The sequence below is a fragment of the Xyrauchen texanus genome, chromosome 27 (assembly GCF_025860055.1).
Source record: "Xyrauchen texanus isolate HMW12.3.18 chromosome 27, RBS_HiC_50CHRs, whole genome shotgun sequence".
NCBI classification, from domain to species: domain Eukaryota; kingdom Metazoa; phylum Chordata; class Actinopteri; order Cypriniformes; family Catostomidae; genus Xyrauchen; species Xyrauchen texanus.
The window spans coordinates 4138579-4426936 of NC_068302.1; the positions used below are offsets into that span (position 1 = coordinate 4138579).

Consider the following 288358-nt stretch of genomic DNA (forward strand, 5'->3'; position numbering starts at 1 on the left):
TATGCACCAAACATAACGTACTGGAACATAACACTTTAGTCTGGAATCAAGAGTGCTGCTTTTACTTGTACACTGATGACGATTTAAATCAAAAACGTTTTGTTTTGCACTGGGCACTTTGGCACATTTTTGGCCTCTTAATAAAAATGAAAGATTGTTTCAATGGACATTGTGTGCAAGCTTTTTTTTTATATATAGTTACGGGTGCAAAGGACTTATTACTGTGTTTATATATTGAGTTTAAGTAAGGTCAATAAAAAATCTATTAGAATAAATACAATTGTGTCAGAAAACAGAATTCTCTCTTTAATAAATATGTAAATTAATTAATATTTGTAATAGTTTTCAAACAATAAACCATACGACTGTGACAATGAAATAGTGAGTGCAAAGCATGATTATAGGATGTTCTGTATGAACATTGCCTTATAATAAGAGATATCAGTCCAGTTTGTGTGCTTCTGAAATACTGAATTTCGTGCACGTGCAAAGTAAATTAACAAGTCATAAGATTAATAACTTTTATTTTGAAATACTCTGCAGTATAATGGTTTCTATCGTGCACACACTCACAGGAGAACATGTGTGGACCTGATCATTTAACATAAAAAAAAAACCTAAAAACATCACATTAAGTATAAAATGAGCTCTGAAAAATCACAAAAAGACAAATAACTGAAGATTACAACAAATAAAATAACAGCGGTGTATCTAAAAATGGCAAGAAGAAAAGCTAAGTACTATATTACACATTGATCTGCATAATTTATTCATAACACAAAGCATTACTGGGAACAGGAGCACAGGTTCTTTTCACAGTATTATTAGACACAGATCACACAACTTACTGAATAATGCACATGCAGAACAGAAACGCAGGAAATAAAGTATGAAAAATATTGCTTTGTTGCTATTTGAGTCTTTGAGGATTATTTTGTCTAGATAGCAGAATAGCAGATTATTTTAAGATAGCAGAAACAGCGCTTGTCAAATCATAAAGATTTTTCATGTTTTGTCAAGAGTAATCTGCTGGGGAATGAATTCAGACACTGTCGAGACACCAAAAAAACTCACATAGTGCAAAGATCTCCAAGAGGTCTGTATTTATTTTTTTACATTTGTTTACAAATATATATTATGAGGTTTTGTATTAATAGACTATATAAAATGTTATTTTATTTATCCTTAATTTTCCCCCCACATTGCTGTAGTTACATGATTCTTACTTATGTTTGAACTTTTATTCAATTTTGACCACATTCTGGCCTACTTTTTGTTTTCATTGATTTTGTTCCTCTAAATAAACATTTATACATATTTATGTGCGTAGTTCAAATGGAATTTTAAGCACTGTCAGACATGTCCTATACTATTAAAACTATCTAAAACTATTTTAAACAGCATTTTCTTATTTTGTGTTACTTTCATGGGTAACACTTGCAGTACACTTGTATTTGTTAAAGGGGTCATGACATGAGAAACCAAATTTGCCTTGATCTTTTGGTATATAAGAGGTCTTTGTATCATTAAAATGTCCTGCAAGTTTAATATTTTAAGACGTCCTCCCCATTCTAAACGAATCATTTATTTAATCAAGCTCAAAATACAGCTCGTTCTGGATTCATGGTTAGAAGTGACGTGACGGTTAGAAGTGACGTACCAGCGTTTGCATATGACCGCCTCCAGCACAAGATAACTACGCTTTAAGCGCAAGACAACTACGCTCATTTCGTATCGCCGTGCGCCTCACAAGTGTTCACTCGATGGACAGCGAGCTCTGACAGAGACTACTTGTGCACAGGAAAATTAAGATGCCACACAGATGTGCTGTTCCTGGCTGTGGTCAAACAAAACCTCTGAATAAACTGCCGAAAGATCCAGACATCAGGGAAAAATGGATGCAGTTTATTTTTTGCGGATGTCCCAGTCACGGCAGTGTTAACTTAAGCGTTTGTTCTGTACATTTTAAGGATGACTGTTTTGAGAACAAATCTCAATATGATGCTGGCTTTGCCAAAAAACTGTTGCTCAAAGATAAGTCCGTGCCGACTATTCTGGGAACAACGACGACGCAAACTGTAAGTAATCTATTTTAAACTTTAAACTACTTTTTAAAGCGCAATTTCATTCATTATGAATAATCACAGTGTTTTTACTTAGTTTACTTGCATATTGTTCTGGCTGGGGGCGTCAATAATTGATACATAGGCACTGACGTTAGCCAATCATAACAGTGGGCGTTAACACTGAAGTCTTAAGTGGAAAACGCCCCCAAAACAGACTGTTTGAATCAGAGGATGAGAAACAGGGTGGGAAAAGGTCATAAATCACTAGATTTTAAAAGTTTTTCTTAAAAAAAAATATATTAATACTATAATTGCACCTAAGGGAACATAATAATACAATAAAAAAAACCATGTCATGACCCCTTTAATATTACTTAGCTACATTAGTGACATGAACTAACAATGAACAATATGTCATCTACACCACGCTATTGTTCAGGTAGAACTATTCTCACAACCACTAAAGATAGCTTCAATAATAGTTTTCCAGATTTATCTCACATACTCAGTAAGCCAAAAAGACTAGAAGAACTTGATGAAATAACAAAAAATATAAATAATGTATTCTCTAGCACTCTTGATAACGTCGCCCCCCTTCAATTAAAGAAAATGAAAGAAAAAAGCCTTGCAACATGGTACAATGACCACAATCAAGCTCTCAAGAGAGTAGCTCAGAAAATAGAGAGCAAGTGGAAGAATACAAAATTACAAAATTTCGTGGTGCAAGGAAGGATAGTGTCTGTAGCTACTAAAAAGCTGCCATAAAAATGTATGACAAACTGTTCAGAAGTTATAAGCAAAAATTAGCTTTTTTCATATATCGTGATCAGAAGGGGGCAATGTGCCAAAACGCTGCAGGTCACCTCAGGGCCTAATGTTGATAACACCTGACCAATTTCATCCCAATCCCTCAAAGATACAGCCTCAAGTAAAATTTTGAAAAATGGTATGGTTCATCAAAATTCTGTGAGTAACAATTTGTCGGGAGTGTCTCTAGATGAAGTAGGCCAATTTTTGTGCAAATCGGAGAAATGGCATAGGGAGAGTTAGAAAAAGTAGGTTTTTCTGGAAATTCAATATGGCGAAATAATTTTCAAATGAAGTCATAGGGTGTAATCGAATCAACTTGAGCCATGGAATCAGAGGAAAAAATCTTTTCATTTCTAGGACCCACGGTTCAAAAGTTATTAACATAAATGTGAGTGCAAATTTGGGCAGTTGGTGGCACTACAGATTTTGAGGTAGAGATGCCAAATTTGCTGTAGTAACACATCAGACTGTCCTCTATCTGTTTGCCAAATTTCATATCTTTCCTGTAAACAGTTCTATGGGCAGCCATAGACTAAAGAGCGGAAAAATTATAATAACAAATATAGCTACAAGCAGCAATTGTCAGGGTTCAAGCCTTTTAAGAACTTTCAAAGTATTTAAAAATGGTATGTATTTTATAAGTATATGCATATTGTAAGTTGCTGAATTTGTAAACTGGTGTTAAATATGACTGATGTCTTGTGTTCAACAATCCTGAAACAGGATAATTGTTATGGTAGTAATTTTTATTTTTACTTTTTAACTGTTATAAAGCCACAAAGCACCCAATCTCCAAAAATGTTTTAGAAATTTGAATATTTATTTGAGGAATTATAGGCTTTTGGATACACTTGGTTAAACCCACATTATACGAGCGTTTGGGACGCTCCAGGGGTTCAGGATTAATGCAGTCAAGATGGTGCACAGTGGTGTGTGTTTCCGTTAAAAGAAACACGAAATGGAATCCCAGTTTAACTTATTTATTCAAAGGAGTTTTGTATATGTTAATTCACAAATGTGTGGTCTGTAACAAACAAAATAGAAACAAAGAAAAAACAGTTGTAATTATATCAGTAAATTATATAAACATTCAGTTATTAAATAATATATAAATCAACAAATGGGTTAACTGCGTGCCAATTATAATAAAATAATAAAGTAAACAATGACACGCAGATTGCACGATCATTGCGTGTGCTCAATATTACAGCAGCAGTAAACATATAACATGTCATCAAATCAAAATGGTCAAACAATATTGAACAAACCGGGTGATTTGTAACTAGGAAGAGAATATAATATCTTATAACATAATACAATGACAATCATTTTCATGCTCAAAGTCCAATATGAAAACGGTTCGGTTTCACTTTGTGACGCAGTTTAAATTGCATTCATTTTACGAGCAAATCTCGACATTCAGAACAATAATATTAACACCAAAGGGAAAATATATATGAAAACTCACCCGTAATCATTTACGCACGGAGAAAAAACATATACGTCGCTGAAAAACAGACCAGCCGGCCTAATTTGTAACTCAGATGCCGATTTGCATGTCCACAACTGGCTGAGCGCTATATAATACAAATCACTCAGGGGGCGTGGTTAGGGATTTCTCACACAGCCGCCCCCAAATGTGTGTAAGGACATTTGAAACAGTGAGGAACCCTGACTAATTGGTAGGCTCAATAGAGTCATCATCAGAGAGTTTAGGGAGTGGGACTATACGGGATACAGGTCTTACATATGTGCGATTGTGTACCTTAACTTCAACTGTTCTGATACGGCCATCAAGTCCAGGAAAAGTATTAGTCACTTTTCCTACTGGCCAACATGCTCGTGGAAGTTGCGGGGCCCCTATCAGTACCACCTGGTCTAGACCAATGTCTCCTCCATCCTTTCGCCACTTCTGTCTTTCTTGCAGATTCGGAAGATAGTAATGGATGAATCTAGACCAGAAATGGTCAGCAAGTACTTGACTATGTTTCCATCTTCTGGTTCCCAAAAGATTACTTGAATCATAGAGCACTTGTGGGAGTGAAGAATCGTGGCAGCCCATTAGGAGGATGCTAGGCGTAACTGGGTCCAAATCCGACACATCTGAGGACACGTATCCCAAAGGCTTGGCATTTAGGATACCCTCTACCTTAATAAGCACGGTACGCAGTACAGTTTCAGTCACGGTTTGATCCTTCAGTACTACCTTTAGGGCTTGCTTCACTGACTTAACTTCCCGTTCCCAAGCTCCCCCGAAATGAGGGGCACTCGGGGGATTAAATCTGAATGAAATCTGTTGTTCTGCAAGTTGTTCCCTTAGTTTAGGCACCATGGCATCATATGCTGATCTAATTTCTTTGTTTCCTCCAACAAAGTTGGTACCATTGTCGGAAAGGAGCTCGAATGGTTTCCCTCTTCGAGCTATGAATCTGCGGAGAGACATCAGAAAGGCATCTGTGTCAAGGCTCTCCAAGAGATCAAGATGGAGACAACGGGTGGTCATACATTTGAAAACTATTCCCCATCTTTTCTCTGTTCGTCGGCCGATCTTCACTGCGAATGGACCAAAGCAGTCCATTCCAGTGGAATAGAATGGGGGTTTGTATAGACGTAGACGTGCTGGTGGGAGGTCGGCCATTTTGGGTATATTAGGCTTGGCACGCCATTTCTGGCAGACCATACACATGTATTGATGCTTCTTGATAGCTTCCCTTCCTCTCAGAATCCAGTATCGTCTTCTCAGTTCGGCAAAGACTCTTTCTGGCCCAGGATGTAAAAGGGAGGCATCATATTCCTTGATCAGAAGCTTGGTTAGGTTGTGTTGCGGATCAAGCACAACGGTATGTATTGCATCCAATTCTATATGATTAGCATGTCTGAGTCTCCTTCCAACCCTGATAAGCCCACTGGCTTTATCATACTCAGGTGATAAGGATGCTAATCTGCTGTTGGATGGTAATGGTCGCTCAGAAGCGAGAGCCTTGAAATCCTCAGGAAAGGAATCTTTCTGAGCATGTTGTATAAGTAGCTTCTCTGCTGATATGTAATCCTCTGAATCATCTGTTGAATGAGTGGAAGCTGAATCAACATACCTCCAAGAATCAATATCGGTCAGTGACTGAATTTCGGCCACTCGTGTTCCCACGGAGACTTTGTATCTGCATGATTCAGATTTAAGCCATTGGAGGACAGTGGATGAGTCTGACCAGAGAATGACATTATTGATGTCCACAGTTAGTTCTGCTTGAAGGATATTAGCCACCTGCGCTCCGGTAAGTGCCGCACTTAGTTCCAGCCGAGGGATCGTCATTTGCTTCCGAGGTGCCACTCGAGAACGTGCTAACACAAATGAGACATATACATGTCCTTCATTGGTTTCTGTGCGCATGTATGCCACTGAGCCATAAGCCCTCTCAGATGCGTCGCAGAATATATGTAAATGCCGATTGAGGATTTCCCCATGGCCCTCAAATGAAGTGTAACACCTCGGGATCGCAATCTGATTCAAACTTTCGAGCTCTTGTTGCCAGTCTTGCCATCTGTTCAACAGGCTGTCAGATGTGATTGTGTCATCCCACCCAAGATTGTTCTTCCACAAATCCTGGACCAGCACTTTGGCTCGGGTAGTAAATGGAATTAGATAACCCAGTGGGTCATATTGAGATGCCAAAACTCTGTATACATTACGCAGAGTGGGTTCAAGGCATCCAGATTGGCTGGGTTTGTAGTTGAACGAGTCTTTAAGACAGTTCCACAGTAGTCCGAGTGTACCTTCCAGGAGGTCAGTGCTCTTCTGTGATAGCCAGAGTTCACTATTCTGTGATCTTGCTTCAGAGGGAAGATGCTGGATAACCTCGGGTCTGTTGCTGGCCCATTGACGGAGCTCAAACCCACCGGTGAGCAAAAGCTGCCGTAGGTCATCTACCAATGCTCTAGCTTCAGCAACAGTTTGAAGGCTATGGAGACAGTTGTCTATATAGAAGGAATCTTTGACCGTTCTCACCTGAGCTGGGTCCATTTGTGGGTGGTTCTGAGCAATTTCCTGGAGTGCATATATGGCACAGCACGGGCTGCACGTTGTGCCAAATGGTAAAACTTGCCATTCGTAGATCCTAGGCTGTTCTGTCCTCTGCATGTCTCTCCACATAAAACGCACTATATATTTATCACTTGGCAAGAGGCGAACCTGGTGGAACATGCCCTTTACATCTCCGCTGATGGCCACAGGGTATTCACGAAACCTCAGCAAGACACCAAGTAGAGACGGACCGAGAACGGGCCCAGGCAAGAGGATGTCATTTAAAGATTGGCCTTGGTATGAATAAGAACAGTTAAAAACAATTCTGTCTTTGTTGTTATGCGTCACCATATGGTGAGGGATGTACCACGACTCCGAAGATTGCTCAGCTTCTTGCATTGATATTTCTGCCACATAGCCAGCTTCTTGCAGTTTCCTCATTTCAGAACAGTAAGACTCGGTTCGCTTAGAGTCTTTAGCAAGTCTACGCTCAGTGCTTCGAAGGTTCGCCATTACTGCTTCTTTTGGGGCTTTAAGAAGTGCAGCATTTGGCCGTCTAAGCAAGGGAGTGGCATATCGCATAACTCCACTGACTTCTACCTTTGTAGTATTTGTCTGGAGAAGAGTGAGTGCATATTGGTCTTGTTTGGAACAAGTGGCTGTCTTCTCGTTTACGTAGGGCAGAGTATCAATTTGCCAGAGGCGTTCCACATTCTTGAATAACTCTGTATTCGGTATGGTCGTGGTTATGTGAAAACACCGTGAAGTGGAAAGAGTGGTTTGACTGAGCCCAATGGGACCTTGGAGGGTCCAACCAAGTCTGGTACAGACGGCAATCGGTCCATTTGCAGGTCCTATGCACACTGGCTGAACAGGAGTAAGCAGGTGAGGCATATCAGACCCAATGAGCAGTAGAGGTTGGGCTCGGTCCATCAAGAGTAATGGCAAGGTCCTGATATGCTCATACTTGCGCTGAAGAGCTGACACAGGGTAAGAATGTTTCCTGAAAGTCTCAGGTTATCTGCGGAAAAAGCATGAGGAATCAGGAATTTTCTGCATGGTCTGTGCATGGGTGACACATGAAGGGAAACAGTGGATCCATGCAGATTAACTACATCCTGATGAACAGTACGTAAAGTGAGTGTTTCAGGTTCCGTCGGTAGATTCAACTGGTCTACAGCCTGTAACAGAACAATGCTACGCTCTGAACCATCATCCAGCAGGGCGTATGTTTCCATGACTTTCTCTCGATTGTGCAGTAGAACCTTGACTCTCTTCAGCATTACTTTCTGAGATCGGTTGGGCTGGTCTAAATATACCTGAGGGGTAGGAACATTGACCATTAGCACACTCTTTTGGATCTGTAAGGCTGCATCATGCAAGATGGTCAGATGTAACTCTTTACAGTTTGTACAGGTTCTTTTTAGATTACAACTGTCTGGGCTATGATTTCGCCGACATTTCCAACAGCGCTTCTCTTTGGAGATCCACTGTACTATTCGATCTGTGGTCAGTGTCTTGAACTTTGGACACACGTTAAGGAAGTGATCCTTAGAGTTACAATATGGGCAAAAGGGTTGAATTTTAGAAGGGGTCTTAGATTTTGACTGTCCATGCCAAACTGAAATGGCCTCAGCTGAATACAAGAAAGATGTGGATTTCTCCTTTGGGCAAAAAGGTACTGACCTTTGCTGATCTTTCTTAGTGGATCTAACAGTATCAGTCTGATACAGTGTAGCTGCTTTATTGGAGATGCGTTTTGCCTGTGACTTCATCTGCAGCCATGCAGACAGGTCAGGTAACGTATAAGTGCGGTCTGTGCCAGTTTGTAGAATACCTCGGCTGAAACAGTACTCAACGAACCCATCGCGATATGATGGTGGCATCTTGCTTAACAATCGGTCAACGTGAGAACCACAGCGCAGCTCGTATCCGTTTGGGCCCTCCAACGTTCTAAGCATCCCTATTAATGTTTGGATAGATAGGGAAAAAAAATCAAAAGCCTCTGCATCACCGAACTTGACTGATGGTGCATTCAGTATGGCACCTAATTCGGACTGGACCAGTTGACGTGGTTGCCCATATTTGTCCTGCAGCGCTTGTAAGGAGGTTGTGTATGGCCTGGGGTCATGCATATATGCTTTGGCCAACTGAAGAGCACTGGGGAGTTTTAAGTGACTTAAAAGGACCTGGTATTTGTAATGTTCACTTAAATGAGGTTGGTTATTCATTACATTGTCTAAGGCCATTTTCAGTAGTGCAAAGTCACTTTCCCGGCCAGTGTCGAAGTTTGAGATAGCTGGCTTTGGGACACCATAAGCTGAGGCAGCTAACATTTCCAGACCAGGTGGTTGGGCTGGGGCAGGGTACAATACTGCTCGACTATGATGGGCGTCAGGTGGGGGAACAGGGTGCGATAGTGCTGTCCAATGAGGGCTATGATTCATAGCTTGATAAGTCTGAGTATGTAAGGGAGCCCTTAATGTTACAGGAACTGTAGGTGGGACTATAGGCAGGACACTGACAGAGGGTGTCTGACTATAAGTGACAGAAGTATCTGAGTAATGGTGCGGCCTAGCCACCACAGCCGGGTTAAAGGTTAGGGGAACATCATTATCTGGCCTAAACATTAATGTGGGCTGTGCTGTAACTAACGAAGCAGATGACCTTGTAACCATGGTGGGCTGGGTTACCTCAGCAGCTGAGATGACAGAACTGAATGGGGGTTCAGCTACTGAAGCAGTAATGTGTACAGCGGGTGGTACAGGGTGAGGAATAACTGATGACACAGGTATAAAATGAACAGGGTAAGGGGTAGAATGACGATGCATTAATTCGACAGATGACTTAAGATCATTGGTAACAGCGACTATGTGTTGTTTGCTTACCTCTGACAATAGGTCAACAACATGGCTGAACTGTGAATCAGAAGCATTAACATCTTGAGATTCATGTGTAATAAGTCCACAAACATATTTAGCAACCTCAAGCTCATTCCGAACCTTTTTAAGGCGCCGCCGGGTCTCTACCTGCTTAGCTAGCAACTCTCTAGCCTTAGTGGCTTGTTCCTGTCTATACTCTGCTTCTCTAGCCTGAGCATCAAGTCTCTCACACTCTTTATCTACAATGGCGTCCTCTTCGATCTGCTGTTGAAGTTCTTCCAAGTCCAGAGTCTTTAGCCTTTCCTCCAACATGGCAGTGAAGATCGGAGAGTCCATGTTTGGGAGATCTGCGTTGTGCCTGGCGATTGGATCTGGATGAAGTACTGGAAACCGTACCAGAAGAAATGGATCTAGACTCATGTCTTGACCTGGATGGTCTCTGTGAAGACGAATCAGCAGGAAGTGGGTCCAGGTGCAGGTTAGGCGGGAGCTGGACGTCATAATCGGCCAGATGGGCAGGAAGATGTCTCTCTCTTAGAGGGCGAGGTCGGACGACGGGCTCAGTTGCACTAGGATTTTCAGGATCCATCTTGAGGCAATCCGGCTCGAAGGACCATGTACGAGCATTTGGGATGCTCCAGGGGTTCAGGATTAATGCAGTCAAGATGGTGCACAGTGGTGTGTGTTTCCGGTAAAAGAAACACGAAATGGAATCCCAGTTTAACTTATTTATTCAAAGGAGTTTTGTATATGTTAATTCACAAATGTGTGGTCTGTAACAAACAAAATAGAAACAAAGAAAAAACAGTTGTAATTATATCAGTAAATTATATAAACATTCAGTTATTAAATAATATATAAATCAACAAATGGGTTAACTGCGTGCCAATTATAATAAAATAATAAAGTAAACAATGACACGCAGATTGCACGATCATTGCATGTGCTCAATATTACAGCAGCAGTAAACATATAACATGTCATCAAATCAACATGTTCAAACAATATTGAACAAACCGGGTGATTTGTAACTAGGAAGAGATTATAATATCTTATAACATAATACAATGACAATCATTTTCAAGTGTCAAGTCAAGTGTCAAGTGGTTTTTATTGTCGTTTCAACCATATACAGTTAGTACAGTACACAGCAAAACGAGACAACGTTCCTCCAGGACCATGGTGCTACATAAAAACAACAAAGGACCAACATAGGACCACATGAGACTACACAACGAAATAAAATACCTATATAAACTACCTATATATACCTATATAAAGTGCACGTGCAAACATGTGCAAAAAGTACAGGACAGTACAACAAATACTGACAATGAACAGGACAATAGACAGTGCAGTGCCGACCAGTACTCAGTAGTGCAAAAAGATGACAGTTTCTAAAAATGTAAACATAACATACTATGAGATAATGTTCTATGCACATAGCAGTTATTGAGGTAGCAGACAGTTATAAAGTGACAGTTATTAAAGTGCAACTCAGGACACGTGTGTGTGTCAAACCAGTCTCTGAGTATTGAGAAGTCTGATGGCTTGGGGAAGAAGCTGTTACACAGTCTGGCCGTGAGGGCCCGAATGCTTCGGTACCTCTTGCCAGACGGGAGGAGGGTAAAGAGTTTGTGTGAGGGGTGTGTGGGGTCGTCCACAATGCTGGTTGCTTTATGGATACAGTGTTTTTTGAAAATGTCTTTGATGGAGGGAAGAGAGACCCCAATGATCTTCTCAGCTGTCCTCACTATCCTCTGCAGGGCTTTGCGGTCCGAAACGGTGCAAGTCCCAAACCAGGCAGTGATGCAGCTGCTCAGGATGCTCTCAATAGTCCCTCTATAGAATGTAGTGAGGATGGGGGTTGGGAGATGTGCTTTCCTCAGCCTTTGAAGAAAGTAGAGACGCTGCTGGGCTTTCTTGGTGATAGAGCTGGTGTTGAGGGACCAGGTGAGGTTCTCCGCCAGGTGAACACCAAGAAATTTGGTGCTCTTGATGATCTCCACAGAGGAGCCGTCGATGTTCAGCGGAGTGTGTTCACCTTGTGCTCTCCTAAAGTCAACAACCATCTCTTTTGTTTTGTCGACATTCAGGGACAGGTTGTTGGCTCTACACCAGTTCGTCAGCCGCTGCACCTCCTCTCTGTATGCTGACTCGTTGTTCTTGCTGATGAGACCCACCACGGTCGTGTCATCGGCAAACTTGATGATGTGATTCGAGCTGTGCATTGCTGCACAGTCGTGAGTCAGCAGAGTGAACAGCAGTGGACTGAGCACACAGCCCTGGGGGCCCCAGTGTTCAGTGTGGTGGTGGTGGAGATGCTGTTCCCGATCCGGACTGACTGAGGTCTCCCAGTCAGGAAGTCCAGGATCCAGTTGCAGAGGGAGGTGTCCAGGCCCAGCAGGTTCAGCTTTCCAATCAGGTGCTGGGGAATGATTGTGTTGAATGCTGAGCTGAAATCTATGAACAGCATTCGAACGTATGAGTCCTTATTGTCTAGGTGGGTGAGGGCCAGATGGAGGGTTGTGGTGATGGCATCGTCCGTTGAACGGTTTGAACGATCACGCAAACTGCAGTGGGTCTAGTGAGGGGGCAGCTGGGTCTTAATCTGCCTCATGACGAGCCTCTCGAAGCACTTCATGATGATGGGTGTAAGAGCGACGGGACGGTAGTCGTTGAGGCAGGACACTGAAGACTTCTTTGGCATGGGGATGATGGTGGTGGCCTTGAAGCACGTTGGAACAACGGCGCTGCTCAGAGAGATGTTGAAGATGTCGGTAAGAACATCTGCTAGCTGGTCTGCACATCCTCTGAGCACTCTGCCAGGAATGTTGTCTGGTCCAGCAGCCTTCCGTGGGTTGACTCTACGTAGAGTTTTCCTCACATCTGCCGTGGTAAGACAGAGCACCTGGTCGTTGGGAGGAGGGGTGGACTTCCTCGCCATCACGTCGTTCTGCACTTCAAACCGAGCATAGAAGTCGTTCAGCGCATCTGGAAGGGAGGCATCTTTGTCACAGGCAACTGATGTTGTCCTGTAGTTGGTGATGGCCTGGATGCCCTGCCACATGCGCGTGTCACCGCTGTCCTGGAAGTGACTGTGGATTCTCTGGGCGTGTGCGCTTTGCCTCTCTGATTGCCCGTGACAGTTTGGCCCTAGCTGTTCTTAGGGCTGCCTTATCGCCTGCTCTGAAGGCGGAGTCTCGGACCTCAGCAGCGTGCGCACCTCCGCAGTCATCCACGGCTTCTGGTTGGAGCGTGTGGTGATGGTCTTGGAGAAAGTGACATCATCAATGCACTTGCTGATGTAGCTGGAAACTGATGCTGTGTATTCCTCCAAGTTGGTAGAATCGCCATATGTTGCAGCCTCCCTGAACATGTGCCAGTCAGTACACTCAAAACAGTCCTGAAGAGCAGAGATGGCTCCTGCTGGCCAGGTTTTCACCTGCTTCTGAAGCGGTTTTGTGTGTCTGACGAGCGGTCTGTATGCTGGGATTAACATAACAGAGATGTGGTCTGAGTAGCCGAGGTGGGGCGGGGCTCCGCCCGTCACGCCTGGGATGTTTGTGTAAACAAGATCAAGCCGTTCAGCCCCTCTCGTTGCAAAGTCCACATACTGATGGAATTTAGGGAGCACTGTCTTGAGATTTGCATGGTTGAAATCTCCGGCGACAATAAACAGTCTGTCGGGGTGAGCGTTCTGCAGTTCGCTCATAGCCCCATACAGTTCACAGAGCTTCCTTAGCGTTAGCGCTGGGGAATGTAAACTCGGTTATGCAAACAGTGGTGAATTCCCGTGGTAGATAAAAAGGTCTGCATCTAACAGTCACAAGCTCCAACAGCGATGAACAGTAACTAGAGACTAGCATAGAGTTCTTGCACCATTCGTGTTGATGTAAACACACAAGCCACCACCGCGAGTCTTACCGCAGAGAGCTGTATTTCTGTCGGCACGAAACGAGGCGAGCCCGTCTAGCTGAATGGCGGCATCCGAACTCTGTCGCTGAGCCACGTCTCCGTGAAAACAAAGACGCAGCAGTCTCTAAACTCACGCTGCGTAGCCTGCTGGAGTCGGATATAGTCCAGTTTATTGTCCAGGGAGCAAACATTTGAGAGCAGGATAGACGGGAGAGCCGGCCGGCTAGGGTTTGTTTTTAGCCTAGCATGGACCCCGCCCTCTTTCGCGCTTCCGCTTTCTCGCACACCGCTACGACGTCCTCTCCCCGGCCACCGGCATCAGGCGACGCTGAGGGCTGGAGGCCTGGTCTCCGCAGCAAGCCGAGTGCACGCGTAGCGCCTCCTGCAGGTCATCATGCAGCTTGGTTTTTGCATGAGTCTTATATTTGAGTAGTGTCTGGCGATGGTAGACACGAACACTGGTTGCTCCGATGTCCATGTGTTGCAAAAGTCGGGCTTTTTTAACAAAAATAGCACCATTGTGGATCCGGAGTGGCCGCTGCGTGCTACCGCGCCGCCATCGTGGACCATCATGCTCAAAGTCCAATATGAAAACGGTTCGGTTTCACTTTGTGACGCAGTTTAAATTGCATTCATTTTACGAGCAAATCTCGACATTCAGAACAATAATATTAACACCAAAGGGGAAATATATATGAAAACTCACCCGTAATCATTTACGCACGGAGAAAAAACATATACGTCGCTGAATAACAGACCAGCCGGCCTAATTTGTAACTCAGATGCCGATTTTGCATGTCCACACCTGGCTGAGCGCTATATAATACAAATCACTCAGGGGGCGTGGTTAGGGCTTTCTCACACACATGATAAATGCAACCCCTAAATAACTAAATAACATCTAGGTTACTATTGTAACCCCCGTTCTTTCGGGAGCCACGGTTACCTCTGATTTTGAGAACAGGTCAATAAGAAATTGGCAAACAGAATTTGCATGTCCCTCCCCCGGACATACGGGTATAAAATGAGGGAATTGTGCATCTGTTAGATTCTTTCTTGGGAGCCGAGCAGTTGTGGGGGCCGAGAATAAGGTTCGGCCATTACAGCGGTTTTGTACAGTGTCGTGGCCGGGGGACACAACGTCTCGTTCCCTCCATCAGGGAACGGGGGTAACAATAGTAACCTAGACGTTCCCCATCTGTCACTCACTCGACATTGTGTTAATAGAAGTGACACTATGGGTTTCATTCAATGCAGCAGGGACTGCCCAAGGGAGATGCAGGCACGCCTGACAGGGGGTTACCGTGATAATCAGCACCTATGGAGTACCTATTCCAGTACAGAGTATTTAGTGCCCATAGTGGGTCTGGTTGGGAATTCCTCCACTGAATTCGAGAGCCAGAGAGCTAGGAGGAAGAACATCCAGTGAGCATGAGTTTGAGGGCTCATCTGGGAATAAGAGTGTACATGTTTGCCTCAGTGGAGGGGAAAGACACTATGTGCAAGCAGTACACCTGGTCGGCTGTACCGTATTACCGAGTTCTACGTGCTCGGACCTAACAAAACACGGGACGAGACCGACTCAACCCGGAGATTATAAAATCTTAAAAAGGTATTGGGTGTTGCCCAGCCCGCCGCTCTACAGATGTCTACTAGTGAGGTGCCGTTGGCCAATGCCCAGGAGGATGCCACACTCCTCGTACAGTGTGCTCAAAGAGACAAGGGGGCAGGCATGTCCTGGGTATGATAGGCCAATGCAATGGCATCAATGACCCAGTGGGCAAGCTTCTGTTTAGAGACAGCGTTCCCTTTCCGCTGTCCGCCAAAGCAAACAAAGTGCTGCTCAGAGAGTCTAAAGCTCTGTGTGCGGTCCAAATAGGTACGCAAAGCATGTACCAGACACAGCAATGATAAGGCTGTGTCTGCCTCCTCCCGGAGCAGAGCTTGCAGGTTCACTACCTGGTCCCTGAAGTGGGTCATAGAAACCTTGGGCACATAGCCCGGTCAAGGTCTTAGGATGACATGAGCATCTGCCGGACCGAACTCCAGGCAAGTGTCACTGACAGGGAATGATGGAAGCGAGCGCAATCAGGAGGGCTGTCTTCTAGGAGAGGGCACTTAGCTCGACTGACTCTATCAGCTCGAAGGCGGCTCTCTGAAGGCCTGTGAGGACCACGGAGAGATCCCATGAGGGGGACAGGCATGGCCTGGGAGGATTCAACCTCCGGGGGCTTCTTAGAAACCTGATAATCAAGTTGTGCTTCCCTAGGAACATACCGTCCACTGCGTCGTGGTGAGCCGCAATAGTGGCTACATACACCTTCAAGGTGGAGGGGGACAGCTGCCCCTCCAGCCTCTCCTGCAGAAATGAGAGCACTGACATGACTGCACACCTCTGTGGGTCTTCAGACCGGGAAGAACACCAGTTTGCAAACAGACGCCATTTCAGGGCGTAAAGCTGCCTGGTAGAGGGAGCTCTGGCTTGGTTGATCGTGTCTATGACAGTTAGTGGAAGGCCACTTAGATCTTCCGCATCCCATCCAGGGGCCAGACATGGAGGTTCCAGAGGTCTGGGCATGGCCAATGAGGGGCTATAAGAGTGACTTGTTCCTCGCACTCCCTGGCCTACCACAGGGCTTGTGCAAGTAGGCTCACTGTGGAAAATGTGTACTCATGCAGCCCCTGGGGTAAGCTGTGTGCCAGTGCGTCTGTCCCGAGGGGGGCTCCCGTCAGGGAGTATCAGTGCGGGCAGCGGGAGGATTCCCGAGAGGCAAACAGAATTTAACAAACTTAGGTTGGAGTCTCCCCTCTCTACTGAGCATGGCATGTTGTGACATAGGCCGCTGTTGACTGCAGAGGAGGAGATGGCGGGCGAGTTGCGACATGCAACAAGAGCGAAAGTCGCCTTGGCGAGTTATATATGCTACAGTTGCAGAGCTGTCTGAATGGATCAAGATGCGCTTGCCCTGAAAGGGTGGGAAAATCTCCTTAGGACAAGAAGTACAGTGAGCAACTCTAGGCAGTTGATGTGCCAACCCAGTCACGGACCTCTCCAGCCCGCTGCACATGGCGCCTAAACCCAGTTTGGAGGCATCTGTGGTGGCTACTACGCATCTGGACACCTGCTGTATGCGGACTCCTGTCTGCAGAAAACAGAGGTCTGTCCAAGGGTTGAATGACTGATGGCAGGAAGGGGTGAAGTCTGAAGAGGTGTCATATGCATCAACCTGAGCGGCGCCGCTGAGGATGCCATATGCCCCTGGAGCCTCTGGAACTGCCACAATGGAACTGCTGTGCCTTGTCTGAGTGAACTTGGGCAGTTCAGCACTGACTGCGTGTGCTCGTTTGTGAGGCATGCTGTTATTGAGACTGAGTCTAACTCGGTTGACCCAAAGCCCTAAATGGCTGAGTTGCCTGAGCACCTGGTCCCTGTGGGCACACAGTAACTCTCGAGAGTGAGCTAGAATCAGCCAGTCGTCGAGGTAGTTGAGTGCCAAACTCCCCATATCGCCTCCATCGCCAGCCGGGTCAACCGCAATCTCGTGGAAAGAAGGCGCGATTCGGGATTGGCTGGAGTGGTGTTTCCCATAAGAAAGGAAAGCCGCGACCGCAATGTTGCCATGCTCACACTCTTGCAATGAGAACATGAACCATTCATAAATGCTGCGTTGCCATGCTCACACTCTCGCAATGAGAACGTGAACCATTCATAAACGCTGAGCATCATCACAGTCCAGACACGCGAGGCAGCATATATGACCGTCAGAAGCAGAGATGTCTACCGCATCCAGGATTTACACAAAGGCAGAAAGGCATCTTGAAAAAGACGTGTCTTTAAAAAGATGTTTAACACCAATGTGTATTTTTGCTCTTTTAGAGGTTTAATACTCTTTTAAGGAAGCGCTGTCAAAGTGCCTAGGGGCGGGGACTGCACTGGCTTGCAGAAAAGTGAAAGGCCGCTGGTAACGCGCCGTAGGATCCAACAGCAAGCTCCTTGCAGAGGTGAGTGATCAGTAGTGAAAGTCAGCTCTCTGATCACACAACCGCTCGGCTTCCAAGAAAGAATCTAACTAATAGATGGACGATTCCCTCCTTTTATAGCCGTATGTCCGGGGGAGGGACATGCAAATTCTGTTCGCCAATTCTCATTGGCCTTTTCTCAAAATCAGAGGTAACCGTGGCTCCCGAAAGAAGCCTCTAGTGTCACTTCAATCGACACAATGTCAAGTGAGTGACAGACGGGGAACTAAAGTTGAACTTTTCTTTGATAGTTATTGACCTTGGGAGTCCTAGATGTAGTTCACAATAGCAGGTAACATTGGATAATATACAATAATTTCCACACCATTTATACAACCATTTTGCTTAAATATAAATGGCTGCTGGTGGCCATATTTTTTTTTTTTTAAATGTGGTGTATGAGTAGAGTATGTTAGCATTTGGCCCCTACAAGAAACATAACAATTTTCAACTTAATTGATAATACAGTTAAGGAGTTATGAGCATTTTCTTGTTGTTGCGCCCCCTTTAGGCAAATATTTGAGATGTTGCATGCAGACTGAAAATGTGCTGTTGTATATGTGTATCAAGTTTTGTAAGATATGGCCTTTTCATTTGGTAGATATTGGTCAATCCGTACAAAATGTACGACGCCTGACCAATTTGTTGGCTTATATTTTCGCAATGCTTCAACAAATCAAAATTCCTTTGAATTTTTTTTGTCAGGAAGGTTCATAGTAGACACACACCAGTTTTTGTGAAAATCAGATATACGGCCTAGGAGGAGTTCTAAAAAGTTGCCTTTTAGAAAATTTAAATAGTGTAAACATTTTATAAAATGCAATAAAACAAAGATATCCATTATGTAGGAATTGGTGCAAGGAATTAGTGGAAAAAAGAATTTGAGATTATTTAACTTGGTTGCGGAGTTATTGGCAAAAAAGTAAACATCCTTGTTATAGCTCCACCTTGTGGCCGATTTTCATAAATCTTGGTACACAGTCACATTCTGACACTGTCTACAAATATCTCAGGTTTTGTAATGATCAGCCATTCACATTTGATGTTATACGCTGCTGAAATTTGATTGGCTGCTGGCGGCCATGTTTTTTTATTTGTCCGATTGATATTGTAGGATAAATTAGCCTTTGCCCCTACAAGATGTATCCCAATTCTCAAAAACTCGTTTTTTAGTTGTAGCGCCCCCTATTGGCAAATTTTTCATGACTTAGCGTGCATCATCAGAATGTCCTGTTGTCTATGTGTATCAAGTTTCATAACATTTGGCCTTTTCGTTTGGTAGATATTGGTCAATACACACAAAATGGACAACACCTGACCAATTTGTTGGCTTATTTCTTTGAAATGCTTTGACTAATCAAAAATATTTTGATACATTTTTGTCATGATGGTCTTTAGTAGACAAACACCGATTTTCGAACAAAGTGGACATATGGCCTAGGAGGAGTTAGAACAAGTAGGTTTTTCGAATTATGCAAATTGGCACAAAAGTTTCATGATGGAAATGAAATCGTTCATCTTAAGGAATCCAACGATATAAGATTTAGTTATGGGCCAAAACGTAAAAATGATCACTATAGCGCCACCTTGAGGCTGATCGGACCTAAACTTTGATACACTGTAGTACTCTGGGGGGTACTACCTTCCCTCAAAGTTTCAGCTCTCTACGACCTATAGTTTGGTGTGCACAATCAGTTTTAGGGCAGAATAATAAAATATATAATTCCAGACATATGTAAGCATATACCTAAATCAGTGTGACAGATAGTCTTGTCTGGCAACTTGACAAATATGTTTTCAATATTTTTGTGACATTTTTTTATCTATAATCATTTTGGAAATCACAGATTTATTTGCAAACTTATATTATAAAAGTCAGAAGTCATTGTAAGTGTACCACGTTTCTTCAAATAAGTTTATATGCATTCATACACCTATGAAAGCCTTACTGCCGTGCAAAGGCAAAAGGCCGTAACTTCGTAAAAAAAATGAGTTATTGATATTTGAGACATTCAAGACCTCCTTTATCATGTGGATAAGTATCTTGAGTCAATTTCATTGTTTTTTTTTCGAGAAAATAATGGGTTGTCTTAACAGTAACTTCCAAAAGCACAGGAGAAACCAAAGCAGAACACAGTAACTCCAATTACAGCTCTTTGACTTTGTTCTGGAACGCTCAAATTGAGTTAAGGTACCCTACCTGACCGTGCGTCAAAATGAAGTTACTGTGCCAGCATTGACTTTCTGTAGTCTGCCTTTGTTTTTACATAAATATTTACCGCGTTTAAATTACTGTGTAGCAAGTGTACTGTCATGCATCTGTCATTGAAGCAATCTGACACACACGATATCTCAATAAAAATGTAGTAAACAAATATTGTTGAGTGTTTATACTATAGCGTTTAAGGATGGCCTCTCGAGGGAAAATGGTGGTTGAGATGGCTTTGAAACACCGACATCAAGGTCAAGGTAAGAAATTGTGTAACACAAAAGATGCATTAGACAAACAAATTAGATCAATCGCAATCTACTTCATTTAGCTAGCTAGCAGCCTATAGCATAAATAGGCTACTCGGCTATCCAATGAATAGGCTACCAAACTGCTCCATATATCAAAGCATTGTAAACAAGCAAAGACTAGATAACTTGCCAGAAATAACAGGGTTTCTGCAGGTATCATCAAATCTAATTTAATGCTTTTTAATGCCATTTTTAAAACGTTTAATGCCATACATGACCCATGACTAACCACGGATATATATATATATTATATAGATATGTATAATATACATATATGTATATTATACACACACACGATACATTTTTAAAATACCGATGTCCCAAATTCTGAATTGTAACCACTACATTTTTCATTAATGCAATGATGATAATCTTGGATATTTGAGAAAATCTAATTTAAGTAAACTGTATCACTCTGAACTGAATTAGAAATGGCTTAGGAAACAGCTTAAACTGTCAAAATTTATTTGCAGATATTTGAAATTTGATTTAACAAAGTACCAATCAACTAGATGTTGAATGCTAGGCATAAAGAAAAACAGGCCATTAATGTAAAAAATCCATTAAGTGTTATGTATACCTTGTCTTGTTTCACTGTTGCCCTTTTGTTTGCCATTTTTGTCACTTTTGCATTCCTTAGTTTTCACTTTTGTCCCTTGTGTAACTCCATAGTCTCTTTGTTAGCTTTCGTGTTCACCGTTCATTGTTTGCACCTGCCCTCGTTAATCTGCCATTTTGCTTCTGTTAATCACCTTGTTATCTTGTTTGAGTTCTGTTTGTTCATTGGCCCCTTTGTCCCATGTTTTTGTATTTATACCCTGGTTCTTTGTCCAGTCCTTGTCTATCGTTGAATGTTGTTGTTAGCCTGGTATGTTTCCCCTGCCCGTGTTTTTCTAGTTTTATGTTTATTTCCCCATTGAGGGTTTTTCCTTTGTGTTTGTTAGTGTGCTTAATCAATAAAGTAAGTCTGCATTTAGATCCGCTCTCCTCGTCTGCCTTCGCTGCCTCATTCGTAACAGAACGATAGACCACAAATGGATCTAGCGGCTTACTGCAAGGAGCCTGTGTCCACGCCTTCCACGGTCAGCGAGCCTGTGTCCACGCCTTCCACGGTCAGCGAGCCTGTGCCTACGCCTTCCACGGTCAGCGAGCCAGCGCCCACGCCTGTCACGGTGAGCGAGCCAGCGCCCACGCATGTCACGGTGAGCGAGCCAGCGGCCACGCATGTCATTGTGAGCGAGCCTGTGCCCACGCCTTCCACGGTGAGCGAGCCAGCGCCCACGCCTGTCACGGTGAGCGAGCCAGCGCCCACGCATGTCACGGTGAGCGAGCCAGCGCCCACGCATGTCACGGTGAGCGAGCCAGCGCCCACGCATGTCATTGTGAGCGAGCCTGCGCCTACGCATGTCACTGTGAGCGAGCCTACGCATGCGACCGTTCCAGAGCCAACGCCTGTGGCCTCGACCGTCCCAGAGCCTTCCTGGGCTCCGCCGCGGCTCATCCTCCTACGGCGTCAGCCTCTCGGGGCCCCCGAGCCTTCTAGGGCTCCTCTTCCAGAGTTTCCCAGGGCTCCTCCTCCCGAGCTTCCCAGGGCTCCGCCTCTCAAGTCTCTCGAGCCTTCTAGGGCTCCTCCTCCCGAGCTTCCCAGAGCTCCGCCTTCTGAGCCTCCCGAGCTTTCCAGAGCTCCGCCTTCCGAGCTTCCCAGAGCTCCGCCTCCCGAGCTCTCCAGAGCTCCGCCTCCCGAGCTTTCCAGAGCTCCGCCTTCCGAGCCTCCCGAGCTTTCCAGAGCTCCGCCTTCCAAGCCTCCCGAGCTTTCCAGAGCTCCGCCCTCCGAGCTTTCCAGAGCGCCGCCTTCCGAGCTTCCTAGAACTCTGCCTTCCGAGCTTCCTAGAACTCTGCCTTCCGAGCTTCCTGAGCTTTCCAGAGCTCCACCTCTCAAACCTCTCGAGCCTTCTAGGGCTCTGCCTCTCGAGTCTCTCGAGCCTTCTAGGGCTCCTCCTCCCGAGCTTCCCAGAGCTCCGCCTTCTGAGCCTCCCGAGCTTTCCAGAGCTCCGCCTTCCGAGCTTCCCAGAGCTCCGCCTCCCGAGCTCTCCAGAGCTCCGCCTCCCGAGCTTTCCAGAGCTCCGCCTTCCGAGCCTCCCGAGCTTTCCAGAGTTCCGCCTTCCAAGCCTCCCGAGCTTTCCAGAGCGCCGCCCTCCGAGCTTTCCAGAGCGCCGCCTTCCGAGCTTCCTAGAACTCTGCCTTCCGAGCTTCCTAGAACTCTGCCTTCCGAGCTTCCTGAGCTTTCCAGAGCTCCACCTCTCAAACCTCTCGAGCCTTCTAGGGCTCCGCCTCTCGAGTCTCTCGAGCCTCCCAGGGCTCCGCCTCTCAAGCCTCTCGAACCTTCCAGGACTCCGCCTCACAAGCCTCACGAGCCTTCCTGAGCTCCGCCCTCCGAGCTTTCCAGAGCTCCGCCCTCCGAGCTTTCCAGAGCTTCGCCTTCCGAGCTTCCTAGAACTCCGCCTTCCGAGCCTCCCGAGCTTTCCAGAGCTCCGCCTTCCGAGCTTCCCAGAGCTCCGCCTCCCGGGCTTTCCAGAGCTCCGCCTCTCGAGCCTCCCAGGGCTCCGCCTCTCAAGCCTCTCGAGCCTCCCAGGGCTCCATCTCTCAAGTCTCTCGAGTCTGCCAGGGCTCCTCCTCCTGAGCCTCCCACGGCTCTGCCTCCTGAGCCTCCCACGGCTCCGCCTCCTGAGCCTCCAGAACTTCCCACGGCTCCGCCTCCCGAGCCTCCTATGGCTCCACCTCCAGAACCTCCCGAGCCTCCTACAGCTCCGCCTCCTGAGCCTCCCACGGCTCCGCCCCAGAGCCTCCTGAGCCTCCTACGGCTCAGGCCCCAGAGACTCCAGAGCCTTCCTCGCCTCCGCCTCCTGAGCCTTCCTCGGCTCCGTCTCCTGAGCCTTACTCAGCTCCATCCTCAGAGCCTTCCAGGCCTCCGCCTCTAGAGCCTCCTATGGCGCCACCTCCATTGGCCCCGCCGCCAGAGCCTTCCAGGTCACCGCCTCTAGGGCCTCCTCCCAGGGCCCCTGACCCTGTTCCTGACCTGTGGCCTCCTCCCAGGCCTCCTGACCCGGCCCCTATCCTGTGGCCTCCTCCCAGGCCCCCTGATCCAGTTCCCATCCTGTGGCCTCCTCCCAGGCCTCCTGACCCAGCCCCTGTCCTGTGGCCTCCTCCCGGGCCCCCTGACCCAGTCCCTGTCCTATGGCCTCCTTCCAGGCTTCCTGAACCTGCCCCTGTCCGGTGGCCTCCTCCCAGGGCCCCTGACCCTGTTCCTGACCTGTGGCCTCTTCCCAGGCCCCCTGACCCTGTTCCTGTCCAGTGGCCTCCTCCCCGGTCCCCCAGACCTGTCCTTGCCCTGTGGCCAGCTCCCAGACCACCTGCACCTATCCTTGCCCTGTGGCCAGCTCCCAGACCTCCTGAACCTATCCTTGCCCTGTGGCCAGCTCCCAGGCCTCCTGAACCTATCCTTGCCCTGTGGCCAGCTCCCAGCCCTCCTGAACCTATCCTTGCCCGGTGGCCAGCTCCCAGACCACCTGAACCTGTCCTTGCCCCCAGGACTTCCTGCCTGCCCTCTGTGCCCCCTTGGACTTCCTGCCTGCCCTCTGTGCCCCCTTGGACTTCCTGCCTGCCCTCTGTGCCCCCTTTGGACTTCCTGCCTGTCTGCCCCTCGTTGCCCCCTGGACTGTCTGTCTGCCCCTCGTTGCCCCCTGGACTGCTTGTCTGCCCCTCGTTGCCTCCTTGGACTTCCTGCCTGCCCTCTGTGCCCCCTAGGGCTTCCTGCCTGCCCTCTGTGCCCCCCAGGAGTTCCTGCTTGCCCCTCGTTGCCCCCTTGGACTGCCTGTCTGCCCCTCGTTGCCCCTTGGACTTCCTGCCTGCCCTCTGTGCCCCTTGGACTGCCTTCCTGTTCTTGTACCCCCCTGGTCTGCCTGTCTGCCCCTTGTGCCCTCATTTTGTTTTTTGTGAGTTTTTTGTCCTTGGTTTTTTGTTCTGTAGGATCGTCTGGAATCCGATCCTTTGAGGGGGGGCTCTGTTATGTATACATTGTCTTGTTTCACTGTTGCCCTTTTGTTTGCCATTTTTGTCACTTTTGCATTCCTTAGTTTTCACTTTTGTCCCTTGTGTAACTCCATAGTCTCTTTGTTAGCTTTCGTGTTCACCGTTCATTGTTTGCACCTGCCCTCGTTAATCTGCCATTTTGCTTCTGTTAATCACCTTGTTATCTTGTTTGAGTTCTGTTTGTTCATTGGCCCCTTTGTCCCATGTTTTTGTATTTATACCCTGGTTCTTTGTCCAGTCCTTGTCTATCGTTGAATGTTGTTGTTGTTAGCCTGGTATGTTTCCCCTGCCCGTGTTTTTCTAGTTTTATGTTTATTTCCCCATTGAGGGTTTTTCCTTTGTGTTTGTTAGTGTGCTTAATCAATAAAGTAAGTCTGCATTTAGATCCGCTCTCCTCGTCTGCCTTCACTGCCTCATTCGTAACATTAAGTTTCGGTTTGTATAAATTGTACCATCGAACATGTGACCTCCAACTATAACCCCAAATTCTATTAGTCTGGACAGTGAAGGAAAAACTCAAACTCAAACTTAATGTATTCAAAATTCAAATGCTATAGAAATTACAGTTTTATCTTTGTGTTCAGACACCAGAGCACCTCCGCCTGCAGCGTCACATTCGAACCAATCACTGCCCGAAAGTCGCTCGATTTTCCTTCGGTAGCGGCTCCGCTGGAAGTGGTGGTCACTACAGCAGCAGTTGTGGTGTTTGTGGTGGTAGTGACTAAAGAGGTTACTTTGTCGGTCACGGCAAAGTAACTAGACATAGTTAATTGCCGTCTGCATTTCACAGCCGATTGGTGGCAATCGGACTGCATATGAGATTTAACGGCGTTAACACCCATTGTACCTAGTTTAAAAACTTTTTTACAAACACTGCAAAATCCTTCTCCATGTTGACCACTAACGGGCTGCAACCATGTCCGAAATTCTTTGTCTTACATTAATTTTTGCTGCAATTTGCACTTCCCCATTTCTTTGCGACTTTATTTTCTCTGTTCTAACTCCTCCAGGTCCCAGCCTGCAGCTGTCCAAACATCCGGCGTTATGTAAATTTTGCACCGGCCGGAGGCAATTACCAAACTGGATCCACGTGTTTATCACACCAGTGTACATATTTTGCGACAGCAAATCAAAGTTATTAATCGTGAAGGCCATTTTCAAAATAAATTGGTCATATTTTTTTTTCAAAACGATCTAAAATGTTTAATGCCTGTAGGAATAACATTTTATGCTTTTTAATGCTATTTAAGGCCTTAATTGTCGCAAAATCCATTTAATGAATTTTAATGCCCCGCGGAAACCCTGAATAAGTAATCGTAATTATTCTCAAAAAAAAAAATTTCCATAACGCAGATTATTTTGTCTGGGGCTGCACACTAGTTGCATGAGTGTGGACTTGAATGCCATGACAGTGTAGCATGTAGCATGATCACACATAAAATCAGTAGTAACAGTTCACAATTAAATCTATCCTACCTTTTCTAGTAACCCGATAAAATCCATGGCAATGAACATCATCGCAGATGTTTAATCCACAACAATCCACAAGCATTCGGATTTCTGAGCAAAATTCCTTCTTGCTGGCGTTCACATCAATCCACAAGTCGATCTATTAGGCTAGGCTACTATTTTGATTCAGTTAGATGTAAAATCACTTAGGCTAACTTGTGTCTTGTATCCTTTTACGTTAGTGAACACTGCAATAAATAAATTGGTTTCAACCACATGTATAACTTTTTGTCTGGATTTCAGTTACATTCAGATTCAGAAAATAAAATAATATAGTCACATTACTCTATATTATAGCCTTTGATATTGGGCAATCCAATCCACAAGAGAGCTGTGCATTGCCTTCCTCCAGGACAAGTTCGAGCTGAATATACCCTCTCTCCTGAGACCACATGACCAGGGGATTGAAGAAGCAAAGAAGGACATCATCAAAAAATATATGTCCTTTTATGCCCCCCAACTGGAGGGCTTTCAGCTGTTCACTACCTGTGAGCAATGTTGTGGAGGACGACGAGTAAGAACACCATGTAACAACAAGAAATAAACATGATTCCAAGTTCTTATACATGATTTATTATCTCTTATTCCAGTCCAAATGCATTTTACATTTGTACATGATTTGTTATATCTTTGCATTCCATTATTAATTAAATGATTGTTTACTCATTAGAAATATGTTTATCTTGTATTTATTCATATAATTCAATGTCACATATCTACAGTCAACCTGTTAGTTTTGCTGCACACCAATTGAAGATATTCTTTACTACTATGGAGTCACTTCCGTCACTTCCCTCTGCAGTCACCTGACCATTCACAGTCCAGTTGTTGCCAACTGGGGTGAAAATTTCATCAAAATGTTGGGGGGACAATAAACATAACCATTCTCAAGAGCAATTTTTGAAGGGGACACCAAGGTTTTTTTTGTTGTTGCCCCTTTTGCATTTGTATTATTTTATTTCTTAAACAATTATTTTAAGAATATATCATTATATTATTTACAATTCACATATTTTAATTATATTTTAGGGGGGGTGTTCTGACCCCCCTGAATTCGCATCCATTGTAACCTGAGCTTGAGCTTGACCAGACTCCCTCGGCCATCGTCACTTCCGGTTAGTGCTTTATAGACGTGGAAGTTATTTTATCACAATTAATCTCAACATATCGTTAATGGCTAAATATATATTACTCCAGTTCAGAAAATCTAGTTGTTTTATCATCAACATACACTATAGGGGTGTCCAACCTGCATGTTGCTCTTTAACGCCTTACGTTAAAGCATTCAGAAAATGGCGTTTCAAAGCTTAATACAACGATCCAAACACGTGAATTCTGACCCTCATGGCATTCCATAGAGCACAGAGATTTGAGGAGAATTTGTCTGCGGCCCAGCCTTGCCTGTCTCTCTCCTCTAACCAGGGCTGGGAGCACGCTGACACAGAGGTCGCTGAGATTGATTGTGAGCACATGAAATCTTGAAACGCTTTACTTTCGTTTTCAATTTGAATAAAAAACTACACTCCGCTGCATCCTTAGTAAAACAGCTCACTCATCTGTCATCGCCTAGATACGTGTCCTCAGTGCCATGGTGGTTTGTTAAAAGCGCATGCTCATCAGCTGACACAGAAACACATATAAAAGTAATAACATAGGAATGTAATACATTTTAAAACGCATTCTACTTAATGAATATTATTGTCTTAGCGCTACATTTGTAATAAAAGTAACATAGATTTGTTCATGTCTGTAACTGTTATCAGATTATTAATTTTAAAAGTAACGCATTACCGCAAAATGTAATTAGATTACAGTAGGCTACCATCACTGGCTTTAATACATCCTTTTGAGACCGTGACAGGGAATATTAGCTTCTTATCCAATCCCTTCCACTCAAAACAGATGAATTAAGCAGTACTTTCAGAATGTGATGGTTCCATTCATTTTGTCTTACTGGAGCAACTATTTTGCTGACGTCCCATGGAAGAAAGTGTGGACCTTGTCACATAAATATTTGATCACCAATGAGGTTAAGGATGTGTCCTATAAATTGCTATACCGGATTAACCCTGTTAATATGGAAGCAAATCTGTCTCACCAGATTTTGACATTAAAAGCCATTGAATTTCTAGCACTGAATTTATCTGCATTGAAACTATGTATGTACATTTTTTGCCTTTGAATTCAACTCTTTAACATTTCAATAACTCATTTTCACTTTTATTTTTCAATGTTCACAAATTCAGAATCAAACATTCAAATTAAAAAATGCAAATCATTTATATTCGAGTTCCTTAAATTCGATAGGCCAAATTCAAATGCCAAAATTAGGTGTTAAAATCTTCAGATTACACAGGGACACCAAGTATAAGCAATCGATTCTGGATGAAATCGAACCATGTGACAGGAGGACGCCTATGCTTGAAATGACAGGAATGCCGTCAGCTATTACAACAAACTCAAACGATGGTGCTTCGGTGAGTGTATTAACTATTTTATTTGCCTTTTGTAAGATTCAGTAACAGGTAATACCTAACACGTTGCACATTAACAGAATTTATTGGACAATATCTACGCGGAACTTTTAATGAGGCGACATTCGTTAAAATATTGTTAGCGTAACTAATGTTTTGGGAGCATGTTTTATTGTCGCCAACGTTACTTGCAGTTCTGAGGCAATGTTTATGATCTGACTGACAGTACGTTTAACGGCTGGGTAGCTAGGTTGATTTCGCTAACTTGCATATGCACACCTGTGAGCATTGTTGCCAACTTAGCGACTTTGTCGCTATTTTTAGTGACTTTTCAGACCCCTTTAGCGACATTTTTTCAAAAAAGCGACTAGCGACAAATCTAGCGACTTTTTGGACAAACCTTAGCAACTTTCCAAATTCCAAATATCGCCAGTACCGCAAGCGTGAGGTCTTCCCCGCTGCGTCTGCTCTGTTCAGTGAGCGGCTGAGAGGAGCAGCACATTCCGTTGACTGCACGCCAGCGGACATAGACATGAATGAGCTGCGCATGTGCACGCTGTGTTAGCAGGAACCAATCAGTGATCACATAGCAGCTGCCTTCTCCTTTGTTTTAATTCAAAACATTTAATTTTACCGTTTTTTCTTGGCATGCGCTTATATTCACTACTAATCAGAGTTTTAGTTCATTCCGGTTCGGTTTCTGAACTCTCCGACTTCAGATCGTATATTTACAGACTCTATACATTTTACTTATCCAAACACAACAATAAACCTTCTTCAAACTCATAAACATGTAACGTTAGCTAAGTTCCGTTCCGTTGTCTAACAGAAAATATGTAATTGAGAACCGTTTTACTGGACATTCGGCTATATACTTATATAAAAACAGTATGAGCACGGTTTAGGGGAGATAACCGTTATTATAAACTGAAGTAGGTTACAGTACCGACAAATTAGGCAGAATGCAAATACGACATTAATATGCTAATGACGCATGACGTCATCTGGCGATATTTAGCTACTTTTCGAGCAGGCTTTAGCTACTTTCCATTGAAAATAGTTGGCAACACTGCCTGTGAGAAACAGAAGAAAAACAGTGTGAAGAGTCAGGCAACTGAGTGAATTGTGGGTTTTCGTTATTGTGCAGTGATGCTAATAAATGCCGTTAATTTTTAGCTGTTTTCAGTTCAGTGATTTTACATTCAAATAATCTATACTACAAGTATCTGCTGTAGCAATTCAGATCAAATCAGATTACAGACATTCCAAAAATCTGTTCTTACTGACATGATTTTGTTTTTCTATTGGTAGTTTACATTGTTTATACATTTTCTCTCTCTCTCCCCTTGTGAAAAAAAAAGCACTTTAGTGTACTTTTATAAAGTGTACTTATTATACAAATAATATACTTTAAATGTATACACTTAAGTGTAACTCAAATGCAATGTTTTCACCGGTCTGAATGCACATTAAGTATAATTGATTTGAAATATATCACATATTAAGTTGAAATAAAATGCAATAAGTTGTCATTAAGAGTGAGTTTTAAGTGGCACTTTAATACAACTTTATATTTGCTTTCATAATTGCTTCTAGTGTCTTTAAAATTGATTTAAAGTGCACTGTTCAATGAACTGACAAGCAATTAATGTGAACTAAAATATACTTTAATGTCAAATAAAAATACACTTAAGTGTGAATTATATGTAGTGATTTTCACAAACTTAATGCATATTAATTGTATTTTATTTAAAATGTATAATAGATTAAGTTCATATTAAATCCAATTTCACATTTTAACAACAGACAGAAACACTAACACTACAGAGAACAAATAAAGAACTGCTTGAACTTTTAATTGACTACCCCTTTAGTAGGTCACTTCAGCCTAATACATAATGCTCAATTAATTATTATCGCCTTTAAACACACCACTTTCCTGAATCTTTTTAGCATAATTTTCAATGCATAACACATGAAGCACTTTTTTTATGTTAACATTTATTTAGTTAAGCTGTCATCTGTTTAAATCAAGGAAACAACAAACATACCAATGAGCGCGTTCACTTTGATGGAGTCCAGTGCTGTTTTGTTGTTTTTTTTGCCCGTTAGACTTGATGTCGCCAGAGCCTCGCATCCAAAAATGACAACTGCCAGCTCCTGGGTAAACACTGACATTTTGGTCTTAGACAATCGATCGAATGTCTTTTTTGGAATGTTGATTCCTTCACCCAGGGACATCTATTTGAATAACAGTAAAACACAAAACAATTAGTGCACATGTGTGCGCATCAATGACATTAACTGTGGCTATATTATATACACTCGCTAAAACAGAAACTTGCCTTTTCAGGATACTGCAATTAATTAAGGATAATTTTCAAAAATTATTTGAAGTACATTTACAGATCTCTTTTGGTAAAATGTTTAAACAATATTTGGGTTTTGAAACGACTTAGAAACAGTTAATAAAAATGCAACTGTGGAACAGTTAGGGATAGTTCACTCCAAAATGAAAGTTCTGTCATGTATGATACAGCTGCAAATAAGTATTTGAACACCTGTCTATCAGCTAGAATTCTGACCCTCAAAGACCTGTTAGTCTGCCTTTAAAATGTCCACCTCCACTCCATTTATTATCCTAAATTAGATACACCTGTTTGAGGTCGTTAGCTGCATAAAGACACCTGTCCACCCCATACAATCAGTAAGAATCCAACTACTAACATGGCCAAGACCAAAGAGCTGTCCAAAGACACTAGAGACAAAATTGTACACCTCCACAAGGCTGGAAAGGGCTACGGGAAATTGCCAAGCAGCTTGGTGAAAAAAGGTCCACTGTTGGAGCAATCATTAGAAAATGGAAGAAGCTAAACATGACTGTCAATCTCCCTCGGACTGGGGCTCCATGCAAGATCTCACCTCGTGGGGTCTCAATGATCCTAAGAAAGGTGAGAAATCAGCCCAGAACTACACGGGAGGAGCTGGTCAATGACCTGAAAAGAGCTGGGACCACCGTTTCCAAGGTTACTGTAAGTAATACACTAAGACGTCATGGTTTGAAATCATGCATGGCACGGAAGGTTCCCCCGCTTAAACCAGCACATGTCAAGGCCCGTCTTAAGTTTGCCAATGACCATTTGGATGATCCAGAGGAGTCATGGGAGAAAGTCATGTGGTCAGATGAGACCAAAATATAACTTTTTGGTCATAATTCCACTAACCGTGTTTGAAGGAAGAAGAATGATGAGTACCATCCCAAGAACACCATCCCTACTGTGAAGCATGGGGGTGGTAGCATCATGCTTTGGGGGTGTTTTTCTGCACATGGGACAGGGCTGACTGCACTGTATTAAAGAGAGGATGACCGGGGCCATGTATTGCGAGATTTTGGGGAACAACCTCCTTCCCTCAGTTAGAGCATTGAAGATGGGTCGAGGCTGGGTCTTCCAACATGACAATGACCCGAAGCACACAGCCAGGATAACCAAGGAGTGGCTCTGTAAGAAGCATATCAAGGTTCTGGTGTGGCCTAGCCAGTCTCCAGACCTAAACCCAATAGAGAATCTTTGGAGGGAGCTCAAACTCCGTGTTTCTCAGCAACAGCCCAGAAACCTGACTGATCTAGAGAAGATCTGTGTGGAGGAGTGGGCCAAAATCCCTCCTGCAGTGTGTGCAAACCTGGTGAAAAACTACAGGAAACGTTTGACCTCTGTAATTGCAAACAAAGGCTACTGTACCAAATATTAACATTGATTTTCTCAGGTGTTCAAATACTTATTTGCAGCTGTATCATACAAATAAATAGTTAAAAAATCATACATTGTGATTTCTGGATTTTTTTTTTTAGATTATGTCTCTCACAGTGGACATGCACCTACAATGACAATTTCAGACCCCTCCATGATTTCCAAGTGGGAGAACTTGCAAAAGAGCAGGGTGTTCAAATACTTATTTTCCTCACTGTAACTTAAAGGGATACTTCAGCCAAAAATGGAAGTTCGGTCATGATTTACTCACCCTCAAGCCATGGATGTATATGACATTCTTCTTTCAGACGAATACAATCTGAGTTATATTAAAAAATGTCCTGGCTCTTCCAAGGGTTATAGCGAGAGTCAATGGGTATATATTTTTTTGGAGGTTCACTCAAAAAAATGATATGTTGGACTAACTTAACTTTTTTATGTCAACAGGATGCACACAACTGGGTTAGGTTGCATTTAAGTAACATTATTTATTTCGGTAAACGGAAGTGAATTACTTAAGGTAAATGCAATTTTGTTTAGTTGAATCAACTTAACAGTCTTGGATTTGTTTTAAACAATAAAGTTAATTAACTACAACTATCCTAAAATTAATATTTTTTAATTAATCCAAAATAAATAATAAATTTTCATTCTGTTCCAGTTTTTTATTGAATCCATTCAACAACAATTCTGAAAAGTTTCAAAAAAAAAATTCCAACAAGAATAACTTGTACAAAATCTATAATCTCAAAAGACTAACTTTTCTTTTCAAAATGAAAAGAATCTGCTTATTACAAGAAAATAAAAATAAATAAAAGCATGCTGTCTTTAACTTAAAGGATTATAAAATATTCACATACAAGTGTTATACTTGAAAAATAATAGCAGTCTTCTTTTGCTTCTTGTGCCTCCTTTTAATTGCACAAGAACAAAAAATAAATAAATAAATAAAAAATAAAAAACTTATTATGTATATAAATATATGTACTGCAACAGCCAAACACCAGTGCAACATTATGGAGAAAACATAAGTCCTGGCTCTTGGTCCTGACCTCAAGTTACAGCGTTTACGAAAGGAGTTTATTTTTCAGGACCTGGACCTTGTTTGACAGCTTGTTTGCATCTAGCTCCAAAAGAATCTTTTGAAATACTTCAAAAGTGTACCTCAGGTCTTGTGGGTAAGCCAAGTTTAAAGTGTAAATTAGACCAAGCATTTGCCACATTGTACCTTCAAGTATATGGACGCCTTCAATGATAATGCCAACATCTTCGTAAGGGTCTGTAGCATCTGCCCCTTCATGTACGACGACATAAATGCCTATGGTGGTGTTTCGCATTGAAGTTTGGCCTTCATCATGTTCAACGTCCTAAAAAAGTAAAATACAAATAGAAACAATTAATAACAGATCAGGGGTGAAAGTGGGAGTTGGTTTTAAAGAAACATACAATAGGTTTAAAAAAAAAAAAGTAAATAATTTACCAAGTACTCCTTTACAAGGTTTGAGGGGTCTTCGTTCATGTAAACAGTAAGGGCTTTCAAGATGCATTCATGTTTTTTTTTCGATGGTGTCATTCTGAATTTTTTTTAAATGAGTTAGCACTTTGCTTTTTAGACTTGTTACTGTACCTCTAACATTTTAAGTAGCATTATACAGATTATCCCACTGTGTTGTTTTCATTCAAGTCAAGTTTGTCATTCTTGTGATTACATGAAGAAACAGAAAAACTGAGAAAGATTAAGTCCAGAAGAACTGCGTCAGCATCTCCAAGACACCTGAAGAAACCTTCCTGAAAAGCTACCTGAAAAACTATGAGCAAGTATACCTGGACAAAAGCTTTTTTAAATGCAAAGGCTTGTCACACCGAGTATTGATTTGATGTAGTTAATAGAAGTTAAGTAAATAAAATCTATTTATGGCATTGTGTTTTTAAGCAGTACAAAAAAGTACTGTAGCTTTGCAGGAAGGTTTCTTCAGGTGTCTTGGAGATGTTGACGCAGTTCTTCTGGATTTAATCTTTCTCAGTTTTTCTGTTTCTTCATGTAATCAAAGACAGACTTGATGATGATGAGATCCAATCTCTGTGTGGATCATACTGGCTATTGTCAGACTCCTTGTACATATAAAAATGTCACTGGATTATTACAATTAATGGCAAAAGGAATGTTTGGGAATGTAAACCTATATTTCGTACTGACACACTGCAGTAAAAGATTTAAATAACTGGCTTAAAACCATTTGTTTTTGGGTGAAAATATTAACATGCCTAAGACTTTTGCACAGTACTGTATATACCAGACTTTAAAGGGATACTTAACCCAAAAATTAACCCCCTCGATAACATGAGGCTATACATAATGACTGAATTTCCATCTTTGGGTTAAATATTCTTTTAATCTATTATTAATTATTGTCAGATTTAAACATACCTGATCCATAACTGACAGGATGTTTGTCATCTTCTGTGTTGCTTTTCCTCCTTTCTTTCTGAAGATTCTGAGGAGCTGGGTTGAGAAATGATCCAGCTGACCCATAAATTTGGACACCAAAGGGATAGTTGTAATCCTACTGAATTCTGCAGATACCTGTTACGATGCAGGAGGAGGCAGACAAGGAGTTGGATACAAATGCAGTGACTTTATTTAACAACGGTGAAAACTAACGGACAAAACACAAACAAAGGAAATACCCGCGATGGGGAAACAAAACGCAAACACGGAAAACATGAAAGGCAGAACCGGCAGGATGAACACGAGGAAGAGCACGAAGACAGGCGTCCACAAACATCAACGATAGACAAGGGAATGGAGAACAAACAGGGTATATATACACTGGATACAAGATGATGACAAACTACAATCAGGTGAGCACAATGACACACGGCTGGCAGTGATGAGTGCTGGGGATCATGGGAAATGTAGTTTTAACACGAAGACAGTGAAACACGGGGCGGACAACAAGGAAAACGTGACATGGAATGTGAACAGAGATGGGAGAAACAGAAAACACAAGACAGACAACAAGGGATCATAACATAGGCCCCCCTCAAAAGGACCGGATTCCAGACGGTCCTAGAGGGGAAAAGACCCACAAGAACAACAACAAGAAAAAATGACCAAGGAGTGAGGGGGTAGACCCGGGGGGATAACAGACAGATGAAGGGGGGCACAAGGGACACAGACACAGACCAAGGAGATACAAGGGACAATTAGACAGACCAAAGGGAGGCAAGACAGGCAATCCAAGGGGGCAACGTGGGGCAGATAGGCAGTCCAGGGGGCAATGAGGGGCAGGCAGGAAGTCCAAGGGGGCACAGAGGGCAGGCAGGAAGTCCAAGGGGGCACAGAGGGCAAGGACAGGTTCAGGTGGTCTGGGAGCTAGCCACCGGGCAAGGACAGGTTTGGGGGCCTGGGAGGAGGCCAACGGACAGGGACTGGGTCAGGGGGCCTGGGAAGAGGCCACAGGACTGGGACTGGGTCAGGAGGTCTGGGGGGAGGCCACAGGACGAGAACAGGGTCAGGAGGCCTGGGAGGAGGCCACAGGACAGGGACTGGGTCAGGGGGCCTGGGAAGAGGCCACAGGACTGGGACTGGGTCAGGAGGTCTGGGAAGAGGCCACAGGACAGGGACTGGGTCAAGAGGTCTGGGAAGAGGCCACAGGACGGGAACCGGGTCAGGAGGCCCGGGAGGAGGCCACAGGACAGGGACTGGGTCAGGAGGCCTGGGAGGAGGCCACAGGACAGGGACTAGGTCAGGGGTCCGGGGAGAAGGCCACACTAAGGGGACAGGTTTGGGTGGCCCGGGAGCTGGCCACAAGGCAAAGGCCGGTTCAGGGGACCTGGGAGGTGGCCATCGGACAGGGACAGGCCCAGGAGGCCTGGGAGGCAGCCTCAGGACAGGGCCAGGTCCCGGAGGCAGAGCTGAGAGGGGCTCTGGAGACGAAGCTGTGGGAGGTTCTGGAGGCCCAGGAGGCGGAGCCAAGAGAGGCGGACCCATGGAAAGCTCTGGAGGAGCAGGGGGCAGAGCTGAGGGAGGCTCTGGGAGGTCAGGAGGCAAAGCTGAGGGAGGCTCTGGAAGCTCAGGAGGCGGAGCTGAGGGAGGCTCTGGAGGCTCAGGAGGCGAAGCCGTAGGAGGCTCAGGAGATGGAGCCGAGGGCGGTGGCACCGCAGGAGGCTCCAGAAGCGAAGCTCTGGGAGGCTCGGGGAGAAGAGCCGTAGGAGGCTCTGGAGGCAGAGCCGTAGGAGGCTCTGGAGGCAGATCCCTAGAAGGCTCTGGAGTCTCTGGAGGCGGAGCCGTAGGAGGCTCGGGAGGCGGCGCCGTAGGAGGCTCCAGAAGCGAAGCCGTAGGAGGCTCGGGAGGCTCTGAGGGCAGAGCCGTCGAAGGCCTGGGTGGCTCCAGAGGCGGAGCCGCAGGAGGCCCGGGAGGCAGAGCCGTAGGAGGCTCGGGAGGCTCTGAGGGCAGAGCCGTCGAAGGCTTGGGTGGCTCGAGAGGCGGAGCCGCAGGAGGCCCGGGAAGGGGAGCCGCAGGAGGCCCGGGAGGGGGAGCCGTAGGAGGCCCGGGAGGCTCCGAGGGCGGAGCCGCTGGAGGTGGCGCCGTAGGAGGCTCTAGAGGTGGAGGCTTGGAAGGCTCTGGAGGTGGAGCCGAGGGAGGCTCAGGAGGTGGAGCCGAGGAAGGCTCAGGAGGCGGAGCCGAGGAAGGTGGCGCCGTAGGGGCCTTTAGGGGCGGAGCCGCAGGAGGCTCGGGAGGCGGAGCAGTAGGAGGCTCGAGTGACTTGAGGGGCAGAGCCCTGGAAGGCTCAGGAAGCTTGAGGGGCGGAGCCCTAGAAAGTTCTGGAGTCTCTGGGAGCAGAGCCGTAGGAGGCTCTGGAGGCGGAGCCCTGGAAGACTCGAGAGGAGGAGCCCTGAGTGGCTCGAGAGGTTCGAGAGGCGGAGCTCTGAAAGGCTCGAGAAACTTGAGAGGCGGGGTCCTGGGAGGCTCGGGAAGCTCGAGAGGCGGAGCCCAGGAAGACTCGAGAGGTTTGAGGGGCGGAGCCCTAGAAGGCTCGAGAGGCTTGAGGCGGAGCCCTGGAAGGCTCGAGAGGCTTGAGGGGCGGAGCCCTGGAAGGCTCGAGAGGCTTGAGGCGGAGCCCTGGAAGGCTCGAGAGGCTTGAGGGGCGGAGCCCTGGAAGGCTCGAGAGGCTTGGGGCGGAGCCCTGGAAGACTCGAGTGACTTGAGGGGCGGAGCCCTGGAAGACTCGAGAGACTTGAGAGGCGGAGCCCAGGAAGGCTCGAGAGGCTCTGAAGGCAGAGCTCTGGAAAGCTCGGGAGGCGGAGCTCTGGAAAGCTCGGGAGGCGGAGCTCTGGAAGCTCGGGAGGCGGAGCTCTGGAAAGCTCGGGAGGCTCGGAAGGCGGAGCTCTGGAAAGCTCGGGAGGCGGAGCTCTGGAAAGCTCGGGAGGCGGAGCTCTAGACAGCTCGAGAGGCGGAGCTCTGGAAAGCTCGGGAGGCTCGGAAGACGGAGCTCTGGAAAGCTCGGGAAGTGTTGGGTCTTAGACGGTAGAAGCCACAGGCGCTGGCTCTGGGACGGTAGAGGCTACAGGCGCTGGCTCTGGGACGGTAGAGGCTACAGGCGCTGGCCCGCTGACCGTGTCAGGCGTGGGCTCTGGCTCGCTGACCGTGGCAGGCGTGGGCCCTGGCTCGCTGACCGTGGCAGGCGTGGGCCCTGGCTCGCTGACCGTGGCAGGCGTGGGCTCTGGCTCGCTGACCGTGGCAGGCGTGGGCCCTGGCTCGCTGACCGTGGCAGGCGTGGGCTCTGGCTCGCTGACCGTGGAAGGCGTGGGTTGGGAGGCGGAAGCCCTCCTTCTCTTCCTCCTTCGGGCGGACGAAGTTGGCAGCGCTGGCACGTTGGTCCGGGTAGGTAGGGGCTCAGGTTCGACAGCCGGAATCACGAGGGGTGGTTCCTCGGGCGCGAGTTTCCTCAGCACGAGACTCACGTACTCCCTCCACGGGTGGTCTCCGGGTTTCGGCGCCTCTCTCCGCCGGGATGACGGTAACCCGACCCAGTAGATGGTCCTCAGGGCGTTGTTGTCGAACCCGGTGTGGATGGCAACCGTGGAGAAGAGTCGTGAGTACTCGCGGAGGGGAAGATTTGCCTGGGCCAGTTCAAGGAAAACCGCTGCTAGATCCATAGCTGGTCTATCGTTCTGTTACGATGCAGGAGGAGGCAGACAAGGAGTTGGATCCAAATGCAGTGACTTTATTTAACAACGGTGAAAACTAACAGACAAAACACAAACAAAGGAAATACCCGCGATGGGGAAACAAAACGCAAACACGGAAAACATGAAAGGCAGAACCGGCAGGATGAACACGAGGAAGAGCACGAAGACAGGCGTCCACAAACATCAACGATAGACAAGGGAATGGAGAACAAACAGGGTATACACTGGATACAAGATGATGACAAACTACAATCAGGTGAGCACAATGACACACGGCTGGCAGTGATGAGTGCTGGGGATCATGGGAAATGTAGTTTTAACACGAAGACAGTGAAACACGGGGCGGACAACAAGGAAAACGTGACATGGAATGTGAACAGAGACGGTAGAAACAGAAAACACGGGACAGACAACAAGGGATCATAACAATACCTAATACAATTTTGGAAGGACAAATCATGTTGGCTGCTGATAAACTGAAAATGTTTTTGCCTCTTATGTGAATTGAATGTGCTATACACATTTGATTTAATGAGCAGTCCTTAAACATACAACGTACTGTCTCATGACTGCGCAAATGCTTATTTATGTGGAGAAAGTAATCATTTACTGAAGGAATGTCAGTAACATCACAAACATGACAATTTATCTTTGTTATGTTTGTGATGTTACTGACATTCCTTCAGTAAATTATTTTATGATGTTCTTTCTCTAGAATTTTGCTTTTGAGGTTGCTGCTCACTACCATGTGATCTGCATAAGTGGGACCGCAGTGCATTCCAGGTTTTAAAAGTGCATGGACAGTAAGAATATGCGCATGGATATGCTTGTCTGCGGCCATAGTGTCCATGTACCAACCTGAAGTGTTTTAAAAGCTTTGATCTTGATATGTGAGATGAGCCACAATCTCTGCACAGCCACATGTAGGACTCTAGAACTCCAAAACTCTGTGAGAAAAAAAGAAGATGTAAGTCACCAAAGATTAATAATAATAATATAAACAACACTGTAACACTTTATAATAACGTTCAGTTATAAGTGAATTATACGTTATTAGTTAATGATAAACTAATAATTTATAAAACATGTCTATATTCATAAGTGATGTGCTAACATTTTATGAATGTTTTGTTAAATTAGTTATAAGTCACTTATAAGGTTATTAGTTACTGAAGATCTAATCATTTACAAAACATGACTATACATTCATAAATGACTAATAAGTGATATGCTAAAATGTTTTATTGTTTTGTTAATTCAGATATAAGTCATTTATAAATTATTAGTTAATAGGTTTATAAATTATTAATAAGTGGTATGCTATACAGTAAAAATCTGTATATATCCATGATAAATAGTTTACACTTTAGATAAGGCCTAACCACCAAGCTTACATTACTTAGCTAACATCAATGCCATCTTATTCATGTGTCAAATGTGTTTATAGCTGTTATTTCGGTCTTCCAAAGTTTGAGGGTTAACATTTGACATTAAATAAAAATGCTCAACACCATTATTTGAGACAGTTATTAAAACTGATAACAACTAAACTGTGAAAAAGTGCTTTGCTTTATACAGTAACATTACACACAACAATCCGTTAACACATAAATGGAGAAAATCTTATTAACTAGCAATTTAATAAGTAATTTGTGTCTTTGTGTGGGGAAATTCACATCAATATTCAACAAGTATATATATTACATAAGATCGAAACACACGAATGTAACATTATAGGCCTAACTAACAAAAAAACCACAAGAGGAATGCGGCAACTTCATTAAAATACCATACAAAACACGATATCCGCGATAAACCATCTACTGACAGCCTCTAGCCTATATAAATGCATAAAAAGTAAAATACCTCACCTCTGTGTCCACAAAGACAAAACGTTGATTGTGAAATGTTGCATTTGACTGCACAAAATGGCGATGAGGGACTTCGAGTGAGCTGAAGGATCAAAGTTGATCGTTGGATGTGCTTTCCATCTGCGCATGTGCAGATATAGCTCCACCTGTTGACCAAAGTGCGGTACTGCAGAAGCAACACAACTGCATTTCAATCACAAGTTGAGCTGTGTAAATGGGAAATATCACTTTTCCTAATTTATTCAACACAACTGTTTTAATTTTAATGCACAAACGTAAGAGCATTATTTAATTTAAACATAATTATATTCTTTGGACCAACAACTACCAATTTTCATTTTTTTGAGTGTATATCAAATATCATCCATCCATGATAAAAGTGTTTTCGAAACTGCTCTGGGGTTTAATAAAGGCCTTCTGAAGCAAAGCGAGGAGTTTGTATAAGAAAAATATTAATATTTAAAACTTTATAGAATAAAATAACTAGCTTCCGTCGTGAGAAAGTGATTAAATCTGATTAAATATGAATATTTGTCTTACACAAACGCATTGCTTAACTTCAGATGGCCTTTATTACTTTATTATATTAGAAAAAATTTAATTTTCTTTTTTGGCTGTGTTTATATTTCTTGTTCACAGCATTGTCGACAATGAACTTAATTTTAGTAGTTTGCTTGTATTTAAGGCAGCATACTGCACATGTGAATGTTTAATATGTTAACATATTATTTCCAAGGTGTATGCACTAATATGTAGCTCTGACTCAGTTACCCGCCCACTCCTAAGAAACACGAAACAATTCAATGGACAATATGGGTGTGATTTCTGCTATCACATAGGTGGAGGTCCTTATCCATATAGAAGACCAGAGCCTCTTCTCCGATCTGAAACAGAACATTATGACCATGCTATGGCAGCTACAGTACAACTGCCTGTCAAGGGTGTAAAAGGCCCAACGGAATTGATGAGATTACAAAAGTTTCAGATAATTAATGGTTTTGTTCCAGAATATCAGCACAGTGTTTGTCTTGGTGTCACTCGACAACTGACAACTCTGTGGCTTGACTCCAACAATCAAAACGAAGAGTGGTACATAGGCACGAAAGCTGACATAATTGACCAAAAACTGCTGGCTATAAAACCTCCAGTAGAGATAACAAGAACGCCCAGGTCAAAACAAGACAGGAAATACTGGAAAGCCTCAGAATGGAGGTCATTTCTTCTTTTCTATTCTTTGCTAATTCTAAATGGTGTTCTAAAGAAGAAGTATTGGAACCACTGTTTCTTTTAGTTTTTGCTTTGCATATACTCCTTCAACAGCAGTTCAAACGCTGTGAAGTCAGTGTAGCGGAAATAGCACTGAAGAAGTTTGTGATTCAGTTTGAGGTGCTGTATGGTATTAAGAATGTGTCATTCAATGTACACCTGTTGACACACCTTGCAGACAGTGTTAAGAACTGGGGTCCTTTGTGGGCAACATCAACTTTTTCATTTGAATCTTTCAATGGTACTTTATTAAAGTACTTCAATGGGACTACTCATGTCCCTGTGCAAATTGTGAAGACATTCCTTAAGTGGAAGAGTCTGCGAAAAAGGGTGGAAAAATGTTTAGTCAACACAGACGATATAGTAAAAGACCTCTTCTCCCAACTTCAAAATAGTAATTCCATGAGTAGTAAAGCCAAAAATCTGACTGGAAATGTCACTGTGTTTGGTCCTCATTCTGGCACTGTAAGTGCATCACACGTCTTTGCCATCGAAGAATTGAATGGCGGTATAGTGTGTAACTGTACATCCTACACTCGTTTCCTAATCGGTGAGACACTGTATCATGCAGAAGATAACACCAGATTAAAGAAAAGAAATAATTCTATTGCAGAATTAAAAGATGGCACATTGTGTAAAGTCTTGAGCTTAGTTTCTTATGAAACTGTCACCAGTGCTTCAGACATTGATGTTGGAGAAAAATTCTGTGTAGTCGTGCAGAATCTTGAAAAGTCAAGAAGAGCATTGTGTAGGGATATTCAATTGAATATCTCTTCTAAGTTTGTGTATGAGGTGTCTGAAAACAGTTATGTGTATGCTGTGAACACTGACTCATTTAAAAGAAAATGTGTAATGGTAAAATTACAGGACAGCACATTTGTCATACCTCTCCCAAATAATGTAGAAAGGGACTGAAGGGTCTGTACAGTATAGATGAATTGGGTGAGAATACCATAGAAACATGATTTTCTTGAAAATGAAGAGTTGACGTTAAGCTTGAAGATAAATGGTTTCTTTGACTGAATAGAAATGTTATAACAATCCTTTGTAAAACTGTGCTGTATATACTCAATGTAACCAATAAATGAATAAGTGTGTATTATAGCACATGTAAGTACTGAGATCATTAAAATAATCTACACACTCACAGTGCTTTATGATTTAGAAATTATTTTGTTTACAGATATACAGCACATTACTATTACTACTTATACTGTAGCATACTCCACTCTCATAAATGAAACTCCATGTAAAAAAACACTGTACTGACACTCTTGTAGATGATTTTGTATGGCAGGAGCTAGAGATGATATTCTCAACAATAATTCAAATTAAGCATATTCAAAGTTTAATACCTTAACTTATTTATTATATCAAAGTTTCTGTCTCAATACAATACAATTTTAACCAACCTGTACTAGAGTATTCTGTAAGCAAGTATATTTAAGTTACACTATGTAACTCAATTTTTGTTTCTGGGTAGTGTTGTTTCCTAATTGCTTATGCCTCAAAACTATGGAAAATGGCTATTATTCCCCACAAACTTTGGTTTTTACTTTCACTTTCTATAGGCAATAGTGAATACTTATTCAAAGTAAAAACATTTAAATTTATTGAATGTAATTCTAGTCCACAGACTCACAGAGGTTGTCATTATAATCACTTTTTTTACATGTGTATTAAATTAGTATATTAATCAATATGTCAATATATGTGTACTTAGTGAAGTACTACAAAAACATAATGATTTAAAATAGTTTATAACCAAAGTAGACATTATTATGAAGTGCATTTTTGCATATAAGTCTGTTTAGAAATATTGTAATGGAAGTGTACTTTCTTTAAGTAGAACTTAAGTACACGTTTTTGAAGTGCATTTCTAATAAGTGCACTTAAGTATGTTTAAAAACATTGTCATGGAAATGTATTTCTTTAAGTAAAATTTAATTATACATTATTATGAAGTTAATTTTCAAAAAGTAAACTTAAGTATATTTAAAAATATTGTCATGAAAGTGTACTTTCTTTAAGTGAAACTTAAGTAACCATTTAATGAAGTACATTTCTAATAAGTGCACTTAAGTATGTTTAAAAATATTGTCATGAAAGTGTACTTTCTTGAAGTAAAACTAAATTCAACATTATTATAAAATTATGTTTTTAAAAGAACAATTAAGTGTGTTACGAAATATTGTCATTAAAGTGTATTGTAATTAAGTATAATTAAGTGGCCTTTAATTTTAATTATATTATATGTAAGTACACTTTTTAAAAATTATACTTTTACTATTTTAAGTACATAAATAGTTCACTTTCAATACAATTAAGCACACTTCTTTTTCACAAGGGTCATAGGAACTACTGCATCTTTTCAAAAGACTTCGCTCTCGCTTGAAAATATTCTGGGCCGCATGCCTCTGGATTTATTAGAGTTCACTTGCACACAAGAACTTGTGTAAATGTATCCAGTCAAGTAACTGTTTGTCCAGCTTTATTGGATGCACTGACACGGCTACACAGTCTTATCAACTTGGAAAAAGACAAAAGGAACACATTGCAGTTGTGCAGTTTGAGCAAAGACCAGCTGTGTGACAATGAGTGGTCATACCTGGACTACCTTTGCAACCTTCTGGAACATAATCTGTCTGTCCCATGTATAGCTAACCTTTTGGGGATATCCAGAAGCACAGTGTACCGACGCATGGCTGAGTGTGATCGCTCAGTAAAGGCACTATACAGCACCATGATAGATGAAGAGTTAGACCAGTGTGTGAGAGAGATTAAATCCAAGCAGCCTAACTCTGCATATCGAATGATGAATGCACTTCTACAAGCCAGAGGACTGAGGGTGCAGTATAACCGTGTCAGAGCTTCCATGCACCATGTTGACACCACTGATGGCATATCCCATATGGTCCAATTAGGATGTATTTCTTGACGGATCTACTCAGTTCCAGGCCCCCAGTCTTTGATGCACATAGGTACAAACTATAAAGGAATCTGGCAACTTTTTTTTTTTTTTGTCATGTTTTTGAGTGCAAATGAATTTAGAGTATGTTTGTATAGTAGCACAGTATGCCGAATAATGTTTTTATAGTGCTTCTTTCATGTTACTGTACATGCGCCATCACAGCTAACCTCTTAAAAAGGCTCACACCCTGTCCATTACATTCAGTAACTGTGTGTTAAAACGCTTTTTTTTCCCCCTTGAATGTTATATACAAATTCAGCTTTTTCCTTTCAGCAACAACATTATCTTTGGCGGCATTGATGGTTTTCCCCGTAAAGTAAGCACAGTTGCCAGGACTAAATGTACATATTTAACCATATTTAACATAATGTACATAATATTTAAATACTTGTGTCTCATAGTTATGTAATTGTCCTGCAGATAAAGTATCTTGGTGCAGCCTCCTGGTTGACCTGGCATCAACCACCCTGTCTTTCTTCCAAGAATCTGTTGAAAAGTTTGGTTTTCCTCTCAGGTAAATGTATATTTTGTTAATCTATACATTTGTACAGTACAACACAGTGCCCAACACCACCCCACACAAATTAGATTAAAAGCACATTTTACAATAATTTTTGTTTTCATAATTGTACTCTCAGATGCTTATACCACTCTCGTTGCACTGTTTTCATACCCAACCAATATAATTTTACCAACATTTCATATATATATATATATATATATATATATATATATATATATATATATGGTCTTTGAAAGTGTTGTTTGTCGGTTTTAGGGTACGTGGTGATCAGGGGGTGGAAAACGTGGATGTTGCACGCCTCATGTTTACAGTCTGTGGCACTGGAAGGAGCAGCTTTACATCTGGATATTTAATTTACATCTGAGTGTTCACAACCAACGGTTTGTTCAACAGAATAGATAATGCTTGATCAAAGCTGCCACCTCACTGTTAGCATACAACTGCTAGCAGAAGAACTATTATTTGCTGTATGTCACATTTTGAAAGTCTGTTATGACATACTTTCAAAGGCATGTAAATTCAAAGGCACGTTTTTAACCATTAAATCAGATGGATAAATTTTTTAAATAAATATTTTTTTGTAAAATAAAACTTTTTCTTAAAAGATAACATTAATGATGTTGCCTATTAATTGTTTATTTGGGGATGTGAGTGGAAGTAATTTTTTTTATATTAAGTTTAATATTACTGAATAATTGTCCAGGATTGATCGGCTGTGGAGAGACCTGTGTGTAGCTGTAACAAGCATCTACTCTGATGTTCTCCACTACCTTGAAGAAGAGGGCTTCCTCAGCATTACCAATTTTGCACACTTCTGTTGCCACTATGTGTTCCTGGCACACCTGCAGGGTGACCTAGATACTTTTCGCAGTGGTTGGGACAATCATCCGATAAGAACAGAAAGCCACATGACCCCTAACCAGCTGTGGGTGCTGGGTCGTACACATCACCCAATTCCTGGACCAGATAACACACAGGTACATGCAAATATAATGTGATTTTAATGAATAGTGTAGTTGTTGTGTTTAAGCAATTAAATTAGAAGCCAAGATCACATAGTATTTGAAAGTGTGCCTACTGTTTATCTAACCAAATAATTAATATTGCATACAATTCAAAGATTTTTCTCTTTGTAGGGTATGGACATTCCTTGTATTGAGTGGGAAAACTTCCTTGTGATGACAACTCCAGCATCATTGTCCCAGACACATAATGCCCACTTACTGATGGACAAATGACAGCTTTAAGAGATGCAGTTAACCCAACAGCTGCATCCCAGTTCTTTGGCTGTGACATTTGCTGCTGTTCAATTTTGTGAGCATTTTTTGTGAAAGAACTGATCTGAGAATCAGAATGACTTAACTTTTAAACTCAACAGTGACTAAGACAATTGCTGATGACAGACAAAAACAACAACAATAAAAAGTCAATGGATACCTTTCCCCACATGAATAAGAGTCTACCTCAATGAAGCCAGTGGGTAACAGGACATTGCTGCTTAACTGCTATTGAGAAATTGTAACAAGCAAGAACAACAGTGTTATTTTCAAACAAGTGAGGACATGTGTTAAGACCATCTGAATGATAACTTTGTCAAAATCGCAAAATATTAAAAACGTTAAATAGCAACAAAAAGTAATACTACAGTACAAAGACATGCAGGTTAATATTGCTAACTCTTATTTTTAGCCTTTTATACTTAATGTGAGTGTGAATGGTTATCAGACTGTAAGTGTTAGCACTGTGATGTACTGGAGACCCCAGTTCTCATCAATATTGGCATTATACATTTAGTAGAATCCTTTGAACTTTCAGGGTAAAGCAAACCAACTAAGTTACGATAAACTTGTAAAAATTAATTATTATGCAGCCTAAAATAAACCTAGCATTTGCAAGGATGCCATACACATAACATGCCAAAATTTATGAAAAACCCAGACTTCAGCTTTTTCATGCATGTTGACAAAAAAGAAGCAAGTTACACCCTCTCCAATAGTAGCATCTCCTGTAAAACAAGGTAAGGTTCGACAGAATAAAGATGAAGGAAATACTTGAATAATGTTTTGACAACTGCAACGTGTAATTGGAGCTACCTTCAAGTCTGCAATTCCACATTAGGTCACTTGTAAAAGGAGAAAAGGGCCATGTCCTGTTCAGCAGGATGACTTCTGATGTCCATGCTGAGAAGTAAGGGACTCTCCATTTCATGAATATGGTGAAAATTATTTACACACTGAGATATGGCCTTGGTAGGGTCACTGAGTTAACCAGCCTATTAAGAAATAAATTAAAACATGGTTGTTTCATTATTTATGCTTGACTGTAGCAAAAAAAACAACTCTAAAATGTACTGTAGATTCAAATCATAAGTTAAAGCTATCAAGCTTTACTTGGACATAAACAAAGTAACATTAGCAACTTATTCATTAACTAATATATATATAACATGAGTCAATGGGACAACCACTCTGGCACTCCATAACACTGAGCTTTGAAGATTGTTCTGAGATTGAAAAGTATAATTTCAATTGTTGTAATATTAAATGACTAATATACATACCAAGGTAACTTTTTAAGGTAAACAATTCATGGCTTACATCAAGAACTGACCATACTTTGCGACATGCCAATTTTTACTGCACTATAACCTTCCTTAACTTTCCTACACCACTTCTAACCCTGAGCAGCACCTACCATCTGTAACTGTTACACAAGTTCTGGATGGTCCAGGCATTGCTGCTTGCACCTCTTCATTGACCGTACTTTCATGCTTCACCTCATTTCCTGCATCACCCACATAAAAAAATGTTTGTGTTACACTTGGACTGTGTGTGCAAAACAAAGAGTAGGACAATTGCTAATGAGAGAAAAAACATCAGCAATAAAAAGTAAATGGATACCTTTCCAGTGGGAAACATTTATGTGCAGACAGCACACCGCTGCATAACTGCAGTTGAGAAATTGAAGTTACAAACAAGAAAAAGTGTTATTTTCAAACAAACTGTTTCTGAATTTATTCTGGTGTTTAATACTATATTGTATGCTAACAAAAGCTTAAACAAAGAATTCTTACATTTTCTCTCTTCAAGCTCACCGCTATCCAGGTTATCGTCACTGAAAACATCAATGACACCACAAGATTTGACGTGTTCTGTCAGGAGCTGCAGGGGAACTGCTACTCCACACTTCTGACATGTGGCTTTTGGCATGCTACTGAATGCTTCATCAGTTAGTTGTAGGGGATTTGTGTGGAGTTCTTCTTGAATTGGGGCTAGGAATAGATTTTTACCCCGACGGCTTGCAGCCTTCAAGATCCTGCCTGTATAGCCGGTATCATCAGAAGCCACAAGAGAGAGTTTCGGCTACCCCATCCGCCTGTTGAAAACATCGCAGAGGAAAATTAGATTGCAAATGTAACACTTTATTAGGTATACATTATATCTAGTTAAGTCAAAACAACTATACTTCTTGTCTGACTACAGTTCAGAATAAAGAGGTCACCTAAATGAGTCTTGAAGTCAAAACAATAAGTCAAGTTTTTTTTACCTGACTTTTACAAATATACAACTATTATAATTAAACAATTTAGTTTGCAGCTGCTGATTTGCAGTTAGACATGGCTAATGTTCACAAAACTGTCTTAAATTCAACATAGATTGGCTTAATAATAAATGTACAGGTATGATTTTGAAGTGAACCTTTTAAAGTTTTATTTGAGTACCATCTGTTGGAATAAAGTATCAGTGTGTGTTGCATGATGTGCAGTTATCTGCTTTTTATGAATGAGCAAAATTGTGTTGACCTACCTGAAGACCCACCAGTAACTGTCCCCAGTTTTGGAATTAACACTTTGAGGGCATCACATATCTGTCAGCAAAAAGTATATGCACAAAATATATGACAAACTAGCAAGTTCTTGGGGGAAAAAAATCTTATTTGGCATGTATTTAAGATAATTTTTTTAAAACAAGATAGCTAGGTTAAACCAAATGTCAAAAACTAAATCCATGGCAAGAAAAAAATAATAATTATATGAATACAAATTGAGGTGCTGTGTTAGTATAGCAAGTTACCAGCACTTAAAAGAATAGAGGTTTGATTCACTCATTCCCCAATCTATGGACTTATGTTTCTGTGAGGTACTTTGGATATAAAGGTATCCTCAAAATGTCATTCATCTTAATTCATAATTAACCTCAACCATGAGTTTTGTCCATTTAACTTCACAAACATGACTGTATATTTGGTTCTACAACAAACCTATTGGACATGTGTTCCCAAAATTAATTAAAGAGATTGTTTTTTATGAACTTCACAGCATATCAAAATACAATATATGGATTCTCGTTTTTTGTTAAGCTATCCTAAATAACTAATTGCATGTTATTACCTCTTCATAAGTTGTGCTCTCATCTAGATAAGCAGTTCTATGGCCCAACACTGCCTGCATATGGACTATTTGCTCCTGCTCATTTGGAGTTTTTTCACACTGCTTTTGCAACAAATAGAAAACCACTTCAAGTAGTTTAAGTCTCTTGGCAGGAACAAGATATGCTGCAGGAAAGCGCCACTTTCCTCTGCCATTGGTAAAAATACCTGGAAAGGACCTACAGAAAATAAGCGTGTTAAAACATGAACTATCACTACTATCCCATTATCTGTTTTTTCTAATTACATTAAAATACGACAATGTTATGACAGGCATATTTGAACATTGCTTTGCATGACATAGATGAAAATAGAAAAAGTAGCACTTCAAAAACCATTATATTTTTTTTCTTTTCATAAATAAATGTCACATTAGCCTAAATTTAAACAGGTCTTTATTTTATTGATTGTCACAAAACATCACATGCTTTATTCCACAGTTCACTAACTTAGATTTTAATGTCTGCAATATTGGTTGGTAGTAATAGCATGCAACACAACACTATGTGTATCATTACTTAAAGTTACAGGTGGAATTTTGCCTGTACAAATCAACAGTATGCCAAAAATATGTATACATATGGCTTATATTTAAAATAGCTAACTTGTACTTTAAGTCTTTACCTGGTCATTTCCATTTGCACTAATTATTTGCAGAACTCCTATAACTGAACACATTACTCCCATATTACAATACTTGCATTGGATCCCATTTAAATATTGCACTGACTTTAAAATTCTTCTCCTTATATATAAGGCACTTAAAAATCTTGCCCCTTCATACTTATTTCACCTTCTTCAAATCCACACTCTTCCTCGCACTTTAAGGTCTTCTGCACTCACTCTTGTTCTCCCTCGAGTTCGCACAACATCTATGGGGTCTCGAGCCTTTAGACATGCAGCTCCTTATTTATGGAACTCATTGTCACAGGATGTGCGAAACGATGAAAATCTTCTGGTTTTTAAATCTCGCCTTAAGGCTCATCTTTTTAGGCAGGCTTTTATGCGACTGAGTTTATATTATGTCTATTCAGGCTGAAATAATAATTAATTGTTGTTTAATGTTATTGTTTTGTTGTAAGGTGTCCTTGAGTGTCATGTAAGGCGCCTATAAATAAAATGTATAATAATAATGATAATTTGCTGTGACCTCCCTGTCTCTGTGGAATTGTATCAAAGAATATTTAATCAACATGTCTAGAATTTATAATAAAAATAAGCCATATGTACATGAATTGAAGTTGTATATTTTACCCCATATCTTGATTTGAGACATCACCACTTGCATTTATGGAGGACTAAACATGCAAAAATAATAAATAAATACATAAATATTTAAATGTAATAATAAGAAAATAAATAAAGGATCAATGTCTTGATAAAACAAATATAATTCGTTTTTAATTAAAGTTATTCCTGAATTTATTTTTGTATGATTTTTTTTCCCTTTACTTATTATTTGATCTTTTTATTTATTATTTTCTCTTTTTATTTTTATTCAAAAAAATTTATTAAAAAAATATTCTTTCATTTGTTTTTGTTTTTTATTATTTATTTATGCATTCATTTATTTTTACATTTATTCCCACATGTATTTATTTCTATATTTAAATATTCCCACATGTATTTATTTTTGTATTTATTCTTACATTTCTGTCTCTTGTATGATAATTATGTGGGCGGGTCCTGTTTACCATTGGCTTATTGTAGATTGAAGGGTGTGCTCGATTACTCTTGACTTGTTTTGATGTGACGTTAGGTCATAGCCATATCGCGTGTAAACTATAGCTATTTGTGGGGCTAAAAACACAAGAGCTTAAGTCAATCCAAGATGTATTGGTTATACTACAATAACAAAATAAATGGAGAGCTGTTTCTTCAACAAAACCACTAAATGAGCAAGTTTCATAAATGATATGATTTGTCCTTTTCTTTTGTTTCTGTGTATATAACTTCATATTTTGATGTCTGCAAATCCATAATATTGTTTTCTGTTGTTATGATTGTTCATTGTAAAAGATACAATGCTTCATTTCCCTGATCGTTTATGCATGTATATAAATCTATTGCTGACTCTTCACATATATCTAGAGAGTTGCGCGACATGCGAATGAAGTGAATAATCACGCATCAAATAACTGTTTAATTTAGAGTAGAGGTGCTTATTGATGTTTTAGGAGAGCTGTATGCCGGTATGAATGTAGAAGCACATCCTGGATTGATAAACTCTCTGCAAAACGTTTCCCTGCATATTCTAAATCTGTGCGAGTCAGAGCGTTCTGAGGTGGGACATCAATCTGCTTCCGATAATACTATTGAGCTCTCGACCAATGATGCACTGGAGCTCCGCAAGCACCGCCTCCCTCATTTACATGTTGCACACAGAAAAGTAAAAATAAATACATGTATAAATAAATAAATATATATGGGAATATATAAATATGGAAATAAATATATGTGGGAATAAATAAATATAAAAAATAAATTAACACATAAATAAAAAAATATGCAAAATAAATGAATAAATAATTAAAAGCTAAAAAGAATAAAAATAAAGTTAAAAATAAATATAGAAAATAATAAAGAAATAAAGTCATACAATAATAAATTCTGGAATAAATGTAATTAAAACTAATTATATTTGTTTTATCAAGACATTTATTCCTTTATTTATTTTTGTATTATTACATTTATTCATTTATTATTTATGCATGTTTAGTCCTCCATATGCATTACCCCGTTGTCTTTCAGACGATGTTAGTAAGTACAGTAAGCGACTAGAAAGTAAGATGACTAACCTGTCATCACAAATACAGCACAGAAAAAAATAAGGATATTATAAACCAGTAGCAAAGTTTTAAACGGCTACTCGTTACTAAACTTTAATAAGCATAATACTAAGGGTTTGGTTACAGTTACATTATTGGCCGTCCCTGCATATCTACGCTAACAAAATGTTAACGAACGTCGCCTCATTCAAAGTTCCGCGTAGATATTGTCCAATAAATTCTGTTAATGTGCAACGTGTCAGGTATTACCGGTTTCCGAATCTTACAAAAGGCAAATAAAACGGTTAATACACTCACCGTAGCACCATCGTTTGCCTGTCATTTCAAGCATCGGCATCCTCCTGTCACATGGTTCGATTTAATCCAGAATCGATTGCTTATACTTGGTGTCCCGGATGTTTAATCTGAAAATTTTAACACCGAATTTTGGCATCTGAATTTAAAGAACTCGAATATAAATGATTTGAATTTTTAAATTTGAATGTTTGATTCTGAATTTGTGAACATTGAAAAATAAAAGTGAAAAAGAGTTATTGAAATGTTGAATTCAAAGGCAAAAAAATCATATACATAGTTTCAATGCTGAAAAATTCAGTGGTAGAAATTCAATGGCTTTTTAATTTCAAAATCTGGTTAGACAGATTTGCTTCCATATGTTAAGGTTTAAAAAAAAAATCCGGAAATGTACTCCCTGTGTTGGTGAAGAGGTGTCTGTCTGTCTTTCATCTTTTCTGGGAGTGCACATATACAGCAACGTTTTGGAAAGACTTTTGTATCTTTAAATGGGTATGTCTGTTAGAGAGTTTTTCTGTATCAAACAAAGATATCTTATTTGTCATAATTTTGATGTAGGTTTAAAAGATACGTTTTTTTTTTATACATTTATTTTTTAGCTAAGTTTTTCACACACAAATGTACATTTCAATGTGTTGTGAACTCTTTTGCTATTTTTTTTTAAGGATTTCAAATCGTGTTTCTTACTCTTTCCAGCAACTGCAAAGCCTTAAAGGGGTCATGACATGAGAAACCAAATTTGCCTTGATCTTTTGGTATATAAGAGGTCTTTGTATCATTAAAACGTCCTGCAAGTTTAATATTTTAAGACGTCCTCCCCATTCTAAACGAATCATTTATTTAATCAAGCTCAAAATACAGCTCGTTCTGGATTCATGGTTAGAAGTGACGTGACGGTTAGAAGTGACGTACCAGCGTTTGCATATGACCGCCTCCAGCACAAGATAACTACGCTTTAAGCGCCAAGACAACTACGCTCATTTCAGTATCGCCGTCGCCTCACAAGTGTTCAGTCGATGGACAGCGAGCTCTGACAGAGACTACTTGTGCACAGGAAAATTACGATGCCACACAGATGTGCTGTTCCTGGCTGTGGTCAAACAAAACCTCTGAATAAGCTGCCGAAAGATCCAGACGTCAGGGAAAAATGGATGCAGTTTATTTTTTGCGGACGTCCCAGTCACGGCAGTGTTAACTTAAGCGTTTGTTCTGTACATTTTAAGGATGACTGTTTTGAGAACAAATCTCAATATGATGCTGGCTTTGCCAGAAAACTGTTGCTCAAAGATAAGTCCGTGCCGACTATTCTGGGAACAACGACGACGCAAACTGTATGTAATCTATTTTAAACTTTAAACTACTTTTTAAAGCGCAATTTCATTCATTATGAATAATCACAGTGTTTTTACTTAGTTTACTTGCATATTGTTCTGGCTGGGAGCGTCAATAATTGATACATAGGCACTGACGTTAGCCAATCATAACAGTGGGCGTTAACACTGAAGTCTTAAGTGGAAAACGCCCCCAAAACAGACTGTTTGAATCAGAGGATGAGAAACAGGGTGGGAAAAGGTCATAAATCACTAGATTTTAAAAGTTTTTCTTAAAAAAAATATATTAATACTATAATTGCACCTAAGGGAACATAATAATACAATAAAAAAACCCATGTCATGACCCCTTTAAAACCCATTTATCTCTGTGAGATTGATAATGTTTATAAACTTTTACAATATGCGTTTGAATGTTTATGCATACCTGGCATTTTCATTCTTATTTTTGCAAAAACATTTAATATAATACAATCGGTTACTCGCACTTCCAACCAGATGCCATAGGAACATGTTAGCAACACGTAAGCACTTGTAGGAACGTGTTGCATATTATTTTATTTAAAATATATCTAATTAATTTTTTGGCTCAATGTCAGTATGTCGCCGACGTGAAAATTAACAAACATAATTTAGGACTTAAGATATTTTATAATATTAAGGATATTTTATTGTACAATTTACTTTGCAATTGTTTTAAAATTGCACATGCTTTAAAAACTCTCAATCTTAATTAATTACAAAGTTTAGCCTGTCTGTGCGCAAACTCTTCTATTAAAAGAAATCGGATTCAGCTGACTAGGCCTAAATTAGGAAGCTTAGTTGTTTTCAATAAACCTTATCACTTTGGCATTCATGGGGTTAATTTGTGAAAGATTATGTCATTTAGTAATTGTATTATTATTCATTCAGTGTTGATATTTCTCTTTATTTCTTGAAATAAGAAATCATGCTTAGATTTATTCACTTTTTATAGGTTTGTAGTTATGTATTTTATATTATGTATTTATATGTTATGTACTTTTAACATATATAACATTTCTCTATATATTACAAGTTCATAATATTTTATTCTTATAATTTATCTTAATATTATACCATTTATGACTTACAAGTCTGACATAGTAGTTTACCTTAATTAAAATAATCATAATGTAGTACCTTTGAGTGTCCAGAAAATGACGTTAATTTGTAGAATAATACTGAAACAGAGAACTATGACAAGTGAGCCTTTGTTGGTGAAACAAGATACTTCCATAATAGCTTTTTTGTGTAATCCCAATAGATAAGTGTTAACAATGTTTGGAATGCTTTAAACTATTTATTATATACCTGTTTTAGAATATAAAAATATATACTTAGAATAGAAAAGTTTAACATAAATGATGGAAATATGTAGTAAACATAAATATACAACAGACAATGGGGGAATGTATGAATATGTTTTACAGACAAAAAATTGGAGGCTCAGAAGAAAGAGATCCAGGAGAAGGAAAGGTTGTCTGGCCAAGAAACTGTGAAAAAGGGCTCTAAAGCTCTCTTTAAGATAACACATTAAATCATCTGGAGATTCTCTAGATTTCATGGAAAGAGGAGTAAAGATTGTATTGTCAATATTATTATTTTTTTGTGTGTATTTATATCATGTCCAACAGTTCTATAAAGATGAAACAGATTGTCTAAATAAGAGTGGCATTCCTCATGAGGTATTGTGATATATGTATGGTGATATATGGAATGATATTCCGGACATTATTCAAAAGGAATTGCAAATTGTATTTGCAATTGCGTTTTCAAATTGTGGACGCATAAAATGTGACATAATCCAAACGCAATTGCAAATCGTGCATTACGGTTTGCATTTTCGTTTAAGCGAATGCACAGTGACTGCCAGATTTCAAATGGAAAAGCAAAGTCCGTTTGCAACTGTGTTTCCCATATCTTACGAGTTTTGGCCCTGTCATATTTAAATAGCAATTTCAATTACCACGTCTGCTTTTTCACTTTCTCAGCGTCGCGTATGTAGCCAGCCAAAACTCAAATGGAATACTAATTCCCTTAGTATTTCCATTGATGCCTTACACGGAAACCTGTCAATCAGGGTCAAGGGTGGGATTATGGTATGGGGCGTGTTTGTCTTGGGAAGTGACATCACTCACAGTCTATCAGGATCAATAATTAGCACTGCACTTTATTCATCTATAATCTCACACTGGACTGTCAACATATTCTCCTCAATATACTACTTCATATATATATGTATGTATGTATGTATGTATGTATATATATATATATTTATATATATTTCATATACTCCTACTTATTGTATTGTATATTGTGTGTATTGTTTACTGTACATTGTATATAATTATTGTGTTGTGTAAGTATGTGTACATTTGATTTGTAAATTGTTTTGTGTAAGTATGTTGTTTACTGTAATTGGTATATGTCTCGTCACTGTCATGACTGCTATGTTGCTCGGAACTGCACACAAGAATTTCACCTACTGTTGCACTTGTGTACATGGTAGTGTGACAATATAGTGATTTGATTTGATTTGATTTGATTTGATAAACCGGCATCTGTTCAGGGCATCACCTCTTGACCGTCGACTGTGAGTGACGTCACTTCCCAAGACAAACACGCCCCATAGCATAATCCCACCCTTGACCCTGATTGACAGGTTTCTGTGTAAGGCATCGGAAATGGAAATACTAAGGGAATTAGTATTCCATTTGAGTATTAGAAAATCAGTTATTTTGAATTCTTATAATAAAGATGGCTTAAATTTCATTGATTTTGATTCTCTTAACAATACCTTAAAAATTAATTGGCTTAAACGTTTCCTTCACAATCAATCTTCTATTTGGAGTATAATCCCAAGATATATTTTTTCTCAATTAGGAGGTATACATTTTCTTTTAATGTGCAATTATTCAATTAGTAAACTTCCTGTCAAACTTTCCAATTATCATCAGCAGATGCTTATGGCTTGGAAACTTATTTACAAGCATAATTTCTCGCCACACAATTTTTTAATTTGGAACAACTGTAATATTCTTCATAAGAGGAAATCTTTATTTCTTGAAAACTGGTTCAATAATGGGGTGATATTAAACCAGCTATTTGATAGTGAAGGTAATTTATTTAATTATTCGATTTTGTTTCAGGATACCAATTCCCAGTATCTAGTAAAGAATTTAATATCGTTTTCAAGGCCATCTCTTTGGAAATCTGTATGCTGTTTAGAAACAATAATAGTGCTACAGTGACTTCTGTTTCTCCCCCTAGCCCTGAATCTACTGTGGTTGGTTCTATTTGTTTTTCAATACATAAATCCAATTATAAAATTAGGTCATTATTTTTGGACCCTGTTACTTCAATTCCTTCCTCCATTTCTTATTGGAATAACCTTTTTGATGATATTAAATGGTCATATTTAATATATTTAGTTTGGTCACTTCCTCAGAAATTCTTTCTAACTAATAAAGTTAAAGAAATATCCTATAAAATTATTCATAGATTTTATCCAGTTAAATACTTTTTAAAGAAATTTAGAAATGATATTGATACTTCCTGCTCTTTTTGTGAAGCCTCCTCTGAAACTGTTGATCATTTGTTTTGGGAATGTCTTTTTACTCTGTCTTTCTGGAACAATATTGATGCTCTGATTGTCCAAAAGGTTTTATGTAACTTTTCTTTATCATATAGACACATTCTTTTTGGATTTTATGTTAAAGACAAGAATCTAATTAATGCATGTTTTTGTATAAACCTTCTTTTATATATTGGAAAGTTTCATATCCATAAATGTAAATATATGAAAAGTAAACCCCACTTTAGCTTTTTCAAAGAAGAATTGAAGATGTATTTAAATACAATTTCAACTTCTGTTAACAAGAAAGCAATGAAAACATCCAGAATTAGTGCCATGTTTAATATTCTCTCTTAATGTTTTTTTCTTTTGTGCCCTCTTCTTCTTCTTTTTTTTTCTTTCTTCTCTTACTCTCTTTTCTTTTTAGACTATTGTTGAATATATTTAAATTTCTTTCACATTTCCTCTCTTAATGTATTCTGAACCATAATTTCTCTTTTGTTTTGAAAGATTGTTTAGATTTCTTATATGTATCGTCTTGTTCTGTTTGTTAATATTGCAATAAAAAAAAATTAAAAAAATAGTATTCCATTTGAGTTTTGGCTGGCTACATACGCGACTCTGAGAAAGTGAAAAAGCAGACATGGTAATTGAAATTGCTATTTAAATATGACAGGGCCAAAACTCGTAAGATATGGGAAACACAGTTGCAAACGGACTTTGCTTTTCCATTTGAAATTTGGCAGTCGCTGTGCGTTCGATTAAACGAAAATGCAAACCGTAATGCGCGATTTGCAATTGCGTTTGGATTATGTCACATTTTATGCGTCCACAAATTGAAAACGCAATTGCAAATACAATTTGCAATTCCTTTTGAATAATGTCCGGAATATCATTCCATAGTGATATGTATCGTATCGTGAGGTGCCTGGTGATACCAACCCTAATAAAGAGACTGAATATATAAAGAATGATGGATTGATAGGCATCCATTTGAGATGTATTATTATCAATATGAATACTGATGTCTGTGCAAATAACAATAATAAACTATTTATTCATTTTGAGTGTTTTGTATGGAGTGTGAACATTGTACAATTGGCAGAACCTGCAATTTGAAAATCTTGAAATTAATGTATGAATGTCAGAAGATATCCATATATCATAGTTTTGATATCCAAAACCAGTCAACAGCTTGTTGTTATCTCTCTTTCCTACCAGCCCAAGAGTCAGCAGGGGGAATACAGAAGAAGTGATGGTAAAAATGAGCAGAGTTTATTGAGTAATCTTAATTGTGTCTTTCTCATTGCCCAGTCTGACCAGCACTAATTCAACAAGTGTTACTATAGCATGCAAAGTCAATGGACAATTACTTCTTCACAACATCGTAACACTGAAGACCTTGAAATTGAAACACGTAATCTCTAATTTGAGAGACAATATAGCACACAACATAAAATTAAGGAATTTGACAAATAACAATATGAAAAATTAGTAAAAAGTGATTATATAAAAATGATATAAAAAGATCCTTCTGTCATGGAATGTATGCAAGTTTCTTTCAAAATTATCAGAGAAAGTCTTGATAGACAGGTGGTAGCTTTATTTATTTATAGCTATCAGTTCATCACTCAGAATGACTTAGAATAGCCTACAACACATTTCTCTGAATGCTTATTTAGAGAAGTACAGCAGGATTCAGGAAGATGGTTGAGTATTGTTTTAGGCATAAAATATAAAATTAATTGTCCATTTATAGTCTATAAACAACAGCTTGGATACTTACCTAGTTAAAAACAAGCTAATTTCAAGACGTTGACATGTGGTCGTCGGGTCGTCAGGTCGTCACCCGCTGTGTACAATTGTAAGACGCTCAAAGCACAAGACACGGTCGGTCGGTCAGACGGCTGGGTTTTGCCACGGAGTTCCCACCATAGGACGGCTAGGTTTTGGCACGGAGTTCCCTCCATACACTACGAGAAGTGAGAACTGTCCGAATTGACAGCCCTTATTTCACTCCTTCCCTGACTGCAGCCGTCTACTTTCAAAGGGAGGCGTTTGGCATCTCGAACAAAACAATTTTGTCAAAGGCTTGTCAGAGTGAGCGACGGTATCCAAGGGGGCGGAGCCCCATATGTCTGATGTAATTGACGTGTTCACCGTCGCGGGGTCATGACGCGTTAACTGTCGCCATCATAAAGTTGAAGCACATTGCTGTGGACACGATAGATTGGAGCTCATCAATAATACTATTAATGTGATTATAACGCTCTGTAACGCGTCTCAGCGGCTGAGACTGATATTGAGCGGTTAGCGATTCTGCGGTGCTGTGTGTTTGTGTTCGCTGAAGGTGCGTTTAATGTCACTTTTTTATCACTCACGAGCACATGGACAATAAACACTAGACACATTGTTTACATGTATGTAATTTTAGAAGGTTTCAATTTAAATTCTAGTGCTGGATGTGTTTGTGTGTCTCTCTCTCTCTCTCTGACTCTCTCTCTCTCTCTCATTCATATATATATATATATATATATATATATATATATATATATATATATATATATATATATATCTATATACACACTCCCACATACACAGAAGTTGCAGAAGTTTATCTCCAGCACTGTGTGTGTGTGTGTGTGTGTATGTGTGTGTGTATTTGTATTTGTGTGTGTGTGTATTTGTGCGTGTGTGCATATAATAATATTATTAATATTATAGTGTGGATAGTCTACAACATTTTCATACTATAAAGTATAAACAATGGATCTATTTACTGAGCTCTCTGTTTATGCAGTATATACTGTGAGCAGGTGTTTGGTGGGCTTGTGTGTACATTTCCACAGGTTACATATTCTTGTGCAATGTGAATGTATTCATTGTGTACCTGTACTTATGCTCTCTTTTCATGCAGTATCGGTTAGCAGGTGGGCTTTTGTAATTTTCATGCATGTCTGGTTAAATTAGAGAGCCGCAAATTTTTCTTATATTCTTTAAATATAGACAGGCATAACTACTTGATAAGTAAATTATTAATTATTGCATTTTTGTTATTGTTTTCTGGTTCACCACAGTAATATTAACTGTAGAAGAAACTCAGAAGTACTTCCTTCTATATTAACCACTGTGTTTAATATTACAATGTGAAGTAATCATAATCCTGTTTACTTTCGGATTCCAATCTGACTGACATGGGGTGTGTGTGTGTGTGTGCGCGTGCGCGCATGTTCATGCAGGGCTGATGGCGTCAGCCGGCGAGGGCAGCGTGGACTCTAAAGCGGAGCTGAGCACTCTGCTGGAGCAGTGGGAGAGAGAACAACAGAGTGGCACAAATGAACTGCTCAACATACTGACCAAGTGAGAAATACAGCAGCAACATTACACTAACACCTAGTGCCATTACTGTATAACATCGCATTACCTCACTTGACATGAAAGGAATAGTTCACCCAAAAATGAAAATTCTCTCATCCTTTACTCACCCTCATGCCATCACAGACTTTCTTTCTACAAATTAAGATTTTAATCCTAACCCCTTTTAGAAAAATATTTCAGCTCTGTAGGTCCATACAATGCATGTGTATTGCTGCCAAAATGTGGACATTTAAAAAAGCACAAAGGCAGCATAAAAGTAATCCATAAGTTTCCTGTGGTTAAGTCAATGTCTTCTGAAGTGATATGATAGGGGTGTGTGAGAAACAGATCAATATTTAAGATCATAATTTTTGCTAGAAAGTCTTCTCCCTGCCCAGTAGGTGGCGAATGCATGAAGAATGTCAATCACCAAAAACACAAGAAGAATGTGAAAGTTAAAGTGGAGATTGAGCAGGGATGAGAATTTATAGTAAAAATTTACTAAAATATTGATCTGTTTCTCACCTACACCTATAAAATCGCTTCTAACGACGTTGATTTAACCACTGTCAATTGGAGTCATTTGGATAAATGTACACTAAATGACTCAAGCTCACAGTATTTGATGTTTCGAGTCGGCGACTGGTCTGCGACGAGAAGTCTCAGATCTCACAATGAAAGGTCTTGTGTGCGCACTGCTGTAACAGGTCAAGATGAGCCCCAGATGCTGCGACAGTTTTTTAAATTGCTTGATATCTAGACGTCTTGTTGTCAGGTGTGCACACTGTCCCAACGAGCGGAAGACAGACTATGAAATATAGAGAGAGTACAAAAGAAGGGCAAGCTATTTTAAAGACAGAAAAAAATTAGAAGATAATAACATGAAACTTCACCCACATCTACCTACCCTCTGTCTTTCTTGTTTGTTGAAAGAGGAGAGCAAGATTTCGGTAGCAGGAGGCAAAACAATTTATTAGAATATAAAATAAATAAAAAATCATCCACATCTCACAACCTTCTGTTTTTATAATTTTCAGCTGTTTTTATTTGTTATTTTTTCCATTGCAAATTAGGGCAAATACGCATAAAAATGAGAGGGAGCGTTTCGTGTTTGTTGGAAGGAGATCAAGGTATAAAAAATAAAATAAAACCTCACCCACATCTCCCTAATCACAGTCTTTATTATTTTTTCCTTTGCAAATGGTGCCAGTAAAGTGCGAAAATGGACGAGAGCCGTTCTTTCATATCTTATGACGTGTTATCAAGAATACATTTTGTTAATGTTCTTAATGTTTTTCGGGACACAGAAATGAGCAGCATGCACACAGGAGCTCAGTTACAGGTACTGCAGAGTTTCCGCTAGAAAAAAATGGTGCCGGTCACAGAGGTTTCGTTTTACGGACATTTTGATGATATGCCGGTCAAATATATCGCCTCTTAATTAGTCAAGTTGAGGAAAACTGGAGGCAGTCTATGTAACTTAAAAAATGACATAATCAGGCCGTATAGAATGCAACATATTATTATTAGCTTAACTTTCAAATAGACGAAAAAAAAAACATGAACGTCCGATTGGCGTCAATCAACGCCAATTGTTTTTTACTGTGGTTTCACACACATTCACTTTTTGAAACATTGAGGCACGGATGTACCTAATACAAATAAATACAACATCTCCAGTTAACTAGCAGATCATTCATTTAGTCCGTTATTAAATAAGAGATCTAGTGCTAAAATCTGTTGTTTTTGAAATCAAGCTGAGCGCTCGTGTCCGCTGCTATCAGTTGCATGGACGACGCGCTGCGCGAGTTGCGCAATCTTCACTAGGACGCGCGTTTCAATCTATCGCCGTTGCTGGTGGATTACAAGCCTTTGACTTCGATTGTATAAATGGTATGTTAAAGGTCAAATGGCTAAAAAAATTTATAACAAATGAAAATAGTTTCTGGTTTTGCATTCCCAGAGGTATATTTAGAAAATTGGGTGGAATTGATTTTCTATTGAGATGTGATTACACTGTTTCCAGACTGCCAATCAAATTATCTTCCTTTCACCAACAGATTTTATTATATTGGAAGTTATTATATAACCACAACTTTTCTCCACATAAAATCCCAATATGGAACAATAGATTTATTGTTTCTAAATATAAGTCTCTATGTGTTCTTGAGTGGCTTGAGAAAGGTATTTGGTCAGTTCTTCACTTGATAGATGAAGATGGGAGATTGTTAACTTTTAAAGACTTTTGTGCTAAATATAATATACAATGTGAATGCAAACATTTTGAGCGTGTCTTAAATGCGATTCCAAAAAGTTTTATAAATCTTGTACAAAACACTTCTGTCAACATATTTGATGGACCTTGTGAACTTCCATCCCTTCTCTTCAATGGTAATGACCTCAGAGCATGCTTCCCAACAAACTTATCCGCTCTTGTTTCAGTTCTATAGTATATCCGACACTTCTGTATAATAACTGTGTTTTGCAATCTTATGATAAACAAACTATTAGAAAATTGCGAACACTGTATATTAGCTTTCCAGTGGCTCCTAAAGCTAAGGAAACTCATTTTAAAATATTCAATGGGGTATACCCGTCAAGTGAATTTTTAAGACAACGATTTAATTTTGAAGTAAATGCCTGCACTTTTTGTCAAATTGACATAGAGACAACTGATCATCTTTTTTTTCCTTGTCTGTTTTCAAATACTTTTTGGGAAAATATGTCCTACTGGTTGGAATCAAAGATTCGATCACTGCCCACTTTTGCTAGGGAACATGTTTGGAATGATGTCGGAAGAGAAAAGAAATGATTTTCTTATTAATGTAATGTTGATACTGGGCACATTTTTTATTCACAAGTCAAAATGTATGAAGACGAAACCTTATTTTTCTATATTTAAAAGAGACTTAATTTGTAATTTCTTTCCAGCGTTGGAATGTGTAAAAAGTAAAAAGGCCCAGAAATTGGCTGGAATAATAAGAGACCTTGAGCTCTTAAAAGAGGAATAAAGTGACCCCTCTGTATTTGTATTTTTATTTTATATAAGTTTATTTATTTATTTATTTATTATTTTAACTGATATGTGCCTTGCCTAATACTTATTTATCTGTACTTACCAATGCCATTATAGATGTATATTCTGTTTTTTTGTTCTGTTCTTGTGTTCAATAAAAAAAAAAAAAAATCTATCGCCGTTGCGGAGATTCTCTATTAATTCCGGTGAAATCACAAAATAAAATGCACACAAACGTGTCCCTGCTTGATATAGACTGTAACCATGCACTGATGAACATAGGCTATTCAGTTTTGATGATAGAGAAAAAAAACTGCACGAATGCACTGATTAGAAGCACTGATCTATCTATAATGAGATGTTCCTGATTCACCATCGTCTGGCCTCTGAAAAAAGCTTTTAAAGCTAGTCTGCCTGGGCCTGGCCATATTTTAAACGTCTCACTCAATCGTTCGTTGTTTAGGTCTATATCGCAGCCGTTTTAGGCGTGCGCTTTATTTGAAATGCAGCATGCGATGTTGTTTCATAACTTTCAAACGATAGAGCCTGTTCCTTTATAACATAGCAAGAGATCGGTGTATTTTTGCTTTATACATTTTAGGCTTATTCTCAAATTCAGATTGTGTTAGGGGGACGGGATTATTAGGCAATTTTAATCGGACAATTTGACCGGAGAGATTTAATTTTGTCGGACATTTAATTTTTTTACCGGCCAATGTCCGTTAATTACCGGACAACGGAAACCCTGAGGTACTGCACTAAAATAACTCAGAATTCTGCTCTAAATGTCATGTTTGGAAAATTAAGAGAAACTGCTCTGGTTTTTAGCACTTGCTTGTCTTTTTTCTTGTTATCATGCAGTAATGCACAGACGTAATGACTGATGTATGTCCTCATGAATTCAGAGACACACTCCTCGAAATCCAAACACCTTGTCAAAAGAGATGCCCAGGTGTAACAATGATGTCTCGCTTGAACATTTGTGATCGGATCACCCAGAACTCATCTTAATACCAGGTGTACACACAGTCTGGGATGAATGGTCATGCAGTTGATGCATTACAGTCCTGAAGTGTTCATGATGAAAAACTGCTCAGACTGCAAGAGCTCAGACTGCAAGTTGTGTAGTGTACACTTGGCTTTATATGCTGACCTATGTATGTATAAATATGTATATTTTTGGAGCTTTAAAATTTGGGCACCCATTCACTTGCACTGTATGGACTAAAAGAGCTTAGAAATTCTTATACAAATCTTAATTTGTGTTCTGTTGAATAAAGTCATTCACATCCGGGATGGCATAAAAGTGAGTGGTGAACTATTCCTTTAAACCTTTCCAGTAACTTGTCTTTCATACAAGTATAACTGATGGTTTACTTGTCTGAACGCTTAAGTCACTTTTTTTTACAGTTCCAATATAATATATATATATATATATATATACAACATTAAAAGGTTTGAAATAATTTTATTGACCAAGGGTGCTCTAAATCAGTGCTTCCTAAAATGGGGAACGCATACCCCTGGGGGTACGTGAGGTGACAATGAGGGTACACGAATACAATTCTGAGATTTACCGTTCTTTTAATTTCATCACAGTCTAAAATAACATTCAAAACCAGTTCATGTATTTCTCACTGGCAAAAATAATTTTGTGTGCCCTCTAGTGTAGAAACACCAAAATGGCTGTGTCAGATAAATATGCAATGAAATATAACCCTATCTTTTGATAAAATAAATGCATCTACTCGTGCGTCGTGCGTCACACAGGTTTATTTTTTCACCAGACCAGCACACTCCTAGGTGACGTATCTTCGTGATGGCAAGTAAAATTGATACTTCACTGTTTTACCAGACTTACATGTCAGTTGTCCACAATTTTTGTTTGTTTATTGTTTTTTTTTTCACAGTTTAAAATGTTATTTGTATTTAAAGTTAGATGCATAGGAGGTTTGATTCTGTTGGTAAAAGTTCATAAGCTTTGATGACAGTCAAAGAATCAAACATGGTGTGGCTAAATCTTTTTCCACATTCACATGCAGTAATTTTCACTCACATTTGCTCACACACTATAGACTTGTTTTTACATTGTTACATCATGTTTTTTCAGCAGATGAGATCAACCTTGCTAATAGTGTCAAATGTAACTTAAAAAAAAACGCCTTGAGCTGACTGCGCAATTGCATGGCTACTTACCCGCAATGCTCGAAGTCGGCCGGCAATGCCGTACCTGCAATGATGCGCAATTCCAGGCACAGATCTGAATGCTTTTCTTGCATACCACACACGTGCAGCGTATCAGATCAGGAGCAGCTTTAAGACAAGCGCTTTGAATTATTTTTCTAATCCTTATTCAGCCTTTGGTGGATCTACAATTTGTTTTTGATCAAATGAATGCATCCTTTGTGAAGAGAAGCATCAATTGCTTTCAAGAACAAAAATGTCTTTGTCATGATATTTGAATATGACGATTAATTGTCTGTTCTCTTACGAGAGGTTCTCTCGTATTGCGTAAGCTAGCTTACGCTACGGGAAAGATTCATCTTTTCTGAGATATTGAAGCCAAAAAATTATCCTTAATTTTGTATCCATTGTCAACGCAGTGCAGCAGCTGCATACCTAGAGCGGGCTAGCTAGCGAGCTCATTGGTTGCTCTGCGGCAACTGCTGCTAACAGCAGGCTATAGACGAACTTGAGTGAACTCGCGTCCAATGACAGGCGCCCGCGCCGTCACTGTATCAAAGCCCGCCAGAATGGCCGTGGCTAGAGTGCATATAAGCGTAAGTTCGTAGGCTGGAACCCTGATTTTCTTCTTTTCAGCGAAGCTCTTCGCAGCTCTGAACTGCAGAAGCCGCGTCGCCGTTCGAGGGGCATCTAGCAAGCGTGGACAGCGCTCGAAGAAGCCGGCCGTCTTCGCCACCTTCAGCCATCCTGCGAGCTACGCCATCCGGCGACGTATCCTTTTTAGAGCAAGCTAGTTCCTCAGCGAACTTCACAAAAAGAGCAACGAGCGTCTTTTTAAAGATGCCTCGCACCACCTGCGCCCCATGCCGCGCCCCTCTCAGCACCGGAGACCGCCACCTCATCTGCGCTCTCTGCCAGGGATTGGAACATGCAGAGCTCGCCCTCGCTGACGGCGGATGCGACCTCTGCGAGGAGCTTCCGATGTCGACCCTGCGGGCTCGACTGGAAGCACTCAAAACCGAAGCCGCCACGCCGCCTTTCGTTTCGCCGCGCAGAAAGAAGCGCCGCTGCCAAAGGCTGCGGAACCGGTGTTAGAAGCGACTACCTCGCCGGAGCCTCTCCCTCGAGCCTCGCTTTCACCCTCCCTGCCCCCCCGGGACGCGCAGTTGCCGCCGAGCGGCCGCACTGTTGCCATCTTGGATGACTAGGCGGAGGATAAGGGCTGCTGTTCCATCATGGCTTCGGACAGCGAGGAGTGGTCAGGCTCCCAAGCCTCCTCCTCGGCCCAGGAATCCAGCAGGACCCGCGCCGGAGTCGAGGGAGAATTAACGCGCCTCCTCACACAGGCCGTCGACCGCCTCGGGCTTGAGTGGTCACCGCCCTCTGAGCAGGCTCCCAACAGACTCAACGGCTCGGGCTGCTCCCTTCCTGCCGGAACTCCACGCGCTTCGGTGGACGGCGCCACCGAGAGGGGCTACTCTTCCAACCCCCCGGTCGAGGATTCGGTAGCAGCACACCTTTGCCCGCCCTCCGCGAGATGGCGGTCTAAGCCAGTGCTCCCGTCTAAGGCCTGCAGAATTACTTCCGCCTGTGTTGGCCGCACCTATGCCGCCGCCGGCCAAGCCGCATCTGCTCTGCATTCCATGGCCGTTTTACAGATCCTCCAAGCGGACCTCCTTCGAGAGTGGGATGAGAAAGGCAGGCACCCAGAGGCTGTCTCAGATCTAAGGAGCGCGACGGATCTCTCCCTTCGCGCCACCAAAGCTGCAGCTCAAGCCCTAGGGAAGTGCATGGCCGCGCTGACTGTGACCGAGAGACACCTATGGCTAACGCTAGCCGACATGGGAGACGCTGAACGCTCCACGTTCCTCAACGTGCCGCTCTCTCCGTCCGGTCTCTTCGGTTCCGCGGTGAGTGGCATTGTTGACCATTTCTCGGAAGTCCAGAAAGCCACCCAAGCCATGAATCTCTTCCTGCCTCGTCGCGCTAGCTCCTCTGCAGGCCGCCCACGTGACCAGCCTCCTGCACGAGCCTCTTCACAGCGCCCAGCTCAGCAAAGCCAGACTTCTCAGCGTCGACAGGGCGGCCGCCCTAGAACGCGCTCAGACAGCCGCCGCAGACCACCGCCCCCCCACGGGCCTCTGCCTAAGATTGCGCTGAAACCTGAGCAACCGAAGTCCTCCTAGCTTTGTTGAGGAAACGACGGATCAGTCCCGCCACGGCCGGACCACCGTCAAAGCTTCGCCCCCTGTCAGTCCCCTTCTCTCAGGCTACTGCAGTGGTGGATTCAGCAGCCAACAAGCCGGTGATACTGCCCGCTTGCCTGCACTCAAATGCCGTTTTCACGGCGACTCAAAGAAATCTTGTAAAAAGCAAACATGCCTTATGTGTAGAAAATGTGCCCACAATCCAGTGTTCACCCCTACACACAAGCATTACACTTCCCGTGTCCCTATCAGAGCCCACTCTCATATAGCGGGCACAGCCAGCTCGAGTGTTAGTCAATAAACGCGCCCACGAATCCGTGCGCGCGCCCCTTCTCTGCCCGCTCTGTCACACGGCCAGCAAACACCTCTCTGTATGTAAGTCCCATGCCCGTGACTATGCTTGCGCATCACTTCACAGATGTGACTCTTTCCCCATTCACCTCAATCGGGAAGTCACTCACAGAACAGCCTGTCCCTGCTGCCTGCGAGCAGTCATGCATAAGCACAGTAAGCGCGCTCACACATTCTGTTCAGCTCGCTGTGTGCGGCAATCAGGGCGACTTGGCCATTCACCCTCTAGCGTTACGCTTCAAAGCGTGGAAAGCTATCCCAGGGATATCCAAATGGGTGTTAAGCACAGTAAAACAGGGCTATTTGCTACAGTTCGATCGCCGCCCTCCCCGCTTCAGAGCGTGCTCGAAACTACTGTGAACACGGAAGCAGCCTGCATGCTTCGTTCAGAAATAGCAAACCTTCTGTGCAAAAGGGCCATAGAGAGAGTACCACCTTCTCTGAGCGAGTCAGGGTTTTACAGCCGTTATTTTCTTGTCCCCAAGAAAGACGGCGGCCTCAGACCAATATTAGATCTCAGGGTTTTGAACAAGGTGCTCGCAAAAAGACCGTTCAAAATGCTTACAATCAGGAAACTCCTCGCGCATGTGCGCCAGGGGGACTGGTTCATTTCTCTCGATCTGAAAGATGCCTACTTTCAGATTCAGATAAATCCCCGTCACAGGCCATTCTTGGGATTCACCTTCGACGGCCAGGTTTATCAATACACCGTCCTTCCGTTCGGCCTGTCTTTAGCACCCCGTACTTTCACGAAGTGCATGGATGCGGCGCTCGCACCCCTGCGGAGTCAGGGCTTGCGAATTCTGAACTATTTGGACGATTGGCTGATTTTGGCACAGTCACATACGGAGCTTCTGTCTCACAGGACAGTTCTCCTCAGTCATCTGAACAGTTTGGGTCTTGCAGTCAATTGGACCAAGAGCTCACTACAGCCCAGTCAGGCAATTTCCTTCCTTGGAATAGAACTAGACTCCATGGCGATGACGGCTCGCTTATCTACACAGCGTGCGCGCCGTGTTCAGCGACTAGCCGCGTCCTTTCAGATGAACAGCCTCACGCCTCTGAAAAAATTTCAGAGAATGCTAGGTTACATGGCCTCAGCCGCAGCAGTACTTCAGCTGGGTTTACTGTGCATGCGCCCGCTTCAGCATTGGCTAAACACCCGCGCATCTCGCCGGGCTTGGGCCACGGGCCGCCAGCCAATCAGAGTGATTCAGATCTGTATCTCAGCTCTGCAGCCCTGGGCAGTGGCTGAATGGTATCAGCGGGGAGTGACGATGGGAGCTGTATCTCGCCGAAAAGTCATCTCGACAGACGCGTCCAACACGGGTTGGGGCGCGGTCTGCGAGGGCTCTCCGGCTTTTGGCCTATGGTCAGTTCAGGAAAAGCTCCTTCACATAAATTGTCTGGAAATGATACGCGCTCGTGCGCTTCCTCCCGGTCATTCAGGGTCACCACGTCCTGGTCCGTTCAGACAACAGATCTGTGGTATCCTATCTAAACTGTCAGGGCGGTGTCAGATCCAGGAACCTCTTCCATCTGACAAAACGCATACTGAATTGGGCCCAGTGCCACCTGCGCTCGCTGAGGGCGACGCACGTGCCAGGCCACCTGAACGACGGCCCAGACAGACTGTCCAGAGACAATATTTCCCCAGGGGAATGGTCCCTGCACGCTCAAACAGTCCAGAAGTTATGGAGCATATTCGGCAGAGCAGAGAGAGACCTCTTTGCGTCAGAAGAGAACTCTCACTGCCCAGTATTTTTCTCGAAAAGCGAGGACGCGTTGGCCCAGGACTGGCCCAACCGCCCGCTCTACGCCTTCCCTCCCGTCTCGCTATTGCCACAGGTAATGCAGAGGATCAGGGAAACGCATCACTCGGTGCTCCTCATAGCCCCGCGCTGGGAGAATCAGACATGGTTCCCGGAGCTTACGCAGCTGTCACGGATAGCCCCGTGGCCCATTCCAGTGAGAACAGATCTCCTCTCTCAAGCTCGCGGCACGATCTGGCATCCCCACCCAGAGCGCTGGGCGCTGCACGCGTGGGTGATCAACGACTACCCGTCGCTTTGCCAGAAGGAGTAATAAACACTATCATACACGCTAGAGCCCCTTCCACGAGAAGACTATGCGTCCAAATGGTCTGTGTTTTCAAAATGGTGCACCAACAGAGACCTGGACCCACGGACGTGGGGTGTCGTCGCTGCTCGTGTTTTTACAAGAGCTGATGGATAAGGGCAGATCCCCATCCACGCAAGTGTACGTGGCGGCCGTCGTGGCGTTCGCTGAACCCCTGCACGGCCAGTCACTGCTCATTCCGTAGTTCTCGAAGCTATGAAAGCCCCCCCTTTTCGAATCGCTTCAATCCGTGGATTTGAAATACCTTTCACTCAAAACCGTTTTTCTAACTGCCCTGTCATCAGTTAAACATGTGGGAGACCTTCACGCGCTGTCTGTCAGCGCTGCGTGTCTTGAGTTTGGACCAAATGACTCCAAGGTCATTTTAAAGCCTAGACACGGCTATGTCCCCAAGGTGATCGGTACTCCTTTCAGAGCACAAATTATTCCCCCTCTCGGCGCTGCCAGCATCCGATAGCGAACATGACGCCAATCTCCTTTGCCCAGTCAGAGCACTGAGATTGTATACTGCGCGCTCCGCCTCTTTCAGACGCTCTGAGCAGCTTTTCGTTTCGTTCGGAGGGCGCACCAAAGGTTTCGCCGCCTCGAAACAGACACTGTCTAGATGGATAGTGGACGCTATTGCTGCCGCGTACGTGTCAAAAGACCTACCATGCCCGTTAGGCATTAGGGCTCACTCCACTAGAGGCATGGCCTCCTCGTGGGCATGGTCCAGCGGGATTTCCATTCATGACATATGTGTGGCAGCGGGCTGGGCTTCCCCCTCCACCTTTGTCAGATTTTACAATCTGGAAGTGCCCGCCCTGCAGGCAAAAATACTAGCGGTTTAATACGCTACAGCTCCCCTGGTGAGCTGCACTGACGGGACACATTCCACACAGACCGGCACCGCCGCTCTGTCTTTCCCTTCCCACTATGTGCTTATGTATTACACACACACACTGGCCCGCACTCTTGCCGGCCAAATATTATTCCCCCACTCACAAGGGCTCCCCCGGGTCCCTCCACCCCCGGGGCTCATGCAGTGGATGCTTGGCGCGCACGGCGTTGACAATGGGTTCCCGTGAGCGTAAGCTAGCTTACGCAATACTGAGAGAACCTCTCGTAAGAGAACGAATCGGTTACCTAACGTAACCTCGGTTCTCTCTAGATGAGGGAACGAGTATTGCGTAGCCGGCCGTGCTTCGCGCCACGAGCGATTTTCGCTTCATTCAATGAAAACCAGGGTTCCAGCCTCACGAACTTTGCGCTTATATGCACTCTAGCCACGCCCATTCTGGCGGGCTTTGATACAGTGACGGCGCGGCGCTGTCATTGGACGCGAGTTCACTCAAGTTCGTCTATAGGCTGCAGCAGTTGCCGCAGAGCAACCAATGAGCTCGCTAGCTAGCCCGCTCTAGGTATGCAGCTGCTGCACTGCGTTGACAATGGATACAAAATTAAGGATAATTTTTTGGCTTCAATATCTCAGAAAAGATTAATCTTTCCCGTAGCGTAAGCTAGCTTACGCAATACTCGTTCCCTCATCTAGAGAGAACCGAGGTTACATTAGGTAACCGATTCGTTTTAGGTCTTTCATGATTATGATTAATTGTTTACAGTTTTATTCTTAAGATGTGTGCTTAATTTACTTAAATGTATTTTAATTTACTCAAGTCCTTTTATTAATATATTTTATTATGATTCACTTGGAATTATATAATAAAATTGGGATATATGATTTCCTTTTAGACTTTGAAAACTTTAAAATTACAATAAAAAGTTATATGAAAAATATTTCAAAATGGGTGTGTATATATATATCTCAAAATTGTCAACCTTAATCTTTGTCCATTTTGCATTTACACTGTTGTTTATGGAACCCATCAACCTGAATATTATATGATGCAATAGTAAAAGTTTTCTCTCCTAAATTCTTCACTTTTAGCCTACTTTAAGGCTCTCCGATGAAACCTATGAGTGCATATTATGCACGAAATGTAATACATTTGTTTTTTTCATTCTATCATCTCCACAGAAATAAAGTGGGCATCCCCTCGTCACTGCATGTATGAACCTGCAATTATAAAAAATATTTGCATTAAACTTTCATAAAATAAATGTGAAACAGAAGCTGTTTGCGTTCACAAGCAAAATCTTCGCTTATTTTTGCAGGAGTTTGGTGCAAATCTCTGCAAATAGTGCTCTTCAGGAGCTGCTCTTAGTGTGGTCCACTGTGCGAGTCAGTACGGTGGCCGAGGGGTGCACAAAATATGAAAGCTGAAAACACAATGGAAATAAGCCACAGCATAACAAAAACCACAACATAACGAAATTAAGCATCAAAATAATGGAAATAAGATCCAGCCTAACGGAAATAAGCTTCAACATGACAACTGTTAAAACAATTTTTTTTTAATAAAAATTATCTACTTGTCCTTAAGTACTCTGGCCAATACCTTGTTGGGTTTCTACCAGAACTCTTAATGCACATAACTTCAACAGTTGCTCGAATCTGTACCATGCAAAGATGTGAAAATTACTTCACAGTTCCTGCAGCTATACTTGCGTCATGGCAGCTCTTATAAGGTGTCATGCTCCAGCGTAAATGGGTTGTATGTAGGTTGTAGCCCCCACTCGTACGCTGAAGTGGTCAGGGGAACACTCAGTTCCACAGTCAACACACTCTTGTGATGCATTGACCGGGAAACGGTTGGAGTGCCTTGCTGTGGGCTGAGCAGCTCTCCTCATCTACCAAATTATGCATGATTCTCACTGCATGACCATTAAAGATCACTACTAAATTATTATTGTTTTTGCACTAGTCTTATTTTACACTTTTGTCTGATTTTATCGTATGATTGACACATTCGTACTGGCATGAACCACTGCAAACTCTGCACACACCTGCACTAGAAGGGTTTTGCAGTTATAGCAATCAATCCGTGCCCTATGCCTGCTGTGCAGAGAGAGGGGGAGAGAGAGAATTTAAACAAGCAATGGATAAAAAAAATAGAATGGAATGAAGGTATTTAAGCTCACGCAAAGCGAAGAAAAGAAACCGCTAATGAAGTAGACTGATGCAGCTAATGTACAGGACAAGTATAAACACTCGGCATATAATAGTTATCATGTTTATAATCTGTTATGTTTTTGTTGAGGAAAAACAAGCATATCCAAACTCATTTATACACAACAGTTTAAATGACGGAATGTCCATTACCTCCCCTAGTATAGTCTTTATCATATGCCATGCTTGTTGTTTAAAGAAGCGTCGCAGGGATTACGTTGCTATGGGGATGCTGCTTTCACATTTTTATAGGTTACAGCCTTATTCCAAAATGTATTTAATTATTTACCTCAAAATTCTACAAATAATTATTTGAAATCTTTGCAAATTTTTTAACAAAAACTAAAAAAAACTAATCACATCTACATAAGTATTCACAGCCTTTGCCATGACACTCAAAATTGAGCTCAGGTGCATCCTGTTTCCACTGATCATCCTTGAGATGTTTCTATAACTTGAGTGGGGTCCACCTGTGGTTAATTCAGTTGATTGGACATGATTTGGAAAGGCACACACCTGTCTATATAAGGTCCCACAGTTAACCGTGCATGTCAGAGCACAAACCAAGCCATGAAGTCCAAGGAATTGTCGGTAGACCTCCGGGACAGGATTGTATCGAGGCACAGATCTGGGGAAGGGTACAGAACAATTAATGCAGCATAGAAGGTCCCAATGAGCACAGTGGCCTCCATCAGTAAATGGAAGAAGTTTGGAACCACCAGGACTCTTCCTAGAGCTGGCCGCCCAGCCAAACTGAGCGATCAGGGGAGAAGGGCCTTAGTCAGGGAGGTGACCAAGAACCCGATGGTCACTCTGACAGAGCTCCAGCATTACTATGTGGAGCGAGGAGAACCTTCCAGAAGAGCAACCATCTCTGCAGCACTCCACCAATCAGGCCTGTATGGTAGAGTGGCCAGATGGAAGCACCACCTCTGTAAAAGGCACATGACAGCCCACCTGGAGTTTGCCAAAAGGCACCTGAAGGACTCTCGGACCATGAGAAACAAAATTCTCTGGTCTGATGAAACAAATATTGAACTCTGGGCTAAATGGCAAGCATCATGTCTGGAGGAAACCAGGCACCGCTCATCACCTGGCCAATACCATCCCTAGAGTGAAGCATGGTGGTGGCAGCATCATGCTGCGAGGATGTTTTTCAGTGGCAGGAACTGGGAGACTAGTCCGAATCGAGGGAAAGATGAATGCAGCAATGTACAGAGACATCCTTGATGAAAACCTGCTCCAGAGCCCTCTGGACCTCAGACTGGGGCAAATGTTCATCTTCCAACAGGACAACAACGCTAAGCACACAGCCAAGATAACAAAGGAGTTGCTATGGGACAACTCTGAATGTCCTTGAGTGGCCCAGCCAGAGCCCAGACTGGAACCCGATTGAACATTTCTGGAGAGATCTGAAAATGGCTGTGCACCGATGCTCTCCATTCAACTTGATGGAGCTTGAGATGTCCTGCAAAGAAGAATGGGAGAAACTGCCCAAAAATAGGTGTGCCAAGCTTGTAAAAAGACTTGAGGCTGTAATTGGTGCCAAAGGTGCTTCAACAAAGTATTGAGCAAAGGCTGAGAATACTTATGTAGACCTACATGTGTGTTATTTTTATTTCTTTTTATAAATTTGCAAAGATTTCAAACAAACTTCTTTCATGTTGTCATTATGGGGTATTGTTTGTAGAATTGAGGAAAATAATGAATTTATGAATGAACAATCCATTTTGGAATAAGGCTGTGACATATCAAAATATGGAAAAAGTGTAGCGCTGTGAGTACTTTCTGGATGCACTGTATACGAGAGTAAAGTGTACACCTCTTATCCAGTACAGTTAAACAGGAACAGCTTTCTCACAGTAAGCCACGTTCTCACAATAACCCACATTTCTGGTTTCCATCTGAATGTACTGACAGAAATGTTTGCTCAACAAATGTGACCAACTTGTGTCCACTCTCAACAGCACCACCCTGTGCATTCTGTTATAACTGCCAGGTATTACTTGGTAAATTTTTTTTCTGTCTAGAAATACCCCTTAACTGTAGTAAAATCACTGTAGACACGACCTCTTGTGGCTAATTGCTTTATTCTTTCATTTCCTGAAGAATTTCAGAGCTTGTTGAAAGGGAGACAGAGGAGTATCACAAGGCCGATCCTGACCCGTTTGATGACCGTCATCCAGGTGAAAATGGCAGCTAACCCATGAGCCTTTCACAGTTTTTCACAGCTGTGTTATCTGTTGCATATTGAAATTATCTTATTGACTCATGCTTGTATTATTCTGAAGGACGGGCAGACCCAGAGTGCATGCTGGGACACCTTTTGAAAATCCTTTTCAAGAATGATGATTTTATGAATGCGGTAAGACAGATTTTCAGTGTACTCATGCTTGTGAGCTAATTGCAGAGTACCCATAGGTCCTTAAAGTATAAACATTTCTTAAATTCACTTTTCAAGATTTGAAGACAGTAAAACTCGTAGTGTAAAATAGGTATAAAATATTCTTAGCGGAGGTTTTAAAGATCTATTGTGTAATTTCTGCTGCACCAAATGGAATAAAAAAACAAAACAAACAAACATTGTTTTCAAATTATTATTTTTTTCTGAAAATCTGATTTGTCAAAATATTAGGTCACTGCGATTGTGTAAATTCGTTATAGGCATGGTCAATTGCCAGCATTCCGAATATGACATTTGCAGTGAAACGTGAAATTTATCTACACACATAAAGTACTTATTGTCGGTATATTGAATTATATGTTTTTTGGAGACCGCAGACTTTGTAAAAACTTTGTAATGCACAATCCAGAAATAAAAATAGCTACATAATTCAGAAGAGTTGGCACTCTTAAGAACATGTAATATAAAATTTTTATTCTTTGTTTTTTTTTTTCACATAAATGGGAAAAATAAGCAGCGTTGTGAATGTGACCACTGTGAAAGCGGCATGTACTGTATATGATGATGGAAAACCATTCAAAACACTTTGAAATCTGCCACATTATCTGCCACATTTTGACTTCTGAGACATTATGGTATAAATCAAGGCTGCATGATGAATTGAAATAAGATCGAAAGTGCGAAATGGCCTTGCAAGATTGCCAAACCTCAAAAACCTGCTTTTTAAAACATAGTCTGCAATGAACACCTCATTCAACACTGGGTGTGCAAGTGATGCTCTCTAGCGGCTATGTATGGCAAACACTGAGCAACGCAATATGAGATGATACAATGTTTTCACATTACAAAGTCAAATTTGTAAGTTTGTGAAATTATTCATTTCCAAATGATGGAAATGAATACATTTTGGAACACATCACAGATCAAAGCAATAGTCAGCGATTTATCTGAATCTTCATGGTAAAAATAATAAGTGATGGGTGTTTGATTCTCCCATTGTTACTCAAATGATTTATGAAGGGTCCGTAACTATTACTTCCGTAATGCATAAGTATTTGTTTATTACCATTTCTTCATACTTAACAATCAAAAATTTAATTTGCACACCCTCATGTTGTTAATGCAAACCAAATTCGCATGACTTTTTTTTTTTCTGTGGAACACAAAAGAAATGTTTGGCAGAATTTTAGGGACAGACAGCCACAGTCACTATTCACTTTAATTGCATGAAAAAGATGCAATGAATGTAAAGGTGAATGAATCTAACATTATGCTTAACATCTCCCTTTGTGTTACAGAAGTAATTTTGATCAACATACTGTAATTGAGTAAATTATGAAAATATTATTGTTTGGGTTGATCTATCTCTTAGATCATTGATCATTGCAGAGTAACGTTACATATGTACTATGATGTAATAAGAAGTGCAACACTGGCCATTTTATTTCTGATCTGTAGTGTTTTTTGCTTGTTTTTTGTTGGATTTTATAGCTTGTAAACTCTTACGTGATGAGCAGCAGGGAGGTCGCTCTGAACACTGCAGCGTGCAGACTGCTGCTCAACATCATGCCGGGCCTTGAGACAGCTGTGGTCTTTCAGGAGAAGGTACTTTCAAACTTTTGTATTTATGTATGCAGTAGGGCTGGGCGAGAAGCAAGAAATATGTTCACAATATTTTTGTTTGAATAAATATTGCGATATTCGATTACATCCCCTCTTTGTAATATTTTAGCTTTTTGCATATATAGTCTATATACAGATAAATGAGATTTATATTCTTTTCACCACAATTGTACAGAGCAGTTATCTGAGTTACCGTAGACTTTGTCAGTTCGAACCAGTCTGGCCATTTTCTGTTGACCTCTCTCATCAACGAGGAATTTCCATCCACAGAACTGCCGCTCAATGGATGTCTTCATTTTTGGCACCATTCAGAGTAAATTCTAGAGACTGTTGTGTGTGAAAATCCCAGGAGATCAGCAATTACAGAAATTCTCAAATCAGCTGGTCTGGCACCCACAGTCATGCCACACTCCAAATCACTGAGATAAACAACTTTTTCCCCCATTCTGATTTTTGATGTTAACGTTAATTGATGCATCTGACCTGTATCTGCATGATTTTATGCACTGCACTGCTGCCACACTATTGGCTGGTTAGTTAATCTCATGGATGATTGTTGGTGCCAGATGTGCTGGTTTAACTATCTGTAACTGCTGATCTCCTGGGATTTTCACACACAACAGTCTCTAGAATTTACTCAGAATGATGCAAAAAACGTCCAGTGAGGGCCAGATCTGCAGACTGAAACGCCTTGTTTATGAGAAAGGTCAACAGAGAAGGGCCAGACTGGTTTGAACTGACAAAGTCTTCGGTAACTCTGATGACCTCTCAGTACAATTGTGGTGAGAAGAATATCATCTCCGAATGCTATTCTGAGATGCGCGTTGACGCAGTTTTGGCAGCAGAGGGCGACATACACAATATAAGGCAGGTGTGTGTTTTTTATATATATCTCTCATTATATATATATATATATATATATATAATGAATTAATATAAAGTTCAAACTGACGACTCTTTACTGTGTGTGTTCCACAAGACCAGTGTTTGGTGTAATCAAATTACAAAGTAATTAGTTACTCTACTGTAATTACATTAAGTTCTTGTAGTTAGATTACAGTTTCTGACTTTAGTTTAATTGCTTTTAAGTACATTACATTTGCTTATTTCTGATATATTTTTATGTAAAATACATGAATTATGGCCCCGTAACGAGTAATTTTGAAGGAGAAATGTGCTGTAAGTGTGACTTGTGTGTAACAATAAACAAGGTATTTGTTGAGCGGAAAAGTGTTTTAGAAAGTAACTTAAAATTTTAGTACTGTAATTTTAGTTATGTGATTTACCTTTTCTTTTTACTTGGTAATCCAATTACGATTTTAGATAATTAGTCATTTGTAGTGCATATACATTTTTAAGTAACACTGCATGGTTGCACTGCACTCTGAACAAACAGCGAATTAGGGATGCACATCGACAGCTTTTCTGTTATAAATATAATAAAGTGTGTTTCTTCAAGAGCTTTAACAGCATTTCTTGTCATGTTTTACTTCGAAACTTCTTACAGGTCACCCGCCACAGTGGTGAAATGATCTGCCACTGCACATTGCTACCATTTAATATATTTGCCGACTTCCCAGTTCCATGGTTTTGCAATTTCTCGATATTGAACATAATTTGTCAATGAGTGCTGCAATCGACATCAGGATATTTGTCAGATATCGCCGATATCCGATTAAATAGTCCTATCTAGATCAGTTGAAGTGTTATATAGCTTCTACTACACACGCACATGTAAATGTTTGTTTGTGACTGTAATAGGATGGGATTGTGGAGCGATTGTTTAAATGGGTGCAGGAGTCTGAGCAGCCGCTCCGGATCTACGCCACAGGCCTGCTTGCAGGAGCCATGGAGAACCAGGACATTGCTGCCAACTATCGCGAGGAGAACTATGTACTAGTGAGTGGCCATGAAATATCCATGTATAACAAATCATAAAACCAAGATAATCAAGTAATTAATTATTAAAAAATTTGGTTTAAAGTAGAGATGCACCGCTTGCAATTTTCTTGGCCGATTCCGATTTTGTATTTTTTTTTTTTTTTTGCAAGTGTGACCTGCCGATTTGATTTATTAATTTTTTTTTTCTAAGAACTATTATTGTCCGCATATACAAACAAAATCTACCTTTCTTCAATGCAACATTTTTATTTTCATAATAAAATAAATGATTAAACATTACAATTTCCTCCAAACTGCACTAAGTTACAGGATCTTCTCTCACTTAAACAAGTCTCAAAATAAAGTGCTCTGTGACTGGAAAGAGATAGAAATAACAATTAACTGCAAATGAGTTGCTATATATAACAGATGTCATTTTCCAAAATTTTTATAAATGGACCTTTTTCTCTTTATTACTCGTCTAACAAAACAATTCCAAAGATCTGAAAAACTGAAGTGTCCAATACGCTCAACTTACGTTAGATGTCCAAATATCAGTTGTAAAGCTTATTGCTGCGTCGGGATCGGCTTGTACCTGTCAAGACTCCCTTTTTTCCCAGGAGTCTCCCGTTTTGTTATTTCTCCCAAAAAAACTCCCGTAATTTGTATGGCCCAAACCACGTTATATGAATAATCGCATCAATATATATTATTCCAAGGTGGTCCAGTTGCCAGATCTTGAATGAAACGCATCCTACTCACACAATCGACACATCATACAAATTACAAATAATTTATGACCACAATCTGGCAACTTACAACCCATTTGCGCTGTTGATATCTGCGCAGGCAGTAGACGCGGGATGTTAAATCAAGCATCACTGGTAGATGGGAGAAGAAGACTCAGCTGGTGGGCCGGTGAAAAAAACAAAATATACATGTAAATTTAACAACAGCTGGACGGAAGAATTTAATTTAATATCCCGAAGCCATATCGACAATGCCCACGCCTTTTACTATTTCTATAGTATTTAGCCTGCCTCTGCCATCCAGCACCCCACTTCTCCCAGATTTGTGTACCCAAATGTTGACAGGTAACAGGCTGCGTGTGTGACATGACACGAGATTAAACAACTCGGGCAACGCGACGTCGGAAAAGTATCACCTACTCTGTATCGAGGAAATGTATCAGATTTCTGAACCCTCTGTCCTCAACTATGGAGAACGGCTGGTCATCCAGGGTGATGGTGTTTTAAATGTCGAATTAGGTTTGTTGTTCCGAAAGTTATTGTGGTGGTTCCCCCACTGTTTACTTTGGCCTTACAATTATTACACATTTCGAACTTGATGTATTCTTCACAGTGATGATCTTCCACGCCAATGACATGTTTACGTGCGGCTGTGACGTTATGAAGAATACCGAGCATGCGGAAAATCGGCAAATTCCGGTCCCTGGCCGGTCGATCGGTGCATCTCTAGTTTAAAGGGATTATTTTAGGGCAGTTTAGGGCTGCAACAATGTGTTTGAGAACTTCATAGAAAGAAAATGTCTATTTGTCCGTCAAATAATCAAATGTTGTTCAAGGATTAATGTGGCCACACCAGCAATGTTGGGGGTAACATGATAAAAGTAACATGCATTATGTAATCAGATTACTTTTAGAGTAACTAGTAAAGTAATACAATATTTTTTATTTTAGACCATAATATCAGTTACTTTTTAAAAAAAGGAACATGTTGCTTTTGTACACCTCTACTGTCCCTTTATTGCAAGAGATCAGGAGTAAAATTGTGCAAACTTCAGGGAGGAGTCGTAGTTCATGATTGGCATTGTAGTTCTAAAGAGTGTGAGGCTAGAGACTATATAGCATAGATGAGTCACTTCTATTTAAATGTATGGGAAAAATTGTAATGCCCAACCTAGAAGCGCCCAACAGTCAATTTAGAAAGGAAGTCCCGCCATGCAGGTAAAAGAGCCAAGCACCTTTTAGATACAGGCATCGCCTGTCAATCAATTCGCTAACGTGCATTTCGTGTTTTAGAGTAATATGAGGTCAACATTAGGTTGAGTGAAACATGGTTGATTCATGTGTTAATCAGGGTACCTGTGGGTCTTAAAAACCTTGAAAAAGTCTTAAATTTGATAATCTCAAATTAAGGCCTTAATAGCCTTGAATTTGGTATACAAAGTCTTAGATTTCGTTACAGAGGTCTTATATTTTTTTTTGCCTTTCCTAGGATTGTTCATACCGTAACAAAATTAACTGTTAATGTAGGCTAATTAAAAAATCATGCAGCGTAACGTTGAGTGCACCTCGCGCTCCACGTCATAGCAGAAAGCGCGAAAGCATGCGCACCCGTTACTATGGTTACTAGGCAAGTGAGGTACAGACCGTACAGACCAAGATAGTAGCTAGCCTAGTTTGTCTGTTAAAATGGGAAAGTGTTGGTTTAATCCGCTGTGGCCAAGGAATCCGTTTGGGTCAAGTCTGTGCCAGGAAATGACAATAATATATGATCTAGTTAAGTAACATAACACGACCAAGTGAGCTGTTCTATAATATCACGATTGCAAATGTTACATTGAATGTATAGTTTAATAAACAAGTAGCCTAGTTAATATGTAGTCACTTACAATTTAGACGCATTATCGTTTTGTTCTATTTTACTGACGAAAATAGTTACAAAAGAAAAGCAACACTAAGCGCTGTCTTTTGTTATTGAATGATTCAGCATTTTGAACGAATCGGTTTAATGAATGACACAATGATTCATTTATTAAGACGGTCACTTGCCACCACCTATTGGTTTATTGTTTAAAGGCATCATTGATTTGTTTTTATTTATTTTTTTATATTATTTGTTTAAACATCAATCTCATAAATTTATTACAATTGATTGATAACATCCCTTATTATTAAAACTGAATTTGATCAAATGTAAGAATTTGACCGGAAAGAGAGTGCATGTATATAGTTAGGTTTAAAAATTGTCCTTATAAAAGTAAATAACGCCCTGGTGTAAAAATCACAATTATGCAGATTTAAGTAGGCTATGTAAAAGCTGATGAGAATATTGCTTCAAAATAAATTTTTATTTATTTATGACAGACATTATTTAAAAAGTAGAAACATAATTATATCATTAAAAATGTATTAGCCTATAACATTATTATAAAAACTCCCTTATGTGTGATTTAAATGGAAGTAGCTTACAAATAAATAATTTTTAACCTTTAATATTAGAATGATGTACCATCTGGGGTTCCTTTATGATTTACTTTACAGCCTTAGTTGAGAGATTTTTTTCTTGTTATACTGTAGGCCCCAACTTAATTAATATGATATCAAATTGTTTCGATTACTTTTTTTATTTTTTACTTGAAGCAAATGTCTTGAACAAACGCTTTGAGAAGAAGTCACAAGGAGAAGTTGACAGAACTTGAGAGCCTGGGTGAAAAAATTGCAACCAAGGCAGCAGAGCTACGAAGGCTGTAGTGTTCAACACCAAGTTCAAATCTATTTGTTTATTACAAATCAAATCTGTGTTACGCTGTTGCGTATGTATTAAATACAACTGATAATTTAAATAAAATATTTTATTTAATTCAAGTAGCCTACTTGTACATAATTATTTTCTAGGGTTCAAAATTTATACAGATTTGACATTTTCCCCTCATACTTCTGTCGGAATGGGTACGAAGTTGGCATTAAATTTCATTTGAAATGGTATTAAAAAGGTCTTAAAAAGCCTTGAATTTCATTTGGAGGATCCTGGGGGTACCCTGGTTAATACACAATGCATTAAAAAAATCAGCAAACGCATTTAGGCAGAGGTATTATAAGACTAGTCTTCCACTGGCCATGACATGATACACTGGGTGAAATACTTGCTCCATTCACTCACTTATGCAGCCAAACTGCTCAGTTTTACAGCTCCCTGTAACTTGGAAAATGGTATGAGAAAATGCTCTGGATCAGTGGCTGCGAGCAACGTACTACATGGTTTGTGTACGCAGAGCATGTGTCTTAGTTTCAACAAATATTCTACATTTTTGTTTTATAATAAACAATAGTTTCATATTTCAAATGATTCATGAAACAAACCATATTTATAACATTTTGGTAGCATTAAATGCGATTCCATTTAAGTTGTAACAATGTGCATCTTTTGAAGTTGTGGCGTCTGTATGCACCGTGGATCAACTCAAAACATGTGTGCACTGACTTGATTGAAAAATATTTATTTATTCATCGGACTTATTCCTTGAACATGTTAGAATGTCATTCCCCGCTGAATTTTATCCTGACTTCTGAAGAACATCTTAAGTTGACTCTGGCATTGTCAATGGGCACCGCATATGATGACATATATGATGCAGTTTCAAGTGTGTGACTTTGCTGCTTTAAACAGGTCCTTCTCAAAAAATTAGCATATTGTGATAAAGGTCATTATTTTCCATAATGTAATGATAAAAATTAAACTTTCATATATTTTAGATTCATTGCACACCAACTGAAATATTTCAGGTCTTTTATTGTTTTAATACTGATGATTTTGGCATACAGCTCATGAAAACCCAAAATTCCTATCTCAAAAAATTAGCATATCATGAAAAGGGTCTCTAAACGAGCTATTAACCTAATCATCTGAATCAACTAATTAACTCTAAACACCTGCAAAAGATTCCTGAGGCTTTTAAAAACTCCCAGCCTGTTTCATTACTCAAAACCGCAATCATGGGTAAGACTGCCGACCTGACTGCTGTCCAGAAGGCCATCATTGACACCCTCAAGCAAGAGGGTAAGACACAGAAAGAAATTTCTGAACAAATAGGCTGTTCCCAGAGTGCTGTATCAAGGCACCTCAGTGGGAAGTCTGTGGGAAGGAAAAAGTGTGGCAAAAAATGCTGCACAACGAGAAGAGGTGACCGGACCCTGAGGAAGATTGTGGAGAAGGACCGATTCCAGACCTTGGGGACCTCGCGGAAGCAGTGGACTGAGTCTGGAGTAGAAACATCCCCGCATTCCCCAGGTCAAGCCACTTTTGAACCAGAAACAGCGGCAGAAGCGCCTGACCTGGGCTACAGAGAAGCAGCACTGGACTGTTGCTCAGTGGTCCAAAGTACTTTTTCGGATGAAAGCAAATTTTGCATGTCATTCGAAATCAAGGTGCCAGAGTCTGGAGGAAGACTGGGGAGAAGGAAATGCCAAAATGCCTGAAGTCCAGTGTCAAGTACCCACAGTCAGTGATGGTCTGGGGTGCCATGTCAGCTGCTGGTGTTGGTCCACTGTGTTTTATCAAGGGCAGGGTCAATGCAGCTAGCTATCAGGAGATTTTGGAGCACTTCATGCTTCCATCTGCTGAAAAGCTTTATGGAGATGAAGATTTCATTTTTCAGCACGACCTGGCACCTGCTCACAGTGCCAAAACCACTGGTAAATGGTTTACTGACCATGGTATTACTGTGCTCAATTGGCCTGCCAACTCTCCTGACCTGAACCCCATAGAGAATCTTTGGGATATTGTGAAGAGAAAGTTGAGAGACATAAGACCCAACACTCTGGATGAGCTTAAGGCCGCTATCGAAGCATCCTGGGCCTCCATAACATCTCAGCAGTGCCACAGGCTGATTGCCTCCATGCCACGCCGCATTGAAGCAGTCATTTCTGCAAAAGGATTCCCGACCAAGTATTGAGTGCATAACTGAACATAATTATTTGAAGGTTGACTTTTTTTGGTATTAAAAACACTTCTTTTATTGGTCGGATGAAATATGCTAATTTTTTGAGAAGGACCTGTATAAGATGGTGTTTTTGCTGCTTTATATATTTTGGCTGCCATGTTGATGGAAAAAAAAAATCATGCATATTCCTATTATTGATTCTTTATAATAATAATGATGTGAAGACTTGCTGTACTTTTAAATATCTGTTTGTTTACTATTGTGTTTTGACATGTGATATACAGGAGCTAGCATGACCTGTAATGTCTCTTGTATGCAATGCATGGCTTATTTGTATGGAATGCATAGCATAGCGGAAGAAAAATTGGCTGAGAAAAAATTAATGCAAAAGTAACACTTTCCATAAAAAATTACTTTCTAATTAACGCAATATTCTAACAAGTTACTTTTAAGTTACGCAACCCTGCACACCAGTGATTTTGTTATAAAATGAGTAGTTCCGGTTTGACAGACTGAGTGGTTGAGACGTGCTTGATACTTTTGTAAAATAGCCAGCACACACAGGCCTGTGACTGACAAGTTAATATAGAATCTAACTGATGCACAATCAAATAATTCAGATTTGACGTGGATTTCCACAATTAGATTTTTTTACATGCAGTCATTGTGTTGTATATTGAAGTTAAAACTTTAGATTTATGATTTGGTAATGTGCTAAATTATGTGAGAAGGAGCACACAGTGTGACACGAGGGACATTAAACTAGCAGAGCTAGTAGGAAATAAATAGTGAAAAAATACAACGGCAAAATATTTGATTGTAAAATGCTGCAATCACAATCAAGTAGGGCTTCGCAAATAATTTTATATTAACCGTGATCACAGTTTCAGCCTCACATGGTTAATTAAGCATAACCGTCTGTGGTATTGGTGAGATGGCAAGCAGATATTCTCAGTCAGCTAAAGTTGCTAATTTTTGTTCATTTTCATAATGGGTTGTGCCTACGGATGATGGACTAAATCACAAGCTCTTTCGAAAGTCTCCAACTTAATTGACCCGTCATTCTCTCTTCAGAAATTCTCAGTTTCACTTTCGAGCATGCTCTGATGTTTACAAGTGTCATGTGTCTCGTATGTCTCTATGGATTGGATTACACATACCTGGACCACGCATAAAGATTTAATGATATGGTGCTTCAGCAGTCTCGGAGCGGTTCAGTGCTTGAATTGATTTCCATCTTGTGCTTTGATTGTGTTTTACACAACAGCTGTTCTCAGAGTTCGTTTTCTGTGCATTGCTAACATGAGCTGACATCATTATATTTAAAGCGCTCCAGATTTAAAAATTTACCAGATTTGCTAACTTACAAATATATTTGGCTATTGCACATTTCTAAACAAATCTAAAGTAACCTGTGGCACTTTGGTTTTGTGGACTGCGGAGGAGATGAGTATTTCACCATGTGAAATCTTCGTTTTTTCGCCAAAATAAATCGCTTACTAATTCATAGATTTAACAACTTGTTCAACATGAAGGATGCTTTTTTTACATTTTTTTTTTTATTGATTCATACTAGAAAGAAAAGCAAAACATTTATACATAGAATCAACATTTAACCCCCGCTATTACCCCTCCCAATCCTCAACTGGCCTGACCCTCAACAAACATTACTGTGGTCACACATAAGTATATACACAAATCAAACAAGAAAAAAAAGAATAATAAAATATTCTCTCCACTGCCCCTCCCCGAGAGCCCTCCAAAAACACCAAATAGTTGCCCTATTTCCCAACTAACAAATCCAAGTTACCCAGTCTTCTAAATAACACTTCCTCAAAAGCCTCCGTGCACCACTCCTGAAATGGGGGTGCTCCAGCTCCATCCCCTTAAAATTATTTGTCTGTCAATCCTTACACTGGTCAGAACCCAATTTTATATGTGTTTATTCCCCTCACCGATGATCGCCCAAAACAGAGTCTGGGGCAAAATGAAATCAGAGTGCCCAGTAGTCACACATACAACTCTGAACCTTCAATATTCTTGGATCTTAACATACCACCAAAAAACATGGGTTGTGTCACAATCTTCTGATTGGCATTGCCAGCAGGGAGGTGTAATTATAAAAACAATTCTCCCCAATTTGGAATGCCCAATTTCAAAGGTGGGTGTGTATTTAAGAGCCTATACAATCTAGAGGGGGTCCAAAATAATCTATGTAAAATCTTGAATTGCATAAGTCACACCCTTGACGTTTTTTAGAATATCATCCAACACTCCAAAAGCAAGTTTAAATCTTTCTTCCATAATCTCTTGAAAGAAGTTAAAGCTCCATCCCCCAGGGTTCAGCCATATACTCGAGGCAGCATTTAAATAAATGTCAGAATTAAAAACTCTGGACTCCTTTTGTCCATAACGAGTGCAAATGTGAGATAATGGGGTGTAACTTCTCTGGTTAGTTTGGGGCAAGAAATTCCTGTTCAATACAAAACCAGTGAGGGGCTCTCTCAGGTGGAAGCGACCAGTGAGCCAAATGTCTGAGACCGAATGCATAAAAATAAAACAAAATCTTGGGTAGACCTAGCCCACTTTTGTCAATCAGCCTATGCAACTTATTGAAATGTAATCTGAGACGTTTACCATTCCAAATGAAGGACTTCCATATGCTATCAAATTGCTTGAAATAAGAAAGGGGAATATCTATAGGGAGAGACTAGCAGGTTGTTGAATTTTGGAATACAATTAATTGTAACTTAATTCAACCAATAAAAGTGTTCCCGAACCCGTACATTTCCAATATCTTAAAGATAATCCCATTCTACCATATCAAACGCCTTTTCGGCCTCATCATTCGCTACTGACCACATGATATTGATGAAACGCCTAATGTTATCAGAAGAGCTACGGCCTCGAATAAACCCCATCTGATCTTATATTTCAATGTCTAGCTGGATCAGGGAAATTGGACGGTAACAGTTGCACTCTCTTGGATCTTTGTCCTTTTTAAGAATTGGATTGATCATGTTTTAAAAAATTTCCTGAAGAAATGTTATATCATGTTTTACACTTGAGAAGAAAAAAAACCTTCCTCCTTTTTATGGGGTACCCCAACCCCTTCACGTTCCACTTGGAGAGAGACGATCCGCTCGTATTAACATTTTACATTTTGACATATGAGGAAAAATGTATTGTGTGTCAAAAACATGAATCAAAAATATGTGCGTATTAACCCCGTGCACGACAGTGCCAACTGGCATCCATCCCTCTAAACTCAAACAGTCCATGTATGCATATGAGAGCCCCTGCTCCGTATGTTCAGTGATGTTCATCTGGCCAATTCGACTGCTACATGAGTTCAACAAATGACCAAATCACTCCAGTGTCTTGCAAGAAATACTCCATAAAACAAACTCCAGCCAATATAGAAAATACAGATTTATCCACTCAACAGGCCAGGAGGAGTGTTACTACACAAAATAATCTCCAGCCACTGGGAGGAACTAGCACAAAAATAAACAAAGGCACTCAGTTCCTCTAACAGTCAAGTGAATGTTCAGAGTGTCGGTCCATTTGGCTTCAAGGTGAGTACCACAAAATAACTAACTCCATTGACTTCATGAAGGACTTCGCTTGCTGTGGACATGTAAATGTTTTGCGGTCATCCTTAGCATCTATTCTCAATTTGGCCGGTAACATCAGTGCAAAAGCGACCTTCCATTGATGTAAGACATTCTTGCATTCCTTGAATCTATCACGTTTCTCTCTTGTTAAGTATGGGAACAAGAAAATACTGTGGTTCTGCCAAAACATCCTTTGTTTAGTCCTCACCTTGGGCAACACAAGATCTTTATCAGATGATCTCAAAAATATGGCCAGAATTGATCGGTGCCTCTCTCCCTCAGCGGATCGCCGAGTCTGAACCCTGTGAGCTCACTCTATTTCCAGCTTGTGGCCTGTTATTAAAGCAGATTAGGAAAAAGCCTGCCCTGGAATTTCACCATATCCTGACCCTCTTTGGCTTCAGGAATTCAGACGATTCGGAAGTTATTCTGCTAGTTGTGGTTCTCCAAGTCCTCCAATTTCTTCCAGATGTGCTCCAAATCCACCGTGGTCGCTAGTGGTTTAGCAGATAATTCCCTCTCCGATGACTCCAGATAATCAGTTTCTCGACATCCCTCACTCTTGTGACCACCTCAATGAATGTAATCTTGATGGCAGTGATCGAACGAAATTACAGCAAGAGCCTCCAAGTCATCAACGACCTTCGTCAGCATTGCCAACATGTTCAACAGTTCTCGCCGAATTTCCCTCACTTCTCCGGCCATTTCGCTCTGGCCCTCGGGCGTCAGCTTGAGCACGCAAGTGTCTTAATGTCTCCAGAGCCTGAGTATTTTGAATTCTTTTACATTGTCTTCCTAGAACAGTTATGGAACAGGGTATATCTAATCTCGCCGGTTTATGACATAAAAACGCTTAAAACTAGCAAAGTGCGCAGAGCTCGCCGTTCACATGTCCGAACCTCCCATGGTGTCACGCGACTCCCATGAAAGATGCTTTTTAATGTAATTTTATGTTTTATTCTTTTAGAATTAATATCCAAGCATTGGCAACAGTATATTTAATTTTTTATTTGTCCAAATTGTGTAGCCCTGTATAGTTTTTTTTTCTCAAATGACAGAATAATTGTGATTTTAATAATTAATTAAAATTGAGCAAAATAATCATTATCAGTTTCACCGTTGTTGTTCAGCCCTACAATCAACTGTCCAGACGGTCATGTTATAAATGTATAAGAATGTAAACACTACCATACTTTTATTGATTGGTTGATTGAAATCAGTGTGTACAACATAATTTATGTGCAGCTCATTAAACTGCAGTTTGATGAGCTGAGGCATCACCTAAAGTTTTTTTTTTTTTTTTCTCTTTTTTTTTTTCTTCTCTCTCTGTGTAATTCTCTGGTTGGGACCAAGCAATCAAATCTTCAAAGTTCGATTTCTCCCCTTGTCCTCTGTAGGTTTTTGTTCACAGTGTATTATTTGAACATCTGAACAGTACTGCATTTTGTCAGTAACTCGAGTGAAAGCAGAAGATGCCAGCTGCTAAGGCTGAGCGATTTTGGGTGGAAAAAAAATCTAATTGCTATCCATTTTGAAAAATATTTTTTGATTGCTATTTGACCACTTTGTTTATTAAATAGGGATGTCATAAAATATTGCTATATTGATCGGCATGTTATTTTATCAATATATTTTTTTGTGCTTTCCAATTCACTCAGTTGGCCTCTTTTTAAACAGTCTGATGTAAGCAATCAAACCAAGTAATAGCATCGGAAGACCACAAGAGGACAGTAAAAAATTTACTGAAGTAAATGTGCGCACACACACTGGACTACCATCTCTTGTGGCACTTCAACTCATCCTAAGTTATGAAAGTGTTGGGCCTCATGCTCAGATAGGAGACAAAGGCATGCCTACACACAGTCATAAAGCCTGAGACACGAAAACGGTGCCAAAATCAAACAAAGGGTGTCCAAAAAGACTTCAGATCCCATCAAGCCTTGCTCACTTTACACCTAGGTGTGAAATTCTGAAGGATTGAACTCTCTACTATTGGATGAAATGCACAACCATGCGTCCCTCAACCATGATGTCATCGAGAGTATAAAACACTGGAGATTCCTCCGAAGAATTGCTTCGAGCGACAGTATTCGCCGTGTCTAATTGCAACCCTGCTGCTCCCAGGTGTAGCCTCGCTGCCCAAGGAAGTAACATGCATAAATACCTGAACTTTAGCCATACAATCTCCATCTCTCTGGACGAGCCGAGATACTTTGTGTTCCACAGAGCACACTAACAGATCCGAAGGAGACGGTTGAGGAATCCGCATCTCACCCTTTTGCCTGCAGAAGTTAAGATTTATTTTCCTTCAACCATGTCGACGTCACTGATTTCTCCACCAACCTGCTGAGAATCAGCAGTCATACCGCCTGCCAACAGAGCGAGGAAACTGCCACCCGTCATCACCCAAGATTCGTGGAACCGAGTCAGAGTCAAGCAACGGACGAACACGCATTCTACCCACGTCACCCCCCGCGACTCGTGTAAGTGGTTTACGTCTAGGCAGAGATAGATTATTATAGTGTGTTGTTATTATGTATCAAGGTTATTTCTTGTACAGTTTATGGACCGCAGAGTCTGCTTATTGCTGCTAATAATAAAACAAAATGTTTTGATTCCGATACCTTGACTTCGATACCGGTTCGTAAGCGATAATTTTTTCGATACCAATTTTATGAAATCCATTTTAATAAGATTACACATTACCTCAAAAAAAACTTTGGTTTTATTTTTTCAGTGTGTTGACTTTTGAAGGCGACACCAGAGTCCTGGTGATCCAAGCCTCAGAAAATGCAGATCTAGCGCTTAAGGCAACGAGATGCCTCGCGTTAAGTTGATGCATTGGTTAAACAAGTGAATTGTTACACCCCTAGTTTAACAGCAACAGCTGTTGGATGGGACTGTATGTTTGTGTATACAGTGCATTGAAAAAGTGCTCCGCATGTGCAGATTTCGGAATATATATATATATAATTGTTTTTATTCTAAAAAAGAAATACCTTTTTGTAATTACTACATCAACCTTGCTCAGGTGCAAGCTAGTGTCTTGTAAACACATCAGATTTGTTGCTCTAGTCTCCACTAATATTGGAAATAAGTGGATCAGCTGCTTTGTTACTTTATTAGCATAAATACCTTCCCTCTCTGTAAGATTAACCTGTATATTTAGATTTTCCTTTGAACAAACAAAAATGAAGACAAAACAAATGAGGGATATAATTATGGATAAGCACAAATATGGGGAAGGATACAAGGCCATTTCAAATAAGCCTTTGCTGAAAAATAGCACATGCTTGCCCTTAATTACTTTGCAATATGTCACTTGGAGGATACTGCAAAGCTGTGGCAGAAGATCTGATTAAAGCGTAAAGCCAACACTGCACGTCAGCCACATAACCCCATCACCACAGTGAAGCACGCTGGTGGTAGCATCATGTTATGGGCATGATTTTCAGCAGCAGGGACTGGCTAACTTGTAAAAATGTATGGGATAATGAATGCTGCAAAATACACCGATTTTGGAAAAGAAACTTTTTCTATGCCAGAAAGTGTAAAATCGAGGAATTTCAGCAGGACAGCTTCCCAAAGCACAAAGCCGGAGCAAAACTGGAGTGGCTTAAAATGAAGAAAAGTGATGTCCTTCAGTGGCCCAGTCAGAGTTCTGACCTCAGCCCTATTGAACATCTGTGGAGAGACCTTAAAATACTGTCCAATGCTGATCCTTAAACAACTTAGTAAAACTTGAGCAGTTTTGCAAGGAAGAATGGGTTAATATTGCTCCATCACATTGTGCAAAGTTGGAGACTTTAATAACTGAAAAAATTGGTTCAAACAGGTATTAAAGTAGGGGGATTAATACTTATTAAAGGCCCAAACGTACTTGCGTAAATGCGTGAACGCAGATGCGTTTTGCTGAGCAAGCTCTATTTCATGCAACGTTGCTTTGTGAAATGTGTCCGAGTGCAATTCATTCAGAGTGCAGTTTCGTTGAATTCTGTTTTGTCTTTATTTGAATGTCAGGTTCTAAATGTATTTTTGTTTCTCAGGTTCCTCTGATGCTGCAGAGACTAAGAGAGCTTCAGGACAAGGAGTCTGAGAACAGGAGGGACTGTAAACGTCTGAACAAGGGTCTGGCACTGCTGCTGCCCGTGGACGAGGAGGCTGTGGACGGAGAATTCCCCCCCAACATTCCTCACGCTCCCAAAGAGCAAAACAACCCAAGACAGCAGGACTCTACCATGGAACTCCCGCTGCTGTCCACTTCTACTGTGAAGAGCGTTGGGAGATGTAATGCGGGTATGAAAGGGCTGATGAAGCCAGCTACGGTGCTGCCATTAGAGTCAGACGAAATAGATGGGCCAGCAGAAGACATGAGGAACTGGAGGAAGCGAGAGAATGGTGGAAAAGTGAAGCAGAAGCTGAACTTCTCAGTGTCGGAGCCGGAGCGGAGCTTCAGTGAGCTCTCCAACAGCAGTTGGTCTGAGACGAGCCCCTGGGTAATAGGAAACAACTACCACCTGTTCCCACTGACGCCTGGCATAGAACAGCGCCTTATACTGCAGTATCTCACCCCTCTGGGAGAGTACCAGGAGGTAATTTCCTGTAGCTCAGCTGGTAGAGTGTGGAAATGGCTGCTCCATGGTCATGGATTTGATTCTCAGGGAGCATGCATACTAGGGCTGCACAATTAATCGAAAAACTAATTACGATTACGGCTGCCACGATTATGTAATCGTGAAAACTGACCATTGCAATGTTCAATTTAGTCTACTCCTGCTGCATCAATGGTTTATATTTACAATGTTTTTTTTTTTTTTTTTTGCAGGGGTTGAATATTCTAACGAATAACTAACATGTCCATTGAGCAATTAAAAGGCAATGGCCAATCCGAATTAGTCCTCCGTCCTATCTGTAATGACAACTGATCCTATTTAAACCATCTGAATGACCAGATGCTTGCATGATGTTCTAGCTCTGTTCGCATGGCACATGAAAATGAATACTGAAGAAACATCACCTGACACTTGAAAAGAAGCTATAGAACAAGAGCGAAAAGCACTGTAATTATTTTGGATTCATTGCATATTGCACCTCTTGCATTAAACATAGTTAAATTCTACGTGCGTTTCGGAGGTGTAGCCAACATAAAGCATGACATGAATAGCATATTTCAGGAATCACCGTCATTGTTATCACGTCTGCACCCATTTGCCACACAGCTGGTATTGGTAGATTTAACATTTTCACGAATTGCACAAACTCTGATAGCAAATTACTGTTTTTAATTTCCAAGTACAACCATTGAGGCCACAAATGATCTAACGATGATCTTACATGAACAAGATCACCATTGAAGATCTAACGGGATGAATGGTCTCCTGCCTAGCCACCAAAGGGCTTACCGAATGCAATAACTTGGTCGATTTAAATCGGCTGTTAATAAGTTTGAATATTGAATATGCCATATTTACTATACGTGGACTAATATATTAAGCTATAATTTAGCAATAATTTAATATATTCTATAGCATGAATATCCATTAAAAATTATTTTGACATGCCTTAACTTAACAAACATTATTACAATATACACTCACCTAAAGGATTATTAGGAACACCATACTAATACTGTGTTTGACCCCCTTTCGCCTTCAGAACTGCCTTAATTCTACGTGGCAGTGATTCAACAAGGTGCTGAAAGCATTCTTTAGAAATGTTGGCCCGTATTGATAGGATAGCATCTTGCAGTTGGAGATTTGTGGGATGCATATCCAGGGCACGAAGCTCCCGTTCCACCACATCCCAAAGATGCTCTATTGGGTTGAGATCTGGTGACTGTGGGGGCCATTTTAGTACAGTGAACTCATTGTCATGTTCAAGAAACCAATTTGAAATGATTCGAGCTTTGTGATATGGTGCATTATCCTGCTGGAAGTAGCCATCAGAGGATGGGTACATGGTGGCCATAAAGGGATGGACATGGCCGTGGCATTTAAACGATGCCCAAATGGCACTAAGGGGCCTAAAGTGTGCCAAGAAAACATCCCCCACACCATTACACCACCACCACCAGCCTGCACAGTGGTAACAAGGCATGATAGATCCATGTTCTCATTCTGTTTACGCCAAATTCTGACTCTACCATTTGAATGTCTCAACAGAAATCGAGACTCATCAGACCAGGCAACATTTTTCCAGTCTTCAACTGTCCAATTTTGGTGAGCTCTTGCAAATTGTAGCCTCTTTTTCCTATTTGTAGTGGAGATGAGTGGTACCCGGTGGGGTCTTTTGCTGTTATAGCCCATCCTCCTCAAGGTTGTGCGTGTTGTGGCTTCACAAATGCTTTGCTGCATACCTCGGTTGTAACGAGTGGTTATTTCAGGCAAAGCTTGAGCTTGAATCAGTCGGCCCATTCTCCTCTGACCTCTAGCATCAACAAGGCATTTTGGCCCACAGGACTGCCGCATACTGGATGTTTTTCCCTTTTCACACCATTCTTTGTAAACCCTAGAAATGGTTGTGCGTGAAAATCCCAGTAACTGAGCAGATTGTGAAATACTCAGACCGGCCCGTCTGGCACCAACAACCATGCCACGCTCAAAATTGCTTAAATCACCTTTCTTTCCCATTCTGACATTCAGTTTGGAGTTCAGGAGATTGTCTTGACCAGGACCACACCCCTAAATGCATTGAAGCAACTGCCATGTGATTGGTTGATTAGATAATTGCATTAATGAGAAATTGAACAGGTGTTCCTAATAATCCTTTAGGTGAGTGTAAATTACAATATAATGCTTAAAAGAAACTGGAGTGCAGCTCGAATCCACCATTGAAATCTGCTACTCTGAAGTAGCTCTAGTACTCTTGCTTTGTGACAACTCAGTAAATTTAATATTTTAATCAACATAATTAATAATAACGATTACAATATCAAGGGCAATAATCGACAATTATGTTTTTTGCTATAATCGTGCAGCCCTAATGCATACTAATAAAACATACATCTCAAATACACCGTAAGTGTCTTTAGATAAGAATCTGCCAAATTAATACATTTTGATTTGTAATTTAACATTTTCAACACTTTAGGCTGCTTAGAAACTTCATTTTAGGCTACCACATCAGAGAACGATGGAAATGCATTGTGTTTGCTATGTTGCAATAACATGGAGGTAAAACTATTTCCAATTGATACCAAACTGACCCGCTGCTTTGTACTCCCTCAAAATGCATGTTACACATTCCCGTCTGTCAAATGCTCATTCCTCTTTTCTTTTTTTTTTTGTTATTAACAATTTTTATTGATTCCAATCATAAAACATACAAACACAACATGGAATACAGAATCAATTATTCACATTAAACCTCTCCCCCCAAACATTCACCCCCTCCCGACACAAATGCACACTACTGTGGTCACCAACAATTAAAACATATAAATAATTTAAAAAAATAAAACCATAAAAAAAAAACAGATACACTTTAAACAACATCAATAATACACGTACCCAAACTAGAAATCCTTCTCCACAGCCCCTCCCTGAGAAACCTCCAAGAAAGCTAAACAACCCCCCCACTTCCTGACAAACTAATCCCATTTCTCCAGCCTTCTAAAAATCACCTCTTTAAACGCCTCCTCCCCGCACCACTCCCTAAACGACAGTGCCCCAGCCGACTTCCATCCCCTGAGGATGACTTTCCTGCCAATCATGACTCTGCTAGGACCCAACTTATAAATCTATCCACAATGTTGACAACCATCCAATCACCCAGAATACGGAGTCGGTGGCAAAATGAAAATTGAGTGTCCAATACCTGACACGCAAAGCTCTGATCCCTCAACCAAAATTCTTTGATTTTAACACATCCCCATCTTCTGTAAAAACTATTTTTAACTTGTATTAAAATTGTGATTACTGTGAGATGCTGGAAAAAAATGCTAGACCCAGCACATCAGCCAAAGACGTCCACCTAATGCCTGTGTACGTTGACCACAAATTTTTAAATCTTGCTGACAGAATCCAAGATTTGACCCATCCCTTCATAACATATGTTCTGATCAGTAATTTGAAGTGACTGATAATTTAATTATACTGATGTTCAGAGAGGGGTGTGTGTGTGTGTGTGTGTGCGTGTGTGTGTGCGTGTGCGTGTGCGTGCAGTTGTTGGCTGTTTTCATGCAGCTTGGTGCTTGTGAGCTGCTGATGCACTACATTGACCTGAAACAGACGAATGATGTTCAGCTCACATTTGAAGCCCTAAAGGTACCTGACAAACATCACATACACTAAAAGTCAAACATATGGACACACATTTGATGTAGGTATTATCTGAAAAATGCTTTGAAAGGCTATGAATAAATTCTTCAATTGAGTAAGTCAAATATAAAGTGTATTAATTACTTTATAAAACAAACATTTTTGAATTTATTTTTCTTTTAATGGGTTGGAGGAGATAGTGAAGGAAAAGCAGTTAACGAGTGTCCAACTTGTGAACTCTTTTAATACTGTTAAAAGTTGGTTACGAGAATGCCCATAGTGAGTATGGCTGTAATCTCGGCAATCAAGCTAAAATATAAGAGTGAAATTTTGTTTTGATTTTAAAAAAAATTGGTCATTCCATAATTCTCAAACATAGTCTTGGTGACTTTACTGAGTAGCTACTGTATGTCTAGACTTTTTATGTGTAGTGTGCATTAAAGCAAGCATTTCAGAATAGTCCCAAAATTTACATGAATGCAATGCTTGATTGAATAATTTAATTATGAAACCAGATGTTGAGTAATTTGTCGTGGTTGTCATTTTCTTTTCTATCTTTTAGTATCTCGCATCTCTCCTCCTCCATAAAAAGTTTGCTGCCGAGTTTGTGGTGCATGGCGGAGTACCAAAGTTACTGGAGATCCCTCGGCCCTCTATGGCAGCCACAGGCGTGTCTTTGTGCCTCTATTACCTCGCGTACAACCAGGATGCCATGGAGCGGGTATCATACAGTCATAAAATTCAAACTCTTTAAAGAGACTTTAGTCTCTTATTTTGTTCTCACCTTCATCCTCTGCCCATATCAGGTGTGCATGCTACCTCATTCTCTTCTGTCGGAAGTGGTAAACTACACACTGTGGCTGCTCGAGTGCTCGCATGCTTCCGGCTGCTGCCATGCCACCATGTTCTTCTCTATCTGCTTCTCCTTCAGAGCTGTGCTTGAGCTCTTCGACAAACAAGACGGCCTGCGACGCCTCGTCAACCTGGTACGCACTTAAACACATTTGCATTGGGATCACACTTCTAATAATAGGTCATCCAAAAATTTATAATAATGTGAATTTAAGTAAATTGTGATCATTATTTTTGGTTGAACTATTCCCTTTATTATATTAAATAAAAAAAACAAGGTTTAAAGAGGATAAATGGACAACTCTTTCTATTGTTTTTTTTTTTTTTTATGATATTCAAGCATTTTTCCTTAAGTGGGATATTGTTTTTGTAATGATGATAATGTAAAGTGATAATCCTTTTACAATGTATTTAAATTAATATTTTTTTATTCAGCCATTATTGCTCAAGTGAGATGTGTTGCATAAATACTTTGTGTAATTTAGGGTTAACACTAAGAAACAGAGACAAACTCTCGTTGTGAGAAAAATCCTGCAAAATTCCAAAGATGTTGCGTTACATAATTATAAAAAAAAAATGTTATCCCCTTTTCTCCCCAATTTGGAATGCCCTATTCCCATTGCTCACCTCAATCTGGGTGGCGGAGGACAAGTCTCAGTTGCCTCCGCTTCTGAGACCGTCAAACCGCGCATCCGTGGCTCGTTGTGCATGAAACCGCGGAGACCCCCAGAATGTGGAGGCTCATGCTATTCTCCGCAATCCACATACAACTTACCACGCGCCCCATTGAGATCAAGAACCACTAATCGCAACCACGAGGAGGTAACCCCATGTGACTCTACCCTCCCTAGCAACTGGGCCAATTTGGTTGCTTAGGAGACCTGGCTGAAGTCACTTAGCACACCCTGGATTCGAACCCGTGACTCCAGTTGTGGTAGTCCACATCAATTTTTTTTTTTTTTTTATTTATTTAACCTTTATTTAACCAGGAAAGTCCCATTGAGGTTAAAAACCTCTTTTTCAAGGGAGTCCTGGCCAAGAGGCAGCAAAAACACAATAAATTACATTTATAAAGGTTATACAACACAAATAATTAAAAACATTTACAATTTAAACAGGTCATTTCAGGTTCTCTCAATCTGGACTTAAAAGCATTTAAGGAAATGAGTTCAGATAATTTCTCAATACTCGCTGAGCTAACCAGGCCCCCCCGGTCGGCCACCTTTTTGACATGGAGTGACATTTTTCTATTTTCCTGGTCAATGGCTGTGAAAACCAAAAAAAAACAAGCGCTTGGATGTGATTTTTCTGAAGTTTGAGTCCACAAATATTTATATTTGGCATTTTTCCTAATTTAATTGTTTATATTTCATTACAAATTATATTATCAGCACAACAGTTTGTGAATTTTTTTGCAAAACCTGATGATTATGATATAATCATGATCCTGCATGCAAATTTTCACAGAGCATCTTTTGAAGGTGCTTTAATGAAAGAACCTGTCCTTTTTGTACAAAATTAGATAACACCGTTAATATCACACATTTGCTTATTTGATTACTGATCACGAAATTGTGTGGAATCTAAAATTTGTCAAAAAAAATTCGAAATCTCGCAGATCGGTAATTACTAGCTATTTATATGAAGTTTTCTCACACCTGCATTCCAATCTACATCTGGTTGTAATCTTTCCTCATGATCACACAGCATATTTTCATCAGCTAAAGGAGAGTTTGACAAGACTCGCGTTGCGCATGCAAGCCATTCACGCATCACAAGCCAATCAACTATTTAGCCCTTTTAAGCGAATTGCACCTGCAAAATCCTAAAACTTTATTTCCACGTTTCATTTAGACTTTGAATAGACTGAGTTTTTTTTTTTTTTTTTTTTTTTTAACCACAAAATGGGTGTTCTCTTTTAAACGTTTAATGTCATTTTGAATGTGACCATAGTTTAAGGAGGGTGTACCTGTATATGAAATCTCAAGGATTAATAGTGTTTTTTCCTTATTGCATAACATTTTGTTCTGAAAGCAAAAAGAAACCAATGAAACATGGAATGTAGGCTGTCATCCATGCAGTCTGACCGAAAAGCAAAGCATTTACTTGCATGATTAACCTAAAGTGAAGCGCTGCCGTCTCGTGATGCGTGAATGGTTTGCGCGCGCTGCGCGAGTCTGTTGGGTATACTGCAGTCTCCCTTGTCATTTATTTATTTTCTGTTTTCTTTATTTTTGACCTTATTGCAGACTTTTTTTTTTTTTATTGCTGCTGTTATTACAGTTGAAGTCAGAAGTTTACATACACCTTAGCTAAATATATTTAAGCAGCTTTTCACAATTACTGACATTTAATCATAAAAAACATTCCCTGTCTTAGGTCAGTTAGGATCACTTCTTTAAGAAATTGAAATGTATGATTAATAATAGAGAGAGTGATTTATTTAAGCTTTTATTTCTTTCATCACATTCTCAGTGGGTCAGAAGTTTACATACACTTTGTTAGTATTTGATAGCATTGCCTTTTTTAAATTGTTTAACTTGGGTCAAACGTCTTAAAACATCTGCAGGTGCACCTCCAATTGACTCCAATTTCAGAAGCTAATTGCCTAAAGGCTTGACATTATCTGGAATTTTTCAAAGTTCTAAAAGGCACAGTAAACTTGGCATATGTAAACTTCTGACCCACTGGAATTGTGAAACAATCTGAATTTTTTTATTGGAAAATGTTGAATGCAATATTTAATCAGGGCTCGACAATAACTGTTTCCATTTCAAGGGTTTTTTTGTGCACCGTGGGAATTTAGTGGCATCTAGCCCTTTTATTTATTTATTTTTTTTTTTTTTTAATTACAGCACTGAGGCTGTATTTTTAGCATTTTGCCCCAATAGACAAAGGAGCTTTAATTTTTTATAGATTGCCTCGTTAAGATATTTAGTTGGCACGTATAAGTCTTTATTTCATGTGCTCAAAACATACTTTTCCCAAGTACATGAACCTAAATATGGACCACATGTTTGCAGTGTATTGGCCAACATTCGTGGCTGTATTTGTGTACTTGCATAGTGTGTTTCTGGCCTTATATGGTGTTATTGTTGTAGATCAGCACTTTGGAGATTCTGAACCCGGAGGACCAAGGGGCACTGTTGAGCGATGACGAGATCTTCTCTAGCAGACAGACAGCAAAGCACACCTGCATGGCACTGCGCAGGTACTTTGAGGCTCACCTGGGCATCAAGGTTGAGCAAGTGAAGCAGTCGCTGCAGCGCACTGAGGGAGGAGCACCAATACACCCGCAGCCTTATTACAAGGTAGCACCAATGCCATGTATTATACAGCCACATCTATACAATAACCAGCACCTTTTATCAGTGGAAATGTACTTGAGTGATGACAGCACTCTGCTAACATGTTTACACAAGGGTTATCATGATACACTTGTGCCCCTAAGTCCACCCAAAAATGATAATAGTCTTGATTTCCATTATTCCAAGTCTTTTGAAGGCATATGATGTGAAACTACTTCAAATTCGAGTTTTAGAAGTCTTGACGTCTGTTATGTGTTCATTAGCGATATGAGAGAAGCTTGTTTACTGTGCCATGTAGGGCTGTGTCGATACAATTATATATCATATCGTGATACTCGATCCATCTATCTTCTATAGCCACTTATACTATGCAGGGTCGCTGGTAGTGCTGGAGCCGGTCCCAGCTGTCTCGTGACTAAGGGATGGAAACGCCCTAGACAGGTGGCCAGTCCATTACAGGGCTAGCCCCCACACACTCACACTCACTCTCACCTACTGGCCATTTAGAATCTCCAATTCACTTGATCTGTATGTTTTTGGACTGTGGAGGAAACCAGAGCACCCGGAGGAACCCATGCAAACACAGGAATAACATACAAACTCCACACAGAAAGGCCCTGGGTGAGCCGGGACTCAAACCTTATTGCTGTGAGGCGACAGCGCTACCCACTGCACCACCATGCTGCCCTGTTGTGATCTCACAATATTGTAACTATTTGTATATTCATCTCATGTTCACAGAGTGTGAAGATGGCGCCGGTGTGTGTGGCATGCCGTCTGGTGCTCTCCATGTGTGTATTTGTTTGGATGTTTCTATGCGTCTCTAACTGCTGGTCGCTTCTGACATACGATCACCAGAAGCTCCTGGACATTCAAACCCCATTTCTTGATAATTATCAGGCGGATTTGCATTACTTTATTAATAATCCGAGGGCGAACAACTTTGAAGTGGATGTTCCAGACGATTTATGCCGGTGGCCACTCTGTTTCCCGCAGCTATTACGGCTAGAGTGGAATGGACCGGTGATGCTAGCTGTGGTTTATCGACCTCCACACTCATTGAAAGATTTTATACATGAATTCACAGAGTTCGTGGGATTTATTACTACAAAACGTGACTTTTTACTGGTTGGTGACTTTAACATCCATGTATGCTGTAGGTCAAAACATTTAGCGGAGGAGTTCCTCAGACTTATTGACTCTTTTAATTTAGTCCAGTGGATAAAGGACCCCACACACATTCATCGTCCTACTCTAGACTGACTTTCATACGGGTTGTCCATTGCTGATATAGAAATCTGGGATGCGTTGTTATCTGATCACCTGCCGATATTATTTTATATGTTTCTCCCTATGCTCACTCAAAGAGCAATTCTAGCTGAAGAACTGGTCCGTTATTACTCTCCTCATTTCTGTGAAGATTTTAATCCGCGTTTTAATATGGCCTGTACATCACTGTACCTCGAATCTCCTTTACTGGATCTGGATCCTGACCACCACCTCAAGTTGCTAAACTCTGTATGGTTGGACGTTTTAAATGATACTGCACTACTAAAACAAATAAATCGAAATGTACTGTAGATCTGAACCATTGCTCAACTCCATTACTCGTTCTTCTGGACATGCATGCGAAAATGGAAAAACAACAAACTTCAAGTTTCTTTCGAAATACGCCAATAAGCAGTCTTTCAGTATCCGAGAACTGTAAAATCAGCAAAAGCTGCTTACTTTTCAAATTTAATTACAAATAATCACCATTGTCCAAAGGTTTTGTTTTCTGTTATAATTTCTGTTTTGACTCCCGTTAATGCCGTACCTAATTGTACTACGTGAAGGTTTCTTGAGATTTTTTTGTGACAAAATTACTAACTTAAGATCGCAGTTAATGCCTTGGGTTGAGGATCAATTAAATTCTATGCAGTCACTAGCCTCATGGGATGCCTTTTGACACTATCACATTACATACAGTTATAGGAATAACTGCCAGTCTTAAAACCTCCTTTTGCCCCCTTGATACTATTCATCCTTGGTACTTCAAACAAATAGTAGACTCAGTAGGTCCTGGTCTGGTGTACTTTTTGAATAAATGTCTGTTTACAGGGAACATCCTTCAGGGCTCTATTCTTGCATCAGCACTTTTTTCTCTTTATATACTCCCTCTGGGTTTCAATAGCAGAAAGCATGGTATCTCCTACCACTTCTACGCTGATGACACTCAAATGTACTTACCGGTTAAACGAAATGATCACATTCCATTTCAATCTCTTCTAGCCTGGAGGAAATAAAAGGTTGGCCAGCCAACAACTTTGTTTTTGAATAAAGACAAGACAGAAGTGATTGTCTTTGGTCCTACAGATAATTTTGATGTCCGTAATGCTGATTGCGGAAGTCTCAATGTTTTCCTCTCTCCTCAAGGATGGAAACTGTGTGTCCAATTTGATAGCCAACTGACATTTTACAAACATATTAGTGCTGTCATGGGTTCCAGTTTCTTTTAGCTATGTCTACTCTCTAAAGTTAAACCCTTTTTGTCAGAGAAAACGTTGGAGATAGCAGTTCATGCTTTCATCACTTCTCGTCTAGACCAGTGGTTCCAAACTTTTTGAAAGCATGGCACCCCTTTTGTAGTGTTTTTTTTGTTTTGTTTTTTTTTTTTCCCATGGCACCCCAACCCAATTAAACTAAATGTGCATGCATACATATAAAAAAATTTAATCCAGATGAGCAAACAACAAATGAAGCATAAATGGATGCATGAATGTATTATGAATGATGACAACAGACATAATATGAGGTGAAACAACCCATTCAAATGATCCATCTGTCTTTTAAAACTGGATGACACATGTCAACAGACTGATTTGAACCATTTACTGTATGTGGGAATCATTGGAACAAAAAACATTTAAAGATGGATACTTGATTATTTTAAATAAACGACTCAAATATTTGTATTTTCTTTTAGTTTCTCATTTGCTCATTTTGATTTGACCTTAACTTAAAAAATGAAAATAAAATATCTATGCATGGAATTGTCGCGGGCATTTTAATGGGATACATGTGCCTGCTTTTGCGAGCACAGCCTCTTGATACGGTTGGTAGATTGAGGATAGTGCAACTCGTAGATTGTACTCCACTGACAGGTGCTGCCTTTTTTAGTTTTTCACATATGCCAGGGATGAGAATTCTAGCTCACACAAGAGGTTGAAAACTGCAACAGCACATTTACGGCACATTCTGAGATAGATGGGTATTCGTTTCCCACATGCAGACAAAATTAATCCGAAGACATTTCTCCAAATTTAAATTTTAAAGTGCGATCCATACGGCGTTCCAACAGTTCTTCTTGCGCTTTGATTGGCAACATCTTTACCGATTCTGATGAGAGAGGGTTAAAAGGATCACAGATCCAGTCAAAGTTTTCATTAGCAGCGGGGAAGTAAAACGCAAACCTTTCCTGTAGCGTTTTCAGATGTGTGGCTATAGATCTTAATAGAACTGGTGTCTTACGAGCGGGGTCCTCTGCTGTTAAGGGAAACATGTCGATGTTTTTATTTTTCAGTATTTGTTGCCAAAGCTTGAGTTTGGCCTTGAAACCGTTAAGTCTGTTGCTGTTAAAATATTTTCGTTCATTCCTTGCATCTATGTGTTAAGCTCATTTAAGTGACTAAAAATGTCTACGAGGTATGCAATCTTAGCCCACCATGAGTTGTCTTTGATCTGTTCTTTGTTGGGTATTTCATGCTCTGTTGAAAACTGCCTGAATTCATCTCGAAGCTCATAGACACGGGAAAGCACCTTGCCCCGTGACAGCCAGCGCACCTCCGTATGCAGCAGCAGACTGTCACGGGCAATCAGAGAGGCAAAGCGCGCACACGCCCAGTGAATCCACAGTCACTTCCAGGACAGCGGTGACACGCGGCGCATGTGGCAGGGCATCCAGGCCATCACCAACTACAGGACAACATCAGTTGCCTGTGACAAAGATGCCTCCCTTCCAGATGCGCTGAACGACTTCTACGCTCGGTTTGAAGTGCAGAACGACGTGGTGGCGAGGAAGACCACCCCTCCTCCCAACGACCAGGTGCTCTGTCTTACCACGGCAGATGTGAGGAAAACTCTACGTAGAGTCAACCCACGGAAGGCTGCTGGACCAGACAACATTCCTGGCAGAGTGCTCAGAGGATGTGCAGACCAGCTAGCAGATGTTCTTACCGACATCTTCAACATCTCTGAGCAGCGCCGTCGTTCTAACGTGCTTCAAGGCCACCACCATCATCCCCATTCCAAAGAAGTCTTCAGTGTCCTGCCTCAACGACTACCGTCCCGTCGCACTTACACCCATCATCATGAAGTGCTTCGAGAGGCTCGTCATGAGGCACATTAAGACCCAGCTGCCCCCCTCACTAGACCCACTGCAGTTTGCGTATCGTCCAAACCGTTCAACGGACGATGCCATCGCCACAACCCTCCATCTGGCCCTCACCCACCTAGACAATAAGGACTCATACATTCGAATGCTGTTCATAGATTTCAGCTCAGCATTTAACACAATAATTCCTCAGCACCTGATTGGAAAGCTGAACCTGCTGGGCCTGGACACCTCCCTCTGCAACTGGATCCTGGACTTCCTGACTGGGAGACCTCAGTCAGTCCGGATCGGGAACAGCATCTCCACCACCACCACACTGAGCACTGGGGCCCCCCAGGGCTGTGTGCTCAGTCCACTGCTGTTCACTCTGCTGACTCACGACTGTGCAGCAATGCACAGCTCGAACCACATCATCAAGTTTGCCGATGACACGACCGTGGTGGGTCTCATCAGCAAGAACGACGAGTCAACATACAGAGAGGAGGTGCAGCGGCTGACGGACTGGTGTAGAGCCAACAACCTGTCCCTGAATGTCGACAAAACAAAAGAGATGGTTGTTGACTTTAGGAGAGCACAAGGTGAACACACTCCGCTGAACATCGACGGCTCCTCTGTGGAGATCGTCAAGAGCACCAAATTCCTTGGTGTTCACCTGGTGGAGAACCTCACCTGGTCCCTCAACACCAGCTCTATCACCAAGAAAGCTCAGCAGCGTCTCTACTTTCTTCGAAGGCTGAGGAAAGCACATCTCCCACCCCCCATCCTCACTACATTCTATAGAGGGACTATTGAGAGCATCCTGAGCAGCTGCATCACTGCCTGGTTTGGGACTTGCACCGTTTCGGACCGCAAAGCCCTGCAGAGGATAGTGAGGACAGCTGAGAAGATCATTGGGGTCTCTATTCCCTCCATCAAAGACATTTACAAAAAACACTGTATCTGCAAAGCAACCAGCACTGTGGACGACCCCACACACCCCTCACACAAACTCTTTATCCTCCTGCCGTCTGGCAAGAGGTACCGAAGCATTCGGGCCCTCACGGCCAGACTGTGTAACGGCTACTTCCCCCAAGCCATCAGACTCCTCAATACTCAGAGACTGGACTGACACACACACACACACACACACACACACACACACACACACACACGCACACACACACGCACACGTGTCCTGAGTTGCACTTTAATTATTGTCCCTTTATACCCTCAGTAACTGCTATGTGCATAGAACACTCTTATAGTATGTTATGTTTACGTTTTTAGAAACTCATCTTTTTGCACTACTGTCTACTGGTCGGCGCTGCATTGTGTCTATTGTCCTGTTCATTGTCAGAAATTTGTTGTACTGTCCCGTACTTTTTGCACATGTTTGCACGTGCACTTATATATATATATATATATATATATATATAGGTATATATATATATATATATATATATATAGGTATTTTATATAGGTATTTTAATTAGTTGTGTAGTCATGTGGTCCTTTGTTGTTTTTATGTAGCACAATGGTCCTGGAGGAACGTTGTCTCGTTTTGCTGTGTACTGTACTAACTGTATATGGTTGAAACGACAATAAAAACCACTTGACTTGACTTGACTTGAGACTCTGATGCTCAGACCCCATTGGTTGTGGTTCCGGGTTGATGTCCGTCGGTCTTCAGGGCTGTGACATTTCTTCTTTTCTTTTGTTTAAACGTATAAATGTATCCATCTTTGTCCTGTCAATCTTTGCGTGAAATATATCTATAAATACATTTATAAATAAATTAAGCGCGCACCAGTACAAAGGGTGGAGCTCAGCAGAGCAATTCAATCCTGAGAACAGTCCAATTGGCTGCAAATAAGTATTTGAACTTTAAATATGTATGAAATATATCAGTGTTTTTTCACTTATTTATTTTCATTTGGACATGGTCATATGTTGGTGTTTTGATATATTTTTAAAATATATGCTGTAAGAGGTTATTATATGGTACGATAGTTATATTAGGCTGTATAAATTGGAAAAAAGCTGAGTTTCTGCGGCACCCCCTAGCCAGTTGTCACGGCACCCACTTTGGGGAACCACTGGTCTAGACTTCTGTAATTCTCTCCATTTGTGGAATTTCCAAATCTCTTATTGCTCGACTTCAATTAGTCCAAAATGCAGCAGCAAAATTTCTAAAAGGAGGTCGGAAGAACGATCATGTTACCCTCATTTTAAAATCAATTCATTGGCTGCTGGTTCAAGCTAGAATTTATTTTTAAAGTGTTATTGTTTGTTTACAAATCATTTCACAACAAAGCTCCCAGTTATTATCAGACTTACTACATCCCCACATTCCACCTAGATCCGGTGATCAATATCTCTTCTATGTCCCACGCTCGAGGCTAAAGCGTAGAGGAGGGAGAGCCTTTTCGGTTGTGGGTCCTATTTTATGGAATAGTCTGCCTATCAGTATCAGATTGTCACCTTCATTATCTGTTTTTAAATCTTCTCTTAAAACGAATCTCCTCTTACTGACTTTTAATAGCATGTAATGTCCTGGTCTTAAATTGTGTTTTTATAATTTTGTATTGTATAGGACTTTGGTCAGCCTTGATGCTGTTTTTAAAAGTGCTATATAAATAAAAGTACTTGAACATGTTCAGCATTGCAATGAAATAGCAGGTTGTCTAAAGTGTGAAGGGGTGTGTTCACCCGTTTCTTTGGCCTGTTGATGAGTTGAATATTTTCACTAGCAATTGTTATAATCAAAAGGTAATCGTCATCTTCCTGATTATGTTCTTTTATTCAGGTTATGTTATAATCATGAATGTTACAGGTCATTTGTGTATTTGACCTCTGAGGGGTGACTGAGGGTCTGACCCATTTCAGGAATGTAGCAACAGTGCTTGCTCATTTAGCCTGGTTCCCTGAGAATGAAAATACATGCGAGTTGTAGTTAATACATCAATCATATTATAATTAAATTAAGCAAGAGTTGAACTATGACTCGCCTCTGATTCATATCTGCAGACCAACTTGACTTTTTGTTTAAAAAAAAAAAAAAATACAATCTTTAAATGTTTGCATTCACGTTGTTAAACTGAACACCATGCTTGGATGTTTCTAGAATTATCAGTACTGTTCACATATCAGAAATCTGAACTTGTATGAAATCCTCAACTCATTTTCTTTTTCTCTCTTTTACCACTGGAAATGTCGAGAAATGTATCTTCAGTTGCTTAAGTGTGATCAATTACATTTATTCATTTAGCAGATGCTTTTATCCAAGGAACTTACAAATGAGGAATACAACAGAAGTGATTCATCCTAAAGAGGCAGTAATTAGATAAGTGCTCTAATAAAAAAAAAAGCTCCGATAAGCACAAATGGAGAGGAAGGTGAGAAGGTGGTGAAATATATATTTGTTTAAGGGTCATGAAACCCAAACACCCTGTTTTTGAGATTTGAATAATATTTATTGTATAGGGTTTAATTTTATTGAACCATTTCGTTTTTCTTGCTTCAACTTTCCTTTTGAAACCAGATCTCAAATGAAATATATGCATAATCTCAAGAGTTATTATTGGTGAGGAGTCCATCAACACCATGCGAGGTTCGGACATGTGAACAGAGATGATGGTCCATAACTATTCTATCAGGACAATATATCAAAGAATTCAAAATCCTCAGGTTCTGGAGACATTAATAGACACTTGCGTGCTCAAGCTGACAAAAAGCTGGAAATCGATCGAGCTCTGCGATCTGCTGAGGGAGACAGGCCCTGATCAATACTGGCCCAATTTCTGAGATCATCCGATAAAGATCATGTTACATGAGTAAAGGAAGACATTCTTGGAAAAACCACAGCATTTTCTGTTCCCAGATTCTGTGAATGTGGAAAAAAGAGAAACGTGATTGATTCAAAGAATGCAAGAAACTCTTACATCAATGGAAGGTCGCTTTTGCATTGATGTTCCTGGCCAAATTAAGAATTGATGTTAACCCTCTGGGGTCTGAGGGTGTTTTGGGCCTTGGAGAAGTTTTGACATGCCTTGACATTTGTGCATTTTTTTTCAGTTGCTTAAAAACACATTAATGGCTAAAGTCTGATAACACCGTATTCAGCACAAACTGGGCTACAATAATAGCAACATGTATGTACATGTTTGTATTTTTGAGAAAATAACCTTTATGCATGGTTTTTGAAAAAACTAAATTAAGTCATTTGAAATAAGGCCATATAAACACATACTAAACATTTGTCCACAAGACTTTTGAGAACTGGATCTTGTAGGCTAGAGTTTTTGCTACAAAATGATGTGAAAACCATCCTGATCACTCATTCATACAAAACAATATAGTAATTGACCTTTTGTAAGACACTTTTAGTGTTAGAAAGGTCATATGTGAGGAGGCGTGAACTATAATGAATATTGATTGTAATTCACACCTGATGAGACACAAGACCCTTCCCTTGGGCCTTTCAATGAGGAATGTGACCAAGAGAATGAATCGGAGGAGACTTGATGATCAAAATCAAGTTTTAAGTTAAAAGATGTAATCTGACTATACATTTTCTTTAAGTAAAGACTTAATTTTAGATCTACACTACTGTTTAAAATAAGTCTCGTCTGCTCACCAAGGCTGCATTTATTTGATCCAAAATACAGTAAAAACAGTGATATTTTGAACTCTTTTTACAATTTAAAAGAACAGTTTTCTATTTGAATATATTGTAAAATGCAATTTGTGATCAAAGCTGAATTTTCAGCATCATTTCTTCAGTGTCACATGATCCTTCAGATATCATAAGATGGTGATTTTCTAATATGGGCATATTTAAACTGCATTTTACTCATTTAACCTGAACACATATTTGCAAGCATATTTGTTGATGTTAATGAGGCAGCATAAACACTACTTAAAATATAATCTAAACATTCATATTACATATCATATTTATATCATATAGTATACATTTTAAATACCTGCTTTAGCCGAAACGGCATTTAAATGTAACTAAAACTTGCCTATTAGGACATATTTCAAATGTCAATACTCTGAATCCTCGCTGGCAAGTCTGGAAACAGTCCCACTAGTAAAATATGTACTTGTTTATATAAAATAGCATGTCAACTAATGAAAACTAAATTACTTACTCATCCAAAATTGTATCCTCTGCTGGATCTAGTCTCTCTTCAAAATACAAACATTCATTGGAGTCCCGCTCTTCTTCTGAGGAAAATGTTAACTCTTCGTCGCTATCCAGGAGTTTTCTCACTTGTGTATCATGCTGTCTTTCAAATGTGCAGAAAAATTAACTTGTTTAAGGCACAGTCGGGTGCGTTTACATTTGCATTGATCGCCTCAGCACATTAGCATATGAATGCCACGCTCTGCTGGTGGGTGTGAGCACATTACAGATAATTAGATAAACCAGTAAAAACTGAACATCGCTTTTTCATACAGATTGCATTGCAGGAGAATATTTGTTTTAATTTTGAATTGTTTCAGTTCACTGAGTTTCAGTTCATTTTTGTGACGTGTTTCAGATATATGCTCGCAAACCCAGCTCATCGATGGACTCATGCTTACAGCTCATCCTTTTTTATATTCTTTATTTTACAACAAAAAGTTTTGTTATTGTGTGTACACACAAATAAAAGTAGACCCTTTATAGTCTCTAATGATGTCTTGCACTTATCTGTATGCCCAAAAATGATTTGAGAATTTTGTTTCCGCTGTAATGACGAAAAAATCCAGCAGGGTGCGTCCGTCGACCCCAGAGGGTTAAGGATGGCTGTAAAACCTTCACATGTCCCCAGCAAGGGATGTCCTTCGTAGAGTATATGGAGTAAGCTATTTTGTAGTTCTCGCGTTGCAGCTGAGTGGGCCGACTAACTGAACATACACTTGACTGTCCGAGGAAACGGAGCTGCCTTTTTTATTTATTTATTTGTTATTATTTTTTTATTGTTTTGCTTCTTAGAAATGCATCTTTCCCCACAGGAAGCTGAACATTTTGGTAAGATATGGGGAGGGCATGTTTTCTTTAGTGCTAGCGCAAGAGCAGGGGAGTCATTACACCAAGCGTCTACAGAAATTCACGGGCAAAGTCTTATTTTGGCTAATATTTACGCACCTGAAGTTGATGATTATAGATCTTGAAGGGTTGTTTGAATTTGCTGGGTCCCCCTCATGATGTATTATTGGGAGGAGACTTTAATCTTTTGTTGGACTCAGTCCTTGATCATAGTGAAGCAAATGTGTGTAAGCCCCCTAGAGCAACATTGATGCTTCACAAGATGTGTAAAAATCTTGGTCTTGCAGATATTTGGAGACTTTTGAACCCATCTGGTAGGGACTATAACATTTTTTTCATTAGTCCATAAGATTTATTCTAGAATAGATTTTTATTTAAATGTATATCGAAGTCTCATTTCATCTGTTGTTGATTTGATCAATTGAAAACATTTTAAGTCACGCCCTCAGATCACATCCTTTTGAGTTTAGAGGTGTTGCCACATTTGGAGAAAAGGAAATCATATAGTTGGCACTTTAATGTATCCCTTTTGCAAAATACTGAATTCCAACAAATGTTAAAGGCTGAAATCAATGTTTATATGGAGACCAACTGGTCCTCAGTATCCTTTGTAAGCATGGCTTGGGATGTACTTAAGGTGGTCCTTAAGTGCCTCATTTATCAAAAAATCCAAAGCACAAGAACTTGTGGAGTTTTAAGGGAATATTAAAAGTGCCGAGGCGCAGCTGATGCGCCGAATGTTGTCTGATGGCAAGAATGATAGAGAATTGACCCGATTGAAATACAGATATAATACTGTATTGTCACTGAAGGTGGAGCTTTGACTGTCCAGGGCAGGACAGTCATACTTTGAGTTGGGGGACAAAGCAGGGAAGCTTTTGGCTAGATGTATAAAGCAGAGGGAGTTTTTTTCTACCTTTCCATCTGTTTGTGGTTAAATGTTTACCGGATGTGTAAATATTGCATTAATATTAATAATACTTCATTCAAAACATAATTCTATCTTGATCTCTATAGCTCCATGTCTTTTGTCTACCGATGAAGATATTAGAAACTTTGTGGAACCATTAGAACTCCCTTAACAGACGACTGAGCAAAAAAATTATCTTGATTCTGAGATGAGCTTGGCGAGGTAAGACCTTTCCTACAGGCAAGGCTAAGGAGCCAGATCTCTTTGCCGCTGAATTTTTTAGATGTTATGCTAACAAAATTGGAGCCACATCTGTAGAAGTTTATACGGAATCATTAAAGGGCACCTATTATGGCATTTAAAATGTTCCTAATATTGTTTTGGGAGTCCCCAACAACAGTTTTACATGCAAAAAAAACACTTTTGTTGTCTTATAATATGCATTTACGTTTACCTGATTTGCTCACCGACTCCCAAATGATTCGTTCAACGACTCATTTTTCCAAACCCCTCCTTTGCGTGACGCTAATCTGCGGTGATTGGTCAGATGACCCAGTCAGTTGTGTTTGGTATACTCTGTGCAGAGATTGTCGGTAACGGAACACCCATCACCGCTTTGTTGTAAAAAAATCAAAATCAGAGAAGGAATTTGAGTTGATTTATGTTAGCGATCATAGCCCAAAGTTCGGAGGTAAACACCCAATCAGTTATTGTTTGCGTTAGCCCAACGCATAAACATATTGGTAAAGCACTGCATTACTACAAGTTATTGCTCTATTCTTTATGACAACTCCAATAACATCGACAAACATTTCACATATTTCCAAAAAATTGACATTGGAGACCTAGAAGCTGCGCTGAGCGTAACTTGCACAACACACACAAATACTTATTAACCCTCTGGGGTCGGCAAACGCGCCGGCACGTTTTGCTGGATATTTTCGTCATTACAGCAGAAACAACTTAAAATACTCCGTCATTTTTGGGTATACAGATAAGTGTAAGACATCATTAGAGACTATAAAGGGTCTACTTTTATTTGTGTACACTCACAATAACAACAAAATCGTGTGCTTTTGTAAAATAAAGCAAATTAAAAGGTTGAACTTTCAGCAGTCTCTTGTCTCCACGAGCATATTTCAGAAACACGTCACAAAAATGAACTGAAACTCTGCTAATTATTTTCACTCAAATATGAAACATATGTCTATAAAGAAAGCTTAAAATTTCTACTTTTAAATAAAACTATTCCAATTTAAAACAAATATTCTCCTGCAATGCAATCTGTTTGAAACAAAGCGATGTACAGTTTTTACCGGTCCATCTCATTATCTGTAATGTGATCCCACCCACCAGCAGAGCGCGCCATTCATACGCTAATGTGCCGAGACGATCAATGCAAATGTACACGCCCCCTACTCTGAGGTAAACACCTTTCATTCATTTTTCTGCCGTTTGCAATGACACGGCCAGAAAGCTCCAGGATATTATGGAAGATTTAACATTTTCCTCAGAAGAAGAGCAGGACCCGTAGAGCAGCAACGTTTGTATTTTGAAGAGAGACTTGATCCAGCTGAGGTTACAATTTCAGACGAGTAAGTCATTTAGTTTTCATTAGTTGACATGCTATATTATATATACATGTACATGTAAATTGTATGCTGTATGATATAAATATGATGTGTAATATGATATAAAAATAATATGAATGTTTAGATTATATTTTATCTAGTGTTTAAAATGCCTCATTATCATCAACAAAGCTGCTTGCAAATATGTGTTCAGGTTAAATTAGTAAAATACACTTTAAATATTCCCATATTAGAAAATCAGAATGATTATAAATCAGCTTTGATCACAAATTGCATTTTACAATATATTTAAATAGAAAACTGTTCTTTTAAATTGTAAAAAGAGTTCAGAATAGCAATATTGTTTCAGTATTTTGCATCAAATAAATCCAGTCTTTGTGGGCAGAAGAGACTTCTTTTAATGGTAGTGCAGGTCTAAAATTAAGTAAAGTTTTATGTAAAGAAAATATATAGTCAGATTACTACTTTTAACTTGATTTTGATCATTAAGTCTCCTCACATTAATTCTCTCTCTGTCACATTCCTCATTGATGGGCCCAGAGGAGTGGTCTTTGTGTCACATCAATGTGAATCTCATCAATATTCATGATAGTTCACGCCAACACGCATATTGCCATTCAACACTAAAATTGTCACACAAAAGTTAAATTACTATATTGTTTTGTATGAATGAGTGATCAGGATGATTTTCACATCATTTTGTAGCAAAAACTCTAGGCTACAAGATCCAGTTCTCAAAGTATTTGAGAAATGTTTAGTATGTGTTATATGGCCTTATTTCAGTGACTTAAAATTTTTGTTTTTTCAAAAACCACGCATAAACATTATTTTCTCAAAAATACAAACATGTACACACATGTTGCTCACATATTATTGTAGCCCAGTTTGTGCTGAATACAGTGTTATCAGACTTTAGCCATTAATATGTTTTTAAGCAACTGAAAAAAGCACACATGTCAAGGCATGTCAAAACTTCTCCAGGGCCCAAAATACCCTCAGACCCCAGAGGGTTAAGCATGCTAAAAAACACATAATAGCAACCATTATTAATAATACTTACAGGTTGTGATTCGGAGGAGGAAGCTGATCCAAATAAACTTGGTACTGAACTAGAGGTCGACCGATTAATCGGCCGATTTTTTGTGTGCATTTTTTACATAATCGGCATCGGCCAATATCCACGCATATCAAGCCGATTATTAGGCAGGCACATCTGTGGGCAGCCTAGTGTTGTGGAACACGTGTTCGACGCACACTGCCCCTAGAGTCATTTTCCAGCAGAGTGAGCAGACCTCATCCAGTGCCTAAGGAAGGAGCTAAGTTCCTTGGAGAAAACAGTAAGGGTTAAATTTGTATAACTTCTTTAGATTTAATTAAAAACTTTTGATATGTTACTGCCAACTTCAAGAAAAAAAACGTGACAAACGCGATAGTTGACATGACGTTCGGCTACTTTGGATATTGATAGCGTAGTTGAATTTATCACAGCAGAAGGGTTGCTATCATGTCACAATAAGCAAGCAAGAGTTTTGCAATTACAGACAGTGAATCTGAGACTTTTATTTGTTCTGTTTGTGTGTCTTATATTTGAGAGGGTTGTCACTCAATGCAGATAAATAAGTAATAAAAATATACCAACGCAGTATAGGCTATTGAAGGACTGGCTTTGGTAAGCTCGGACGTTATCAGTTCTGCTGTCAGTACTGGAGAAATTAAGAAAATACATTCTTTATTGCTATAAAGAGAAAGTTATTTTATCTCGCCAGCCATTTCTATGTATAATAATATGAAACCATTTGTCTGTGATGAAATTTAGCTATTCGCAGTCAGAGAGAGAGAGAGAGAGAACTCGCTCACGCGGTGCCACAGCGAGCACAACACGAGCCCTGCATAATGAGTGACAGAACTAAACATTCAAACATAGCCTGGTTTAGATCTGTGATTATTAGTCTGATTTTATTTTAGATTTCGCCTTCCAAAGATTATACAAATAATATTTATACATAAGCCGCATTCTGTCTAGCACAACTTCCTTCCCTTCACAGCGGTGCACTGACATTTCTCCCTAAAACTCAAACTTAACATCAGAATCAGCACGATCGGTGATTGTTGTAAAATGCTACTGTTGCAAATTGCGGGACGCGTTTAATTATAAAAAGAGCGCAAGAGATACCGTTCCCAAGGCGGCGCGCGCTCCGAAACACACCGCAAAGAGACAAGCAAAGTATAGACTACTTTGGGTTTCATGTGCGCGTCTAAACGATCAACTATACACAAAAATATGACAAAACGACAAGCTTGGAGATTCACTTAAACACAGTTTATGTCTTAAATGGACGTAGTTATGGAAATAGTTGCGGAGAAAATATGCTGCATCAGGAGCCTATTAGATCTACACTCGGTCTTAAAGGGGAAGCTGTCTATTAAACATGTGACGATTGAGCCATTACTGCGAATCAAACAACAAAAGGCAAAGAGAAAATCACTTAGAGCTCTTGAATGAATAACTTCTGCATTATAAAATTTTGTAATGACCTTCCTGAAATAAAATTTTATATATATATAACAAAAAGAACCGTTAAGAATACCGTTAAAGTACCGGATCGATAAGCAGTATCGGTAAGATAGTAATACCATTAAAACCTTAACGATACCCATCCCTAGTTATGCCTGTGCTTCTCTTGGATGCTCTGAATATTGAATTACGTGTCTGGATTGCCCCTTAATTAAAGCTGCATTTGGATCTCAACCTTCGTGTCTCGGAGCAGTTCGTAACACCTGCTTTGTTTATTTCATATATTTGTTATACATTATTTATACAATATGTTTTTACATTATACATTTTTAATTTTAAGTGTACAAGTGCAGATTGGTCAAGTGTTCAATAAATGTATTTGTTGAGAAATGTTGTCTATCTTAAGTAATTATTTGTGTTACATTTTATCTTTCAAATAAAAGGTTCAAATAAGAGGTTAAAAACAAGCACATATCGGCCAAAATAAATCGGCAGCATTAATCGGCCATCGGCCGACCCGGATTTCAAAAGATCGGCATCGGCCTGAAAAAAACCAATATCGGTCGACCTCTATACTGAACCTTCCTTCAGTATCAACCGGCTCGCGAATCCACACTTGAAAGCATTCATGTTCATAAAGCAATTGTCATTAAAATGACGCGAACACAGCACAAGGTTCGGGCTATACTTGTGTGGTATAGTTGTAAATATAAACTCTAGCAACTGATTCTTCACATGCTCATCCCTGGGCAGTGAAAAAAAGGTCGCTTTTGATATGCACTTCAGAACACAGCGTCTTGTTGTCGACATGATGTTTTCAAGTTTTCCCTGGTGTCTGCGGGCCAATTTGATAATTTTTCATCTTGACGTCACAACGAAAAGGAAAATGACTCATTGGAAATACGATTCATTAAATTGACTCAGAGTCGACTCCTACTTTTGAGAGACAATAACTTTTATTACGGTGAACTTTCATATATAAAACTTTGCAGGATGTTTTTGTTCACTTAAATCTATGTTACACACTACATGAAAGTTAATTTTCAAAATTCCATAATAGGTGCCCTTTAAAGAATGGAAAGCTTCCTCCATGATACAAGCCCAGATCAATCTTATTCTTAAGTCAAAGATCGAAGCGAGTGTAAGGGTTACCGTCCAATTTCCATGATCCAGCTAGATGTAAAAATAATTGTCAACAATTGTGTCTAACAGATTAAGTAAAGTTATGACATCTCTTATACATATGGATCAGGTAGGTTTTATTCGGGGCCACAGCACTTCTTATACTGTTAGGCGTTTCATCAATATCATGTGGTCAGTGACTAATGATCAGATTCCGGTTGCTGCCATCTCACTTGATGCCGAAAAGTCTTTTGATATGGTAGAATGGAATTATCTTTTTAAGATTTTGGAAATTTATGGGTTTGGGAATTCTTTTATTGGATGGATTAAGTTACTTTATAGACACCTGGTAGTGGTGGTACAAACAAATTGATTAATTTCGGATTATTTTACTCAGGATAGGGGCACGTGGCAGGGTTGTGCTCTTTTCCCATTATTGTTCTGTCTTGGCCTGGAACTATTAGCAGCTGCAATAAGAAGGGAAGAAAATTTTCCAGGGGTTGTGGCGGGAGGTATGGCGCATAAGCTATTACTTTACACTGATGATATTTTATTGTTCATCCCCACCCCATTCGATCGAAGCCTTGCCTCCACAGAATTATTCATTCCTTTTCTAAATTCTCAGGATACAGTGTCAATTGGTCTAAATCCAAAGCTTTGTCTCTGACAACGTACTGCCCAGTAACTGCTTTTCTGCATGTGCCTTCCAGTGGCCCATACTGTGCATTAACCTGATGATACGCAATTTCCCCCGCACACGCTGGTTACGTCACTCTGCTTGCATTTTAATATATAATTTACTGTCTATAAATGTAATTAATATTAACAAAGTATACATCTTTTCAAAGGTCTAAGGGTTCAACATTGATATCCGATCTCTTTTTCACGATAGCAATGCTCCAGAAACTGCAATTTAGTTATTTGTGCCAGGAGTACAAATGAAACATGCAATATCAAAACTTCATACATTTATGAAAACGCAATTGCCAGATGAATCCAGTTAGTCACACTTGGGTCAATTGTCCATGGCAAGCGTTCATTGAAAAACATCCAGTAGCACTTTTTGTCCATAAAAGTGATAAATGTGAGAAATAATGATATATTCTCCATTGTTTACATGAGATCTCGCCTGAAAGAATTACCGTTAGTTCTTCAACAAACTATGCAATCTGAGCAGCATTCATGTTGTAAAACTGTAAATTATCTTATATATTAGCGTCTCGTAAACAAAATGAGCATGTCTCAAGTCTGTTTTAAAAAATGCGGTGTAGTCAAGCAGTGCAGTCAGATTTTGTGTTGTCTTGAAAGGTTAATTTTACTCTGTACACGGCAGCGTTTTTCAGAGAAAAAAGCTTGCAGAAACTTTTTTTTTTAATTTTTATTTTTTTAGATCATCTTTAAATTTGAAACATAACTTCTTTAGACTTGTGGCTTTGAGAACTTTGTATTTCTGGGTTGTCTTGGCACTTTTATTATTGTTTTTTTTTTATTATTATTATTATAAAGGCATGTTCAGCACAAAATATTTCCGTTTACTATAAACTTCTATAACTTTAAAAAAATAACAACATGTATTAATTCTGAAACATTGAAAATAAAAAGGCCCAAAGTGTCTTCTATCAAAAGATACTACAACTGTATCCATACTCCAAAGGGTTCATTTAAATACAACAATTTAAGTTCAGGTATGTCATTTTCATGGTTTGTGCACAAAAAGGGGGGGTGCGTATCAACAGGTTAAGTATTTGGGCATTTTATACCCAGCAAATTTGTCGGATTTAGTGGGTTAATTTTGACCCCTTAATAAAAAGGTTTTCGAGCGATGTGGGCTGCATTACATTTATATATGATTGGGAAAGTTAATGTTATTAAAATGAATTGTATTCAAAAATTTTACTACCTGCTTCAATCTCCCACTGTAGATGTCCCCTTCTCTTATTTCAAGCAGTTTGATAGCATAGTGAAGTCCTTCATTTGGAATAGTAAGTGTCCTAGATTAGTGTTGTCACGGTACCAAAATTTCAGTAGTCTGTACCAGTACCAGTACCAGTGAAATTTCACGGTACTCGATACCATTTTCGGTACCAAAGCAAAAACGGGTTACTAAACAAAGTCTACAAAACATTAGCAGCAGAACTAAGAACAGAAATATGCCATTGAGCAACACTTTAAATATATTCTTTTTTAATTATAACAAAACTGAACAATGTATGCTTAAAGTATTTTTGAACACTTGTATAAGATTTGCTTCAACTTTTGCAACTTGAATTTAAGTTTTTACCAATTACTAAAAAAAAGCCTAAATAAACAAGCATACAATAGAATTAATAAAAAACAATTTCCAAACTAATATGCAAAGTGCTCCCTTATTAGTAAAGCTGCATATTGCCAATTTTATTCATAAGAAATGCACATTGACATATATTATGATTAAATCAGTCACGGGTAAGTTCAAATTTAGCTGCATTAAGCATGCCCGCTCCAGGGATGATGTCCCCGAGGCAGAGTCTCTATGGCAAGCCGTTTTAACTTTTCATTTCCAGGATATGAATTCTTGATATCAACAATTAAATTTTCACTAGTTAAAATGATACAGTCAGGTCCATAAATATTGGGACATCGACACAATTCTAATCTTTTTGGCTCTATACACCACCACAATGGATTTGAAATGAAACAATCAAGATGTGTGCTTTAACTGCAGACTGTCAGCTTTAATTTGAGGGTATTTACATCTAAATCAGGTGAACGTTGTAGGAATTACAACAGTTTGTATATGTGCCTCCCAGTTTTTAAGGGACCAAAAGTAATGGGACAATTGGCTGCTCAGTCATGGCCAGGTGTGTGTTATTCCCTCATTATCCCATTTACAAGGAGCAGATAAAAGGTCCAGAGTTCATTTCAAGTGTGCACTTGTATGTCATTGTGGTGTCATAACATTTTTGGGACTTTCAGGAATGTGTGGATCCTCGTGTGTTGTTGAAACTATTAATGTCGTCATCAGCTAAAACACACGAACATGTTAATTTACTTCCTGAACGAGTGCGCACCTGAGTCAAAGTTTCTTTCACACCGAATCGTGCTACAGTTCCATTGCAACCGAACTCAGACCACCTCCTACAGGTAGTCTCTGGTTGTGTACCGCGGTGCGCTCCACGGTCCACATGACAGCTTTCACATTACCAATTTTTCATGCGAACCATGAATTGGAATTGAATCATGATATTGTGACATATATATGGATATATGTATATATATATATATATATATATATATATATATATATATATATATATATATATATATATATATATATATATATTAGCAAAACTTATTGTGAGGTGGCTGGCGATACCCAACCCTAGTGTCACGCATGTTCAAACTTTACTTGTTTTTGTGCTTGATAAAGCTCATTCTCAGGTGAACCCAGTCTGCTTGTTGAATTGAAAATATATTCATTAATATTTTTTCTTTTGTGTTTTTCATAAGAAAGTGAAATGGTTTTGGAATAACATGAAGACTCAAAAGTAATGAGAATTGTAATTTTTGGATTAACTTATATATATTAGTACATCTGGAAAGTATTCACAGTGCTTCACTTTTTCCACATTTTGTTATGTGTCCTTATTCCAAAATGGATTAAATTCATTTATTTTCCTCAAAATTCTACAAACAATACCCCATGAGAAATTTGTTTGTAGAATTTTGAGGAAAATAAATGAATTTAACCCCATGAGAAATTTGTTTGAAATCTTTGCAAATTTATTACAAATAATTAAAATCACATGTACCCAAGTATTCACAGCCTTTGCCATGACACTCAAAATTGAACTCTGGTGCATCCCGTTTCCACTGATCATCCTTGATGTTTCTACAACTTGATTGGAGTCCACTTGTGGTAAATTCAGTTGATTTGGAAAGGCTCACACTTGTCGTTATATAGGTCCCACAGTTAACAGTGCATGTCAGGGCACAAACCAAACCATGAAGTCCAGTTGTCTGTAGACCTCGGAGACAGGATTGTATCGAGGCACAGATCTGGGGAAGGGTACAGAAAAATATCTGCAGCATTGAAGGTCCCAATGAGCACAGTGGCCTACATCATCTGTAAATGGAAGAAGTTTGGAACCACCAGGACTCTTCCTAGAGCTGGCCAGCGTTTCTCTGTTGTTCTTCTGGAAGGTTCTCCTCTCTCCACAATCTCTGCAGCACTCCACCAATCAGGCCTGTATGGTGGCCAGATGGAAGCCGCCACTCAGTAAAAGGCACATGACAGCCCACCTGGAGATTGCCAAAATGCCCCTGAAGGACTCTGACCATGAGAAACAAAATTCTCTAAACATTTGCTGTGGAGAGCAACAAGACAAGTTGCGAATTTTTTTTAGAGCATACGTCAGCTGTCTCTTGGCAGACTGGAGAGGAGTACAGGCAAGACGGAGAAGTTTCAGCATCGTGCGGGATTATTTTCTGTTTTGTATCATTTGTCTGTAACCACATGCATGGAAGTATTAAAACAATTATGCATGGAAAAGCCTGTCAGAAACTGTCTGCATTCTGAGTGAGTTTCATTCATTCATGATATATTGAGTGTCTTGTTAATTATTTAATGCAATGAACACTGCTGCACATTTTATAAAATGCTACACTGCAGAATGTATATTTTGAACCATTTGTAGGCATGACAGAAAAGACTGACTTGCATCCAGGTACAGAGCATTACAGTAGTCCAAGCGTGATTTGAAAAGAGCTTGATACACTGTCTGTAACATTCTTTACACAACAACTTGGGCCAATAATTATAATCTCTGTCGGGGTTAGTACCAATACCAAGTGCGTGCTGAGTCTCTCTCCAAGAGACAACCGCAATGCTAAAATGAGAATAAGGTTTTATCTCTGGCACAGTTTGAACTCAGTTGTAGATAATTGTCTTGAACATTTTGTTCAAATGAATTTAATTTTTGTGTGTTCACTAATGTTTCTAGGCATGCTCCTACACCCATGAGCAGGTGGTGGAGATGGTGGAGTTTCTGATTGAGTATGGACCAGCGCGTTTGTACTGGGAGCCTGCTGAGGTCTTCCATAAACTGTCCTGTGTCCAGCTCCTCTTGCAGCTCATTTCTATCGCCTGTGACTGGAGAACATATTACGGCAGGTGAGGAATTATTGGTTAAAGTGTGTTTGAAAATACACTTAAAAATCCTTACTGACCAAGTAAATGAAATCTATACAAACTTACTTGGAGCCAAAATTTGATTGGTGATGAAATTTATTTATTTTTAACCAATAACTTGGTGAGTACCTAAGGTAACATTATTGTTAATTAAGATGAAATTATATTAAATTAAATTTGATTCAAAATAAAATTCTTATCAGTGCATGTTATTGATGTATTATTACTTAGAATCCTCACATTTCTTTTTAAGTGTTTATTACCATCTCTAATCACAGAAACACACAGAGAGCGTGTCAAGAATTTGTGTTTTATTAAATGTGTGCTGCAGGGCCGACACAGTGAGGTATGCGTTGGATATCTTGAGCATTTTGACAGTCATTCCTAAAACTCAGCTGCTGTTATCGGAGAATGTTGCTGTGTTGGATGAGAGTGGTTCAACCATCTCCACTGTCGGTGAGAGTATCTATTCTGTATCTTCTCTATGGAAGCACATCAATGCAGGTGCATCTAGCAAGGCAGGGACAATTACATGAGTTGTTGCTTTCTGAAATATGTCAGAATGCTAGTCATGACACAACATGATGTATTTCTAAGGACAGTATAAGGATAGTATCCATTTGATATAGTGCTCATTACTTTCAGGGCAACTATTGTCATGGTAAAGCAAAAGTTTGAAGAGAATCTTGCCGAGCAAGCAAAAGTTAGTTAAACTTTTGGCATTTTTATAGCTAGCTACCTATGTAATATATCTGGTTTAATGGCTCAGGCATTTGGAGCTTACTCTATTGCCACCTTGGGTTTGTTTCCCCCACAGTAACATATTCACAAAGTATGCTTTAAAGTTTAAGAACGTGTTCATAATCAACTAGTTGTTGTAAAAGGGGTTGTTTTGTTAACCTCATGGTACTTATTAAAGGATTATTTCTTCCAAAAATTTAAATTATCTCATGATTTACTCACCTTTAAGCCATCCCAGATGTGTATATCTTCAGCATAACTGAAATGAAGCAAAACGCATGCTTCCGACTTCTCGTGTGAACGTGCCATCATGCTTGCATCACGCGACTGCTCCGTGATGCGTCCACTGCTAACAGGAAATTTTTATTATTTTTAATTTTTATTTATTTTTATTTAATAAAGTTTTAATTTAGCAAATTATTTTTTACACAAACATATCAGTTTGATTTGGAAGACATTAATTGATTGACTGAAGTCGTGTGGATTACATTTATGCTGCCTGAATATTTACATTTACATTTATGCATTTGGCAGATGCTTTTATCCAAAGCGACTTACAGTGTACTTATTACAGGGACAACCTGGAGTTAAGTGCTTGCTCAAGGACACAATGGTGATGGCTGTGGGGATCGAACCAGTGACCTTCTGATTACTAGTTATGTGCTTTAGCCCACTACACCACCACCACTCCATGTCTTATGCCTTTTGGATTTTTCTAATCATTTAAATTGTGGAGTAGTGTTGATCTTTTTACCGAATGGAACATGGCAACACTTGCCCATATTATTAGCTGTCTAGACAAAAAAAAAAAAAGAGCAAATGTATACAAAAATTGCATCTAAAATGTTAATAAAACAGCCAACAGACTTGTGGCATTCACTTGCATTGTATGGACCTACAGAGCTGAAATTTGCTAATAAAAATCTTCATTTTGGTTCTGCTGAACCAGGAAAGACACACATCTGTGATGGCTTAAAGGTAAGTCTATCATGAGAGAATTTGTTTTTTTTATGAACTATTCCTTTAAGATTATGGGTTTACAATGTACTAGACTTTTGGGATCAATCTCATTGTGTTGTACGTATTAACTTAAGTTTCTGTCTGTGGTGTCTGTGGTCTGCAGGTATGAGCATAGTGCTGGTTGTCGCAGAGGGCGAGGTATTCATAAATGACGCAGAGATCCAGAAATCTGCACTGCAGGTGATTATAAACTGCGTTTGCGCTCCTGACAAACGCATATCCAGCATTGGCAAGTTCATCTCTGGCACTCCGCGCAGGCGTCAGCCACAGATTCATCGTGCCAGCGAAAGTGTCCTGGCCAAGATGTGGAACGTCGTTCAGTCCAACAATGGCATAAAGGTTCTGCTGTCCCTGCTCACCGTCAAAATGCCCATCACTGATGCTGATCAGATTCGTGCTCTGGCATGCAAAGCTTTGGTTGGATTGGCACGTAGCGCCGCCGTGCGTCAAATCATCAGCAAGCTTCCGCTGTTTGGCAGCGGACAGATCCAACAGCTTATGAAAGAGCCTGTGTTGCAGGACAAGCGTAGTGAACATGTACGCTTTTGCAAGTATGCAGCAGAACTAATAGAGCGAGTGTCTGGAAAGCCATTGCTCATCGGCACGGATGTTTCTTTGGCTCGGCTGCAGCGGGCTAGTGTTGTAGCACAGTCACGCATTTCATTTCCTGAGAAAGAACTTCTGTTACTAATTCGGAATCATCTTTCATCTAAAGGTCTTATGGATACCGCAACAATGCTAACGAAAGAAGCCGATCTGCCCATGGGACTGCATGCTCACGCGCACAGTCACGCTAGCATGCCACCATTCCCTCCCGTGTCTGTCACGACATCACCTGCTTCTGTTGTCGCTATCCCCCGGACTCCTCGGCTTACTAATGGGGTAGTGGCCCGCCTAGGTGGCCACACCCCTCATACTCCACCTCATCACCCCCAGCCCCGCACTTCAACCTCACAGGCTCTGCCCCCGCCACCTCTTACAGCATCTCACCAAAGTAATGGCTCTCCTCTCATTGGGCGTATTGTGTTTACTCGGGATCGACCATCGCTGTATGCTGCTGCAGCAGGGAAGAGGCCAAAAGTATTAAGACAGAAATCAGATCATGGTGCATTCAGTCAGAGTCCAGCCATGAAGAAGCAGCTGGACAGACATATGCCCTCGCCACCAACTCTAGACAGGTGTGCTATTCCTCATTCAGGCTAGATTTATACCCATAATGCCGAGTTCAGTTTTTGCTAATGTTATGTCTGTATACATCTTTTATTCTGTATGCTTGATTCATTTTAAAAGCTAATTTATTTTAAAGATAAATTGTTTTGTGTCTCTTAAATCACCAAAATAAATTGAAAATATTACTAGATCATTCGATAAAATGTTAAATAAAACATTGGTTCCATGTAATTGAAATGCACTTGTTTCACTCAATATATGCATGTGCTTTGAACAAGGAAGGTGGGAAGCCCCAACCTTATATGTTATCTGTTTTTTTTATTAGAGGCCAAGCACCAAAGATGCTGAGGAACATATTGTTTCTGTTAGTTTTAATATTATTATTATTTTTACCCTTTTGAAGTCTGTGGCAGACCATAGGAGTACATGGGAAAGTTTTTAAATCAGGGGACAGTCTTAACATACAGTATTCCATAAAAACATGTTTGATCCCTATCTATTTTTTCCTCTGACTCCTTGACAAGTTGAATGGATACCATGATTACAATTTCTGCCTGACTAGATTTTACGGCATTTAGAATTTTCAGAAAAACTTTTTTGTATGTCTGATTCACCCAAAATTTTGGCATGTATCATCTAGAGACATTCATGAAAAAAATGTATGTTGATAGACCAAACTATCATAGCCATCTTGCCCTGAGGATTCCTGAGCAGTTTCAGCACAGCACCGTCTAGTGATTTTCTACTGTTATTTTTTCTTTTTTGCTTATATTTTCTGATTGGTTTGAGGCAAGTTTCTTTAGATTTCTTGGGGCATATGGAGTCGAATAATGCCCCATTTTCATATGTCGGCCATATTGGGCGTCAACCATTTTACATTTTGTCGTAATATCCTATATTTTACAAACGCATTGATGTATGGTTAGGAAATTTGGTGACCTGAAGGTCCTCAAAAATTTTAATTATCTATAATAATTATTACTTTTGATTAATTTGGTCTATTGTAATGAGAGTTGGGTCATTAGCTGCTTTGGGTCATGCCGAGTATGATGATACCGAATTTGCAGTAGTCGGCCATACTTCCAGTCTGCCATTTTGAATGTAATTAAAAACATACTTTTTTTTTTAACTCCTCCTAGGCCGAATGTCCAATCACACACAATTTGGGATGTATTATATTGGGACTCTCAAGACAAAATTTATCAAAAGCTTTTTGATAGACCAAACGGTTCTCAAATAGTGCATCAATGAATTGGACGGCAAGAATCCAAAAAGGATCTGAGGCTGTATCTCTGCATTTCTTTGGTGTTTTGACATGAAACCTTGTATGATTCATTGTCACCACACCTTGACCACCCCATACAAATTTGCTGACAGCGCAACCTATTGGTTAAAAGTGACTATATTTTGTAATATTAGCAATTGTACTTATTGTACTCTCTTAAAATCAACATCTGTGATGTCCAATCATACTTTCTTATATGCCTTTGCTGTGCTTGACCCGTAATTGCTGCTTGCAGATATAAAAATATTAATTATGTATCGTTAGTAACAAGCAAACGTCAGACTATTGGAATCAACTTTGATGGTTTGTTGCATTTCTTTTGTGGTTCTTGTAAGAAGTGCTGTTTGTGTTGTGCTTGAGTAAATTAACCTGCTGTTTAATGTATTGAGTTTCAAATCAGACAATAATGAAGTTGCATTTGGGTTGGTAGGTAGCTACCTATGTTGACAGCAAGGCAGCTCCCTCGGGTTTGCAACAGAGCTAATATATTTAGAAACGCAGTTTCTGTTTGGTGTCATTAGTGGCCCAGATATTACATAATGCAGCTTAAAAATAAATGTTCTCATGTCTTGTTGTTTCTAGTATTATAACGGAGTATTTGCGAGAGCAGCATGCACGCTGCAAGAATCCAGTGACCACATGTCCTCCCTTCAGTCTTTTTACACCCCATCAGTGCCCCGAGCCCAAGCAAAGACGTCAGGCACCCACCAATTTCTCATCTCGACACACACGAAGAGTGGTCTACCCCAAATATGGTGGTGTTGACGGAGGCTGTTTTGACAGGCACCTTATCTTCAGCAGGTACATTTGTGTGAAATCGCCCCGATACCATGTTATTTTTTTGTATGTATATGCGTGTAAAAATACATTTTCCCGAGGTCTATGTAACTGATACTGTATAAATCAGTTTGTGAAGTTTCTAACTTTGATGTACAGGATAATGTGCAGCCAGTCGGGACATTGACATGAAGCAAACTGTACATTTATCATTTTTATTACAGTATAACCTACTTATTTTAAAAGGGAGGATAGTCACACAAAAGACATGAAACTATACAATTTAGAACTCTTCAAACCTCAAATGTTTGACTGTGTAACGTGATTAAATGCCTCTATTTACCAATGCCTCGTTATATTGTGATTACATTATAGCAGAACTACATCATTGCTATTATAGAAAGGTTACTTACTACATAGTACAAATATTGAGGACAATATTATTAATCAAATTGATTAATTATCATTCTTCCACTAGAATATATTGTCCCTGACATGTAATCTAAGTTTAACAGTTGGCTTAGATGGGTAATGTGCAATTATGTACACAGTACATTGAACCGTTCTTTCATGTCAATAGCTATTAATATAACCAATCAGCAACCAAGACCAGAACTGTTGTATAATGTTTAATGATATCATTAAGTATCACAAAGTTCTTGTTACCTCTTGCTTGGCTGCTTGTTAATACAATACAATCTGTGTGTGGTTTTTTTGTTATTTTTTTTTGGTGCATGCATGTTCAGATTCCGGCCGATATCTGTGTTCAGGGAAGCTGAGGAGGACGAGAGTGGCTTCATGTGTTGTGCGTTCTCAGCTCGAGAGCGTTTCCTGATGTTGGGCACCTGCACTGGACAGCTCAAACTATACAATGTGTTCAGTGGACAGGAAGAAGCCAGTTACAGCTGCCACAGCTCAGCTATCACACATCTGGAGCCATCTAGAGTATAAACACACACACACACACACACACACACACACACACACACACGCGCGCACCAAAAGACAGTACAAACAATCTCGGCGTCACAAGATTCCTCTTAAACAAGGGAACACGATTCCTAGATAATAAAAGAATTCTCTCAGAGCAACGTGACATGCTAACTTTGCTTTAAATACTATCTATCCTGGTTATGCACTCTGAGCTTACGCACACACACTGATGCTTCAAACTGCCTGACAAGGAGAGCATTTGTAGTAACTAAATTAAGTAATCAAGTACATGTACCCCTGGAGTCATCTAGAGCAGTGTTTCTCAATACCAGTCCAGGGGAACCACAGCATTGCACATACATTCAGAGATGTGAGCAACAGCATTCAGTGGTGGGTTTAACAATGCTCAATGGCATGTGCAATAGCATTCAGCAGTAGTATGTTCTCCAGACCTAAGGGAGTTTTTTTTTTTTTTTTGGCTATATAGTTCAGTTACTCCGATAATGTGAATTAAGTACCCCTGAACCTGTCCTGCATATATCCTGACTATGTTTGGTTCTATATACAGCTGTGTCAGCATTCTCAATCCCAAATATCATAAAATCAGGTTGTTCTCTGTTTACCATTGATAATCTGTACACATATCTGGGTGCTGTGTGAAAATTCACAATATTTTCAGGACAAATTTTTCCTCTCTGAATGGGAGGTATAGAGCTTTTTTTTTTTAAAAACGCAAATTTAAATGTACATTTATTTTTGTGCAAAATGACACTTCTGTATTAGATGACCATTCTTTTGTATGTGGGTTGATCATTTGTAAACAATACCCCTACAATGTTAGCATTATCATTGCTTTTATTTACAAAGATGTTTTATTTTCAAAGTAGAGTTCATCAATTTCATCGTTTGTTTGTGAAAATCTTTTCTTTTTTTATTTTGCAGGCCAAGATTAGAAGGAATTTATGGCCAGACCTGACTATTTTTATTTTTTTATGTTAAAGGTGCTGTAAGCAATTTTTGCCATTCAGGAACTTCCATGAGACTGAGCTTTTGTATTGAACATGCCCCCCTCTTTTCAAAACACTGCCTCCCAAATATAGCGTTGAGACTGTCAACCAAACAATAGAGCAGCATTTGCATCTTTTCGTGGGTGTAAAACACATAAGTAGTTAAATGGCTTATGACTTTAATTAGGGATGCACCGAAATGAAAATTCTGGGCCGAAACCGAAAATCCAGGATGCACTTGGCCGAAAACCGAAACCGAAATTTTTACCTATTTAAAAAAAAAAAAAAAAAAATGTTGTGTATAATTGTATTAATTTTATACTTTTTCATTAATTTCATGAATTTAATTAATCTGAATTGAAAAACTACAAACCAATAAAATAAATCACACTTTTATTGAAAGTAGCACACCAAAATTGGACAAAAAATATATTAAAACTATATTAAATATTATTCTTCTTTCAGTTCTGTAAAAATCTAATTTTACAGATTTTATTAACAATTATCCAAATAATGTAAAGTTTTAGAAAACTATTATATGCAAAACAAGAGTCAAGAAATGAACTTAGCTAACATCTTTCAAAAAGTTTAAATATGCAACAGTAATTTTAATTAAAACAACAGGCAGAACACAGAATGGCAGAGGGCCTCTATTCCACTGATCTATATATACTATAATATATAATTATATATATATAGATCAGTGCTCTATTCTGTTTATGTAAACGTATGTACACTTTAAGTGAAAATGATTGTGCAAAACAACAGTGCAAAACAGCAGTAATTGAACTAAATCCAACCTCAACTGTAAACGACAGATGTATCCTCAAGTGAAGAACAAGTGTAATGTAATTGCTATTCACATCATATTGGACCGCTTTCTATTTAACAACAAGTGACCGGTTTCTCTTCAAGAACAAAAGTTGCTAAACGTTCTGACAGTCTCTCCTGTCAGAAAGCTCATCAAGAACATGAGATGCTGCACTGAACAGTTTCTCACTCTCTGTGCTGGTGCTTGGGCAGATAAATACCTGTGCGCAATCCGCGCAAGCAATGGAAAGCCGTCTTTGTTTATGCGACCGTATTCAAGGGGATTGTCGCTTCTGGCGTAGTTCAGCTAGATACGTCTCAAGTTGTGGTGTAGCTGCGCTAGGTGTGACATTTTCCTGTAGAATCTCTTGCTGTATTCTGTGTATATATATATATATATCTTGAAAGTTCTGCTGAATAAACACTGCAGATCGCAAATTTGATGTCCTTATCAGAAACTTTGAAGAATTTCCACACCGCTGACATGATCGGCCTTTGTTTGGTAGCGCCGTGATAAGGGCTAGATCGATCCAGATTGAAATCTGAGCACTGAGGGGCGGGGCGAGGAGGTATATATTTTCGGCTCATATTTTCGGCCTTTTTTCTCTTTCGGCCAAAAACCGAAAGTGCTGAAAGTGCCATTTTCGGCCTAAAATTTTCGGCGGCCGAAAATTCGGTGCATCCCTAACTTTAATGGTCCACATCAACTAAAGTACACTTGTCCACTGCATGTTACGTTACGGTTCGACTCGCCTCAACTCTTCTCGATTTACTTTTCTGAGCTTGCATTTCCATTGCAGTTTAGTGCCACCTCAACGTGGGTGGGATTATGGGCTGATCGTCAGAGTTGCACTGATTCTACTGCCATGACATCATCTTAAACATAAAAAAAAACTGACCAAAACAATAACATGACTGCTAGCTGTTAGCTACTAGCTCATTGTGCTGCATAAAGCAGTTGTTGCATGGTGATTTAACACAATTGTAACCCTTAAATTGGCCTGGTTGTTTTAGAAGCGAGCTTCCAGTAGCTGGTCAACTAAATAAAGTGCAGCTTTCAAGCAGAGTATGGAGTTAACAAAACGTACCATCCTCCATCGTGGATCAACCAGTCCAGTGCACTCTCCCTCCCATTGCTCGCTGGTTTAGATAGGCGTCCATTTGGTCGAACCACTTCCACTATTCCTTGATGGATCTGTAGTCACTTAAGTTTTTTTGTTTTTTTTTTTTACTTTTCCCTACACTTTTGGTAGGTCCAGTGGTAGCAGTGTGCGGCCAACAGCTGATACACTTCCTGAGAGACTTTTTTGTTTAGCTCATCTCTAACAAGTGGACCATCTACAACTTGTTTATTGACCATGGCATGGTTTTGCGCACAGCCATTTCTTTTTTCACAATTCTAATGTCGCGTGAACAAATGAGACTGCTATAGCTGTTATTAAAACTTTAAAACTAGCGGGTTGATGTCGCATGTCGGAAATCCAGTGATGCTGGTAGTGATGATTCTCCCTGACCAATCCAGCACATTTAGTATCTGCTCGGCTCGCTTGGAACCTCGACTGAGGTGGTACTTAAAAAAAAGTACCAGGTACTATCCACAGTGGAAAACCCCCCCAAAAAATTAGCAGAGTCCAGTTGTAACGTGCAGTGGAAAAGCCCCATATGAGAACATTCAAGATGATTTACAGGCAGAAAGCACATCAAATTCTTCTGAATGGCTGATCAAAGTATGTGTTTGCGGCCCGCTGTCACATTTTTGTGAGATATCTTTGCACACTTGTTTCAGTGATGACTTTCTGGGAGAAGAAAAATATTCTGCATACCATTCTATTAAAATGTCACATACAGTACCTTTTAATGTTATTTTGAATTGGTGCAAGATGAGATAAATACAGAATTTTAATTTTCAATTGGATAATCTGGCCCTTGCAAGGAAGTAGTTGAAGAGCCCTGCCCTAAACCTAACCCTCACTCATATAAATGTTAATATCAGTAGATTAAAAGCAAAACGTGATTTGGCCGATTTATGAGCATCTCAAATAGTGAGGACTACTTCAGATTCCGCAATTCTGTTTTTGCCATGTTTCACAAAATTTGTGTGGACATTTTATAAATATGGCATAGCCACACCTGTATACACAGTTCTTCAGTTCAATACTGTTCATAATTCAAAAGAATTGTTTATTAATTTATCCAGTGGCTCACAGACAACTGCATTAGTGTATAATATTAACAACCTAACAGTCAATCTGATGCTCATGTATTCTCTTTCTGGCAGGATGGCTCTTTGTTGTTGACGTCAGCTTCCTGGAGCTATCCCTTATCAGCACTGTGGGGAATGAAGTCAGTCTTCATCATGAAGTGAGTCACATGCACACATGAATAGACAACTGATAGAGTCAGAGCTTTTGTAACTGTATGGTCTGATGGCCATTTTCAGTTTTAATAAATGGATTATTAAATTGATGCTATATGGTGGGATAAAATGGATGCTGTATGTTGGGGAGCAGACATACAGCACAATATTTGATATTTTTGGGCAATAATGATAAAGGTAGAATGGGGCAAGTTGTCGCTTTACTTCAGTGAATGTTTCTCAGGATTGGTTTGTTTTTTAAAGTAAATTTCTGGATAACCACATATCTAGATGTCTTGGTTACCAAAGAAAGTTTTGAGTTTTTGCCCAGAAAAAAGTTATTTTACACGTTTACCTATTGTGACAACTTGCTCTAATTATCTGGCATGCTTCCACAATATAATCTGTCATTACACCAGTGGAGTAGGTTTCATATTAACAAAGGCATAAAAACTATTCATGAAACAACAAAAATGGAAAAGGTAATGTACAAAAATATCAAATCATTGTTTTGGCCAACAAGTGTTGTATTTTAAAAATTGTATAAATCTATGACATTTAAAACACAAATGACAACCTGTCCTGATAAAATGTGACATGCATGCATCATACTTGACTGTCCTGAGAATACATTTAAACCTTTCAACAAAAATGTGTATATAGTTGACACTTGCCTTAAAGGAATAGTTGAAAAATATACACAAAAATATACGGCTCTGTAGTAGACTGATATGGGATTGTGAGACCGATACTGATTTTAGAGGGGGGAAACCGATATGGTGGCTGATATAGTTAATTTTTGAGCTGGAATGAAAACAGACCTCTTTTCTATGTGGATTGTTCACCGATTTTGCACTGATATAACTATGCAAATGTTATTTTTTTTTTTATTTTTGTTTTTAACCAATTTTTCAACATCACCGAAAATGCGGTATCAAATTATATACAATTAAACCCTTCCCCCCCGAACACCCCCACCCAACATAAACGCTCACCCCAGTAAAAAAAATATTTTCAAAAAACAATCAAATTGCACACACACATTTAAAACTAAAGATCCCTCTCCACTACCCCTCCCTGAAGCCTTCCAAAAAGGCCAATTTCCTATCAAATAACCCCAGAATTCTCAGCCTTCTATAATCCCTTTCTCAAAGGCCACCACCTTCACCTTCTCGGAGCACCACTCATTAAATGAGGGTGCTCAAACATATTTCCAACCCCTTAAGATAACCTGTCTGGCGTTCATGATGCTCGTTAGGACCAAACTCTTTGTGCAGATTCTCAACGTCAATGACCACCCCATCACCCAAAATACAGAGTCTGGGGCAAAGTGAAAGCTGAGTGCCCAATACATCACATATAAGACTGAACTCTCAACCAGAACTCATGGATCTTAACCTGATGATACGCATTTCCCCACATGCGGTGATGACGTCACTCTGCTTACGTTTAATATATAATTTACCATCTATAAATGTAATGAATGTTAACAAATTATAAATCTTTTCAAAGGTCTAAGGGTTCAACATCGATATCCGATCTCTGTTTCATGATAGCAATGCTCCAGAAACAGCAATTTAGCTATTTGTGCCAGGAGTACAAATGAAAACCTGCAATATCAAACAGGGCTTCATACCTTTATGAAAACGCGATCACCAGATGAATCCAGTTCACCACACTTGGGTCAATTGTCCATGGCAAACGTTCATTGTAAAACATCCAATAGCACTTTGTCCGTAAAAGTGATAAATCTGAGAAATATTGATATATTCTCCATTGTTTACATGAGATCTCACATGAACGAATTACCCTTCATCATCGTTCTTCATCAAACTATGCAATCTGCGCAGCATTCATGTTGTAAAACTGTATATTATCTTATATATATTAAGAGTCCCGTAAACAAAACGAGCCTGTCTCCAAAGTCTATTTTTTAAAATGCGGCATAGTTTAATTCATAATAGCCAAGCAGTGCAGTCAGATTTTGTGTTGTCTTGAAAGGCGGCACCTTAATTTTATTCTGTATGCTTCCAGTGATATTTATTTTATTTTTTCAGAGAAAAAGCTTGCAGGAACCTCATTTTTTGTTAGATAATCTTCAAACTTGAAACAACTTCTTTAGACTTGTGGCTTTGAGAACATTATATTTCTGGGTTGTCTTGGCACTTTTTATATAAAACATGTTCAGCACAAAATATTTCCATTATTATAAACTTGGGAAATGAATCCCAAAGTGTCTTTCAAAATATACTACAACTGTGTCCATACTCCAAAGTGTCCAGTAAATACAACCATTTAAGTTCAGGTTTGTCATTTTCATGGTTTGTGCTTAACCTGTATCAACAGGTTAAGACACCCCCAAAAGACATTGGTTAAGTCTCCATCCTCTGACTTCGCCAGCTGGTGGGCGTGTCTTTAAAACCAAGCCTATACATTCTAGAGGGGGTCCAATAAAATCAATGTTAAATCTTAAATTGCATAAGGCAAACTCTTGCATCTCTAGATGCAGACTTGGCGTTTTTTAGGATCCAAGGACCACACCTCCAATGTCAAGTTTAGATCTTTCTCCCATAATTTGAGAGAATTCAGAGTTCCATCCCCCAGACTTTGGATTAGCAGGGAGTAATACACTGCCTCCATGACCCTTCCCAAAAGCAGCAATCACCACTCCAGTATCTGCCACACAAGGGTGGTGCGTGCCACTCCCAAAAACGGTGCAAAGTAGGTGGCACAGCTGTAAATACTTTGAAATTGAGATCTGGGAATGCCAAAATGTTGAACAAAATTTTCATAAGGTCTAACTAACCCCCCCTCATATAGGTCACAGAGTGTATTAACCCCCCACAATCCAATCTGACCAACAGAAAGGAGACTTATTAATACAAAGTTTAGGGTTCTGTCATATTCTCGAGGCTATATAAGTTTAAATAAATATCCAAATTAAACACACTGGACACTTTTGTCCATATCGAATGTAAAAGCAAAATAACGGGGTGTGACTTAACTTCTCCAGTTAGTTTGATCGAAAGCTTTGCAGTGGTGAGATAGGGGCAAGAACTTTTCAATGCAAAACCAGGGAGGGGCTCTCTCAGGTGGAAGTGACCAATGAGCCAAATGTCTAAGACCAAATACATAATAATAATAATAATAATAATATAAAATCTTCATAATTTTGTGAAGGTAAGGCATAGATCTGGTAGGGTTGGAGACGAATAATAAAATATAATCTGAGTAAAGCAGAATCTTATGAGCCACACCTCCTGCAAAATCCCCTGGAAAATCATCCTCTATTATCGTGGCTGCTGATGGTTCCAGGGCAAGACAAAACAATAATGGGGAAAGAGGGCAACCCTGCCGGGTGCCCCTATCCACAGTAAAATTATCTGAGATTAGTCAATTTGTTTGTACAGCCGCTACCGGGTGTCTATAAAGTAGCTTAATCCAACTAATAAAAGTACTCTCTAACACTTACATACCCAAAATTTTTAAGATATTCCCATTCCACCAAATCAAATGCCTTTTTGGCGTCAAGTGAGATGGCAGCGACCGGAGATTGATCATTCTCTACGGACCACATGATTTTGACGCCTAATGTTATCAGAAGAGCTACGGCCTCTAATAAACCCCACCTGATCAATACGTATAAGTGATGTCATAAACGTACTTAATCTGTTAGCCAGAATTTTTACATCTAACTGGTTCAGGGAAATTGGACGGTAACACTTATACTCACTTGGATCTTTGTCCTTTTTAAGACTGATCCGGGTTCTGTCATGGTTGGCGGAAGCTTTCTATTCTTTAAATATTCCATATACAGTGCATCCGGAAAGTATGCACAGCACTTCACTTTTTCCACATTTTGTTATGTTACAGCCTTATTCCAAAAATGGATTAAATTCATTATTTTTGAATAAAGAAGTTTGTTTGAAATCTTTGCAAATTTATAAAAAAAAATTAAATAAAAAAAAATCACATGTACATAAGTATTCACAGCCTTTGCCATGGCACTCAAAATTGAGCTCAGGTGCATCCTGTTTCCACTGATCATACCTGATGTTTCTACAACTTGATTGGAGTCAACCTGTGGTTAATTCAGTTGATTGGACATGATTTGGAAAGGCACACACCTGCCTATATAAAGTTAACGGTGCATGTCAGAGCACAAACCAAGCCATGAAGTCCAAGGAATTTTCTGTAGACCTCTGAGACAGGATTGTATCGAGGCACAGATCTGCGGAAGGGTACAGAAAAGTGTCTCCAGCATTGAAGGTCCCAATGAGCTCAGTGGTCCCCATCATCTGTAAATGGAAGAAGTTTGGAACCACCAGGACTCTTCCTAGAGCTGGCCGCCCGGCCAAACTGAGTGATCGGGTGAGAAGGGCCTTAGTCAGGGAGGTGACCAAGAACCCAATGGTCACTCTGACAGAGCTCCAGTGTTTCTCCATGGAGAGAGGAGAACCTTCCAGAAGAACAACCATCTCTGCACTCCACCAATCAGGCCTGTATGGTAGAGTGGCCAGACGGAAGCCACTCCTCTGTAAAAGGCACATGACAGCCCACCTGGAGTTTGCCAAAAGGCACCTGATGGACTCTCAGACCATGAGAAACTAAATTCCCTGGTCTGATGAAACAAATATTGAAGTCTGGGCTAAATGGCAAGCATCATGTCTGGAGGAAACCAGGCACCGCTCATCACCTGGCCAATACCATCCCTACAGTGAAGCATGGTGGTCGCAGCATCATGCTTTGGGGATGTTTTTCAGCGGCAGGAACTGGGAGACTAGTCAGGATCAAGGGAAAGATGAATGCAGCAATGCACATAGACATCCTTGATGAAAACCTGCTCCAGAGCCCTCTGGACCTCAGACTGGGGCAATAGGACAATGACCCTAAGCACACAGCCAACATAACAAAGGAGTGGCTACGGGACAACTCTGTAAATGTCCTTGAGTGGCCCAGCCAGAGCCCAGACTTGAACCTGATTGAACATCTCTGGAGAGATCTGAAAATGGCTGTGCACCGACACTCCCCATCCAACCTGATGGAGCTTGAGAGGTCCTGCAAAGAATGGGAGAAACTGCCCAAAAATAGGTGTGCCAAGCTTGAGGCTGTAATTGGTGCCAAAGGTGCTTCAACAAAGTATTGAGCAAAGGCTGTGAATACTTATGTATATGTGATCTTTTTATTTTTTTATTTTTAATAAATTTGCAACTATTTCAAACAAACTTCTTTCACGTTGTCATTATGGGGTATTGTTTGTAGAATTTGAGGAAAATAATGAATTTAATAAATTTTGGAATAAGGCTGTAACATAACAAAATGTGGAAAAAGTGCTGTGAATACTTTCTGGATGCACTGTAAACTTCTAACAAAAGTGGAGTCAGTTCTGCAGCATAAGATTTGAAAAACTCAGCAGCAAAGCCGTCAGGCCCCGGAGCCTTGCCTTAATTACCTCATCAAGCTCCTACAAGGTTATTTCAGAATCAAGAGAATTTTTTTGCTCAGTCGTCAGTTTAGGAAATTCTAATGGTTCCACAAAGGTTCTAATACCTTCCTCAGTAGACAAAGACATGGAACTATAGACATCAAGAAAGAATTCTTTAAAAGCATTATTAATATCAATGGCCGAGGTAAAAATTTCACCTCCATCAGATTTCACTGAGGGAATGGTAAAAAATAGACTCTCTACTTTCTATATCTAGCCAAAAGGTTTCATGCTTTGACCTGTCAACTGCTATGACTGTCTTGCCCTGAATAACCAAAGCTCCACTTTCCCGCAACAAAATGGTATTATATCTATATTTCAATTGGGTCAATTCTCTGAGGCCATCAGATGACATGCGGTGCTACAGCTCTGCCTCTGCACTTTTAATATTTCCTTCCAAATCCACTAGTTCTCGTGCTTTGGAACTTTTGGTAAATGAGGCATACTGTATGATACTACCCCTAGAAACAGTCTTAATTGCCCCCCAAGCCACACCCACAGAGGATACGAAGGACAATTTGGTCTCCATATAAATCTTGGTTTCAGTCTAACATTTTTTGGAAATCAGGGTTTTGCAAAAGGGATACATTAAAGTGCCAACTTTATGATTTCTTTTTCTCTATATATGGCAACACCTCTGAACTCACCAGGGCCTGATCTGAGACTAAAATGTTTCCAATTGAGCAATCAACAACAAATGAAATGACGGAATTGGATATGAAAAATGTATATATATTCTAGAATAAATCTTATGGACTGATAAAAAAAAAAATATATATATTCCTTACCAGATGGGTTCAAATGTCTCCAAATATCTCTAAGACCAAGATTTTTACACATCCTGTGAAGCGTCAATGTTGCTCTGGGGGGTTTACACACTTTTGCTTCACTATGATCAAGGAATGAGTCCATCAAAAGATTAAAGTCTCCCAATATTATTTCATAAGGGGTGCCAGCGGCATGCAACATCCCTTCAAGATCTATTAAAAAAAAGCCCTGATCATCAGCATTAGATGCGTAAATATTAGCCAAAGTCCGCCTTTGCTCCTGAATTTCATCTAAAACAATAATTACTCTCCCTAATTTATCAAATGTTTGAGACATTTGAATTGTAGATGTTTATTTATCAATATAATGACTCCCTTGCTATTACTTGAGCCAGTCCTAAAGAAAACATGCCCACCCCATATCTTCCTGTAGAGAAAGGTGTGTTTCTTGTAGAAACTCATATTTGTCAAACTCCTTTTTAGTGGGTTATCTTTCTCCACATGTAATGCCCCAACCATTCACATTACATGTGGAGAAAGAACCCACTCATATTAATATTTGACATTTTGACATGTTAGAAAATATAGATTGTGTGTTAGAAACAAAATTATAAAGACCACATTCCCCATTAGTGAAACAATCAAACATGCGCATTAACCCTGCACACGACAGCACCAACCGGCGTCAATCCCTCTAAACTCAAAAGGTCCACGTACGCCCACGAGCCTCCATGACAACTTTGTCATCGGATTGTTCATTTTTGCCTCACAAATTGTGAGGCGAAAATACTCTGTAAAATATACCCCAGCCAATAGGCAGAATGAACACAAAAAATGTGTAGTCTCTCTAAGGTGTGATCCTTCACAAAACAAATTCCAGCCAATATAAATCTGTTCCCTTTCCTCGGACATACAAACAAATGATCCGTGAGAGCCGGCTGTTTATGAGTGCAGGAGATGACGTCTTCATTCCAATGTCCCATAAAAATACTCCTCAAAACAAGCTCCAGCCAACAGGAGGCATAAGCACAAGGAACTGACAGTTTCATCTGCAACTGTCCCGAAGGAGTGTTATTCACAAAACAAACTCCAGCCGGAGTCGATGCAAAAAAAAATGGTGCCCATCTTCCTCAAGGCAGAGTAAGTACAGCGAGTTGACCCACTCACATGAGAAACACCCAATGGTTTACCCATCCATTGATTCGATAAAAGACAGCGCCTGTTTCGGACATGTAAATACTTTGCGACCGACCTTCGCTTCCATTTTCAGCTTAGAAACATCAATGCAAAAGCGATCTGATGCATGAGTTTCTTGCATTCCTTGAACCGATCACGTTTCTCTCTCGTCGAACTTGCAAAGTCTGGGAACAGGAAACTATTGTGATTCTTACAAGAAAGCTTTCCTTTGCTCCTCGCCTGGCTCAACATGAGATCTTTATCGGATGAGCTCAGAAATTTGGCCCTTGTCCCTCAGCAGATCTCCAAGCCGGGACTCTGTGAGCTCACTCTATTTCCAATTTATGGCCTGTTATGTTGAGCAGACTCAGGAAAAGCTGCCCTCATGCTCAGCAATTACAACAATTCTGACATTATTTCTTTGGCTTCTATTCTCAATCTTCAAGCTTTTCAAGAATATGTTCCAAATCAACTTTGGTCGTGGGCGGATTAGCGGATAAATCTCTCTCCGATGACTCCAGTTTATCGATTCATCTCTCAACAGCTGCAACTCTTGTAACTAACTAATTTTATTTCTATCGCTGTGATCGATCGACATATTACATCGAGATCCTCCAAGTCAGCAAGAAACTAGTCAGCATCACCGACATGTTGGACAGTTGACGCTGGATCTCTTCTTCTGCCTGGCCAGCCAAATCGAGTTCCCGGTCTGTAGGACTGTCGGGGCTTTCATCCTGAACACGTAAGTGTCTTTTAACCTCTATCTCAAAGAGCAAATGCTGTCCAGTTAAAATAAATCATAAATACAAATAAAATAAATAGTTAAATAAACATCAGTAATGTATGTTTAGTATCAGTCAAATGCTGACCATTAAAATAAAGAATAAATACAAATTAAATAAATGGCTAAATAAAAATCAGTACTGTTTAGTATCATTCAAATGCTGACTATATTAATACTGCCAGTCAATTAGTGTCAGGCTGTAAAAAAAGCATCTTGCCGAGACAAGAGATAAAAAGCGGCAGCGGTGTTGCACTGTATTCTGCTATACAAGTTCAGGTGACACTTTCAACGGTGGAAAACCAGACTTTTAAATATTACATTTTATAAATGCAGCGACTGGAATTGTTTGTTTGAAAGGGGTACCAAACTGTGAATCCTGAACAAAACAGTTTGGTGAATACATGTTTACACATTAGCTTTCACTCAGCTGAAAAGCAATGATAGTAGCTACGTGGTTAGCTAATTAGCTATACGCTCATTGTCACGGAGTAAAAAAATGGACCAGCATTGTGTCTCACCAACTATGTAACAATGTAGTGTGAAATCAACACTCAACCGACACAATCCACCACTGCACTGTTGTCTGCTGAGCTGCAAAAAGATGCTCTGTTTACCTTTCAATCTGCTACATTACTGACTGCACTGACAAACTATAGCTGTTTGTGTGCTTTATCACTGAGTGGCATGGGCAGAACATATCCCATCAAGTTATAACTCACATAATTTTTGTTAGTCTAAAATAGACTATATACATATATACTGTGTGTGTGTGTGTGTTTGTTTAACTTCCTGTTTATTCCATCTTAATAAGGGACACCAGGAGCATGTGATTTTTGCATACGAGTGATATCAGTTGATTCTAAACGTAAGAAAATTTGTAAAAAAAAAAAAAAAACGCATAGCAGGGCTGTACGCTTTCTCTTTTAGCAGGGTAACCACAGGTCCTTGAAGTATTATAATATCTTCATTTCAAATTTAAAGTCCATAAAAAGTGTTATATAGTTTAAAAGGTCTTAAATATCCTTTCGTATGTCTTAGATTAGGGGACAGAAAGACAGGAGACACTTAAAATAAATCAGCTTATGTTCTAAATAGGTTTGTAGACTCTTAATTTTTAATTGGGCAGAATAAATGCATTAGTTAAAATTGCAGGAAATAATGTATCATGTAAATCACTGTATTTAGGCTTAAATGCTAAAAAACTGATTCTTGGCAAAGTGTCGCAAGGGTGCTGCAAAATCTCTGCTCAATTCAATATTTTAAAAGGCTATGATGTCAAAAGTACTGGTTTAGTACCATATCGGTACAACCCTTTGTACTATCAGTACTGAATAGAGTACTTACTCAGTGCAGTACCCATGCAATGTTAGAGTGGCTGCGCTGAAACAATCACATGCATATCTACACATGCTCTAAAGAACCCTCAGGTCCAGCTGTGCACGTAAATGCTCATATGCGCTGCATGGTCAAAATGTCCATCTTGACGTAATATTATTATAAACTCTTTCTAATATATTACCTGAGCATAAACCGACAGTCAGAAATCTTGGAATTAAACATTGGATGTGCGATGTGTAAATGCAGCCATTAGACATGCTGCTGTCTGTTATAGGCCTATCGGTAATATTAATCAAACAACAAATATTGACAAGAAAAAAGAAAAAGCACCCACTGTTCTTGGCTGGATTATTTTAGTAGCTTTAATAAGCCCAATAAAATCAAACATGAATAAAAAGATAAGCTTAAAGAAAAAAAAAATGTACCACTAATTCTGTGATGTGCATGCTTCTCAGTCCAACTCTGAAAGCTTGGAATCGTTTTTTTATTTTTTTGGTTAAACCCTGTTTATTCTGTTACAAATGACAACAAAAATATAATGTTTATTATCTGGGCTTGGCCCCTAACTAATGATATTAATATTGAACTCAGATTGTCATTTATACCTAAGAGCAAAACACAAGGAAAGTGTCTGAGATTTCAAAGGAGCAAATGTATCCAAGCCAGATATAAGAACATTATTTAACAAACATCCTTTATGCCATGGGCTCCTCCCCTGATGCTGTTCAAACTGCCTTGCAAGATAGCTTTTTCCAACTACAGCAATCCTTTACACAACTCAAACTTACTCTTAATACCTTCAAAACAAAAACCATGTGGTTTTACCGTAAGGGTACAACGCCTCCTCCAGCCCTTAAAATCACCACTTGCAAGGGGGCTATTCTAGAACAAGTCACTGCATATAAATACTTGGGCATCTGGTTGGAAACTTCACTTTCTTTCTCCATCCACATATCAAAGCTGCAATCTAAGGTCAAGGCCAAGCTTGGTTTCCTTTACAGAAACCGCTCTTCCTTCACCACTTCTGCCAAACTTACTCTAATTCAAATGACCATGCTACCCATGTTAGACTATGGAGACACAATATACAGGGTTGCTTGCAAGTCCACTATCAACTCTTGACACTCTTTACCATTCCGCTATCAGGTTTGCCTTAAATGCTCCTTTCAATACACACCACTGCGCTTTTATATTCATCTGTCAACTGGCCCTCCCTTCACAATCGCCACAAAATTCACTGGTTCACTTTCATTTGCAAGACCCTTCTCGGCCGCTCACCCCCTGCAGCCAAAGCCTGTCACATACAACACCCGGTCCTCACTTCGTCTTCAATTACGTATTCCCAAAACTAACTCTGCCTTTGGTCTTGCTTCTTTTTAATCTGCTGCCGCTCGTGACTGGAATGCCCTGCAAAATATTCTCAAACAAGATACACTCATTTCAATTTCATCTTTTAAAACCATTATATCATCCTTGTTCACGGACATATGCAGTTGCTTCTCTACATAATCATTTTGTGTCATCTACGGTGTTGTTTTAAATTGTATTTAATGTAATTGTTAACCTGTAGGTATTTCTAATGTACTGTATTTATTTTAGACCCATTACCTTTCCCTAAGTGGTTATTCCACTTGTCAGGCCGCCATTGTAAATAAGAACTTGTTCTTAATGACTTGCCTGTAAAAATAAAGTAAAAAAAAAATTGGTCCTCAATGGGATCAGAAGGAGAAAGACCAGATAAAGATGAAACAATAGAGTTAGTGAAATTTAGATTTCCTCTCTCAAATTTACTTGGAGGATGGAAACATTCGCGTGTGGTATTTCCAGATTTAATCTAATGGCAAAATGGTCAGAAAGACCTAAATCAACAGATGAGAACTGGGACACAAAAGAACGGTGCTGCAATATCCTCAATTTAATATGCACCACTGAATATGTATTTTTCTTATTTCAACTTTGCAATTACAAGACAATATTACTTGTAATTGCCTAAAAATGGACCACTGAAATATCCATCTGAATAGCCTATTAGAGGAATGCATCCTACTATGCTGTTTCTCACAATTTTAGTAATGTGCTAAATTCCGTTGCACCAATTTTTTAGCTTGTCCTCTGGAAATTAAGCAAGTAGATGCTGACAGACTTTGTTGGCAATTAGAGAAATATCTTGCATTTTTATTGATCATATCAGTTTCGATCCTTTTTTTTTTTTTTTTTTTTTTTTTTGTTGCTTGCAGCATAGAAAGAACTTAATCACAACCCTGACAATGTCCACAGCAACTAGCTAAAAAGTGCTCCTGATTTTGCCACTGCAAAGCAGACATTAGTCACAATGTACATGTTCTTTGTTTACAGTGCTACTCCTACGTGGAAATTACACTTATTGAACAAATGCTAAGGGTTTATAAATTGGTGCTGCATATTATAGTTAATAATTTGATAACATAAGCCCATATTTATAATGCATTGTAAAAGGCCTATACACAATGTTAAACATGGGTTTAACAAGTTTCCAAATACTTCATAATTTTTTAATTGACTTCTTTTCAGGCACTCCTTCCTGGATGATCATTATGTGGAGTTCAGTAAACTGTCCCAGGACAGAGTGATAGGAACAAAAGAACACATCGCACATGTAAGTCAGTTGTTAATCCATACATTTTATGTTTGTTTGTTATTAGGGCCCAAGCACCGAAGATGCTTAGGCAAACTCATTTTCGGTTGAGGGCCGGTTTAGACGAAGCATCACTGTATGCTGGCCAAACTGTAAAAACATGTACGTGTATATATAAATATACAGTATATACACATTGGCAAGAAAAAGGATGTGAATCCTTTGAAATAAGCTGGTTTTCTGCATTAATTGGTTATAAAATGTGATCTCATCTTTATACAAAGTCACAAGTATATACAAACGCAATGTGCTTAAGATAACACACAAACAAATAAAATCTTTCATGTCTATATTGAACACATCCGATTAAACTTTCACAGTGCTGTGGAAAAAGTGAACCCTTTGATTTAATAACTGGTCGATTCTCCTTCGGCAGCAATAACCTTAAGCGTTTCCTGTAGCTGTGGATTAGACCTGCACAACGTTCAGATGGAATTTGGACCATTCTTCCTTGCAGAACTGCTTCAGCTCTGCCATATTTTAAGGATGTCTGGTTTGAATGGCTCTTGATGTCATTCCACAGCATCTCTATTGGGTTTAGATCTGGGCTTTAATTGGGCCACTCCAAAATGTGGACTGGGCTATTCCAAAGCCATTCTGTAGTGGATTTTATTTTTATGATCATGGTCAACTTCTACAGAGCTTCAGCTGGCACACAGCCACCCTGACATTATCCTGTAGGATATCTTGGTAAACTTGGAAATCTCTTTTTTCAGGGTACCCGCGGGTCCTTAAAGTCCATCTCTCTAGATCTAGGGCTGCCAACGCAATTGACACTGTTCTCACGCTCTCCCGCCACGCGTCCCTTTTCTCAGCAGTGATAACATCGTGGATCAAAGAGGACACATGACAGTGCACAGACAGACTAGACAGAGCAGCCTGCATGAGTTATTCAGACCAATCAGGGGGAAAGCAGCAGCACAGCATCTCTTTTTTAAGTTTTGCTTAACTTCTGCCTGTTCCATTGCAGATAAACATTCATTCAGACTTAAGGGTGAGCAGTTATGACAGAAATGTATTTTTTAAATGAGCTGCCCTTTAACTACCTGTTAAAGTATTTGTTAAAATTATCTGCCAAAAGAAATATATAAATATTATTCAGCACATGCTAGGGCTTATTCACAGCAGCGCCATCTTTGATTTTTAATGACAATGACAACAAGGCTGTGTGGGATAGATGTACAGTCTCTTCAAGTGTTTTTGGATCGTTCTGTGTACTAAACATTGTTTATTGAGTGTCCTTGAAAATATATTTTTTCAAAGTCATGACAACATGAGTTGTGGAAAATCAGATTGGATATTGGAGCTCTTTACAAATTTACAGCATGCATGCCATTGAAGAGATTGTAAGTCTATCCCTCACAGCCTCACTTCCATTCCCATTAAAAATCAAACATGGCGCTACTGTGAATAATGTCTATATACCAATCCTCTTATTTACAAAAATGTCCCTGCATGCACAGTAGGTTGTGGCAGAAAGCCCGCTGATTGTTGTTAGATTTGACAGATTAGAGGATTAAACGAAAGTATGACACAATCATCATAAATACAAACATATTCTTAGCGATACAATTACTATAATATGATTTAATTACAAACTAAATAGTAATTTGTTATACATTTTTGCTGCGAATTTGTGAGTTGAAATTATCTCCTCAGTCCAGTCAACTCTGTTTTTGATCTTGAAGCCATTTTTTTTTTTTTTTTTTTTTTTTTTAAAAGCATGATTTTTGCCACTACATCCATGTTTGACATAAGCTGTGATATTACCAAAGCATTGGTCTAATGCATCATGTCTTGCTAGAAAGCAAGTGACTAAAGAGAAGGGTCACAATATAGGCTACATACTTTTAAATTAATTCATTAAAAATGCATGTAGCCTAGAGTTTTATGCACAATAAATTATAAAAACAAAACCTGTCCAGAGACATTCAAGTAGCCTCAGTGGTTTTGTATTTACCAGCTAATGAATTTTTTTTTATTATTATTGCGAAAGTGGTCTTACATTTTTTTTTTTTTTTATAAGTCTTAAATTTAATTCCTTTTGAACCTGCAGATACCCTGTTTTTTCTGCACTATTTTATAAATCAAAGTAGCTCTAACCCACACCTCCAAATGTGTTTCATTAATTGGATGCCAATTTTGCCAACTCCTGACTCTAATTAGCTTATGTTGACATCATTAGCATAGGGATTCACATACTTTTTCCAACCTGCACTGTGAATTTTTGAATGATGTAACCAATATGTACAAGAACAATACAATGTGTGTGTTATTAGTTAAAACAGATTGTGTTTGTTCATTATTGTAATTAGATGAAGGTCATACCTGATTTTACACATAAATGCTAGTAGTTCCAAAGGGTTCACATACTTTTCTTGCCTGTGTGTATGTATGTATGTGTGTGTATATATACATATGTGCAAACGTTTTAGGCACTTAAGATGTTTCTCAAAAACCTTTTGTCTTAAGGTGGTTATTTATATATTCAGCTTTTATGTGTCAATAAGAAAAGTACATTTTAGACTCCCAAAAATTACTTTTGCAAATAGAAAAGATTAGAATAGAAGAACCGAGCGCTCTGCAAGAGATAGCATTGCCCCAACAAAGCCCCCCACTGAACATAGTGTCTGTCTGAGATAACATGGAGACAGAAGCAATTAAGAAATAAATAGAAGAACTGTGGCAAAATCTCCAAGAAGCTTGGAACATCCTATCTGCCAACAACAAAGAAAAACTGTTTCCATGTGTACCTAGGAGAATTGGTGCGGTTTTGAAGTTGGTCACACCGAATATTGTTTAAGTTTACTGGACTTTGTATTATGTTAATTGATAAATGAAATCCATTTATAGCAATATTTTTGAAGAAATCCTCACTATACAACATTTTTCACAAGTGCCTAAAACTTTTGCACAATACTGTATATTATTGAACCTGCAGAGTTGCATTCACAATGACTGTTAACCCTCGGGGGTCTGAGGGTGTTTTGGGCCCTGGAGAGGTTTTGACATGCCTTGACATTTGTGCTTTTTTTCAGTTGCTTAAAAACATAATAATGGCTAAAGTCTGATAACACTGTATTCAGCACAAACTGGGTTATAGTAATATGTGAGCAACATGCGTGTACATGTTTTTATTTTAGAGAAAATAACGTTTATGCATGGTTTTTTAAATAAGGCTGTATAACACATACAAAACCTTTGTTCTCAAGACTTTTGAGCCTAGAGTTTTTGCTACAAAATTATGTGAAAACCATCCTGATCACTCATTCATACAAAAGTTAAATTACTATATTGTTTTGTAAGACACTTAGTGTTTGAAAGCTCATATGCGAGGAGGTGTGAACTATCGTGAATATCGGATGTATTTCACACCTGAGGAGACAAAGACCCTCCCTGGGCCTATCACTGAGGAATGTGACCAAGACTTAATGATAAAAATAAATGTTTAAGTTTAAAGAAGTAATAAGACTATACATTTTCTTCACATAAAGACTTAATTTTAGGCCTACACTACCATTTAAAAGAAGTCTCTTCGACTCACCAAGGCTGGATTTATTTGATCCAAAATACAGTAAAAACATTCAAATAGAAAACTTTTTTTAAATGGTAAAAACGGTTCACAATATCAATGTATTGTAAAATGCAACTTGTAATCAAAGCTGAATTTTCAGCATCATTACTCCAGTCTTCAGTGTCACATGATCCTTCTGATTCTCTAATATGGGCATATTTACTACACATGTACACCCGAACAACATATTTGCAAGCACAAGCTTAGTTGATGATAATGAGGCAGCATAAACACTAGTTAAAATATAATCTAAACATTCATATTATTTTTATATCATATTTATATCATGCAGCATACAATTTAAATGCCTGCTTTAGCCAAAACAGCATTTAAATGTAACAAACTTGCCTATTAAGACATATTTCAATACTCTGAATCCTGGCTTGCAAGTCTGGAAACAGTCCCACTAGTAAAATATGTACATGTTTATATAAAATAGCATCTCAACTAATATGTAAGTAAGTCCTGCTCTTCTTCTGAGGAAAATGTTAACTCTTCATCACTATCCAGGAGCTTTCTCGCCTGTGTATCTTGCGATCTTCCAAACACGCAGAAAAGTGAATGAACTTTGTTTTTAAGGCACAGTCGGGGGCGTTTACCATTTGCATTGATCTCATCAGCACATTACCGTATTAATAGTGCCCTCTGCCCGTGGGTGTGATCACATTAGGTATAATTAGCTGAGCCAGGCGAAATTGTACATCGCTTTGTTTCATACAGATTCCATTGCAGGAGAATGTTTGTTTTAAATTTGACATTAAACATTCTAAGCTTTCTTTAGACATGTTTCATGTTTGTGTGACAAGTATTCAGAGTTTCAGTTCATTTGTGACATGTTTCAAGAGACTGCTGAGAGCACACCCTTTTTATTATCTTTATTTTACAAAAGCACAAGGTTTTGTTGTTATTTTGTGTGTACACAAATAAAAGTAGACCCTTTATAGTCTCTAATGATGTCTTACACTTATCTGTATGCCCCAAAATGACGGAGAATTTTGTTGTTTCAACTGTAATGACGGAAAAATCCAGCAGGAAGCGCGTCCGTCGACCCCAGAGGGTTAACCGCACTTATTTAAGCACTTTGGAGTGACACAAATATAATCAACTTAAATATATCTTTAAAACCTGAGAAATTGTACATTTTAATGTCCAGAAAAAGGAGAGTTGAAAATGAATGAACTAATAATGCTTCTGCAATCTGTTATCAGATACAGAAGCCTTTTGGCTTGGAACAACACAAGTTAAGTTATTGCCTTGCTGTGTATCTCTGTACTTCCACAGATATATGACATTCAAACCGGACAGAAAACCCTGACCCTAAACAATCCTGACCTGGCCAATAATTACAAGCGCAACTGTGCCACATTTAACCCGACGGATGACCTGGTCCTGAATGATGGTGTCATGTGGGACGTGCGGACTACTCAGGCCATCCATAAGTTTGACAAGTTCAACATGAACATCAGTGGTGTCTTCCATCCCAATGGTTTAGAGGTCATCATCAACACAGAGATCGTATCCTTTTTCTGGGCCTCCATCATCCAACTGAGAGCTTAATGCAAGAAAAATTGCTTGAGTTTATTTATATAAACTGAAAGTTTCTTGGGATGTTAAATTTAAGTGTTCTTTATTCTTATGCTTTGGATAACATGGATATATAATCTTTTACTTGCTTGTTTCTTATTCATTTGTATTGGCACCGGCTCCAGCCTTGTCATAAGCAAAGATCCCGATGTGCTTGAGTTTCTTTTAGGGCCTGTTATGCAGTAACAAAATATGCTCTCACTCCCATCTGCTTGCCACACCAAGTGCTGTGCAAGGCTAGAAAGGGCCGGGAAACCATGTTGCTGGTTGCACTGCAGTGGCAGCATTTGGCTCCAGCCAAGGCACGATGTAGCATCCTCAGCTGGAGCTGTCAAGACATCATGTATGGCCCTTGGGTGGGGCTTGTATGGCACAATAGGGTTGTACTCCGCCTATAATCAACACCATACTACAGTCCAAGGCCCCCTCAATGGTGCGGCTGTAAGCCTTAAAATAGTGACTTTACGCTGACTGGTGTTCCTTTTGTGAAGTAGAACCAGTGCGTCAAAAATACTAGAATAGGTAGTGTATGTTCATTTTTTTTTCTTCAGAGAAATGGTATCTGTGAAGAATTTCAGTCAGGATTTAGGCCCCATCATAGTAGACACTGCACTTAGTTACAAATCACTTGCTCTTATCAATTTATCACAGCTCTCTTCTAGTGCTTTTAGATCTTAGTGCTGCCTTCACCATATATCACAACAATCTCTTAGATAGCCTTGAGAATTATGTTGGCATTTGTGGATAGGCATTAGCTTGGTTTAGGTCGTATTTTCCGACCACCACCACCTTTTCTGTTCAAACTAGGAATTTTCAGATCAAGCCTGGACTGCCACAGGGATCAGTTTTGGGGCCTCTGCTTTTTATTTATGCTTCCCCTGGTAGACCTTATCAGAAATTCCCTGTTAGGCAAACAATAGCAAACTTTATTTCTTAAAAAATTTCCCAGTTCTCCAATTTAGCAGAGTTTATCAATGAAATCAAAGATTGGATGGTTAGAATATTTTTTTGACAACAGAGATTCTAATTATTAGACCAAAAACCTCTTAAAATAAGCTGCTTAAATATTATGACTCTAGATGGATATAATGTTACATCATCTTCAGTGAAGAACTTAGCTGTTATATTTTATAGCAATCTGTCCTTTTGGGAATCACATTTTTTTTCCAAATGTTTTAGCATACTTGGTATTTCAGACTGATCAGGAAGATTATTAGTGAAGCTATCTTTAGTGGTAGAAAGAGTAGTTCTGCCTGATCAATAAAGCGGTGTACATTGAGTGACCTTAGCTAAGTGAAATATACAAAAGACAAGGTAATGATCTTAGATATCATTGATCTGTGGCAGAAATACTATATCAAATCAACTCCATATGACAGATTTAAGTGTAGCGTGTGATAATTGTGGTGAGTTGGTCCTGTCACATTTTGTCTGAACCCAACAGAGTTGAGAAGATCAATATCTGCTAATCCCAGTGTATCGTTCTTATAAGCTTTGAGAAAGTTACTAACAATTAATGCTCTTGCCACAGAAACTACAAGATCTGATAGAAAATCAGCAAACTCTTTAAGGAAGTCTGTGTAAGGCCGGGGGGTCTATATACTGTTGCAAGAGATGAGTTTTTTTATTTATATGAGACAATGTTACATTTAAGTACCATCACTTCAAAATAATTACATTTATGACCTCTGTGTAACGATATGAAAATGCAAAAAGGTGTGCACTCTAAAAATACTTTTATTAAGCTCAAACTGGAGATATAAATTGTACAGACATTTCGGCTGTCTGCCTTAGTGTAAGAATTAACTTGTTCTCAATAGTTAAATAGAAAAAACAGGCTACAAATCTTTGTGACCATAATCAAACAATCAGTCCACAGACTATATTTCAACTCCATATGGACCGCTGTGTAACACCAAGAACATGTAAAGTGTAGCATCACGTTCTCGACCCTTCAGGCGTGGCTCATTTATATAACAGGAACCTGGGGGAGTAGTCTAATTTATACTAATATAGTCATCTGGTTTAAGCCAAGCATTCATAGTGTGATATTAATAATTTAATTGACAATTAGTGCTTTGGATGCAAGCAAACTAATGTTTAGTAGCCTTGACTTAATCGTAAAAACATTTTTAAATGTTAACTTATAATTTTTTTCTAAATGATATAATGAAGGTTTTGCATTTGGTAGTATAAGACACAGTCTTTATATGATATCTAGGTTATACTCTGTCTCAATGTGTTGTAGTTCATGCGACCTGTGTGATGTCTCAAGGCAGCTAGCAGCTAGCTAGTCTGTCTGTTTTCTGACCTGGGCCCTGATGAGTCAACCACTCACTAAGACTGTAAGCCAAATTAATAGAGAGGAGAGCTGCACCTTTCCTGGAGGGATGGTGTCCAGCTACCTTTAGCAGTTCAGGTCTACCTTAAATTACCTAAACATCCTATGCGATTCTCCAGACACCCCTCAGACATTCAGCAATTCAGTAACTACTATAAATCTCATCACCACAATAAGTTTAGAATAAGCCAGCACTTGTAAATTTGATCTGATGTCAGGTGCTCTAGGCCCTGGGGCACATTTGACTATAGTGGCTGGAGTCTCTATTTCCAAGTTTCCTTAAGATAGAATCTCCTTTAACCAGGGTGCTTTCAATGGGTTTCTCGGTGGGTGTGTCACAGAGTGGAGAGAACCTGTTGGAAATCCTAACTGGAACAGGAAAGTGGTGTCACATTGCTGTGCGGGTATGCCCCCGAAGTGTCACCCAATCGCCCTAGTGCGGGAGTTGCTCCAGCCTCGTCGTAAGCAAAGACCACTACATTGTTTGTTTGTGTGGCTGTAAACAAAAGCCTAATGGCTATTTTTAAAAATGGGACGGATGGGTCCTTGCTATCTGTAAAATGCAGACGTGGCACTGATTCCAGTGCAGAATTTCCTTAATCTGGAACTTGCTGACGAAGGAAACTTGGAGAACATTTTTGCTGACAAGAGCTACACCTTATTGCAAGTCGTATCCGTTGTTTCTCCCTGGCATGGGGACACAGAACTTGCTGCTCTGTTTTGTCTCCCTCTCTGGACTGGAGACTCAACATTGGATGATCTGTTACTATCGCCTTGCTATATTTTGGAGATTTAGAAATCGGTGTGATGTATTCTGTTAGCGCCTCTCTGGATTTGTTACTCGGGACAGAGTGTGGCTGTTGTAAATTTTATAAATTTTCATGAGGAAATTTCAATGTTGCGCCTAATTGTTCCAGTGTTCTGACTGGCTGTTGAGATCAGAGGTGGCACAAACAGTGTGGGCCCTCCCTTCTTTGTGTGGAACTTGTTTGCATAGTTTAAAGTTCACAGTTAGAAAATTGTCTGGTGCTTTTCTAAATAAAATAAGTGAACCGAACTATTGAGCATCTACGTCTGCGATTTTTGTACTTTAGTGCTCAAATATAAAAATAGCCACAACTGCCTCACCAGCCTGCACATTTTATGTATGTGTGTCAACAGAATTGCGCCATTCACTAAATTGACTGCGCATACATACTGTATATTTACTTATTAAATGCAGCGTTTTGTGATTCACAAAGCTTTTGCATCTCTTTAAGTGGCTTTGAATAAAATTGACATGTCATATGGACTTTAGTGGTGCTTTTTCTTTTATGGAGTTTGACCGTAATGTCATGTAAAATATGACTAACACTCAGTATCAGATTTCGATCAGGCTCATCAGACCCTAAAAATGTCAGTACTGATTCAGGTATTGGATCGGTGCAACCCTAAATGTTATATACTACCTAACCATGAGTGGTTATTGAGGTTTCTCTCTTTTTGTTCAAGACGTTGGCAGCAGGATCCTTCTAGTCCTGTAAGTTGTGAGGTGGGGCCTCCTTGGATCAGACTTTGTTTGTCCAGCACATCCCATAGATGCTTAATAGGATTGAGAGCTGGGGAATATGGAGGCCAAGTCAACACCTTTAACTCGTCATAATACTCAAACCATTCCTGAAGATTTTTTTCTGTGTGGCAGGGCGCATTATCCTGCTGAAATAGGCCACTGCCATCAGGGAATAATGTTACCATGAAGGGTACTATGTGGTCTGCAATAATCTTTACGTAGATGGTACATGTCCACAAGTAACATCCACATGAATGCCAGGGCCCATGGATTCCCAGCAGATCATTGCTCAGAGCATCACACTGCCTCCGCCGACCTGCCGCCTTCCCATAGTGCATCCTGCTGCCACCTCTTCACCAGGTAAACGCACACACACACACACACACACACACACACACACACACACCTGGCTGTCTACATGATATTAAAGAAAACATGATTCATCAGACCAGGCCACCTTCCATTGATCCATTGTCCAGTTCTGACGCTCACGTGCCCATTGTAGGTGCTTTGGGCACTCTAACCAGTCTGCGGCTACTCAGCCCCATATGCAGCAAACTGCAATGCACGGTGTTCTAACACCTTTCTATTATGGCCAGCATCAAGTTTTTTCAGCAGTTTGTGCTACAGTAGCTGTTCTGTGGGATCGGACCAGACGGGCTAGCCTTCTTTCCCCACACACATCAATGAGCCTTGGGCACCCATGACCCTGTCTTCGCATCACCGGCTGTCCTTCCTTGGACCACCTTTGGTAGGTACCAAGCACTGCATACTGGGAACACCCCACAAGACCTGCCATTTTGGAGATGCTCTGACCCAGTCTTCTAGCCATCACAATTTGGCCCTTGTCAAAGTCGCTCTAATTACGCTTGCTCATTTTTCCTGCTTCCAAAACATGAAATTCAAGAACTGACTGTTCACTTGCTGGCTAATATATACCACCCCTTGACAAGTGCCATTGTAATGAGATAATTTTATTCACTTCACCTGTCAGTGGTTTTAATGTTGTGGCTGATCAGTGTAATTGTATAATATAAGAGTTATTCAGAAGATTTTGTAAGGCTAAATGTGAAACTCTTTGGGAACATTTAAGACTGTCTGAACACAATGGTTGCAACGGTATGAGATTTTCACGGTATGATAACAGTCTCAGAAAATATCACAGTATACGGTATTACACAATTACTATTATTTGTGAAAACAGAAGGGGCATTTATTTTTGAGCAAACCCGATTATAATTGAAACTTGAAACCATTTATTGGAGTACCATCCACTCTTTGTACATATGTGTAAAAAATGTCTCCCTTTTGAAAATAAATAAATAGAAAAAATAAGAACGCTAACAGAATTATAATAAACAGTTATAAACATGATAAAAATATCATGCAACTATAACATGTTATATAACTAAAGCATGTCAGTTTACATGTTATCATAGCATGTTAAATTAACTACGAAATGAAAAATAACATCAGCTGTGTGAGCTTTTAAAGTAATGTCCTATGATTATTAACAGTTAATACTGTTGGTCCGTGACATAGAGGCCAGACTGCTCTTGTCTGTCCCTTTAACTCAGTGTTCTCAGCTGGTTTTGCTTCAGGACAGATTTTACATTAGAAATCGCAGTTCGACACTCCATAGATTAAACATAACCTGTATTTAATGTATCCTGTATTTAATGCATTTCCTTGTATGTTGCATAGGTTTGTTCATGGTTTTCCAGTACAAGGACATGCATCAAGTGTCATTTATTTTTGTTGATTATGTCAACAACCAAATCTACAGGTAGTTGTCTCTCCCCCTTTTAAAAATTGTAGAGCATATTTACTTATATGAGCCCATTATTATCCCGTTTGTTACCTAATATTACATATTTATACACATATTACACAGAAGGAAAGGCTCCTCGTTACCATGGTTAGGTCAGTGTGGTAGTAGTGATAATAAAATTAATCCATTTATGAAAAATAAATACTAGCTGAAACACTAACGAAAACTGCCATTGTTGATATAAAATGAGGTCTAATAGATTCTACCTTTTTAGATTTTCATATGAAACTATAACATTTTGTCAAAATATAACCATTTCTTTTACTCATGTAAAATCCTGAAACAAATTTGTAAAGGTGATGTGTGTAATTATTAATATTTTTTAACTATTTTGGTAAAGGGGCCACATCGGGCTGTAAGTAGTGCATAGGGGGCCACATTGTATTGATTTGAGATACAATGTTCTGCATTGATTTGGTTTTTGTATCTTTTAAGCCCAGAAATAGTTGTGTACTCAATTGTCTGAAGTGTATCTGTGACTAGTGAGACTATTCTGCAATTGCCTAAAGTATTATATTGCTCTACAAATATAGATACTTTTCTATCAGGCATTAAAAAACTGAATAAAGGTGGAGATTATACATTTATTTTGCCATCTCTACTTCCCTGTTAATTTATTATTCAGTTTTAATAATAATAATAATAATTAAAAAGAAATTTATAGAACTTTTAATGTTTGTCGCAAAGTTTACGTATTGTTTTTCTAAAACTTTACCCGTTTACATACTTAAAAAGTCATGATGCAGGTCTCTTCAGTGGATTGAATTTCAGCACACAACTTAACACAACTGCATGAATATGATAAATGATTACTGCAAGAGTTGGATTAACATACAGGTGCGACGGGACTAAATTGCACAAATAAAAAATACATTTACATATTCGTCTCTGGCTTGCTTTTGCTCTCATGTCAATGATTAACCCTCCGTGTGTCAATGATGCAGAGATCTACTTTTATATTTAATTTAATCACTGAGAAGGTTTACCTGCAAAATTAGTGGAATCAAACGTCACAAGCAGCCTCAGGAATGGACACAGTGTAGCCGTATAACACTTTTTCTTGAGCAGAATATTGCACTACAGATTGCTATGTTTGTTCAAAGGAGAAAACGAAACGTGTATGGTTGCCAGATTGCACAAAATAAGTATAACATTAGGCAGAATATTTCCAATTTGCGCAAGTATAAATCTCAAACTGGGGTTGTTTCTCATCACTGAGCTCAGGATGCGAATAAGCTGTCATGCTCAAGAGTGGAGCGTCTCTAATTATATCCTATTTATTTTTGTGTATTTATCAGTTCTTATTATAGGGCTGCCCTTAGCACCCACATATCCCCCATAAATATGTCCACTAAGACGTTCAATTGTGATATATGCATTTTTTCCATCAGTGCTAATTTGCAAATAGTCTTAAAATCGGTTAACCGCATTTTTATTTTATTTTTTTGTCTCTCAGACGATAATCCAACCATCAAAATCTCACACCGCAGCATCCCTACTCAGAAGTTTCGCAGTATACCACGGTATGAAAATTTCCTGTTATCATACCATGTATATTTGCTTTTTACATTTGTATTGAGGAAAAAAAAGCTATCGGACAGAGAATCTCACCTGTGCTTGCGCATCTCCTTACCTCGACTGCCTGTCAGACTTGTCAACTTGCGCCACACATGCAGTGGAGAAAATGTCACAGAGAAGCGAGGTGTGTGTGTGCACGTGCGTGCGAGCAATGCTTCTCAACTGGTGGGTTGCAGGTCTATTTGGACTGGGTCACGGACAGAAGGACCCTTCAAGGTTCTCCCATTGAATATATTTCGGCGGCCGCCCAAGTGATAGCCTATTTAGGACTGCCGAGACAGATTTAATGATAATCTCGCCATCAGCTAAATGCTTCTCATCTGCACTTTCGTACGAGTGTAACAAACCAGCTCGCGATCATGATCTGCTCTTCTCTCTGGTGCACATGTGCAACAACCGGGCTTCCCTCTATTGTGGAGTAGTGTTGTCAAAAATACCGGTACCGGGTCTACCCACGCAGAGGCGGGAACTTTTGAACGCTCACAACAAGCAAAAGATTGCGGCAAGCAAAGCTGCTGCGGAGCCTCAACTGAATCATGTCGAAATGAAAAGTGGAAAAAGCCAGGTAATTTGAGGCTGATGAAAAGGGAAACATCACAGATCAGCAAAAACCTATTTGTAAATGCTGCTTTCACAATTTTCTGACGATAGGAGGGAACACATCAAACTTAATAAAGACAGACACCTGGATTTATTCAAGCAAATAAAGCAGGTGAGTTTAAAAGCATATTATCATTTGCATTAGGGCTGAAACATTTAGTCGACATTATCGACATCGTCAAAAATACAAAATTGATGAGAAATTTTCTTGTCGAATAGTCGCTTGATCTCATTTAACGCAACATGAAATCACAATAAACCGTAACGATATCCCGTGAGCAGCAGTTCACGCCTGACGGAGGAAGAATTACACTGATCAGTCCAGATGCACTCGAAACTTTCACAGTTTATTTTATGTAGATCCCAAAGTATTAGGGAATGATTAAAAAAAAAAGTTAATTCAGAAGCATGTACCGTTGTGGAATAAGCGGATGCGGAGCTCTTTAAAGCAAACATCCCGGCATAACATCTTAAATGCAGTAAAATGTATTTATTAAAGTTCAAATAATACAGAAGCAGGTCATGTTAATAACTATAAACTCAGAAACGGTCATTTCTCTGTGTGGTCGGTGCCTCTTCTATGAGTTGCGCGAATGTCCCTGATCTCGGGGAGAGATTGAAACTACACCCGGCTGAGAGTGACTCTGCCTCGGTCGCTCCTCCCTCGAGCGCGCACGCTTAATGCAGCTAAATTAGAACTTACTCGTGACTTATTTAATCATAATATATGTCACTGTGCATTTCTTATCATGAAGAAAATTAGCAATATGCAGCTTTATTAATATGAGAGCACTTTTTGCACATTAGTTTGTAAATTTGTTTTTTATTAATTCTATTGTATGCTTGTTTATTTATGCTTTTTTTTTTGTACTTGGTAAAAACTTTAAGTATTTTTGAACACTTGTATAAGAATTGCTTAAACTTTTGCAACTTTAATTTAAGCATACATTGTTCAGTTTTGTTATAATTAAAAAATTATATATTTAAATTAAAGTGTTGCTCAATGGCATATTTCTGTTCTTAATTCTGCTGCTAATGTTTTGTAGACTTTGTTATTAAGAGTGTTGCTTATTAACCTGTTTTTGATTTTGGTACCGAAAATGGTATTGAGGAAAAGAGCAACACTGCATGTTTTTTCTTTCCATTTATACATCACCATTACAGAATTGTTTCATGATTTTACATGAGTAAAATTAACTGTTATATTTTGACAATGTTATAGTTTCATATGAAATAATCTAAAGATAGAATCCATTAGACCTAATTTTAAATCAACGGTGACAGTTGTAGTTGAAGTTTCAAAATGTGTTTCAGCAAGAATTTTTTCATAAATACTATAATTTGTTATTACTATTATTTAAGACTAGCTACACTGACTGAACCATGGTAATGAGGAGCCTTTCCTCCTGTGTTATACGTGTGTTCTGTTTGAATTATGTTTGAAATTAGGAAACAAACAGGATAATAATGGGCTCATATAAGTAAATATGCTCTTCAATTTTTAAAACTGATGAGAGAGAACTTCCTGTAGCACATCAACAACAAAATTTTTGTCACTATGCATGTCCTTGTACTTGAAAACCATGAACAAAACTATGCAACATAAAAGGAAATGCGACCCAGGATACGTTAAATACAGGTTACGTTTTTAAAATGGTAGGTCGCCACTTGACCAATGTAAAATCTGGTCCTGAAGCAAAACCAGTTGAGAACCACTGAGTTAAAGGGACAGACAGGTCTGCGCTGTTGCACACTTACATTATATGTTAATTGTTAATAATCATAGGACAATACTTTAAAGTTCACATAGCTGGTGTTATTTTTCATTTAGTAGTTAATTTAATATGCTATTCTAACATGTAAACTAACATGCTTTATATATGAACATGTGACAGTTACATGCTTTTTTAAAAAAATCACGTTTATAATTCAGTTTATTATAATTCTGTTAGCTTTCTTATTCTATTTATTTTTGCACATACTTCAATTAAAAAAATGGTTTCAAGTTTAAATTATAATAAAGCCTTTTATCAATAAAAAAAACAAAAACAAAACTGTTGTCGCTCCTTTTAAGGGTTATTGTAACTGATAAAAATAATTGTGATACCATGATATTTTCTGAGACCGTTATCATACCGTGACAATCTCATACCGTTGCAACCATACTGATAAGGATAAAATTCCAGATGACAGATTATGTTAATATTGTGAAACAGCTGGACAATAATTAAATAGTTAATTCCTACCTTTGCTGGACGCTCCATCTTTTCCATCTAAGATACGGGTCGAGATATGAAAGCCCTGGTAAACTTAAATGCTTTTTTAATCCAGCTTTTTTCACATGCATCATATAAATATGTGAGAAACAACTCACCAACAGCATTAATATAATATTACAACTTCTATCTGCAATAAAGCAAACATACAAAGGAGCTTGAACAGCTGAACTTGATTTTTGTATTGTGAGGATTGCCCTGTGCATGATCCCCTGTAAACTGAAGCACTTTTAATCATCTATTTTCAAATGTGTCATATACAGTGCATTCAGAAAGTATTCAGACTACTTTTTTCTCATTTTGTTATGTCGCAGCCCTATGCTAAAATCAATCTACACTTCATTCCCCCATAATGACAAAGCAAAACTAGATTTTTGATAACTTTGTAAATGTATTAAAAAGAAAAACAAACAATGAAATATCACATTGACATAAGTATTCAGACCACTTGAAATTTAGCTCAGGTGATTACATTTCTCTGAAACATCTATGCGATGTTTCTACACTTTGATTGGAGTCTACCTGTGGAAAATTAAACTGATTGGACGGGATTTGGACAGGCGCGCACTGTGTTGAGGCACAGATCTGAGGAAGGCTGCAAAGAAATTTGTCAACATTGAAGATTCCCAAGAGTGGCCTCCATAATTCTTAAATGGAAGAAATTTGGAACAGGACTCTTCCTAGAGCTGACCGCCCAGCCAAACTGAGCAATCTGAACTTTGTCAATCTGGTTGAGCTCCAGAGATCATGTGTGGAGTTGGGAGAAACTTGCAGAAGGACAACCATTACTGCAACACTCCACCGATGTGGGCTTTATGGCAGAGTGGCCAGATGGAAGCAAAAAAGCACCTAAAGGACTCTGATTGTGAGAAACAAGCTTCTCTGGTGATGAAATAAAGATTGAACCGTTTGGCCTCAATTCCAAGCGTCATGTCTGGAGAAAAACCAGGCACCACTTATCACCTGTGCAATACCGTTCCAAAGGTGAAGTATAGTGGTGGTGGTGTCATGCTGTGGGGGTGTTTTTCAGTTGCAAAGACTGGGGGACTGGTCAGGGTTGAATGAAAGCTAAACACAGCAAAATACAGAGATATCCTTAATGAAAACCTGGTCCAGAGCACACTGGGCCTCAAACTGGGCCAAAGGTTCACCTTCCAACAGGACAATGACCCTAAGCACATAGCCAAGACAACGCAAGTGTGGCTTTGGGATAACTGTGGCTGTCCTTGATTGGCCCAGCCAGAGCCCGTACTTGAACCAACATCTCTGGAGAGACCTGAAAATAGCTGTCCATCCAACCTGACGGAGCTTGAGCATATCTGTGCTTCCACGAAGTATTGAGTTAAGGGTCTGAATACTGAATACAATGTGATATTTCAGTTTTTTCTTTTTAATACATTTGCAAAGTTATCAAATATTAGTTTTTTGCTTTGTCATTATGGGGTATGGAGTGTAGATTGATGTGAAAAAATTATAATTTTTTGCATAATGCTGCAACATAAAATGTTAAAAAAATCCACTGTAGTCATGGTGTGCGTTTGGCTTGAGTTGCACACTAAAGTATCTTGTGAATATGACATTACTGCACTTTGTAGCGCAAAACCAAAGAAGTTTCTAAAAAACGGAAAATTAATATGCCTCTGTGATAAAGAATCCACAACACATACTAAAGATCTAATACTTCATTATACTCATTAAATAACAATATTTCAGGAATTGATTTTAAGTTTACATAAGATCTTTTTATAAAAGTTGATATGTTTAAATCACGTGCATAACTTTGTAAACTTGTTCTACTGTAAACTTGAACTTTTTCTAACTTACACTTTGAATATTTGAATGATGTAATCAATAGACTGATGAGCCAAAACATTATGACCACCTGCCTAATATGTTGTTGGTCCTCTGCTTACCACTAAAACAGCTGACAGGGTGCATTATCCTGCTGAAAGAGGCCACTGCCATCAGTGAATACCATTGCCATGAAGGGCTGCAACAATGTTTATGTAGGTGGCACATTTCAAATTGACATCCACATGAATGGCCAGACCCAGGGGTTTCCCACAGTGCATCCTGGTGCCATCACTTCCCCAAGTAAACATTGTACACTTACAGGCCGTCCACGGGATGTAACCGAAAAGGGGACTCATCGGGCCAGGCGTCATTCTTCCACTGATCCAAGGTTCAGTCCCGACGTTCGCATGACACATCGCAAAGGTTCCGCCCTATTCAACTGGTGTTTAGAACACCACATAGAGCTGAATAAAATGTCAGAATTTTGTTAAATTTGGTAAATACGTTAATCGCTTTATAGAAAAGTTAATGCATTAAACTTTTTAAATGAATTGCATGCATTAACATTAATTTCAACAGCTCTAACTATAATATACGTATGTGTATATGAATATATATTAGTGCTGTCAGTCTATAACATTTTTTTTGTAGATAGTCAGATTTTGAAAGCACTGAAATTTGACACTATATATACTTATTGTCTTGTCAAAATGTATTTATTTCCATCTTAGGAAGAAAACAAAACAATATGTCCACAATATAGTATCCGATGTCTTGCAGTTGGAGTTGGCATCAGTTCATCCTCTAAAGTCCATCGTGAAAGACTGAAGTGATGTCTGTCTAGCACCGGCTGTAGTTTGTTGTATTCTCTCAGCGACATGTAGCAATGGAGTCGGACACCAAGCAGGAATGGAGCTGGATCTTGCCGGCTCTGGTAACCTCGGAATAGGAATCCCAAAGTTGAAACATGATAACAAATAGAATAATATTAGTGTAGAAGCCATAATTTTTTTTTGCAGGGTTATATATGATGATAGATGTTTCTGTATTACCAGTATACGGCACTCGAGTTAAGCAATGTCTGCAAACAATTCCTGTTTTGTAAAATTTTTTTGAACATTGCTGTTGTAAATGACTGCAAAAAGAAATGTTCCCAGACAGGAGACTTGAATAATGCAGGGGGCTTCTCTATTAGCGGCTTGTCATCAAGTTGACCAACATGATACACAGGCAGAGCGTATCCATTCAGGTGCATTAGCGGTGGTTTTAACTGCATGTCTATTTGACACTTTGTTTTATCGCCAAAACTTCCTCCAGATGCGTCAATAACTTGAGGTGAACCTCGATGCCAATGCTTACCGAACCGTAGGTGGCAAACCGTATGGTTAGTTTTTTTTTTACTGTGAACCATTACAACCCTACTGTGTATGTATATGTGTATTTGTATATACACCGATCAGCCACAACATTATCCCACCTGCCTGGTACTGCCATAAAGCCTTCTCTCGCTGTTCGAAAACTTGGGGTGAATTATGATGCATCACTCACCTTTGAGACTCATGTTAATAACATTATAAAGACTTCATTTTCATTTACACAATATTGCCCGTCTCTAAATCACCTACAACACATACAAAATTCTGCAGCTAGAGTTCTTACTTCCTACTTGTTATTCACTCAAATTGAATCAATGAGTTAAATAATTGAGTTGAATTTGCGTAATTTATTGATTTATTTATTATGTTTGATCACATATCTTTGGAAAGGTTCTTCACTATTTGAATACAAATAACATATTTGTTTGTCGCAATCTAAACAGACTATTTATTATTAGAATTGCACCAATATACTACTACAAAAAAAGTGAAACGCCCTTAAATATTTTTATAATGTGCAGTGTGAAACATGGATGCATTTTTCCCTTTTGATAATTTGAAATAGTAAAATGTATGGTGTTTGATTAATAGAAAAATAGTGAGACCTTTGCAATACTGAATATCCTTGGAAAAAAAATTATTTCCTTTGTGTGTATGCCAGGTTGAAAATCTCAGACATTGATAGCGGGAACTATTAAATATTATTCTGTTAGCAAAAAACAAGAAAGTGCATCTTGACACAAAGCAAACGCCATGAGTAGAACGTTGCTTACATTTATTGACTAGCTTTCAGCAGCTTGTGATGTGCATTGGTCACATGAATAGTTTGTTCATGAATAGTTTTGTTGACTAGCAGTTTGATCACACTATCATGGCTGTATGGCTGATTGTCATGCAGGTACAAGGGACTTCAGCATTTTCAGGGGCTTATACTTAAATAAAATACAACATACAGTGGCAAGAAAAAGTACCTTTTGGAATTACTTGCATTTATGTATAGATTTCTTAATCATGTTTGATCTTACAATAATGAACATACACAATCTCTTTTAACTGATAACACTAATTAGTGTATTGTTCTTGTACATACTGAATACATCATTCAAACATTCACAGTGTAGGTTGGAAAAAGTATGTGAACCCTTAGGTATATTACATCAACAAAAGCTTATTAGAGTCAGCAGTTGGCAACCCTGGCATCCAATTAATGAAACCAGATTGGAGGTGTGGGTTAGAGCTACTTTGACTTGTAAAAAGCACTCAAACATTTTGAGTTTGCTATTCACAAGAAGCACCAGCTGGTGTAGACCATGCCTCCCAAAAAAGAGCTCTCAGAAGACATAGTTCTGTAAAATAGTATTTGACCCAATCCGGATTTCTTCAGTTTTTGTGTATATCTCATACTAAATTGTTTCAAAAAGTCAAAAAAATCTAACATGAAACAAAGGCAATCTTAGTAAAGAATATATTTTTTTTAAAATGATAATGTTATATATCAAAGCAAAAAAGTTATCCAATACCAACTGGGCCTGTTTGAAAAAGTATTTGCCCCCAGTTACTAAATCCCCAAATCTTTCAAACTGCATTCATAATGGGGTTCAGCTGAACTAGACTCACCCAGGCCTGATTTCTGCCAGCCCTGTTCAATAAAACAAACACCTAAATAAAACTTTTTCAGTAGCTCGAAGTTGGCTAAAAGGTCTCACCCACTGGCATACTATTCCAAGGGCAAAAGAAATTCCAGAAATGAGGAGGAAAAAGGTGATTTGAAAAAAATCATTCTGGGAAGGGTTACAAAGCTATTTCAATGGCTCTGGGACTCCAAAGATCCACCGTTAGAGCCATTATCTCCAAATGGAGAAAACTTAGTGTACCTTCCCAGAAGTGGCCAACCTTCTAAAATTCCTCTAAGAGCACAGCGACGACTCATCCAGGAAGTCACAAAAAAAGTCAAGGGCCACATCCAAGGAACTACAGGCTCCTCTAGCATCGATAAAGGTCACCGTTCATGACTGGACTATCAGTAAGACTATATATATATATATATATATATATATATATATATATATATATATATATATATATATATATATATATATATATATATATATATATATATATATATATATATATATATATATATATATATATATATATATATATATATATTTGAAAACTGTATTTTGTGTTTAATCAGATTGCCTTTGTTTTATGTTGTATCTCGTTTCAAGATCTAAAACAATTTAGTATGAAAAATACACAGAAATAGAAGAGATTATGAAGGGTGCAAATCATTTTTCACAATGCTGTACGATCAAGAATCGTTGCTTTGAGTAACTGGAAATGGTTACAAAGTTATCTCGAATTTGGAGAATTATCTGTACACTGTTAGACATTGTCTATAAATGTTGAGAATTTAGTACTGTGGCTACTTACCCCAGAAGTGACTGCCCAGCCAAGATGACTCAAAGGGCACACAGCAGAATGCTCAATGAGAACATTAGAGTGACAGATATATATATATATATATATATATATATATATATATATATATATATATATATATATCTTATATACACGTATCTCACAAAAGTGAGTACACCCCTCACATTTTTGTAAGTATTTGATTTATATCTTTTCATGTGACTACATTGTAGCAAAGTGTAATTTCTTCAGTGTTAAGTAGTGAGTGTACAGCTTGTATAACAGTGTACATTTGCTGTCCCCTCAAAATAACTCAACACACAGCCATTAATGTCTAAACCGCTGGCAACAAAAGTGAGTAGTCCAAATTGGGCCCAAAGTGTCAATATTTTGTGTGGCCACCATTATTTTCCAGCACTGCTTTAACCCTCGTTGGCATGGAGTTCACCAGAGCTTCACAGGTTGCCACTGGAGTCCTCTTCCATGACGACATCATGGAGCTGGTGGATGTTAGAGACATTCCACCTTCCGTTTGAGGATGCCCCACAGATGCTCAATAGGGTTTAGGTCTGGAGACATGCTTGGCCAGTCCATCACCTTCACCCTCAGCTTCTTTAGCAAGGCAGTGGTCGTCTTGGAGGTGTGTTTGGGGTCGTTGGAATACTGCCCTGCGGCCCAGTCTTCGAAGGGAGGGGATCATGCTCTGCTTCAGTATGTCACAGTACATGTTGGTATTCATGGTTCCCTCTATGAACTGTAGCTCCCCAGTGCCGGCAGCACTCATGCAGCCCCCAGACCATGACACTCCCACCACCATGCTTGACTGTAGGCAAGACATACTTGTCTTTGTACTCCTCACCTGGTTGCCGCCACACATGCTTGACACCATCTGAACCAAATAAGTTTATCTTTGTCTCATCAGACCACAGGACATGGTTCCAGTAATCCATGTCCTTAGTCTGCTTGTCTTCAGCAAACTGTTTGCAGGCTTTCGTGTGCATCATCTTTAGAAGAGGCTTCCTTCTGGGACAACAGCCATGCAGAAACATTTTAAGCAGTGTGTGGCGTATGGTCTGAGCACTGACAGGCTGACAATCTTCTTATAGCCTAGGCCATCTTTATGTAGAGCAATAATTATTTTTTTCAGATCCTCAGAGAGTTCTTTGCCATGATGTGCCATGTTGAACTTCCAGTGACCAGTATGAGGGAGTGTGAGAGAGATGACACCAAATTTAACACACCTGCTCCCCATTCACACCTGAGACCTTGTAACACTAACGAGTCACATGACACCGGGGAGGGAAAATGGTTAATTGAGCCCAATTTTTTTCTTTTGTCTACCATACAGAAAAAATTTTACGGGCATGTTGTCCATGGCAGGACACCATGAAGGAAGCAGCTGCTTTCCAACAAAAACATTGCTCCATGTCTGAAGTTTGCCTAAGACCACCTTGACACTCTGGGGAAAATATTTTGTGGACTGATGGTTGAATTGTTTAAGAACTACAGCACTTCATATGGCGTAAAAGGGCACTGCTCACCAACATGAAAACATCATCCAACAGTGAAGTACGGAGGAGGGAGCATCATGATTTGGGGCTGCTTTGCTGCTTCAGGGTCTTTACCACTTGCCATCATTGAGTTGAAATATGAATTCCCAAGGTTATCAAGATATCCTACAGGATAATGTCAGGGTTGATGTGTGCCAGCGTAAACTCAGTAGAAGTTGAGTGATGCAGCAGGACAATGACCCTAAACATCGAAGTAAATTCACAACAGAATGGCTTTAAAATTTGCTGCCAAATGTGGATCAACCTGGATTTAAATCCGATGGTTCGTTTACTTTTCCAAAGAATGTAATTTTCTTTTATTTATTTGTATAGCGCTTTTTACAACACGCATCATTTCAAAGCAGCTTTACAGAAAATTATGCTTTAACAGAAAGAGCTGTAAGATAGTAATATCTTAGAGTCGTTATAGTGTGGTTTAATTAATAAATAAATAAATATAAAACATGATTTTAAATCGCGCCTTTAAAAAAAAAATAATAATAATAATTCTTTACATTTAGACCTCCAGTAAGCAAGCTTTAGGCCACTGTAGCAAGGAACACAAAACTCCATAAGATGTTGGTTAATGGAGAAAAATAACCTTGGGGAAACCAGGCTCACTGTGGGGCCCAGTTCCCGCAAAATGAATACAATGCCAATATTAGTTAATTTATTCATTTTAAAGCTTTACTTGTACAACACATAACCAATTAAGTGTTAGGGGTCAATGTTTAAAGAAAAAGCTTTTGTATTTACTGTAAGTTAAATGACTGAAGTCACATTTACATTCTTAGCTGCAGAAATGCAAACAGATGCATTGTCTTTTGTTATTTGGCTGATGAAGGCTATAGCTGGTAATTAATTTATTATCTATGTATTCCATTTTAAGAGTGTAGTCCATCCTTTGCAGTTCGGCTGTAAGCTTGTGGCAGATTACTTTCCGGTGGACTCCATCTTAAGTCCAAGTTTCAGGCAGTGTCCAGTAAAGTATCCCATGTCTGATGGTTGGTGCTGGCATCAGTTCATCCTCTGTGAAATCCATTGTAGTAGACTGAGGTGATATCAGGTAGTGGACTTAATTTACTCAGCAACACGTAGTAGTGGGAGTCTGACATCAGGCAGGACCGGAGCTGGATCTGGCAGGCTCTGGTAACCATGATATGTATCCTGAGGTTAAGACAGGGAAACAGATTAGAGTAGATGCCATTCACTTTAAATCAGGATTATAGAGTATGAGATGTGTTTCTGGTTCTGGCAGACATAACTAATGCAGCATAACTGAGTTGATGGATAAATTAAGTGGATGCCTAGCTGAAAAGATTAGTCTAGACTTAAACTGAGAGTGTGTGTCTAATTCCTGATCAATGTTTGAAGCACAGCACTGTGAATGTTCATTGGGACGTGTTCAATAAAGACATGAAAGATAATAATTTTTGTGTGTGTTAGCTTGAGTACACTTTGTCTATTCTTGTTACTTGGAAGATGAGATCACATTTTATGACCAATTAATGCAGAAAACCAGCTAACTACTGTGCCACTTTAAATACTCTCTCTTTGAACTAAGGTCAATGTGTTGGGTGTTACTATGATATCTATGATCCTCCATGTTTCTGAAGCTGTTTGCTTTGACTCAAGCGTCAGTGGGATTTGAGAACATTTCATCTTCTTCACACTGTACCAGCTCTAGATCAGTGCAGGATTGTTTTCAACAACAATGGAACTGTCATTTATGGAGGTAAGAGACACACACACACGCACAAGCATAAATTTGTTTTCTTAACATCAGTTAAACAAGTTAAAACAACGCAATTGCAACAAGTGTATGCATTTTGTAAGGAATAGTTCACCCCAAAATTATTCTGATTCCATCACCCTTATGCTGAAGTAAACTTATGACTTATGTGGAACATAAATATTTTTGAATATAAGTTTGTCATCACAGATACTTAAAAAATCTTTATGTATATAGATATTTGCAGAGAGCCATCACCATGCATATTTACATCAGCCAAACAAAATTATTTTAAAAGGCTATGATAATTTCTGGACCTGACAAAGCATGGAAACAGCCACAGCAACAACAATAAACATTCAATTGACTGTCCGAGTAAACTGAACTGCCCTTTTTTTAATTATTATATATATATATATAGTTTTTTTTTGTGTGTGTGTGTACTGGTTCTGCTAGAGGCTGGAGTTTGTTTTGTGGAATAACACACCATCGGGACAGTTATGTGGATGAATCTACACATTCTTTGTGTTTATCTAATGGCTGGAGTTTGTTTATAGATTATCTTCTGTTGTGTAATTCTGTTTTACAAATTTTGTATAGGACTTGAGCAATCCGATGGCAAAGTTGTCACAGGGGATCTTGTAGGCATACATGGACTGTTTCAGTTTAGAGGGATGGACGCTGGTTGGCGCTGGCGTGTGCGGGGTTAATGTGCACCCTTTTTTTTTTTTTTTTTCGTTTGTTTCTGGGGAAAGTTCGGGGGTTGATTGTTCCACCAATGTTGGAATGTGGTCTTTATAATTTTACTTTTGACACAATGTATTTTTTAATATGTACAATGTTAATATGATTTGATTGTCTCTCGTGACGATAGTTCTCGTCGAGGTGAAAAGCTGTCTCGCGATATCAGCATGACTGAATTTGAGGGTGAAATTAGGATAGAAGATTTACCCGCCACATTTAAATCATTTGTGTGGCAGCATTTTGGGTAACCGGTGGAACAGCAGATAATGTGACAAGACACAAACAGTGGCCTAAAAGTACTTTGTATCAGATCAAAAAGAAAATAGTGGTATCACCCATCCCAAAGTTGAATAAAAGGCCAGTCGTAGCCTATGTATGTATGTATTAAAATATCGTCTCGTTCTCGTGAACCCAGTATCGGGAATTTAGAGGTGTTGCCACATATAGAGAAAAATAAATCATATAGTTGCCACTTTAATTTATCCCTTTTGCAAAATCCTGAATTCCAACAAATTCTAAAGGTTGAAATCAATGTCTAATATGGAGACAAACTGGTCCTCCGTATTATCTGTTGGCATGGCTTGGGAGGCACTTGAGACAGTTCTTATTAGAGATGCACCGATACTGAAGCTTTTAGACGGATCAGGTATTGGCCTGACGAGCCCGATCCAAATCCGATAATGTGTGTTAGTCATGTTCGTTACTATCAAGCTCAAAAAATGACATCTAAAAAAAAAAAACATAAAAACACAAAGTATGACTAGTGCATTTTATTCAAAGCCACTTACTTGAGTGGCGTCAGTGAATGGCACTGCTGTTTACACACACTCTTGCGGAAATGTTTAGCCTTCACGCATTGCGCAATATTTGCGCGTTTCTCACATAATTGGTAAATTTGTAATGTCAAAATAAAAGCGTGAGGGCACAATTGAGATATATTACTATTATAATAATATTTGTTGAATGGGTTCCAAAAAATAACTGTGAACAAAAACTGGACTGATGTCTTGCAACTAAATTTAACAAAAAAGAGATGAATCCTTTTAAGTCCAGATACAAGTTGAAGAAAATTTTGCAAAAAAAAAAACTGCTTCATTTCATATGACTTATACTGGAATTACTGTTAATGTTGCTGCTACATTATCCAGTATACTAGTTAACAATAAAGTTTTTCTAAATAAGCTATACATTTATATTGAAATAATGTGTAGTTAGAGGTTTGTGTTTCTTTACATTATTGTGAGGAACTAATTGGGTGTACTCTTTAATATGTAAAGATATTCTAAACTGAATGTGCAAAAAACAATTTTTTTATTGTCTTTTTAATATTTTATAAATATACGGGTTTGCGAATACTTTCGTTGGATGGATTAAGTTACTTTATAGACACCCGGTAGTGGCGGTACAAACAAATTGATTCATTTCAGATTATTTTACTCTGGATATGTGCACCCAGCAAGGTTGCGCTCTTTCCCCATTATTGTTCTGTCTTGCCCTGGAACCATTAGGCCGCTCTACAGTACCAGCCGCGATAAGAAGGGAGGATGATTTTCCAGGGGTGGTGGCGGGAGGTGTGGCAAAATAATCTTTTACTTTACGCAGATGTTAATTTATTATTCGTCTCCGACCCCATTAGATCTATGCCTTGCCTCCATAGAATTATTAATTCCTTTTCTAAGACTCAGGATATAGAGTCAAATGGTCTAAATCCAAAGCTTTGGATCTAATAGCGTACTGTTCCAGCCGGGTGTCTTCCAGTGTTCCAAACAGGGCATTAAGTATTTGGGCATTTATTCCCAGAAAATTTGTCTGATTTAGTTATTTTATTTTGACCCCTTAATAAAAAAGAATTTCGAGCGATGTAGGCAGGTGGGCGTCATTACATTTATCTATGATTGGGAAGGTTAATGTTATTAAAATGAATTGTATTCCAAAATTTAACTACCTGCTACAATATCTCCCTGTAGATGTCCCCCTCTCTTATTTAAAGCTATTTGATAGCATAGCGAAGTCCTTCATTTGGAATGGTAAACATTCCAGATTACATTGCAGTAAACTGCATAGGCTGATTGACAAATGTGGGCTAGGCAAACCCAAGATTTTGTTGTATTATGTATTCGGTCTCAGACATTTAGCTCATTGGTCGCTTCCACCTGAGAGAACCCCCTCCCTGGTTTTGTGTTGTTGAGATCCAAGAATTTTGGTTGAAGGTTCAGAGTTTTATGTGTGACATTTTGGGCACTCAAATTTCATTTTGCCGCAGACTCTTTTGGGTGATTGGGCGGTCCTAAATTTGGGGGATAAACGCGTAAAAAAATAGGGTTCTGACCAGTATTATGATTGTCAGGCAAATTATTTTAAGGGGATGGAAGTCTAATTGAGCGCCCTAATTTCCGGTGTGGTGTGCGAAGATGGGGAGGGTGGCTGCTTTCGAGGAGGGTGGCTGCTTTCGAAGAGGGGTCAAGCAGAAGGTTGGGGGTTCAGAATTTCTTAGTTAGGAAATGGGGCAATTACTTTGTTTTTGGGGGACTCTAGGGGGGAGGGGCTGTGGAGAGAAAAGAGTTGTTTTAATTATATATGATTATTATTTGTGTGTGTGTGTATTGTGACCACTGGGTGTTTGTTGGGGGTCAGGGTGGGGTTGGTGATTGGGGAGAGTTAATAGTGGGGGTTAAATGTTGATTCAGTGTATATATTTTGTATTTTTTCTTTTGCTATATGTCTACGGATTAATACAAATAAAAAATAACAGTGCATCACGTAACGTAACATAACATAACAGGCCCATCTGGATATGCCCTTGTAAAGCAGACTGTCTGCATTGTAGTTGAAGCATGGATGAATTGTACAGAATACAAAGCTATCTTTACATTGCTAAGGTGGGATAGAAGCTGCATCTAAAGTGGTGTATATACTATGATAAGGTGTATTTAGACTGTTTAATACTGGACAGAGGTAGCAAAAATGCATATACACCAATTACATAAATAATGATTTGATATTCATGTTTTAATAATAAAATTATAAATATAGAAATATGACATGATTGCAAAATATGAAACTTAATGAAATATAACTTTCAATTATTACAAAATAATTTCCTCTGGTTCAAAAGGGGATCTGATAAAAATAATGCAGCAGCTGGGATAGACTTATCACATATGCTTATCTAATCCTATTTACATTAAATAAACCTGCTCCACAGCAGGTTTAGCTCAGAGACCTGTTGCTATGACAGCAACTCTAAGGAGCTTTGAAGAACGGAACAATCCAGAATCAGGTCAAATTTTCAAAAATGAAATCCAGATAACTCAGAAATCCACCCACGAAGAATAGTGCCCTGCTCTTCACTGTTAAATCTGTTTATTTTGCAGACTGTAACTTTAAATTGTGCATTAATTTGCTTTGGATGGAAAAGGCATCTGTTACATGTTCAGTTATGATCATATCAGTGCATTTTGCTAATATTTTTGATTGTTTTGTTGTTGAATTTTTACAAAAAAGTTATTTTTGTTTGTGTCTGATATGCAAAACTAGTTTTTGTTTATTATTATTTTTTATTTTTTTTATTCCATGATGGTAACCAAACAATCGGTAGACTACAACAAACACATAATAGGCATGATGAATATTATTATAATATTAATCATATATAATAATACAATTCTCTCATACAGTGCTGTGAAAAAGTATCTTCCCCATTCTGATTTGTTCTTTTGTGTATTTTTCATACTAAATTAAACAAAGGCGACCTGAGTGTAAACACTTTTATTATCATTTTATTTGTTGAAGCAAAAAAGTTAGTCAACACCTATATCACCCATGTGAGAAAGTAATTTCCCCCTAAAATTAGCTGGTTGTGCCACTTTAAGCAGCAACAACTGCAACCAAACACTTACTATAGTGGGAAATCAGTCTTTTATGTTGCTGTGGTGGGATTTTGTCCCACTCTTCTTTGCAGCTTTAGTTCAGCCACATTGAAGGATTTTTGAGCATAAACTGCCCATGTAAGGTCCTGCCACATCTTCTCAGTTGGGTTCAACTCAGAAACAGGTGTTTTTTATTTTGTAACCTTTATTCATTGTGACTTTTCTTTTTTCTTCCTGAAAATCAATTCTGCAGACCTGTGTGGAAGTTTAACTTATTCCACTAAGTTTTTCAAGTACCAGATAATGCCTACTAAATTGGAGAATTCAGATGACATTGAGCAATATCTCATTACTTTTGAGAGGCTGGCCACAGCTTACCAAGATGTGACTGGGCAGTGGCTACACATCCCACTTTTGACACCAATTGTGAGACTTCGGTCCAAGTCAGTCTTTAAAATTACAAAGGGAAGAGCCGCTACAATGGTACTAAGGAGTTTATTACAGGAATGATTCTCATTACTTTTGAGAGGCTGGCCACAGCTTACCATTGGCCAAGATGTGACTGAGCAGTAAGATTGGCTGCAATCTTAACAGAATGAGCCCGCAGTTCTTATTTGGCAATGAATGCCCAGGTTTCCCTGGACTATTGTCAAGTGAAAGAAGCTATTCTTGCCAAGTATGAAATAAATGAATTTGAATGGCAGCGGTTCATAGAACACAATGTGTATGTCAGTTGAAACTCCTAAAGGGCTCTATCGCTTGAAAGACCTCTACAAGAAGTGGGTGAAACCTACAGGAAATACTGTAGAGTAGGGCTGGACGATATGGAAAAAATGTATATCACAATATATTTATACATTTTGGTCAATACAATTTAAATCCGATATCGATATGAACAATATAAAAGCCTCAGAAAAACTGCCAAGAACGTCCACAATGGATGTCTGTACCTACAAATGTCTGAAAAATGAATTTGCCAAATCTATGAAACTTCCTCTTATAAAATTATATAATATTTAAGAAGTAAAAACTGTACAAATAAATTCATATTCACCTTTTATTTTCACTTATCCTTCATACAAACAAGAAATGTCAAATAAACATAAACTGCTCTCCTTTGTCAATATTAATATTTTTAACTTGAAACTACAACATGAAACAAAGGTTCTTCAGCTAGGATAAAGAATATTAAAGTGAGTTGCTGCAGAAAACAGAAAAAAAGTGAGCAACAACAAAAACTTGCTGGGGCATTAAAAACCACGCTGTGTATTGTAAAAAAATAATGATATATACTTAAAATAACCAAGTAGTAAAACAATACAAACGGGCCAAAAAAATGTGTTTTAAGTTCAGAAACATTTTGAGTCCCCCCTCCCTTGCACCACAGTGGTTTGGTCTACTGCCTGCTTTCCCCCATTACTTCACCTACAAACACAAGTCCGGTGGAGTTCGAATTGCTTCAACAATTGTGGAACTCCACCAAATTGGCTGGCAGTGACAAGGCCTTTTTATTCACTTTAAGCATTGGATGAAGTGATTATTTTCTCTTAAATACAGATGATGTGGAGTCATTAATAAATTAGTCATGACAAAATATGATAACCGATGTATTTTTTCATGAGTCCGCAACGTTAGCGATTATGACATTACCTAGCTTGTTTGGTAGCTTGTTTGTGAACTGATATTAGCCTAATAATGTAGATCTACTGTTGTTTTGAGTTTTGCTCAATATGATGTTAAGTGGTAGATCAGTGGGATGGCTGCAGTTGAATATCTAAGAGACCCCTCTGTCCCAGACAAAACCTAAAATATTATGGAGGACGCAAGATAATTTTATAATTATAATATGACCGCATGGTTAAATAAGACTTCTGTGTGTACACATCCTATTGACGTACAATTTTGGCTCTATTATATGTGTCCCTTTCGAAATATCAGAAATGTGTTTAAAAATCATATCACAGTTGAGTTATTGAATCGCGATACATATTGATATTGATTTATTGTCCAGCCCTACTGTGGAGTATTATTTTTGAGCAGTTTGTGCAGTCCCTGAGTCTTGAGGGCTGGGGGTGTGACCCTGGAGCTAGCTGTAAAACTCAAGATTCCAGAGGTATAAGTTTGGTAATTCTAAAGAGATGGGGGACTCCAGGAAAGTTATCTGCTTTAATTGTGGTCAGGAGGGGCATATTAAGCCAAATTGTCCTGTTATAAGTTTGAAAATAACAAATTTTTGCTTAGTTACGACATAGAGAGGCAGCTGATGGAGGTCTAGTGATCTGTTAAAATTGGTGGGAAAACTGCAATGGCACTGTTAGTCTAATTTCTAAGTACTCTGATTTCTCTGTAGACATTGGTCTTGATGGGTATAACCATCCATCAGTCTCCATCAGTGTAAGGATATTTGGTATGCAACATTTAGAAGGGAATTTAGGGTATTAAAATATGTGAGATATGAACTCAATTAAACTGTCCTTATTGTACATTATTAGGTAATGAAATGTATAATGGAATTAGTCGTGTTCGACAACCATAACTAAATTAGATAAATGACAAATAACTAAGTAAATAAATAACTCTCCACCATTAAAATTGTAATACAACTTTTCGTTGTATCCGCTCACAATTTCTACTGTAAGAAATTAGCTTTTTTAAGTGAATTATGATTAATTCACTTATTGGAGTGATATTATTCTCATGGCTTATTGAAAATAATATCACATATTATAAGTTTTTTTTTTCAACTCCCCACTTTGCACTCTCTGTTGGAGTAGGCTATAATAAGACAAGTTGTTGTTATTTTAATCTGCACTTTTTTTCAGTAAGCTAGTAATAGACCATGTGTTTTCAAGGCTTCAAGGTTTTATTGAATGCTACCTCTGACTAAGAATACATTACTTTGCACTTGTAGTCTTTTATTTTGAAATTTTAAGAGCAATAAACATATATTGCAATGTTAAGGAATTCATGTTTTTTTCATTCAGATATGTAAATCAACATGTATAAATTGCTATTAGTCAATTAATGGGGAGATAATCGAATCAAAATCGAATCGGACTGAGAAAAAAAAATGAATCGTTAGATTAATCGATGCATCGAAAAAATAATTTCTAGATTAATCGTTTCAAAAATTATCGTTTATCCCAGCCCTAGAGTCTGTTGACAATACCTTAAGACCCATTTATCCTTCTTTGAGTCTACATCAGTTTGCTATCGGATTACCCAAATTATTTAATTAATACACCAGCATTTGAGCACAATATTGGAGATGGACTTGTGTGTCTTTTGGAGTTTCCTTGTGTTCTTTGTGTTGCTTGGTTCTTTGTGCTTGGTAGAAAGTCCGTTCTGTTAATGGTTTGGACCTCTGTAAGATTGAAGAGTTATCGTCTGTATGAATGATGAGGTTGGCTTTGAAGCAAGGCCTTCTCATGGGTGTGTGAACCGTAGAGAGTGATGAGATTTCTCGGGACGTCGAGTCCCGAGCTTCCTTGAACCTCACATGGCAGAAGAGAGGAAGTCTGAGCAGTCAGCGGAGCGAGAGAGATGACTGAAGAGAGGAAGAGAAGGAGAGAAAGTTCTTCCTGTTTGGAAATATTTGAACTGAAATTGGCCGCATCCCCAAAGGTGTCCTGCACCAATCAGAAGTGACTTTTCAGAGTCACATGGTCAACTGGGCTGTCTTTTCCGACAGTTGATTTATCAAGTCCTTTGTTTCAGATTCTTACAAATCTCCCGCTCAAAAATAGTGCATATTGAATTATGAACCTTTTATATCTTGAGAATGATACAAGAGACATGATATTCGTTGTCATCAGCTTTCTCTGCATACGCCAGCGAATGCTTACATACTAAACATGAAATTTTTTTTTTTATGTATATTATATGTGTAGTTAACAAAACATGAAAATCCCTGGTTACAAATCGTACTGGTTAATTCCTTTGTTATACCACATGGATAAAATATTACACACATTTTAAAGAGGTACATCAGGCTATAATCATTAATTTGCCAGTTATACAAGTTATCACAGTTCAAAGAAAATTTCAGAATTACCTATCAAGACTAGGTGTTGTATAAATCATGCATTATGTACATTTTAGAAGGCTAAATTGGTAAAGTACTGTGACTGCGTAAAAAGATGAAATGTCTTGGTATTCGAGTTGTGCAAATCTGATGGTCTTTTGGTAACCTTTCAAGGAAAAGTCTGCTTTAACACTGTGTGGAAGTTCAGGAGGTCGTGCAGGCCTTTCTGACCCATGACACTTTTTCTTTAAATTAGGTTGTTTAGAGTGTCTTGCCCATTTTATTGTCCAAAGACAGGCCTTCAGTAGGAAGTTGAGGCTTGGTCCATTACTTTGATGCCGAGGAATTCCAGGATTAAAAGGGTAAATCCTAGATTCAGATCATGCCATTTCAATTCTTCTGCACGTATAATCCGACACCGGTAAACCTTTGGTGTTACATTTGACCCCTACCTTCACTTCGAGCATATCAGCTCCATTGCTAGAACTGTTTTCTACAAACTCCGTAACATAGCTTGCCTCCTCCATATGCTCAATCAGCAAGATGCTAAAACTCTGGTCCACGCCTTCATTACTTTACACCTTAATTACTGCAATGCCTTTCTCATTGGCCTTCCTTCTAAAACATGATATTGATGAAACAGCTACAGCCCCGAATAAACCCCACCTGATCAATATGTATAAGAGATGTCATAACTTAATTGGTTAGCCAATATTTTTGACAATTTTTACATCTAGCTGGATCAGGGAAATTGGACGGTAAGTCTTGCACTCGCTTGGGTCTTTGTTGTTTTTAAGAATCTGACTGATCTGGGCTTGTGTCATGGTTGGAGGAAGCTTTCCATTCTTTAATGATTCCATATAAACTTCTAACAAAAGTGGAGCCTATTCAGAGGCAAAACTGTCTGGCCCCAGAGCCTTCCCTGTAGGCAAGGCCTTAATTACCTCGTCACGCTCTTAAGTTTCTCAGAATCAAGATAATTTTTTATTCTCAGTCTTCAATTTGGGGAGTTCTAATGGTTTCACAAAGTTTCTAATGTCAAACTCAGTAGACGAAGACGTAGAACTATAGAGATCAAGATGGTATTCTTTAAAACCATTATTAATATAAATGGCTGAGGTAAATATTTAACCTCCAGCAGATTTCACCAGCAGAGGAAATGGTAGAAAAAGACTCTCTCTGCTTTATATATCTAGACAAAAGCTTCTCTGCTTTTCTTGCCCTGAACAACCAAAACTCCACTTTCCACGACAAAATAGTATTATATCGGTGTTTCAATCGGGTCAATTCTAGGAGGCCATCAGATGAAATTTGGCACTTCAGCTCTGCCTCTGCACTTTAAATTTTCCCTTCCATCTCCACGAGTTAACCTGCTTGGGATTTTTTGGTGAATGAGGCATACTGTATGATCCGGTCCAGAACTGCCTTAAGTGCTTCACAAGCCATGCCCACAGAGGATACTGAGGACCAGTTGGTCTCCTTATAAACATTGATTTCAGCCTTTAACATTTATTGGTATTCAGGATTTTGCAAAAGGGATACATTAAAGTGCCAACTATATGATTTATTTTTCTCTGTATGTGGCAACATACCAGATGTTTTCAAAAGTCTCCAAATATCTGAAAAAACAAGATTTTTACAGATCCTGCGACGCGTCACTTTTGTTCTAGGGTGCTTGCACACTTTTGCTTCACTATGATCAAGGACTGAGTCAATCAAAAGATTAAAATCTCCTCCCGCATGATATAATATTGGGTGCCAGCAGCTTGCAACATCCCTTCAGGATCTATAAAAAAGCCCTGAACATCAACGTTAGGTGCATAAATATTCGCCAAAATAAGACTTTGTTCCTGAATTTCAGCTAAAACAATAATGACTCTTCCTAATTTATCTTTTCTCTATTTGAGACATTTGAATTGTAGATGTTTACTTATCAGTATAATCGCTCCCCTGCTCTTACTTGAGCCAGCACTATGAAAAAAAAATTATCTCCCCTATCTTTCCAAATTTTTCTGCTTCCTGTGGGGAAAGATGTGTTTCTTGAAGAAATGCTATATAATTTTTCTCATGCTAAAAAAGAGAAGTAACCTTCCTTTTATGGGGTGCCCCAACCCATTTACATTCTACGTGGAGAGAGACAATCCATTCATATTAACATTTGACATTTTGACATGTAAGAAATATAGATTGTGTGTCAAAAACAGGATTATAATGACCACATTCCAACATTAGTGCAACAGTCAAACATAAAAAAAGAACAACATGCACATTATTAACCTCTCGCACGACTGCGCCAACAGGCTTCTATCCCTCGAAACTCAAACAGTCCATGCACGCCTACAAGAACCTCTGCAACATCTTCGGCATCCGATTGCTCAAGTCTGGTGATTCTATAAAAAAAAAAATTATACAGAATTACACCGCAAAAGATCATTTATAAAACAAACTCTAGCCAATGGAACGGAACAGCACAAAAAATAAAAACGTGCAGGTTCCTCAAACTGTCAAGTGGATGATCATTGAGGTGGCCCAAAATACTCCATAAAATAAACTCCAGCCAATAGTAGGAATAAGCACATAGAGCATGTAGATTCATCCACAAAACTGTCCCGAAGGTGGAATAGCACAAATAGAGCATGCAGTCTTCAGTCAATCGAATGTTCAGTGACCCGGTCCACCCGGCCACAACGTGAACACCACAACACGACCCACACACTCAATTGACTTTAAGAAGGACATTGCTTGCTTTGAGCATGTGAATAGTTTACGGCCATCCTTGGCATCTATTCTCAATTTGGCTAGGAAAATATCAGTGCAAAAGCAACCTGCCGTTGTTGTAAATGTTTTTTTTTTTTTTTTTGCATTCCTTGAATCGATCATGTTTCTCGTCGAGTTTGCAAAGTCTGGGAACAGGAAAATGCTGGGGTTCTTCCAAGAAAGCCTTCCTCATGTAACGCAAGATCTTCATCACATGATCTCTGAATCAAGTATTGATTCAGAGAAAAGTTCACAGGGGAAAAGTTCCCCTGTGAACTTTTCAGTTTATGGCCTGCTATGTCGAGCAGACTCTGAATGAGCCCATCCAGGAATTCCACCATAATCTGTCTCTCGACTCCCTTCGGGACTTCCACGATATGGACGTTATTCTGCCGGCTATGGTTTTACATGTCCTCCAACTTTTTCCAGACACGCTCCTAATCCACCTTGTTCACTAGCGGATTAGCAGATAATTCCCTCTCCGATGGACATCCCACACTCTTTTGACCACATCAGCAAATTTCACCTCCATGAAATTTGATTCAGTGATCGATTGACATATCACAGCAAGATTCTCCAAGTTAGCAACAACCTTTGCTGACATGTTCAACATCTCTCGCTGCATTTCTCAGAACTCTCCAAACAAATCAACTCCGTGGTCTGGGGCCTGCTCTAGGGTTGTCAGCCTGAATACATAAGTGTCTTTTAATGTCTCCAGAGCCTCAGGATTTTGAATACTTTGACCTATGCCGCATTATGAAGCACACAATACGGCAACAAATACCATGTACAATAATGCAGCTGAAGATCTGCCTAATGAATGAATGGGGAAAATTCCACTTTCTAAACTTAATAAACATGTGTATTCAGTGCCCAAATGCTTAAGTGTTATCAGCAGAAATAGTTATGTTTCACAGTGGTAAACAGTCGACAGTCCCAACTTTTTTGGAGTGTGTTGCAATCAACTGATTTGAAATTACTGTACATTAAAAAAAAAAAAAAAAATGTTAATCAAATAATATATTAATCAAACAATATTGACAAGAAAAAGAAAAGGACTCACCATATTTTGCTAGATAACTTTAGTAGCTTTAAGCCCAGTAAATTGTAAAGACAGGTCTGCTTTTTAGTCAAACACAGACTCTATCAAATCTGTATTAATGCAAATCTAATAATCACACAGTAAAGATTATGTAAATATTTGTAAGTATTTTTATTGCTGCAGTTACTGATAAAAATGTATGCACTGTTTACCCTGTTCTTTAATTACTTGATTTTATTACTAGCTCTTGACTAGTTTTAAAAAATGTATGCAATGTTTAGGAGAAATAATTGAAGGCTACATTATTTTTATTGAATTTGTTCATTTTTACATCAATATTAAACTTTTTAATGGAGTTTGTTTTTGGTTCAGCATTTGCTAGTATTCTGGAGTGTCATGTAGTTTGTTGCTTTTGGTTCAGTTTTTGCTGACATTTTGGCATGTGTTGTAGCAATGCTGCAGGCTGATGATGAGGATGACATGATGGAGCAGCAGATGAAGAGTCCATTTGGCTCGTCCTTCAGGACGTTTGATGCTACAGACTACAAACCCATCGGTATGACTGTTTCTCTCCATGCTGTCTGCTCTGCTGCTGTCTACTGCTTTTATACCAGGGGCTGCTGAATGCTTGATTTTGATTGGTTGACAGGCTTTCTAAGGTGTGCAATTATTTTTCAGTAAACGCACAGCTATGTAGTTGTTCCAGGTCTTGACCGCATAACAGTTCCATATAACTTCCCCAAATTATTTCAGTTATTTCAAAGAGGATAAGAATGGCAAATAATATCTGTAATATTCTAAATGTATTTAAATTGCAGTTGAAAAACAACCTTGCGCTATTTCTCTTTCGCTCTCATCTCACCCACGATTACACGCTGCCACACATATAATAAAAGACTAGATTCTCGGTCAACACACCCTCATGACTTGATCAATACAACGGTTTCAATATAATCAGAAGCAACTTTTAATATCTGTGAAAGCACCCTCGCGCTCCCGTTTCTTTCTGTCTCACACACACTCTCATAAACAGACTCGCACATAAGCACAAACATACAACTCAGCAAAAAAGAAACGTCCTCCCACTTTTGATAGCTTTTATTTTTAGAAAACTTAACATTTCTAAATATTTGTGTAAACCCAAAAAAATTCAACAAAGACATGTGACTAACTTGAATTAAATTGAATAATGTGACCACAAACAAAGGGGGGTCAAAATCAAAAGAACAGTTGGTATCTGGTGTGGCCACCAGCTGAAATAAGTACTGCAGTGCATCTCCTCATGGACCACCAGATTTGCCAGTTTTTGCTGTGAGATTTTACCCCACTCTTCCACCAAGGTACTTGCAAGTTCCTGGACATTTCTGGGGGGAATGGCCCTAGCCCTCACCCTCTGATCCAACAGGTCCCAGACGTGCTCAATCGGATTGCGATCTGGGCTCTTCGCTGGCCATTGCAGAACACTAACATTCCTGTCTTGCAGGAAATCATGTGCAGAACGAGCAGTATGGCTGGTGGCATTGTCATTCTGGTGGGTCATATCAGGATGAGCTTTCAGGAAGGGTACCACATGAGGGAGGAGGATGTCTTCCCTGTAACACACAGCGTTGAGTTTCCCTGCAGTGACAACAAGCTCAGTCCGATGATGCTGTGACACACTGCCCCTGACCATGATGGACCCTCCACCTCCAAATTGAGCCTGCTCCAGTGTACAGGCCTCGGTGTAGCGCTCATTCCTTTGATGATAAACGCAACTCCGACCATCACCCCTGGTGAAACAAAACCGTGACTCATCAGTGAAGAGCACTTTTTGCCAGTTCTGTCTGGTGCAGCGAAAGTGGGTTTGTTTCAGTAGGCTACGTTGTTACCGTTGATGTCTGGTAAGGACCTGCCTTACAACAGGCCTACAAGCCCTCAGTCCAGCCTATTGCGGACAGCCTGAGCACTGATAGAGGGATTGTGCATTCCTGGTGTAACTCGGGCAGTGTTGTTGCCATCCTGTACCTCTCCAGCAGGTATGATATTCGGATGTACCGATCCTGTGCAGGTGTTGTTACATGTGGACTGGCACTGCGAGGACGATCAGCTGTCCTTCCTGTAGTGCTGTCTTAGGCATCTCACAGTACAGACATTGCAATTTATTGCCCAGGCCACATCTGCAGTCCTCATGCCTCCATGCAGCATGCCTAAGGCACGTTCACGCAGAGGAGCAGGGACCCATTTTTCTTTTGGTGTTTTTCAGAGTTTTATAACTGTGACCTTAATTGACTACGGTCTGTAAGCTGCTTGTGTCTTAACGACCATTCCACAGGTGCATGTTCATGAATTGTTTACGGTTCATTGAACAAACATGGAAAACATTGTTTAAACCCTTTACAATTCAGATCTGTAAAGTTATTTGTATTTAAAAAAAAACAAAAACAATATGTATTTTAAATACAGTATCCTGTAGTTTTTATATATAAAACAGCAAGTTTTAGCAAAAAATTTATATTTGTTTATAATGTGTGGCACAATTATTGGCACCCTTTTAATTCAATACTTTGTGCAACCTCCCTTTACCATGATAAAAGCTCTGAGTGTTCTCCTATAATGCTCTAAATACTGGTGGACTCTCCTCTTCAGTTCACCCCACAGGTTTTCTATGGGGTTCAGGTCAGGTGAAGGCAGAACCTTGATTTTGTGGTCAGTGAACCATTTTTGTGTTGATTTTGATGTTTGTTTTGGATCATTGTCTTGCTGGAAGATCAAACAGGCAGTCTGGTTTTGATTTATTTTTTTTTTATCTGTTGGTATTTGATAGTCCATGAAGCCATGTATCCAAACAATTGAACACATCACATTCCACAGATCAGAGAGCTGCCCCATCGAGCTATTAGAGAGTCATACAAATTAATCTTTGGCACCTAAATTGCTGAAGGAGACCGTCTCTTGCATGCCATTTAATTTCAAACTAGGGTTTGTAATGACAGAGCTGACCAATAAAGAAGATTCTCCTTTGTTCCACAAACTTAAACCCTCGGTAAGACCAAATGGCCAGGTAACACCTTGTGACCTTAAATGCATAAATATGCAGCCATATCAGGAAACGGAGACTCGTGAAGACCCGAAATCAATATGGACCTAAAACAGGGACATCTCTTTCTCCCCCTCTGTACATTCCAAGGACATTCTCTCTTAGTTCAGCAGAGACTGCATAGACCAAAATAATATACACCATATCTAGCTTTGCTAGATAATTCTGAAAAGTACTCTCTGGCCTGTGATCACTTTTATAACTGCCAAATAAATTATAGCCTGATGTACCTTTTTGTGAAGAGAGTGAAGGACCACCCCAGCAGGTAGTACCGGAGAGTGATGACTAACCACTTGATGGACAGACACTCCTTTTCCACAGTGCTGTACTTAGTTTCCCTCGAGGAGAGCTTATGGCTGATATATAGCACCAGGAGAAATTAGGTGCATGCAAATGTGCGGCTTTAATCTGCGCGAATGCCTGTTGGCACGGTTTCGTCCACTGGACTGGGTCTGGAGCCCCCTTTTTGTGAGACCAGTCAGCGGGGTTGGTGACGTCCGAGTAATTAGGCACAAACCTCCTGTAATAGCCAGCCCCAGGAACTCTCACCCCCTTTTTGGTCTTGGGACTTGGGCAGGTCGCAATCGCCGCAGTTTTGTCAATTTGGGGACACACCTGCCCATGACCCCAGTGGATCTGCAGATACCGTACCTTCATCCATCCAATCACGCACTTCTTGGGGTTTGCTATGAGCCCTGCCCACTGCAGCGATCTCAGGACCACCCTCAGATGCTGCATTCACCCATCCAATCACGGCACGCTGCCAATCATTACTGTAAATGATAATGTCATCTAGATGGGCAGTGGCGTAAGCTGCATGCGATCTGAGGATACAGTCCATGAGACGCTGAAACGTAGCCGGGGTCCCAAACAGAACGGAAGCGTCACAAGTTGGTGCAATCCAAATGGTGTGGAGAAGGCTGTTTATTCACGGGAAATTGGTGTCAAGGGGGTTGGCCAATAACCCTTTGTTAAATCCAATGTCGAATAAAATGTTTGTTCAACCCGGTAAAAGGGAGAGCACGTCTGTAAATTCTTGTTGCAACTTTGCAACCCCTGCAAGCTGGTACGGTGAGCGGTGGTCTCCACAAGTGACCGGAGTTTTGTGATTTAGGTTTTTATTCACCTCCGGCCCAAGCTCCGCCCTCTCCGGATCTACCGTAGCCAACATCACAGGGACCGCCTCCCTCCATATTTGACATGTGCCCCCTTTATCAGTTTGATCCGAGATCCCCCACTCGTCGTGTGACCTCAAAGGGTCCTTGCTTCTTGGCGAGTAATTTGGGTATTGATGTAGGGAGTAATAAGAGTACCTTATCTCCTGGTGCACATTCCCATGGCCGAGCTCCCCGTTATACAGCCGGCTCTTTCATTCTTGAGCTTAGAGCAAATACTCCTGTGTTAGTTTCCCCAAGTTGTGTTTTCCTCCAAGATCAAGAACGTACTGAATTTAATTCTTGCTATCTGAAGGTCCCTCCTCCCAAGCTTCACAGAAGACATCAAGCCCCCCTTGCGGGCGCCACCCATACAGCAGCTGAATGTTGAAAACACTGTGGAGGCTTGCAGGACCTCTCGTACTGCAAATAATAGGGGGTCAAGCCATTTATCCCAATTTCTAGTATCCTCGTACACAAACTTATGTTCATGTTCTGTGGATTCACCAGCTGACATTCACGGCATGCTGCACACCACCTGCGGACATTGCCGCCAATGCCCGGCCAATAAATACGGCCTATTAAGGAGTTCAGAGTCTTCCTTTCCCATAGGTGCCCGCCATCGAATTATAGTGAACCGCCTGGAACACCATTTATGGGCGGTCGGTTTTCCCCAGCTTCAAGGACTGGAAGAGCTGGCGGTACTGATCCAGATTATGACCTACCCGCTGCAGTATGGCCCTCTTCAGGTCATCATAGGCCAGGAGGTTAGCCACCGGCAATTGTTGGGCAGCAAGCTGGGCTTTCCCGGACAACATTTGAAGGAGCCTGGCCGCCCACTGCGGCCAGCCCCAGATCTCGGTGGTCCATTCAAACAGATTGAGGAAGGCCTCTACGTAATCTTCCGCCCCATTTTCAAGAGTGTGTGTGGGGGCGGTTGTCCGGTGTCATGGCCGGGGCTTTCCTCCTGGCTGAGGAGGCTCCGAATTGCATGCCGGTCCTCTGCCTGAGCTCGCAGGATATCAAAGAACTGACGATCTTGGTCCTGGCGAAGCTCAAGCAGGGATTGCTGGTGGGACTGATGTGGGCTGGCGAAGGTCTGGAGGATCTCTGCCAACTGCAGGGGCTCCATGGGGCGTACTTCGATTCCCAGGTTTGGGCACCAGTGTGGAGAAGGTTCAAGGAAGGAGGGTCCAGGACACAGGTTCTCTCAAGGTCAGTCACTTTATTAAACAAACACAGGCTCCGTGGCCACACAGTGAATTAATCTTTACAACAATCAGGCTTCATGGCCATACAGTGAATTCATCTTTAGATACACATACTTGTGTTCAGGCTTGCTCTCGGTCTCATCTGGTGGTGGCGTGGCCATTTATATGCCACTCTGCCCACTCACTGGAATTAGAGACAGGTGTTGGACATAATTTAGCTCAGGTGTAAGCGCCCTTATCACTTTCTCTCTCTCCGGATGGGCGCTTGACCACGCCCCCGCTGACACACTCACCTACACTTATCGTATCGCTTTTGAAGATATGGTTTAAACCACTGGAGTTGAATTGAAAGGACCAACAGAGCTGAGATTCTTCTAAAAATCTGTATTTTTTTGGTCAGCAGAAGAAAGTCATACACATCTGGGATGGCATGAGTATATGATTTGAATTTTCATTTTTGGATGAATTATCCATTTATATAAGAGACAAATCGACAGATTATACGAGATGTTTGGCAACATATATTTTCCTTTTATTAATTTTAGCTGATACTAGATCAGCTTGAGAGCATCTCTCCACTCACTGCCATGTCTTCCCTCAGTTGATAATGGCGGTGACAGTGGTTGTTAATAATGGTGTTGATGTGTAGATGTGTAAAGTCTTATAACTGATGCTAGTGCTGGGCAGCAGGTGATTTCTCTTTCCCTCATTAGTGCTCTTCAGAATGTTGGCAGTAAGACATTTCACATGATGGTTGAACTGCTCCATGGTACTTTTTTATAAAGCAAATTCTCATGTAAAATTAAAATGGGTCACATGCACAATAATATCGATGGAAGCCTGAATTAATCGCGCACGTAAGCCACTCTGTGTTTGTCACGAGAGCTCATATTTAAGGAGTGCCTGGTTGATGTACTCGCACCGATCCTGGTCTGGAGCTTGTGTATTGCGGGAAGCCCGGTTGACACTCACACACAGATAGCAGAGCGCAGTTTGTTTTCACAGACCCTGCGCACATCCTTGTCCCACATGAAAAGCGTATTTGTTGCTCATATAGTGAAATTTATGTAAAAAGGTTGCTTCATCACCTGACGGAAATGCGTACAAAAGTGGCTGACATGAGAGCACTAAATAAAGGTGCATCTTTATGTCTGTATCAATATTTATGCATTGTATCAATAACATTGGATTGTTGGTTATTGGATCGATGCATCAATCAAGATCGATGGATCGTTACACCCCTTAATGCACCAATTACAACAAAGAATTTCCAGTTTCACAAAACAGCATGGGATACAGGTAAAGCAATGCTAACACGATAGTAGATTATAGACTTCTGAAGCAGCAATAGTGCCAATAGGATTAATAATCCACTCTGACCAGCAAAAAGGGTACTTATTAATACATAATTTGGGGTTAAGCCACTCAAGGCAACATTTATATAAATGTCCAAATTAAATTGTCACTTTTGTCCATACCGAGTGTAAATGTGAGATAACAGGGTGTAACTTCACTTCTCTGATAAGTTTGATAGAAAGACTTTGTAATGGCAACTTCCTGTTCAATACAAAACCAGAGAGGGTCTCTCTCAGGTGGAAGCAACCAATGAGCCAGATGTCTGAGACCGAATGCATAATAATAAAACAAAATCTTGGATAGACTTAGCCCACCTTTATCAATCGGCCTATGCATCTTACTGAAATGTAATCTGGGACATTTCCCATTCCAAATTAAGGACTTTGCTATGTTAACATATTGCTTGAAATAAGAGATGGGGACATCTATAGGGAGTGACTGTAGCAGGTAGTTGAATTTTGGAATACAATTCATTTTAATAACATTAACCATCCCATTCATCAATAAATGTAATGAGGCCCACCTTTCCACATCGCTCAAACCTTTTTATTAAGGGGTCAAAATTAATTTACTAAATCTTTATATTTAATGCCCTGTTTGGGCCACTGGAAGGTCCCCGTCTGAAAAGCCGTTATTGGGCAGTATGCTGTTAGAGACAAAGCTTCGGATTTAGATCAAATATCTCAATCATGAGAATTTAGAAAATGAATTAATAATTCTGTGGAGGCAAGGCATAAATCTAGTAGGGTCAAAGATGAATAATAAAATACCATCTGCGTAAAGCAGAAGCATATACGCCACACCTCCCGCCATCACCCCTGGAAAATCATCCTCTTCATCGTGGCTGCTAATGGTTTCAGGGCAAGACAGAACAATAATGGGTAAAGATGGCAACCCTGCCGGGTGCCCCTATCCCACTGTAAAGTAATCTGAAATTAATCAATTTGTTTGTACTGCCGCTACCGGGTGTCTATAATGTAACTTAATCCATCCAATAAACATACTCCCAAACCCATGCATTTCCAAAATCTTAAAAAGATTATCCCAAGTTCTACTAGGTGAGATGGCTGTGACCGGAATCTGATCATTCGCCACTGACCACATGATATTGATGAATCTCCTAATGTTATCAGAAGAGCTGCGGCCCGAATAAATATTTGTTCTTTTTTAAGAATCAGACTAATTCGGGCATGTGTCATGGTTGGCAGAAGCTTTCCATTCTTTAATGATTCCATATAAACTTCGAACAAAAGTGGGGACAGTTCTGTAGCATAAGATCTAAAAAATTCAGCAGCAACTATATGATTTCTTTTTCTCTGTATATTGATCTTCGTTGATGTAAGTTTCTTGCATTCCTTGAATTGATCAAATTTTTCTTGTTGAATTTGCAAAGTCTGGGAACAAGAAAATGCTGTGGTTTTTCCAAGAAAGCCTTTCTTTACTTCTCGCCTTGTGTAACACAAGATCTTTATTGGATTATCTCAGAAATTTGGCCAGAATTGATTGGGGTCTATCTCCCTCAGCGGATCTGCGAGCCGGGACTCTGTGAGCTCGCTCGATTTCCAGCTTATGGCCTGTTATGTCGAGCAGACTCTGGAAGAGCTCATCTAGGAACTTCACCATATCTCTGCCTTCCTCGTTCTCAGGAATTCCAACAATTCAGACATTGTTTCACGGATTATGATTTTCAAGATCTTCCAGCTTTTCCCAAACACGTTCCAAATCTACATTGGTTGCTAGCAGATTATCAGCTAATTCCCTTTCCGATGACTCCAGATAATTGATCTGTATCTCGACCTACCCCGATTCTTGTAACCAACTCAGAGAATTTCGCCTCCCTCACTGTAATCGATCAACGTATTATAGCAAGGTCCTCCAGGTCCACTACAACTTTCACCAGCTTTACAGACATACATGCCAGTTGCCGTTGAATTTCTCCCGCCGCACAGTCCAAACAGAGTCCCTGGTCTGCGGCCCTGTCTGAGGTATCAGCTTGAGCATGTGAGTGTCTTTTAATATCTCCAGAGCCCAAGGATTTTGAATTCTTAGACATGTTGACTTAGAACAGTTATGTAGCAGGGTGTATTGAATCACACTGGTTTGATACAAAAATAATTAAAAACTAGCCAATTGTGCAGAGCTCGCCCGTTCACACGTCCGACCCTTGCATGGCGCCTCATGACTCCAAAAGGCTACTATTTGTATAAATGTAAATAAATAATACATTATTTTAAATAAATATGTAGTCTGTACTGTATGTGCCTTGTGCTAAAAACTGAAGTAGCACTCAGCCTGCTGTCATCTGCTACAAACGGAGCGCACAATTCTCATGATAGTGTTTCCAATGTTTGAGACGAGGATCTCTAAATGGTAGGAGCATTTTTTGTCTTTATGCCTGCACAACATCTCCATACATTCAAAAGCACTCTCATCTCTCTCAGCTTTTGCTGTTATATAATCTCACTAGGACATAACTTGATTTTAATTTGTGTGCTGAATATTTATGTAATGACATTATTACATTGGACTGTATCAGTTTTTGGTATTGGAGCATTTTTACGAGCACATGTACGAGTACATGAGCGTGGTATCGGGCCCAATTCTGATACCAGTATTGTTATAGGGACATCCCTACTCTCCACCCCATGTTGTCCAAACCAGTGCCGTTCGTTTGTGCTCCGTTTGTGCCGCTAAAAGAAACATTTTATCTACTTCCCTGAATTTCTTAGAAATAAGAATTTGAATTTGAGAGCAGTGACATCACTATTAATTCCATTTCATCCAAATCACTCCAAACCTTTCATTTGTGCTCCGTTTGTGCCGTTGAAAGAAACTAAATGTTTTCATTTATTTGTATTTAACAAGATAGCTGTTGGGAGCCATGAAGTCATTCAGGCTACACCCCATGTCAATCACTCTTATCTGTCTCCATCGTTTGTTCTCGCTTGGTGCTGCTGGTTTGTGCCATGTTTGGTATCGTTAAAACATTTATTGTTGGCAATGACTTAATCTTTCACCCCATCAAACGGCAAATGCAACAATGAAAATGGTTTGTGTTTGTACTGCTGCAGCCCTCTTGATCTGAAACGTATCATTCCTCTGTTAAATTATGCTGCTTGCTGTATATGATATCTGTTCTTTTTTATTTATTTATTTTTCTTTCTGAGACTGGTGTAACCCTTTGCATGCTATAATTTACAATGCATCTCAGTTCATTTCAAGGGTGTTGAGAGTTATTTCAAACTTTTGAGTTCACATAGATCTTGATTATGGGTTGTTTGCTTTCTCAGCCACCATTGATGTGAAGAGGAACATCTTTGACCTGTGCACAGACTCTAAAGACTGCTATCTGGCTGTCATTGAGGTACATTGAGCTGTTATTTTGAAGGATATGACTGATTATGTAGTTGTTGTAGAATCAGAGTTTGACTGGTTATTTTCAGTGTTGATCAATATTTATAAATATTACTAAACATTGAAAAATACAATAGAACGGTTTCATAACAGTTTAAAATTGAGTTCCACAAGAAACATGTTTAATTGTTCAAGTTCACAGATTTGTCTTCAGTGACACTAGAACTGACATATATTGTTCTATGTAAATGTGTGTAACAGAATCAGGACTCAGTAAATATGGACACGGTGTGTCGGCTGTATGAAGTCGGTCGCCAGAGACTTGCTGAGGAGGAAGAGGATGAAGAAGATCAGGTGAGATTTATGCAAACACTCCTGTTGTATCCTAAACAATTCATACAGTTGTGTTTTTCGTTGGTTTGTTTTTAGTTGCAGAAAATTAGAAGGTTTAGGGTATGTTTTTTGCACAGAATAGTTAACTAGAACTAACATAGTTGACACTTACAAGTCAAGTAATTTATATTTGCATGGCGCTTTTCACAACACACGTCTTTTCAAAGAAGCTTTACAAAAAAAAATTCTGTAACAACAAAGGAAGCTGTCTTTAGTGTCTGTAGTGTCTAAGTCTTCATTGTGTGGTTAGATGAAAATCGTGATTGTAGATTATGCCTTAAAAATATAATTTGTGTTTACACTAGGTATGCACCTATACCACTTTTTCTCTTCCGATTCCAAAACTGGAAATCTCCGTATCGCCTGATCCGATACCAGTAGTGTTGTCAAAAATACGGTACTCCGGTACCAAGTCGGTCCTGAAACAAAAATTTTTGTACGATACCAGAATTTCTGAAGGTACCAGAGTACCGAGTACCGGGTCTACCCGGTACCCATGCAGAGTCGGGAACTTTTGAACGCTAACAACAAGCAAAAGATGATGACAAGCAAAGCTGCTGCGGAGTCTCAACTGTATTTGAGGCTGATGAAAAGGGAAACATCCTAGATCAGCAAAAACCTATTTGTAAACGGTGCTTTTGCCATTTTCTGACGAAAGGAGGAAACGCATCAAACTTAATAAAGCACCTGAAAGACAAGACACCCGGATTAATTCAAGCAACCAAAGCAGGTTAGTTTAAAACTACAGGTGCTGGTCATATAATTAGAATATCATAAAGTTTATTTATTTCAGTAATTACATTCAAAAAGTGAAACTTGGATAATGTATACATTCATTACACACAGACTGATATATTTCAAATGTTTATTTCATTTAATTGCGATGATTAAAACTGACAACTAATGAAAATCCCAAATTCAGTATCTCTGAAAATTAGAATGTTTCTGGAGTCGATCAGTCTGTGGCACTGCTCGGGTGTTATGAGAGCCCAGGTTGCTCTGATAATGGCCTTCAGCTCTTCTGCATTGTTGGGTCTGGCGTATCGCATCTTCCTCTTCACAATACCCCATAGATTTTCTATAGGGTTATGGTCAGGCGAGTTTGCCTGCCAATTAAGAACAGGGATACCATGGTCCATAAACCAGGTACTGGTAGCTTTGGCACTATGTGCAGGTGCCAAGTCCTGTTGGAAAATGAAATCTGCATCTCCATAAAGTTGGTCAGCAGCAGGAAGCATGAAGTGCTCTAAAACTTCCTGGTAGACTGCTGCGTTGACCTTGGACCTCAGAAAACACAGTGGACCAACACCAGCAGATGACATGGCACCCAAACCATCACTGACTGTGGAAACTTTACACTGGACTTCAAGCAACGTGGATTCTGTGCCTCTCCTCTCTTCCTCCAGACTCTGGGACCTTGATTTTCATCAGAGAGCATAACTTTGGACCACTCAGCAGCAGTCCAGTCCTTTTTGTGTTCTGACGCGGTGTCTTGTTCAAGAGTGGCTTGACACAAGGAATGCGACAGCTGAAACCCATGTCTTGCATACGTCTGTGCGTGGTGGTTCTTGAAGCACTGACTCCAGCTGCAGTCCACTCTTTGTGAATCTCCCCCACATTTTTTAATAGGTTTTGTTTCACAATCCTCTCCAGGGCGCGGTTATCCCTATTGCTTGAACACTTTTTTCTACCACATCTTTTCCGTCCCTTCGCCTCTCTATTAATGTGTTGGACACAGAGCTCTGTTAACAGCCAGCCTCAATGACCTTTTGTGTCTTGCCCTCATTGTGCAAGGTGTCAATGGTTGTCTTTTGGACAGCTGTCAAGTCAGCAGTCTTCCCCATGATTGTGTAGCCCACAGAACTAGACTGAGAGACCATTTAAAGGCCTTTGCAGGTGTTTTGAGTTAATTAGCTGATTAGTGTGGCACCCGGTGTCTTCAATATTGAACCTTTTCACAATATTCAAATTTTCGGAGATACTGATTTTGGGGTTTTTCATTAGTTGTCCGTTATAATCATAAAAATTAAAAGGAATGAACACTTGAAATATATCAGTCTGTGTGGAATGAATGTATACATTATCCAAGTTTCACTTTTTGAATGGAATTACTGAAATAAATCAACTTTTTGATGATATTGTAATTATATGACCAGCACCTGTATATCATTTGCATTAGGGCTGAAACGATTAGTCGACATTATCAACAACGTCGAAAATAAAAAAATGACGAGATACATTTTCATTGTCGAATAATCGTTTGATCTCATTTAACGTTAAATTAAAAAAAAAAAATAATAAACTAATGACGCGCGAGAGCAGCACTGCAGTTAACGCCTGATGGAGGAGAGGAATAATTACACTGATCACAGTCCAGATGCACTCTAAACTTTCACAGCTTCATTTTATGTAGATCCCAAAGTATTAGGGAATTATAAAAATAAAAAAAAAGTAAATTCAGAAGCACTCTCGTTGTGGATTAAGCGGAGCCGGAGCTCTTTAAAGGAAACATTACGTTACGTTACATTGCGTTACGAATGCAGTTAGATTTAATGTGCTATAGCTTTATTAAAGTTCAAATAATACAGAAGCAGGTCATGATTATAACTTTAAACTCATAAACTGGCATTTCTCTTTGTGGGAAGCGCCTCTTCAATGAGTTGCGCGAATGTCCCGATCTAAGGGGGAGAGATTGATACTGCACCCGGCTGAGAGAGACTCTGCCTCGGGGACGCTCACCCCTGAGCGCGCACACTTATTGCAGATTAGAACACGATTGCTCGTGACTTATTTAATCATAATATGTGTCACTGTGCATTTCTTATCGTGAAGAAAAATGGCAATATGCAGCTTTATTAATACGAGAGTACTTTGCACATTAGTTTGGAAATTGTTTTTTATTCAGTATGCTTATTTAGTTTTTTTTTTAGTACTTGGTAAAAACTTAAAGTAAAAGTTGCAAAAGTTGATGCAAATCTTATACAAGTGTTCAAAAATACTTTAAGCATACATTGTACGGTCAAAAATAATATATTTAAATTAATGTGTTGCTCAATGGCATATTTCTGTTCGTAGTTATGCTGCTAATGTTTTGTTAACTTTGTTAATAAAAGAGTGTTGTTTAGTAACCTGTTTTTGCTTTGGTATCGAGTACCGTGAAATTTCACTGTTATTGGTACCGACTACTGAAATTTTGGTACTGTGACAACACTAGATACCAGTGTTGTTTTTTTGCATAATCAGTTTAGAATATCTTTGCAATATTGTGTGGAAATAATTGGGAGTACTCTTTAATATGTAAAGAAGCACAAACCTCTAACTACCCATTATCTCAATATAAATGTATAGCTTATTAAGAAACACTTTATTATTAATTAGTATACTGGATAATGTAGCAGCAAAATTAACAGTAATTCCAGTCTTCAAGTATTCAGTAGAAAGAAACCAGTGTTTTATTAAACAAAAGGATTTTGAATGACCTGTAATATTAATAACTAGAGGTCTTTTGAAGTCCATCCTGAATAAACTGCAGAAGTGCATACAGATGCATTGTCCTTTCTTATTTGGCTGATAAAGGCTGGATGTTTGTAGCAGTTAATTTCCACTCTTCAAAAGAAGTAAACTTGTATCCTGACCTCTGAGTAACACCAAAAGCATAAATTTAAATTGTAGCAACACCACCTGCTCGTCCCTTCAGGCAAGGCTCATGTTTATAACAAGGACCTGGGGGAATAGACTCATTTAAACAAATATATTCATTCGGGTTGAGCCATGTTTCTGTCAAACAGATCCAATCCAAACTATAGTGCTTTGGCTGAAACTATCAAATGTTTAATTGCCAAACCTTTATAAGATCTTAAATTGTTTTCTTTTTTAGTTTAACATCAATAATTTTATTCTAAATGCTTAATGAGGGCTTTGTGTTTGGGAAACAGACACAGTCTTTATACAGTCAGGTCCATAAATATTGGGACATCGACACAATTCTAATCTTTTTGTCTCTATACACCACCACAATGGATTTGAAATAGAACTAACAAGATGTGCTTTAACTGCAGACTTACAGCTTTAATTTGAGGGTATTTACATCCAAATCAGGTGAACGGTGTAGGAATTACAACAGTTTGTATATGTGCCTCCCACTTTTTAAGGGACCAAAAGTAATGGGACAATTGGCTACTCAGCTGTTCCATGGCCAGTGTTATTCCCTCATTATCCCATTTACAAGGAGCAGATAAAAGGTCCAGAGTTCATTTCAAGTGTGCTATTTGCATTTGGAATCTGTTGCTGTCAACTCTTAATATGAGATCCAAAGAGCTGTCACTATCAGTGAAGCAAGCCATCATTATGCTGAAAAATCAAAACAAACCCATCAGAGAGATAGCAAAAACATTAGGTGTGGCCAGCCAAATCAACTGTTTGGAACATTCTTAAAAAGAATGCACTGGTGAACTCAGCAACACCAAAAGACCCGGAAGACCACGGAAAACAACTGTGGTGGATGACTGAAGAATTCTTTCCCTGGTGAAGAAAACACCCTTCACAACAGTTGGCCAGATCAAGAAACTCTCCAGGAGGTAGGTGTATGTGTGTCAAAGTCAACAATCAAGAGAAGACTTCACCAGAGTGAATACAGAGGGTTCACCACAAGATGTAAACCATTGGTGAGCCTCAAAAACAGGAAGGCCAGATTAGAGTTTGCCAAACAACATCTAAAAAAGCCTTCACAGTTCTGGAACAACATCCTATGGACAGATGAGACAAAGATCAACTTGTACCAGAGTGATGGGAAGAGAAGAGTATGGAGAAGGAAAGGAACTGCTCATGATCCAAAGCATACCACCTCGTCAGTGAAGCAGGGTGGTGGTAGTGTCATGGCGTGGGCATGTATGGCTGCCAATGGAACTGGTTCTCTTGTATTTATTGATGATGTGACTGCTGACAAAAGCAGCAGGATGAATTCTGAAGTGTTTCGGGCAATATTATCTGCTCATATTCAGCCAAATGCTTCAGAACTCATTGGACGGCGCTTCACAGTACAGATGGACAATGACCCGAAGCATACTGCGAAAGCAACAAAGAGTTTAAGGGAAAGAAGTGGAATATTATGCAATGGCCAATTCAATCACCTGACCTGAATCCGATTGAGCATGCATTTCACTTGCTGAAGACAAAACTGAAGGGAAAATGCCCCAAGAACAAGTAGGAACTGAAGACAGTTGCAGTAGAGGCCTAGCAGAGCATCACCAGGGATGAAACCCAGCGTCTGGTGATGTCTATGCGTTCCAGACTTCAGGCTGTAATTGACTGCAAAGGATTTGCAACCAAGTATTAAAAAATGAAAGTTTGATTTATGATTGTTAATCTGTCCCATTACTTTTGGTCCCTTAAAAAGTGGGAGGCACATATACAAACTGTTGTAATTCCTACACCGTTCACCTGATTTGGATGTAAATACCCTCAAATTAAAGCTGAAAGTCTGCAGTTAAAGCACATCTTGTTTGTTTAATTTCAAATCCATTGTGGTAGTGGTGTATAGAGCCAAACAGATTAGAATTGTGTCGATGTCCCAATATTTATGGACCTGACTATGTATCTAGGTGATGGTCTCTTTGTGTTGTAGTTCATGTGACCTCTGTGATGTCTCAAATCAGCTAGCAGACAGATGGTTAAGTCAGTCTGTCTGCTTCCTGGACTGGGCCCCAGCTAGTCAAACACTCACTATTACGAATTTGAGCCAAATTACTAGAGAGGAGAGTGGCATTTCTCCAGACACCACTCAGAGATCCAGCCATTCAGTAACACTAATGTACTATAAATCACATCACCACTATGAGCCGGGAGGCCAGAGCATATTACAGTGTCTGACATAATTTTTGCAAGTTCACACACCTCTTTAACATCATCTTTAGCTATCTCCTTTTGATGAAGCCTGTAATCGTTGGTGCCGACATGAATAATAATCCTAGAAAATCTTGTAATTTGATTTTATGTCAGGCGCCCTCGCTCCCAGCAAACAGTGGAATCACTATTTCCTCGTTCTTTACAATAGAATTGCCTATAACCAGGGCACTTACAAACAACAGTCTTCTCAGTTGGTGGCTCCCCACTCAGTGAGTTGGCGGCTCACTGAGCGGGGAGAATGTGTTTGAAATCCTTACAGGAACGGGAAAGGGGTGTCACTTTGCTGAGTGGGTATGCCACGGAGAAGTCACCCAAATGTATTTTATTTATTTTTATAAAGATGACATAAATCAGGGTTCGCACAAGGTCCAATGATTGAGTTGTGTAGTGGAAAATATTTTTAGTGCCGACATCTGCATGTGGGCTGGATGAAACAGTAACAGTAGTTTGTGGTTACTGAATAGGGCAGTTTATGTAATAAAGGTGCGGATTTGGATCTCTAGTAGCAATCCTTGTAGTAAAAAGATACAAGCACAGTATCTAATGTAAAAATGTCTGCAGTATGACGATGAAGATTTCAGCTTTCAGGATTTATGCCGGGAGGCGCCTCCCTCAGGAAGACATATTTGTCTCTCAAAGAAAGCACAAAGCACCACTTTGATAAGTTTCAATGAGCAAAAATAGATATTCAGTATATCAATAACTTTTATTACTTCATAAAAAATGCAAATGTTTAACCTGTTGACACGCAATCGCCCGCACGCGGTATTGACGTCACTGCTTAAATTTAATATATAATTTACCGTCTATAAATGTAATTAATGTTAACAAATTATACATCTTTTCAAAGGTCTAAGAGTTCAACATTGATATCTAATCTCTGTTTCACGATAGCAATGCACCAGAAACAGAAATGTAGTTATTTGTGCCAGGAGTACAAATTAAAACATGCAATATCAAATGGGAATTCATACTTTTTTTTTTTTTTTTTTTTTTATGAAAACGCGATCGACAGATGAATCCAGTTTGCCACATTTGGGTCAATTATCCATGACAAGCATTCATTGAAAAACATCCAATAGCACTTTTTGTCCATAAAAGTGATAAATCTGAGAAATATTTATATATTCTCCATCGTTTACATGAGATCTCATCTGAAAAAATTACCCTTCGTCACCGTTCTTCAACAAACCATGCAGTCTGAGCAGCATTCATATTGTAAAATTGTATATTATCTTATATATTAGAGTCCCGTAAACAAAACGGGACTCTAATTATTATATATATATATATATGTATATATGTATGTATGTATGTGTGTGTGTATATATATATAAAAATATATATATGTGGAGTGGTGGGGCGTAGTGGCTAAATCACAGGGCTGTTAATCAGAAGGTCGTTGGTTCGAACCCCACGGCCACCACCATTGTGCCCTTGAGCAAGGCACTTAACTCCAGGTTGTTCCGGGGGGGTTGTCCCTGTAATAATTGCACTGTAAGTCGCTTTGGATAAAAGCGTCTGCCAAATGCATAAATGTAAATGGAAATATAAATAAAAAAATAAAAAAGCATATATACACTGAATTAACATTTAACTCTCCAATCACCAAACCCACCCTAACCCCCAATGAACACTCCTATGGTCACAAATAGATAAACACACAAAAAAAAATATCATAATCAAATATAATTAAAACAAAACATCTCTCTCCCCAGACGCTCCCCGACAGTCCCCCAAAAAACACCAAGTAATTAACCCACTTCCTGTTAAATAAATTATGAACCCCCATCCTTCTGCTTGCCATTCCTTCAAAATAAGCCACTCTCACTTCTCTGCACACCACTCTGGAAATAAGGGTGCCCTATCGGACTTCCATCCCCTTAAAATAATTTGCCTGCCCACCATAATGCTTGGTCTTTAAGACCAAGCCTATACAATCTAGAAGGGGTCCAATAGAATCTACGTAAAATCTTAAACTGCATAAGGCGCATCCTTGTATTTCTAGATGCATACATTTTTTAGAATCCTAGCCCATACTCCCCCCTCCAATACCAAGTTTAAATCTTTCTCCCATAATCTCTTGAGAGAAGTTGAAGCTCCGCCCCCAGACTCTGAATTGACATGAGGCACTGATGCTTCATGACCTTTTCCAAAGGCCGTGATCACCACTTCCATATGCTTGAGGCAACTTTTGAATAAATGTCAGAATTAAATACTCTGGACACTTATGTCCATACAGAGTGTAAATGCGGGGTGTATTTTAACTTTTACGACTAGTTTGATAGACAGGCTTTGCAATGGCAAAATAGGTGCAAGAACATCCCGTTCAATACAAAACCTGGGAGGGGCTCTCTCAGGTGGAATCGACCAGTGAGCCAAATGTCTGAGATCGAATGCATAATAATAAAACAAAATTCTGGGCAGGCTTAGCCCACCTTTGTCAATGTAACTTATTAAAATGTAATCTAGGATGCTTACCATTTCAAATGAAGGACTTCACTATGCTATCAAATTGCTTGAAGAGAGGGGGACATCTATAGGGAGATTTTGTAACAGGTTGTTACATTTTGGAATACAATTTATTTTAAAAAAATAAACCTGGCCTATCATAGATAAATGTAATGAAGCCCACCTGCCCACATCGCTCAAACCTTTTAATTAAGGGGGTCAAAAATACTTAATGCCTTGTTTGGGTCATTGAAAGGTGCCCGGCTGAAAAGACATTACAGGACAGTATGCAGTCAGAGCAAATACTTTGGATTTAGACCAATTAACTCTCTATCCTGAGAATTTATAAAAGGAATTCATAATTCTATGGAGGCAAGGCATAGAGTGAAATAATCTGAAATTGATCTGAGACTAAGATGTTTCCAATTGAGCAATCCACAACAGATGAAATGAGGGACTTGGATATAAAAATAAAAATAATCTATTCTAGAATAAATCTTATGGACTCGTGAATAAAATGTATAGTCCCTACCGGATGGCTTAGAAATCTCAAAATATCTGTAAGGCCAAGATTTTTACACATCCTGTGAAGCATCAATGTTGCTCTAGGGGGCTTGCACACGTTTGCTTCACTGTGATCAAGGACTGAGTCCATAAAGATCAAAGTCTCCTCCCAATATTTTGTCGTGAGGGGTGCCAGCAGCTTGTAAAATCCCTTCAAGATCTATAAAAAAGCCCTGATAATCAATGCTAGGTTGTTAACCTAGCCCCTGGATCAACCTTTGCCCCTGAATTTCAGCTAAAACAATAACTCTTCCTAATTTTCCTTACTCTGTTTGAGACATTTGAATTGTAGATGCTTACTTATCAGTGTAATGACTCCTGTGCAGTTATGGAGCAGAGTGGCTCGAATCTCATTGGTTTGTCATAAAAAGTATTAAAGCTAGCAAAGTGCTCAGAGCTCGCCGAAATTCACTGAGATGGTTACAAGTAGAGGTCGACCGATATGGTTTTTTTCATGCCGATGCTGATCTTTTGAAATCCGGGTTGGCTGATGGCCGATTAATGCTGCCGATTTATTTTGGCCGATATGTGCTTGTTTTTAACCTCTTATTTGAACCTTTTATTTGAAAGATAAAATGTAACACAAATAATTACTTAAGAATTACTTAAAAAATTTATAATGTAAAAACATATTGTATAAATAATGTATAACAAATATATTAAATAAACAAAGCAGGCGTTACGAACCGCTCCGAGACACGAAGGTTGAGATCCAAATGCAGCTTTAATTAAGGGGCAATCCAGACACGTAATCCAATATTCAGAGCATCCAAGAGAAGCACAGGCATAACTAGGGATGGGTATCGTTAAGGTTTTAATGTATTACTACTCTTACCGATACTGCTTATCAATCCGGTACTTTAACGGTATTCTTAACGGTTCTTTTTGTTTTTTATATATATAAATAATATATCTAATAAAGTAATCAATTGTAAAATAACACTGCATAGTATATCATAGATAGATTAATGCTTATTAATGCAGAAGTTATTCATTCAAGAGCTGTAAGTGATTTTCTCTTTGCCTTTTGTTGTTTGATTCGCAGTAATGGCTCAATCGTCAGCATGTTTATTAGACTGCTTCCCCTTTAAGACCGAGTCTAATAGGCTCCTGATGCACCATATTTTCTCCCAACTATTTCCATAACTACGTCCATTTAAGACATAAACTGTGTTTAAGTGAATCTCCAAGCCGGTCGTTTTGACATATTTGTGTGTATAGTTGATCGTTTAGACACGCACATGAAACCCAAAGTAGCCTATACTTTGCTTGTCTCGTTGCGGTCTGTTTCGGAGTGCGCGCCGCCTTGGGAATGGTATCTCTTGCGCTCTTTTTATTATTAAACGCATCCCGCAATTTAGCAACAGTAGCTAGACTGCATTTTACAGCAATCACCGATCGTGCTGATTCTGACGTTAAGTTTGAGTTTTAGGGAGAAATGTCAGTGCACCGCTGTGAAGGGAAGGAAGTTGTGCTAGACAGAATGCTGCTTATGTATAAATATTCTTTTTATAATCTTTGGAAGGCGAAATCTAAAATAAAATCAGACTAATATCACAGATCTAAACCAGGCTACGTTTGAATGTTTAGTTCTGTCACTCATTAAGCAGGGCTCGTGTTGTGCTCGCTGTGAGCGAGATTTCTCCAGTACCGACAGCAGAACCGATAACATCCGAGCTTACCAAAGCCAGTCCTTAACTAGCCTATAGTGCTTTGGTATCTTTTTTATTACTTATTTCTCTGCATTGAGTGACAACCCTCTCAAATATAAGACACACAGAACAAATAAAAGTCTCAGACTGCTAATAATCGGCTTGATATACTTGGATATTTGCCGATTATGTTAATTGAAAAAAAATCAGCCGATTAATCGGTCGACCTCTAGTTACAAGAGTGGTGGATGTCGAGGAACTGATCGATTATCTGGAGAGGGAATTGTCCGCTAACCCGTTAGCGGCCAAGGCAGATTTGGAGTGCGTCTGGGAAAAGTTCAAAGACTTGGAGAATTGTGCAAAACAACGTCCGAATTCAGGAAGGCAGAGAGATGGTGAAATTCCTAGATGGGCTCTTTCTGAGTCTGCTCAACATAACAGGCCATAAGCTGGAAATCGAGCGAGCTCACAGAGTTCCGGCTTGGAGATCTGTGGAGTGAGACAGGCCCCGATCAATTCTGGCCAAATTTCTGAGATCATCCGATAAAGATCCGTTATCTCCCATTTGCCCACGGTATGGACAAAAGTGTCCAGTGTGTTTAATTCTGATATTTATTTAAATGTTGCTTCAAGCATATAGATGAACCCAAAGTTATGTATTAATAAGTCCCCTTTCTGCTGTACAGAGTGGATTGTGAGGGAGGTTAATATTCTCAGTGACCTATATGAGAGTTGAGTGTTGAGGTCCTTTTGAAAATATGGTTCAACATTTTGGGATCCCAGGTCTCAATTCTTTAGGTCCTCCTGCTCTTTACTTTTGGCAGATACTCTGGGAGTGGTTATTACTGCTTTTGGAAAAGGTCATGAGAACTCAGTGTATTACTCCCTGCTAATTCAGAGTCTGGGGGACAAGAGCTTCAACTTCTCTCAAGAGATAATGGGAGAAAGATTTAAACTTGGAGGAGGGAATGTGGACTAGGATTCTAAAAATCAGAAGATTGGGACACAACCCATGTTTTTTAGTGGTGTGTTAAGATTCAAGAAGTTTTATGTGTGCCGGATTGGGCACTCAAATTTCATTTTGTCCCAGACTCTGTATTTTAGGCGATTTGAGCGGTCAGGGAATAAGTAAAAAAAATTATTTGGTTCTAGCCAGTGTTATGATCCGTAAACGGGTCATCCTGAGGGGCTGGAAGTCTGCTGAAGTGCCCTCATTTTAGGAGTGGTACATGGAGATGGTAGTGGCATTTGAGATGGCATGTCGAAGGCTAGGCAACTGGGATTTGTACAACAGGCTCTCTGGGAGGGGCAGCGGAGAGAAACTAGTGGTTTTGGATGTGTGTTGCAACCTTTTTGTTTTTGAAAGTATGCTTTTTATGATTTTTTTTTTATGTGTCTAAGTATTTTCTGCTGTTTTATTGTCTATTTGTGTGTCTTTATCAGTTGGCTTTTGACCACTGGAGTGCTTTATTGTGGGATGTGTAAATGTTCAGGGTGAAAAGTAATGATTTCATGTGGTTTGATTCTGCATTTTCTGTTGTCTATTTGATTTGCTGCATGGAATCAATAAAAAAAAAGTGAATAATTACATTTTGAAAAAAAAATTCAGAATTTCAACTACTACAGAGTTCTCATCAAAAAACCTCCACATGCAGCAATAACATCTTTGCAGATCCTTGGCATTCTAGCTTTCAGTTTGTCCAAATACTCAAGTGACATTTCACCCCACGCTTCCTGTAGCACTTCCATAGATGTGGCTGTCTTGTTGGGCACTTCTTACGCACACTCTAGCTGACCCCACAAAAGCTCAATGGGGTTAAGATCCGTAACACTTTTCCAATTATCTGTTGTCCAAATTCTGTGATTCTTTGCCCACTCTAACCTTTTTGTTTTTCGGTTTCAAATGTGGCATTTTCTTTGCAATTCTTCCCATAAGGCCTGCACCCTTGAGTCTTCTCTTTACCCGCTCAACACCAATTTCATATACAACAGTAGAGTTCAATGAAGCTGTCAGCTGAGGACATTTGAGGCATATATTTCTCAAACTAGAGTCACTGATGCATTTATCCTCTTGTTTAGATGTACATCTGGCCTTCCACATCTCTTTCTGTCTTTGTTAGAGACAGTTGTCCTTTGACTTTATAGACTGTAGTGTACACCTTTGTATGAAATCTCCCATTTCAAGCATTTTATAACATTCCTCAAAACAATGATTGACTGCTAGTTTCTTTTTTGGCATTTTTAATCTCAGTATAGGTCAATTCCGATACAAGTGTTTTTTGCATAATCAATTTAGAATATCTTTTCATTGGTTTCTGAAACTAATTTGGTGTACTTTTTAATATGTATAGAATAACTACACATTATTTCAATATAAAGGTATAGCTTATTAAGAATAACTTTATTGTTAACTAGTATACTGGATAATGTAGCAGCAAAATTAACAGTAATTGCAGTATAAGTCATCAATAGAAAATAAGCTTTTTTATTTTTTTCCAACTTGTTTGTGGACTTTAAAGGATTCAGATCTCTTATTTTGTTTTAGTTGTAAGACATCAGTCCACTTCAGTTATTTTTTTGGAGACCATTCAACTTAAATATAATTATAATTTGTAAACAAATGATGATGATGATGATGATGATGATAATAATAAATATAGCTGCAAGCAGCAGTGATGGGTCCTAGCACCATGAGTCCATTTCCACTCGGTGACTTTCGGAAACAAAGCATGATGGACTTTGTTTCCGAAAGATGAAATGTTTTTCATCAACTCAACATTAATGTAAACTTGGACCCTAAACATACAATGTGTATTATATATATGCCGCCATTCAAGTTTGACTACAACGTCATGTAATTTAATCCATTTCCATGACAACACTATTAAAGCTATCAAGCATCCCTTCAAAATGTTCCATCTGCAGTGTCTAAACAATTTAAGCAATTTGGGTAAATGTAAGAGAACTTTATCAAAGTCTGTTTTAAGTGCCACACTTCTTGCTGACAGTTGATGGAGCTATGACCGTGACCCACAATAGCTACATCCATGTGATTAGCCTCCAAGAAAAATATACAGCTCAATTTTTATCTTAAATCCCACAGAAGATATGTGACACTTCCTGTTTGCCTATTTTTCATTAATTTAGTGAGTCACCATGGCAACACCGTTTGATACTTAAAAATCTTAAAAATCTAAATTAATGTAGGGCAAATGACATAAATTAGTTTAGAATACTGCATGTTCACACTGACCACATATTATAATATTTCTTTTTCTGTACATAACAAATTCCGAACCGTACTGAAATGGTCACACTAAAACCATGATAAAAACAGAACCGTGAGAAACTTGAAGCGTTACACCTCTTCTATCTATCTATCTATCTATCTATATTGCTGCAAGCAATATATTAAGGAGAGAAGACAGCAGCAGATGGGGAGCGACAGATTCATGGAGCTGTGTGTGACTGTGCACAGTGACTGCTGAAAAGCAAGGCTGTTGAGTGTTGTTGAATGTTTGTTTATTATGCAGAAAAGCATGATTCATTTTTAGTTGTTTGTTTTGTTTTATCGCTAACTTATACATTTTTGCTATAATTATAAATATTTATTGAAAAAATATGTAGATCTGAAGATTATATTGTAATTAAGTCATTTACCATTTTCATATACCCCTAAACTTGCTTTAAATTAACAAACACAATGCATTAGGTGTCAAGTTGGTCTGGGCACAGAAGTCATTTAGCCATATTGATTATAGCCCCAATATGAAAAATTTTATAATGCAGCCAAGGACAAATTATGAGAAACTGAAAGATTAGTTCACCTCTGGAATCTGTATATGGCTGTCACGTGACAAAAGAACTGTTACCTATGGGGAAAGAGGGCAACTCTGTCTGGTGCCCCTATCCAGAGAAAAGTTATCTGAAATTAATCCATTTGGTGTCTTAATTTAATCCATCCAATAAACTTCCCAAACCCGTACATTTAAGATAATCCCATTCTACCATATCAAACGCCTTTTTGGCATCAAGTTGTACACCGAAATCGATCAACGTGACAAATTCTTCCATTACAATGACTGCTGTAACTCATTGCAGGTTTACACTGTTTGAGATCTGCATTTTGATGTGAACTCGGTGACGCTCTGCACAATGTTCTGCACTCTCACTAATGCTCTTATTAAAAACAAAGCTGTCTAATCAGCATAATAGATCAATCATTTACACCATGCCTTGATTGGAATGGGAGCATTTTAGTTTTGTCTTTTTGCTCATTTACAGTGCATTTAACATCTACTTTCAAAGCTAGTGGTGCAATATGCAATGAATCCAAAATAATTACAAAGTGCTTTGCGCTTTTTTACACCTTATTTTCGAGGTTCAGGTTATGTTTCTTCAGTATTTATTTTCCTGTGCCACCACGAACAGAGGTGGAACATAAAGCAAGCATCTAGGCATTCATATTGTTTAAAACTTTCGCAATAGTATCAGTTGTCATTACTGATAGGACGGAGGACTAGTCTTATGTGGCTCTAATTGGCCATTGCAGTTTCATTGTTAGTGTGTTAGTGATTGGTTAGAATACTCAACCACTGCAAAAATGTGTTGTAAATAGAAACCACTGATGCAACAGGAGCAGACTTAAATTGAACGCTGTGTAGGGTTTCTTGGTTCAGGTTTGGGGAATGTACAATTAATATTAATGATTGTAATCAATGATTAATCATACGGTTTGAACTAGATAACAATACATTCTAAATTTCCCCAAAACAGAGGTTATGTAGCCCAAAAGTCTGCTTCAGATATATATATAGATAATTAAACACAACGAATTATAATTAATTAGGAATATACATCATATGCAGACAGGCTGTATTAATTTTCAGAACACCTTAATGGAATTAACCCGTACCGCAACCAATCAGTTCGTCCACCGAACCACTTTGCTCGATACTCTTGATCAATTCTCCAGAAGGGTTATTCTTAGTATAAGCTTACTTAATCAAAGCACGTTAACTTACTTTGATAATATCAGCTCGTAGCTTTAGATCGCACATTAAAGAGGCTTTGCTTTATGACCAACAAACACAGACAATCAAGCGTATAATTGGGTTTTAATACAAGGAACTAGGATATATCACAAACTTAACAAACGTAGAACACATTTAACATAGAACAAACAAAGTAAAACAGTAAGGAAAATAAAGAGATTACAGGGATAGCACACTTGTTACAACAGTTAAACCTTAAGAGCCAGCAAGGGAATTACACACTTTAACGCATTTGAATTTAGATGGAATAATACTTGCAAAATGGACCTTTGTGTCGCTGAACAAGACTGCGTGTGTGCGTGAATGTCCTCGTTGCGTCCGTGAGATGGAGGATTTCTCTTGGTGCTTCTCGAGCGTGGATCGCTCGCGGGAAGTTCAAAGCATCTTAGGAGTAACGGTTGAAACTGAGAGAGAGTCCTTTCACCCGGAGGATATCGGACTGCTCCAAAAACGTAGAGTGTTGAGCTTTGTCCGAAGACAAGAAACAGACTGAGATAAACGCCAAATAAAACAAAAGACATGTCTGACGAGAGTTTGAAGAGAAGTTGAGGAAAACTTGAAGAAGTTCAGAAGAGAAAGTAAGAGAGAGATGTAAGGACAAAGGACAAGAGAAAGAGGACAAGCGAGAGCGATTCCACACCAGATCCTGACTTTTAAGGTAGGGAGGTCACGCCTCCTTTGGGAGGAATGACCCAATGAGGCTCCTCAGTTTTGGCGCGAGATGGTTCCCTTTGTCTTGTCAAGGCTCGACATTTGCCTAATTTACAACAGGGTCCGGATGTGGTTTGAATCACTCAAAAGATGGTAAAACATAGCAGAATACATTTTAATGTAATCTTATATATATATATATATTCAGCTAGGGCGAGTCGTAAGGTTTAATTTGATACCAAGAAACTTGTATTTGGTACACTTAAAAGTGAATATATATTCTTAGACTCTTTATATAAGCCCTCAGAGTTTAACTACACAACTAAACAATCTTAACTAGTTTGATATGACAGCAGAAATACCCAAGCATACGGGAATAAAACATATTTCCTTAAAAATAAGCCATTTCTGGGTTTTAAATGGTAGGAACGTGTGTGTCTAAGATTTTCAGTGTGTAGATGGCGATATCATGAGTGTCTCTGGAGAGGCTCTTTGGGTTGTAAAAACGTCAAGAAAGCATTCTAACTCCCAGACTCGCTGGCGCTACCCGGTGATTTAGATGGGGAGGATCAGAGTGTGGGTTTAATAAAAATGTGTGCATTGCATTCAGAATTAATGAGTTCATGATTTTCCGTTCATACTCTACAGCTGTAATAGTCTGTTTCCTATTGGTTGCCAACAGTGTGTTCTTCACAAATCCATACACTTAATAGTCACCAAAAATGTTTGCAGACTAACCAGAATGTCCAACTGCAAACAGATCTCTCACACTTGTGAACAGGAAGCTACACACAATCTAAAATCATGTCTGTGTGATGGATGGGTAAGGCTATCAGCTAAACTACAGAAAGATATCAACCATTTTTTTTTATTAAATGGGAAAATCAACAAGCTAGATAACTAGCAGGCCAGTTTCCAGGGAGGTCTGAACAGCTTAAAGAACAGCGTTTGTTCTCTGCCTCACATACTTCAGGTGCCAAAAAATGTAAAATATAAAAAGCAGAGGTTCGCTGACGTCACATTTTTTCCAGGAAGAAAATAGCTGGCGCTACTACAAATAAATGCTTAGTAACTAAATGGCTTTGACTATCTTCCACAAGCATCAAAATTGGCCAAAAAAGTTATTGATATTTAGTTAAAAATTTACATAATATTGTGAGCTAATTTATTTAGCAAGTTTCACAGAAATTTGCTTAAAAATAACTGCCTGTCCAATGAACGCAGACGGTTGGGTTCATTTTTTTCCAGAAATAACTAGCATTACTCTTACAAATAAATGCTTCGTAACTAAAACGTTTTGACTTTCAAAAGACAATATTGACAACACATGTTAAATAACGTGTCTTAACTTGAAAGATAGTCTCAATTTTCAATTTGAAGCCTTAAGTCCAACACTTAAGTAAATTTCCCGGGATATCCCCTCTGTCTCCTCCCAAGCAAATGGAGGATGACGATACATTTATTATTTACGCCCAATAACCCCTTAACCCTCTGGGGCCGCCGGCACGTCCTGCTGAATATTTTCGTCATTACAGCGGAAACAACTTAAAATACTCTGTCATTTTGGGGCAAACAGATAAGTGTAAGACATCATTAGAGACTATAAAGGGTCTACTTTTATTTGTGTGTACACACAATAACAACAAATATTTGTGCTTTTGTAAAATAAAGAAAATAAAACGCTATTCATACGCTAATGTGCTGAGACGATCAAGGCAAATGGTACACTCCCCCGACAGTGTTTAGAGGTTTGACAATTCATTCATTTTACTGTGCGTTTGTAACTATACACAGGCGATGAAACTCCTGGATAGGAAGGAAGAGTTAACATTTTCCTCAGAAGAAGAGCGGGACTGCGATGAACATTTGTATTTTGAAGAAAGACTTGATCCAGCCGAGGATACAATTTCGGACAAGTCATTTAGTTTTCATTAGTTGACATGCTATTTTATATGAACATGTACATATTTTACTAGTGGGACTGTTCAGAGTATTGACATTTGAAATATGTCCTAATAAGCAAGTTTTAGTTACATGTAAATAGTGTTGTCAAAAATACGGTACTCCGGTACCAAGTCGGTACTGAAACAAAACAAATTTTACGATACCAGAATTTCTGAAGGTACCGGAGTACTGAGTACCGGGTCTACTCGGTACCCATGCAGAGTCGGGAACTTTCAAACACTTACAACAAGCAAAATATGGCGACAAGCAAAGCTGCTGCGGAGTCTCAACTGAATCTTGTCGAAAAGAAAAGTGGAAAAAGCCAGGTTTGGAAATTCTTTCTATTTGAGGCTGATGAAAAGGGAAACATAATTGATCAGCAGAAACCTATTTGTAAACGCTGCTTTTGCAATTTTCTGATGAAAGGAGGAAACGCATAACTTAATAAAGCACCTGAAAGACAAGACACCCGGATTTATTCAAGCAACTAAAGCAGGTTAGTTTAAAAGCATATTATCATTTGCATTAGGGCTGAAACGATTAGTCGACATTATTGACAACGTCGGAAATAAAAAAATTACGAGAAAATTGTCAAATAGTCCTTTGATCTCATTTAACGTAAAATGAAATCATATTAAACTAATGACGCGTGAGAGCAGCATTGCAGTTCATGCCTGACGGAGGAGAAGAATTACACAGATCACAGTCCAGATGCACTCTAAACTTTCACATCATCTTATGTAGATTCAGAAGCAGTCTTATTTTGGAATAAGCAGAGATGGAGCTCTTTAAAGGAAACATCCCAGCGTTACAAATGCAGTTATATTTAAACTCAGAAACTGGCATTTCTCTGTGTGGGAAGCGCCTCTTCAATGAGTTGCGCGAATGTCCCGATCTAAGTGGGAGAGATTGAAACTGCACCCGGCTGAGAGAGACTCCGCCTCGGGGACGCTCGAGAGCGCACACTTAATGCAGCTAGATTGCGATTGCTCGTGACTTATTTAATCATAATATATGTCACTGTGCATTTCTTATCGTGAAGAAAAATGGCAGATGTGACAGGTGAGACTGGATTATGGGTGTGATGTTGTCAGCAGTGGAGGAGATGCACTCCTGGTTATAGAGAGGAAACATTTCTGTAACTCCCCCTTTCAGTTTGCTTTCCCACAGAGATAATTTTTGCGTGAACGCGCGCACCTTATCTTGTGCGTTCAGTATGTGAACGTTGTGCCCTTGCATGCTCTGAGGACACTGAGCTGCTGGAAAAAATCTGCCATGTATGACAACTTCAGTATCCATGAGCCATCTTCAAAACAGCTGGCAAGCTCTGATTTTTCACCAGAGAGAAACTCTCTCAGCTCTTTGTGCAGCGCATACACGCGATTTAACACAGCACCACGGGAAAGCCAGCTCTAAATTCTACAAACAATACCCCATAATGACAAAGTGAAAGAAGTTTGTTTGAAATCTTTGCAAATTTATTAAAAATGAAAAAATCACATGTACACAAGTATTCACAGCCTTTACCACACTCAAATTTGAGCTCAGGTGCATACTGTTTCCACTGATCATCCTTGATGTTTCTACAACTTGATTGGAGTCCACCTGTGGTAAATTCAGTTGATTGGACATGATTTGGAAAGGCACACACCTGTCTATATAAGGTCCCACAGTTAACAGTGCATGTCAGAGCACAAACCAAGCCATGTCCAAGGAATTGTCTGTAGACCTCCGAGACAGGATTGTATCGAGGCACAGATCTGGGGAAGGGTACAGAACAATTAATGCAGCATTGAAGGTCCCAATGAGCACAGTGCCCTCCATCCGTAAATGGAAGAAGTTTGGAACCACCAGCACTCTTTCTAGAGCTGGCCGCCCAGCCAAACTGAGTGATCAGGGGAGAAGGGTCTTAGTCAGGGAGGTGACCAAGAACCCGATGGTCACTCTGACAGAGCTCCAGCATTTCTCTGTGGAGAGTGAAGAAACTTCCAGAAGAACAACATTCTCTGCAGCACTCCACCAATCAGGCCTGTATGGTAGAGTGGCCAGACGGAAAACACTCCTCTGTAAAATGCACATGACAGCCCGCCTGGAGTTTGCCAAAAGGCATCTGAAGGACTCTGACCATGAGAAACAAAATTCTCTGGTCTGATGAAACAAAGATTGATCCCTTTGGCCTGAATGGCAAGCATCATATCTGGAGGAAACCAGGCACCGCTCATCACCTGTCCAATACCATCCCTACAGTGAAGGCATTCTGTGGGGATGTTTTTCAGCTGCAGGAACTGGGAGACTAGTCAGGATCGAGGGAAAGATGAATGCAGCAATGTACAGAGACATCCTTGATGAAAATCTGCTCCAGAGCACTCTGGACCTCAGACTGAGGTGAAGGTTCATCTTCCAAAAGGACAGTCAAGATAACAAAGGAGTGGCTACGGTACAACTCTGTGAATGTCCTTGAGTGGCCCAGCCAGAACCTAGACTTTAACCCGATTGAACATCTCTGGAGAGATCTAAAAATGGCTGTGTACCGACACTCCCCATCCAACCTGGTGGAGCTTGAGAGGTCCTTCAAAGAAGAATAGGAGAAACTGACCAAAAATAGGTGTGCCAAGCTTGTAAAAAGACTTGAGGCTGTAATTGGTGCCAAAGGTGCTTCAACAAAGTATTGAGCAAAGGCTGTGAATACTTATGTACATGTTCGTTTTTTATTTTTAATACATTTGCAAAGATTTCAAACAAACTTCTTTCATGTCATTATGGGGTATTGTTTGTAGAATTTTGAGGAAAATAATGAATGTAATACATTTTGGAATAAGGCTGTAACATAACAAAATGTGGAGTAAGTGAAGCTTTCCGGATGCACTGTATATCAGTAATGTCCTGACTACACTTTGTGATCTGTTGAATGCCACTGTGGTGAATTAAAGTACCAGTTTCCTTAAGAAAAAGCTAAATCTGTACATTTATTCCAAACTTTTGGCTGCCTATACATGCATGCATGCATACATACATACATACATACATACATACATACATACATACATACATACATATAAGTGCATTTAGTGTGGATTGGTTGAGTACTTTTTAAACATGTGTTTCAGCAGATCGTGTAGAGATTGGAAGCTCATTCCACCACAAAGTTAGTAACGGTTACACCAAAATAATTTGTAGTTTCTGTGGTTTGATTCAGGAGGATGACGATCAGGACGAAGATGACGATGATGACTCTGATGATGACATTGATGACATCGACACAGACCCACTGCTGGTGGAGCTCGAGAACGAGAATAATGGTGAGGAAGAGGACGGCGAGCAGGATTTCTCTCCGTCTGATGATGAGGAGGTGGCTCGCCTGCTGGATGAAGAGGCAGACGATGATGATGATGATGATGACGACGACGATGACGACGATGATGACGACGACGACGATGAGGATTCTGATGATAATGGCAGAGATGTGGAGCTTGTGCTGGACAATAGTGAGTCTAGCATACATGTATCTACAAGCCTGCAAACACCTGTAGGACAGTAGATATTTAAATTTTCACAAAAATTCCACACTCATCTGTGAAACAATTTGCTAGAAGTCATGCCTCATTTAATAAATATGCATTTCAGTATCGACTGGCCGGCCCTGGTAGTCGCTTTGTATAAAAGCAACTGACAAATGAATAAAATGTAAAACATTGGTCACATGGTCTGGAATAATGATCTGATCATTGCATTGATAAACATTCAAATGGATTTTGGTATAATGTGTGGATTTGTTGATATAGTGTTATGGTATTTTTCACCTTGGATTTTAGCACCATGGTTATTAGATTTGTGGGGTGGGCCCCAAAAATGATGATAAATCAAAAGATAAATAAATAAAAGATATTGTATTGTAAAGATAAATGAAAAATAATAGCTTAATAGACCTTAGTTCAGTTTAGTAGACTATAGCTCTATGGTATTCTAATAGTGCTAAATGTCGAGAGCACATGCATTTAAAGCAAGAGCGAATCCATGTTCTGGTTGCGCCAGCACACATGTCGCCGCTTTCACGTGGATTTAATTAGCTCTCACACAAATCTGGACATGCTCTCTCAAATATTTGCTTTATCAAATTTCCCTGCTCTCACTTAGAGAATGTTTGTGTTACTCAAAACATTTCCTGTACACTGGCAAATCTATTATAATGCAATATAGCTCTACCACTATTAGTTTTCCCAAATAGTCTGCCTCTGTAAAGGTAGTGGGAGAAACTGTACCAGAGTGTGGGAAATCAACAAGCCATTTGGCCGACAAATTGTTTAGGAACTACAGTATAGTACTCGGTTAAATTTGTATTGTAAGAATGATATTCTGATGCATGCTGGAGATGTAAGAAACTTAAGCAAATTAAATGGCACATAAACTGCCAACTAAGAAACATCTGTTGTGACTCAGGTCTTACGACTTTCACCTCTGTGGAAATTTTAGATGCTCAATATTATCTAGGACGCTTAAAGAATTTTCTCAGAATTAATTTGGTTGTACATACATAGAAAAATCTGAAAAAAACACAGATTAGCCACAACATTAAAACCACCTGCCTAATATCATGTAGGTCCCCCTCGTGCCGCCAAAACAGCTCTGGCCTATGGAGGCATGGACTCCACAAGACCTCTGATGGTGTCCTGTTGTATCTGGCACCAAGAGGTTAACAGCAGATCCTGTAAGTCCTGTAAGGTGCCAGATGGGGCCTCCATGAATCGGACTTGTTGGTCCAGCACATACCATAGATGCTCAATCAGATTGTGATCTGGGGAATTTGGAGTCCAAGTCAACACCTTGAACTCTTGTCATGTTCCTCAAACCATTCCTGAACCATTTTTGCAGTGTAGCAGGGTGCATTTTCTTGCTGAAAGAGGCCACTGCCATCAGGGAATACTGTTGCCATCAAGGGGTGTACGTGGTCTGCAACAATTTTTAGGTAGATGGTACATGTCAAAGTAACATTCACATGAATGCCAGGACCCAAGGTTTCCCAGCAGAACAGCAAGCAAGCAAGCAAGCAAGCTGCGATGCACTGTGTTCTGACACCTTTCTATCATGGCCAGCATAACGTTTTTCAGCCATTTGTGCTACTTTAGTTGTGGGATCGGAACCGACAGGCTAGCCTTCGCTCCTCACATGTATCAATAAGCCTTGGGCACCCATGACCCTGTCGCTGGTTCACCGGTTGTCCTTCCTTGGACAACTTTTGGTAGGTATTAACCACTGCATAACGGGAACACCCCACAATTCTGCCGTTTTGGAGATGCTCTGACCCACTTGTCTAGCCATCACAATTTGGCCCTTGTTAAAGTCGCTCAGATCCTTACGCTTGCCCGTTTTTTCTGCTTCCAACACATGAAATTCAAGAACTGACTGTTAACTTGCTGCCTAATATATCCCACCCCTTGACAGGTGCCATTGTAACAAGATAATAAATGTTATATCACTTCATCTGTCAGTGGTTTTAATGTTGTGTCAGGACAAAACTTATCGTTTAATTTGAAAAACCCTGTTCTAGCACAACAAATAACTTTTGACTGTTTCTCATTTAAAGTAAAAATAATAACCGATTTGGGAATGTAACTTCAGATCATTAGATAAAAACTATTAAACCTTTTAGACCTGACTTCAAGGACACAAAAATGTTCTAAGGACACAAAAAATATGGCAATGCTTTAATTCTGCTCTAAATGATCATAAATGATCATAAAAAAAAATGGACATTGGTTATGAATGGTAGGAACATCCGGATTATTAAACATATCAATTTGTTGCAAGTTATTTCTAGAATAAAAAAATTGTTAATGACAAATTATAGTAGATTTAGGTTGTAAATTTATTCAGAGGGGGTTTTCTAAAAAAAAAAAATAAATCTAATAGTAAATATTTTTAGACTAATAGCTGCAGTTTAAGTAGGCCTATTGGTTTTGAGTTCCATTGTTGGATGAAAATAAAGCTAAAATATTATAACCGTAAGAAGTATAAAAAAAAAATATCCTTTTGACCATTTTTGCTAGGCATGGTCTGAAGATTATTAAGACTCAATTCTGGTTAAGATTGGACTAAATCTGTAGAAAATGTATTACTTAAATGGCATCTATCAGTTTTGCAGTAGTCTACAAGTATACATTTGGGATAATCCAAAAATAACGACATTCTGGCAAATTTCACCTTTCATCACCTTCCCGTGTGTGTGTGTGTGTGTGTGTGTGTGTGTGTGTGTGTGTGTGTGTGTGAGATTTGCTTCTCGTCATTATTTCTTTGATCCCTGTAATGATGTTGTCCTCTCGTTCCTCCAACAGACAGCTCTGATAACTCGGACCTGGAAGATGACATCATCCTTTCCCTGAATGAATAATTCTTCATAAAAGCCACAGTGGAAACATTCAGCCCGACTTGTTCCTCAAAGAAGTTCTGACAAGAGAATGAGATGCATAAGAAGCAGTAGCTTTATAGCACAGGACTAAAGGTTCCTCTGTAGGTTGTCAAATTTGTGGCTGCAAGGTTGTACATTGGTTATGATGTGTTAAGAGGGGCCCCTAAATTGATATAGAATTATTTGTAAAAAAAAAAATAATCATAATGTAGTTTTATATAAGGATGGGCCATAAGAAACAAATGTAATTTGTATGTCAAACAAATTTTCGCTTTTGCTAAAAATTATCTTTCTACAGCATACATGCTCTTTGAATGTCTGATCATTATTAAAGAGGATTCCTACAGATGGATTTTAAGGGGGTGGCATCCTTTACTCACTTTATGTGCACGTGTAATATGTTTATGCATTTGCGTGTGTTTTGGACACGTAATGTAAATATGCAGATATGTGTGTGCCTGCCACTCTTCAGGTCATCTGTTTAGTTTTTGTTTAATCTAAACATTGAAAATCCAGTTGTTTAGATGGTTCATCCATTTTGCTGTAGGAATTATTTTGAACATAGTTTTGTTAACAATTGGCTCTTAGTTTTACAGAAAAAAAAGCTTTTTTATTTAAGGCCCTTTTTGAGACGTTAGACCTCGTTCGGTGAGCAATAATTTTCTATGATTTATCAATTCATATTATTAAAGGACTGTAAGGCCCCATGGTACCCTCTGGCCTGTGCTCAAATCTACAGTGCCATTTGTATCTCTTTTAGGAGAAAGAGAAGGGTTGTGCCTGTGGATGCACCTGTGTGCATTTCACATGACATTTAAACATTTTACCCAGAATTCTGTGTAAAGCCTTCATTTACTTGTTTAATGTTGTTCATGCCTTTCCAAAAGGAAAAATCAAAAGCAACATTTTGTGTGCAGAGTGTATTAATATTTTTACAATAAATGTTATTACAATAAATTGTAGTCAGTTGCTTTTTCCATTAGATGTCAAGCTGTCAGTGTGATCAACTTTACCTTATTGTCTGTAACAGGGAAATGCAAGTTTGTCCATTTAATACAGGAGATGTGAAATTCAAAAACTTCATGATATCAAGCAAGGGTTAGGACTGATATAATGGTTGAAGCTAAGATTTAGGTTGATTCTAACAGAATTGTAATAGCTAAGGTCAGGTCAAATAACTGTTTTTATCAATGGTTTGTATGAAGTCTGAAATTGGAGTTGCGTGTTTTTCTTTTTTTTTTTTTTTTTTTTTTTGAAAGGTTGAGTCTCAGGCCAAAGTGACAGCTAGGGTTAGGACAAATATAATAGTCACAACTAAGCTTTTGGTAGAATTTTACAGTTCTTTTTTTTTTTTGTAATTAATATTTGTATTGATTCATATGCACATGACAGAGAAAAACTCAACATGTATATGAAGAATCAACATTTTACATTTAACCCTATGGGGTCTGAGGGTGTTTTGGACCCTGGAAATGTTTTGACATGCCTTGACATTTGCGCTTTTTTCAGTTGCTTAAAAACATAATAATGGTTAATGTCTGATATCACTGTATTCGGCACTATCTGGTCTACAAGAATTTGTGAGCAACATGTATGTACATGTTTGTATTTTTGAGAAAATATGCGTGGTTTTTGAAAAAACAAAAATTAAGTCATTGAAATAAGGCCATATAACACATACTAAACAATTGTCCACAAGACTTTTGAGAACTTGATCTTGTAGCCTAGAGTTTTTGCTACAAAATGATGTGAAAACCATCCTGATCACTCATTCATACAAAACAATATAGTAATTTAACTTTTGTGAGACACTTTTAGTGTTAGAAAGGTCATATGCGAGGAGACGTGAATTATCACGAATATTGATGTGATTCACACCTGAGGAGACTAAGCCCCTCCCCTGGGCCCATCAATGAGGAATGTGATGGAAAGAGAATGAATGTGACGAGACTTAATGATCAAAAACAAGTTTTAAGTTGAAAGAAGTAATCTGACTATACATTTTCTTTACATAAATATTCACTTAAAAATATTAGACCACACTACCATTTAAAAGTTATAGAAGAAGTCTCTTCTGCTCACCAAGGCTGCATTTATTTGACCCAAAATACAGTAAAAACCGTGATATTGTGAACTCTTTACAATTTAAAAGAACAGTTTTCTATTTGAATATATCGTAAAACGCAATTTGGGATCAAAGCTGAATTTTCAGCATCATTACTGCAGTCTTCAGTGTCACATGATCCTTCAAAAATCATAATATGCTGATTTTCTAAATGGTCATATTTACATCACATTTGACACATTTACACTCTCAAACACATACTTGCAAGCATAAGCTTCGTTGATGATAATGAGGCAGCATAAACACTAGTTAAAATATAATCTAAACATTCATATTATTTTTATACCATATTACATATCTTTTACATATATTTATATCATACAGCATACAATTTAAATGCCAGCTTTAGCTGAAACAACATTTAAATGTAAATAAACGTATTTTTCAAATTTCAATACTCTGAATCCTGGCTGTCAAGTCTAGAAACAGTCCCACTAGTAAAATATGTGCATGTTTATATAAAATAGCATGTCAACTAATGCAAGTAAAACTAAATGACTTACTCATCCGAAATTGTATCATCGGCTGGATCAATCACTCTTCAAAATACAAACGTTCATCGGAGTCCCACTCTTCTTCTGAAGAAAATGTTGGTCACTATCCAGGAGATTCCTCACCTGTGTATCATGCCATTTTCCAAATGTGCAGAAAAGTGAATGAATTTGATGATTTTTAAGGCACAGTCGGGGGCGTTTACAAGTTGCATTGATCGCCTCGGCACACACGTATGAATAGCGCCCTCTGCCCGTGGGTGTGATCACATTAGGGATAATTAGCTGAGCCATGAGAAACTGTACATCGCTTTGTTTCATACAGATTACATTGCAGGAGAATATTTGTTTTAAATTTGAATTGTTTTATTTAAAAGTAGAAATTTTAAGCTTTCTTTAGACATATGTTTCATGTTTGTGTGATAAGTATTCGCGGAGTTTCAGTTCATTTTTGTGACATGTTTCAGAAATATGCTCGCGCGCACAGAGACTGCTGAAAGCTCACCCTTTTTATTTTCTTTATTTTACAAAAGCACAAGGTTTTGATGTTATTGTGAGCGTACTCAAATAAAAGTAGACCCTTTATAGTCTCTAATGATGGCTTTATCTCTATGCCCCAAAATTATGCAGTATTTTAAGTTGTTTCCGCTGTCGACCCCAGAGGGATAAGTCCCTAAACCCTAGCCTTCTACTTCCCACTTACTCAAATGCAGCTACCCTCCCCATTTCCACACACCACTCCGAAAAAGAGGGTGCTCCACTTGACTTCCAACCCCTTATAATTACATGCCTGCCGATCATGAAACTGGTCAGAACCCAATTTTTAATGTGATTATCCCCAAAATTCATGACCACCCCATCACCCAAAATACTAGTCTGGGACAAAGCTAAATTTGAACGTTCAAAACATCACACAAATAATTCTGAACCAAAACCTTGAATCTTAACACACCCCCAAAAGACATGGGTAGTGTCTCCAACTTCTGATTGGCATCGCCAGCAGGTGGGTGTGTCTTTAAGACCAAGTATATGTAATCTAGAAAGGACAAGTAAAATCTATGTAAAATCTTAAAGCTCCATCCCCCAGACTCTGAGTTAGCACTGATGCCTCATGACCTTTTCCAAAAGCAGCAATCACCTCTCCCAAAGCACCTGCCGCGTTAGAGATCTGGGAATCTCAAAATGATGACCCAAATTCTAAAAGATCTCAACACTCTTCTCTCATACAGGTTGCCAAGTGTAGTAACCCCCCTCACAATCCTTCTGACCAGCAGAATGGGGACTTGTTGATACATAATTTGGGGCTCAGCCATATTTTTGAGGCAACGTTTAAATAAATGTCCGAATTAAATACTCTGGCCACTCTTGTCCAAATCATGTGCAAATGTGAAATTACAGGGTTTGATTTTACTTCTCTGGTTAGTTTGATAGAAAGGCTTTGCAGTGGCAAAATATTTCCTGTTCAATACAAAACCAGGGAGGCGCTCTCTCAGGTGGAAGTGACCAATGAGCCAAATGTCTGCTACCGATTGCATAAAAATAAAGCAAAATCTTGGGTAGGCCTAGCCCACCTTTGTCAATCGGCCTATGTAGTTGAAATGTAGTCAAGGATGCTTACCATTCCAAGTAAAGGACTTCGCTATCTATCAAATTGCTTGAAATAAGAGAGGGGGACATCTATAGGGAGTGACTGTAGTTGAATTTTGGAATACAATTCATTTTAATAACATTAAACTTCCCAATCATCGATAAATGTAATGAAGCCCACTTGTCCACATCGCTCGAAAACCTTTTTATTAATAGGTTAAAAATAACTAAATCAGACAAATTTGCTTTGAATAAAATACCCAAATACTTAATGCCCTGTTTGGGCCACTGGAAGGCACCTGGCTGAAAAGCCATTACCAGGCAGTATGCTGTCAGAGCCAAAGCTTCAGATTTAGAACAATTGATTTTGTATCCTGAGAGCTTGGAAAATAAATTTATATTATAGATCTAGATCTATAATTTATAGATCTAGTGGGGTCTGAAACAAATAATAAAATATAATCTGCATATAGCAGAAGCTTATGCACCACACCTCCCGCCATCACCCCTTGGAAAATCATCCTCCTTTCTTATCGTGACTGCTAATGATTCCAGGGCAAGACAGAACAATAATGGGGAAAGAGGTCAACTGCCGAGTGCCCCTATTCAGAGTAAAATAATCTGAAATTAATCAATTTGTTTGTACTACAGGGTGTCTATAAAGTAACTTAATCCAATCAATAAATGTACTCCCGAACCCATACATTTCCAAAATCATAAAAAGCTTTGGATTTTTTTGGTAAATTGTTTGATCCGACCCCTGAGAACAGCCTTCAGTGCCTCCCAAGCCACGCCCACAGAAGATACTGAGGACCAGTTGGTCTCCATATAAACACTGATTTCAGCCTTTAACATTTGTTGGAAATCAGGGTTTTGCAAAAGGGATACATTAAAGTGCCAACTGTATGATTTATTTTTCTCTGTATGTGGCAACACCTCACCAGGAAAGACTAACATGTTTCCAATTGAGCAATCCACAATAGATGAAATGAGGGACTTAGATATAAAAAATTAAAACTAATTCTAGAATAAATCTTATAGGCTGATGAAAAGAATGTATAGTCCCTACCAGATGGGTTAAAAATTGTCTCCAAATATCTGCAAGACGGGGGGGCCAAGATGGCGGCATGAGAGGTGGATGCTCCTGCCTCACTCAATATAGAATTCATCATTTGTACAGTTGAGTACGTAATTTTATCAATTTTGGCAATGCAACCTGAGGTACTATGTCATTAGAAACATTTTGGCCTGATTCTTTTGTGAAAATGCTGAAACCAGTGAAGAAACTCGAGAAAAAGGATCTACCTGCGGACGCAGCTAGCGAGGATTCCCACACAAGCGACGATGTTGGCCAGCTTGATCCAGCGTTATCCAGGGCGCTACATGAGATGACTGAGAAAATCACAAAGGTGACTGACGATAAGCTGGGGTCGCTTGCGCAGACTATCCAAGCCCATTCGCAACAACTTGAGCAAACGACGGGCAGACTTAATGAAGCCGAGAACAGAATTGCTGAGGCCGAGTCGTCAGTCGATACAGTCTCTCGCTTAAAGTTTCGTCACTCGCCGAACACCTGGATGATATAGAAAATCGAGGTTGGAGGAAAAATCTACGCATCATTGGCCTTCCTGAAAATGCTGAAGGAACTAATCCGACCGCATTTCTTCAGTCTTGGATCCCAGAGTTCCTCGGCATCGAAACAAAGTCGGGGATGCTTAAACTGGAGAGAGCTCATCGCATCTCTATGCCGAAAGCTGACGCCAGGGGTAGGCCTCGTCCGCTTATTGTTCGCTTCCACAACTTTCAGGATAAACAGCGGGTTGTGGATGCCAGCAGATGTGAGGCACAAAAAAGAGATCTGATATACAACGGCTGTAAAATATCTTTCTATCAGGATTTTTCCGCTGCTGTTCAACGCAAACGGAAGGAGTTCTATGCGGCGCGGCAAAAGCTACAGCAGATGGGAGCTCAGTATGTCATGCTTTACCCAGCTAAACTCCGAGTTATCATCGGTAAAGCTACTAAAGTTTGTGAGTCCTCTGAAGAAGTTCTGGCCTTTATTGACTCGACATAGTGAACATTTTCTCTTGAATGGATACCTGATGGTCTTAGGTAGGCTTACACAGTTTTATGGACCGTTTCGTTTACCGCCTGCCTCAGTGGTATGTTGAAAAAGTAATGTTAACTTAGTCCTGTTTGATTTCGTACTCTCTAAATTGTCAATGAGTGAGACAGGTTGCGTTAAAGTGCATGGTTACTTGAGTTGTTTAGTGTGTGCTTATCAGCCATACTCTCTTTGAGGTCTGCACAGCAAGACCTATTGCGCTGAACAGCGCTTTATTGTTGCGCATCGTTCCCCTTGTTATGGGGGAAATACCCCTCGTAAATGTATTGTTCATTGTTTTTGTTTTTTTTGTTTGTTTTTTTATATATTTGTTATTTTCACTGTTGAAGTTTGGGCAGGCTCTTTTTCATTTGAGTATTTAATATGTTACTTTATAAAAAGGGAAGAGCAGTTTCATATCTTTGTATTTGCTCTATTCATTAATATTTGCTCTATACATTAATGTTGGGTAGTAAACTAAGAATATGTACTTGGAATGTTAGGGGTTTGCATGGAACACTGAAATTGAGGAGGGTAATGTCTATTCTTGTTAAGGAAAAGGTAGATATTGCTCTACTACAGGAAACACATCTGGATGATGAGGCACATTTAAAGTTAAAACACGATTGGATTGGCCAAATCTTTTTTTCATCATTCACAACTAGCAGTAGAGGGGTTGCTATACTTATTAATAAGAACATCCCCTTTAATGTTGTAAAGAGTGACAAAGACCGATTTGGCATCTCATTGATATGTTTATCTTAAACTGTATGGGGAAGAGGTGTCGTTGCTAAATGTGTATTTTCCTCCAAACTTTTCCCCTGAATTTCTCACATCAACCCTTGCTAAATTCTCTGTATATCCCTCTGAAACACTTATAATTGGAGGGGATTTTAATTGCCTGATGAACCCTTTGATGGACAAATGGCCTGTTAGAAATCCCTCTAATACTAAGCAGTCAAAGACATTAGTAGCTATCTGTGAAGAACTAGACTATTTGGATGTTTGGCGAACTTTAAACCCCACAAAAAGGGACTTTACCTTCTATTCTGCCCCACACAAATGTCACACAAGAATTGACTATTTTTTCATTAATAAGCTGTTTTTGCAATGATCACTGGCTGTGAGTTAGGTAACATTTTAGTATCAGATCATGCCGCTGTATATTTAGATATATTAGTTCAGGGAGTCCCACAACGAACAAAAAGATGGCGTTTTAACAGTAGCTTACTTAAGGATACGGCTTTTCTCTCTTTTTTTTGTACAGAACTCAAAATATTTCTTTCAATTAACTCCACTGACTCAGTGCAGAATGAAAGTATTCCTTTTTTAACAATTTACTCTTGAAAACTCTCCCACAAGCTTATAGGGACCTTCTTGATGCCCCAGTTAGTAGAGAAGAGGCTATGCAAGCACTTCAGAGTCTCCAGGCTGGTAAAGCACCGGGCCCGGATGGCATAGGTTCTGAATTATATAAGGAATTCCATTATGTCCTGCTGGATCCCCTTCTTGAGATGTTGAACCACTCTTTTGAATTAGGATTGTTGCCCGATTCACTAAGAGACGCTGACATCTCATTGATTTAAAAAAAATGGAAAGATCCAGAGGATTGTGGATCTTACAGGCCGATAGCTCTGCTCAATTCTGATTTGAAACTGTTATCCAAAATACTTGCACTCAGATTAGAGCAAGTATTGCCAATATTAGTCTGTGAGGACCAGACTGGTTTCATTAAAGGAAGGAGTTCTAGCCACAATGTCAGAAGGCTTTTAAACAATATCTCACAGAATCAAAAACTTTATTTATTTATTTCATTAGATGCCGAAAAGGCATTTGATCGTGTTGAGTGGCCCTACTTATTTTATACTTTGCAGAAATTTGGGTTTGGGGACAAGTTCTTGAGGTGGGTGCAGCTGCTCTATAATAAACCTTCATCTGCCATCATCACTAATGGCATCAGATCTAAAACATTTCTTCTGGGTAGGGGTACCAGGCAGGGCTGCCCACTTTCACCATTATTGTTTGCCCTTGCCGTTGAACCCTTGGCAGAAGCCATAAGATATGATTCATTGATTAGAGGGGTTACAATAAGTGACAGACAACACAAGATTTCTCTTTATGCAGACGATATTCTGCTATTTTTGTCGGATGCAAATACATCAGTTCCACAACTGGTTGATGTTATACACTTCTTTTGAGAATTTTCTTCTTTTAAGATTAATTTGACAAAATCTGTTGCTTTACCATTGGACAGTCTCACCTCAGAAACACAAATGCTCTCCTTTTTCCCTGTTAAATATTCCATGTCAGGTTTTACTTACCTAGGTCTTCATATAACCCCAACATTACAACTTTTATTTAAAAGTAACTTTGCTCCTCTTTTAAAAAAAATTCATAATGATTTGCAGAGGTGGAATGCTCTTCCCGTATCTTTTTTGGGAAGAATTGCTATAATCAAAATGAACATTTTACCTCGTTTAATATACCCTTTAATGATGCTGCCTATTTTACTTTCTAGCAAGGTTATTAAGGAGCTTAATGGATGGCTTTCTTGTTTTATATGGAGTAAAAGGAAACCAAAACTGAAGATGAGCAAACTACAGCTCCCTAGTCATAAGGGTGGTCTAGATGTTCCCAATATCAGATTGTATCAGCTGGCGTGTCAGCTTCGTTTTGTGGCGGACTGGTTGAAGAATGATCCAGGTTCTATTTGGCTTGATCTTGAAGCCTCACAATCTCTGTGCCCTCTTCAGAATCTTTTGTTTGTTGTCAATCCTAAAAAATTAAAAGTTCTATATGATAGCCCAATCCTACAGAACACTCTTAAAGCTTGGGCACAGTCGTGCAAACTAGAGGGTAGGTTTAATTTGACATCAGCTCTTACACCAATTCAAAATAACCCAGATTTTCCTCCTGGTACTGATGACTCTGGGTTTAACCTCTGGAATTCTTTAGGTATTGTGAGGCTGAAAGATATATTTGAGGGTTCGTCACCTCTGTCTTTTGAACAGCTGTCTGCTAAATTTAATCTGCCAAGACATCATTTCTTTAGGTACTTGCAGCTAAGGGACTTCATTGGAAAAAAGACCACTTTGAATACTGATAATTCTAGGACTGAAATTGAGAAAATACTACAAGAAGACACGAGACAAAAAAAAATATCTCATATTTATGTTACACTGAGTTTGACTCTCCCAGGAGACACAGATAATCTTAGACAGATGTGGGAAAGTGATTTTGCAGTAAATATCTCCAGAGAGGATTGGGATTTAGTCTGGGATCATGCTAAAAGAATATCAGTGTGTAACAGAGCACGTGATATTCAATTCAAAATAATACGTCGGCTACATATCACCCCTTATATTAGAAATAAAATGGACCCCAAACTTTCCCCCAATTGCTCAAAATGCAAAATATCAGTTGGTAATTATATTCACTGTATTTGGTCTTGTCACAAAATTCAGTTGTTTTGGAAGAAAATAGCAGACCACATTGGCAATATTCTGGGAATGATAATTGATGTTGATCCTTGTTCATTTATTCTAGGTCTGCCGGCTGGTTTTATTTTGAATAAATATCATGAAAGACTTTTTAGTATTTTAACTTTTGCTGCAAGAAAGAACATTTTGATGTTTTGGATAAGTGAAAAAACTCCTTCAATTAAAAAATGGCATAACCTTGTGAAAGAGCTCATCCCAATGGAATTTTTAACATGTATATTACATTCTTCAACAGACGTATTCAATCGGATATGGACACCCTATTTGGACTATGTTTCTCTCACTTTGGACGATTGCTTACATTTTTCTTGAAAACTGTTGTGTTGGCTCAAAACGGGAAGCCTATTCCTGTGAATGTTTATGTATCTTCCCTTGTAACCTATCATTTTATTTTATTGAGAATTGATTTGAGAATTGTGCATTTAAGGTCTGCCTGAACTGTTGTCCTTGAAAATTGTTGCATAGGGAAGATGTCTTCAAAAATTATGAAATAAATACTTTTCACTAATCACTTAATGCCATACAAAGTCCAGTAAACATTAAAAAGCTAAATAAATATTCGGTGTGACCACCTTTGCCTTTAAAACAGCACCAATTCCCCAAGGTACATCTGGACACATCTGGCTGATAAGATGTTCCAAGCTTGGAGAATTCACCACAGTTCTACTTTCTATTTAGTCTCAATTGCTTCTGTCTCTATATGTAATCTCAGACAGACACAATGTTTTGTGGAGGGCTTTGTGGGGGCCATGACATCTGTTGCAGGTCTCCCTGTCCTTCTGTTGTAATATTGTCTATTTGCAAAAGTAATGTTTGGGAGTCTAACATTTATATTTCCTATTAACACACTAAAGCTGAAGATATAAATCACAATCTTTAGACAAATGCTTTTGTGAAACATCTTATGTGCCTAAGACTTTTGCACAGTACTGTATATATATAAAAAAAAGAAACGTCCTCTCACTTTCAACTGATTTTATTTTCAGCAAACTTAACATGTGTAAATATTTGTATGAATATAAAAGATTCAACCACTAAGACATAAACTGAATAAGTTTTACAGACATGTGACTAACATAAATTGAATAATGTGTCCCTAGAGGGGCACCATATTTGCCAGTTCTTGCTGTGAGATGTTACCCCACTCTTCCACCAAGGCACTTGCAAGTTCCCAGACATTTCTGGCGGGAGTGGCCCTAGCCTTCACCCTCCAATCCAACAGGTCCCAGATGTGCTCAATGGGATTGAGATAAGGGCTCTTTACTGGCCATGGCAGAACATTGATATTCCTGTCTTGCAGGAAATCACACACAGAACGAGCAGTATGGCTGGTGGTATTGTCATGCTGGAGGGTCATGTCAGGCTGAGCCTGAAGGATGGGTACCACATGAGGGAGGAGAATGTCTTCCCCGTAATGCACAGCATTGAGATTGCCTGCAATAACTAACAACAAGTTCAGTCCGATGATGCTGTGACATGCCGCACCAGACCAAGACCAACCCTCCACCTCCAAATCGAGTTCCAGAGTACAGGCCTCAGTGTAACGCTCATTCCTTCAACGATAAACACAAGTCCGACAATCACCCCTGGTGAAACAAAACCATGACTCATAAGTGAAGAGCACTTTTTGCCAGTCATTTTTGCCAGTCCTGTCTGGTCCTGCCTTACAACAGGCCTACAAGTCCTCAGTCCAGCCTCTCTCAGCCTATTGCGGACAGTCTGAGCACTGATGGAGGGATTGTGCGTTCCTGGTGTAATTTGGGCAGTTGTTGGTGCCATCCTGTTCCTGTCCCGCAGGTGTGATATTCAGATGTACCGATCCTGTGCAGGTGTTGTTACTTGTGGTCTGCCACTGCAAGGATGATCAGCTGTCCTTCCTGTCTCCCTATAGTGCTGTCTTGGGCATCTCACAGTACAGATATTGCAATTTATTGCCCTGGCCACATCTGCAGTCCTCATGCCTTAACGACCTTTCCACAGGTGCATGATAATTCATTGTTTGTGGTTCATTGAACAAGCATGGAAAACATTGTTTCTACCCTTTACAATAAAGATCTGTAAAGTTATTTGGATTTTTTTTTAATTATCTTTAAAATATATATCTTGAAGGAGGGAATAAATGGAATTCTTTCACACACCTGATGTATTTTCCCAGACAATAAAATATCTGACCAGTAGAGAATGCACATATGAAGTAGGTTCTTTGCCAGAGAGATGTTGACAACTGTTGTAAAGCCATCTTTCAAAAAGTTGAACAACACACATTTTAATTGCACTTATTTTCTTTACAGTTTAATTTGAATTTTTTGTTAAAATACATACAAAATAAAGTTCGAAGTTTGAAATCAAGGTGTCTTGCTTTATTGTGTGGGCTTAACCATAACCCTGTTTAACAAAAATTCCCCCACAGTACCACCTAGCGTCCAACCAGTGGTAATACCATTTTGTCGGTTTCCTGTGGAGTTTTCTTTTGTGTGACCAACCGACCAATCAAAACTTGGTCAACCAAGACTCTTCTCATCGACTAACATTTGATCGACTATCAGGGGGCAGCCCTAGAGATTATGGGGTGTAACCTAACGTCTCCGATTAGTTTGATAGAAAGGCTTTGCAGTGGCAAAATATTGGCAAGAAATTCCTGTACAATACAAAACCAGGGAGGGGCTCTCTCAGGTGGAAGTGAAAAATGAGCCAAATGTCTGAGACCGAATGCATAATAATTAAAAAAAAATATTGGGGAAGCCTAGCCCACATTTGTCAATCGGCCTATGCAATTTACTGAAATGTAATCAGGGACGTTTACCATTCCAAATGAAGAACTTCTCTATGCTATCAAATTGCTTGAAATAAGATAGAGAGACATCTATAGGGAGAGACTGTAGCATGTTTGCAATACAATACGATAAATTAACCTTCCCAATCATAAATAAATGTAATGAAGCCCATCTCACTCAAACCTTTTTGTTAAAGGCTCAAAATTAACTCTAACTAAATCACATAAATTTGCTGGGAATAAAATACCCAAATACTTAATGCTATGTTTGGGCACCCGGCTGAAAAGCCATTACCAGGCAGTATGCTGTCAGAGCCAAACCTTCGGATATAGACAAATTAACTCAATATCCCGAGAATTTAGAAAAGGATTTAATAATTCTTTGGAGGCAAGGCATAGATCTAGTAGGGTCAGAGATGAATAATAAAATATCATCTGCATAAAGCAAAATCTTATTCACCACACCTCCTGCCACCACCCAAGGAAAATCATCCTCCTTTCTCATCACGGCTGCTAATGGTTCCAGGGCAAGACAGAACAATAATGGGGAAAGAGGGCTACCCTGCAGGGTCCCCTATCCAGAGAAAAATAATCTGAAATGAATCCATTCTTTTGTACCGGTGGTCTATAAAGTAACTAAATCCAACCAATAAAAGCATTCCCAAACCTGTACATTTCCAAAATCTTAAAAAGATAATCCCATTTTACCATATCAAAAGCCTTTTCAGCGTCAAGTGAAATGTCAGTGACCAGGGTCTGATCATTCGACACTGACCACATGATATTGACTCCTAATGTTATAAGAAGCGCTATGGCCCTGAATAAACCCCACCTGATCTAGATGTATATAGATGTCATAACTTTACTTAATCGGTTAGCCAGAATTTTTGGACATTTAGCTGGATCAGGGAAATTGGACGGTAACTCTTACAATCATTTGGATCTTTGTCCTTTTTAAGAATTAAACTAATTCTGGCTTGAGTCATGGTTGGCAGAAGCTTTCCATTCTTTTTGTTTTGTCCCATTCCATTCATTTTTTCGTAATTAATTTTTTTTATAGATTAACAAAATTATAAAAAGAAAAAACACAACACATACACACCAAACCAACATTTAACCCCCACTAATATCCCTCCCCAATCACCAACCCCACCCTAACCACCAATGAACACCCCTGTGGTCACATGAAATAATACACACAAAAAATAAATAAAATATATAATAAACATACATAATTAAACAAGACCTCTCTCTCCCCATCCCTTCCCCGAGTCCCCCAAAACCGCTGAATAATTACCCCATTTTCGGAAAAAAAGTCCACAAACCCCAAAAGCCTTCTACTGGCCACCTCCTCGAAAGCTGCCACCCTACCCATCTCAGAACACCACTCCAGAAATGATGGTGCTCCATCCGATATCTAACCCCTTAAAATAATTTGTCTGCCAATCATAATACTGGTCAGAACCCAAGTTTGCCCCAGATTTTGCATTTTGGGCGATTTTGGGGGACAAAGTCAAATTTGAGTGCCCAAAATTTCACACAAACAACTCTGAACCTTCAACTAAATCTGTGATCTTAACACACCCCCAAAAGGCATGGGTTGTGTCTCCATTTTCTGATTGGGATTGTCAGCAGGTGGATGTGTCTTTGAGACCATGCCTATACAATTTAGAGGGGGTCCTCTAGATGTAAAATCTTGAATTGCATAAGGAAAACCCTTGCATCTCAAGATGCAGACTTGACATTATTTAGAATCCTAGCCCACAAGGGGTCACATGATGCCATGCAAGGAACGGACGTGTGAGCAGCGAGCTCTGTGCACTTTGCTAATTTTATTACTATTTGTGTCATGAACTGGTGAGATTTTATACACCTTAATTCATAACTGTTCTTTGAAGCTATTAAAAGACACTTACGTGCTCGGGCTGATTCCATAGAGCAACAGGCCAAAAGCCCCGGACTCAATTCGGATGGTGAACTCAAAGAAATCCAGCGTGAATTGATGAATTTATCGACAATGCTGACGAAAGTCATTGCAGACTTATAGGATCTTGCTGTAATAGGTAAATCGATTACTTCCATGCAGACACAATTCTCTGGGTTGATTACAAGATTGTTGGACATCGAGAGACGGATCGATTTTCTGGAGTTATCGGAGAGGGAATTACCTGCTAGTCCGCTAGCGACCAAGGGAGATTTGGAACGCGTTTGGGAAAAACTGGAGGATCTTGAGAATCGTAGCTGGCGAAACAACGTCCGAATTGTTGGAATTCCCGATGAGGAAGGCCGAGATATGGTAATATTCCTGGATGGAGTCTTCCCGAGTCTGCTCTATATTACAGGCCATAAGCTGGAAATTGAGTGAGCTCACAGGGCCCAGCTCAGAGATCCTCTGAGGGAGACAGGCCAAATTCCTGAGATCATCAGATAAAGATCTCGTTACAAGAGGAGCAAAGGAAAGCTTTCTTGGAAGAAAAGCATTCTTGTTCACAGACTTTGCAAATTCGACAAGAGACAAACGTGATCGATTCAAGAATGCAAGAAACTCTTACATCAACAGAAGGTAGCTTTTGCACTAATGTTTCCGGTCAAACTAAGAATAGATACTAAGGATGGCCGTAAAACATTTGCATGACCACAGCAAGGATTGTCTTTCTTAGAGCCATTGGAGTGAGTAAGCCATTTGGTGAATTTCATCTTGCCACCTAGTGGACCTGTCTGATTAAACATACACTCGAATGTTCGAGGAAGCTGAGTTCCTTTTTGGTTTCTTTTTGTGCTGGTTCCACATATCGGCTGGAGTTTGTTTTGTGTAGAATCATTTCTTTGGGACAGCTTGTGGATACATCTGCTCGTTTTGGGTGCTTATGCCTACTGTTGGCTGGAGTTGGTTTTTTGGGATATTTCTTGTAGGACATTGGAGTGAGTTTGACTACCCTTTTTTTTTGTGCTGGTTCCGCTAGTGGCTGGAGCTTGCACGTACCTTCGAGACAGTTAAGTGGATGAATCTACATGGGTTTTTTTTTTATGTTTATTCCGCTTACTGGTTGGAGTCTGTTTTATAGACTATCTTCTGTTGTGTAATTCTATCATACAATTTTTTGTATAGAAACACCGGACTTGAGAAATCCAACGGCAAAGATGTCGCAGGGGTTCTCGTAGGTGTACATGGACTGTTTGAGTTTAGAGGATGGATGCCGGTTGGCGATGTCATGCATGGGGTTAATGCGCACGTTTTTTTTTTTCTGTTTGTTTTGTTCTGGGAAAAGCTTTAATGTTGGAATGTGGTCTTAATAATTGTATTTTTGACACAATCTATTTGTAAGGCTAGGTGCCAACCCAGCACATGCCCACATGGAACAACAAGACTTCTGAGAAAAACAACACTCAAACTCTCTCACAAATTAGACCTACACCTGAGAAATCAAAAGCCATCCACATTCTACCCCACAAACTCCAGCAGTTCTCCCTCCCCCTTGTCTCCCCCACAAGGCAGACATGTGTATATGAAAATGTAACAAAGAAAAACAAATAATGTAGCTAGCCATGTTTGATATAATTTAAGAGTTCTCTGTGCTACTGGTATAATGTTCTTTTTCCCAGGTTTGTAAAACTAATGACAACAAAGTTATAAGGTCTTTGCCAAAATATGGAATAATTCTGAAGGTTTATCCCCCTCCTTGCCTGTATGTTAATAATGATAAACCCCAGGAAGCCAAGAACCCATTCACCCCCAAATTATCATTGTTCAAAGGATAATATCATTTGTACCATTGTACCATTTTGGAGCTCGAGGTTCTCTGTAGTCAGACGATCCCACACAGTTTACTGTGTGTAGTTTCTATTAGGTAATTGCAATTTGAATTTCTTCTTGTCAGGTATGTTTTTCTTTTATTTGTATTTAATTTTTAGGAATGTTTGTTTACTCTGATCATATGTAAAATTGGCTTTGATTGATTTTGTAACTTACGTTTTAAATCTTACCTTGCAATAAAATTGTTATTATTTGATTTATTATGTATTCCTCTGACATCATTTCATTACTGGAGCTTTAATACAGGAGAAAGCCATTTAAAGAATTTCAGTTTGAATTTCATTAGAACATTAGAACAGAACTATACTAGAGCTTTAATATAGGAGAAACCACCCTGGATATAGCCAGGCAGAAGAAAGCCTCATGATATAATATTGGGAGGAGACTTTAATCTTTGGATGGACTCAGTTCTTGATCATAGTGAAGCAAAAGTGTGCAAGCCACTTATGCTTCACCACTTATGCTTCACCAAACCACTTATGCTTCACGGGATGTGTAAAAATCCTAGTCTTGCAGAAAAAGGCTTTTGAACCCATCTGGTAGGGACTATACATTTTTTTCATCAGTCCATAACATTTATTCTAGAATAGTTTTACATATATCAGTCGTATATATATATATATAGCTATATGACCTTTTATACACTCTGTGACCTATATGAGAGTGGAGTGTTGAGATCTTGCAAAGATTTAGTTCAAAATTTTGGGATTCCTAGATCCCAGTTTTTATGTAGTTATTGCTGTGCCACCTGCTCTATAATATTTTTGGGAGTAGCATCCCCCCATAAAAAAACAGATACTCTGGGAGTGGTGATTACTGCTTTTGGAAAAGGTCATGAGGCATAGTGTAGAATTCAGAGTCTGGGAAACAGAGCTTTATCTTCTGTCAAGAGATTATGTGAGAAAGATTTAAACATGGTATTGGAGGAAGGAGTGTGGGCTAGGATTTTAAAACATCTAGTCTGAATTTTGAGATGCAAGGAGGGCCTTATGTAATTAAAGATTATACATCGATTCTATTTGACCCCCTCTATATAGGCTCGTTCTTAAAGACACACCCACCTGGTGATGCTGGTGATGCCAATTGCAGGATGGAAATATGGCCCGTGTTTTTGGTGGTGTGTTGAAATCAAGGGGTTTTGGATGAAGGTTTAGAGTGTTGTGTGTGACGTGTTGGGCAATCGGATTTCATTTTGCCCCAGACTCTGTGTTTTGGGTGATGGGGAAGTAATCGATGTGGGGAATAAAAAACGTAAAGAACTGTGTCCTGACAAGTGTAATGGTTACCAGACAGATTGTTCCCACACCCGGACGGTTTCGACACAGGGACCTGGTGCTCACGCACCTCAGCCGGCTAGGGCTTCAGGTCAATGGGGAAAAGTGCAAACGCCTTCCAGTTCAGAGCATCAGCTTGGAGTTGGACTTAGTCTCGATGTCGGTCCTGACCTGTTTGAAGGCATTCAGACAGAAATCAGCGGTTCCACTAGCTCCTGGGGCATATCGCGTCATCAGCGGTGGCCACACATCTCGGGTTGATGCATATGAGACCACTTCAGCACTGGTGCCAGACTCGAGTCCTGAGATGGACATGGACCTTCTTTCTCAGGGACGGGGCATCATCTGGCAACCGTGGTCAGACGGAATCTCCATGTCTGGCCCCTGGACAGGACGCAGAAGATCTAAGTGGCCTACCACCCTCTGTGGTAGACATGATCACTCAGGTGAGGGCTCCCTCTACGAGGCACCTGTATGCCTTGAAGTGGCATCTGTTCGCTAAGTGATGTTCTTCCCGACGCGAAGACCCCCAGAGATGAGCAGTTGGATTGGTGCTTCCTTTCTATAGCAGCACAGCACGACACAGTGAACGGTAAGTCCTTAGGGAAGCACGACATGATCATCAGGTTCCTGAGAGGCACCAGGAGGTTGAACCCCTCCCTTGTTCCCTCATGTTACATCTCTGTAGTCCTTCAGGGTCTACGGGGAGCCCCCTTTGATCCTTTGGAGTCAGCTGAGCTTAAGGCACTCTCTTTAAAGGCTGCCCTCCTGACTGAGCTCACTTCCATCAAGAAGGTAGGAGACCTGCAAACGTTCTCTGTCAGAGAAATGTGCCTGGCTACTCTAACATGATCATGGCCTTTTTTTTTGGGCGACTTGTCCCCGAAGGGCCGTTCGATGCTCATAACAGTGTTGGGGAGGTTACGTGTCGGCCTGGTGCGCCGGCTACGAGGAATACAGCAGTTAGCCCGTCTCGCACCACCAGTTCACGTAACACAGTTCAGCTAGTTGTGACTTTTTGTATAGGGACCCTAGTGTCGCTTCATCGACACAACGTAGAGTGAGTGACAGATAGGGAATATCCTGGTTACTTCCGTGATGGAGGGAACAAGACGTTGTACCCGCTGAAATGGCTGGGACCCTCTCTCTCGGCTCCTCAGCACAAAACCTGAATGACCGGTTCGCATGCCAGCTCCTTTATACCCGTATGTTCAAGGGAGTGGAATGCAAATACCACTCTCCAATTCCCTTTGGACTTTTACCAAAGATCAGAGGCGTCACAGACTCCCAAGAGTGACCCCTAGTGTCACTTCATCGACACATGTCTCATTTCCTCCATGGAGGTTACGGAAGTAACATGGACGTTTTCATAAAGAAATCTGAATCTACACATAGAACTGTGAAAATTTATGAAACAGATCACGCAGGCTCAAAAAGCAAAATTTAGATTTGACACACGGGAGTTAAAATTGCAGGTTTTAGACAATTTAAGAATAAAACAGTCATGCTATCCACACAGTACTGAGTCAACTGCATGAATCAACTAGCAAAGGCCCAAAAGCAACATTCTAACTCAAAAAGCTGTTAGGAATGTTTTTATCATCAGATATCACTTCTTTTTAAATGCAACATGACTTTTCACTAATTTATTGACAGTGCAGCGCTCCAAAGCAAAAAAGAGGATTAATGGTAAAATTACATCATTACAACTTTGTTCCGAGTTCTTAAGAAATAAATAGATGTTTTCATAAAGAAATCTGAATCTGCACATAGAATTGTAAAAGGTTTATGAAACAGCTAGTAAAGGCTCAAATGCAAATTTTCATCCTCAAAAAGCTGCTTGGTATATTATCAGATATGCAGGTTTCAGACAATTTATGACATAAACAGTCATACTATGTCAACATATTACTGAGTAAACTACATGAAAGAGAGATAGCAAAGGCTAAAAAGCAACTTTTTGTACTCAAAAAGCTGTTTGGAGTGATTTTATCATCAGATATCACTACTTTTTCAATTAAACATGACATTTCACTAATTTAGTGACAGTGCAGCTCTCCAATGCAAAAAAAAGCATTAAATGTCAAAATTAGTGCTATCGATTTAACGCACTAATTCAGTGCGATTAATTTAACAAAAAATAACACGTTAAAAAAAATTGCGCAATTAATCGCACCATAATAAGGAAGATTCCTGAGAAATGCAAGCTTGTAATACCACCTGTTTACTCCCCATGCGAACTAAGGGATCTCAAGATGTGTTTAAAGATTGAGTATTAAACTATATTTAACTTGAAACAGTGAACTAAACATTTTAAGTTTATGATGCAACGCACCCTAGATGCTACACAAGCATGTCTGACGCAGGTGTAGATTGACGGTCTCTTAAACAAGCCCTCAAAATAAATCTCCAACTGATTGACAAATTCACTTGCTGTGAACTGTATGCCTATGATATGGTAGTAAACAATACTACCATATCTAAATAGTAATCTAAAGCCGCTTTTTGTATTGTCTTATGAATGATTAACTCTTCTGCTACAAGAATGTAATCCATTTTAATTACCTGAAAATTTCCCTTGTCAAAAAATCCAAAAGGATTCCAATAAGAAAATTGTACAGGATTCTAATTAGAATTTCTATCATATTTTGGAACCATTCCTATAGGATTCCGATAGGAATTGTCTTATAGGACAGTGCATACATATCCTGTAGTATTTTCTTCAGGATTTTAATGGGATCCAGCTGGGTCACTACTCAGGTTTATATGGGATTTCCTAAAATCCTGAATTCCTTTTGCTTAAACTCACCTCAATGTAGATATTGTTCACTGTTTAATGTATGTTGTGTGACCTGCTGTCACATTATAAACAACATGGCAGGTGATTTGGGCACACCAGTATTAGTGCACACATTTCTAAGGCACTGATAATGGACTGATGAAATAAAAAAACAAATCAACAAATGCATGTTCTGTTGTTTTAATTTCAGTATTTCATTTCTACTTTCATAACTTGAATGAATTTATTACTTTTTTTACAGATTATATTAATTACAGACTTACACACACACTTGTGTGCACGCGCAAGTGCAAACACAAAAATAAGTGAAATACAACATTAAACATATCCTGAACAAATAAGTCTGATTCACACAAACTCACGCACAATCATTGTGGTGCCTTTTTGACATCTTACACACACACACACACACATGTAGTGTTTCCATGTTTTATGGGGTCTTTCCAAAGACATAATGGTTTTTATACTGTACAAACTTTATATTCTATCCCTAAACCTAACCCTACCCCTAAACCTAACCCTCACAGAAAACTTTCTGCATTTTTACATTTTCAAAAAACATAATTTAGTATGATTTAAAAGTCTGTTTTCCTCATGGGGACCGACAAAATGTCCCCACAAGGTCAAATATTTGGTCCCCACAAAGTGATAAATACACGCTCACACACACACACACACACACACACAACAATAACTGAAATACAACATTAAACATATCCTCTGAACAAATAAGTCTGATTCACACAAACTCACACACAACCATTGTGGCACCTTTTTGATATCTTTCATTCATCTGCACATTTCTGGGAGATGGCCTTCTTAATTAGACTTGCTTCAACATTGAATTTATATTTGATGTAGCCTGTAAGGAAAGAAATAAACAGAACATAAGTTTGCAAACCATAATGATTATTGAGGAATGGTATTGGGCATCTATGTTCACAATAGAACTCCTCAAGGGAAGGCTGTGCCTATATTTATATTTACTATTACATACTAGGGATAGGCATTTTTGTCAATTTCTCTTTTCGATAATAAACAGGTCCCAAGAAAACCAATACTCGAGTACTTAATGATCTCCATAAAAATTACCGTAACTCTGCGGTTAGCCTGTCACGGTACTACAATATTGCGGTTATCGCGACAGCCCTACTGTCGAGCCCTGTTGCTCTAAAGTATATTTCTCTAAAAAAGTATATACTTTTCCAAATTCCTGAATATAATTATATCCTGTTGTTTAATATATATATAATAATACGGCAATCCTACCAAAACTTGATTTTCAGGAAAATAAATTACTCACCAATTATGTCAGACACTTTTTGAGCCTCCAGTTGTGGCTTTGCGTCTTTTTCTTTGAAGACATTGGAACTTTTTCCTGTGTAGCAGTGTGTTGCCAGTGTTGCTCTTCCAAAGACAGCCACCAGGAGGTCTTTTGTTGCTTTTTTTGCATCTGTCTATTTCATGTGTCCAAACTGTTCTGCACCAATGGACGTGTTGGGGCCAATTCTAACCTGAAAACAGTGATCAAACAATTAAACAGTAATAGAGTTAAAAAGTGAACTTAATAATATTTTGTTTGTTATGATGAAACCTATGACCGTTGATTCAGAATCATCCAAGAGCACTATTTTTTGTCAGCCATGATTAATTAATTCTGAGTGGACGCAATTAAGACAAGACACCCCAGGTGAATTGCATTGACGTGAGTTTCCCGCTGGAACACACTCCCTCAGCCGGACTGAGTAGCAGAAGAGCTGCTGTGTGACTGGATTTAATAGGAGAAACCAATGCTGCCACTTTTTGCCACTCAGTGGGTGTGACCACAGTCAATCCAGCCGACGATGACGTCACATGCATACCCTCTATTGACATACTTCTCCAAATTATTGATTACATTACAAGTACAATACAAGTTTTCTGAAATGTTATGTTTAAATATGTGCTAATTTGCATATATCTCTAGAACAAACATTGGATTAAGTTGTCAGGATTACATTGTGTTTACTTGTATATTTGTTCCTGTGTGTTTGTTTCTTGTGCTTTATTTTTCAGTTTGTTGACTTCTTTTACAGACTTAAAGACTCATATAGGCCACTGGGGGGCGGAATATATAAAGCTTTTTGTCCATTTTGTCCTGCATCATAATATAATTTTTTGACCAAATCATGCAGCCCTAGTAAGAAGGCATTTTGAATGTTACTTAAAAACTATACCTTTTTGCAGTCATTATTACTCCTGGTCTCCTTTACACGAAGAGGCAGTAGAGAGGAAGGGGCAGGCACCACAGGGGAAGACTCTGGGGCTGGCAAATCCGAAGTGGGTCCAGGGGGAGTGTGGACTGGTGCAGTCATTAATGGAGTGCATCCTAGAACAAAATAGGTTTTTATATATTTTGACGCAATCACTTAGAAAAATTAAAAGCTTTACACAGGGTTACCATTTTTTAAAAGTGTTAGAGTTTCCACAAGAACACTCTTAATCTCTTTTAATTCGGCCAAAATTGACTCCACTTTCATTCCTGCTTGATTCCTAGAATTGTAAAACATTTGTTAGTACAGTTTGTATGTAGTTATTAAAGGGGTAGTTCAGGCAAAAATTAAAACTTGCTGAAAATGTACTCAACATCAGACCATCCAAGATGTAGATCAGTTTGTTTCATCATTGTAACAGATTTGGAGAAATTTAGCATAATTTACTCACCAATGGATCCTCTGCAGTGAATGGGTGCTGTGAAATACGAGTCTTGTGAGAACTTTAATAGTAGCTTTAATAAGAATCAATGTATAATTTATACAGTGTAGTTTTATATTATACTACATAGTGTAACACTATGTAGTGTTTAATTTTTTATATTTGTTCATTTAATTTCTTTCTGGTATGCTTCTGTTAAATACATCTACTGTTGCTGGAAAAAAGCAATGTTTATTTCATTTGTATATTATGTAATGTGTATCTTTGTTCTTATTTTTTAATAACAAAGAAAATAATGATAAAGATTTTTATCTTTACCACTTGGCATAAATGTCTGCCATTCTTTTTAATTGTATATTTTGTTATCTTGTAAGGCTTTATTTTTTAAATTGGGATATTAGTTTGGCTGTAACGCTCAGTCACTTGCAAAATAGTAAAAGCAACGTGAAAAAGAATCGTTATAAATTGTGGATTTCATGAAAAAAATCATATGATATTTCATGCCCAATATAGCCCACCCCTTATGTTAATATAAAAAAGGGTGCGCCCAAATTGTAAATCGGTGAGACCAACCGAGACAGTTAAGTCACATCAGTGCGACTAGTGGGAAAAATGAGTCTAGAGCCCTGATATATGTAACTTTGTTGAAATAATCTTACTTTTTCTAGATTTTACTGCTGCAGAAATGATCTGGCTCTTATACTTTTGACTTTCTTTGCAGAAACTTGTTTACTGACCGACTGTAAATAAAAGAGAATTATTTAATTACAAATATAACCTTCAAATTAGGAAGACTGTTCCATAGTTTTGGTGCTAAATAGGAAAATGATTTACCGCCAGCAGTCGATTTTTTATTTAATAAACAAGGAGTTAATATCGTGTTAGATATGACAAAATGGGGTTAGGGTACCATAAACCGCATCAGCCTAACTCATATTCCTCACTGCTTTCTGATTCAGAAAGTATTCTGCTACATATATTTCAGCCGCTGCCCTCTCCCTAATTCTTCATTCCCTTCAGGTCTGGATCTTTTGATGGACTGATTTTTCTCAATAGAATGAAGCTGCTTAAGCATGGCAGATCTAGTTCCTGAAATGATAAATAATAATTATCACAACATGCATTAATTCTATCACAGTAATGCACAGACATATTACAAAAACATAGTTTCAAATTTTTGCAGGGCTGGATTCTTCTTCGTACTGTACATCACATACACCACCAATTTCACACTGTCCATTAATAATTTTTTCCATTGGAAGCACATCCCATGTTGGGGATCAACATAAACTTCATTTTCTAAATAGGATTTAAAAAAAATATAGGCCTATATATATTTTCTTTGTGATCAATATTCTGTCAATCATATGCTAGTGCTGTGTGGGCAAAACAAAGAGCGTTTATATTATGTTTAATGTAAAAAGACATGAATGTTTTATAGGTGTATTAATCTTGGTTAAGGTTTTGTTGGATCCGGACCTCATTCAGACATAGCTTCGCACCAGCCAGTGGATCTAGCCGTGTTACTGTAGTTGCGTGCCTGTATGAGTCTCGTACATTTTCCACAACAGTGAACACAAATGATTCCTCTTAACAAGAAGATATCCCTACATTGAAATGAATGCAAAACAACGAGGCCCTTACAAAAGGTACCCTATTTTTACAGCTTGAAGCTGAGTATAGATAAGCATTTCAATTCAATACATTTGCAATAATTAATTAGTCAATTTAAAATATTAATAATGCATTGTACATCTAATACAAGTAATAATAATTGTATTTAATCTAATATAAGTGTGTGTCTAATGCAGCAAGTGCTATGAAATCATAAAGCTTTGTTCCATTTTGATTAAGTAAAAAATGGAACAACTTCAAAACACGAAAATGACTGAACAGTACCAGAGGACTAAATTTTTTTTTATCTTGATCATATTATCACTTGAAAGCACTGTCATATGTTAAAATCGTCTTTGATCATATTACTAGATTTTTGGATCCAGAATCGAGTTGCCCCCTTCCAAAGACAAGTCGATGGGGGACAAACAACACTCCTCATTACAATTGGGATGATCTTACCCATCAGAACGAATCCCCTGCGGACAGTGATGAAGACGAGGAGGAATTTTATGATTCTGTTGATGAAATGGACCATGGTGAAGATGAGTGGAATGACACTCAGGGAGAATTAGACTCTACTATGGATGACACTGCTGTTACAAATTCTGATTCAAATTCACTATTTGAAAAATCTGGGGCCCCTCTTTACCAGAGTTAACAATTGCACAGGCGATAGTTCTAATTTTGTCCTTTTCTCTGAGTCACAGTTTAACAGCAAGTGCTGTGGAAGACCTTTAAAAGCTTTTAAATGTCTTTCTCCCGAGTAGCAACATATTGCCAGAGTCTCTCCACCTTTTCCGAAAAATATTCAGTCTCTAAATGTTCACTTTTTCTGCAACATTTGCCAAACATATCTTCCAAAGAACAACATGCATTGTCCAGAGTGTAATGAGATAAATGACCCACAAAAGAATATTGTAGAAGGCAATTTTTATATAAGTCTCTCTATCGAGGACCAGCTAAGGGACATCCTACAAAAAGATGAGTGTGCATTTCAATCAGAAGAATATGGAACAAATGATGTGAGAAAGGGTGAAATGTATCAAACACTTCCTAATTTCACAGCTATGACATATCACTACTATGGAACTGTGATGGCATTCCAATGTTTAAATCTTCATCTTTCTCATTGTGGCCAACCAGATGTGTAATAAATGAACTCCAACCAAATGTTCGTTTCAAAAACACGATACTCGCAGGTGTCTGGTTTGGGCATGGTAAACCTGACAATGTCCACCTACCTTAAGCAATTTGTGGATGACATTCTAAAAATCAATTCACAAGTTCTGGAATGGAGGCACCCACATACAAAAACAACTGTGGTGTCTAAAGTTTTCCCTATCGTATGCTCATGTGACACAGTAGCCCGATGTGTGCTTCAAGGTATACATCAGTTCAATGGTGCATATGGATGTGGACATTGCTTAAATTAAGGGAAAACAATGCCAAAGGGAAGAGGATATGCCAGAGTCTATCCACCTACTGAGGCACAGAAAAGAACCCATGACCATGTCATTGAATGTGGGCAGAGGGCCATTGAGAATGATGTTGTCCATGTGTTTGGGGTGAAGACAGTATCACCATTAGTCCTCCTGAATCCCTCCACTGGTTTTGACGTTGTGAACAGCTTTCCAATTGACTACATGCACTGTGTTCTCTTGGGAGTGACAAAGCAATTCATGGACTTGTGGTTCAATAGCAAATACCATGACAGCCCATGGTACATTGGGACATCACATAAGCTTGTTGATCAAAGGCTGCTTACCATCAAACCTCCATTTGGTATACCAAGAATAACACGGACTGTGAAAGTTGCGCAAAGGTGGAAGGCTGCGGAATGCAGAAGCTGGCTATTATTCTACAGTGGTCCTGTTCTGTACAAGATTCTTCCAACAACATTTTTGAAACATTGGCTACTTCTGGTCACTGCAATGTTTTGCTTTCTGAAAGACACTGTCACAGAAAATGACTTGGCAGCAGCAACATCCAAGATCACAAAGTTTGTGCAGGAGATATCAACGACATGTGCCAAATGTCCATCAACTCACACATTTGCCCTTCTCTGTCAAGATGTACAACCAGAAACTGTAGCGGTTGTGTCATGGAAAAAATTATATTCCATCTCAAATTGCACGCCAATTCAACATACTTCAGTCAATTCCCCAACTACTTAAACAAACAACAACTAGTGCTGATGTCTCAAATAGGGTGGGCAAACTTGTCAATGACTGGCTAGGTGTTTATCCTCTTGTTGCTAAGGCACAAAAGCTAGAAAGTCTTGTTTTGTTGGGATGTTCTCGACAAAAAATTTTAGATCACAGATAAAATTTTAATGCTCCCAGTCTGTGATCTATCTGAAAATGATGAGTACTCTGCAGAGACATATGACAGAGCAATTGTGAATGGACAACTGTTAATGACAGAAAAATATTGAGTACAAACACAACAGTTTTACTGTTCAGCTACATAATGTTTGTATTGGAAAGATTGAGTCAATTGTAAATATCATACATGACCACAAAAACTTGTGTCTGAAGGATCTCCTTCCCATATAAAAGAAGTGGTGCCAACTCCAACACTTACAATTGTATAAACTCTAGAAATTGTCCGCAAGGTTGTGCACATTTGCTTAAAAAAGGATGCTATATTGCATTACAACCAAACAGCATATAGCTTGACTGATATCTAGCATAGAGCTCAGCTGATGGCTTAATGTTTTTATAGTATCTGAGCTGCATGGTGTTCCTAGAGTAAATTATTCCTTTTATTGTGTCGACTTTATGACATTCTATCTAAATTGTATTTATATTCTTTGATTTATGAATCTATCTATAATGTATATAATTTCTGAATTGAAACGATTAAAATGATATTGCTGTATAAATGTTTATAATATTTAATTGTAATTACCTGGGATATCAGCACAACATACAGAAATACAGATATAGAATTTAAAAAGATATAGCCTACTACAGAACAAACTGAAATTTCATGAAAATAAATCTGTTTGAAGGATTCTAAGAATCCAATAAGATCCTAAAAGAGTCCAATAAGATACTACAGGACAAAGTGAAATTCTATAAAAATAATTCATAATGTCCAATAGGATTATGAGAATCCAATAAGATCCTATAAGAATCCAATAAGATACTACTGGACAAAGTGAAATTTCATTAAAATAAATCTGAATGTCCAATAGGATTATAAGAATCCAATAAGATCCTAGAAGAATCCAATAAGATACGACACAGGATAAACTGAAATTCCAATAGGATTTTATGACAAGGGATGGTAAAAATGCATCATTATATCATTTATCACACATTTTAAGAAAAAAAAGGTTGTTATCCCAAAGAAATTTGAATCTGCACATAAGAATTGTAGAACATTTATGAAACAACTAGTTAAGGCTCAAAGAAAATTTTGACCTCAGAAAGCTGTTTGGTCACAGTACTATCAACTACATGAATCAGCTAGTAAAGGCCCAAAAGCAAAAATGACATTTCACTAATTTAATGACAGTGCAGTTCTCCAACGCAAAAAAAGAGCATTAATGGTAAGATTGCATCATTAGAACTTTGTTCAGACATCTTAAGAAAAAAAGAAATGTTTTCATAAAAAATCGAAATCTGCATTACGAATTGTAGAAATTTTATGAAACAACTAGTTAAGCCTCAAAGCAAATTTTGACCTCAGAAAGCTGTATGGTCACAGTACTGTCAACTACATGAATCAGCTAGTAATGGTCAAAAAGCAACATTTTGAACTCAAAAAGCAGTTTGGAGTGTTTTTATCATCAGATATTAGTTCTTTTTAAAAGCAACATGACTTTTCACTAATACAGTGACAATGCAGCAAAAGAGAGCATTAATGGTAAAAATGAATCATTACATCATTTATTACACATATTAAGGAAAAAAAGGTTGTTCCAAAAGAAATTTGAATCTGCATATAGAATGGAAAGGATTATAAAACAGCTCACACAGGCCCAAAAGCACAATTTTGAACATAAAAAGCTGTTTAGAATGACATTTCACCAATTTAATGATATTGCAGTTCTCAGTGCAGTTCTCCAACGCAAATAAAAAGAGCATTAATGGTAAGCTTGCATCATTTCAACTTTTTTCAAAGTTCTTAAGAAATAAATAGATGTTTTCCTAAAGAAAACAGAAACAGCACATAAGAATTGTAGAACATTTATGAAACAACTAGTTAAGGCTCAAAGCAAATTTTGACCTCAGAAAGCTGTATGGTCACAGTACTGTCAACTACATGAATCAGCTAGTAATGGTCAAAAAGCAACATTTTGAACTCAAAAAGCTGTTTGGAGTGTTTCTATCAGCTAGCAAAGAACCAAAAGCAATATTTTGAACTCAAAAATTAGTTTGGAGTGTTTTTATCATTAGATATTACTTCTTTTTAAAAGCAACTTGACTTTTCACTAATACAGTGACAGTACATAAAAAGAGAGCATTAATGGTAAAAATTCATTATACAATTTTTTTTCACTCATATTAAGAAAGAAAACACTTATTAAATCCCAAAAGTATCTTTATAAGCATAAAGTTTTTGGGATTAATTTCTCATTATAATTCACTTCTTTATCAATGACACATGACTTATTACTACTACATAGACATGCAGCTATTCATTGCAAAAGAGAGCTTTGATGATCAGCAATTAGCTAGTAAGGGCCCAAAAGCAAAAATGACAGTACAGTTCTCCAATGAGAAAAAGAGCATTAATGGTAAGATTGCATCATTACAACTTTGTTCAGAGTTCTTAAGAAATAAGTAAATGTTTTTCTAAAGACAACTGAATCTGCACATAAGAATTGTAGAACATTTATGAAACAACTAGTTAAGGCTCAAAGCAAATATTGACCTCAGAAAGCTGTATGGTCACAGTACTGTCAACTACAAGAATCAGCTAGTAATGGCCAAAAAGCAACATTTTGAACTCAAAAGCAGTTTGGAGTGTTATTATCATCAGATGTTACTTCTTTTTAAAAGCAACATGACTTTTCACTAATACAGTGACAATGCAGCAAAAGAGAGCATTAATGGTAAAAATGAATCATTACATCATTTATTACACATTTTAAGAAAAAAAAGGTTGTTGCCAAAGAAATTTGAATCTGCACATAGAATGTGAAAGGATTATAAAACAGCTCACACAGGCCCAAAAGCACAATTTTGAACATAAAAAGCTGTTTAGAATGACGTTTCACCAATTTAATGACATTGCAGTTCTCCAATGCAAAAAAAGAGCATTAATGGTAAGACTGAATCATTACAACTTTGTTCAAAGTTCTTAAGAAATAAATAGATGTTTTCCTAAAGAAAACAGAAACAGCACATAAGAATTGTAGAACATTTATGAAACAACTAAAGGCTCAAAGCAAATATTGACCTCAGAAAGCTGTATGGTCACAAGTACTGTCAACTACATGAATCAGCTAGTAATGGCCAAAAAGCAACATTTTGAACTCAAAAAGCTGTTTGGAGTGTTTCTATCAGCTAGCAAAGAACCAAAAGCAACATTTTGAACTAAAAAATTAGTTTGGAGTGTTTTTATCATTAGATATTACTTCTTTTTAAAAGCAACATGACTTTTCACTAATACAGTGACAATACATAAAAAGAGAGCATTAATGGCAAAAATTCATTATACAATTTTTTTTCACTCATATTAAGAAAGAAAACACTTATTAAATCCCAAAAGTATCTTTATAAGCATAAAGTTTTTGGGATTAATTTCTCATTATAATTCACTTCTTTATCAATGACACATGACTTATTACTACTACATAGACATGCAGCTATTCATTGCAAAAGAGAGCTTTAATGATCAGCAATTAGCTAGTAAGGGCCCTAAAGCAAAAATGACAGTGCAGTTCTCCAATGAGAAAAAGAGCATTAATGGTAATGCATCATTACAACTTTGTTCAGAGTTCTAAAAAAATAAATAGATGTTTTCCTAAAGAAAACTGAATCTGCACATAAGAATTGTAGAACATTTATGAAACAACTAGTTAAGGCTCAAAACTAATTTTGATCTCAGAAAGCTGTATGGTCATAGTAGGACTACTGTCAACTACATGAATCAGCTAGTAATGGCCAAAAAGCAACATTTTGAACTCAAAAAGCAGTTTAGAGTGTTATTATCAACAGCTGTTACTTCTTTTTAAAAGCAACATGACTTTTCACTAATACAGTGACAATGCAGCAAAAGAGCATTAATGGTAAAAATGAATCATTAAATCATTTATTACACATTTTCAGAAAAAAGTTGTTTCCCAAAGAAATTTGAATCTGCATATAGGATTATAAAACAGCTCACACAGGCCCAAAAGCACAACTTTGAACATAAAAAGCTGTTTAGAATGACATTTCACTAATTTAATGACAGTGCAGTTCTCCAATGAGAAAAAGAGCATTAATACACCTTTAGGGTTGAAGGGGACAGCCTCCCCTCCAGCCTCTCTTGCAGGAATAAGAGCATTGACCTAACTACGCGCCTCTGTGGGTCTTCGGCCCGGGAAGAACACCAATCTGCGAACAAGCGTCACTTCAGTGCGTAGAGCTGCCTAGTGGAAGGGTTTCTAGCTTGGTTGATCGTGTCTACTACGGTAGGTGGTAGACCAGCTAGATCTTCCACGTCCCGTCCAGGGACCAGACGTGGAGTTTCCAAAGGTCTGGATGTGGATGCTAGAGCCAAAAGAAAGAAGGTCCTTCCTCAGGGAATTTGCCAGGGAGGGGCTGTTGCTAGGAGTAAGTACGAGGTCCAAGAACCAGGCCCGGGTGGGCCAATAGGGAGCCACTAGTGTGACTTGTTCCTCGTCCTCCCTGACCTTGCACAGCACCTGTGCAAGAAGGTTCACTGGGGGGAATGCGTATTTGCGCTGCCCCGCGGGCCAGCTGTGTGCCAGTGCGTCTGCCCCGAGGGGAGTCTCTGTTCGGGCAATGGGAGGTCTCGGGCAAACAGATCTACCTGGGCCTTGCCGAATCGTTCCCAAATCAGCTGGACCGACTGGGGGTGAAGCCTCCACTCTCTGCTGGGCAAGCATTGTCGTGACAGCGCGTCCGCTATCACATTGAGTTTGCCGGGGATGTGAGTGGCATGCAGCGAGGTGGGGGTGATTGTCACACGGCACCATGCTCGTCTCGGGACTCGAGTCTGAAGCCAGTGCTGAAGCGGTCTCATATGCATCAACCCCAGCGGCGTGGCTGCAGTGGAGGATGCTACATGCCCCAGGAGCCTCTAAAAGATTTTTAGAGGGACCGTTGTGCCCGGCTTGAATTTGGCGAGGCATTTCAGTACCGATTGCGGACACTCGTTGGTGAGACATGCAGACATTGAGACTGAGTCTAACTACATGCCGAGAAAGGAGATGCTATGAACCGTGGTGAGCTTGCTCTTTTCTCGGTTGACCTGAAGCCCCAAGCGGCTGAGGTGCTTGAGCACCTGGTCTCTGTGAGTGCATAGTAACTCTCGGGAGTGGGCCAGTATGAGCCAGTTGTCGAGGTAATTGAGTATGCAGATGCCGGCTTCTCGGAGCGGACAAGAGCTGCCTCTGCGACTTTTGTGAAGACGCAAGGGGACAGAGACATGCCGAAGGGGAGGACTTTGTACTGGAATGCCTGGCCGTCGACCGCGAACCGTAGGAAGGGTCGGTGTCGCGGCAGAATTGAGACGCGGAATATGAGTATGCGTCCTTCAGTTCTACCACTGCAAACCAATCTAGATGCCGGACACATGTTAAGATATACTTTTGCGTGAGCATTTTGAACGGGAGTTTGAGCAGAGCCCGGTTGAAAACTCGCAAGTCCAAGATCGGTCGTAAGCCGGCGCCTTTCTTGGGTACAATGAAGTAAGGGCTGTAGAAACCCTTCTCCATTTCGGTTGGAGGGACAGGCTCTATCGCGTCTTTGAGTAAAAGAGTGGCGATCTCCGCGTGCAGGGATTTGGCATGTTCGGCGTGTACTGCGGTAAAGCAGATGCCCGCGAAGGGGGGCGGGGGCCTGGCAAACTGAATTGCGTAACCGAGTCGGATGGTGTGGGCCAGCCAGCGTGATGGGTTGGGAAGTGTGAGCCACGCATCCAAGCTCCGTGCTAGGGGCACCAAGGGGGCGATTATTTTTGTGAAACCCGGCGGGGCTTCACAGCGGGGCGGAGCAGGTAGTACGCCGTCGGGAGGCAAGGATGCGTCCCGAGTCTCTGGTGCTGAGAAAATATCGAAGCACTTACCTTGCTCCGCACACCTGGCAGGGGGTGGGTTAGTGACTGAGGAGGTCCTGTAGTGCGTCCTCTGGACTAGTCAGAACCGGCCGGCCGGGGGACAGTCGTGGGGCTGAAGGCGGATCTGGGACCGCGTCCAGCATGACTGTTGAGATCTGGTGACAGAGTGCTGTGAGAATGGCATTTGCGGGCCAGATGACCCAGAGACAAAGGAAATAGCTCTTTTATTGAGAATTTGGGTACCGCTGCCTAATCCGTCTCAGGAGAGCCTGGGAGCCTTCCGAGTCCTGTGAGCGGCGCCCGGACCCCAGGAACCAGTTATCCAGCCGCGATGGCTGTGGGGAGGATGGAGGGCTCCAGTCCAAGCCCACACTGGCGGCGGCCCGGGAAGCATGTCGGACATCTGAGTGTCAGCCTTAGCTTGGGCATGCTGTCCCGAAGGCGGCAGCCCAAGGGAGTCATCTGCATCAGACGCCGTGCTCTCCGATGCATCGACGAGTTCATCTGCTTCGAGCTCCAGAGGATAGGCAGGCTGGCTGTGAGGCGAACCGCTGTTGCCTCGAGCACGGATGGGAGTCAACGAGCGTGCCGGGGGACGGGTGGTCCGAGGGGGGGTACCTGATGGAGCCGCATCCACTGCCATCCCCAGATCGCTTCCAGCGCCACGCGCACCATCCTCAATCCAGTGGGAAGAAGGAGCAATGCGGAGGGTGGCTGGAGTGGCTTGCTTTCGGTTGAAAGCGAGCCGCGACCGCAACGTTGCCATGGTCATGCCCTCGCAGAGAGAGCATGAACCATCCTCAAACGCAGCCTCGGTGTGATCGCTACCCAGACACACGAGACAACGCCTGTGGTCATCTGAAGCGGAGAGCACTCCACCGCATCCAGGAACTACATCGGGGCGGAAGGTCATCTTTATAAAGACACGTCCTAGAAAGGACGTTAAACGGCTCTGTGTATTGCTCTTTTAGAGGAAATCCCTCTTTTAAATAATTCTCTTACAGTTTGGGTTTCTGCACTGTCGAAGCGCCCAGGGGCAATTGCACTGCCGTGCAAAGAAGGAGAAATCGCCGCTGTAATGCGCCATCAATCCAACAGCATGCAGAGCATCAGAGGAATACAGGAACTGGTGTGATCTCACATGAACGCTCACATGGCGCTTCTCCGACACAACGTCGAAGAGAGTGACAGACGGGGAACTACTGACATACAACACCATGGCTAGAACTGTAATTGTCAGAGACATACTTTTATGTTCCACTGTAATTCCAGAATTTGGACATGCACTTTGATAGCACCTGTTGGTGGAATCCCCAAACTGGGAATGCAAAGTTTGTTTTCAGAATATACATGGTTTTCATACATCTTAGCACAATTTTCTTCTTTCTCACAAAAATATCAAATTAGGCTTTTTGCCGCTTCATTTACATGGGCCTCCCATGTATTTTTAAGAACACACACACTGTGGCATGTGCCCACAAATAGCACGAACACTACCACCCACACCTAGTTGCATGTTGAACAGGCATTTCGCAAGCCCATGAATGCCAAAGACTAATCGCAAATATACAGAAAAATAAAAACAATTCATGCCCATGCCTCTAAATTTGTGCATATGACGTATATCGAAAAGAACTTTGCTTCAAACTTAGTGGTCTCAAATTTATCATCACTATCATGCAAATAAGTGAAAAAAATGCTGTTTTCATCTCATTTCTATTATGGTTAGGTTTGTGGTTTGGGTACAGTAGAGTTTAGGATTAGGATTTGGAATAGGAGTACATTAATGTAATAACTAATATGTTTCCGAAAATTGGGCGTGCTGCCTGACCTCTTCTAAGAGTGACAAGATGGCACCTTTGTTCGGCTTTGCCTCTGCTCTTTCCCTCCTCTCACCGCATCTGTGGTTTTTGTAGGGTTGTTTTTTGTCTTATCAGCCCTGATAACTAGTAGATGTGTCTCAGCTGTTTTAAAATATGATCGTCACACGTTATTCTACATCAAGGAGAAATATGAATGACTTTTCTGTTACCTGGGCCAGGTCCACAGAGTTTTTCCCTCCAAGTCCAGAGTATTACACGTCATCGCCGGTGTGCCTGCTGGTGGTTAGGCCCCAAGGTAGGAGAAGGAGGCGGGGTTCCAGGGCAGGTGTCCAGGCCAGGCTGAGGAAACAATGTGGACAACCACCTTGTCCGAGTGGTCCAGGATCTTTCTGGGTCGAACGATGCTTGTGGTCGGTTCCTGTCTGCAAGTCGGGCAGAAACTCATCCTGTGCACCGCCGCCCTTTTGGATTAGTCAACCTGACCAGGCTTTTATGACTCGGCGGCTCCGAAATCCCTTTCTGTGAGAGCGGTTTTTGTGTCCTGTGACATGCCAGTTAGCAAATGTCAATCACGACCTATCAGATAGTGCCCAGCCGGCTCGATTTGCTCTGTTTAATACAAGCTCCATTGCTAACAAGGCGTTCATCCTCAATGATTTATTTACAAAGGAACATATTGACTTTATTTTCCTAACTGAGACTTGGCAGCGAGAAATGGAGTACACCTATCTCAATGAACTGTGTCCTCCGGATTGTTCTGTGTTTGGAACACCACAGGTGTTGTGGCGAGGAGGCGGACTCGCGCTCGTGTACCGGGACCGCTTCTGCTGCAGGTTGATGAATTCTGACTCTTTCAACTCCTTTGAACTACAGATGACTAAGGTTGTAAATACTGACTCATTTTACTGTGTCTTAATTTACCGACCTCCTGGTCCTGCTCGCTTGATTTTAGAGGATTTTGCAGAGTTTTTTTCTTCAATTATCAAACTTGAAAATGTTCTGATACTTGGGGATTTTAACTTCCATATTGATGACTCTTCTTGTACTGTGGCATCTGAGTTCCTAACACTCACTGAATCATTTCATTTTAAACAGTGTGTTTCTGGCCCTACACATATAAATGGCCATACTCTGGACCTTGTTTTTTCTTTAGGCCTGAACATTGACCAATTGAGTGTTATGTATTACCACAGTTGCATATTTTTCAACCTGTCTTCTAATATTGACTGTCTTCCTTGTAAACCGTTGCTGCATAGAATGCATTCGAAGGAGCTTATATCACATTGCTTAATGTTATGATAAAACTGGCCAGGTCGGTCTATTTTGCTAATCTTGTAACTCTGAACAAGAAAAATCCTAAAGTCCTGTTTGATACTATATCTAAGATTGTCTCTCCCCTTGCTCCTTTAGTGCCTGTGCACTCAACGACTGATTGTAACAGGTTTTTACACGCTTTTGTAAACAAAGTGCAAGATATTAGAGCTACTATAAACCCATCTCTTGAGATCATATCCTGTGGTGTATCTGCTTCATACTCTTGGGATAATTTTTCACCCGTCACTCGAGAGGATATTAAGGGTTTATTAAGTAAAGTGAAACTATCCTCAAGTCCACTATTGCTGACTTCATTGCTATTAAATGAGTTTGATTTAGTTGGACCGTATATTGTTAAGATTGATTAACATTTCCCTTTTAACCGGTTCTGTTCCTAGCCATTTTAAACAAGCAGTTGTCAGCCCCATACTAAAGAAACCTAATTTGGATTCTTTTGAACCAACTAACTACAGGCCTATATCTAAACTGCCTTTTTTATCTAAAATCCTTGAGAGAGTGGTGGCGGGGCAGTTGTTTTCATTTCTTGAAGGAAAAAATTTGTTTGATAAATTTCAGTCAGGATTTCGTAAATACCATTCAACTGAGACTGCGCTTCTTAAAGTATCAAGTGACGTCTTGATGGCTGCTGACTCTGGACAATACACTGTGCTGATTTTACTTGACCTATCGTCTGCATTTGATACATTGGACCATACAGTATTGATAAATCGGCTACGTTATGAAATGGGGTTTTCTGGCTCTGTTCTAAAATGGTTCACTTGAGTGATAGATCTTTTTGTGTGTCTGTAAACAACATTTTGTCAGAAATGACCCCTCTTACATATGGAGTTCCTCAGGGTTCTGTTTTAGGTCCTATTTTGTTTTTATTGTATATTAGCCCTCTTGGTGATATAATTCGTAATTTTAAACACTTTTACGCCGATGACATTCAGTTGTACTGCTCTTTCAAAGAGTCGGAGTTAGGTATATTAACTGATTTATTGGAATGCCTGTCATGCATTAAGACTTGGTTATACAACAATTATTTACAACTGAATACAAAAAGACTGAAACTTTGATCATTGCTCCAGAACAAAAACTACCCCAAATGAAACAACACCTTGGTTCCTTGGACTCATCCATCCAGTTGAGCCTAAGAAACCTTGGTGTTCTGTTCGACCAATCAATGTCTCTGGATGGTCATTCTAGACAGTTGGTCAGAAACTGCTTTTATCATTTGAGAAATATCTCTAAACTGAGAACAATACTACACAAAGCTACCATGGAGTTGATCATTCATGCTTTTATTTCGTCACGTTTAGACTATTGTAATTCTCTTTTTATTTGTTTTAACAAATTTTCTCTGAGCCGTCTCCAATTGGTGCAAAATGCAGCAGCCAGGCTATTAACAGGAACAAACAAAAGGACTCACATTATTCCGATCTTATTTATTCTTCACTGGCTTCCAGTAAAATATAGAATTGATTATAAAATATTAGTTTGATCTTTTAGAGCACTTCATGGACAGACCCCTAAATATATTTCGGACATGTTGACCCCTTACTCTTCCTTCCTCACTCTTCGTTTCTCAGGTCAAAATCTCCTGATTGTCCCCAAAACCCGACTTAAAATTCGGGGAGACCGCTCTTTTCAGGCAGTTGCTCCCAAACTGTGGAATGCCCTGCCATTGTCGTTGCGTGTGGCTGATTGTGTTGATTCTTTTAAAAAACAGCTGAAGACACTTCTATTCAGACAAGCTTTCAGTTGACTTAGCTATTATGTTGTAGGCTTTGTATAATGTTTCTTAACTGTTCAAATTGTTATTTTGCTACATGTAAAGCACTTTGTGATTTTTATCTGTTAAAGGTGCTATATAAATAAATTTTACTTACTTTCATGTCACATCCATTGAAAGAAGTTCTTGACACAAATGTAGTTCCAGCTTTGGCCACTAAGCGGGACAGTTCGGTCTTTTGGAAAGCATAAACCGATACTAGCAGAGATCATTCTGCAAAATTCAGAGGAGCCAATCTATTGAAGAAGTTTATGTTGTCTCCTCATCCGTAATGCATTTTTACAAAAGCAAGTTGACATGAAACCAACTTCTTATCTTCAGCCTTCTGAACTTTTAGTAAGAGTTTTTTATTTACATTAGAATCATCATCAATCATTTCCCAATGTTTGTTTTAGAGGTGGTGAGTAAAGGCCCCATTTACTCCTGGCATTAAAATTAGTTTTTGGTGACCGGGTTGCTATTGGATAGCACTTGACCACATTAAATGCCAGGTGAAAATGCACCCATAAATGCCAGGTGAAAATGCACCCATTGTGATTGTGATCGATTCACTGAAACCACATTTGGAGGTGGTCAGGGACAGATTCTGATGACAAATTCAAAGAAGGTGTAAAAGCAAAGGCATTTTGATATCCATATACGACTACATAAGTACTTAATAAAATAATCAGGTTGAGCTTAATTAAGTTGTTAAAGTGGTGTGCTGTGTGATTTCATAACAATATCCCATTAATCATTTTAATCAACTATTTTTATTTGCTATAATGAAGGACAGCTCCAATGTAGTTGGATATTTAGTGTAAGTTTCCATTGTTTTGGTCATACCAACAGGTGACAAAGTAATATAATTTGTTCTTCTGAATATTCTAGCTCATAGTTTAAATTAAGATAATGTAAACTACACTTCTTCAATATACAATCACCCCAATCTGGGAAACAAGCAAACAAAGATGGTGTAAAAAGTAATCGACTGATATAAAATGTCTTAAGTGCTGTCATTCACGAAACACCTGAAAAGTAGAGATCAACCGAAGTATTGGCTGCTAATTATTGTTCAAATTAAAATCAAAAGCATATTGGTTATAAGCGTGAAAACATAGATATGAAAAAATTATGGTTTATTTTTAATTAATTAGAAACAAACTTTGTAAAAAACTGTGATTTCAAAATGCACAGTTTAGAAATAATAATTGCTTCAATATGTAGAAGGGTCCCTAATTGGGCAGATTAGCCTGAGAGGGATAAGGGCCTTTGTCGCAGTGTGACAAAGAGAGATTTACAGGCAGCTGAACGAAGCCTGTCTGTCTTTTTGTTCAGTTCATCATTAAAATACTATTTATATTGTCAAGTCAGTTCTCACCTCCTCCTTTCCATTAATCCCTTTACACTGTTCAGCAATGTAAGGCCTTTCTTTGCCACGGTGCTGAACTTTTGGCCTTGCCACTCAAGTCACTGAAAACATTGTCGAAAACTGCTTCATTTTCAAGAAAGAAAGGTTTTACCAGACGAGTGTATATGATATTTACATTTATTCATTTGGCAGACGCTTTTATCCAAAGCGACTTACAAAAGACGAAAACATAAGCGAATCATCTTAAGGAGTAATTTGTACGAAAAGTGCCATACTATAAAGTTTTACTAGCATCAGAATAGCATTCAAAACAGATTGAAGTGCAACAAGAATGTTTTTTAGTTTTTTTAGTGACTGGACGTGGTATGATGAAACTGAGAGTCCGTGAAAGTGTTTTGGTGCCTCTTTGTGTTGGTACAACAAGGTGATGTTCCTTAGCCGACCGCAGGCTTCTGGCAGGAGTGTAGATCTGCATAAATTATTTTATGTGTGCTGGAGCATACCCAGTATGCCAGCATCAGAGCCTTGAATTTAATACATGCATCAACCAGCAGCCAGTGGAGAGAGACAAAGAGTGGTGTAACATGTGCTCTCTGCATTCTGGATCATTTGCAGAGGTCTAATTGCACATGCAGGAAGGCCTGCAATGAGCGAGTTGCAGTAGTTTAGTATAGTTATGACAAGCAATTCTGTGGCATTTCAGAGAAGAAAGGTCTTATTTTCCTGATATTGTAGAGTGTAAATCTACACGATTTTGCAGTCTTTGAGATGTGGTTTGTGAAATGTAGCTTGTTATCGATGGTTACCCCTAAATTTCTGACTGTTTTGGAAAGCGATACTGTAGATGAACCCAGCTGCACAGTGATGTTGTGTTCAACAGCAGGGTTGGCTGGAAAGACAAGGAGTTTGGTCTTGGCTGGGTTGAGTTGAAGGTGGTGTTCCTTCATCCTGGCCGAGATGTCTGCCAGACCGGCAGCGATTTGAGCAGTCACTGTGGTGTCGTTGGGCTGAAAAGACAAGTAGAGTTGCGTGTCATCAACGTAGCAGTGGTAAGAGAAACTATGTGACTGAATGATGGGTCCCAGTGATGTTGTGTATATGGAGAAGAGAAGTGGCCCAAGCACTGATCCCTGAGGTACCCCAGTAAGTAGCTGATGTAGTTTGGATACCTCACATCTCCAGTCTACTTGAAGTACCTATCTGAGAGATAGGAGGTCAACCAGTCAAACACGGTTATTCTGATGCCCAGAGTAGAGACGGTGGAGAGAAGGATCTGATGGTTGACTGTGTCAAAGGCTGCAGAAAGGTCCAGCAGAATCGGAACAGATGATTTGGATTCAGCTTTCGCCTGTCTCAGCGACTCTGTGACAGACAGCAGGGCAGTCTCGGTGGAGTGTCCACTTTTGAAGCCTGACTTATTGTCATCCTGCAGCTTGTTCTGTAAGAGATAGGCAGAGATCTGATTGAAAACTGCCCTTTCAAGTGTTTTTGCCATGAAAGGGATGAGAGAGACTGGTCTGTAGTGTTCTATCTGTGTGGGGTTAAGTGGAGGTTTTTTCAGCAGTGGGGTACTCGAGCCTGCTTAAATGTAGTGGGAAAAGTGCCTGTAAGTAGAGATTTGTTAATTATGTGTGTAAGTGCAGATAGGATGGACGAAGAGATGGCCTGGAGAAGGTGTGATGGAATGGGTCAAGGGAACAGGTGGTGGGGTGGTTGGAGAGGAGGAGTTTAGAGACCTCAGTGTCAGTCAGAGGAGAGAACATAGAGAAAGAATGGTTGCATACAGGAACCAGGTGTTTGACAGGGTGTGGTGTAGTGAATGTATTGCTGATGGTTGTAACCTTATTTGTAAAAAATGTGGCAAAGATATCTGCTGTCAGAGATGTGTCAGGTGGTGGAGGGGGAGGACAGAGAAGTGTGTTGAATGTTCTAAATAAGCTATGAGCATCTGTGGTGCTGTTGATCTTGGTCTGGTAATAGGAGGTTTTTGCAGCTTTAACGTTATCTGAAAAAGTTGCAAGCCGAAATTGATATTTACCTAGATCTGCTGGATCTCTAGACTTATGCCATCTCCTCTCAGCTGCTCTGAGATCATTCCAATGTTCACGAAGAACGTCAGACAGCCAGGGGCTGGGTGGTGTAGTACAAGCTGGTCTAGAGGAGAGAGGACAAATGTTGTCTAGACAGGTTGTTAAAGTAGAGTTAAGTGTGTCTGTGGCAGTGTTTACATCAAGCGTGGAAAATACATTTATTGTGGGAAGAGAGTTAGAGACATCAGTGGAAAGGCGAGAGGGTGAGATGGAACGGAGGTTAAGGTTAAAAGAAACCAACGGTGGAGTCGGTTTTACTATAGATGGGAGAATCATGTTGAATTGAACAAAGTAGTGATCAGAGACATGTAAAGGTGTAACAAGAATATTTGAGGTGGTACAGTTACGTGTAAAAACGAGGTCCAGCTGGTTGCCCAATCTGTGAGTTGCTGTGGTGTGTAGTCTTACCTTACATTGGAGTGAGTAAGCCATTTGGTGTTTCTCATGTGAGTTTATTGACTCGCTGTACTTACTCTTGGCTGTCTGAGGAAGCTGGGTGACATTTGTGTTTCTTTTTGTGTTGGTTTGGCTGGAGTTTGTTTTTTGGAATAACACTCCTTCAAGAAACTTTTACATTGATGGAAGATCGCTTTTACACTGAAGTTCCCAGACAGATTGACAATGGATTCTAAGGATGGCTGCAAAATATCTACATGCCTACATCAAGCAATGTCTTTTATAAAGATGATGAACTGAGGAAGTCATGGTGTGTTTCTTATGTGGCCTCTGAATTAACTTGAATCATTAACTATACATGTTTTGTTTCTTTTTTGTGCTGGTTCAGCCTAGCAGCTGGAGTTTGGTTTGTGGAATAACACTCCTTAGGGACAGTTGTGGATGAATCTGCTTGTTCTTTGTGCTTATGGCTCCTGTTGGCTGGAGATTGTTTTGTGGAGTATTTTTGCAGGATACTGGGAGGATGGCCTCTCTTTATCCAGACAATAACTATCCGCGATCATAACAGAGTCCAAGACATCGTGAAACTAACGTTCTGCAAATGCTAAAGAACCAAACAACATGAGGAAATGCAATGCAAGGAAACGCAATGACACGCGAGTACATCTCCAGATTTTGCTCAAAGTGCTGGTGTATTTTTAAATACTTTGGGTAATCCGATTGCAAATCAATTAAGACTCAAACAAGGATAAATGGTTCTTAATTGTCAACAGACTACATAAAGTTCATTTTCTCTGTATTGATCATTTACTTCATATTCTGTCATTACTAACCAACCTCATGTTGTATGTGTTGATGAGTTTTCTGTTTAGAATAGCAATAAAGTTTGTCTGTATTAAAAGATAATGTGACTGGTATAGGCTGATAAATAATCTCATCCCTGTTTTTAAAATATTTAGCTTCAAAGCTATACCTAAATATGGGTGATATTATTTTCAATAAGCCATAAGAATAATATTACTCCAATAAATGAATGAATCATAATTCCCTTATTAAAGCGAATTCTTTACAATAGAAATTGTGAGCGGATACAACGAGATGTTGTATTACGATTTTAATGGTGAAGAATTTTATTCAGATAAATAATCTAGTTATTTGTAATTGATCTTTCTTATAATGGTTGTTGAACACAACTAATTCCATTATACATTTCCTAACATAATAATGATGTAGAATAAGGACAGATTCATTTAATTCCTAGATCACGTACTGTTTCCTACATATAATGGTGGGAGAACTGCAGCACTTTAATCCATACCATGTACATTTATACTACCAAATTTGCTACATATATTGGTAGAAGTACGTGGACACTTTAATCAGTACCGTGTACATCTACAGTCAGGTCCATAAATATTGGGACATCGACACAATTCTAATCTTTTTGGCTCTATACACCACCACAAAGGATTTGAAATGAAACGAACAAGATGTACTTTAACTGCAGACTTTCAGCTTTAATTTGAGGGTATTTCCAAATCAGGTGAACGGTGTAGGAATTACAACAGTTTGTATATGTGCCTCCCACTTTTTAAGGGACCAAAAGTAATGGGACAATTGGCTGCTCAGCTGTTCCATGGCCAGGTGTGTGTTATTCCCTCATTATCCCATTTACAAGGAGCAGATACAAGGTCCACAGTTAATTTCAAGTGTGCTATTTGCATTTGAAATATGTTGCTGTCAACTCTCAATATGAGATCCAAAGAGCTGTCACTATCAGTGAAGCAAGCCATTATTAGGCTGAAATATCAAAACAAACCCATCAGAGAGATAGCAAAAACATTAGGTGTGGCCAAATCAACTGTTTGGAACATTCTTAAAAAGAAAGAACGCACTGGTGAGCTCAGCAACACCAAAAGACCCGGAAGACCACGGAAAACAACTGTGGTGGATGACCGAAGAATTCTTTCCCTGGTGAAGAAAACACCCTTCACAACAGTTGGCCAGATCAAGAACACTCTCCAGGAGGTAGGTGTATGTGTGTCAAAGTCAACAATCAAGAGAAGACTTCACCAGAGTGAATACACATGGTTCACCACAAGAAGTAAACCATTGGTGAGCCTCAAAAACAGGAAGGCCAGATTACAGTTTGCCAAACAACATCTAAAAAGCCTTCAAAGTTCTGGAACAACATCATATGGACAGATGAGACAAAGATCAACTTGTACCAGAGTGATGGGAAGAGAAGAGTATGGAGAAGGAAAGGAACTGCTCATGATCCAAAGCATACCACCTCATCAGTGAAGCAGGGTTTTGGTAGTGTCATGGCGTGGGCATGTATGGCTGCCAATGGAACTGGTTCTCTTGTATTTATTGGTTTATGCGACTGCTGGCAAAAGCAGCAGGATGAATTCTGAAGTGTTTCGGGCAATATTATCTGCTCATATTCAGCCAAATGCTTCAGAACTCATTGGACGGCGCTTCACAGTACAGATGGACAATGATACGAAGCATACTGCGAAAGCAACCAAAGAATTTTTTAAGGTAAAGAAGTGGAATGTTATGCAATGGCCAAGTCAATCACCTGACCTGAATCCGATTGAGCATGCATTTTACTTGCTGAAGACAAAACTGAAGGGAAAATGCCCCAAGAACAAGCAGGAACTGACGATAGTTGCAGTAGAGGCCTGTCAGAGCATCACCAGGGATGAAACCCAGCGTCTGGTGATGTCTATGAGTTCCAGACATAAGGCTGTAATTGACTGCAAAGGATTTGCAACCAAGTATTAAAAAGTGAAAGTTTGATTTATGATTATTAATCTGTCCCATTACTTTTGGTCCCTTAAAAAGTGGGAAGCACATATAAACTGTTGTAATTCCTACACCGTTCACCTGATTTGGATGTAAATTCCCTCAAATTAAAGCTGAAAGTCTGCAATTAAAGCACATCTTGTTCGTTTCATTTCAAATCCATTGTGGTGGTGTATAGAGCCAAAAGATTAGAATTGTGCCAATGTCCCAATGTTTATGGACCTGACTGTACATCAGCCAAATTTCCTACAACTCGTTTGACTGACCACGGAAACTGAATGCGCATGTTCCCTTTACAAAAAGCTTCACTATGATGCTGCGCTTTTGCTAAGCGCTATGGTGATCAATCCTGCATTGTGAACAGCTGTGAATTTGTGTGTAACACGTCAATGAACATTGACCGGAATTTTAGCCTTGGCTGGTGATGATCATTAGATGCACCTGTGGCCAGGCTATAAAATAGAGGCGTCACCAGCGTGTCGTCAGATATTTTTCATTCAGAGCATTTTGTGTTGTGTGTCTCACAAACCTGCTAAAAAACTTTCTTCGCTTTGTTAGGAGTTAGAATTTCTAGGCAGTTTTCTTTCCTTTCTCTCTCTGCTCTGACAGAGATTATTTATATATATATATATATATATATATATATATATATATATATATATATATATATATATATATATATATATATATTTATTTATTTATTTATAAAAAAGAGAATGGCGGAGAAACAGAGCAAATGATGCGTGTTTCCTTGTCAACATTACATGACTGACAAGGACACGCATGAGTTTTGTTTTGTTTGTTTGGGGAAGAGCACGCTGCTCTCGTGTTGGGGCAGGGCGGGTGCGTGCATTGTGACCTTCTTTCGGTCAGAATGCTTCGCGCTCGCTTCACTTCCGAGAACCGGCACCCGGACTTCATTCGTGGGGCTCTCATATGGATCTGGCTGAGGAGCGAGAGACGGGTACGTTCCTTTGCTCGCTCTCTCCCCAGATGCGGCTGGTCCTTTGCGTGATCTTGAAGCGCTCCGGCGCCTCTTCAGTTCACAAGGGGACCTCGATTCTCTTGGATCTGTAGATTTCGAGTAACGCAAAACATGACTCAAAATCCTCTGAAGAGTTACTCGATGTGGTTACTTGTGCAGTGGCCAGACTTCAATTAGACTGGCCACGCGACCAAGAAACCCCAAACGCTCCAAGTTGGAGGACAGATTTCTGTCTGGTGGCCAAGGAAGGGAACATCATCAGTCCCTTCCCTTCTTTGATGACCTCCACGATGAGCTTGCTCGTTCGTGGAGGAAACCTTATATCTCGCGCATTCACGTGCCCTCGATGTCGTTATATTTAACTATCATGGGTGCTGAGGCGCGAGGGTATTCAATGATGCCGCCGGGTCAATGGCTGTGTTACAGGCGTACCAGGCTGACCTGCTAAAAGACCTGAGTACGGGTGAAACTCTCGACAAGAGGCTTTTTCAGAACTTCGTCGAGCTACAGATTTGTCTCTCCGTGCGACCAAGCAGTCAGCCCGTGCCATTGGCCGGTCTATGTCCGCTTTAGTCAGTACAGAGAGACATTTATGGCTTAACCTTTCAGGCATCCGGGATAAAGAGTTTTCTTACTCGATGCCCCGGTTTCGCCTTCTGGTCTCTTCGGAGACGCTATGAATACGGTTATCTCCAGATTCCAGGAGGCGAAAAGCCACGAGGAAGCCTTTGGGCAGTTTCTTCCTCGTCGCACTCAGGGCCTCGCCGTCAGCCACCCATTCTCGCCCCGATTCTGCTAGGAGGGAGGCTCAAAAACAGAGAGTGGTGAGACGTGCTCCCCCTCGTAGGGACTGGGGACAGGCTCGTCGCCCTCAGCAGCCGCCCACAGCAAGGGCTGTGATTTCTAAAATAAAGAAACCCTGACGGTCTTGTACCCAACCTTGTGAGGGTAGTTCCCTTCGGGACGTGGCACGTGTATCATACTCTTCGGCCCTCCTGATACCCTCACGAAACCTCTTCACTCTTTGGTGTTTCGGGTGATAGAGGCTTCCAACAAAAGAGTTGGGTGTACCGTTGCTTCCTGCCTTAATCCAGAACACAGAACACTCAACACCCCCTCAACAGGAAGTGTTGAAATTAGTATCCATCTCAGAGAACCTGGCAGCGTGGAAACTTCTGCCAGGTATTTCTATGTGGGTTCTAAAGACTGTAGAAAGAGGCTACAGAATTAAAATCGCTCTCCGCGCTCCGCGTTTCAACGGCGTGGTTCCCACTACCATAAGACCAGAGCAGGCATGTCTACTGTGGAAAGAACTGCAAAATCTCTTGATAAAAGGGGCCATATAACATGTTCCCCTTCCAGAGGAAGAGTCAGGCTATTACAGCAGATACTTCCTGGTTCCCAAGAAGGGTGGGGGGTTGCGTCCGCTTGGTCAGGGTGTTCAAGTTCAAGATGCTAACTGTCAAGTTGGTCATGTCTCAGATCCAACATCATGATTGGCTGGTCACGATCGATCTCATGGACGCATATTTCCATATTTGAATTCTGCCACAGCACAGGAAGTTCCTGAGGTTCGCTTTCGGGGATGAAGCCTTCCAGTATCGGGTTCTTCCATTTGGCCTAGCCCTATCACTGGCTCCTTTACAACTCCAGGGCATCCGCATTCTGAATTATTTAGACGACTGGCTGATACTAGCACAGTCTCAAGAACTGGCAGTTCAGCACAGAGATATCGTCTTGGCTCATCTAGGTTCTCTGCGTCTGAGACTCAGCGTCAAAAAGAGCGTTCTTTCTCCGACCCAGGAAATTACCTATCTAGGGATTATATGGAACTCGATCACGATGCGGGCACAGTTGTCTCCCGCTCGTGTCAGGTCCATCCAGAACTGAGCGCTTTGTTCCCTTTCTATGTGGTTCAGACCCCGGTTTCTTACCTTGGGTCCCACTCTCGGTGCGTCATGTCGTCGCAGGATGCTAATGACAGACACCTCTCTGACGGGTTGGGGTGCGGCCTTAAGTGGTCGTCCAGCCCAAGGGGAATGGGAGGGTCATCAGCTCGATTGGAACATCAACTGCCTCGAACTGATGGCGGTATTTCTGGCCCTGAAATACTTCCTCCGACATCTGAGAAGCTGCCATGTCCTTGCACGGGTGGACAACACAGCAGCAGTCTCCTACATAAACCATCAAGGAGGTCTACGTTTTCGCCACCTGAGTTTGCTGGCACCTCGGATTCTACTTTGGGCCCAGGGCAAGCTTCTGTCACTCAGGAATTTATATCCCTGAACGCCTAAATGTGGGAGCAGATTATCTGTCCAGACAAAACATACAGAGGGGCGAGTGGAAACTCCACCCCGAGGTAGTACAACAAATTTGGGAGAGATTTTACAGAGCAGAAGTGGACCTCTTCGCCTCTCAAGAGACTGCGCAATGTCCCCCTCTACTTCTCTCTGTCACCCAGCCCCCCCTGGGTCTGGACGCGACATGGCCCAGAATGTGTCTGTATGCTTTTCCCCCAGTTTCTCTGCTCCTGGGAGTCTTGGCCAGAGTTCGCCAGCAAGGGTCTTGCCTCTTACTGATAGCGCCTCGCTGGCCAAACAGGATTTGGTTCTCAGAAATTATATCTCTCCTCGACGGCTCGCCTTGGGCGATTCCGGACAGGAGGGACCTTCTGTCTCAGGCACAGGGGACGATATGTCATCCCCGGCCCGAATTGTGGAAATTTCATGTTTGGCCCCTGAAGGGTACCAACTGAGGGACACAGGGCTGTCGCCTGAAGTTATCGAGACCATTCTTAGTGCTAGGGCTCCCTCCACCAGAAGAATCTACACCAGTAAATGGGGTGTCTTCGAAAAGTGGTGCAGTTTACATGGTGCAGATCCAGTTAACTGCCAGATTGTTTCAGTTCTGGACTTTCTGCAGGAAAAACTGTCAGCATGCATATGCCCCACTACTCTCAGGGTTTATGTGGCCGCCATTTCGGCTTGCCACGCCTTGATGGACGGGGTGCCTTTGGGGAGACATCCTCTTCTCGCTCGCTTCATTCTTGGAGCCAGGCGACTGAGGCCTCCTGTTAGGACCAGAACTCCCTCATGGGACTTAGCAATAGTCCTGGAGGGTCTGATTGAGACCTCCTTTGAACCTCTAGCGTCAGCGTCTGAAAGACTTCTGACTCTCTAGATGGTTTTTCTTATGGCGATTACCTCTCTTAAGAGAATCGGGGATCTACAGGCTCTGTCTGTTTTGCCGGCCTGTTTAGAGTTTGCCCAAAGCTATCCTGCATCCTCATCCTGACTACCTTCCTGCCTTTTTCGACACTACACCCTGTCACTCTGGAAGCCGTCTGCTCCCCGTCGTTTTTAACGCCAGAGCAGGAAAGACTTCACGGACTCTGCCCAGTCCGTGCCCTTCAGACTTATGTCCACCGCACTAGCCAGTGGCGTAAGTCAGTGCAATTATTTGTCTGCTATGGGGGCCGCAACAGGGGGCGGCCGCTACCAAGCAGACTATGTCACATTGGGTGAGGGATGCTATTGCCCTGGCCTATGAGGCGCACGGTCAAGCTTCGCCAGTAGGCGTCAGGCCTTGGATAGAGGGGTCCCTCTGCAGCAGGTTTGTGATGCGGCAGGCTGGTCCTCTCCGCACACATTCATCAGATTTTATTGCTTGGATGTTCATGCTACTCCGGGGTTCGGGGTTTGATTGTTCCACTAATGTTGGAATGTATTCTTTATAATTTTGTTTTTGACACAGTTTATTTTTTCTATTATATCAAAATGTCAAATGTTAATATGAGTGGATTATCTCTCTCCACGTGGAATGTGAATGGGTTGGGGCACCCCATAAAAAGAAGGAAGGTTATTTCTTTTCTTAAACTTAAGAGATATGAAATAGTGTTTCTTCAAGAAACTCATCTTTCAGGAAGCTGAAAATATGGGGTGGACATGTTTTCTTTAGTGCTGGCTCAAGTAAGAACAAGGGAGTCATTACATTGATAAGTAAACATCTCAAATTATAATGTCTCAAACAGATTAAAGATACATTTGGAAGAGTCATTATTGTTTTAGCTGAAATTCAGGGGCAAAGGTTGATTTTGGCTAATATTTACACACCTAATTCTTATGATCAGGTCTTTTTTAGAGATCTTAAAGGGATGTTGCAAACCGTTGGCACCCCTCATGATATAATATTGGGAGGAGACTTTAATATTTTGATAGACTCTGTCCTTGATCATAATGCAGCAAAAGTGTGTAAGCCCCCGAGAGCATCTCGGGCACTTCACAGAATGTGTAAAAATATTGGTCTTACATAATGGACTAGACAGTTTTTTTTTCTTAATTTATTCTAGAATAGATTTTTTTATATGTCTAAATCCCTCATTTCATCTGTTTGTCGATTGCTCAGTTGGAAACATCTTAATCTCAGATCACGCCCTGGTGGGTTTAGAGATGTTATCACATATGGAGAAAAAGAAATCATATAGTTGGCGCTTTAATGTATCACTTTTGCAAAATCCTGATTTCCAAATAATGGTAAAGGTTGAAATCAATGTTTATATGTAGACCAACTGGTTCTCAGTATCTTCTGTGAGTGTGGCTTGACAGGCACTTAAGGCAGTTCTTAAGGGTCAGATCATACAATATGCCTCATTTATAAAAGAAATCAAAAACACGAGAACTCGTCGAAGCTGAAGTGCCGAATGTTGCCTGCTGGTCTCAGAGAATTTGCTTGATTGAAATACAGATATAATACTATTTTGTTGCGGAAAGTGGAATTTTGGCTATTCAGGGCAAGACAGTCATAGCGTCAGAGGACAAAGCAGGAAAACCTTTGGCTAGATATATTTTTCTACCATTCCCTCAGTGGTGAAATATTTACCTTAGACATTGATATTAAAAATGCTTTTAATGAGTTCGATCTTGATATTTATAGTTCCATGTCTTCATCTACTGATGAAGATATTAGATAGTTTGTGGAACCATTAGAACTCCCTAAATTGACGACTGAGCAAAACAATTCTCTTGACTCTGAGATAACCTTGGAGGAGTTTGACGAGGTAATTAAGGCCCTGCTTACTGGCATCCAAAGCCAGATGGCTTTGTCGCTGGATTTTTTTGATTTTATGCTGCAGCACTGGCTCCACTTTTGTTAGAAGTTTATACGGAATCATTAAAGAATGGCTTATTTATGAAAATATACCACAGTCTATGTCTCATCTTTGAATACAGACAAACTTTATTACTATTCTAAACATAAATCTAATCTAACACATATATACATGAGACAGGTTGGTGAGAAGAGTGACAGAATGTGAAACGATCAATACAGTGAAAATTAACTTTATTGAGTCTGTTACCTTTATATAAAGTTATTAAATACCTTAAGAACCATTTATCCTTCTTTGAGTCGATTTGCTATCGGATTACCCAAAGTATCTAACTAATTCACTAGCACTTTGAGCAAATTATAGAGATGTACTTGTGTGACTTTGTGATTCCTTGCATTCTTTGTGTTGCTTGGTTCTTGGCTCTGGGTTGAAAGTTTGTTCCGTCAATGTTTTGGACCTCTGTAAGATAGGATATTTATTGTCGGTATGAATGATGAGGTTGGCTTTGAAGTGAGGCCTTCTCTGAACCATATAGATTGAGAGGCTTCCTCGGGACTTCAATCTCTGGTTACAAATCATACTGGTTAAATCATTGGTTCTAGAACATGGATAAAACATTACACACATTTTAAAGAGGTATATCAGGCTATAATCATTAATTTGTCAGTTATACAAGTTACCACATTTTAAAGCAATTTTCAGAATTACATAGTATTAGACTCGTGCAACTCTGATGGTCTTTTGGAAACCTTTCGAGGAAAAGTCTGCTTTAACTCTGTGTGGAAGTTCAGAAGGTCATGCTGAGGGGGCTTTGCTGACCAATGACCCTTTTTGCTTTGAATTATGGTGTTGGCCCACATTTGCTGCATAGTGCATTGGTAAAACCCCAGGCAAAATTTCAACATTTATTTTTTTCCCTTCTTGTAGTCAGCTTTCACGACGCCCCACTTGCATGGATCTCTGCAGACATAGAAAGGTGCATACTCTTCGCTGCGTCCCTCACAGTTCGGACAGTTCTTTTGAAACGGATTGCAGTTGAAAGTCACATTTGTTCCTTCCTGAATTGTGATGATTTCTCTTTCCAGGCCACGCGTTGGCTCCATGAACATAAATGCGCTTCTCTTGACAGGTCGGATGGTATTGTTTGGCGCAGTTGTCTCAGTCCAGTTGGTGTGGTTTTCTGTTGATAACACTCTCAGGCCCTCGGTAAGGTGCAGTATTATCATACAAACTGTCACTGCAAGAAAAGTCAAAGTCATTCCTGTTACTGATTCTCCTGCGATGTGGGCGGAACTTTCCTGCAATGGTTGACATGAACCCACGTAGCTATCTCTGCGGCCTTCACTGCCGTGTGAGTCGTTAGTAGCACTTGGAATGGTCCCAGCCACCTTTTCGCCTTCCAGCTCTTTCTCCTTAGGTCACCAATCACAACAAAATCGCCAGGCCTGATTTTATTCAGGAGGGTTTCAGCAATCTTCCCCTGAGCAGCTTTCACCTGAACACAAACATTGGACAACAGAGAAGACATTTCTTTGCAATAATTCAACATGTCATTCTCACACAGATCTATTGATGGCAGCCTCTGTCTACCCCCCTCTATTCCCATGAATGGGGTTCTACCAAAAAGTATTTCAAATGGACTTAAATTTGTTTTGACTCTTTTTCTCATTCTGGTGTACATCAGGAGTGCTTTAACCCATGTGAGCCCAGTTTCCTCAAAGCACTTAGACAATTTGTTCTTGATCGTTTGATTCTCCCTCTCAATTGCGCCTCAACTGGTGGCGTGGTAACTGCAGTGTGTTCTCACGTCAATTCCCAAAAACTGACCCACCTGCTTTATTGCTTCATTGACAAAGTGTGTCCCATTGTCCGAGCTGATTTTTTCTTGGAATTCCCCATCTCGGTTAAAAGGGTTTTCGCTACTGCTGCCGAGTCTTGTTTCGAGGTTGGGAAGGCCTCAACCAGATCATCAGATACTCAAAAGACCCCCTGATGGTGGTTGAGATACTATAGGTGTTTTTAGCCCTCTTGCTGTAATGAATGAGGCAGCGAGGAGACGCGGATCTAAATGCAGACTTTTATTAAAAAGGTAAACAGGCAAAACACAAAGGAAAAACCCTCGATGGGGAAACAAAACATAAACAAGTAAACTCGGGCAGGGGAAACATTCCAGGCTTGACAACAGACAAGGAGAGAACAAGAAGCAGGGCTTAAATACACAGGGAGTGATGACTAAATGGGACACAGGTGAGAACAATGAACAAAATGGCAGTGATGATGACAGGTGGATACTGGGAAGTGTAGTTCTTTAACAAAATGGCAGTGAGACACAGGGCAGACAACAGAGGAACGTGACATAGCCCCCCCTCAAAGGAGCGGCTTCCAGACGCTCCTCAGAAAAAAATAAAAAAAGGGAATACTCCAAAAAAAAAAAAAAAAAAAAATCATCCAAGGAGAGGGGGTGGGGGGGTGCAAGCAGACAGACCAAGGGAGCACAAGGGGCAAACCGACAGATCAAGGGAGCACAAGGGGCAAACCGACAGATCAAGGAGGCACAGGGGCAGACAGGCAGTCCAAGGGGGGCACAAAGGGCAGGCAGGAAGTTCAAGGGGGCACAAGGGGCAGGCAGGAAGTCCAAGGGGGCACTAAGGGCAGGCAGGAAGTCCAAGGGGGCACAGAGGGCAATGACAGGTTCAGGTGGTCTGGGAGCTGGCCACAGGGCAAGGATAGGTTCAGGAGGCTTGGAAGTTGGCCACAGGGCAAAGACAGGTTTGGGGAACCTGGGGGGAGGCCACTGGACAGGGACTGGGTCAGGGGGCCTGGGAAGAGACCACAAGACAGGGACCGGGTCAGGGGGCCTGGGAGGAGGCCACAGGACTGGAACAGGGTCAGAAGGCCTGGGAGGAGGCCACAGGACAGGGACTGGGTCAGGAGGCCTGGGAGGCCTGGGAGGAGTCCACAGGACTGGAACAGGGTCAGAAGGCCTGGGAGGAGGCCACAGGACAGGGACTGGGTCAGGAGGCCTGGGAGGCCTGGGAGGAGTCCACAGGACGGGAACAGGGTCAGGAGGCCTGGGAGGAGGCCACAGGACAGGGGTCGGGTCAGGAGGCCTGGGAGGAGGCCACAGGACAGGGACTGGGTCAGGGGGCCCGGGAGGAGGCCACAGGACAGGGGCCGGGTCAGGAGGCCTGGGAGACGGAGCCGAGGGAGGCGATAGCTTAAGAGGCTCAGAAGATGAGGGAGCCACTGGAGGCGGAGCCGGGGGAGGTTCAGGAGGTGGAACTGAAGGAGGCTCTGGAGGCGGAGCTGAGGGAGGCTCAGGTGGCAGAGCCATAGGACGCTCTAGAGGCGGAGCCCTAGAAGGCTCTGGAGTCTCTGGGCGTAGAGCCATAGGAGGCTCGGGAGGCGGAGCCGTAGGAGGCTCGGGAGGCGGGGCCAAAGGAGGCTCGGGAGGTGGAGCCGTAGGAAGCTCAGGAGGTGGAGCCCTAGAAGGCTCCGGAGGCTCTGGGAGCAGAGCCGTAGGAGGCTCTGGAGGCGGAGCCATAGGAGGCTCAGGCGGCGGAACTGTAGGAGGCTCAGGAGGCGGAGCCGTAGGAGGCTCGAGAGGCGGAGCCCTAGAAAGCTCTGAAGTCTCTGGGAGCAGAGCCGTAGGAGGCTCGGGAGGCGGAGCCGTAGGAGGCTCTGGAGGTTGAGCCGTATGGGGCTCGGGGAGAAGGGCCGTGGAAGACTCGAGAGGCTCTGGAAGCAGAGCCCTGGAAGGCTCGAGAGGCGGAGCCCTGGAAGGCTCGAGTGACTTGAGGAGCGGAGCCCTGGAAGGCTCGAGGGGCTGAGCTCTGGAAGGCTCGAGAGGCTTGAGAGGCGGAGCTCTGGAAGGCTCGAGAGGCTTGAGAGGCGGAGCTCTGGAAGGCTCGAGAGGCTCGAGAGGCGGAGCTCTGGAAGGCTCGAGAGGCGGAGCCCTGGAAGGCTCGAGGGGCTTGAGGGGTGGAGCCCTGGAAGGCTTGAGGGGCGGAGCCCTGGGAGTCTCGAGAGGCTTGAGGGGCGGAGCCCTGGGAGGCTCGAGAGGCGGAGCCCTGGGAGGCTCGAGAGGCTTGAGAGGCGGAGCTCTGGAAAGCTTGGAAGGCGGAGCTCTGGAAAGCTCGGGAGGCTCGGACGGCGGAGCTCTAGGAAGCTCGGAAGGTGGAGCTCTGGAAAGCTCGGAAGGCGGAGCTCTGGAAAGCTCGGGAGGCTCGGATGGCGGAGCTCTAGGAAGCTCGGAAGGTGGAGCTCTGGAAATCTCGGAAGGCGGAGCTCTGGAACGCTCGGGAGGCTCGGAAGGCGGAGCTCTAGGAAGCTCGGAAGGTGGAGCTCTGGAAAGCTCGGAGGGCGGAGCTCTGGAAAGCTCAGGAAGCTCGGAAGGCGGAGCTCTGGAAAGCTCAGGAAGCTCGGAAGGCGGAGCTCTGGAAAGCTCGGAAGGAGGAGCCCTGGGAGGCTCGAGGGGTGCTGGCTCTTGGACGGTCATGGCTACTGGTGCTGGCTCTTGGACAGTCATGGCTACTGGCGCTGGCTCTTGTACGGTCATGGCTACTGGCACTGGGACGGACAAGACCACAGGTGCTGGCTCAGGGACGGTCGAGGCTACAGGCGTTGGCTCACTGATGTCGGAGGCTACAGGCGCTGGCTGACTGACGTCGGATGCTACAGGCGCTGGCTCACTGACGTCGGAGGCTACAGGCGCTGGCTCACTGACGTCGGAGGCTACAGGCGCTGGCTCACTGACATCGGAGGCTACAGGCGCTGGCTCGCTGACGTCAGAGGCTACAGGCACTGGCTCGCTGATGTCGGAGGCTACAGGCGCTGGCTCAGGGACGACCAAGGCGTCAGGCACTGGCTCACTGACTTCTGAGGCGACAGGTACTGCTCACTGACCTCTGAGGCGACAGGCTCTGGCTGGATGACCGTGGTATGCACTGGCTTGGGTTCGCTGACCGTGCTGACGAGGGCTCTGGCTCGCTGACCGTAGCTGACGAGGGCTCTGGCTCGCAAGACCGGGGCAGACGAGGGCTCTGGCTCGCTGACCGTGGCTGACGAGGGCTCTAGCTCGCAGGCCGTGGCAGGCGTGGGCTCTGGCTCGCTGGCCGTGGCAGGCGTGGGCTCTGGCTCGCTGGCCGTGGCAGGCGTGGGCACAGGCTCGCTGACCGTGGAAGGTGTGGAGTAGCGAGCAGAAGCTTCTGCCCTCCTCCTCCTCCTTCGGGCTGACGAGGTTGAGCGCGCTGGCGCAGGAGCAGAGGAAGCTGGGCACACCGGCTCTGGAGCGGACCAAGCTGGCAGCGTGGAGGTGTTGATTCCCGTGGAGAGCACACCGGAATCGAGAGGGAGGTTCGTCAGCTGCTGAACGTCGACAAGATTAGATCGACGTACTCCCGCCAGGTGTACCCCTCGATTCCGGGCGACTCTTGCCACCGGCGCGTAGGCAGGCCGACTCGGTACGTCGCTTTCAGTGCTTCCTCACTCCATCCACCAATGCTGGTCGCGGCGACAAAAAAGTACGTGTATTCGCAGATCGACAGATCCGTTTGGGCCAGCTCATTGAAAAAAGCCGCTAGATCCATTGTTTGGTCTGTCGTTCTGTAACGAATGAGGCAGCGAGGAGACGCGGACCTAAATGCAGACTTTTATTAAAAAGGTAAACAGGCAAAACACAAAGGAAAAATCCTCGATGGGGAAACAAAACATAAACAAGTAAACTCGGGCAGGGGAAACATTCCAGGCTTGACAACATACAACGACAGACAAGGAGAGAACAAGAAGCAGGGCTTAAATACACAGGGAGTGATGACTAAATGGGACACAGTTGAGAACAATGAACAAAATGGCAGTGATGATGACAGGTGGATACTGGGAAGTGTAATTCTTTAACAAAATGGCAGTGAGACACAGGGCAGACAACAGAGGAACGTGACACTTGCCACGTTATGTGTGTTACTCGTGTTAGTCGTGCTCAGTGTCCCCTCCCTGGGGAAATCATGGTATTGATCAGTTTCTCTATGTCCTGCATACATTTCCTCCCATAGTTTTTTCTCATTTGACAGAAAACCAGTGTATCAAATTTGGCAAGCTTGCTTTGAGATTTCCCCATACTGGCTGTTTCTGTTCCTCTGTGGATTTACCGTTCGACGCGCGTCTAATAATCTGTCGGACGTCTCCAACAGATCTCATTTCTTAACCCAAGATCAGCTAAGGGTGCACTCCTTAGTGCTTCGTTAATTACGGTTTGCTCAAAATCTTTCTCTGGAGTACGCTCAGTATTTCAGTTAATCTAATTAAAAAAAAAATTGTGAGAACTCCGTTTAAAAAACCTCTTGACCTGGTCGTAGGTCTCAGTCTCTGCTCGAGAACCTCTTGTACGCGCACCACAGAAAACAGTTTCAGCCACTATGGATCACTCACTTTTATACCAAAAGAAAATAATTTTAGTCGTCCCTTTCCAGAGATATTTGGGTTGCCACGGGTTCGTTTTCATTTGATTCCAGTGGAGTTTCTGGAAGCTATAGTACCTGGACTGCTATCCCTTCTTGCTTGAACCTTTTACACCCTGCCACATTCCTCCCTCATTCTTTCAGGCCAGGGAGCTCCCGGCATGATGTACTCCCCCCGGTGTGTGTGTGTGTGTGTGTGTGGGGGGCGTGTCCTTCCGGCCCTGTCTGCTGGCAAGTCATCCCACCTTCCTGGGTCTGGGAGGGGACAGGGGGAGCGAAACAACAATAACAAAAAAACATGGTGTTTATAAAAAAGCATTGTGTTTCCGTAACTGTAATTATACCAAACTAAAAATATAATAACAATAATATTTAAAAAGAGAGGGAAAAGCCAACGCGTAGTGGCAGTCGGTTAGCAGCCCCTCCTCCCCTCGTAGTCGGTGGCCGTTCCTCCATTCTCAGGTGGCTGGGCTCCTCCGTCCTCCGCTGCTCCACTAGGGTGGATGGTCGTGGCAAGGACTCTACTACGGCGTCCCTCCTCCTTCCTGGGTTTCGGCACCAGTGTAACATAGTTAAGGGGAAAGGAGGAAGCTAGAACCAGCTTGATTATATAAATAATATTTTAATATGAAACTGAACCAAAAAGATAAACACACACAGGTGTCGGGCAGCTGCCTGTAACTCTCTCTCTCCTGAACTGCTGTCTCTGGTTGGCCTTATCCCTCTCAGGGTTGATCAGCCTGATCAGGGGCTGGGTGTGCAGTATCACGACCCAGCCCCGCCCTCCGCCCTGCCACAGAGGTTTTGAGATGATTGATTACAATTGTCAGAACACAATCTTACTTTTTGTGGCCATTCAGACCAGCTTTTTTAATCTGGTAATGGAAATTTTCCCAGACAAAATTAATTAATGTCTCAGTTTAACCCTATCATGCCTGAGCTTCTGCAGAGAATACAGGCCAAAGTGTTAAGTGACATTTATCTCAGTAAGCACATTCAAAATGAGCTCATTGCAATTTTGGGCAAAAAGTTACTTGGATGACATTGTAGAGAAAAACAGGAAAGCCAAATACTTCTCCATCATCATGGACTGCATTCCAGATCTTGGTCATCAGGAGCAAATGTCAGTGGTTATTAGGATTTTAATTTGTGAGACCTCAAAAGGTTTTTCCATTTATGAACATATTGTTGGTTTTCTTAATGTAGTCACCATCACAGGAAAGGGCTTGTGTGCATCATTTCTAGGGCACCTACACACACTAGGTTTCGATATTGCCAACTGCTGTCAGCAGTCCTATGATAATGGAAGTAACAAGATGTTCAAAAAAGAGTGCTTGAAATTAACAAGGCATTTTGCGTTCCTTGCGGAAGTCATAATCTCAACCTTGTTGTAGGTGATGCAGCCAAGTCATATATGACATCGATAAGCTTTTTGTGCAACTACAGTGACAGAAACCCTCTTTAGCTCCTCAGTATAAAGAGAATGTCCCTGTCATGTATCATAATTTGAGCATAGCCCTAAGACTGTTTCTCACTCTGCCTGTGACAGTTGCTTCAGGTGATTCAGGTGAAGTTTTTCATCCCTTAAGCATATTAAAACCTAAGAACATCCATGTCCCAGGAGAGGCTATCTGCACTTGCTGTTCTCTCCATTGAACATGAAGTTACGAAGACATAGGAAATGGAATCTGTGAATACAAGATTTGCTGAGGCAAACGTATGCAGGGTCAAATTTTGCTGAAGATCTCCTTCAAATGGGCCAGAGCCAGAGTTGAGAGGGATTGGAGGGAGATGTTGAGATATATAAAATTTGTTTAGTATATTTTGTAGTAGATTACATTTTTTATATTGTTGTATTGACACAGTTAGCAGTTCAAATCAAGGCTTTTTTGCATCAAGGACATATCTTCATCCATTTTTGGATGTGTGTGTGTGTGTGTGTGTGTGTGTGTGTGTGTGTGTTGTGGATGTGTTTTATCTATTTTAGTTCATGTGTGGTTCTGGTGCCTTCGTTAAAGTGGCCTTAAAACCTATTACATTTAATTTCATATCCTGAAAACTATAGCAGCAACTCCTCCAATCAACAGTGTGGGCTTAGTAAAAAGGAATCCTGAGTAAGTCAGAACATTTCCTGTAATATCAAAGTAAAAGGGCTTTTTACTTTTCAAAGTACCTAGGTTTGCTTGGGACCCCAAATCACTAAGTGGTTGTGGATGACCAGCTTAACTTCACTGCCAACACGTCACCAACTGTTCCATCTTGGGTTCTCGCTTTACAGCATCAGGAAAATCAGACCTTTCCTGTCATTTCCTGGCTACACAGCTCCTTGTCCAAGATATGGTCATTTCAAGACTGGACTACTGTAACGCCCTGTTGGCCGGCCTCCCAGCGAGCACGATTAAGCCACTGCAGATAGTCCAGAATGCTGCAGTGCATCTGGTCTTCAATCAGCCCAAGATGGTTCACGTCACCCCACTCTTGATTTCACTCCACAGCTACCAGTAGCTACCCACATCAAATTCAAGGCTTTGACTGTCCTTCAGGACAGCCAATGGAACAGCACCCTCTTCAATTCACTCCTCCATGTCTATGTCCAGCTTGCTCTCTCATTCAATGAATGAGCAAGCCTGGTGGTCCCGTTGCAAAGAAGCTCAAAGTCCATTTCACAATCATTCACTCTCATTATCCCTCTGAGGTGGAATGAGCTTCCATCCTTAACATGATATGCTGATACCATTTCAGAATTCAAGAACCAGCTGAAAACACATCTGCTCTGCGAGCACTTAAATCCACACTTAATGCACTTACTAATAGGGTTGGTTCAAGTCCACCTTAGTTGAGTCTGAGTCTTTAAACAATCGAGTCCGAGTTGAGTCCGAATCCAAAAGGGGCTGGGTCGGACTCAAGACCGAGTCCATAACAGGCCGAGTCGAGTCTGAGTGAATCCCATGAATGGAAATACATCTCAGATCATACAATAATGGGTCAGTTAGCATCACATGAAGTTGTAAACACAATCCATTTTTCCCAGTATCACAAATATTTATCGATCTGTAGATTCAGTGAGAAAGTCATTATCTCCGTGCTTTGAACATTGTTCACAATATCCATCCAGTCGATCTTTGTTGGAGGCTCAGTCTGTAACCATTTTCGTGTTACAGCTTTCTTTCTGGCGGCTAACAGCACCTTCAATAGATATTTGTCTTTCACTAACAAGTGGGCTGCTATGTTGCCTAAATAGATTGTGGAGAAAGAGCAGTCAATTCCTTCTCCAAAATACATGAAAATGATCTGCCACATGTTGTAACAAAAACACTTCTGCGTTTCATATATACATTTTATGATTAGTATCATGCTGAACAGACTTCAAAGTGGTTTCAGAATGAAAGTACATGTTTTAGGTGTAGTTTCTATTACATTGGATATTTATGTTTCATTGTGCCAGCCACCACGGTTCTCAATGTTATACAGTAGTCTCTGTTGTAACATTCAAGCACAAGAGTCCCAAAGGCTAGAGTGCAAGTGAAGTATGAATAAAAATGCATCGGAGTACGTGAAAAATTGGACTTGTTACTCAGACTCGAGTCTGATGTGATACTAAATATATTGTTGACCTTTGCATTAAAAGTGCTTGTTATGTTCCTCATTTGTTAATCAGACCCAGCAAGCCCAAAAAAAATGACACGCTATATAATAAGCAGAATTGGCAACTATTGGTTTTGCCTTTTTCTTTTGAGCTGTCAAAGCTACAGAATTTATTTCCATGGTGTGCCACACTGTCAAGTATTGTTTTACTTTAAATGAAGCGTATAAAAATTTTACATTAACTTTTTTTTGTTTTTTTGTACTTACATTTTTTGTAGCATAAACATTGTTTATTTTTGTACTTTTTTGCAATAATAATTCCCGGAACTGTGAAAAGCATTGCACATAATTGCCGATCTGGTGTTCTTGTGAGTACAGTCCCACTTCAAAAACTGGTTAGTACAGTTAAAACATTTTAGTAAGGGGGGGGGGGGTGTTGTGTCACTTGTTGTGTCAAGCCTTTTTTAGTGTTAATGCATGGCAGTGTTGTGCCCTCTTTTCTTCATTAGTGCAGTTTATAATGTCGAGGTTGTCTAGCCATTTCAGATAAATGACTTCCTCCATAGGACTTTAAAGTACAGTATTCTCTGTAGAATTCAAATGGATCGCAAATGGAAGTTTTGCATTCTGTGCCATCTAATCATGTGAAGCCTAGAGGATTTGTGCTATCTTATCTCTGGAGCACGCAGCTGTGACCCGTGGGCTTCCATCGTGCCAAGCAGATGTGCATTTCAGTTTGGAAGCATATTTACTGCTTATGATTAGCCAAACATTTAGGGATTTTATGTTATTTATTTATTTTTTGGACTTTGTAATTGGGGTGAAAAATAAATGTAGCAAAGTTGAATACATCTCGGTTACTGTCGTAACCTCTGTTCCCTGATGGAGGGAATGAGACGTTGTGTCAATGTAGTGACACTAGGGGTCAATCTTGAGAGCCCGAGACACCTTCAGATCTTTGTGAATAGGCCAATGAGAATTGCAAAGTAGAATTTGCATGCCACGCCCCCCAACATATGGGTATAAAAGGGAGGCTGGAATGTGGATTCATTCAGGATTTTGCACTGAGGAGCCGAGACAAGATCCCAGGCATTACAGTGGTGTAGTTCAGCCTGTGGCAAAAGGGACTCAACATCTCGTTCCCTCCATCAGGGAACGTAGGTTACGAGAGTAACCGAGACGTTCCCCTTCTGTCACTCACGTTGTGTCGATGTATGTGTCGGCATTTATTCAAGGTTTAGCCAAGAAGTGGCAGAGAAAATCCTGTACAGGTGAAAATCCTAACTCGGGTGGTTGAAATTCGCGTAAAAGTCCTCCAGGTCTATTTTTGAAGTGTTTTATGGAACCCGGACTGTGCAGAAAACAGGGGAATTGTTGAATTATGTGCATTTTTTGAGATAATGAATAATGTGTATGACTAACTATGTTGTTGGTGCATGTGTTTTCACACTACTAACCGAATTGTCTATGTGTTTATTCAAATGCATGATCACAGTGCTGATGATGTGTTGTGTGCAAAGGCAGAATAATGCAGAGAATCAGGTGCAACAAGAAAAATGTTAACAAGAACTAAAAGTAAGAATGAATTGGGAAAATAAAATGAAGAAAATAACTGTTGAAAAAGGATATGAAAACACCTGCTTCGCTGCCTCCCTGCCCTGTGAGCGGACAGCACTGTGAGTGAGGGGAGGGGGAGATTCAGATAGAGAAATAAATAGATTAATTGGGGAATAAAAAGAAGGAAAAATGTTTTCCATTTGCAGTGAAAAAAACTAAAGAGCAAATGCAGAGACCCATGAAATTTGTGAGATGTGAAGATCGACAGGGACCTGAAGAGTGGGAGAGAGAATTGGAAAAGACATTGATAGAGTCAAAGGGCATACGTGATAATTTTTGGAGGGAAACAGAGTATGTAGATTACACAGGACAGAGAAGACGATTGACATTAGACAAAAAGAAGGAACTGTTGAGAGGTCTGTAAGATAGTAAATTTACCAGAATTAGAACAAGAATGGCCTTTTGTAAATTGGTTGGAAGTCACAATGGAGAACTTGTGTCTTGGACCCTTTGTAACAGGCATAGAAAGACTTTGCCAGGCAGGATATAACAGTTAGGACACCTTTGGGATAGAAATAAGAAGGTCAGCTAAACAAGTGCAAATCCCTTATCTCAGCACTGAAGTGGCCCATTATTGGGAAACGCTAGAGAGGCCAGTGGGACAAGGTGTCACAATCTTGAAAAATGTAAGCTTAGAGATATTCAACAGAGTCAGAAATGTATACAGGGAAAGTAGAGTAATATTCAAGGAAAATAATGAAGGGGAGATTGTACCAGCCTCTGTAATTGAAGGTACAGTGGGAGTGTTTGAGGTGAGAACTTGCCTGGATCCCCCAGCAGAAATAAAGCAGACATGGCTGGACATATTTGTCTTTCAAATTTAATTTGAAAGACAGCCAAATAACCAATAGGGGGCAGGCTTGGATAGAGAAATATAGATATGCATGAAATAAGATAGAAGGCAAAACTTAGAGTGTATTATTAATAAAGGCATTGACAGTAATGTAATCCTTAAGTGTGAATGATGTAATGTTCATGTTTAGACAAATATGTAACCACACATGAAAGTATAATGCATGAGAAAAAATAAATAGTCAGAAGAATTAATGTATTAATTTAGACACTTGTAACTAATGCTGTATGTATAAGAAAGAAGCAATGTATAATTATGTTAACCAGATTAGTCTTTGTATCCAAGTGCATGTATAAGAAATAAGTGATGTGTTACCACTTCTAAAAATCTTGTAATTAACAAAAAGATTGTAATGGCAAACATAAAGCATAAATAAACAAATAGCTGGTTTTGAGAAGAAATAAAGTGACACCATATAAGCAATAAAAGGAACATAAGCAAATAATGAAATAAAAGAATAAGAAAAATAAGAGTTAATAAAAATAGAGGGAATAACTAAAGAATGTAAAGAAAAAGAGATAAAAACAATAAACCATAGTAAGGAGAAAAGATGATAAACAAAATAAATATAAGAAATATATGTTGTCATTTAGTTGATGACACCAAAAGTACAGCTGGTATGATATAGATAGGTGAGCACACTTGTTGACTCTCTCTCTCATGCAGTATCTTGGGGAAAAAACTGGGAGAGAGGGGGAGGGGCTGCTAAAACAAGGGAACTGTAAAGGGAGGGCTTTTGAGCATGCACAGAGAGACAGGATAAGATTTTTCAGGTTTCCTCCTGTTTAATAATTATAGCACAAGAAGCTGGTAGTTGATTGGGAAGGGTGTAAAAAGGAAAAAGAGGTAAAGGGAATAATACATAAAAAGTCAAATAGAATTAACCTCATGTCTTACTTTCATGCACTGGGCAGGAGAGGTAATTGCAACAGGCCGAGAGTGTTGTGGAAAGAGCCTGGTCAGTGATTTAATAACCCTGAGGAGTGACATTATTTTGGACGCAAAATAATCCGTGTGGACTGGGACCAGAAGAGGAACCAACAAAGCCACTGAGCAGAACACAAGTAACACAAGCAGTATTAAAATATTTAAGAAGGAAATTCCTCAACCCAGAAAAGCCCAGGGGAAGTCAGGGGTCGGATACTTTTAGTGGTCCTCGTCTGACCAGCCTGTTGAAGATTAGCATAGCAGAATAGAACACTCTGGGGTTAAAGAGGTACTGAATTACTGTAAAGATAACACATAGAGGGATAGTAAAATGGCACCAACACCAATGGATCAGATATGCATGGAGTTTCCAATGTATAGAGAGGTGATAAAAGAGATGTCTAGGAAATGGGAAGGAAGAACAAAGGGGCTGAACACAAAATGGCCAGCAGAGGGGACATTTGATGTGGGAGTATGTAGAGAAATGGAAGCATTGATAAAAAATCATAAACCAAAAGATAAGAGCCAGAAGAGGATAATGAAACGAGATAGGGAACTAATGATGCTCCATATGTTTAAAACCAAGGGGATAGAAATAATAAAACAGGAAAGGGAAGGAAAAAAGGTGGATGAAGAAAAAGAAGAGAGACCCCCTCCCTATGCACCACCAATGGAGACGAAAGAGAATTTGCAAATGCCTATGATGGAGTTTAAAGGAGAAGTGCACATGGCAGGAGTCACTGAAAAGAGGCCAATAGACTCAGAAGAAGAACCAGCAAATCTGTACCCAGACATCAAACTGAGAGGAACAGCGGGCTATAATACTGGAGAAGCATTGGGATCGGAACATGGCAGCACAGAGAATCAATGGACATCAAGTCAAAAGTGGGGAGGACCAGGAGGATCTGATCAAGAAATACACCAAGAAAGGTTAACTCAACAAAGGATAAGGGATGAATTGGACAGACAATGCCAGGAAGCGATAATAGAAGGGATAAAAGGGTGTGCGAAGCGACAGGACAGAGAACAAAGGAAACAAAAGGAACAAGGAAGGATGTCTGAGGATGAAGACCTAATACAACTTGAGGTGGATGAAGACATGACAGCAACACAAAAAATGAAAGAAAGTGACAGAAAACAACAAAGGATGAGAGAAGATATAGCCAGCATCCAGGTCAAGTCACAAAAACTGTCAAACTTAATGAGAAAGGAAAAAGGGATGTTGGAAAAGATGAGAGGGCCGGCAAGAGGAAGAGAGCACATCGCTCCAGACGTAAACACCCTGGAATATCGTCCAAGGGGAGAAGTAAAACAGGTTACAGGACAGCTTTATCTTGAAGACATGCCAGAGAAAACTAAGCAAAGATGGAAGAGAGCGACATCAGGGAGACTGGTCAAAACTGATGTGGAAGCTACCGGAGATGATGAAGAATCTTCAGATGAAGATGACGTGAGAAAACCAGTTAGACGACATAATAAGGTGGGATCGTCACAGTGTCCCATCATAATAAAAGGACAGTATAACTGCTATGTGTCATGGGCCAACCATGATCTCGAAGGATAACTGGCAGCCCTTCCTGACATATATGAAGGAGCAGGAAGGTGGATTAAAGATGTTGAGGAGAGCAGTAGGAACTCAGCTGGCCCTGGGAGACATTAAAGCACTTCTTGCAAGATGCATTGGAGGAAGCAAAATGGCAGAAATACTCGAAAAAGCCAAAGTAGGAAATGCAGTAGACAACACAAAGTATGATGAAATACCATTCAGCAGATGCCGAAATGTCATCTGGAAGGCCCTGAGAGAGGAATTTCCCACCAACCTAGATCCAAAATCAATAAAAGGAGAACCACTGGGAGCAACTGAAAACCCGAAAGATTACATCAAACGAGAGTTAAAAAGATGGACGCTGGAAATGGAAAAAGATCCAGAGAAAGATCCCTGGATGACAGCTGTGTTCCGGACGTCCATAATAGAAGCTATGCCTATACCAGTAAAGGACAAGCTGGAAGACGTGGTGGGGTTAACTACTAAGACACAGTAAGAGTTCTGTGCCCATGTGATACATGCAGTGGAACAACACAGACGCAGTGCACAGACAGGGACAGATATTGGCTCCAGTAGCACTCCTGAACATGCTAATTTCTGATGCACACGGATTTGACCATTGTGCAAGGGGCCGTGGTAGTGAGGAAAATAAAACAACAGGGCTACTGGTCTCCATACTTGCAGGCCTCTGTAGATGAGTTTTTAGCAAACTGTGAGATTTGTGAAACACACAGTGTTAGGAAAGGTACAACCGCTCCATTAGGACATATTCCAGCGCCGGAGGGCCCGTTCAAACATCTAGTGATGGACTACGTAGATATGATAAAATCAGTCAGAGGGAAAAGATATATGTTGGTCATAATAGACAGATTCAGTAGATGGGTAGAAGCAGTTCCCTCAGCAGACCAGGTAGCGCAAACAGTGATCAAGTTCCTGACAAGAGAAGTTATCCCAAGGTTTGGAATACCGTCGCAAATCAGCTCAGATAATGGCTCAACATTCATTCAGAAACCAGTAAAAACGGTAATACAACAGCTGCGAATAAAACAACGATTAGGGTGTGTCTACCATCCACAGTCGCAGGGGATGGTGGAGAGAGTAAATGGGAATCTCAAGGCAAAAATTGTGAAAATCTGCCAAGAAACAAGGCTTAATTGGGTTGATGCGCTTCCGTTGGCATTAATGAAATATCGCATGCAAACAAACAGAATTACGAATCTAACCCCGCATGAAATGCTGACAGGAAGGCCTATGCCAGTGCCTTATCTGAGAGGACCTTATGAGGGTCCATCACTGGAACAACTAGAAATAGAATTGAAAGCATGTATGAGACAATTGACTGCCATACATGGGAAAATGTTTGTGCAGGAACAAAGGAGAAATCCTAGACAGGAAGAGAATGCACCTTGTTCAATAGCTCCTGGAGATCTCATGTACCTGAGAGTGTTTAGACGAAGGTGGAATGAGCCAAGGTGAGAAGGACCTTATGAAGTGGTACAGGCAACCCCAACAGCAGTGAAGGAAAGAGGAAGTAACACATGGTATCATTTAAATCACTGCACCAAAGTACGTAGGAGGAACCTGCCACAAAATCAAGAACCTGAAGCGGAAGAAGAAGCAGAGCAGCAGCAAGAGGATCAAGGCCACGAGGCTGAAGAGGACCTTCAAGCATCAGATAGAGACAGTGAAGAGAGTGCAGAGGAGATAGAAGAACGACAAACGAACGTAGGGGAAGAGCACACTGAGGCAGAGGAAGAGGCTGAAGGACGTGCCACAGTGGAGCAGGAAAACACAGAAAGAGAAACAGAAGTACATGTTGCAGAAGAACAGGAACAAGAAGGTGAAGAAAGGGAAAGACAGGAAGAAAGTGCTCGCCTTGCTGAACCAAATACGGAAGCAGCTGGAGGATATGAAGCAGACCAACAGATGCAGCCAGGGGATGAAATATTGCCGGAGACAGAGGAAAGGATGGGGACTGAAGGAGGTACTGTGGATGATGCTATTGATAATATATTTGGGCCAGGTATTTCCTACCACACAGGGCCTACCGGGGAAGCAGCGCAAGAAGGCTCAGAATCACCAGGTGAAGGACCGTCAGGACGGCCATGGTATGATGACTTCCCTACAATTGACACCTCAGAACTTATGTCCTATTTCTGCGACTGACCAAGAACAACACAATATAGAACAAGAAGTCAGACTGAAGAGAGCCTCCGGAGCATTGAACACAGGTGAACCTAAAAAGCAAAAACACTGGATTAGCGATTTATCTCAGCAGTACCAACCAAATAATCAACCTACAAAAAGACAGCTGAAGACATAGTTAACCAACAAAAGACAAAACCAATGGATTTAATAGATGATGGGGAACCTATAGAGTCAGCAGGAATAGAGGAACTGTTACAACATGCAAATCAGAATGACTGGTATAAATCGGCCAAATATACAGTTAAGCAGGCAGAGATGACAAATTGTGTAATGTGCTCACCCTCACCATTGAAAAAGTTGATAGTAGTTCCAAATCAGTATGATTACAAACACTGCGCCAAGTATTATGCCAAAAATTGTGATAATACAGGAAGAACAGTGTTCTGCCCAGCGGAATGTTTGGCATTCCTTGGTCACCCGGATTATTAAAAATATAATAAACTGATAGGGTGGGGAGATGAATGTAGAAAATTAGATATACGAGTGGACAATGAGAATAAAGAAAGCCCATCATCATTTACGATAAATCAGCAACTGGAGTATGAATGCTTCAACAGGACTAAGGGAAAAACGAATGTAGGACAGTTTAAGGGCAATTGCCAAGTAATATGGCATTTAGATGAGGAGATGTTTTCCAACAATAATGTCATTAGGTTTGGGGGGCCACATTATGCAACAGCGACATTAGGACAGAACTTTACTGCAAACATAACTCCAGGGTGCTTAGGTGTAGTTGCTGGTCATTGCCTTACAGGATGTGAAAATCAAACTTTAGTATCTCCTTCGATGAAGCTCCATCAGGAACAAACAGAAACTATAGCAGATTACTTTTGGTTGTGTGGGGAGGTCAATTGAAAGCCGCACTACCTAAAGACTGGAAAGGACTGTGCGCTAGAGTACGGCTAATACAAGAAGTAACTATGGTAGAATGGGACCTCTCTGAAATCCAAACTGCACCAAAACCTTTCGTAAACCAACAGGCAAGGGTGAAAAGAGCATACTCCCCCGATCCAGGTGTTTATTTGGATGGAATTGGTCAACTGAGGGGAATACCCCAACAGTTTAAAGCTAGGAATGAAATTAAATCAGGCTTTGAATCAATATTTGCATGGGTAACAGTCAATAAAAATGTAGAATGGATTAATTATATTTACTATAACCAACAGAGATTTATAAACCATAGTGATGAGGCATTGGAGGCGTTAGGAACCCAATTAGCAGCAACCAGCAAAATGGCTTGGCAAAATCGTCAAGCACTAAATTGGTTATTGGCGGATAAAGGAGGAGTGTGTGTTATGTTCGGAGCAGATTGCTGTACCTACATCCCAAATAATACATCCCCAGAAGGAGCTTTTACCCAGGCAATGAAGAAACTACATGACCTGAGAAGGGAAGTTAAAACTAATGCAGGAAGAGATCAGCTGTTTGGGCAGTGGTTTGATGATCTTTTTGGTTCATGGAAGTTGGGGTTAATGAAAATAGGTATAATAATAGTTATAGGACTGACCCTATTTGCATTGTTGTTTTGCTGTGTTATACCAGTTCTAAGATCAATAATGGCTAGAGCAGTGGCTAAACAGATGGTGACTGTCTCAATGATAGCACAGGGACCAGGGATGGAAACAAGATATTGTACCATTGGGCCAGGATTGGATGAACTTGAGATTTACTGAGAGACAATCAAGAACTAACACAAATGTGGGGAATTTTTCTTTTTGAACACCTTTCTCATGTTTTTGATAGTAAGGGAGACAGCAAGACTATTGTACTTTCATTTTACATAACAAAATAGGTAGCGTCTCAAGAAAGGAGTAAGAGGGTGTTTTGTTTGTTATTTTTGACTTATTCCCCTATTATCAATGTAACCAATTCCTTATTAGTTATACTGATTGATGAAGTATATCAATGTAACCAATTACTTATTACTTATACTGATTGATGAAGTATATCTTTAGAACAATGTATCTAACCAAATAGAAGTAGCATTTTTGATGATTATGTTTAAGCATGATATATATGTGAAGTTATTGCCAAGAGAAGACATGTGAGAGCGATATTTGAAGAAAGGAGCGACGAGCACCTCAGTGCTTGGCTGCAAGAGCAAATAGACTCAACTGGTGGTTTAAAAACCCGCTGTCTGCTCCAACACACCACCAGATAGCGCTCAAGGCTACCGGAATTGTCTGTGAGTTCCTCTGGCAACAAAGGATGAATATTACTTTTTGTTAGTGTTTAGATGCATATATACATCTTTTATTTTATGAATAATCAATTCTCATCTACATCACGCAAGGCTTTGAAATTGCATGCACATGCTTATTACAAATAAGTTGATTTGTTTCAGCTCCCACCCCACCAGTGAAGACAGATAGAGGATTGGGATCTTTTACTTCCTTCTAGCAAAATGTGGAGGGAGAGGTTTGGTTCCAGAGTGTGGTCCCATAAAAACGGTATTGGATAACTTAGTATGTAGCCTATTTGGCTGTGACTTGTTTTGAACTGGCTGGTTTATGTGACTACACTCTGGTTTGAGGTGACTTAGTGTGTGGGACTTTTTGAGTCCCAGAGGGGGGAATATATAGTAGAAAAATCCTTTATGATTAAAATGATACTAATATTGACATATATCGTTCATTTATTAAATATATCTCTTGTATCTTCTTTCATGTCTTAAATGTGTTAATGTTGAAGTGTATGTTCAAACAAGGTCACCTCAAGTGAAAAGTTGCTGATGTGTGTGAAAGAGTCTCTTGCACTGGTGTTTTTAAGTTGACGTGTGCTTACCATAAACTAGGACATGTGTCCAGAATGTGTGAAGTCACCAGCTGTATGTTTGTTGTATGTTCTTTCATATATAATGTAAGTTTTTTAAAACTAGAGAGATGGGGAATTTTACACCAATATTTACCTAAAGTGAGAACTAAAACATATTGGTGGCGAAGGAAAGGGACAGGGGTAAATATCCCATTGGACAGAGATAACAGGTAAAAAGATAACAAAAGGTATATAACTGAGAACTTAGGAGGATAGAGTCAGGACAGACAGCTGGCTGAACTCATGTTTGTTGGTCTTCAATAAACTACAACTTTGGCATGTGGAACTCAAGACTCTGAGAGTTTTCTTCAACTTAGAGAGATTCACCGCGATATTCCACGACAGACTGTCAGATGAGAAATTGTTTGAGTCTAACAAAACAATTTCATCATGGGACAGTGTTCTCATTTTGACGGTAATATAGTTCAAAAGCTCGTCCTCCACCTTTCGCATCAGTTGCTTTATAAATAAAAATCTCAGATTTTGTTCGAGGGCGAGCAGCACCACCACACCCGTCACACACATATCTTTTCAAACATATACTGTAGGTGCAAGACAGCCACCCACATATACATG

At 40.0% G+C, this 288358-nt stretch overlaps 1 protein-coding gene across 2 annotated transcripts; it reads left to right on the top strand.

Moving 5' to 3' along the window:
- The first annotated feature begins 59519 nt into the window (after window positions 1-59519).
- Window positions 59520-217998, top strand: LOC127620829 (DDB1- and CUL4-associated factor 1-like). 2 transcript variants are annotated; one of them, XM_052094086.1, is made up of 25 exons: window positions 59520-59668; window positions 60558-60678; window positions 75731-75807; window positions 75913-75986; window positions 77517-77630; window positions 79410-79547; window positions 92879-93424; window positions 96995-97096; window positions 97653-97811; window positions 97897-98076; window positions 101044-101253; window positions 122763-122932; window positions 123282-123406; window positions 124815-125889; window positions 127749-127967; window positions 128690-128888; window positions 132972-133054; window positions 145150-145234; window positions 150129-150362; window positions 169392-169485; window positions 182370-182474; window positions 192006-192079; window positions 192331-192423; window positions 213879-214167; window positions 217012-217998. In XM_052094086.1, the coding sequence occupies exons 2-25, from the start codon at window positions 60563-60565 to the stop codon at window positions 217065-217067; spliced, it is 4617 nt and encodes a 1538-aa protein (XP_051950046.1). In that variant the 5' UTR covers window positions 59520-59668; window positions 60558-60562; the 3' UTR covers window positions 217068-217998. The 2 variants fall into 2 exon arrangements, with proteins under 2 accessions (XP_051950046.1, XP_051950045.1); XM_052094085.1 differs by having other exon boundaries at window positions 213879-214166; window positions 217008-217998.
- Window positions 217999-288358: the final 70360 nt, after the last annotated feature.

Excerpts from the sequence above, each read along its gene's own strand:
- LOC127620829 (XM_052094085.1), top strand. The coding sequence starts at position 60,563 with ATGGCGTCAGCCGGCGAGGGCAGCGTGGACTCTAAAGCGGAGCTGAGC. Across the intron at positions 127,968-128,689 it reads AGGCACCTTATCTTCAGCAG|ATTCCGGCCGATATCTGTGT; the intron begins GTACATTTGTGT and ends ATGCATGTTCAG. Across the intron at positions 214,167-217,007 it reads TGGAGCTTGTGCTGGACAAT|ACAGACAGCTCTGATAACTC; the intron begins AGTGAGTCTAGC and ends CTCGTTCCTCCA.